Here is a 282,038-nt window from a genome sequence, read left to right as displayed (position 1 = left end):
CTGTGGCAAGTTCTCATGGAGACAGTGAAATTGAGCGGTTGTGGTTTGATACGTGGATTTAAAATGTCGGGACGTACCGAATAGTTGGTTTTCCTCCCTGGAAAATGATGCCCCATGGTCTGTAAGAAGCTCAGTAGCTCAGCAGTGAAACATCTGCCAGGGCAGGTGAGTGCCCCCAGGTCCTGGAAGGGACAAAGAAAACATTGTTTCTTCCAGTAATGAAGTCATCCTGACTGCCACTCCCAAAGTTCTTACCTTTCAGCTGCCGCACTGGCAATGCAACGCTCAGGTTGGAAGTTTCTGACTTCGCGGTGACTGATGCTTTGTTGTGGTTTCTGCTTTGGAGGTTTTAAGCGCTCCCGACTCAAACGCGAGGCACGAACACAATAGGTCCATTGAGCAAGACATTGTCGCTGTCTGGTGTTTGTGTGGGAGGTGTCTCGGGATCCAGACACGGAATTAAAGGAGAGCTGGAGCTGAGGACAGTGACTCCCGGGCTGAGCTGTGAGGAGGGTGACCAGCGAGGGGAAGGGATGGTGAGCAGAGGCACTGTTTGTGGGCTGGCTTTTCTTTCCTCAGCTGTCTTGAGCATGTAGCACAAGTGTGGAGATGAAAACTGATTTGTAGGGTGGCTTAGCACTGCCGCAGGAATTCTGAGCCCTGAGAGCTTTGGGGAGTTCCCCCCAGCAGGTAATGCCACAGTGTAATAGAGGCTTTCCCTTTGGATTGAGGTGTGGGAGAGAGGCATGGAGCGCCAGGTGTCTTGCAGTCCTGCCTCTCCCTCTTTTCCACCCTGCAAACTTGCAGTGCCGTCTCTCCTCGAGGCCTGGAATTGTGGGGTTCTGGCCCTGCCTGCTCTTGCCTCTAATGGTGGCAGCCCTCAGTGGTGGACCGCAGGTGGGAAAAGCTCCTCTGGTGAGTTCCTTGGGAGATTGAAAGGATAATCCAACCTGGGGATGAGAGGGAGGAACAGAAGATGGGACAGCAGACCTGAAGGAGCTGTGTTGTTGGAGAGCTGTAAGTACCATCCCTCAGGGTGTGCTCAGCCCCATCTAAAGACCCAGCATTGCCTTGGAGGAAGCACCCACAGGGTTCACTTGTGAAAAATCACCGAATTCACTTGTGCAAACTGCTCTGTGTGTGGGTGGAACGAGGTCTTTCCTACTGCCCTGACAGGCTGCTGGTGGATGTGCTTCTCTGACTGAAATTACCTTTCCTTACCATATACCTCTCCACAGTCCTGCATCCCATACAATGTTGAGTTGGAATGAACACGCCCTACCCTGATTCTGTAGAACTGATTTAAGGGTCTTAAACTTGTGCTTAAAATACCCCTGTCATTTATTTCTAAGAAAGAAAGAACAGGTCTAAAAAAACTGGTTGTAGTCTAATGTGTTGAGCACTTCAAGGCATTTAGTGGTTTCTCACAAAGAAACGCGAGCTTCTCACAAAGCTCATTTGTCTAATGAGTAAATTGAAGTTAAAAAATGAATAACGTATTAAAATTAGTTGGTGTTTCAGTTAAATTATCATAATCTGCAAAAATTCTTGCCAAGATTTCAGCAGCCCCTAAAGCAGCCTTAGCAAATGATCTGGTTTGACTCTGAATCTGAGTGCAGGTGGTGTTTGTACCCTTTATCCATCTTTTCTCCTTCTCCAGCTAAAGATTCTTTGTACCCAGGAAAAGGTAACCTTTTCCCCTCCATCAGAAACAGTCTTAATCTAAAACTACCAAGATTTCAAAGTCTTGATGATTAAAAAAATTAGGGTGGTATCAGCACTATTACATTTGACTATTTTGGGTTTGTTTTTTTAAGGGACTTTTTTTTGGTTTGGTTTTTTTTCGGTGGTTTTTTTTTTGAGATTCCATTAGGGAATTTGACTTCTCAGGAGGAACTTTGTGACTCTCGAAGCCCTTTGCATTGATTCAAAGTTATGTAAAGCTTGAGGTTCCTGTTATTACTAGCTAACTGAAATAAAAAATAATTTGCCCTGTTTTGTAGAAGTAGGAAGCAGTTTTGGGTTGGGAGAGAAATCCTTTTTCCTCTTCTCCGGTGTGTTTTTGACCACCCAAGGAGAACTTCCTTAGCTGGGGGCAGGTATTGCCTTCAGGGGCATTCACTGCGTGGGTGGTCAGTCTTTGGTTTAGGAAATTCGGTTTGTGCAGTTATTGTGTTCAGGCTCCCTTGTCTTTTTTTTTTTTTTTTTTTTGCCATATTAGTATTTCGAAGTGTGGTGGAACTTTTCATCGTTCTGTTTGTGTGTTTGTTTTCTCTCTGCTCATGCGCAGGAGCAGAAAAAAATTGCTATTTGCAGCTATGGTGGGTGACTTTTTAAAATATCTCCATGTTTGTGGACTTGGCCTGAAGGGTGTCTGTATCTGCACAAAGCCAAAGTCCTGCCACAGACTTGATTCTAAATCTCCACTTCCCTCTTAATCTCAGCATTCTGAGTTCTCAAACCTGAATTCACGTCTGTGTCTCTTCCAGCGAAGTCAAGCCCAGAGGAAAGGTCACCCTGACCTGTTTCAGAGCCCCTTCAGGTCCCAAAGAACAGGACAGAGGACTTTCCCCAGCCAGAACACTCCTTGGGGTAGAGGTGAGTAGCAGCAACAGGGATTTGAATGGAAGAGAGGAAAATGCACAGCAGCAAGGGATAAGCCTGCGTTGTAGCTGTCTGACATAATTCCATGAAAAGAAGAGCTCGTGGTTAAGAGGCTTCCTGAGGGCTGTTGTGTGTTTCAGATGTGTTGGAGACTGTGTTTTGGTCTTGGACTTCTAAGAGCCTTTAAAAAGTTGGGAGACGCTTGGTCTCTTGAAATGTGACTGTGGTTTGCTTCACAGTTTGAATTTCCCTCTGCTTTCGCTTCCCTCTTTTCCACCAGCACAATTAGTTATTTAAAACACAGGTGTGACGGGTTGTTACTGGGAAATAGAGTCATTTTTCAGTAGTCCAGGTCTTTGATGGTCAGCAGGCTTTTTTTTGGGGGGGGGTTCCTTAGTGCTTCCAGCCCATTTTTGGCAGCAAATGCAAGGTTCTGACCCACCCATCAGCTGCTCCTGGCAGGGTGAGGAGGGAGCACTGTGCTCCTCCATCTCCCCTTTGGGAGAGAGGCAGGGAGGTTCCCCTGTGCCCTCCCTCGCTGGTTGTCTCTTCCTTGGGCTCTGTCCTGCTTTTTCCTCCCTCACTAAGCTCCCTGGAGGCTTAGCAGAGTTGCACTCATGTGCCTGGAAGCCTCTGTTGGCACTTGATCCAACCTTCCCCATCACAGATATTTGTTGGGAAGTGTTGAAACGAGCCTGAGCATCCCCGTGGATCTCTCGCAGGGAGAGTGGGGAGAGGCACCCTCCAGGCCCTGTGGATGTGTAGCAGTATCAGCTGGATTTTTCATTTCAGAGTGTTCTGCTATGCATGCAGACCCCTCGGCTCTCAGGAGGTGCTCAGGAGTTCCTCTCTGATCGTCCTGCTCTTCATTCCAGCCTCTGGCTCCATGGAGGGTTGTCCTTCCCTTCCCCAAGAGCAGCTCTTGGCTTTAAAGCCCTGTTTGCAGGTTGTGTCACTCCACTGTCTGGCACACGGCTATGGCGGGAAGGAGATTTGTGCCTCTCATTCACAGGGCCCTTCTCACTGACACAGCTGTGGTTTCCTCAGCCCTTTTGAACAACTGATGGTGTTTGATGGGCAGGGATACGCATTTTAGGGACGTGCATCACTAAAAGGGACGTTTACAGTGAGACATGGCCAGACACAGCTGCGAGATGTGGATTTATGGGAATTTATTTTTTTTTTTCCCCTTCACACTTTTCTTTCTTACTCTTTCAGAGGACAAGGACTTCTAGTCTGAAGCAGAGGGTGACCTGAGCTGCTCTGCCCCTGAATCCATCATGGAACAGGTTAGAGTTAAATGTGTCTGGCTAAAGTCAGCTGTTCACATATACAGTGGTTCTCTGGTGCACTTGTCTTGAGACACTTTGGAGGGGATAAGTCTCAGTGTTGGCTCGTGTCCTTCTTGAATTTCCCGGAATTTCTGCAGTGTTCCTGGCACTGCTCTGAATACAAGGAAGTGAGTGGAACCAGTTAGGAGATATAGCTGTGTAAGAGACTACAGTGTTTATTGATAAAGCTACAAACTGCTGAACTAATAAAGGAATGGGCACAGCCCCGTGATCAGTGCATTGCATTGGTTTGTGCAATGTTAAACACAATTACCATGCTGTTAGTTAACACACTTAAATCTTACACGTTGAACTGTAACTGAAATGTCTGTCATCCTCCTCCAGCCCAGCTCGTGTTAGGATACAATTCTAACCCCCTGCTCTGCCCTCCCACAAGCCTTTTGAACATAACATGATGAAAAACGTATCAGTGATAACAAACCCAATGACCAGTCCAGCAGGCTGTGGAAGGGATTGCCACTGGTGTCCCAGGGAGTTCGGGTCACCAGGTGACCTGCACCACTGTCTGTGAACATGCATGCTCACATCATGGGAGATGTGCCTTCTCTGACTGCTCATATACTTTATTTTCCATTGGTTTCCATTTCTGAGCCCTGCCCGTTGTTGACTTTGTTCCTCCTTTTGTCTGCCCAGTCAGATACGGTTATGGTGAGGCTTTGAAAGGTTCCACTCCCCAAAACTCCCTTTCACTTACCAAGTTCATCCTGGTTGCATATTGTTGGCGTAACAAACCATTCTTCTTGAACTATTTTTCTTCCCCCTAGATAAAATTAAGACTAAATATTTTCTTACAGGCAGACCATCTGCATACCAGAGTAAGGATTTTCTTACTTTATTTCTGTGCTTACACCACATCCTGCTCTCTTACCTGTTTAACTTAAATTATTGGAGAGTCTCCTGGTTTTCTGGAGGCCTTAGTTGGTTGTGGGGCCTCCTGCTCCCATCAGTCTGCCTGCCCCACGGACCTCCTCAGCCTAATTAATTTGGGCACTCTGTGCCACCTTGCTTGAAGGCTGCAGGCTGTGTGGCCAGGGAGGCAGCAGGTGCCCATTTCCTGGGGGTGAATGTGCCCCTGGAGGTGGCAGTGATCTGCCACCTCATGTCACTGCTCTTGTGGGCAGCTGCTTGGCTCTCTGTGAGGAGCTGAACAGGTTTATTGTGGAGCTGGCTGAGGTTCCTTTGAAGAGGGAGAAGAAATGTGAACCTTGGGGCTTTTTTGCAGGCTCGTGCTCTTATCTCTATTTCCCACCTTGTTACTGCTCTGCTCTGATTACATTGACACGGGGAGCTGCTGCCTTCTTTATGCACAGCAAGTAGAATGCCCAGTTCCCAAACATGGGTTAAAACCCTTCCAAACACAGGTGTCTGAAGTAAGGGGAAGGGATGGGTTCTGCTGAATACTCCTGTTTCACAAGAGGAGCTCGGATTGGGGCTGCTGCCATCGCCACAGCTGGAAATGTGAGGAGAGGGTGAGCTGGCTTGTCAACAGCAGTTTGTAAGGGCAGAGCCTTCTGTCATTCACCATGGCACAGCCCTGTGTGGGTCAGTCTGTGTTTGCTGAGGCCTCCTGGCTGATGCTGTTCAGGGTGCCCAGAGGAGGCCGCGGAGAGGCGTGTTCAGGGCTGGAAAACCCTGCTTAGAGTGGGACATCTTCTAGGCTTGGGCTTAACGGTGATTTCCTTACGTGTCAGATCAATGGATCCCTTCAGATGGAGCATGCCCTGCTGTTCACCTTCCTGGAGGTATCCCCCGACTGTAACTTCAGGGACCAGCTGCATTCCCTGCAAAACCACCAGATCATGTGGTGCCGGGCAAACGACGACGACGAGCTTCAGACCGACGGCAATCGGAGCGGCCACTTCCAGAATGGGGAGCCGGGTGAGCAGCTTTCCTCCACCTCACAGCTCTCTCTGAACATGGTGGTTTTCTCTCCCCATTTCCTGTCTTTGCTACTGTCTGTTTCAGAGGAGGAGTGTTTGCTCTACTGAGAAACTTCACTGTGTGGCTGTTGGTGGGGAATTTAACGCTTAAGACAACTGGTGCTTTGGATTTTCTCTCTCTGTGGATTTCTAGGGCACCCGTCACTGGGTTTTGTGTGCAGCACGTCAGACAAGGGCGCAAAGCTGGTACTGGTGGTAGCTGCCCTCAAGGAGTGTGATACAAGGCAGTTAGGTTAAGCCTCACACTGCTCCTCAGGCAGTATCAATACCTGGGCTAGGACCTTGCAACAACTCGAGTTCTGGTACTGGGTGAATCCTTTTCTGCTCTACCAGTGGGGTGGAAACCGTTCCTCAAGTAGCTTCTGGTCCTGTTGCTGCTTTGCTCCTGCCCTTTGCCCAGGGTGTGTCAGCTGGCACATTGGCCTCAACTGAAGCAGGGTGAGGAGGAACTGCTACAGCAAAATTGCCCTCTCACACCAATTTGCACAGGTCTGGTGGCAAAAGCAGGTAGGACAAGGTGTAAGGTTCTCAGCTGCAAACTGGCACATTCAGACTAGATGTGAGGAAGGTTGTTACAGTGAGAGTGGTAAAACACTGGCACAGGTTGCACAAAGAGGTGATGGATGCCTCACCCCTGGAAGCATTCAAGGTCAGTCTGGCTGGGGCTTTGAGCAATCTAAGCTGGTTGAAGATGTTTCTGCTTATTGCAGGGGGTTTGCATGAGGTGGCCTTACCAGGTTCCTTCCAACTCCAACTTTTCCCTGAGGTGCTGTATTTTGGATGGTGCTTAAGAGACAAGTCCTGACAAATCACTTAAATTCTGGAACCATTAGGCTGGAAAAGACCTTCAAGGTCATGCACAGCTTCTCAATTCCCTTCTCTGCCCAGGATGTTGGCTGTAACTGTCCTGTTCAAATTTTGGTTTGGAGATGTTCTAACATGACCTGCAGTGATTTTTTTTGGGCAAGGTGAGGCTGCACTTTTACCTAAACTACAGATACAAACCCCTGTTTGCCACTATTTCTGGCAAACAACCTGGGTGCACTTAAAAGAAATCATGCTTAGACCTGTCATGAATACACTCAGGGGTGGGAAGGAGGTTGCTAAGGGAGATGAGCAAAATGCTGTGAGCTGTTACTGAGCCTGGTCTGACTACAGCCTGTGAGCTAAATTCTGCTCTTTGTGTCGGCAGAATTGACTCCAACAAACGAAGAGGTTATCCGGCTCATTGCTGCTCAGCTCGCTGAGATTGGAGACCAGTTTGATAGAGAAATCCAGGCAAGGGTAGTAAATGACCTCGTGCAGCACTTTCGGAACGAGAGCCTGTCTAATGAGGTGAGTGAAAAGCAGCTCTCCCTTTAAACATTCTGCATCCTTCCTGCTGTGACTTTGAAGGCATCTGAAAAGTCATCCCAAACACCTTTGAGGATTTGTTAGAGGTGATTCAGTGGCAGAAGTTAATGTGTCAATTGGGTTCCTTAGGCTCATCTGCATTCCGCAGATGGTCAAATGGTGGTTGTGGAAAAGGACTGACTCTGAGGCATTTTGTCCTTCCTTTGATGGCCTCATGGCTCGTCTTGGAAAATGAGCAGTCTGGCTAAGGCTTAGAGCTTTGGACTTTTGTGCCCAGTCCTGTAAATCTGCTGACCATCGTGTGGGTAAAAATGGAGCAGGTTAGTGACGGGAGCTTAACTTGTGCTTGTTACTGAGCACTGAAGAGAGAGCAAGTCACGAGACTCTTTTCTGGTGCTGGGAGTGTGTTCATAGGTGCAGTTCTGGGAGTAGCAGTGGCTTTGGGCCTGGCTGGGTGACCTGCTGGGGTGGCCTTTTCCTGGATGCAGCTGGTCCAGCATCTAACAGGCCTTGCTGCTGTGCAGGAGAAGTAGAGGTCGAGGTCTCTTGTGTTAAAAAGGAAAAAGAAGGCTGTGTAAGGATTACAACTACATCTAGATCGAGGGCCATAGTTTTTTGGGAGTGTTTTTTATGTAACAGGCTGGGAGGAAGGGGAGCAGCGTCCTGTGGAGTGTTAGAACCAGCAGATCAGTTACTAGGCTGTGCTGAGTCCCCTTTCTGCCCCAGCTGTTGCACTGAGATCCCTCTCTTCCTTCCATGCAGGAGATAATGCGGCACATGTCCAGGGTAGTGGGAGAGCTCATACGAGCCATCCCCTCAGACATGGAGCAGGAGAGGGCCATGCTGGTGCTGGCAATGGTTTTGGCTAAGAAAATAATGAATACGGTGCCCTCCCTTGTACAGCGTGTCTTTAACACCACTAGGAACTACATGAACCAGCAGTTCCACGACTACATTGCTGATATGGTGAGTCCAACAGCCCTGTGGGAGTCACAGCCAGCCTTTTTTAGCTGTCCTGGGTTATTCCCTGAGGGGTGACCTCGCTCTGAACTGCCTGCGGCCTGCTGGTTTCCCTGCAGAGCTCTGGAGATGAGTGTGCTCGAGGGGGGTCATGTCACAGTTCTGCTTGCCCCCCTCTCAGAGCAGCCAGTGAACAGAGTGCATTTGTTCCGTGGGGCGGAGAGAGCTGTGACTGCTCCTCTCCTCCCTGCAGTCTCCTCAGGGAGCTGTACCAGTAAGATTCTGGTTAATGATCCTTTCATTGCCTCAGGGAAGGCAAGCCTGACCTGAGCTCTGTTGGCTGCATTTCCCCGGTGTCTTGACCCTGAGGTCTCTGCTCTTCTCTTCCTCAGCTCCCCAGAGCTTGGGAGAACTGGGAGGGGAAAGGAATTGCTCCCGAGAATTTAACGCCAGCAGAGGAACAATGAGAAAGGGTCAATTCCATTCTCGTTCTCTGTTGGCACTGGAGCAGAGGTGGGGAGGCTGTGCAGCTCACAGGCAAGCCGGGCTGAGGCTGCAGCTTCAGTGACTGAGTCTGGGGAGGGGAGAGGAGGCACTCGCTGCTCCTTGAGAGAGAGATCCGAGCGGGCAGGGCTGTGACCCTGTGAGGCAGAGGTGACACAGCTGGGCTGCGCTGCAGCCTCGGCAGGGACAGTGCTGGCAGCGACCTGCAGAGGGGCCCGGCTCACACTGCCACTGTCACCCTGGGCACGGTGTCACCGTGCCGTGTCCCTCAGCACTGCCCTTCCCTTCACTCAGTTCGGCTCCGGGGTGCTGGCAGGTGGCAGTGCCAACACTGTCCCTCTCTGTCCCTCTCTGTCCCCACGGGCCGTGTCCCTGCTGCTGTTAATGCTGCCGCCTTCTGTTTCTCTCCCTCTAGCTGGGTGAATGAACTCTCGACGTGGAGCACGTGGATTCCTGAAGATTTTCCTTAATGAATGAAGTTCACTTGATTTTACTTTTAACTTCCGAGATCCAGCTGTGAAAGGGACGGCACGTCATAGATAGGCTTTCGTAGACTAGCACAGCAGTAATAGTAGCGTGAGCTCCCTGCCAGCTCTGCCAGTACCTGTAGGGACTAGTGCTTGCCTCGCTCCTTTCACAATAGTTTTTATTTTAGCAGCAGCAATCTTTGTGCAGAGCCCGCCTTGTGTCTCTACAAGCTCAGGGAGCACAGGGCCTGCCCTGGTTTTTTTTTTTTCTAAGCAGCTGTAGCATTTTGCTTTAGTTATTCACTCCCAGCCCTGCTCCTGCAGCTGAGCCATGCTGACTGTTGTTCCCAGGAAGGCCTCAGGCTGTGGAAGGGGTGGTTCTTTAGCAGAATCATCAGCCAGGGTGGGTGGGAATCAGGTCTGTCTGGGTGAGGAGCTGGCAGCAAGGGGGAACAGAGCCCTGAGTGACAGAGGGGGGGGTGTGCCCAGGGAAGGCTGTCACCGGGATATTTCACTATCAATCACCACACAGCTGTGTTTGCTTGAAAAATGGAACTGATGGAAAAACTGTAAAGAAAAGGGCAGGGTAGGCACAGGGCAAGTCCTATTGGGAATGCAGCCTGGATACGTTTAAGAAAAAGTAGCATAACTTGTAGTCACATCTCAGGTTGAACAAACTTGGACTCAGGTTGTTTGATACATAATCTCACAAGGTGGCATATGTGTCACCTGAGATCCAGCTGCCTCAGGACTTTTCCAAGTATATAAATATTTTCTGGTTTGTTTTTTGTTGTTTTTTTTTTTTTTTTTTTAACTTAAATAAAAATTTCATTTCTGATGGCCACTACAGCTCTTCAGACTTTCAGTTTCCACCTGAAATTCTTTTGTGCAAGTACTCGTGGCATTCTTCTAATTCACCATGGCTTATGATGCAGCTTAGAGACACTCTGGTCCTGCCCTTGTGCCTTGCATGAGCAGGTTTCTTGTAAGTAAAACCACCTTTTCTTCTGGTGCCTGCACCAAAAGGGGGGGGAAGAGGGGAAGCACAGAAGTAGTCTACACGTTGTTTTTGAAAACTGTACCATTTATTAAAGTGCAACCTGGGGGCATGGTCTTACAGCAGTGTCCCATTAGCCGAGGGAAAAAAATCTACATACCCCTTCACTTGAACTGAATATTCAACAATGAAGCTGGAAAGAACTTTCTCGCCAAGGTGGAAACCCTTTTATTAACCAAATGGCACAAGAAGCTTTAGACAGTTTTCCCCAAGAGGGCTGCACTTGCATATTGGAAGGAACAGTATGATGACGAGTTCCTGGGATAATGGGTGACCTGAGGAGCAGTCAGGGTCTCTTCCTCCAGGGAGGCCACTGGAGAACAGAATCCGAAATCCCTGCAAGTGTGTCACTATTTGCTTACACCCAGAAGAGATCCCCTAACCTGCAACTTCAGAGTCAGTCCCATTAGTCTTTGCTACTTAACAAATCAAGTGGCATTCTTCTGGTCTGAGGGTTTTTAGGTTTATACTTAAATAAAAGCTTATCCTGCAAGTTAAAACTGAGGACAAAGCCCCTAAAGGTACAGCAGTAAGATGCATCCTCTGCAGTTTGTTGTGTCCCCATCGACAGTGTCCCTTGCCTGCCCTGCAGATACTGCAGGGAGATCAAAAGCAGCTTCCACTGGAAGCCAACAGGAGCTCCCCCACTTCTACAGCATGACCATAGACCTCTAGCTTGGAGGAAGCAAGTCAGCCTACCCAAGAGACTGAGAGTCAGCTCCAAGTAGGAAAAAAAAAAAGTGTTGAAGGTATTTAACTTAAGGGGGTGGAGCTGAGTGATGTGTTGTGGTTCCCCTGGACTTAGTGCTACCGACCCAGTGTCATTCCCCAGCCTGGTCCTGCTCAGGTCTCTTCTCTGTATCACACACAGACTGAGTTCTGTTGCCCAGACCTGGCCCTGCAGTCCCTGCTCCCTCTGGGCCTGAGAGCTTGCCCTACTCAAGTCAAGTAGTGTTTAAATTTTATAAACATCCCCCCACCTCCTTTTTTTTTTTTTGTTTTTGTTCTGGCAATACAGAGCTTGCACTCTTAAGCGTAGGTACGTACATGGAGTAATACTTGTTCTTGCAACATTCCTCGTGCTGAAATTCAGCAGTCCAAGCCAAACTGAAGTCATGCACAGCTTCTGCCCTCACTAGGTAGAGCAGATATTGTGCCTCACCTCTCCAGTGTTTCACAGAACCACCTCGGTTTGGGAAAGACCTCTGAGATCGAGTCCAATCTGTGACCAAACACCACCTTGCCAACCAGACCGTGGCACTGAGTGTCACATCCAGCCTTTGCTGAAACACCTTCAGGGATGGTGACTCCACCATCTCCCTGGACAGCCCATTCCAATGTCCAATCACCCTTTCTGTGAAGAACTTCTTCCCAATGTCCAACCCAAACCTCCCCTGGCACAGCTTAAGGCTGTGTCCTCTTGTCCTGTTGCTGTTCCCTGGGAGCAGAGGCTGACCCCCAGCTGGCTGCTCCCTCCTGTCAGGTGTTTTAGAGTGATGAGGTCTCCCCTGAGCCTCCTCCTCTCCAGGCTGATTCCTGCAGTACTGACTTCCCCCACAGCCTGCATCTTCTGAAGCTCCAGGGCCTCCACCCAGCTCACAAGAGCTGCACCTGGCTGGGACACAGCTCTGCACCTGCATTTTGGGCAGCACAGGAATTCTGTCTTTGCTCTCAGCCTCCTGTCCCTGCAGTGCCAGCTGAAGAAAGCCCTTGCCCGGCTCCCAGTCACAATGCCTAACTAAGCACAGCTTAGATTTAAGCACAGCTGAATTTAAGTTGCACCTTATCTTTCTTGAAATCCTTTCCCCTTGACAGCTCCTTATTGAGCACGCTGCCCACTGCAATTCCTTAAAGTATTTCCCACTTTTCTCACAGATCCAGTCCTCTGCTGTTTCAGCATCTCAGCTTGAGGGTATGCTAAAGATAAAGTGAAGACAGAATGGGTCTAAGGTAGATATTTTGTTAAAGTACAGGCCACTGGAGGACAGATATTGAGGCACTTCTGGGAAGGGGATGAGAACACAAGTGAAAGTAATTCTATACGCCCTTTTGCAAGTATATAGCTCCTGCCTTCCCTCTGCCAGCTATGAGAGATCCCCTAAAGAGAGGCTGTATCACACCTTTCAGGGTAACTGGACCCTGCAGTTTAAGATTACTGTAATGTACTTGAAAACAGGGGGGAAGAAAACTTCAGTTTTCTAATTGACACCTCTGAACAGAGCAGCCTGTCCCTCGGGCGTGTAGGAACACTGCCATCTGAGCTTACCCCTCTCTGGTGATCCCAGCTCCGACCACAGGACTCCAAACTGCAGAACTCAAGCCCACAGCTGACCTTTTTAACTAGCGGAGTGTTCCCAGAGGAAAGAGATCCTGTAAATTTTCTGAACGTGTGGTCACTTCAAATTCTTGCCGACTTGCCAAATCTCCTGACCCCAGAAGAACATTTTAAACAAAGGACCAAGCAAACCAAGACATAAGGTGCAACTGATGCTCCGTGAAATGCAGCAACGCAGCAGCTACTCCAGGCTCCTGCCTGACCACAAAGATGCCTAACACAGTCACTTTTTTTCTTCACTGCTTCTGCCACCTTCTCACTGCTGTGCGTGGAAGCTTTTTATTTCGTGCCCCACCGGGCTCCTTGTGGCAGTAAGTTTGGAATTTCGTCCCTTGCCAGCCTGGATTTATTCTGGTCTGTCCTCTACCCATCTCCACACTACTACTGAAACAACCCCAGCCAGAGAGAAGATGAAGTAACACCAGCCCTGCCTCCACCTTCCCCGTGTTGGTATACAAGTCACCCGGAGTGTGCACAGAATCCACCTCTGCCTCAGAGTAACCTCTGCGTGGCCAGAGGTGGGGATGCACCAAAAGCAGGTCCATTGTCTTCAGTAAGGAGGGGATGCAGGCTGAGAACAGTTCTCTCCCACAGAGAACGTGCTCAGAGAGGAACCCCAAGCCATCAGCAACGCAGCAGGAGAAGGGCAGCCCTGCCCTGACTGGCCAAGCAATAAAGCCGCCCTTGCTACACCTCAGACTGTCCCATTCCCTGATAAACACCGCGTGTGGGATGAGGAAAAGCTGTTCCTGGGCGTCCGTGGGAGATGGAGCATGAAGACACCTCTCCTCCACGTGGGGGAAGCTCCTGCAAGGGGCCAGCAGAGGGACCTGCCGTGGTGGGAAGGCAGAGCCAGAGGCTGTGGCATCAGGAAGTCTCAGCGACCCCTTCTGGGGACACAGCACAGCAGTGAGTACCAGCAGGGCACCAGGAAATGACAAAAAAAAGAGGTCAGTTCCATTTTGCAATGTGATAAAAGATTTGGGGTTGTTGTTTTTTTCTGATAAGGCCAACCTGCTATGTTCTGTACATGGAAGAAGAGCAATCAATGATCAACAGTACAGTTCAGAACTCCAGAACTCCCAAGTTCAGTCCACAGTGGCAGTATATACACAACCCTTCCTCTTAATATTCACCTTCAGACACACACACAGTTCAAAATCCAGATAGTTTTCTAGAAAATCCATTTCATAAAAGCTTACACAAAAATAATTCCTCAGAACCTGACACATTCTGACTAACTTTCCAGCATTCTGGGATAGGAAAATGCAGCAAGAATATCCTAAAGTAGAGAATATGCTAAGATTTCTTCCTTCTGAGATCCCTTAAGAAACAGGCTCATCAGGAGATGAACTCTTGATATGATTATTTAGGAACAAAAGTACCTTGTCTTTGTGCTTTGCGAAGACTCCCGTACGGTCACGTTTTGTTTTTTTTTACATTATCCCCAGTTCCCTTTCACCTTCCTCCACCTGGTGTAACCCACAGTGCCAGCACTAATCCTCAGAGATGCAGCCACAGTTCTGCCTGGGAAGCCCAAGGTATTGCCCACGGAGCTGCAGAATGGACAAGGACAGACACACAAACGTGCTGGAACAGGAACACCTGCGGCTGGATCCCACTAAGGAGTAGGACAATACTTGGAAGGCTTCTCTCCACACACACCTCAAGTGTTGGGACTGCAGGAAGGGGGTTTTCCTTTTTTTCTTTTTTTTTTTTTTTTTTTGCCAAAGTAAATTGCTCACGATTTGTGAACCTGTAAGTTCAGCCAATTACAGGTTCACAGTCGCAAAAGAAATCGCACTGAACAGCACTCCGGGCCAGGCCAGGCACAAGCAGACAGAGATGTTTAATGCTCTTTTGCTCAGTTACTAGAATCCATTGCTTTATATATCTGGGGTTCTGTCACAGGCAAGACCAAGTTAGGACTGAATACACTCTGTGCTGAACTTGGGAAGGACAATGCAGACTGCAGCGTGACACAGGACAGCAGAGCGTTTAAGGTCTGAATTGCACTTGAGGCACTGGCCTTGCTTCCACACTCTTTGCTGTGTTTTTGCTGAGTGTTCCCCAGGTATCAGAGGACTGATCCCAAGGGCGCCGTGTCCAGCATCCATTTCGTACCTCTGGTAACCGCAGGGTTTGCAGTAAAGTGGGCTGGGCAGGAGCGGAGCAAATGGATTCTCAAACCAGCAAACAGCAGCGTCCCTCCCACCCTCCTGGGCAGCACCTCTGCCCCAGCAACACCAGGATGCTCAGAGATAATACAGCTATAGAGAGGCAGCATCTTCACAGGATGGGGCTCCAGTAAACGTTAGGGGCCAAAACCAGTGTGAGCCAAGAGGTAAGAATAAGCACTGTCCCACGGGGGCTTCGGAGGAACCTGGAAGGTTATGAGGAGCAGTGCTGTACCTGAGAGGAAGCTGAGACAAAAGGGACACCAGCCTCTCGCTACAGGACTCAGGTTGGCTAATGTTTGTTAGGAGGGGCTCGGGGGCGCGAAGGGAAGTGACAAGACAGCACAGCTGCAATAGCGGTCAATCTGAGAAGCCAAAATCTCCAGGGGTTGGCGGCAGCTGGCTGTCCCCTTCCCCTGGGGATTCTCTGTTCCAGTTCCTAGAGTACGAGCACCCCTTTCTTCAGCACCTGCGCTTTTAAGTTCTTAAATTTGCAGATTTTTTTGTTTGTTTGGTTTTTTTTATTTTAAAAATACCCCCGTACTTTAATCACGAAAAACCAGTCCCCGCCCTGATTCTACTAAAAACATGATTGTCCGTAGCTGGAGGCTTATCGACCAACCTCACCTCATCACCACTGAGTTACTCCAACGTCCAATTAAACAGCAGGCAGCTCAACCTTTAGGTAACACAACTACAAAAATTGGATGTGCTCTCTCCTCTCCTCCCTCCTCCCCAAGAGAGCTCTGTTACTTTTTCCTAAGCGCCAGCGCTACCCCGACTGCCACGGCCAGGATAGCGACCGCGGCGGCCCCGCCGTACAGCAGGATGGATTTCCCTTCTAATAGGATGGGCTTCTCCTCTGCAGCTGAGGATTTCTCTTCTATTTCTTCCAAGTGGCCCTCCTTCCCCGCTTTTTTTTCCCCTGGAAGCAATATTTTCTCTGGTTCTGGTGCAGCCTTTTCTTCTGATGGGGCCAGCTTTGGGACAGGTTTACTTAACACGGGGATTTCAGGTTCAACGAGCTCTTCAGCCGCTTTTCCCTTTTCCTCCTGTTTTGTACGCAGAAGTGCAGAGGGATGTGCTTTTTCAGCAGCAGCAATTTCAGGTTTTATTTCCTGTAAAGAGGCAGAGGTTTCTGGGAACGCTGCCTGCATGGTCTCTGCAGCACCAGCTGGCACCACCGCTTCCTCAATGCCCTCTGGAATCTCTTCCTTCTCCACGTGAACGATGTCGGAGTTGGAAGAGTTGTTCTCGCTCCTCTCTTCGGCCCCTCCGTTGCTGTCCAGGCTTTTGACCTCTTCAGGATCCATGGCCACCTGCTGCCAGGACTCGGGCCCCAGGGACACGGGCAGGCTCTCCGTGTGCCAGCTCTGGCTGGCCGACAGGGACACGGGCAGGCTCTCGGACTGCCACGACGTGGTCACCGTGGGGGACTCCGGGGGGCTCACCTGCCCTGAGTTGTCACTGGTCAGGATGTAGATGTCATTGCTGTCCTCTGCTATCAGCCCGGGATACTCCTCCTCTTCCGATTCCAAAGTGAACACCGTTCCCTGGGAACGAAAGGGAGGACACAACACGTGAGTGATGCCTTCAGCGTCTCCTCCCCCGTACGGGACGCCTGGAAACTCGGTGAGTTGTGACAGGGAGAGGAATTATAAAAGAAAGGCTTCATAAAATCAGGCCTGCTCTAATAAATTAACAGCTGGCCTGTCATCTCCTCTAAGTGTAGTTAATTTGCAAATTCCCATGTGAAAACGATCTTGGTATGAAAGGCTGGTTAACGCAACAGCCTATTCTAGTGTGCATCTGTGTGAACAATAAGATCTGTTCCGTGAGAACCCATAAAGGGAAAATGTCATCAACCTGAATCTTAGCACCTACACACACAAACCACCAATAAATAAATGAAGTAATAATAAATAATAAATAAATGACCAATAGATGAAGGAGTAAGCAAACTACTAGCCAACAGGTGTTGCACTGCGTAAAATATAAATTTTGTAAAGAAGTATATAAGTTTTATATTAAAAAAAAAATACAGAAAACTGTATAAAATAAGTGATGTGACTAAAGAGTTGGCTTTTCCCCGCATGAAGATAAAGGAGTCGCGGCTGGAGGCGCCGGCCGAACCTGCCGGGGAAAAGGAGGCGGGCACGGCAGAGAGACGGGACACACAAAGCCGGCAACCAACAGCGCGCAGCGAAACGAGCTTCAAGCGGCGAATCCACAAAGGCTCCGCCCCGGGACGGCCCAAAATACACAAAGACAAGAACGGGGCGGCGGAGCGGGACCCGAGCGGCGAAACAAACACAGGAACAAACTGGAACAAACAGAGAAACAAACACAGAAAGCAGCAGACCTCCCGGACAGGCGCCGCCCGGGGAGGGCGAGCAGGGAGCGACCACGGCCGCTGAGCCGCGGGGAAAATTCGCCCCGCGCGGCGTAACGCCCGCGTAACTACGCACATACTCCGCGGAGTAACGTGCAGAGTGAGTATTTTAAAAATGAGGAAAGTCCCGGGAAATGTCAGATCACGAATTTCAGCCGAGGAAAAAAGCGCCAGTACGCGTGTGGGTACTTACACTGCACAAACGGGACGAAACGGGCTCAAAGGAAATCGCGGGCTTTATTTTTACGGTGTAGAAAACTGAGAGTAGATGTACAAACTGCCTTTTCTATCGAAAAGCGGGACGAGTTGAGGCAGTTTTTGTGGGCAGCGGCCACAGGGGAAGATACGGTAGCCACAAAACCGTTACCTACATATTTAATTAAACCTCATTAAAAAAAATTACAATCAGCTGAGAAAGGGACCGCGGCTCCAGAGACCTCTCGCTATCTCCTGTCTGCAGATCCCTTTCTGTTCCCTCTACCCGCGAACCATGGCAAAGTTACCTCTTAATTCCGCTTTTCATGTTGAAAAGACTGTTAAATAATGTTATATCCGCTTTGAAACTGCTTTCAATGCAAGCCGTGTGAGAACCCGAACAAACAGCCCGGAGCCGGGATCTGAGTGCGTGCGCCTCGGGACAACGTGTCCCTACGGGAGCTGCTCGGGAAGCCGCGGGGGCTCCGCGAGGGTTGAGTTTTGTCCCCCAGAAATCCCCGAGCCCCGCTGGGCTCGCAGCTCCGTGGGGAACGCAGGAGGGGGAGCGCGTTCCCCGCTGCCAGCTCCTCCCCGCAGCCGAGGGCTCCAGCGCCGCTCCCTCGCGGTGTGTGCGCGGCCGCTCCACCAGCCCCGTGCGGGGGATGCGGGAGCCACAGGCGCTCCGTGCCTTTTTAACCTTTCCCGGGTTTGTTTTCGGCGTTTCCCCTCTTTTGCTGCGTGCGGCTTTTAGAGGGTTGGGTTGTGTCGCTTTTCCCCTCCGCGTTTGTCCCGCGGCTGTTGGGGCGGCGCGGCGCGGAGTGGGTTCTGACCGCCTCTCTTTAATAAAGCTTTATTGAACGCCGTGTTTGAATGCCTTGGAAACGCGTTGATAAAGGCGTTTACCAAGTTCAGTTTGTGTTGTGACTGAATGCTAATTCTTTACAGTTTTACGGTCGCCGCAGAACTTGAAAGCCGTAAATGCAGTGCTTTATTATCTAGCAAAGGTTTCAGTCTGATTGCTTTAACAAGGATGGTAACAAACTTGCCAGATGAAATTACACAAAATATAACCTCGAGAAGCTGCTCAGTTGTTCAGCAGTCTGCCAAATTACACGTTATTTTCTTTTTTTTTCAGTAACCCTGCATTTTAAAAAGTCTTACTACATTTCTGTTTCCATGAAATTTGCAGTTGCCATGGGTTTTTCTCGTAACTAAATTACTTATAAGTTTAATTGCTTGTTGAGACTTTTTTCCCCTCCAGTACACCATCCTGTTGTTATTTCTCTTACAGATTGTTCACTTTTTCATTTTATTTTTGTGTTAGTAACAGTAGAATAAGCTACATCTTATCTCTTACTTTCAAAGGTTCTAATTTGCAGTTATGTTTAATTAAGGTCCAATAATACAATGCTCTGTTACCTTCTGTTAAGTTGAGCAAGGCTAAGTTCTATTAAATTTGTAAATTTCATGTCTGCTGTGTTTCAGTATTATTAAGTTTTATTCCAGTTTTATATAGATGACAGTTGTATTCAGTATAAAAAAAAGAACTGAGGTTTTATTTAAGAGAAGATATGCATGTGTTTTTATCATCAAGAGGTTAAAAGCAGTCATCTGTTCATTTGATCAGACATCAGTTGCCTCTGAGAAAAGGAGGCCCAGTGAGAAGAGAAATGACTTCACCACCATCCAAGCCTTTGTAATCAGAACAGGAGCAAAATTAGGACTGCCAGAGCCTGGCTGTGTCTGGATACTTACAGAGGAAACCTGTCAAAAAAAGCCTTGTGTCATCATGGTATAGTGTTCCTACTAACCTTCTTCAGCAATTCTCTGTTCCAGGCTCCCAAAAAGACATTTAGTGATGTCAAAGATCAACACTTCCAGCTAATGCACTTTCTCCTGAGTCTCATCTATCTGGACTTCAAAACAATGGTCATTTATCCCAATTTCCCCTAGAGACATTGGACATTATTTTTATTTTTCTCATGCTGCAAGACCCTGTGTCAGAGACATGACTGGATTTAATTTTTGTTGATTGTAATCGTTTTTTTATGTATCTTGTCCCATATTTAATAGCCTTAATAAGATGCAAATTGTTTTAACATCAGAACATTTTTTAAATTAATAAAAAAGGGAGAGACGTTGTGCCAGGTAGAAGAATGATAAAAGAAAGGCCTCATAAAATCAGGCCTGCTCTGTTAAATTAACAGCTGGCCTGTTATCTCTTCTAAGTGTAGTTAAGCAATTTGCAAGTTCCCATGTGAAAACAATCTTGGTATGAAAGGTTGGTTAACACAACAACCTATTCTTGGGCTGAAAAATAAGTGCATCTGTGTAAACAATAAGATCTGTTCCATGAGAACCCATAAAGGGAAAATGTCAACAACCTGAATCTTAGCACGTACACACACAAATCACCTTCTGACCAAAAAATGGAAGTGGTAAGAAAACTACCAGCCAAAAGGTGTTGCACATGAGGTCTGTGAAAACTGTATAAAATAAGTGATGTGAATAAAGAACTGGCTTTTCCTGCATGAAGATAAAGGAGTCTTGGCTAAGTTATTATAATATTGGTGTGCAGGGAGAAAGATGAGGCTGTGCAGGAGCAGCAGCTGCCTGACCTACATTTCAGCAGGGATTACAGAACCCAGCTGGCGTGTCCAGAGAATGGAACTCCTTACAGGAGCTCTGCTGGGAGTTCCTCCTCTCCCTGATGTAATTTTATCACCATGACATCATCAAAACACACCACATGGTCATCTTTAACCTGACATGATACTAAAATCTGAAACCAAACTGCAACAGAACAAAAAACCAGAAAGCAAATGCAAGTACACAATCCCGGCTGAATACCACTCCCCACTCCTTTCCGGGCAAGTGCTCTCTACTGCTTGTCTGTTTTCATCTAAGTGTTCCTCTTCCATTAATTTTATCCCATTTCCAGTGCTATGTCCAGCCTGTATTTCTACTTTGCACCAACAAGCTGGAATCTACAGTAATTCTAATATTTTACTACAATTTTAGCTATTCTTAAACAAGTTCACTTTCGAAGACTGCCATCATAAATTTAGTTACACAACTGAAATTGAAACAACTAAGCACAGACACCCAGAGATGGTGACAGGGTTTCCTTGCTTATATTTAGCTAGGAAAGATCTGTAGGCATCCTGAAAATTTGGTAAAGGGTTTCAGCTGGAGAAACTGCAAGTGTAAAATACTGATTCCCTGTGATGAGCCCCAGTTCATGTACTGGGTTCCATGGTGTGGAATATCCCTTTGGCCAGTTTGGGTCAGCTGCCCTGGCCACGCTGCCTCCCAGCCTCTCCTCACTGGCACAGCATGGGACACTGAAAAGTCCTTGATTCGGGGTAAGCAATGCTTAGCAACAACTAAAACATCAGGGTGTTATCAATGTCACTCTCATTCTAAACCCAAACCACAGCTCTGAACCAGATAGGAAGAAAACTTAACTCTGTTCCAGCTGAAAGGAGGACATAAAAGAGATGGGGGCAGAGAAGAACTCCAGAGTTTCCTATGCCATGAAATAGCAGTCTGTGAAATAATTAACAAAGATTCAGTGACTTTCTTGTTTGTAACAACAACGATTTGAACATTCTATCAAGTACTGCAGTGCTGGGAGCTCCTTCTGCGCAAATTCCAAACCTTCGTCTACAGTCCATCATAACAAAAAATTCCATTCGTTCCCTTTCTCCCTCCTCCCTTCCACACACAACAGTTCTCCTAAGGCACTCTGAGCAGTTGTCTCTTTTTTAAACCCTTCCCAACACCTGTGAATCTGGGACTTGATTCCTACCTATAGTTTCCCATTCCAAGGTATCTCCTCTTTTGTTTCACAACTTTGTATGGATCCACACAATGACCTGTGTCCCAGTTAAAAACAAACAAACTTTTTATTTTGTGGAGATGTTTTTAACCCTCTGCCCATGGAATTTTGGAAGATATTTGGACATGGGCAAAGGAATATTACAGAACACTTGAAAAGGAACTTTTCTTCATAAATGCCTTTTAATTGCTCGGATGTGGGAAACATCATCCAGCTTGGTAAGATGTTCAGGAGCTAAAGGGAAACAATGCAAAGAGCTCCTCAGGGAAAGGGTTAGAACCAATTAAGCTTTTCACCAACCATTTGAGGATCACCACAAACTCTTAATTCAAAACGCAATAAAAATGAGTAAAAGCATCACATTTGTGAAAAAGTTGACACCGACCACATGCCAAACCCAAAGCAAGCTCTGCTCTGCAAGCAGTCACTGACAGTTCAAGACTCCAGTACCCTCTTGAAAGTCATATTCCAATAGAAGAACTTTTTTTTTTTTTTTAATGCTGCTCAGGCCATTAAAACAAAACAGAGCTCCGCATGTAGGAGGAAGCAACCAGCAGTGCAAATTAAGGGCAATGGAAAAGAAGAGCCAAGAAACTGAAGTGAAGGCAGAGGCTGTTGGATCCAAAGAGACCAAGCACTGAGCTGTTTGGGCCAGGGATGAGAGGACAGGACTCCAAACGTGTCCTGTGCCAGCAGATGCTGCAGAGCAGCACAGCAGGGAGTGTGTCACTGTCCTGTGCTGAGGATGGACAGGCAGCTCACTGCCCACACACTCTGGGATTCTACACTCACTCCTCTGACCAGGGTTTGCCCTGGATGTTGGTAAAGTAGGAAATACCCTCACTGGAATAAAAGCCTCTAACAGACACCTATGATAAAAGCCAGTTTTGTATTTCCACAGGTGACAGAGACTCAGAGAAACGACAATTAAACAACATAATAATTAGGGGTAAAACCTCAGTTCTAACCTCCTCTCTGTTCGGCTCTCCACTTCCACAAATCAGGATGAATTTCTTTCCTGTCCACACCACATCACAACACACTAAACCATGTCTGTGGTGTGACATTAGAAGAAAGAACAGGGACACACACCACGGATAACAGCAACTGCTCTTAACATTCCAGTGGAAGTGCACACATGCTGCTGTGACTCACTCAGCATGAGGCATAGACAAAAATATTCCACAAACACACTATACGCTGCTGAGGATCTGTGAGCTCTGGTGATTGTAGAAAAAAAAACCCAAAAAAACCCCAGCAAGGGCTACACTGAGACAGCCTGAATTCCCCTGTGCACTGGTGAAAGCCAAGAGGCTTTGAGCCATGACTCAGCAACCCACAGAGGGGAGGATGGAGCCACCTGTAGCCAGTGGGGACAGACTGCCCTGAAATCAAAACCAGCCTGAACCTATTTCACTGGAGATTTGCTTCTCACGAAATACAGGTAAGACCTGGGCACATCCAGAGGGTAACAAGCAGGATATAAACTGCTTTGGAGAGGGTGAGGAAATGAAGGGATGGTTACACAAGGAGCACAGGCCATCCTCATGGTTTCCAACAGCTCATTAATACGTGTACCAACACTGCACACGCAGCCTGCCTGCAGCAGGAGGGCCAAAGGGGCTCAAGGGGTTTATTGTTCCTTTTCTCACGCAAACTGCTCTGACCTCAAAAGAGTTATCGGCTGCTGGCTGCCAATAAATCAGAGCCTTATGCAGCCTGGCTGGTTCCTTTCTGTCTTTACAGACAATTTGCCTTCCGTGTCAGTGCCTCAGGGACACAACTCCCTGGGCTTGGAGGGACAGCCTGCCCGTGGCTGGGAAGGCTGCGGCAGAGCTGACACAAAGTAATGCCAGCACTTTTTCATGAAAAGCTTAGGAAGCTTTAATTGAAAATCCAGACAGTAATAGGCATTATTTAGGATCCACGATTAATATTTCTTGAGCTGAATTAAGATTTAATACATAAAGTCGAGCGGATAAAGCTGGGATTTTGTGCCGGTTCAGTTGAGGTTTGCACTTTGGTGGGTTTTTTTTGTTGGTTTTTTTTTTTTTCTTTTTAAAGCAGCTGTGATAAAAACTGAATGACATTTAGGACAATTCTCTTGATTTGTCTACAGATGTGACCCAGAAGCAAAGCTCCACCAGGCGGATTATTTCAGGACAGGATGGAACATGTGGAAGGATTTTTAATAACCTGAGCAGGCCTTATATAAGCCCTAGCCTTCAGATTTAATAGTAAGAAAGGAATGTAGGTAAGCATTTCTTTATCTGCTTTGTTAATTGTAACTAGACAGAATTCTGCTTCAAACCAGAAGCATCAGAGTTGTTCTTTTTCATATTTGCAGTTGGAAACTTGCAAACTTGGGAGTGCTTTTCCTCTTCCAGCATAGAGAACCACGAGGGGCGTGGTAGAGAAGCTGGAGCTTCCTGATCCCAACCACTGCCACTTGAGGGAAGAGTTGGCACAACTTATTAGGAGACAGAGACACAGAACTGCATGTTTCCCTGGCTAGAACACAGCAAGAATGCGATTCCTGGGGAAAAGACCAGCTACTGAAATCAGTCACTGTCCTCAGCCCCTGGGGATGTTCCAGGATGCTTGTACAAGTGACAGGAGGCACTGTTAACAAACGGGAGAGGCTACAGCCAGCATGCTGCAGGGTGAGCTGCACTGGACAACAGCAAGGTGGCAACAAAATAATGAAAAATAATAATAAAAAAAAAAGGTCTAAAAGCTCCTGCAATAGTATAGTACAGAACTGTTATTTAAAAACATCTGGTAACTTTCAATTACGATTTAAGGACGGCAAACATAACAAAACCTCCCTCAAAACATAGAAACTGACCCTTACGTTGTCTGTATTATCTTTCATAGTTTTCCAATATGTCTATTTTTAAGTGTATACAAACAAACAGGCTCGTTACCTACAGCATATATTTGCTAAACAGCAAAACCTTTAACTACACATAAGGAACAAATTCCTTATTTAACAAAGTAATAATTTCAGCATGATTTATGCAAAGCTGCTTCTGGTGCCAAGAGCTATTCAAATCAAAATTCTGAATGTCTCAAAGATAAAAGCAACTCTTTTCTCTACAAAAAAAATAGCAGCAGTAGCACACATTGCACCTATAATGGAGACAAGATTAGATTAGAACAAAGAGATCCCCATTAAGGTGTCCAACAGAGCATTTGCTGCGTCTCACAGCAGACTTTGAATGTCCTGCCCTGTAAACTCCAGAGACCAGGAAAATGCAAAACAGCTGTGTCTAATTGCTTCTTTCAAGGTTTGGTTTGAAGTGCTCTTAAAAGCTGAACTGGTCTCTCTGGTTCAGGTCTTGTACAAACAAGGAATGATGTGGATAGGCAACTCACACAGAACTCATTTCTGGAGGCACAAAAAAACCCACCTGAAAAATACACAGCCCAGCAAGCCACCTGTACACCCCAGATCCTGATTTTGTCTGACACAGGCAAAAATTCTCTACAGTGCCACCAGGGGAAAAAATCTCCATGTTCCCTGAGCTTCAACCCCTCAGCACGAAACTGAACAGAGCCAGATAAAATCCCTGAGAAAAAGAGTATCCTGAGGTTCAAGAGGAAATGCTGGCAGAGCAGCATCCCAGGAGAGCAATCTTGGCTATAATAAAAATTTCAAACACTCAACTCAGCTAGAAAGTTTTTTAGGTGAGGGCACTGACCATCTTGTAACACAACCTATCCCAGAGAGAAATGAAGCTGAGGAGGTGTTTGGACAAGTCTCTCAGGCACACGGGGTGGTTCAGGGCTTGGACTCAGGGATCCTTGTGGGCCCCTCACAACTCAGGATATTCCGTGGCCACCTTCCCCACACCAACAGTGTCACAGCAACGAGCACCAGGAACCCATGAAATGCATTTGTGCTTCAAACCCAGGGTCTGAACAACAAGAGGCAAGCAGTGATAAACTGGCCTGTGTCCAGGGATCCTGAGACATCTCCCATGGGAAACAAGCAAACTTCTCTCAACAATAAACTTCTCCAGAGCTGGGAATGTGCTCGTTGCTTGATCTGGAGCTGTGGCAGAGGAGCAGCTGTGTGCTGGAGCAGGAGTGCCTGTGCCCAGGAATGGCTCCACTCCCACCTGGGTGTGCCCAGGCTGCAGCTCCATCTGCCCCCCTTACACCAAACCTTCACAGACCCTCCTGGAAGTCACACCTGACAGCATCACCCAGCTAATCCTTCAGAGAAACAGTTTATAAAGGAGCTGCTGACAACACTCAGATCCAGAACAAAACATTCCAAAATATAAAGAAGTCCCCAAAAGCCCTCAGGCACTTACTGTCCCTCTCTGTTCATCCCTCTGAAACTGTCGAGATAGGTGGAGCCAAGAAAAAGAGAGCAGAGTTCTTACAAATAGGACTGCACTTCTCATTAAGGGAAAAAAAGGAAAAGAAGGTTAAGTGAACCACATCAGGGCACTCTGATATTGCAGCCACTGCTCTCATTCCCTTCAAGGAATGCTTTGAAATGATCCTCTCCCATCCCTGCCTTCCAACATAACATCTACAACCTGCAGAAAAAACAGCACCAAAGCAACACCCTTAAGGTTTCAGTCTTACGGGTTTAAAATGAGGTAAAATCAGTTATTTAGAGACGACTTCTTCAGAACTGAAGCCATTGGAAGGGGAAAGAGAAAGGAGATCCAGTTGCTCCTTTACTATTTAATGTCCTTCTTCAGCCACAGTGCCTAAAAATTAGAAAAATCTATCACTGTACCAAAGAAGTTACTTTGCTGCAGTATTGCATGCTACAAGCACAAAGCATAATTATTTTGAAAACTCCTTTCTAGGACTGCTCTTACTAGACTGTCCTTTCTTGCCCCTCTGCCACATTAAACTAACTTCTCTCTCCTCCAGCAGAGCACGTCTCTGTATTTCTGCATTGTCATTCCCACGGCAGACACCTGGACTGCTGCAGGAGATTTTCATCTCTGAAAGCACAAACTGACTACCTCCCTTCCCCAGGATGACAATTGCCTCTTTACTCTCTGTCTCCTCCGGATTGTAAACATTCTCTAATATGTGTATTATTCAACCACCAGCAGCAAAGAAAACAACGAAACCAGCTGCAAAGCCCAAGACAAAACACTGGAGACAGAGAGAAAACAGCTCCTCTAAGGCTGAGATAGGAAACTGTAAACACTCTGTAGATTTCAAGCAAATTTACTTTTACTCCCTTCGACATGGGTAGTAAACTAGTTAAATGCAAATCCAGGTCTGAACTCAATGAGACAAGACCCCTGGGAAGGCAGAGACAATTTCTGCCACAAATATAACTCCCAGGCTTGTGCTGAGGAGAAAGGTTATTGACTGCATTCTGACAAAAAGGTTCAAACAAGGGAAAAGCAGAGGGGCTGGTAAGAGGAATGAGAACCCGAGAGAAAAAACCAGGCAGGTAGTTTCCTGTTAACAAAACTTCAACTCTTTCCTCCTTACAGATATTCCCAGATACTTCTACAAAGATGACATCTAACCATGGAAAACAGGATCTACAGAACTTGAGAAGAAATAAGTTATTTGGGAAGGGGTGGGAAAGGAAGAGGGAAAAAAAATCCTTACCAACCGACTGGTCTTACTGTGCACTTTTCCAGGAGACCAAGAATTGCTTCTGATGCAGCAGCATTCAGCCCTGGAGAAGTCAGAGAGAGCAAAAAAGGCAGGGGAGGGAGGAGGAGAGGAGGGAGGGGAGATGAGGAAAGGGGTGGGGAGAAGAGGAAAGGGGTGGGGAGAAGAGGAAAGGGGTGGGGAGAGCGTGTACACACTGTGTTTGCTGAGCCCTGACGTTGCTTTTGGAAAGAAAAGAACAAAGATGCCTGTAAATCCAGCTGGGTATTGTTTTGCAGTGGCTCAAGATGATAAAGGAAGAAGGTCTCAGCAGGACCAGTGGACCCACTAGTAAGGAGGAAGACATGTGAATCCCTGCAGGTGTCTGTCTAGAGAACTTGGAATGCCCAGCATGCTTTTTGCTCCAAAAGAGAGATCATACTAAAACTTCAGAGTTTTAGTAAATGCAAGAGTTGCAGCCAAACCTGCCAGAGCAATTAGTGAAAGAGGGAACATAAAACTACGCCAGCCATGCCCTCGCAAACCCAACCAACCCACCAGTACATCCCAGTCCCACGCTGCCATCACAAGTTGGCAATTTTAGTGCCTGAAGGGAGAATGGGAGGGGAACACTCATCGTTCCAAGACACCATTTCAGCACCATATCTCTGTGGGACTGGCACGGAAAATCAAAAAGCAACTTGTCATCCTCCAGTATATCGAATTTCTCATTTCCCACAAGCCGTGCCAGTTTCTTGAAATCTGCTGCACAGCTACCCAACTTATAAACCTTTATTCCCTTGAGCTGGAAATTTTGCTTCTGGTTAGCTGTTTACCATCCTCAGCCAGATGCTTTCCTGGACCTACAAGCCTCCTGAGCTCCCAAGAGAACCTCAAGTCTTGCCCACATGCAGAAGCCTGGGAGCTCTTCCAGCCGCACTGTGGCTGCACAGAATGATGCAGCAAATGCATGACACAGCTCTGTGCAATTCTGACTCTGCAGTGAGGCACAGCAAGGGCTCAGCTGACCTCTCACCTTTGACTGGTTACTCTCCTCCTGGCAAAGGTATGACTTCAATCCAAAAATTGAGGAAGATTCCCAAATTACACGGTGCCAAGGGATGAGACAGCACCAGAGACACTACAGAGCATTTCAGGTCTGCCCCTGAAAAGCTGACTCCTGTGAAGCTCTCCTCTGCTCCAGATCCACAGAAAACCACACAGGCTATTCTTGCATCTCACTTCTAAGCAAGCTCTTTGCAGCTGCAGGGAAGACCTAACTTCACACAGCTCCAAAATAATACAAAACTCAAACCTCTTACTGTCACAGCAACGTGAGTCACTGGAAACTCCCAGGTTTACACATTGCCCTCATGGCTCCAGCAGATTATTGCTGACAACTTGATCCGGCACACAGAGCCCCTGTGGCAGATGCTTATCTGAAAAAATGCAAACACTCCAACACTTCCTCGTGGCTCCCAGCCTGCCAGGCTCTTCCTGGCCCTTCTCAGAACAAACCCAGAAACAGCCACAGGGGTGAAAATGAAGCTTTTCCTTACAGGAAGGAAAAAATACAATATAAACATATATATCCCCTGCCTCCACAAACAGCCACATGCCCAGTGGGCTCCTAAGCCCATCCCCAGAGCAAGTCACAAAGGTTAGTGCAGCTACATTAATTCATCTGGAAAGGATTTTCATCACCTTGTCTCTTCCCCGGCCTCTTGTGCTGTTTCAAAAATAGCTCTCTGGCTTGTTTGCTGCACTGCCTGTGTCAGGCTGATTTTCTGCCTGGCTGGATGTGCACAGACACCACCAGCCAGACCTGTACACCCATGCACAGCCACCCAAACACAAAGCACCGCTCCCTCCCTTCACAGGCCCTGCTGGAAAGCTGCTTGTTTTCACAAGCTTTGCTCTCTGTGAAGTGTGTTTACAGCAGCCCTCAAAAAGGGGCTGGAGGACACAGCACAAGCCCTTTTGGAGGTCAAAAAAAAAAACCAAAAGAAAAGCAAAAAAAAGTACTAACATTGATCTGTCTAAAAGCTGCAAGTAAGGGCCTGCCTTGGAGGAAAATACTTTGAGATATGAGTGCATTTATGAAATGCCCTAAGGTCGTTTGGCTGCAGGCTGTTAGTGCTTCTGTCCATTAAAGACAAAATATCCCCCCACAGGCCTTGAGAGCTGCTCTCCACAACTGCCAGGAAGGGAACAGGTAAAGGAGCTGCAGATGTGCAGAAATTCTGGAAAGAGCTACTCTTCAAATAAAACCCCTCAGGTAAACTCTTGAAATACAAGAAGCTTCTGAATGAGGTTTTTCCTACCAGTACTTCTTTATCACTGGGTTTTCCTGAACAGCTTTTTTTTTTTTTTTTTTTTTTTTAGAATAAATCTCTTGCTGGAGCCATTTCACAAATCCCAGATTAATTCCATTCAAATCTGGCATTCTTCCCAAACCCAGTAATCTTAGGCTCAGCCTTCCAGACCCAGCTCATCAGCTGTGAGCTGCCTTTCTGAAATATTTCTAAATGAAACCTTCTCAGCACGCCATGACTCAGGAACATTGGTCACCACAAATTAAAGATTTCTACGAGATAAAAATGCAGCACAAAGAAATCCTGCTTGCTTATTCCATGCATGTTCCTATACAGCTATAAACTCTAATATGCATTAGCTATCTTATCACTTATTATAAAAATTAATTAGTACCTATTGACATTTCTGTATGAACTGCTCCCCAGTTACTTATCTGCTAAAAAACTCTCTGAAATTTAAGAGGAAGGGAAAAAACCCCCCATGTAACTTTTCCAGGAATCACCAGAGGGTGAAGACACCATCAAAAAGAGGAGCCTCTCAGGCATATCACCTCCTGTTATGGGTGTCTGCTTCCAAATGCAGTGCTCCATGTATATTATTAACAGGGAAGTACCAAGCTCACCACACTGCAACAAATTAGCACCTTAACACACACTGTATGAAAATTAATTGTTATCTGACACCTAAGGACCTCTTCAATTTCAACAGCAATCCAACAAATCAGACATGCAAAGAAGTGGAACAGACTGCCTGGGGAAACCGGGGAGTCCAATCACACAGGTCTTTCATATCAGCAGCAGAAACGAAGGGGTGAAAGTCAGAATAGAAATAGAGGACTGCCCAAGATCCCTTTCTGGTCCTGACCTCCCGATCCTTTTTTTAAAAAAATTCTTTTTCGGAGTCATTCCTTCTTGCATCTGGCTTACTTCTAGCAACGCCTCTTAGCTTTCACTCCTAACTAAGATGACACTTAGAAATGAGGTCTCCTTACCCATCCTCCTTGTTGAATGATATAATCTGCAGAATAATCTTCTAGATATGTCACCCCGAAGTTCACAAGGGCACTCAGTGGCTCCTGGCCCCGTCTGGTCAGCTCCATCAGGAATTGTTGTAACAGAACCAGGGGCACCAAGACCTTCAAAAGACAAGAGTTGTCAATAAATACAGAAAGTATTATCAATGCTACTGTGCAGCTAGAACAGAATTGATGTGTCCACAGAGAAAGTCTGAATCTTCAAGTCCAAACATACTTCTCATTTCTGAGAAGACACAAGGCAAGCACCCAATAAAATGCATTAAAAAAACCCCAAAAGTCTTAACCTGGTAAGCAAAACCCCACAGTCTGACTTGAGAATTTGACAGAACACCACTGCAGTGTTTTCTTAAGCCCCACTTTTTTTCCCAATACAGGTAGAGAAGCAGGTCCAGAACTTGCCACTCCAGAAGTGGAAAGACACAACATCACAAACAGCTCGAAGGGATATGCATCCAAACGGAAGCAGCAAACTCATTTTTGAATAGGAACACTGCACCAGACAGTCTCTTCTGAAGTTCACACTTGGCTTTGAGGCAGGGCAGAAACAAACACCTCCACACAACAGCATAACATTACAAACATGTTTAAAATGACAAGCACGAAGCCCTTTCCATATCAAACTCTCCCTCTGACGCCAAATTTAACACAGAGAGATCTTCCTCCCTCATTTCCTACTCCCATTCCTCTTTAGAAACATTTTAACTGAGTGCTAAGCCTTAACCTAAATTGCCCTGGAAGATGCAAGACTGAATCCACCTCCTTCACAGTACTTGGTTCTAGACACTTCCTTCTGAAATCGTGTTTTTTTTTAAACAAAAAACAACATGCAGTTGAACTTTTAAACTCTTAAATTTATTCTCCCAGAGCATGCAAGTGACCCTCTGGGCAATGTTTATATGCAGCAGCTCACCAAGGTCGGGGAAACTGGTATGAACTGAAGTCATTAGCATCTGAAAAAAGCATTATTATGACACAAGAGAAAAATATTTGGTTCGCTGCATTTTAATTGAGGCGACTGCACTGCACACCTATTCACTGTGCACACTGGAATGATGTTTCCAGCTGCAGAAGAGGAGATGAAGGCTTCACTGCTGCTCACACTCAACTCCTAAAGCCTTCTTCCTTTTTCTAGTCTCTTCCCTCATCAGCCTGGCTTTCTTTTCTGGAAATATCCTGCAGTACTATTAGCAGAAATCAAACCTTGGGGTGCAAAGCTGGAGGAAGATGAATAGGCAAAGTAGGCTGAAATTGAGATTTGTAATAAATTCATGGTGGCATCACACTGAGATTATTAAAACCAGGTAAGACCTAAAAATGCCCAAAATCTGATAAATTTAAGATGCTCCAGCTGATTTACAAAAGAGTGCAAGACTGTGGCAGACAGGTTATTACAGCACTGTTGTTCTGTGATGAACTGTTAACACTGGTAACTGTTAACACTTCACTTCATGGTGTCAGAAGTTTAAAAATGTTTGAATTTAAAAAACGTTGGGGTTTATGAGCTCCCTGCAATTAATCTCAACTCAGAGGCAGAAGAGGTGCAAGATCACAGTGCAGGTCAAGAGGAGGTGTCAAGAGGAAGCTTCAAACTTTTTGGATCAAAAGCACCCAAGCTGTCAAGGCTAGGCGTCTTCCAGAGGCTTTGGGCACACCCACATAACTCTGCAGCAGCATGAACACTGAGATCTCAAAATATTTGACATTTGCTGTGAGCTGAAGGCAAGAGAAACAAAGGCAAGGAAAGGCTGCCTGGCAAGTGAAGGGAGCTCAAATGCTGGCAGAGTGAACGTGATTGTTGACTTCCTCCTTTGCCAACTTGATGCCTAATCCACCCATTCCCCCCTCTTCAGGCCTCAGAGTGAGGGACCAACCTCAAACTTTAACATCCAGTCCCACACAGACCAACAAACACCACCCAGTTCTCCCTTCCTGCTGAAATTCTGACACTCCTGCCTGTGAGACCAGCAGGAACAGGAGCAGGTTTGCACAAGACTGTTAATTCATGAAAGGAATTACCTCACAGTGCTCCCATGAAAGTTCTCGACACCCTTCTGTACAGAAGAGCAGCTGTGTGAATGGCGGTGAGATTTAACTAGAGCCAAGTAAAAATAAAGCCTTTGCAAATCAAAGCAACTGCAACTCCCCCCACCAGGATGCCTGGGAAGGAACGCGAGGGGATAATTATATTTTGACTGAAGAAAAATGCACCCAGGAAAGAGCTGGCAGGAGGAAACTTCTAGGGAATCATTACAAAACCCACTTTACTATCAGAGGATAGCTGATTGTGTAAATGAACCACTTGTGTCCACTACAGTATTGCAATATCCTGTTGTACAATAATACAGATTTAAATGTACACAAAAAACCCAAACAAACAAACAAACAAAAATAAACAAAGAAAGAAAGTTCAGAGGCTTTGGGGAAGCTCTATTTTTTTGAGGAAGCTATATCCAAAATCATTGCAGTTCTGGGTACCTTTTGACTATTTCAACTTAAAATTAATCTAATTCTTCACATGATTATTTAATTTTTTCTTTCGTTGCACTGTCAACTGGCTCTCAATAACAAGATCTGTTATCCTTTATCTGTTTATATGTTATCTGTTATGCTTTCAGTTGTTGCACAACAATGGGATTGTGCATTTTGGATATATATATATATATGTATGTATATATATGTATATAATGTGTATATATATGTATATATATGTATATAATATATGTATATTCAGTTTTAAGCAAAAAATGCAAAAAACTCAGCAATGGAGTATTTAAATTTTTAAAATCATGTTTATTTTATTATAGAAATTCAATTTGTCCTGTCTGAGGCGGTTTGGAATTTGTTTTTTTTTTTTTAATGAGAGCCTTATTTCAAATAAAAGATGAACACCCTTTTTCTTTACAGAATTCAACATCAACATGTTTTTCTAACAGCTTCTTTAGAGTAAAAATTAAGCAGAGCTGAGATGGCAGGAAAGGTATTTAGATTTCTTCTGTTATAAAACACAATTCTGATCAAGATGATAAAGGAAATTAAAAGGAAATGAAACCAACACAAATGTATTCCATCTCCTCAAAACAAGGATTATTGAAGGAACTGCTGGGCATTCCTGGAGCTCCAAGCTACCACAAAAACAACACAAACAGATGCTGTGCTGGGGTACAAAATTTCCACTCGGGTTTGCTTTTGGACTACGTGTTTTGTAGCAACAACTGTTGCAGGCAAGCAGAGTTGAGGGCAAAGATGTTCTGGATGATTCTCTCCACCACAAACTGATGGGGACTGAAATCCACGAGCCCCAGGAAAGCAGCAGCTATGAAGGCTGGATCATAAACCCCCCAAATCAGCCCATTCATCCACCCAGGGCTGCATTTTCAGGAGGTGGGGAGCCAAAGCAGATTGACCTGAGAAGCCCCAGCACCTCCGCCCTTTATGCTCGGTTTTATGCTTGGTTTTATGCTTTCAGCAGATGAAGAGTGAAATGTGCTAGCTGAAACCACCTTCTTGGATAATCATATTTCATGGCTGTTTAAACCAAACGGCTGTGAATCACAAGATGACAAATTGAAAGAGCACTCGCATAAAGCAATGATAATTGCTGGAGCCATGGGCAGTAACTTGTCATGCAGTGTTTTTATTAAACTGCTTTACAAGTGCCCACACCCTTGGTTAGATGAACAGTTTCTGAAGTAAGCAGGGGAATCTAGTCAGGGAAAAGTCCTCCTGAAAGAAAAATTTAGAGGGGGAAGGAGATTTCCTGTTTTATTTTCAATTTAAGTCTACATCTTAACACTCAAATTGTGATTAAATTTGCAAGTAGTTATTTCATTCTTTCATTCTTTTTTTGGTGCCCACTGAACCCATTAGAGAATGATTAAGGTGATGAATTTGAATGATTAAGGAAAGATGAATCTGGGAAGAGTAATCTACCCATTCTACATTAAAAGCATTTTAAGATAATTCATTCACAGACTTGCATTTTGCTAAAAAGAGAAGATTCCTATCATTTGAGAGAACTACTCCTGAAACCAGGCAAGAACACCATCCCTACGTTTTCTGAACAATGTAAGTATCATGAAGATACTGCCAATTTTTATTTTCACCGTGTTCAGCACTTTATTACACGTATTTTAAACCTGACATTGCAAGAGGGAAAGAGTAGAGAAGTATTATGAAAAAAAGCCTCTCAGATTTCATCCCAAAACTGCAGCAGGAATTAACCTCTCCTGGGAATTACAAAAAAAATAAGCCAAGCAACACGTCTAACTTCTCATTTTCCCAAACTAAAGGAAGCTTGACCTAACACTTCGATTGAGTAACTTCTAGCAAAATTATCTGTAAAACTACCCACTATGAGCACACCTACCATTGAGAGTGCAGTTTATTTCCAACTAAACCCCATTCTTCTCTGTGTACAAACAACACAGACATCAAAGACACAAGAGACAGAGCCAAAAGCAAGTCAGTGATCTTGTACCTTGTTCCAGCCACTGGCATGAGCAGTTGCCTCGTGCGTGCGCTCCCGGTACTCCTGATACGTCACCGGCCTGCAGAAGTTAAACCAACACTGAAAGTTATAAAAGGAAACAAAAGAACGTGAATAAAAGCAAGTTCTCAGTTGCCAGAGGACAAAAGTATTTTCAGCAAGTCATTTTCAACAGCTAACAAGTTTCAGGGATGTAAAACACTCAGCACCAGACAGTCAGGAAGGCATCACATTTCTCCCACTTACACGCTTTGGTGTAACTGGTTAAGTGAATTTCCTCATAATTTGATACTCTGCAACTTAAAAGACATTAGATAAATAGGTTCTCTGATATGCTAGAAAATTTCTAAGCTCTTGCCTTTTTTTTTTAATAATTTAAGATTTTAAAGACAGAAAATTCCACGGAGAAATTAATACCTGAGGTAGAGGCCAATGCAGAGTACAATTTTGTAAACAATACAAACTATGGACTAACACAGACTGTTTGACTGTATTAGCATTATGTTAAGAGTTGAAACCTTTATTTGCAAGAAACAGCACTTTTGATCACAAAAGACCTCTCATACTGCAGTAGAAACCTCTGAAACCTCTATTCTAGATTTATCACATCCCTACTCCTCTGAATTGGGATGATGAAACTCCTCTCTTCCAAACTCTTTCCTCCCAAGATCATTTGGCATCCAAGAATCAGTAACAGCAAAGGCTTTCTGCCAAGTGACAGCAGAAGATGCACTGCTTCAAAAGCAGCTGTCCTCAGCCAGATCATTACAAAAGGCAAGTTCAGACTTCAGATTAATGGAAATAGTGGTAACTGGACAGAAAACTGCTTATGGAACTCCAGGAACCCTAACAATTGTTTCTATGCGTGTCAGAGGGCAGGAAAATACAAGCCAAATTATTAAGTGTTGCATCAAACAGCACTACACTAGCAACAGGGGGAAAAGAACAGACTTAAAAGCGCAGTGGGGGAAACATAATTTGGGTTTGTCTCTTGACTTCCTTGGCACATTAATTCTTTGAAATCAAATCTAAATCAATCGGTGGGATGAGAAGAGCAGGAACAGCTGCAGGAAGGATATTATCAAGAGATTAAACAGTGATTCTAGTTTGCCTTAGCAAAAGGCACCGTGGTTTCACAGGCATTTCTGACTTCATGTATGCACAGACATAAACACGACTTAGAAAGCAAATATTTTCCTGTAGAAAACACAGCAAGCCTAAAGAACCAGAATATCAACAAGCTATTGTTGATATTATTTACACAATAAGCTTAAACTGGCAAGACAGCTGTTAAGGCCTCAAGGTTAGCCCAGGGGCCCACATCTGCTCCAGATGTGCACCTGAAGGGTGGCCACAAGGTTTGGAACCACCATCCTCTCAGGGAAAACTCTCATCATGGGCCAGACCACAAACAAACCTTCAGCTCCACTCTGTGCTGTGAGGCTGAAGACATTAATGTGGCTACAACCACATGAAACTGAAATGGCAGCTGCCAGTTTTCACCAGCAGCTCAAACTGCTTGAAGCAGCCTCAGAAATTCAGTGACAAAAGCTTAGAAAAATTTTAGAACCTGCACTGCTGCAAAGGGCCAATACCACAAAGGAGTATTTGCACATTACATTGCAAAACAACAACAAAAAACCCCCAAACAGATGAAGGGAGATTGAAAAAGAAAGAAATGCAATACAAGATGCAGTCCCAACTGCAGCACTTCAGCACAGACACAGCGCAAAAGGAAACACCTTTAAAAAAGCACAAGGGAACTCACTTGCTGAGCAAGCTCTGCAGTGCTTTGTGCAGATGTTCCTTCAGCTCCTGGGACACTTTCTCCCCCAGATGAGCCAGGCAGTCTTCTATTGAGCTCTCTGGATTGGCAGGGCTGAACACTGGGGAAGTGTGGCAGTCAAACCCTGTAGTGGTAAATGCTGAGAGAAGAAGGTACACAGAATAAAACAGATTCACAGAAAAACATCAACAGTTTCAGATTCCTTATCCTTGCAGTTTACACAGTTTACATGAGGGACAGAAAAAAAAAAAAAAGCACAGCTCTGTAATCAAAGCATACAATGAACAAATCATAGTAAAAATGTCCAAATGCATTCTCAAAGTTCTACTTAAAGGCAGAGATGACTTTGAGCTACATTTCCCCACCAGCTCTTCTTTCACAATTGTATCCTGACCAGCAAGTTTGCTGAATGTGCAGCTATTTTCCCATTTTAAGCTGATGCCAACCCTGATGGAGCAGCAGAAGAGCCTCTTTTCATAGCAAATCTGCCCACACATGGACATCTCTGCAGCAGTACTAGAGTACTGCCCTTTTAAAATATTATTTTGTCCACATAACCTTTTCCTTCTCAGTCTAAAACTTCTAAGAAAGCTCCATATGAATGAACTTAAACAGCTTTAGAGTCTATTTAAGATTTCTGATTTGCAACACACATGCAAAGCAAAGATGGGTTTGAAATCATTCCTTGCTGGGAGTCCTATAAAAGCCACATCTACTGGTCAAAGCACATCACAAGAAATAAACCTGGTGGAAGGGAGAAATCTGACAATTTAAGTCCACACTCCTTGAAATATTAACCCCTGAGGATTTCTGCCATCAAGTGCAGCAGCTTCAGGGCTGTTTACTTTTCATTATTTATAGTAGCCTATTAAATGTCATCCAATTGTTTGCTTTGGCCAGGCTCCACCTCTTCAAATGGTAACGTTTAACTATTTTACTCCGTGTGACAATGTGTACAAATCTTGTGGGGGGGGAGGAGGATAAAGAGATTCAATGGATTCAAAAATCTCTTTAACTGGAGTACCTGTTACAAATTAACCACCATTACAGTGCATAGAGATTATGGATTGAAACTGGAAAAGCTGAAGAGCACCTTCCAAGATTTCTTCATCAAGACGTTTTAGCTCCTCCTCGATTTCTATTTTAATCTTCTCCAAAGCCTCTTTCTCCAGAGCAGGTTGTGCCATAAGCTGCTGTTGAGTCCCTGAAAGAAACCAAAGGAATCATTCAAATGTTTTAATTTCATCTTTCAAACGAGGTAGATTATGGAACATGGTATTGAAATATTAAGTATAAAGGAATTTGACGTGAAAGTTTGATTTCAGACAGCAACAAGAGGAGTCATTACAAGTTTTACTACACAAACCCAGAAACAGATAAACTGCCAGGCCTATTCGAGGTAGAACTGGTGCATAAAATAAAATTAAAATAAAATAAAATAAAATAAAATAAAATAAAATAAAATAAAATAAAATAAAATAAAATAAAATAAAATCTGTAAGGCTACAAGCAGAATACACAGGAACTTTAAAAGCAACATCTTCAATTGAAGACCAAAGTCAAACCAAGGCACATAAACAATCAGCCATTATACCTTATATACACTTATTATCAACCTACACCAAAACAAAGCAGACTGGCTTAAGCTTGACTTTTAGTAACAAAATTTATACTGATGCCTGCAAAAGCTACAGCATTCTCAGAGCAATTATGCAATGACATCAATCAAGAATCCTGAAACCTGTGAGTTGGGATCACAAACACATTTCCTATGTGCTGACCCTAGATATTGGTAACAAAAGGCTGTTTCAGCCATATCAGTCAGGGTTACACAGACTCTCAATCATCTTAATCATCTCACGCTGTACCAAGAGACAAAAAACTGCTTCCAAACAAACCCAGGTATTCAGGACATTTGAATTTCTCCCCCTCTCTGCCCCTACACCAAGGGCTACAGTTCTACCTAAACATTCAATGTTCTACTCTACAGACATTCCTCACTCAGCTAAAGGAAACAAAAAGGGAAAGGATCTGTATCTGTAATGTTGGTTTCATCTGACTCAATTTCCTCATCAGCACTCTCATTTCACATCCAGATCTTCAGCTAAGTCATGGAACAGTGAGTGGAGCTTTCTGGCACATCTTTTTTCATTCCTGTTTTGAAGGCACTAAATCATAATTTGGTGGTCTTGTGAATGATAGCTTTGTGGCCTGTTTTTTTTGGTTTATTTCTCTGCTGGAATTCACTTCAAGTGTTATCTTGCCTTCTCTTTTCTTCCGCAGTGGACACATACAATGAATAAACTTCATAAAAGGGTGTGTGAAAACTGTATAAGCACTTAATATAGACAGATGTGTAGTTAACTACACACTGGTGAAGTACACTGTGCATTTTCTGTATTTAAAAAGCCACTACACAATAAGCTTCCAAGGTCTCCCACAATTGGAAAATACATTAAATACCCACAGTATCAACCACTGAACACGTGTTAATGCTTAAAAACTCAGCACAAGAATCCCTCTAAACCAAAGTATGCTTAAGTCAGTCTAAAATGTTTTCATATATTTCTGTGACCAGTCTAAAAGAACAAACGATGGCCAGTTTAATTCCATTTGACTTAACCACACATGTTCAGAATAACTTTAGCTTCTTAAATCCCTTCCCAAGCAGTGCCTCTTTGAGCAACAAATTCCAGAGAGGAGCAAACTGTTCCTCCTTTTGGTTAATGCCCTGTCAGTCCTTGTCAGCTGCTTCTTTGAAGAACTGAACCACTGCTTTGGAGTCGAGGGCAACAAGTGTGTGCAAGTGCCAACCCCTGCGTGAAGCTGGAAGTTCTCTCGCCGTGTATGGCAGGGACAGAGTTCTCTCAGCACTGATGTGATGATCATCAGCCATGACAAGCTGTCATACTTGATAAGAAGTCACCCGGAAAAAGGGAGGAAGAGAAATTCCACTGCTGCCAGAGCACAAAAGAGTGTTTAGATAATCAGAGCTGCAGTCAATGGTTTCCATCTCGTAACACCCACAGCTCTGCAGCAGCTGCTGATTCCCGGAGCACCTGACTGTTCAGTCATGCCAAAACATCAAAACCCCACCCCTCGCAGAGCAGCGACTTTGCACTGGTTATTCCCCTCATAAAGAACTGATTTCAGCTTTCTGGATATTGACTGCTCCCAACAAACACTGCACCCAGCACCGGAGAACATCAGCAGCAAAGGTTCTAAGCGAGGGGTGTCTTTTCTCTTTTTCCAAGTCAAAAACAAGTAGAAGAAAACAGTAAAATATTTTCATTACCAAAGATGCAAATGGTCACACCAGAAATGGTGTTTGTGAGAGCCATGAGCATTGAATGTTGTCCTGTGCTCAAGAAATGAGTTTGCATCTTCTGGGTTTTTGGTAAACCAACTCTGCAAAGCCTCTCCCCAAGCCAGAGGCACAGCAAACCTCTGTCACGTGTTCTTACAGAACCAAGTTAGTGCATTCCGCTTTCTGTTCACGGAATAAAGGTCCACTTTGGCACAGTTATGTTAAGATTTTGGGTTTCAGGTATTTGGAAGCAACCTTAAAAGTAGAGGAAAATGTGTTCTGAAAGTCTATCAAGCACTGCTTCAGGGAGCATGGAACTACTAAATAAATGTAACACTGCAGTAAAACTCCAGAAACTCAGTAACAACACAGGACTAACCCGTCTGCCAGGGTTGATCCCAGGAGGAGGAGGGATGGGAAATCATTCATCAGAGCCACAGAGTCTGCACATCCCAACTCTACAGTGCTTGAACCAAAACTTCAGCTAACAAGGGACAACAGCAGCCACAAGGAGAGACTGAAAAGATGTTTTGCCTTTCTAGCTCAAGGGAATGAAGGATGATTGGAAAAAGAAAAGCACTGATGTCACAGACTGCTCCTGATACTTCTTTCTTTCATGCCTGTAATTTTAATTTAGCAATATCATAGTTCTCCTACATCTCTATGTTAACTTCCATCCAGTTGACTTAAAAATTTACTTTCAGCATGACTGGAATATTTCTTTAACATCCCAGACTTTTTTAAAACATTAAGGAAGACTCTAAAACGACTGTTGGCACCGAGAAATGACAAAGTTATATAAAATCTCTTTACAAATGCATTTATTGTTTCCTTTGATGAAAAGTACACCAGCAAACTCCAGACCATGGACTGCCACACATAGATGCAACCCTCGATTTCAGAAATGTTTAGAAGAAGCTCTTTATAAACCATAGAAGGCTCAGCTTAAAAGAAACCGAAAAAGTCTAAAATATTAAAAAGAGACAAGATATTGCCAACTAGCACTCTATTTTTTTTTTTTTCTGGGCAGAGAGGAGGCTCAATCAAGTGGGAGTTCACACCGCAAAAATCTCCCTGTCCTTGCCTCAGCTGAAGGAATAACTCCCTTATTACCATGAACTGGACTGCTCTGACCTAAAATGTGAATCTTTACAGCCCAAAAAGGTGTTTTTTTTTTTCCTTAAGATGAAAGTCTCTAACAAGTAAGTTCATAATTTAAGATGAAACAACCTAAAAGAGTCAGTTTCCTACAAGCCAACAGCAGGTACCAGGAAAATGGCTCAATCACTAACTACATACAGCACTTCATATGGTAATTCCAAAAAGATAATAAATGGCCAAAAGGACACTGTGCACAATAATTGGATTAAAGTACTGTGGGCAGCCTGCAGCTCAGGGAAACTGTAAAACTGACAAAACCCTGCTCACCTCTTGAATAATCTATCTCACCATGCAGTAAAGGCACTGACTATAAATCTCTCAGATGGTCTGTAAAGTAAGACATTATTTTACATGAGGAAAACACAGAAAAACTACTTTTCCTCAGGGTGTCTGCCATAGCCACAAGCTCATGGGATGGTGTCAAGCAATGGGGAAGTAGATTAAAAACGAGAAATACATTAAAATTCACTCCTTGATAAAATACAAAGAAACATTTAGAATACAAATACACTGAATCACAAAACCAAAGTACTTTGACTCATTTGGAAAGTTATTAATACTAAGAACTGCAGCAGAGTGGAAGCTTCTGTAATGAGAGTGACTTCAGGGGGAAAGGTGTAGAGATGTTTTCCAATACTTAATAATAATTTTCTGTGCCTGAACCAGTATTTAAAGGTATGATAAGAGTTCTGAAAAAATACAGAGCATCTCTCCACAATCTAATGAACAGACAGCTGAGAGCTTCTGAGAGCTTCCACACATTTTTAATGTATGTACTCATCTGTGGCCTCAAACCACACTGACTTACACAGGTGATGTTACTCCATGTGTTTTATCAATTTATCTGATTTGTTCACCCCCCTGAAAACCTCCCAAAAAGTAACAGAATTTACTGCTAATGGATTTTGCTTTAAATAAGCTGCAGTGATTGTTATGCAGAATCACTGTTCTGGCAAAACTAATAGGGAAAAAAAAATCTCTCAAAGCACTGGCCAGTTAAATTTGCTGGATTTACCTCTGGAGACACTGAAATCCATTACAGAACACTACAGAGCTATAATGTTAAAAGATTGGCTTGTCCAGTAAAACTGCCTTTTTTTTTCAAGAGAATACTGTGGATGGCTCTCTCTTCAGTCCCTGTGCTGTAAAGAAGAAAGCAAAATAAAAATTTCCAAGTGCTCATCAGGTGTTGATTTAGATCAACCTCATTCGCTTGAAGCCAGAAGTGATTTCAGTGCTTGCAATTGAAGCCATCCCTCTTGCAACAAAACCAAGAGCAGCCAAGAGACCCAAAAGGAAACACAGCAATGTAATTTTCTATGTAATTTCTCTGAATTTGCTATTCGCTGAATATAAACCCTCCAAAAACCATCAGTCTTGCCAAGCACATTAGGCCTGCCAAAAAAAGAGAAGTTTTAACTAGAAACCTATCAACCTATCTTAAAAGTTTCATTCTTATCTCAGTTTTTGAAACAGAAAGACAAAAAACTACTACAAAATGCAGGAAAACAGAGGCAGATGATGGTAGGAGGGAAGGAAGGGGAACAAACAAAAACATTCAATTTCTCCTACCAGTTCTGGCAGAGATAAAATAGTAGCACTCCTGTTGGGAAGGATGACTTTTTTGGTTGAGTGTTTTTGACCCACCAGACACGTTTTATGGTTTAAGTGGAGTGTTGAAACTTCACTGAAATCTGGGAGACTGCGGCAGGAAGAGACTCAGGGGAAATACAGAAATCCTAACAACAGCCAGTGTGCCTTTTTTTCCTCACCTCTCATGGTGTGGAAAGGCAGGAGATGCTCCAGAGGGTGGCACAAGGTGGCTGGAATTAGGATCCTGCACTGAACTGCCCTCTAGAGGAGTCCCTCACTCTCCCACTTGGGCAGACAAGGAGGTTTGACACCAGCAGGGCAAGCTACAGCTTGTCTTCCTCCTGGATATCCTCTCCTTACACTGAAAATGATTCAGAAAACTTACCAGGAGTACACTCTTGTTTGGAGCTAAGGAAAATAAATGAAGGGAAAGTGCTGCAAGCCAGAGTCAAGGCCTCACATGAATGAAACACAAAATAGAGGAGTTGCTCTGCAACTGGAAAGGGAACAGGCAACAGGGAAAATTGCTGCTGCATTGCTTCCCATGGAAGGTCTGGCAGCACAATAACCAAAAAAAAAGCAAAACAAGATTTTTTTATTGGAATCCTCTCAATCCACGAATCAGCCAGAGAGTAGAAAGACTCCTGAGCAGCATTGTGAAGCACCACAGAAATCCACAATGGAAGGAATCTGGGATCACTCAAAGTGTTGGATCAACAGCTGGTGATGGTGCTTGGAAAACACCCTGAGACAAGCAGCAAGCAATGCTGTGCTGCTGTTACCAAACCCAGAATTCTCCTCCTCAGGACGGGATTCCTGGCAGCAACAACAGCTCATTTCCAGTTCCTGGCTTTCCCATCTCACTTGTTCTCACCGGGTTTCTCAGCTCACCTGGGACTGTAACACCCAGAGACCTCCCAGCAGTGCATTAGGCAGGAAATATCCATTGTTTCTGTGCTCCCCTCCTAGGGGACTGAGATTACAGCAAAGCAGGCATCAGTCACGTGCCAGACAACAAGGAGATCCACACTGGGTGTGTAAACTCTGAAATAACCACTCACAGCCTGGTGCAGCTCAAATGCTGCTTAATTACAAGCAAGGTGAGAAAAAGTAGGAGAAAGGAGTTTTCAAATGTGGCAAGCAGACAAAAGAAACCTCTCAGAAGCATGGAAACCACCAGGAAAATTGAGTTAGGAAAGAATGAGACAAATCCTGAAGCAGAAAGAATAAAGCATTTGCTTAGTTCAATACAGCCTGAAATCCATTCAAAGCATCACAAAACTGAGCGAGAAACAAGTTGGCAAATTAAAAGTAAGGCAAAATTATTTAATCCAGAGGCTTTCTAATCAGAAAGCAGCAAAAACACTGACAGAGAAACCTAATTAAAGTGAAACATGACCAGGAGAGGAGACATTGTGGTCACTGTCTGGTTTGGGGAACTAAGTGGTGAAAATACAGGAAGATTTCCTTTTTAGAAGTTGTAAAGTATGAATGCCTCACAGTATTTCAATAGCAAATCCAACTACAGACTGCTGTCACACAAGCTAACACATCTAAACGATATCTGAGAAGTAAAGTCCTCTTCAGTGACTACAGAATTTTCATCTAAGCATTTGCAGCTTCCTCTTTAGAAAGTTTAAATATACTGCTGTAATTCAGGTTGGAAGCTTAGAGGCTTCAGTAATGGGAATCATTTGAAAGGTCTCACCTCAATTTGCAAACACTTCAAAAGCAACTACAGCCAAATTATTTTTAAAAACCTTTAAGGCTAACGTTTTCCTTTCTGAACCTTCTACTTATAGAACAAAGCAGACCTTTACACACTGAACCTTTCTATGTACTCAGTACACTCCCAGTTACAGCCCAGTTATAAATGGGTGGGATGTGCAGAATGAGATGTTATTGCTAAAATAAGCACATTTTCCAACAAAGGGGTTTATGAAACAGGTGCCTCTCCTTTCACGGACCACAGACGCAAAGTGAAGTAGCAAACCTACCTTAAATACTGTAAGATTAATTTTATGCATTAAATATATTAACAGTAATGAATTTTTTATATATATTATAACCAGTTATATATAAATATATGATTTAGTGCCAAACTGAAAAGCAATTCTGTCATAGCTTTGATGTACTCTTCTCTTTTCAGGAATTCCTCACTTCATGACAGGTAAGTTCAGTAAATGACAGCATATGCATTCTGAAATGATTGTTCAAAGAGAAAAAAATATTCTGAAGACTTCTCTGTGGTTTGGGGGGTTTTTTATCCTCCTTTTATCAGAATAAATTCTGAATCACTGAACTAGTAGAGACCAAAGTGTCATTAAGAAGTGCCAAGTCACCCAGGCAATCCTGACAAACAACATTGCTTAAGTGCTGGCCACCATAAAATGAAGAACACTTTTCCCCCCTCCTAGGTTTGTGTGAAACACAATCTACCAAACTTCTTTTACTCTGCCTTCTATTTATTCATTTAACCTCTTTTATCCAGAAACCTGTCCGGGAAGAAACATCTGTCTCCGTGCAGCCCTTGACTTCTCATAAATATATAAATAAAAACCCAGAAGCAGCACAGGCCCCATCTCTGCATCAGCACTGAGTGACAACAACAGCAGCCTCAGTGTAATAGGGCAAAACTATTTAGCACAGGAGATTGCTCAAGACACCACTCGGTTTGTGCCAGTAAACACCACCTCAGCCCTGCTTGCCTCCACTTGTGTCCCAAAAAAATAGCAAGCATGGGCTGAAATTCTCCTGATGGCTCAGCAAAGGTAATATATATCCATGCCCCTACCCTCAAGACAGCAACTAAAACCACTTACTGGCTTCCTAAACACCAGCCAGCCCTGGCATTAAATTAAAACAGCAACCTACACGCAAACAGCTCTGTTTCCATCAGCATCTCTCACCCTTCAACTGAAATTTATTGCTAATAAATATGAATAAAGCAAGAGACTCACTGTACTGAACATTCCATTGGGCTCACGCTCAGAACCACCCCAAGAACAAACTGCAGCTGCAGATGTAAATGGTTAGAGATATGGAATATGGACAGATTACCTTGGGTTGGAGGAGGAGGAGGAGGATGCTGCTGTGGCTTCTCCTGTGCTGCCAGGCCCAGGTAGGTGAGCACCACGTACTTGGTCTCGTAGTGGAATCCTCCAGGCACGGCGGCAGCGGACGCCATGGGGGAGGCTGTGGGGAGCTCAGGGGAGCCCGGCACGGCTGTCAGGGGAGAGGCAAAGGGTTTGTTTGGTGGTTTAAAAACATCAACAGGTCACAAACCCACACGTAACGAGGAGTTATGTAACAATCCTGAAGCAATCTCCAGGTTTTTTTCCTATGCATTCTTATTTTAATAAGAACCGCGTGCGGTAAAGCCAACTGTGCCCCAGCGCGGCGTGACGTTTCCCACTCCTGCCTGCAACACTCAGGCTCCCGTGGAAGCCAAACCAGCAGTTCCTCCCCAACACCTCCCATCTCAACACAAAACCACACGTGGCCAAGCTTTGACTGATTCTGAACACTTCCTTCAGCACAGCGACAGGTTCCCAGGAGTCTTTCCTTCCCAAAGTCTCCCCTGAGTATTTCCTCTGCTTTCTTGGATTTGCTACTGTGTTGCTCCAAAACTGTAATGCAGAAAAAGTGACCACAATTGCCTCGAATTCATTTCACTGTTCCAACAGCAATGGAAAACATATGGTCAACAGAGTAAATTCCACAGTCATTGTAGGGATTGGGAGAACAGATGGTTGTTTGTCCTGGATTTCTCACCCACACGTTATTAAGTATAAACCAGAAATCCACACCTAACAGCAACATCTGGCCAAAGAACTCCTCCCCTTTTCACTCTAATTGTTTTGTTGCTTTTTTCAAATACCCAAACAAGACCTGCAGGAAAAAACTAAGGCAGACAGAAATTAAAAACAACATGGTAAAAAGTAAAATCTTGAACAACAACATGGAAGTGGGGGAAAAGCCATGCAACAGATTATAAAAGGATGTTTGAGATTAATCAACATGTTTTAGCTCTTTTTGTTTGGCAAAGTCTGGGTAACTACTTCCAACATGCTGTCAACTTAATGGATCAAATAATACTATCCAGGGGTTTCTGACAAACTCTTTCAGTTCTCTAGGACTTCAAAGAGTCATTCCCAAACAAGCAGTAGCCTATTCTTGGCCACCAGAATGGATGTCTAAATGAAAGGCACACAACAAAGTTTGTGCTACAGAGCAGCTGCCGAAAGAGCCAGATAATTTACTAATGTAAGGCTGCATTTAGAAGAAAAAATTTTATCAAGTTTAAAGTTTAAAGCAGTTAGAACGAGCAAAATGCTAAATACAGGGAAGAGAAATTGGACTATCACAAGGGAGTTGTGGATTGCACTGGAAATGCCTTGGGACTAAAACAAAGAATCAGCATCCAAAACCAAAGAACTACCTGCAAATGAAGCCTCAAGATTAAAAAATAATAATAATAATAATAATAATAAATTGAGAAAGCAAAAGAAAAGCACTTGCCTGTCTAGCTGTTCAAGACGTCTGGACTAACTTCTAATCCCTCCTCCCTGAGAAGGAATTCAGATTAACAGCAGTAGTACACTTGTTACAGTGGATAAACAGAACTAGAACTGTGCTGTGCCATGGCTGCTGTGGGAGTAGGTGGCTGGGCAAAGGAAAACTTACCACCAAACTAAAAGCTGCAAAAGGAAAAGAACTGGTGTAAAATTGGCTGACTGTTCTCTTTAGAAACTCCGGTTTCTGAAACTCATTCAGTACTGAAAACAGAAAAGGGTTCTCTCATCAAGACCACTTGTGGCTGCCCTGCCTCTTTGCTCCGTGTATTTCAAAATACATGTCCTGAAAACCTTTACCAAAAAGGTTTGGTTGTGTCTTTGCCACAGCTTGAACCAAAGCAGTGAATTATATACAAAGGAAACAATAAACTTGGGAGTCAACGTTTCATCTGTGCTGCCTCTTCCATCCCAAAGTGCTCCTGCTTCAGAACCCAAAGGAATCACAGCAGAGAAAAAACCACAGCTTTTGCACAATGCAGTTACCCCTGAGCCTCCTCCATAACTGAGATTTTCATAGAGCAAGAGGATCTGGAAAAAATAATTAAAAAAAAAAAAACCAAAAACCTGCTCTGAAGACTTTAGGATCCTTCAACAATAGAGCTGCTCTTCAGACCAGACCCCCACATCACATGTTCACATCATCAGGTGTGAAAAAAGCAAAAGCTCCCCAGCATGTTTCAGTTCTGCTTTGTTCAGTAGAGACCCACAGCCCAGAAATCAAAATGCTTCTCACAATGCCTACACACAGTGAATGGGAGCCCTTCCAGACAACCTGAACTGATCCCTCTTGAAAAAAAAATCAGCCTGACAGATGGTCCTGAGACATCCAGAAACTGGGGACCAAAGAACAAGCCTGAATATGTAACAAGAGATCGTTCTTCAAAATGTAATTCCAAATCAGTGCAGAAAATGAGATTTAAAGAGTTGATCAAAACGAGGGCGATATCCAAAGCAGCACAGTGCAACAGGGAGGCTGAATTCACCAAAATTACAGTGCTTGGCTCAGCACTTCTGAGGGGAGGAGGGGAAGAAAAAAACAGAGAGAGAGAGAGAGAGAGAGAATCAGACCACTGCTTATTTAAATAGTGGCTAATGTTTCCCTGGGCAAAGAATGATTAAAAAAAAAAAAAAAAGAATTACCTTGGTGGATATATTTTGAGAGGCAGTTTTCTACTGAAATGAGAAGGGACACTTAAGAATTTGAATGGAGGAAATCTTCAAATTCACATAAAAGAATGTCATGAGTGGAAGTGCACTTCAGAATCACTGGCCTTCCTTTGAGAGAAGCCCACAGCACAGCCACTGAATGACTCCTTCTGGATTGTGAATGACTGGTTTTGTTTACAAAGAGAAACACAGAAATATTGACTCAGATACTGTAAATATCTCAGAAAAAGGCCATTTTTTCAGGAACGAGCAGGATTGAAAAAGGACAAACAGCTTGAGAGACCAGATCAGAGGAAAGAGAGCTCTCCACTAAAGGAGCAAAATGGAACAGAGTCCAGAAAACGTTTAAGAGGATAAGCTTGTACAGGAGATGCAATGGAGCAGAGGAAATAAGGCATAACACAGACTCCCTAAGTCTCAAAGCCAGGGCAAGAGGGTTGCTTCTGGTTTAACCCCTTCCCTGCAGAAATACTGTCCTTAAAAAGCTACAGAGATCAACACTGTCACCAAGTACTCCCTACAAAACCATTCACCTTGGGGGATAGAAGGCTCTACCTGTTGAAGCTTACTGAGCCCGTCACTCCTCCAGCCCTGCTGTCACTCGTTTCATGTGGGCTGAGCTGCTCAAGCGACCTGAGAGCAGGAGTTGCAGCAGGACTGACATTTCCCCATCTGTCACGTCCTAATCCAGGGCAGGGTTATAAATTGGATAATGGGCAGCACAAGCCTGCCAATGAATACAGCGAATATAATCCCGAGCCGTGCTTCAGTCCCCGTCTGGAAAACCCCACTGCGCACCAAGACGTGTTTCCTGCACGTCATCCGACCCCCAAAATGCAACATCACCGCTTCCCTGCCCAGAGCAGTTCAGCTGGTTTTACAAACAGAGCAGCAGGCAATCAATGTCACCTATGGATTTCAGAAACGCCAGCACTGCCGGAGCTTTCTCCAAACCACGGCGCTCAGCTTCCACTCCAGAAGGGATTCGCTCCAGAGCTGGATGCATTCCCCACCCAGAGCCTGGGTCAGCAGGCCTCACTTACCAGCCACGAACCCGATCTGCCCGTGTGGCAGAACACCTCCTGCTGCTGCTGAATTATTGCAACAGCAAAGCCAGCGAGCGCTCAGCCCGAGCACGGGCAGAGACACCACCAGTGCAGCTCAGATCGCCTTTAGGGCCGTGCTCACGCTTTGGGTGGTCTTCCTGCCATGGATCTCTGCAACAGGCTGCCACTCTCAGCTGCAGCTACAGCCTCTTCACCAAACGTGCCGAATTTCAAGGAGTTGCAGGTCTGGGAAGCCACACCCCGCATGGACAAGATGGAAAATGTTCAGGCACTCTGCAGCCTTAGCAGAAGGCTTGTGTGAGGATTTCGGGTGAGACTTGCATGTGTGGACTGGTTAAACCTCGCAGCAGTTTGTCTCTGGAAACGCTTTCCACAACGGGCAGGGTTATCCGAAGCACCCGATTGTGATCAGCTCGGGAGATAAATTCTCCCGAGTACTTTTCCAACTGTGTATGAGGGCATGACTAAGAGATTGTTTGTAATAAAGTGAGAAGTACTCCGTTCAAACATGTCAGTGCCTACTGGAAATGAATCGATACCGCAGCCACTACTGATCCTCTGGTGGCACTTAATGGATAGAAATACTGGAAAACATAATTGTTCTGTATCTGGACAGTGGCTGGAGCTGACCTTTGACAGAAACGCAATTAGGAGAGCATTCTAGGCAAACGGTGCGATTTCTCTTCTAGGAAAAAAACCCCAAAAGCTGCGTGCGTTACCCACTACAAAGGTCCTCAATCCTTCGCAGCTTCAAACCATCCCACAACATTAAATTGCGAGAAACACGGCTTTTATTAACGAGCTCCCATTCACTTCTCTCGTCTTAACGTGCCTATTTGGGTTTGAGAATCCGAAAAAAAAAAAAAAAAAACCAAAGCCGTTCTAAGTTTGAGCGGCGCCGGAGCCGCCGGCGGGAGCGCAGCGTGAACCCCTCAGTTACTACGGCGATGAATGAGATATTTATACCCGGGATACGGCGGCGGCATGAGTCACCGGCGGGGCCGCGCGGGGCTCGCAGCCTGCGGGCTGCCGCGGCCCCTGCAGCGGGGGAGCCGCCGGCTCCTCTCCGCCGCCCACGGGGGCCGGGCACGGCCCCTTCGCCACCGCCGCCCGCCGAGTCCGGGGGTGTCCCGGGGGTGTCCCGGGGGGCGTCCAGGGCGGAGCGGGGTCCGTCGGTCCGTCCGTCCTTCGGCGGGGGCGGGAGTGGCCACCGGCCGCCAGGGGGCGCGCCTGGCCCCGCCGCGCCCCCGCCGACACGCGCGCGCCCGGCTCTCCCCCCCCCCCCCCGCTCCCCCCTCACGGACGCGCGCGGGAGGGGCGGCGGGAGCGCGCGGGGCCGCCCGTACCCGCTCCCCAGCCCCCCCCCCCTCAAATTAATAAGTAAATGCAGACGGACGCGTAGGTAAAGAAATAAATAAGGAGCCAGCCCGCCCGCTCCCACGCTCGTTCCTCACCTGCGGGCGCCGCGGGGAGGAACCGGAGGTGGAGGAGGAGCGGCCGCAGCTGCCGGGTCGCTCCTGCCGGGGGCGGTGTGGGGGAGAGGGAGGGAGGGAGGGAGGGGAGGCGGGCGCGCGCGCGCGCTCCCGCGCTCGGCCGGTGCGCGGGCTCTGCCCTAATTTGCCGCCGCCGCCGCCATGATGGAGGGGGGCGGGGGCAGGAGCGCGCGGGGCGCGGCGCGTGCCGCGCGTCACGGCTCGCGCCGGGCGGGGAGAGGGGGGCGGGGCCCGGCGGGGGCTCCGCCCGCGTCACGTGACTGGGCGGGGCGGGAGGGGCGCCCGCTGGGCTCGGGGGGTCACCGGGAGGAAAACGCGGGTTGGGGGGGGGGGGTTTGTGCCAACCTCTCCCGTTTTCCTCGTGCAGCCGGGGGAAAAGGACCCCTTGGCAGTTCAGTCTCCGCGGCCCCGACCTCCAGGTGTGGGTTAGGTGGGTCGGAGTCCCAAACCGAACCCCCCAGCAAGGGAGCACACGGAAAAGACACAGAGTCTGGATATAATTCCAACTGTATCTGCCGTTTTACTTACTGATATTTATTTTATAATAATAGGCATCATTATCACTTATTATCACGTGTTATTTCTTCTTTGTTAAAACTCGGGTTTAATATTATTTCGATGGTGCCTGAAGTAATAGTGAAGCGTTCTCCAGGCCCAAAGTGCAAGCTGATTTCCAGCGTTGTAACGGCGATATAAAAAGACATCAAAGTCACACACACAGTTTTATAATAAGGTTTATTTCACACGGAAAAAAAAACACAGAAAAAATTAAGGAAATGGAAATAAATCAGGAAGAAGCACGGATGTGACAAATACCGCATTTGACACTGATTTGGAATGGTTCTCTTTTTTCCACGAAATGTTCCTACAGAATGGAAATGGAAGCCTCTTGGCGATTAGAACGAAGGAACACTATTATAGATTGTGAAGTTTGCCTAAATTTTGCCGTAAAGAATGGCAGCAGTAAAGAGAACTCCTGCGAGGCCGCCCGTCCCCTTCCCTTGTCCGGCTCTTTCCTGCATCCTCCTCCTTCACCCGCCACGGGGACCCCAGGGCAAAGCTACTTTAGGGCCTTACAACAGCTCGTCGCCGTGTTTCATTTCTGCCTGCTGCAGGTTTAACTCCCTGCAACGAGTGAACTTTTCACACTGACGGTGACGCGCACCTGTTCCCCCATATATGGCGGGGTGACGTCACACACCAGCCGCGCCTCTATAGGTCGGGATGCGCGGTGGGCGTGGCCTGCGGCGGCCCCGCCCCGGCGGTGGCACGAACCGGATCTGATTCCGCTGGCGGCCACCGACGGCACCGGGCGCGTCTCCTCAGGCCTGCGGCTGCCACCGCCACTGTCACCGCCACCGTCACCGCCACCGTCACCGCCACCGCCACCGCCACCGCCACCGTCACCGCCACCGCCACCGCCGCCATGGCGCTCAGCGATGCCGACGTGCAGAAGCAGGTAGGGCCGCGGGCCCCGGCCCGAGCGGAGCCCCCCAAGGGCCGCGGGGAGCGGGGCTGGCCGCTCCGCGGCCCGGGGCTGCCGCTCCGCCGGGGCGCTCCGGTGGGAAAGGGAAAATCGCTGGAGGAAAAGATCGAGAAGTGTCCGGACAAAGCGTTTTTCCCCCTGCCCGGGTGGACTGGCCCCAGCGGGGAGCTTCCTTGAAGCGTTTGGGTGACATGTTACGATTATAACGAGAGGATTGGTGAGCAGGCTGTGTGCTGTCTATCTGCGGGGTTTAACTGCACCCCGAGGCAGGTGAAGGCACAGTCTAACACCAGCACGGTGTTTTCACATGCTGCTGTTTAGAGGTGAGGGCCAGTCTCTTCTTCCTGTGCCTGCAGTGGGAGAGCCAGGGAAAGCGGCCTTAAGCTGAGACAGGGGTGATTCACGTCAGATATTAGAAAAAAAAATCACTGTTAGGGTGGTCAGGCGTCGGAATAGGTTGCCTGGAGGTGTTTAGGAGGTGTCTGGGTCTGAAGTGGTTTAAAGGTTATAATGGTAGTGGGATGTTGATGGTTGGACTGGATGGTCCCGAAGGTCTCTTCCGACCTTAGTGGTTCTACGGTTCCCTGAGGATTTCCCACCTTTTTAGCTTGTAGTTGTGTTACCTGCACTTAGCTGTGCCTTAGCACCTGGGTGGGCTGCTCAGCGTTCCTGAACGCCCTTTTCAGGTCTACGTCCTAAGCAGAGTGGGGCAGCCTGGGCTTGGCTTGCAGTGGAAACTTCCAGCCCTGAAGTCTGGCTTGTGGACACTCCTCCAGAGGCAGGGCACCCTGTCCCTGTTGACAGTAAACACTGCCCTCAGCTAAAAAAGCTGCTTTCAGCTGGGTTGGAGGTGTTGTGGGGTGCTAAAGGCTGTGGGGATCCAGTCAGCACTGGTCTGGGCAGTTTCTTGCAGGTGATGAGCAGATCAGGCAAGTTCCCTTTGTCCTCTGCATCACAAGTACTTGTGTCTCACTTTCTCATTCAGTAAACATAGTCTCTTGGCAAGGAAGCATCGCACGATGAAAGTAAAATCGGTAGGCTGCCTTTCTCCAGAAGGAGAATTGTAACATTACAGTGTGTTCCTTCCTGCCTGTTCCGTGAAGATAATAGAAGTAAAGCCGACATTAGGGTGGTCCTGCTCAGCTGGAATGGATGTGAACTTCAAAGGTTAGCTCAGGCTCTGGTGATGTATTAAACCTGTGATAATACTAATAGCATTCCACATCTGCAGCATTCCTGCCGGTGCTTTACACTCCTGGGCCCAGGATGATCCTGTTGAGTGGAGAGTCCTGATGGTTGGCAGTCCTGCATGTGGATGAATGTGGCATGAACTTGCCAGCTGGTCCTCTTAACTCCTTGCCACCACATTGCCAATGATTGTCACTTTGAAAATCATCTCTGATTGAGGCTTTTTTTTCCCCACTGACAGGCTTGCTTTTTTTATTCTGTTCAAGGTGTTTAATACATTGTTCCATCTGGTCACTTCTAAAGGCCATCTAGCATCCAGAACTTCCCTTGGAAAGGATAATCACACTGCTCCTCATGGGAAAACACCTTCTTCCTTTCTATAGGAAATACTGCTTTAAAATAAGTCTCTCATTTCAAAATACATTTTTGTCAGTGTTATTAAAACGAATCCTATTTATGGATGTGAAATATCACTTTGGATCTCTCTTAATTTCTATAAAAAGCAAAAGGGGATTTCAGCAGCTTTTGAAGGAAGTAGCACTGTTCAGTCTTACCTGTCTAGGAGAAGTGGATTCCATATCAGCTTGCTTCCATCTCATTCCTTTTCTTTGTGCAGAGGATGTTTCCTGAATGTCCAGAACTGTTAAAAGTGCTTTTCCAAAATTCAGAAACCAGACTGCACTGGAGGAAGGGACTCAGTAGCATAAAGGCTGCTGCTGCTTATTCCTCAGTCTTCTTTAACAAAAGGCTACTCAGCAAAATAATATACTTGTTTTAAATGCCTCTCTTGTCCTTTCTGAAATGCAGGGTAAGAAGCTGATGCTGTAGGTAGACAAGCACTCGAGAGTCTTTGCAGACAGGAATTAGAAGAAAACCTGCTGATTTGATTTTTGAGGATGTAGATGTTACTCTTCACTTCTTCCATGTGTTTAAAATCTTCCACTTGCCCCTTCATTTCTGTTTTTTCATGTCTATGGGCTTAGTGCTGCTCTGCACATTGGCTCAGTTTTCACCTTGGCACCTTTCTAATGTCTTTAAAACATTTAATTTTAACACGAGGTTCTATAAATAGAAAGTGAGTTTATTCGGACTGGATTTTCTGCAAAATGTGTCTCATCACTGAGTGCAAGCAGAAAGTCAGGAGGTTTTTATGGTCTGCTCCATCTGGCCATGGAGGTGTCTGTACTTCATCCCAGCTGCAGTTTGGTTGGCAATGAATCCTTCCAGTCTGTCCCAGATGGGAACCTGAACTGAGGTCTGGTCACAGAAGGCACGTGATGGATGAACAAGAACTTGGTCTGGTTGTTTTCCTGGTCTTCAAGCTGTTGGACCTGGGCTCTGCAGTGCTCTGAGAAATGTTTTTCAAGTAGAACTTAGTGGTTCATGTGGGGCTCTGAAGCAGCATGTGACATTCTTGATGTGGTCTGGGTCACAGAGTGCTTCTGCTGCTCCAAACTCACCTTAGAAGTCTTTACAGAATTTATTGCAGTTTTTCTGAAGTGTCTCTGGTGTTCAAAGGAACTTGTGGCTGTACAAATCTGACCACCAGAGTAGTCAGCAGCACTTTTTGTTTCACTGTTCACCTGTGGAAGGCCAAAGTTCATTCAGATACCATCTGTGTTAATCTTTATGTTTCATGTAAATGTCATAACAAACAGACTCGTTTTGCTGTGTGAGGATTTCTGAAGTCTGGGAGGTTTTTTTTTTTTAATAATTTTTTAATAATCCCAGTAGTGAAAAGATTGGTCTCATTAACAAAGAACAAAAATATCCAGCCTCACACTTACACAGATTTACTTTTAGACTGGTTGGTTTGTTTTGGGTTGTTTTTTTTGTTTAATGTGCATTCTTCCAATGGCAGCTAGTGAAACAGCATTATGTAGAATTATTGGGGAAGAGAGTTTTCTTGTAATAGATGTCAAGATGAACTGACTCTTCGGTGTGTATGCTGAATTAAACAATATTATATGAATTAGTAAATGGGTATGGAGGGTCTACAAATGAGGAAAAACATACACCTGCTTCCTCTGGTAAATGTCCTTTCTTACAGGAGATTCTTTCCTCTCTCTCGTTACAGATCAAGCACATGATGGCTTTCATCGAGCAGGAAGCCAATGAAAAGGCTGAAGAAATAGATGCAAAGGTAAAAATGGAAGTTCACTGTCAGTAAGTGCAAAAGGAAAACTGCATCCCACATCCTGCTTTGATAGTTGCACTCAGAGAGAGCTAGAGCACCTTTGTAAGCTACAGCTGATTTCTATTTAGTTATTACATGGCAAAAAAAAAAAAAAAAAAAAGTTGTGCCAAATAAAGTTAGCATTTCTTAGCTTCTGACTGATGGAAATGACTCAGAGCTGGTTTTGGTGGTTCCTGAATGTAAATATATTCATATCAAAGTTCACCCATTTTTTTTTAAGCAATCAGGAGAGCTGAGTAGTAACATGACTCGAGTGGATTAAGTAGAACACCTTCCCCCACTGAATTAGTATTTAAGGCATGAGTTGAATTACTTGCAGAATGCTTCACTTAGGTTAAGCCACAAGAGGCTGGGTTTAATATTAACCTGGTGATAGAGTATTGGTGTTTGCTGAGGAAGGATTAATGGTGCCTTTCAGCCCCAACAATCTGCATTTTACCACTAGTGAGATGCCTTGTTGGTATTGGATTCAGCATATGTGTTGCTGATAATATTTAATCTCCCTTAAACAGTTAGATTTGCACAAATATTTAATCAGTACTAAAGCAGGTATTCCTGAAGATCTGCAAACAGAATTCAAGAGTTGAGATTGGATTCTCAAGTATAAGTAGGAGAATTATCCATGTGTTTTTATATTCTGCCTGGTGAAAAAAAAAAAAAATTATATTCTTTAAAAAAGAGAAGTGACAGCTGTGCTGTCACCCTCCTTGTGTAAGAATTACTTACAGAGGTGAAGGGTTTTTATAGGGAACCATAAATTGTATCATCCTATCCTGTGAGTGAATGTGCTCTGTTACATTTTGGTTCTGTTTCTTTCAGCCCAAGGAATCAATTTCCACTTCAGTTATTTGATTTTTACTGTAGGCAGAAGAAGAGTTCAACATTGAGAAGGGTCGCCTTGTTCAGACACAGAGGCTGAAAATCATGGAGTATTATGAAAAGAAGGAGAAGCAAATTGAACAGCAAAAGAAAATGTAAGTTGCTTGGGTTAGACAGCTGACTGCAGAGCCTGAGCTTGCATTTTGTTGTTAACTTTATACAAAATTCTTCTCCCCTTGCAAGCAGGCAAATTGTAGATAACATCTTTAGTTCTACTGTGAGTTTCTGGGTTTTTTTTTTTCTGGGAAGAAATTATCAAAGCTGAGCTACAATGGTATAACTCAGTGTGATGAAAGAATCTTGCACATTTCTTTATGTAGTTAATGTCTAGAACTCTACCCTGTGACAAATGATCATGTTGGGTTTAGTTTGGCTGGGCCTTCATCAAGAAAGGGGTTCTGCAGTTTAATCTTTCGTGCAAGTCCAGAAACAGATCCAAACAGGTGAACAGGCCTTGTTTTCAGGTGTTGTAGAGTTGTTATCTTGAAATGCAAAGCGTGCAGGTGATTGCTACAGTTCTCCTGTCAAATGCTGATGGATTGATTCAACTTTATCATGCAACTTGCAGTCAGATGTCCAACCTGATGAATCAAGCAAGGCTGAAGGTCCTCAAGGCAAGGGATGACCTTATTGCAGTGAGTATCTCTGAAGTAAACACCCAGCCTCTGTTTCTACCACATGTTAGGAAATGGAACCCTTCTCTAAAGAAAATACAGTTTTTGATTGAGTGCCATTTGCTTGAACATAAAAAGAAAAAAGGCTTTTCCTGAAAAGGCCTTGAGGATTTAGTCCAGCTTTGCTCATCTCCTTGTTTTCACAGTTTCCATTACCTGCTGTTTTAGGGGTATCCATTGGTCTGCCAGGAGCATTGCAGGCAGTGTTGTAACTGTCATTTGCACAGCAGCTTGTTTCTTTAAAGAGCAGCAACTCTCTCTTGCCCAGTTGGTAGAACTCTAAAATTCTCTTTGCCTGAAGCAACGTTCATGTGAAAAACCCAGCGTGGCATAAGCAAGGAGGCTTCAAACGCCACTAACTGGGATTTCTCGTGTCCTTCAGTGGTTCATAGTGCATGAAAAGTTTTGCTTCTTGCTCTGGTGGGTGAGCAGAGTGTGTGTTGACACAGAGGGTGAGTAATCATTCCTCAGAGCAGGCTGAATTCGGGGTTGTTTGGGTTCCCTGTGTTTATCTCTCACCACGGGCAGCGTGTCCCCATCGTGCTCACTGAGCAGTGACCAGGTTTGCTGTGTTCTCCCACCCCACAATCTCACAGACAGTTTGGGTGTTCCACGTTCTGCTAGATGGGGCTGTTGAGCTGCTGGAAAAGCTTGAGAGGCCCGTGGAAGTCAAAAAATAAAAGGAGGGATAAACGGCTCAGGTTGACGCTACCGTGAAAAAGAGGAGTTAGCAGAAGAGAATCACCAGTTTATTGGCTCTTTAAAACGAGTTTCAAACTTTAGATTGTATTCCCAAGGAGGAGGAAGGTGGATTGCTCAAGGGCTAACTCTGTTGTGGTAGTCTCTGCTGGGCAATCTCTTCCTCATTTATCTGCTGACTCAGCCTCATGCTTCTGAGTAATCCTAAGCCCTCTTCCTCATTTTAGGACATTTAAAGTCACATGCTGCTCACTCTTTCTTCCCTTATCAGATCTTTGGCTTCTTTCATGAAGAGAGATGAGCAGTTCCAGAAATGCAGTGTTACTCTAGGGAGGACAGAATAACTAGATTTGACCATGACAGTAAATTGTCATAGTTTTATATCCTCGTTCTGATTGTGTTATTGTGAACTCTTTTTCTCTAAACACCATGAGGTAGGACAGGAAAGAAAGGTTTATGCCAAACCACAGAGTTTCTTTATCTGAAGCATTTCTGATGGTTCAGTTTTAGGAGCTTTGACTTGACTCTTCTAAAATTTCTTAAAAATTCAGTCCCCTCCAATACTGATTTGCTGAGTAAAGATAATCAAGAGAGCTACTTTAAATTAAAAACAAGCTCTCTCTTTTAAATTTTGACTTGCATTTACTTACAATGAAAGAATAGCTAACCTGGATATTATTTGATGGAAAAATAGATAAGATTTCTTTGCTCAACCATTAAGCTAAAAAAAACCTTATTTGGACAGCTGTATGATTTTACATTAAGCAATTAATCACTACATATTTAGTTTATCCAAGTTAACGTTCTAAGTATCATCCTTTTACTCCTGAGCTCTCCCTTGTTCACACAAGAGGAATTATTGCCAGGTTCTAATGAGGTCAGCCCAGGGCAGGAAGAAGGGAAGTGTTGGGCAGGGATAGTGTGCCATGCACAGAGATGGAGGTCTAGCTTGGATGAACACCAGCTGGAGTGTACATTTACGTGTTGGCAGGGTGTGAGAGCTATAATAGAAGTACAGAAAGTTGGTAGGCATGAAACCAAATGCCAAACAGATGGGCTCTGCTGATCTGATTTCTTCTGAATGTAGGATTTGCTGAATGAGGCCAAGCAGAGACTTGCCAAGGTGGTGAAGGATACTGCCAGGTACCAGACACTGCTGGATGGACTAGTTCTACAGGTAAATATTTAAATCGTAAAAAATGGATCATTGCTGCCCTAAGCCCCCCTCAGCTTCTTTTGTCAGAAATTCTCGTTGTAGAGACAGCCACAGCACTCAGAGTGCTTCAGTAAAACTTCACTAGGCTTCAAGCATCAGCACCTTGTTATCTAAAAGTCTTTCTTTTTTGTGTAGCCTCCCATGGGCAGCTCCACACAGCTTTGGCTCTTTCTGTCCTTGTTCCTTCTGCAATTCCAGCTCACTCCTTCCTGTCCCCAGCATGGGCACCTACCCCTCTATGTCCCTTGTGCAAAATCTGACCTTTTCTGTCCCTCTCACACCCTCCTGTCCCTTCCTTCTCACAGCACAGCCAGCAGACTCCAGCTGTCTCCTAAATAACTCCCTCTTTATCACACCCAGAGCTGTGAGGGCAAGGCTGTTCCCACTCTTTGGTAATCAACACAGCTGCAGTATGTTGGAGGCAAGATTGCCTTTAGCACCGCCTCTATCTGTCTCCCCACAAGAAATAGCCCTCTGAAAGTTCCAGTTGTATTGGACTCTGGATCAAATGCTGCTGGGTGGTTTTTGAGTTTCAAAAGTCACTTCAATATCTTTGAGTGTTGGGTTCTGAACAGAAAAGGTTGTGGCCTATATTGAGGTGTAGAACCTGGTGTACCATTGTAAGAATGATTGCAGGTGTGCACACACACATTTTAGGGTGCGCGCATTAAGTGAGCAGTTGGATCAAATGCCCCTTTGTCAGAGGCTGTTTCTCCAAACCCACAAGTCAGTCGATACCTGCTTTGAAAACCTTTCCAGCATTTGAGACTTTAGGAGCTTTGACAAATGGACTGCGGTGCGGAACGTGCCTGTGACAGAAGCAGGCACAGAAAGCAGAAACCAGAGCTCTGCTTGCCTAGAAGAACATCCTCAAGCCCCAGAAATGGATGTCTAAAAGCCCAGTGTTGGCCAGGTGCGTCCTGTGAGCTCTGGTGCCTCCTCCTGGCACAGACTGGCCCTGTTGCTGTGAGCTCCCAGGAGCCACCCACCAGCTCTCCTGTCACACTTGGAAGGCAGAGTTTTCTCAGCAGTGTCTCCTACCAGCTTGTGCCTCCAGCTGGGTGTTTGTTGTTCCTTTGTCACACTCAGCTCTGGTGTTGCAGTACAGCAAACAAACCTTTCTTGTTCTTGCAAATAGGCTGCACTTGTCTTGGCTCATTATGTTAGATCCAGTGAGGGATCTGTGCTCACAGCTGGACCGTTGTAGGTCCCTTCAAACTGGAAGTAAACTTATTTTATTCTGTTCTAGCCACAGGTATCACCACAGGAACTGCAAGGCAGGATTTATTAGAACAGGCATCTGAAACTGCTGCGTGTCTTCAAGAGAAGCTTGGTTGCGTGCTCTGTCTACTTAGACAGCAGTGCTCCTTATGTGTGCATGACCATTAACTGGCCAACACAATCCTGGGATTCCACATGTTTAGCTGCACTTGAGTTCCAAAAACAACATCCACCTTTGGGCTCTTCCCCAAATATTGCTGCTGTCCTCTCAGAGTGTCTGCGTGAGGTGAACTTGGGAGCAAGGATCTAAATAAATGACCCTGATATTGTTGGGGCTTGGGTTTCAGATTGATCAGCCTCTTTCCTTTCTTGGGGTTAAATAATTCTGACGAGGAAAAAAATGTTGACTTCCTGAAACTGAAATGGTTATTCCTTGCAGGGATTCTACCAGCTGCTTGAGCCCAAATTAGTTGTTCGGTGCAGGAAGCAGGATCTCCCCATGGTGAAGGTAAGACACCTGGAATATTTTGACAGTGCCCTGCTCACAGAGGCTGAGACCTGACTTGAGCAGATATTTGCTGCTCAGATCCCCCTCTCTGTGTGATATGAAAACCAGCTTTGCTTATTGCACTTCTGTTGCAGCCTATGGTGTGCTTCCAAAGCTGGGGATCATTTCCCTGCTTGGATATTACCTTGGAAACTTTAGAGATTAAGAATAATAACTGGGTTTGGCTGAAGAGCCAAACTGAAATGCATTTGCTTAATTAAAAAAAAAATAAAAAAAAAAGAGGCCTCAATCCCTTCATTTTATTAATACAAGTGATTGAGTTCTCAAACCTGAGTGCTGCAGTAGCATTTGTCCGTGCTAACTAGAGGTTTATCTTGTGTCCTAGACTGCTGTACAGAAGAGCATTCCCATCTACAAAAATGCCATAAAAAGGGATGTGGATGTTCATATTGACCAAGACAGCTTCCTGCCAGAAGATATGTAAGGAAAATGGGATTGTTTTGTACTGGGCACTAGCTTAATGCAACTTTTCAAGCCACAGCTCGCATTAGTGTCAGAAATTTGAGTGTGGAATGTCCTCAAAGTGGCTGCTGCTGTTCTTGTGGAACAGGCACTTCTTTGAGTTTATCAGACCCAGGCTCTGCAGTTTTCTCCAGATAAGCACTGTCTCCATCAAAAACATGAGGAAAAGTTTTGTGCAGTCTCCAGCCTGATTCACAGTACTGGAGCGGGGAATAACTGTGCATAGGAACTGAACCACTGCTCTTTTAAGGAGAGAGAATAGTCTGAAGCTCTTTGAAAGGGACAAATTGCATGGCTCCATTTACCTTTAAAACATGCTAATGAGGATCCTTGCACACAGCTGTGGTGTCTGATAACTCCAAAAGTGCTTTGCACTGCTGCTTCACTGGATCTCTGTGCTGATTCCTATTAAGACATAATCAAAAAGGTTGTTTTTTAAAAGAGAAATCTTAGCCATGTGTGTGACTTGCTGAGAAATGCTGAATTGGGGTATGTTTGCCACATTCTGACCCTTCACTGAATTGTTTCTTTTTTTTTGTTGTCCATCTTTAGTGCTGGAGGTGTTGAAATCTACAACAGTGATGGTAAAATTAAAGTTTCCAATACCCTGGAAAGTCGACTGGACCTTGTAGCCCAGCAGGTGAGTGTCTCCATCCAACAACCTAGGTAAACAAAATACAATTAACTAATTTTTTTGTTCTTGTAGTGAAATCCATGTGATTCCAAAGCGTCACAATAGTGCATGGCAGCAGATTTTATTGGGAATGACAAGTAGGGAAGTTACTTTTGAATGGAAAGAAGCAAATTACCTATTGTTTGTGCAGCAAAAAACTGTGGCTTTCCCCAGAATGATTCCTTTTGAATTAAGCATAACACTCTGTAAACTATGATACTGAAAGCCTTGGTTATGACTGCACTGCAGTCAAGATGCTGAAATGCTGAGGCTAACTTGAATTACTGAAGATAGCTTGAGTACAAACTTTGGCTGAGACCTATTACACCCAAGTGCAAAAAAAAAACCCTAGCTCTGGCATCTCTTTCTTATGCTGCAGTACAGGCAGTGCTCCCAGTTTATAGAGCAACAGGCAATGTGTGATCAGAGGAAGACTTCAGAAAGCTCAGATGAACTGACTTGTTAATTTTGAAGCCAACCTAGCTATCCCACAGTGCCTGCAGGGAGAACATACAGCAGTTTTATTGCCCATTTCACATAAGCGATGTGCTCTTTCTCTGCAGATGATGCCAGAAATCAGAGTGGCTCTCTTTGGTGCTAATGCCAACAGGAAGTTTTTGGACTAAACCTCTATGAGAGAAGGTGGGATCTGTTCCACTGCCATACTGAAGGGGATGCAAAAGCATCTGCTAATTTAAAATCTTGAAATTTAACATTACTGTGTCATCCAGTATCTGTTCTTCAATCGAATAATTTTGCATACCTGCTGTGCTTAGCCTTTCTACTTGTGGTTAGAATGCATTGCTCAAAGGATGTGAAGACATACATATTCATCCAGAAGTGGCACTAGAAAATGGAGGCACTTGGGCTCTTGGCTTTCCTTACACTGTTGTGACTCTATTTTGAAGACGAGTGGTCCAACTAAGGGTCACTCTCTTTGCTTTGGCCACATCTCTCTCGAGTTGTCTGATCTGTGAAGTAAATTATTACGCTGCTGATGGCAAATCCCCTCTCAGTTATGGTCTTCAGTGTTATAGAGGGCATGTATTCCTTCCCAACGTTAGTAGTTCAATTCATGTTACTTGGTCAGGCATTTCCTGTTCTGTATATGTGATTTAAAAAAAAAAAAAAGCCTGAGCTTGTAAAACTCTATTTATTAAAATAAAAATGCGTGTGTGTATGGAGTTCCTTGTCACTTCTCTCTGGAGCATTGGCAGCAGCCTCTGAGAAGTGGGATTGTTTGTGTAAGGATTTCCTACCCTGAGCTGTGTGTGTGAACTGTTCTGTGAAGCTGGAATTCAAGTGCAGGGAGTAGTGTCAAGCTGCTTGCAGGAACGGTGCTGGATTGTAGGCAAGGCTTTTGAATAGGACTCCAGGATCCTGGAGCATCATTCTCCCTGAAAAATGGGTCAGGAGTTTTGCTCCCTCTGTCTTCTGTCACGGGAGAGAGCTGCAGTAACACAACTGTGCTAACTTAGATAAAACAAACACAATCCATTTCCCATCACAAGTTCGCTGCTTCTGTGCAGGAGATCCAAACTGTACCCTGACTCTTCCTAATGCTCAGTTCTGAGATTTCTTTTGTGGAAAATAGAAGCTGATGAATTACTACTTAAATATGTTTTGAGATCACCTTCCCTAAGCATTGCAGTGAACCAGGCATGGCAGGAATTTTACATTGTGCCATGAAGAGCACTTGCCAAGCTGCAGCAACACTCCTTTATGCAGTGTTTTTAACCTGAGGCCCTCGTGTGTGTGCCCTCATGTAAAGTAGACTCTAAATGCTAGCTAAGCTTTTCACTGCCTCATTCCTCTCAAATGGAGATTGACTGCTAAGAAAATCCTGATTCCAAGCTTACTTAATCTGTGTCTGGAAGAAATGCTTTAGATTTGCTCTTAGGAAATAAGATTATTCGGCGAGGTTGGGTTTTTTGGTTTTACTGCTCTTTGCTGTTGCATTTAGGTGCCAGCTCTTGTTTTCCGCATAGATGGTGGTTATGGTATTTATACCATAAATATAAATAAATACCCTTAATAAAATTATAATATTTAAATTAGATTAATTATATTATTAAATAAATATAAATACCATTAAAGAAATGGATAATATTACACTTGTTCTGCAGAGCTGGCACTGGAAAATTTAAGAGCAGGCTTGACACTAAGCGGTCACCAGAGGACTTGAAATGTTCCTGCTCATCTGAATCACAGCCCTGTTTCAGAAGGTAGCTTTCACACCTAGGGGTATTAACAGTAATCAAGGAGATCAGGCTGTATGAATGGTCCCTGGAAGTGCATGCAAGTGTCAAGGGGAGAGAAAACCTGGAAGAAAACACCCAGGAGCTGGCACAGGGGAGGGTACCTTGCTTGTTGCATGCCCCTGTCCTGGGCTGCTGATGTTCAGCAAGCAGAAGATGCATCTCCTGGAAAATAGAAAAGTGTAAGCTCCTACCTTATACAGCCCAACAGCCTGTGCCTGAAAGAGTTGGGGAGGTTAAAAGAAAATTACCTGTTTATTCATTTCCTAACAAAGTGCACTGAAGGAGGAACAGACAAATTTGGGAAAAAAAAAAAAGGTGAACCACCCCAGGGGAAAACTCAAAGCGAAGAATTTTCTGTAGTTAAGTGAACTCTGAGCTGTTACTCTGGGGAGCAAAGGCTCGATAAGTGCAGTAAAGCAACTTGGCAAAAGGTGTTTAGCCCTAAGCAAGAGCCCAGACAGACTTGAGAGTGGTTTGGCTGGGTGTGCTGTTTGATAGAGGCAGCTCAGAGAGGCAGGTGGGGGCCCCATCCTGCCTCTCCAACATGTTTGCAGGGAACAGGCCGTGACAAGAAGGCCCTTCCAGGGCTGGGAAGTTCCTGCTGCTCTCAGCCAAAGCGGAGCTGGCTGGGAAATCCCAAATCTGTCTTCCTAGGCATCTCATTCAGAGCATCCCATACTGTTACTTTGGCTTTGCTTTAGAGAAAGCAAGGAAAACATCTGTACAGGAGCATTCTCGGGTTAAAATCATTCTGACAACGTGCCAAAAAATGTCATTTCCCAGCCCTTGTTACATGCTGGGAATCAAAAGCTATGGAAATCAAGGCTACCTCGTTATTTTAGGTACTTCAAGGCTGATCTGTTGGGAGAGGCTGCAAAGAAATGATCAAGGGTGGTCCCCCCCCCGCATTTCCAGAGGTCATTTTTCCATTTTGTTTGCAGGGGATCAGCTCCTTTTCCCAGGCAGCCTGTGGCCCACGTAAGCACTGCCTGAACCCCAAGTGACTGCACAAACCCAACCCCAGAGCAAACCTTGGGGCTCCTTTGTCCCAGCAAAGGCCACTTCTACTCAGGTGGTCACAGACGAAACCTTTTTGGAACATCTTCTGGAGAAAAGCTGGTGCTTCTCCTCAGGAGGGCTGCAGGAGGAGAGAGGAACCTCATTACCAGCAGCAATATATGGCAGAAGTTAATCCCAAAGAAAATTATTAATGTCTTAAAAAATTAAAGGATGATTGTTTTCCCCCACATGCGCAAGAAATAAAGCAGTCGAAGCACAGACAGTTGCTCCATGCCTCTGCTCTCAGCTCCAAACCCTTTCAAGTGTTAGCTAGCATCACTAACTAGCCAGGGCTGGGGCACCGGGATTCGGGAGGCTCCTTTTACCTGCTGCCAGGTGTTCCTGCCACCACTGGTGGGCTCTGTGGGACAGGACTGCTGAGTGGCTGGACTTTGGGAATGGGCGCATGAGAATTTTAACACCACATCCCACCTCTATGTGGCAGGAGGTGCTGCTGTTCTGTGCATGAGGGAGCCATTCTTGACCAAGAGCATCAGCAGTTCATCATCACTCATGCTCTAAAATCCCGGCACTTGAAGTGTTAATCCCAGCATAACAGTGGCTGCAGTGCAGGCTAAAGGTGATAACCTCTTAAAAAATCTTTTAAAACGTTACTTTTCCAGCTCTGTCAATGCCATTCTGCAGCAGGACATTCCTCAGTCTCCTCCGCCTTGGCAGGCACGAGCTGTTTGCTTTCATCCAAGCTGAAGCATTTGCCTTTCAGTTTCACCAAGTGACCTCTTGTGAAGTCATCTGGAGTTGTAAAGTAAATTGGATCAACCATCTGGCTTTTTTTTTTTTTTCCTGCTCCCCATTTAATATATTGCTACCATATCTCCCCGCATCTGAATGGTTTTATTGCTCGGTGCTAGCCCATTCCTTTTTCATCCTGTGTTTCCCTTTTTCATGGAGCACCAGCTACAAGTAGTGACTGGAAGGTCTCTGGCTGCATTGCGCTAGAGGGAAAAAGAGGAGGCAAAACTTGGCTGCTTTATCTCCATAAAGAGGTGTCCGTGCTGCTGAGTGGGTTTCTGGCACGCAGGCATCACCCTTTGCTTTGATTCCAACATTTTGGCTGGTAATTTAGGCCAGCACCAGTATTGGTAAAAATAAAAAACACATACTAGGTGCTATGCCCCAAATAAATACGTTGATTTATAAATCATATGCAGGTACTACTGTACTAATGATATGATAAAAGCATAACAAAGCTAGAAATTAGGAAAGGATTATATAAATACGAAATAAGCATTATTCTGTTTATTAGTAGTGCTAACTATAGACTCCTCCTGCACCCCAACAGTGTTTTCTTCTGCATGCAGCTCACCTTGGAGACCTCTGAGGTATCAAAAAGGCTTTCCATGCTGGTGAACAGCAGTAACCTCTGTGCTGGAGGTGTTGTATCACACAGGGGTCTCAGGACTTCGGCAGAGGCTGGGAAACACCCCCAGGACTCCTCTGAGGGGATAAGAGGGCTGCAGGAATTTTCAGGGAGCTAAGGCAGACATCTCCAGGGGGTTTTCCTGGTCCCTGTGGGAAGCTGTGACACCCCTCAGCTCCTCCCAGCCGTCAGGGGTAGGAGGTTCAGGGGTGACAGGTCCCTGTACCTCGCAACCAAAAAGCCCCAAATGCCCGAGGCAGGGAAGCAGGGTGGAAAACCCGTGAGGCATTCCCTGCTCTGGATGAGGTGAGTGGGAGCAGAGGCTGCCTTTTCCCTGCTGGCACGGCCCAGACTGCAGGGAGTGCCAAAGCAGAAACGGGAGTTTGGAAAGCAAACAAAGGAAGGGAAGGAAAATATCTTGGAGAGAAGACAGTGAGCGTTACGAGTCTCTGGGGAGGCACAGGGGGTGCGCGCACACCCCTGAACGGAGGATGCAGCCACTTTGATCTCCCAGAACATCTGGTCCGTGGGCATTGGGCTACGGGGCAGCCCCAGAGCCACGTGTGCCTGGAAGAGGGGAAGGCACAGCCAAAGCCTGATGCTGTTTCCCATGCTCCACAGCCCCTCTCCTTCAAAGCACTCAAGGCAGCATCAGCCCTGCTGAGAAGACACTCGTGGCTCCAACCCTGGCTCCTGGCTGTTCCCACACCCACCAGTGCCCAGGGCAAACGCTTTTTGGTCCAGCTTTAGCCCCTCGAACCTCTCTGAGCCACGTGGAGCTGCAGCCACAGCGTGGAGGGGTGTCTGGGCTGCAGGGAGAGCAGCTAAAGCAGGGCCTAAGGCCCTCAGTTCGAGGTGTAAAAGGTCTTGCCCTTCTCCTCCCTGAGCTCAACAGATCCTCATCCAACAAGGAAATAAGCAGCACATTCCTCCAGCTCGTGCTCTGCTCTGCCTGGAAGCGAACCCACAGCTGCTTCCAAGGAAAAAACTACCCCGGTTGTCATGCCAGTGACAAGTGGCTGGAAAGGAGGGTCTGGGTGTTACAAAGGTGAGCAGGTGAAATATTCCAACCCTCCCTGCCGGCTCCAAAACCTCGGTGCTCTCCAAGGGCCCCATCAGGGGGATAACTGGCAGAGGAGCTTCCCAAGGGAGTCTGTATTTAACAGCCGGGAAGTGGGGCAGGATGCATTTCCCTAGGGAAGCGGAGATCGGAGGGAGGGGAGGCAGGGGCAGGCAGCCAAGGGAAGCAGAGCAGACTGGTATGCACAGGCTGCATTTCCTCAGGGGAGGTTTGTTTCATATGCAGGTATGTCTTCAAAGGGGACACCAGGGTGCAGGGGAGCACCAGGGATGCTCCGGGGATGGATTGCCCCCCCTGGGAACTAGAGAGGGGAGGCAGGTGTCTGTGGGAGCCAGCCACTCCCCAGGGGGCAGTTCTGGCTTGCCGCTGATTTTCCTAACAAAACACAGTCCTATGGGATCTTCCAGAAACCTATAGAGCCCGCAAAAGCCAGGGACCAATAGGGGCTGGCACTTGGGAGGTGCTGAATCTACTGTTATCTTGCATTTTGCCTGAGATCCTGCTGGAATTGCAGTGCTGATGCAGCCGGCTGGTCTGCAGGGCTGGCTCCGGGCACAAGCCCTGCGGAACATCCTTCCCCTCTCTACTGAGGCAGCAAATTGTAATCCAGTACCCCTCCTGGGACAAAAAGATTAGGGCAAACTCTCAAATCTCTCTTGTGGCCCACACAGTGAAGCTTCCCCTCACTGAATCCTGTTGCTGTTGAGACAGCCACGACACTCAGAGTGCTTCGGTAAAATTTCAGAAGGCTTCAAGCACCAACACCTTGTTATCTACAAGTCTTTCTTACCTTTTTTTGTGTAGCCTCCCATGGGCAGCTCCACACAGCTGTAGCTCTTTCTGTCCGTCTCTCTTCCGTCTGCAGTTCCAGCTCGCTCCTTCCCATCTCTAGCACAGCCAGCAGACTCCAGCTCTCTCCTAAATAACTCCCTCTTTATCACACCCAGAGCGGTGAGGACAAGGCTGTTCCCACTCTTTGGTAATCAACACAGCTGCAATGTATCGGAGGCAAGATTGCCTTTAGCTCTGTCTCCCCACGCAATGCCACATCGGGAAGTTTTGAGTTTCCAGCATCTCCCTCTGCCTCCCCACCAAACTTGAGGAGCAAAACCATGTCCTTGTTCCCCCCGCCCCTCAGAAAATCTCCCCCCCTTCCCTGCTCAGCTCTCTCCCCAGGCCAGGCGAGGGGTTGATGGATCGCAATCCTCCTCTGCCATGGTCAAAACAAAGGTCACGGCCCGAGGAAATTGCTAACAACTTTTGCCCACCGGCCCCGGAAGAACGGGAGCATTTCATGACAAGAGGGTGAACTTTTTCTGATCCCTCCACCCTGGCAGCCTCTTTGGGAATGGAATTTTAAAAAGTGGCCCAGGGAACGTGAGGCTTCCGGGAGCTGACAGAAGAGGAGGGGGAAGCCCTGAAATGCTGCCCCAGCCCATGGCAAACCCTGGCCCCAAACCCACCTCCTCCCTCTCCTCCAGCAAAACCCCCCTGTCTCTTTGCTGCTGGGCAAAAAACCCCCTTGGGAATCCCTATTTAGGAGCTCTTGTTATGGTCCAGAACAAGTTTACTTTCATTTTAGCGCTTGGGAGACCCTAATGCTCTTTTTGTGAGTGTATAAATATCCAGGCACCAACACTGCACCCCACACCAAGCTTATGGCTGGGAGCAAGGGATTTTCAGGTACTTTCTCACCAGGCAGAATGGCTTTGCTTTGCCCTCCTGAAGAAGCCTCTGACTTCTTCACCAAGCAAAAGCTGCAGCTCTGTGGGCTGGAGAAGGTACAGCAGGGTCCCACCCTTCAGGAGATCCCCATCTGCTTGGAGAAGTTGCATTTTACGTCTCAAAGTGGGGACAAAAAAATTTGAACTTATGAGTGCACTTATTTTTCCTAATACCTATAAGCGAACATTTCTGCGATAAGGAATAATTTGTTTGAGCCTAAAACTGAGTCTTCCTGAGCTATTCCAAATGCCCTAGTTCTGCCTTTCTGTGTGAGATAGTCTATCCCAGGCTAAAGTGTGGTGACTAACAGGAAAATTTAAGATGGGAACTTTACCTGCAAGATGCTTTATTTTTAAGACAAATACAGAAAACCAACCAACACCCTCCCCCCAAAAAACCAACAAAAAACCCCAAAAAAACCAAACCAACAAACCCAAACCCAAAAAATCCCACTGATTGTGCCAAAGACACTCTGGCTCTTCTTTCACCACTAGGCATTTCCCAAATGCTGCATTTAACTCTATTACAGCTGCATCATCCTCCAGCTGTCTGAAATCAGAGCTCCGAAGCCTGCCTGAAATCAGAGCTTTCCCCAGGGTCTGCCCCATCGTGGGGGTGAGTGGCTGCCATTTATTTCTATACCCAAACTGGGAACTAAACTGGTTCCTGTTGAAACTGATTCATTAAACCCACCCCCAATTCAAACCTACATGAACAAGTAAGTTGCTTTGAAATGGCTTTTTTCGGGGGGGGGGAAAAAAGCCGGGTTTGGGAAGCATCCCTGTTCTCAGGGAGAAGGGGGCTAGAGAGAGTGTTTAAAGCCTCAGCCTAAGAGCTCAGGAAAGCTCCCTTTGTACATGGGGATGGGAGTAGCTTCGCCAGCCCATGGAAGTAAGGAAAGAGAAAAATCAAGAATTGTGGATTGTAGTAGAAAGAAAAGTAGAAAAAACGAAGGGGACACGTGGCTTGGTTTGATAGCGCCTGTTACACTCGTGATAGCATCTTGTCAAGATCAGGACATGGCATTTCCTATAGCACAGATAAGCTTTGTCTTTGCCTGGGCTGCGAGGCAGCTCTAAAAGGAGCAACCCTCCATCTGCCCCTTCCCCAGGACTGGTTCCAATTAGTGCCGACTCCGCTCTGTGCCGGCTTAGCCCCGGGATTAAAAATCTCCCCGTGCCAATCCCCTCTGACCCAAACACTTCCTGGGACTGACAGGGCGGCCAAATTCCTCCCCTTCCTAAATTGGACAGCTTGCTCTTGTCACCCCAAACTCTGGCCCCTGTGGAGGGGAGAGGGGAAGGGGGGATACGTGACAGAGAGCAGCCCTTCCATCCTCCCCAGGAACAAGGAGCCAAGGTCCGCAGAAGCCTTTGCAGGGCCAGGAAAAACCCTGCTAGCATGTTTGACTTCATCTGCCTGCCCTGGACAGCAGGGGCAGCTCTGGCACCTGGTGGGTTTGGGGGACTCAAGATGTCAGGGTGCGGCAGATCACATCTCAGGCTCCTCCAAAAGCCCAGGACTGGAAGTTGCTCCTGTGATCAGATGTTGGCCCCTGGCTTGGCCAGCGGGTATGGATGGAGTCCTGCACCATGGACAAATGTTTCCTGGGCATCTCTTTGCAGAGACGGCTCTGGTGCTGAGAGCCAGGAGAGCGCGCTCAGCTTGGGAGCAGCCCCAGTGAGGATCCCACAGGAGGGGCAGATGGAGCCCATGGAGCAGGCAGGCTATGCTGCAGGGCTGTTTTGGCAGGAGATGCGAGCGTCTGTTACCAGCCCTGGAGGAAACAGAGGGAGATTTCACTGGCTAGAGCTGAGGAGGAGAAGGAAAGGGCTTGCAGCGTGCACCTGGGAGCCTTTGTGCCCCCAGCCTTCTGCTGTTCATCTCCACATGCCTCTGTTTGCCGGCACTAGCTTTTAAGGAAAATCACCCTAATTTTGTCCTGATGCAAAGCTGCCGGAATCAGCAGAGCTGAGCAAGTTATTTATTCGGGGTGCAGCTGTGCAACGGCCAAGTGCAAGCTGCCTCCATGCACCTACAGCAGGCACCTTCCAGCAGGGAACAGTATGGCCAGCTCCTGGCTGCGATGATGCTGAAACCGCGGTGAGAAGGAGTTATCTTTAAACACGGCCCTATTGGGAGGGCTGCCACCCCTGCCCCATCTCACAGGGGAGATTGAATAAACAGCAAACATCAAGTGCCCCTTTGGGCCCAATATTCATTTGGGCCACCACACATGGGGCTCCAGAGGCTTTCCATTCCTCTGAAAGCCCCTGAGGGCCATCATTAAACCAGCACAAAGGGGAGTCACAGAGGCTACAGCAGCATCACTCCGTGGGCTCCGTTCAGGGCAATCACCACTTTCAAAGCAGAGAGGTTTCACGTGGGTGTGGGGGCACAGACTACCTGGTGTTTTTTTGGGGAGAGAGGCAGGCTTCCCAGCACACCTGGGTTGCAGGAAAGCCCCCAGCCCACCAGGGACTCTGGGGGGAAAGCAGTGACACCATCTCATTTCCACAGCTGGGTTGTTCGTAGGCACACAGCCGTGCTTCTGAAGGGGAAATGATCCCGATGAGCTTTCCAGGTGCTCTCCTGTAAATGGATTACAGGTGGTACAGCAGTGTCTGACTGCAGTCCAGGGCTTTGTCTCTCTGAAAAAAAAAAAGCCTTCTGTGTTATCCTCCCACCCCCATCCGCTTCCCCTTGCAAAGGAAGAGGGAGACCATCCAGGAGACAAGAAAACACACATACAGCAAGGGTGATTGCTATTTTAAGAATGTACTTTATACAAAATAACCAATTCATATGGAAATAAAATCTACAGACCTCCAAGGATCAAGATTTTAAAAAAGTTCTTTAAAAAAATTACCCAACACACAGTATTAAACTAACTATTGAGGTAACTGTCGCTCTTGGGGAACAAAGGTAATCAGCAGACCAAGACAAAATATACACAATATAAAAATAAATAGCATTCCCCTTTCCAGTATTGACCAGGAAAGTTCACACAACTTTGCAGCAGCAGGAGAGAGAAGAGGATCCCTGACGCTGTGCTCTACAGGCTGGGGAGGGAGGTGATGGAGAGGCGCAGCCCCTGAGGCCCTGCTGGGGACAGAAGTGCTGGGATGAGCAGCTCCAGCATGAACTCCTTCTTGAGCTGATAAACTGAGCCCATCCAGTCCAACCTTTCCTAAACAGCACTGGCAGCTCTTCGGCCCAGTTTCCAGCTGAGCTGAGGACAAGCAAGCCCAGTCCTCCAGCGTTACATCCCAGCAAAACATGCCAGTGCAGAGCCTCACCGCAGGGTCAGGTTTCCCCCACTGAGGGACACAAGCAGAGGCATTTTCACAGCCTGGTGTGGGAGGTCTCTGCTGCAGCCTCAGCTCACCCCCCTGTCACCCTGGGACAGCTGCAAGCCGTTGACAAGGGCCAGGCTTTTGCCCCTCCCTGCCCAACAGCAAAAAGCACAGCAACATAAGAACAGCCTCACCCAAACAGAGAAAGGCCCCCGTTTTCTCCTTGTGCCCCCGACAGACAGATTACATTCTTTACAAACTTACAATAATACAAAAACAACCCCAATGTCACCCAACTTCCGAAAAATGAATGGACGTAGTGGCATAGGCTCCTGCTCTCCCTCCCCAGCAATGCCAAGTGAAGCAGCAGCGGGTCACTCTCCTCCCCCAGAAGCATTAAATCATTAAATCACCCCTCTTCCATGCGGATGGATGGATGAGGCTCAACTTCACCCAACTGCTCCCTTCCCTCTCTGCCTTCCCAAACACAGAAGCAGCAACCAGCTACCCAAATCAACCCACCAGTCTCTGGGAAAGCAGAAACGTGGCATGATAAAATACAGGGCCACAGAGAGCACCTTGCTTCCCACTGAGACTGTGAAGACCCCCCCACCCCAGGGTGTTCCATAGCCATCTTAGCCCTGAAACAGTACAGGAAGGTCAAAGTCGCAGGTTATTATTGCTCAGAAAAAGATCAGGCAGCAGCGTTCATTGATCCATGGCGGAGGAGAGACAAGAGCTTTCACAGTTGTACACAGTATATGCACAGGCATTTTTAACCTAAGCCCTCCTGGAGGTAGACGAGCCAGGATCATGCGTGGGAGCCCTGCAGGGGCACCAGGAGCAAACGCTTGTGCTGGCAGATGGACAGACACCGCCGTGCCTGGGTGCCAAACCCCAGGGGCACACCAGAGAACACTGGTGAGCCCCTGAGGGACACCCTAATTTCATGAGGAGAGTAAAAGTGCCCTCCCCACCTGCTGTCTGTGTGTGTGCAGAGGAAGCAGCTGGCAAGGCCAACCCTCTGCCCTTGTGCTGGCGTGGGCAGTGAGCTTTCATCTCTGCACTTGACAGCCCCCAGCTGCAGCCAAGCCAGCAGAGGGAAAGAGACTTGAAAGCTGGGAAGCAAGGAGAGGGGAAGTGTTGGCATGTGATACGAAAGGGGATCAGAGGACTTTGCAGACTGAGAGTTGAGGCCGGAGCTCCTGTAGCTGCCTGGCTGGCTCCAGAAAGGGAGATGGCTGCAGTGTTTGAGTGCACCAGGTGCCTGGGGGCCTCTTGCTCATTTGATACCCAAAGGAGTCCCCAGTGGCTCTCTGCTCTAACTTTCTTCACAACAAGGGAATTGTGCTCACACAGAGTCAGTTCTGCGTTTGTTTAGAAGATACTCCACTTGCTGCCCTTCTGCTAAGTGAGCCAAGTGTTTTCCAAATAAAAGGGGCAAAGGACAGAGGAACTTGCAAGAGTTGGTGAAAATCCCAATTAAGCCTCAGTCTTAATTAATCTTTTGTCCCCTCTTTCCCTGGTGGATGTAGCTCTTGCTCTCTCCTGGATGCACTGTTCGCTTTGATATGCACGTTTCAAAAAGAGGAAGACCTTTGCCAAAAGAAATCTAGGCCGTGGCTGCAAATGAAGGAGAAAAGCCCTCAGTCAATGCAAGACCAGCAGTGTTAGACCTACAAAATGCTCCATGATCCCTCAAATCCTGCATGTGAGCCAAGGCAAGACAGTGACCAAAAAGGGAAGGGCACAACACAGCTCTCTTCAAAGGTACACTTGGATGTTACTATCTAGTTTCAAATCCATTTAAACCCTGTCCCGAATTTCCCTGCCTGGGGGTGGACTGAGCCTTGCCCTGGTTGTCCCCAGGAGCTCCCGTTGGGAGACAGCTGGAAATGGGTCCCTCCCCAGCTGTTTTTCAGACTGGGAGGTGGGCAGAGTGGAAACCAGACCACACAGTTCACAATGTGCTGGTTGAAAGAGTTCTCCTTCGCAGAGTGCTCCCCCCATCCGTGTTAAACAGGTACAGACGGGGAGAGGCTGCCAGGGCAACCTTTGAGATGCTTTCTCCCTTACGATAAGCTCACAGGGGCTGCAGCTGCAGCCCTCCTTGCACAGCCTGCTATCTCAGCCCCGGCCCTCACACAGCTGCTCTGCAACCACCAGCACCCGCCTCACAGCCAAACAGGAATTACACAAGAGCAGCAAACTCCTCTGTTCCTCCACTGATGCACCACTAGAAAAGCTTTTTAAGGGGCTGCTCTGATTAAGTGCAGACCCAGCTGCATGGCTGCTCTGCAGCAAGGGGAACCAGGACACACTGCACCATCACGGATTCCACCGTTGGTCTTCTCCAAGCCACCCTTTGGGATGACACTTCCCTGTCACTAATTTCAGCACCTTTGAAATTCCACAGAGCAGGCAGCAACAAAGTCTTTTCAGAAAAGGAAAGCAGAACGAAGCCATCAAGAACAAAGAAACCACCCTGGCCGAACAGAGAGATGAACAAAAGCCTGACAGGGCTCAGTGGAGAAAATAAAGGTTGTTTTCTAATTATACTTTCATTTTAAATGGAGAAGTGTTGGGGTGAGAACCTGCAGGGGAGCTGCCTCAGTCAGCAGAATGAAAGACAGCCTCTGTGACTTGCTTTCAGATAAGACATCATAAAGCTGATAGCTCTCCAAGACCCTGAGAAACCACACTTACAAAAATATACACAGTTGATTTGCCTCGGAAAGTCTGCATGGGAAAGGCATTTGGCAGAGAAGAAAGAACCAGAAGCTTCCAAGAAAAGTGTCTCCGTCTACTTCAAAGTCACAAATCAAACCAGTTGGCCCTTGAAGCTTCAAATTCACTTTCCTCTTTTGTCCTCCTCATCGCAGGCTGGTGCCTTGGATTGCTACTGAGTGGTTTGGTGGGTCACACCATGGAATTTACAGACTGCAAACTTCTTCTGAACACAGCTAAAAGTCCCAGTGAAGCCTCAGTGACTGCCCTTTCCAGCTGAAGTGCCAGGGCCTGGGTCACCCTAAGATCCCCAAGGATTCAGAATTTCAGGGGGATTTTTATACAATGGCCTTTGCAAAGGCAATTTGACATCCCAGGAGCTTGAGAACACCACACACCACTTAGACAGGAGGAAGTGGTGGGGAGAGCAAGAGGCTAAAAAGGCAGAGCAGCACACAAAGCTCTTCTTTGAGAATACCAGAAAATTTTGTCATGCTTGAGCATGGTCAACTTCATCATTGTTCTACGTGTTATACAATCTCATTTGACACGAAATCTGTAATCATAGCAAAAACACATCCTCCAAACGGGAAAAGCAATAGCTACAGGAAATCCTGCAAAGTCACTAGTTCAGGATGCTTTTCTGAAAAAGGACCGCCTGGTAATTTATTGTACTACAGCAATGCTGGGGGATGCACTAGAGTTTCTCTGTATCGTGTTAAAAATTTAAAGTAGTGGCACAAAGAATGGCACTCAAAAGCCACGTCATTTTAAAATGCAGCTACGCTGCAAGCCAAGCCATGGCACGAAACACCACTCTGCACATAAAAAGCTGCGATGCTACTCTTCTAAATCTCTCAAAGCTCTCTTCAACAATATCTACAAAGCAGCATGATTTGGAAATCATAACACCCACATTAGCTGCTCCTCCTTACATTTGCGTGGGTATTCCAGCCCAGCAATCCTCTCCCAGGGCTGTGCCCTCTGAGGGGAGTCAGCTTTCAGTGATTTGCTCAGATTGTACCTAGCAAGATTTAACTCTGATTTTGAGGGGATCCCTAGATATTTTAAGAGGGGAAGAAAAACCCCCAGCCCTCACTTACGAACAAAGCATTTGAAAGTCTGGAAACTCTCATCTAAGACTCCACCAGCACCTCTCCACCTCAGTGTGTCCTGTCCTCAGGAAAGCCCAGCCATAGTTCCCTGTATTCTTTATGAGTATTTTTCTAACAGAAACCATCTGTCCTCACAACAGCAGCTTATTAGCCACTTTAATAAAAATTACTGACTACATCAAAAGCCATTTACCTAGAAACCCTCCCAGGAGGAGTCAGCTTCACTGCTTGATTTTATCTGCCACCTGCAAGCCAAATCCTTCTCCCAGCTTTGCCTCCTGTCAGGTGAGGGAATCTATCACCATCTAATACTCCACTACCCTCTCCAGGCAGACCACAAGCAATTCTTGCCCTCCTCAGTTGTCTCCTGTTTTGATTGGGCTTGGTACTCATCCAGAGGCCATGACCACTAGAACCATGTTTTCCAGTGCCAGTTCCAGCTGAAGTGTGCTTCAGCTTGCTTGGAGAGTTTTTATAGCTTCCAAAAACCTCCTGTTCTGTAATGTTCACGATGGGCTGAATGAAAGGCACTTCAAATATTCATCTGCCTGTGACACAGGCTGAAGTATGGCAGGGTTTATCTGCAGAATCTACATTCAGATTTCCAGAGTTCTCAATGCTTTGCTACAAGTTGTATTTTCCAGTTCCTCTGTTTTTAAATCTGTTATTTCCAGTTATTTTTATATCTACAGTGAACTAAAGACCGCTTTACAAGGAGAAGCAACTGTGTTTGTCCCAGGTTTGTTGTCTTAAAGAGGAGCTATACTTGCACAATTTTTCATTAGTATCTACTACTGCTTCTGTGGCTCTGTTCAGTGAAGGATCTAAGCCCACCTTGTGGAGCAGCTGGGGCACCTCTGACAACCACCACCAGCTGATGAGTCAGATTTGGGACGAATTTGGAAGAGACATAACATAATGTTCATGGCTGGGGAAAGCAGTTTAACATTTGTCAGTCAAAGGTTAACCTTCAGGATCGTCCCTTCTGGTTCAGATCAATCCACCACTCACAATTGCTCCCTGACAGATGAAAAATTGCTCCTTGACAAATAATTTAAAAAAAAACCCACCAAAAAAAACCCCCAAAAACCAAACCAAAACAAAAACCCACAAAAACCCCAAAAAACAACAAAAAAAAAACCCCACAAAAAAACCCCAAACCACACCAAAAGCTTTTTGTTCTTCCAAAAGCTTAGGACAGAAGGAGCAATGGCTCAGTCAGATGCTACCTGCCATTTACCTGAACAGCTCTGCCAGCTTGTGATAAATCTACACAGCAGGACAAAGGCAGTACAGTCGTGCATCCTGCTGCAATCCAGCTAAAGAGATGGGTGATGGCACCATCCAAGACAAGAAAGCAGACAGAAAAATTCTCCAGGAACTGCAGACAATATCCCTCCCCTAGCTGATAGCACAGACTAAAGGGCGTGCTGCTCTGCCCCTCTCCTGCTGCCACCCTCCTGTCCAACTCCTTGGCAGATCCTCTTTTTAGCCACAGTTCTCTCCCCAGTGCAACCAGGACTGTTCACAAGAGCTACGCTCCCAGCAGCTCTTGCTGCCCAGCCTCACAACTTAACAACTCCCCTATTTTACTCCAGCTTCCCCAAGAATAATCAACTGCTTGTTAGCTTTAGGATGTGAATAAATGCAGCTGAAATTCCTCCAGAACTCACTTGAACAGCAGTGGCTGTCCAAGCACTGGCACACAGGGTTTTTCCCACTGCCACTGTAACTCCTGTAGGACCTGCTGCTTGACAACAAAGTTAAACCAACTCAACTCGAGCACGCAGCCCTCTTGTCCCTCAGCTTCTGAGCCAATCGACCTCAACATCTAACTCTGAATGAATGCTTGAGTGCTTTCCAATTCACCTGCAACTTGCAAATGCCAAATCCAACAAATGGCTCACACTGCAGTAATCCTATCATCCCCCCCAAGGCAGCCTCTTGCTCTTCCTCCTTAGGAAGAGTGCTCAGGAAGCTTGTGGCACTTTCTGCTTCACTGCTGCTAAGAATGAATATAGCCCAGGGTCAGAGAAAGAGGTGGGGACTTGGCTCCTCTTCTCAGGCAGCAGGGCAGTACAGATCTGCACCAAATTTGTTCTACTGGACAGCCGCTGCTCCACCTGCAGCTGCGCTGGTTTCACCAAAGTAAGTTTAAAGATGAGCAGTTTTGCCATTTTCTGTTTTCTAGACCACAGATTTCTTCTATGAGAAAGGCAGGGAGAAGGGCACTATGCTATAGCAGAAGGGACAATGCCATGGGTGTCCTGCCCTGGTTTCAATTCCTGGTCCTGGTTTCCTTGTTCCCCCATGATGACAGGAGCTGGAAGTGCACTCAGGCCCTGGATCCGGAGGGGTGGAGGTGGGGGTGAGAGGGGAAGGAGGAAGAAGGCAAGAGAAAGAGGAGGACATGTTATGCTCCTGAGCAATTCCCGCTATTAAGTCAACCAACAGTCAGGTCGTGTCTTGGTTGCAGAGGACAGGAAGGAGGACAGCAAGTCATTCCTCACCTTTCCTCAGTCCCCCCAAACCCTCACCCTATCCTGAAAGATTTCAGTGTGATATGATTGTAAACAGTTAACGATTCCTCCAGTGCTAAGCCCACTACAAGCTGGGCCCACCCCCTCCCCCATTATGTACAATACATTCACCAACAACAGAAATTTATTTAGAAAGGCAACAGGTTAAATTCTGTAAACTGGATCCAGCTCCAAAACACACACACGTTAATACTACAAGTAAAATTCCATCATCGTCCTCTTCCACCCTGAAAAATATACCTGAGTTTAGCAGTCAATGAAAGTTTTCCACCCCCACCCCCGCCCTCCCCACCCGAAAAATCCCTCAAACCCTGAACGAGACGCAGTCTCTGGTCATGGAAAGCCACTAGTTTGGGGTGCCCAGTGATGGTGGCGAGCCAGCTGCTCATCTGGCCGGGGGCCCAGCGCGGCTTCGGCTTTCCGACACAAAATCCGGCACGGCGTCGTGTTCCGCGCACCCAGGGAGCTCCACGCTGCTCGGGCCAGGGGAGGGTGGGAGCAAGGCCTGCCCCTCCTCAACCTTGTCCAAATCATGTGTGGCTTTCCTCTTCAGGAAGTCTGGCCTTTCTTGGACTAGCTCTGCAAAGAGGAAGAACAAGAGTTGGAGGCTTGAAGTGGCGGCTTTAGAAAGGAACGATCTCGTGATTGCGTGCAACCAGTGCAAAGGTAACAACTATGGATCTGCCCAAGCTCACAGCTTCCTCCAGTTATTCCCCCCCTCATCAAACACCTCAATCCTTTAACCACTGGGAGGAGAAAGACTTGCATTTCAGCTCTGCTCCCTCTAGCAGCCCTTACTTGATCCAGAGGCAACGTTGATGGTTTTTGTGACGTCAAATCTTCCCGGGACATGGTTGCTGCAGGCATCTTCGGGAAAGGAACTTGAGCCTGATGCATTTGCATTCTGGAGTCAGGTTGAATGGAGAGAGTTTTAGCACATGAATGTCAGGAGCAAATCCCCACTCTTGGTTAAAACTACTTCACTGAAGGCATACATACAACATTAGCATACAAGCATTTGTCTTGTATATTCTGTCTGGCTTCCCCCCAAAACACAGCCCTCACAACCCATGCCATTCCCCCAGTGGCTTAGCTTTAAGCCAAATTCTCTGAATGCTAGGAGGAGGAAGGACTTGATGCTGTGATGATGACAAAACAGTAGTAGTTGAGGCACATTCACAAAAACTGAACAGGGAACTGTTGGAGTAGCAGTATTTTCCACTTGGGAATGTGATACGCAGTCGCAGTGAGAAGTAACTCTCTCTGATGGAAAATTGACACAGAGAAGGGGCAAAGCAAGAGGAGGGGAAAAACAGGGCAACATTAAGGATGTTCATACCAAGAGGCAAACTTCCACTTTAGTCAGTGACTCTGCCCCACTACAAGCAAGATTAAACAAAACATTTACAAAGAAAATGGCAAGAGTAAGTGATTAAGAGATGCTCAACCCTGGACGATACATTACCAAACCCTGTCAGGGGAAACTCAGCACTGGTGTGGGGATGGATGGGGCAGGCTAACAGGTTCTCCACGACAGCGAGTGCTCCTTGTTTTAAGGAGATGCAATGAGACTCTCTCTCCATCCTAGCACTCTTACTCCAAGAGTCCAAGAGCCACCTCTTAGCCTTTCAACTTGACTTGCCATCTCCTGCGACTTGAAGCCATATCCCTTCAAGGGATCACCCCCCTCCCACCTTGCCTTCTTGCAGAAAACACGATCTTACCCCGAGGGTCTATACAAGTCCTGGGGTGGCCCCCCCATGCCACCTCCACTGCCTCTCTGCTCCATCAGCAAGGCCTGAAAGTGACCCATGTTCTCCTCCCGGCAGCGGTACAGGGGGCCCTCCTGAGAGAGGCCATTGGCCTGGCTGGAGGCTGCGTGATGAGACAGGTGAGCATTCATGGGCGATCCGTACGTCCTGGGCTGGAAGTGGCTGGCGGGATGCCGGGATCCATAAGGAGAGCCAGTCTGTAACATCACCCCGTGGGGAGGGAAAGCCGACGGGCCGAATCCCATCCCTGCACCCAGGTGTGGCGGGGGCGCTCCATAGAGGAACTCCCCCGCCGCCACCGAGCTCTGCCTCTTAGCGGCTGCGTTGTGGTTGTCCAAATCAAGAAACTCTTTGGGACTCTCCGGTCTTTCCTGGGACTCCTCGGACTTGTCATCTTCAGGCCCCAGCTCCTGCCCGTCGCTCGGAGAAACCTCTTTGGCACTTGCTACGTCCATGCGGTTGGGAGAGGCCAGGGCGGCGCTCAGCGCCTCGCAGCCCTGCAGGCCGGCGGAGCCCCGCTCTGGGAAAGGAGCCCTGCCCAGGGCCGGGTGGGCAGCGGGGTGCCCGCTGGGGCTGGCCTGGGGGTGCAGAGGTCTCTGCCAGTCCGAGTAGCCCTGTGGGCAGCCGTAGTAGGGCGGTCGCTGGTAGTGGTGGTAGGAGGGTTGGGGCTGCGGCTGGTATGGATACGGCATTCCCTGGGGCGGCCGATACCGCGGGAAGACGCCGGGGTGGGCGCTGCTTGGCTGGAAAGCCCGTGGGGAAAAATGCTGGGCGTGGGAGGCAGGAGGAGGCGGTTTCCCCCCCATCACCGGGCTGAACCCCTGCAGGCCTGGGTTGATGTGGTACCGCCCGGCTGAATTCGGGTATTCCAGGCCGGACATGTAGAGAGGATGAAACTGGTTGGGGGTGGCTCCCATGGAGGTGGCATCCACGCCGGGGAGGCCGGTGCCCTGCCCCATGCAAGGCACGGCTGCTTCGGGCAGAGCCTTTCCCCCACCGCAGAGGGGCTTCTCCAGCAGGTTGGCAGCCAGGCCTTTCCCCTCGGGGCCGGCCGCCGGGCCCTCGCCCGCCGCCCCGTTCTGAGGCAGGGGAGCCCCTCTGTCGGGGGCGGGCGCCATGTCCCTCACGCAGCCCGGGTCGCCGGCGTAGCCGCTCTCTGCCGACCAGGCGCCTTTGCCCTGCCCCGCCTTCAGGTCGCCCTTCACGCCGGGGCCGTCCCCGTCCCCATCCGGGGGCAGGGCGCGCCTCGCGCACTCCATGGGCAGCGGGGGCTTGGGATGAGGTAGGAGTTTGGCGTAGGCCCCGTCGGGAATGCCGATGCACTGAGCCTTCTCGTCCATGCCTGCCGGCGCGTCCACTGAAAGAGAGGGGAGAAAGTCAAACGCGCGTCTAACTTCCGCATATTGGGGCGATCTTTAATAAAGCCGCTGCTTTTCAAAACTGCTCATGAAGGTTGCATCTCCCTCGGAAGGGTGGCACAGGTTTGCAAGGCACTGCCAAGTCACAGCTCCTGTGGAGCAACGTGGCACATGTGTTTGGTCTGACACAGAGGTGTGCAGAGGCTGCCTAAAGCAGGGGCAGAGTAGGGATCCACATGACAGTGACATCAGGTGCTGGTTTCAGCTCGATTTCAGGCTGCCTTATCCCTTCTGGTCATGGAATTATAGGAGAGTTTGGGCTTAAAGATCATGTAGTTCCAACTCCCCTGCCATGCAGGGAGACACCTTCCACTAGGTCAGGTTGTTTGAAGTCCCCTCCATCCTGATTTTGAACACTTGCAGGGATGGGGCACCACAGCTTCTCTGGGAAATCTGTGTCAGTGCCTCGCCACCCTCACAGTAAAGAATTTCTTGTTAACATCAAATTTAAGCCCACCCTCCACAAACCCTGTTTGCATCCAGCTTGGGCAGAAGCACCACTACACCCTGAGATGCTGCAGAGCTCATCACAGCCATATTTTAACCAACTGTGGTTTGGAGATGCGACTGCTCTGTCCTGCAATCACTCAACATTCTCCCCTGTCTCTGTTCTATATCCAGCAAGCTAAATTATGATGATAACTTTTAAGCAATGCCACACAAGGAAAGAGTTTCCTCTTAGTGCAAGGCACACAAGGGACTGATAAAAGATACAAGGGTTTTGATCTCTAGTTTACCAGCTAGAAGTAATGAAAAAGATTTTTTTTGATCTCCGAATTTTTTGATCTCTGCATTAGGTTTTATTTTTAAGGTACTTTTCTTTTTTTTTTTTATTATCTGTCGTTTACCAGATAGAACAAATGAAATTCAACCAGAAACTGGCGAGGGCATGCGTGACATGCTGCCATCCCACCTGAACTGATACAGATGCTCAGGGGCTTTTGGGCAGCCCTGGTGTGTGAAGATTTTAAGATGTTGAGAGCTCATAAGGCAGATGTGCATTTCAGAGGAGAAGCCATACTGACACACACTCAGAGGAGTAGATTCAAGGCATTTATTCACATAATCTAACTCTCTGCAGATCCGATTTTTATATTAACTCCAGGCGAGCTCTAGAAGCATCACAGCCTGTGCTTTGCATTTGCACCCTGTGGCAAACCGATATCTTGCAGTAAAGCTGGGACAGAGGGGCAGGCTAGAGTGAAACAAAACAGTCCTAGAAAAATCTAAGCAATGCCCTCAGTAGAAAATATATTCCAATTCAGATTAAAAAAAGAAAAAAAGTGTAAAAAACTCTGTTGCCCCCCAAATATTTAATCAAGATTTGAACTGTTTTCTGAGCGGCGGAGGTGACAGACGCAGGCAGGGAGGGTCAAGTGGGCACGGAGGGGGATACCTTGGTTGCTGTCCATGTCCATGGTCTGGCCGGCCGGATCCTGGGAGCTCCCGTTCCCCATGGGTTTTGGGGGCTGGCCGCCGGCGGCGTGCGCCAGCTGGGGAAAGGGCCCGGGGAGGTGCGGCGGGGGCGGCTGCCGAGGGTGGTAAGGCACGCCCGGCGGGCACACGCGGGACGACAGCTGCTGCATGGCGATCATCTCGGGGCTGTCCAGCATGGAGTCCCCGCCCTGGCACCCTCTTTGAACCTGAGGCGGTGCCCCGAACAGAGCGGCCGGCGGCTGCGGCATCCTCTGAGCGGCGGCTTTGCCGGGCGGCCGGATGTATCCTGAGGGAGGCACGCCGTGAGGTAGGAAATTCGACTGCTCGCTCCACTGGCTGGGAGGCAGCGGCGGCCTCATGGCCCTGGGGTCCATCATATGACCCAGCACACGGGGCTGGAGCGACGGCCCCGGCCCCATGGGCGCCTTCTCCTCCGGCCCCATGGCGGCCTGGCCAGCGTGGCTGCCGTTCCACAGCGCCGGATGCGCGCGGTTCAGGTACTTGTAGGGCCGGTACATGTGTCCCGGCGGGACCTCGGAGCCCTCGGGCGGCTTCCCCGGGGGCCCGTTGTGCCGTGGCGGGAGGAAGCCCTGCTGGAACTGGGCCGGTGGGTAGACGGCGTCGGGCGGGGGGCCCCCAACGCGGCCCAGCTGCAGGGAGCCCAGCCGGGGAGCCAGCCCGGCCATGTGGGCCGGTGCCGCGCACGCCTGCTTCTCCGGAGTGCCCAGCCGGTGCCCGCGGTGCTCGCTCAGTCCCACGGCCGGCTGCGGAGAGAGAGAGAGGGGGGTCTCAGGGAGAGTCACCACACCCACGGGGCCTGGGGTGCTGCAGCCCTGGGCAGGAGGAGCTTACCTGCATGGCAAAGTGCTGGTGCTGCTGCACCGGCTCTCCGGGATGGGGCTCAGGCACTCGCGGAGAGCCGTACAGTTTAGTGGGATCGGATCCATGCAAAGGACCAAATGTTCCTGGCACCGCTGGTCTCTGCGGGATGGGGAGGGGCGCAGGAGGGGAGAAATAAAACAGTTTGTGAAGGGCATAAAGGCAGCAGAAATACTGCATGTGAGGAGAAGCCAAGGCTGGAGTAACCACAAGAATAAGCAGCTGGGCTGTTGTGGAGGTACCGTGAAAAACCTGTACACTCTCTTCTCCGAGGTGGCACAGCCACTCACCGCTGAACTTAAGGCTGCAACACATTCCCTCGCCACCCAAACACTGGGAGCAAGCAAGATGACTGGAGGGGGCAGTGGTTTGCTTCGAGAAGAGGAATGGACCACAAGAGGATGGAAGCGAGAGGACAACAGGGAATGTGCTGGATTTCCTTCAAAATCCTCAATGCCTCCAGCTCTCCCACCGCCTCCCACTATCTGCAGCACAAGAATCACTCTAAAAATTTTGTTTGATCTCTAGCCTAAAGGGCAAGGGATAGCCTAGACCTCAGGGGAACAGCAGATATATCACACCTCAAGTCATCATTGGTTAAAATGGAAAAGGCAGTGAAGGATGAGTGAGGAGCAGCCCAGAAGGGAGGCAGAACAGGTGGCATTCAGAGAAGAAACGCTGGGCTAAAGATAGGTCACTGCTGCAGTCCAGGGTGGCCTTTGTTTGATTTAGTTTACTGCTTTTATAAATACTCAAGGCACGAAATGCAGTAGTACACAGATGGCAAGAAGTTACCAGGCATCTGTGAACAATTGAGACAAAAGGAGACCAGCTTGTTCAGCTTCATAAACTGGGGGGTAAGGGAAGGAATGTTACAGCTTTCCATGCACACTGAGGAGGGAGAGAAGAGAACTGGGGGAATCAGTTTGTGCAAGCCTACACTGGAACACGACAGCTATGGGATACATGAGGAGATTCTCCCCACCTCATGTGGCAAAGACTTAAATTGTACCAGTTTAAACCTAAGGTCTGAAAAGTTTCACCTGGAGGAGCCACAGCTCTGACCCTTTATCTCTGAGAAAAGGTTCCTGACATACATAAAGGATTTCATGGTAGGAAGTTTCATTCCTCCTTACCTCCCTCCCTCCCTCCCTCGTCCTGATGGGCAAAGGACAGCAGGAAGGGCTCCTTACCATCTGCCCAGGATGTGGCACAGGGCTGGGCATGCCGCCGTACTGCAGGGAGCGGGGGAAGCCTCTCCCGTTGGAAGGGCCCACTTCCCGAGCAGTCTGCGCTGGGTTGCCACTTGGGTCATCCACTGAGGACGAGGAGAAGGAGGAAGAGGAGGAAGAGGAGGAAGAAGCAGGAGCCCTGGAAGTAGCACGATATGGTGGAGGTTTTCCTCCGTTTTCCAGGCGTTGCTGTCTCTTGCCAGGCCCATCTGGGTCTCGTGATCGAGTCCAGACACTGCCTGTGCCGGAGCGGCCGGTGCGCCGGCTCCTCTTCTCTCGCCTCCCGTCCTCTCTGATCCAAAACTCCTCATCCGTGTCCCCATCTTCCCCAGGGAAGTGCTTCATCATTGCTCGGTGGAAACACCTCTCCAAGTTGTAAGCCATCTTTGTATATTCTGCAGACAAAAAACCCCCGAGAACATCAGAGCCTCGTAGAGAGAAGCAATTATGCAACATCAGATAAATCATCTCCTCTCCGCCAAGTTTCTCCGAGGAAGACTTTTGTTTCTAGCTAGTTGGCTTTGGCTCCTAAACTCCGTGAGCAACACGGCATCAGTAACCCCAGCAGAGGACAGGCACACAGGCATGACAAAGTACCACTGGCAGCAGGGCCTGCAGAGTCAGCATTAACTCAGTGTTCCAGCCCAGTGCCAAGAATTACATTAGGAGGAGCACCACCTCTGCTCGCAGAGATGTGTGACCTGCAGTTAGGCAGCAAGAGTGCTGAGAGAAGAAATGTGAACTTCCAGCAATGCTGTTTGATTACATTCAGAGGCTTTTCTTGGACTCCTTCGGATCTCTGCTGTGGGCCACAAGACGGAGGAAAATCAGCAAACACATTTATCCAAGTAGTTTCCAAAGCACTTGCTGACCCTGACACGAAAGCTATTGCCAACACCAGTGTCCCCACTGCATCATTTCCACTGGACAGTTCTGCTGAGATGAGCTTTTACTTTTTGTTGAGTGGATAGGAAAGAAAAGACATGTGAGAGGTGTTGATGACAAGCCCTTGAAGCAAGTGACTTTCCAGTTGTTTCCACTAAACTAACCCTGAAGTTCCTTGAGGAACAGAACTCTCCCAGTGGCAGTGCAGGTATGCTTTTACTAGCAGCCAACAACAACAAGCTGATTTGTTCTTAATGTTGTTCTCCCTTTCTCACCAGGTGTTGCTGGTGAGACAGTCTGCAGTGATGACCCACCATATGGGAACTGATTCCTTATCGAAGCAACACATAGAATTTTAATTGGCATGGCAACGAAAACCAGGATTTCCCATTTGCACACTCACATTGTCCCTTCAATAGCCAAGGAACCTAAAACCTACATTTTCCACCCAAAGGACAGGCGTGGTTCACCCCTCACTTTCCTGTGGCACTCAACAAACACTGGGAGTCAACCAGACTCCAATGCTTTTCAAAGTCTGTATCAGTTACTATGAGGAAAAGGGGCACGCATAGGCGCATGAAGGAATGAGCTCAGAAAGAAACAGACTCTCCTTCCTTTGTATGTTTTGCCTTCACTATCTACCAACACGGCAGTCCTCAGCATGCCATGCCCCAGTTCAGCATGACCAAACTGCTAAAAGCCTCACTAAACCCCAATGCAGGTCTCAGTAACTCTCACCCTTTCATCTGGTCTCCCAAAAATATTCTGAAAGAGAAGAAGCACAAATCAAGTACTGGTGAGGAGGAAGAGGGCACTGCTGGCTTTGGCTGAGCACTGCAAATAGACAAATTTAGCATCTTACTGCTCTTACCGCTGCCTTCACCGTTGTACTTCAGACAGTTCCTGAACATGGTCTTCATATCACCCACAAATTCATCCTTGGTGCAGTACTGACCTCCATTCAACTTCTTCTCCATGCTGGAGATATCCATGGGGGCCTGGAATACAGCCAAACTTCCCTTCAGTGACAGAAAGCATACTGGGGCCTATAAAGTTAGAGCTCAGAGAGGTCATGGGCAGCAGAGGATGCTCTCCAGAGGGGCAGCCATCCATCTTTGGTTTCCTTGACTTGTAAGGCTAAAAGGGACTGCCAGAATCATGGAGATCGACTGTGAGAGTAATACAGCGCATAAAACTTCAAAACACTTCCAGAAAAACTGCATCCCAGTCAACAAAGTGCATCAGTCAAGATGGCTGGGCCACTTTCCATACCTTAATGATCTGGTAGTAGTTGGGAGCATACGATTCATCAACGGGCTCCAAGAAGGGCCAAGAGTCCTTGTGAGCCTTCACCACATCTAGAACTGGCAGCAGCAAGAGAAAGGTGAATGGTTACACTCACACACACAGAGAAGTGCTCCAGTCTGAGAAAGCTGGGGTGGGACTAACCTTTGTACATGGCCGTGAACTCATCGTCCAGTTCAAAGCTGTAACGGGAAGCACCACAGTGAATATGCAGACGGAGGACAGAAGAGACATGCTCTGCACTTCATCTTCTCTTCCACTCAGGCAGTGCCACAATGCTGGCAAATAGGCCTCACCACAAACACTCCTCTCACACGGACCAAACCCAGATGTTTCTCAGCTTACTCCTCTCACTGTTCTCCAGCCTCACTTCTCCCTCTGCATTCCTGTGAATGATCACACTCCTCTCCTTGCCATACTTACTGCTTCAATTGTGCGCTGCAATGCCCCATTGTGTACTCACATATCCTTGGTCCTTCTGTCTTCCCTGGCAGGGGAACTGGGATCCAAGTGGGAAAGCTCAGGGGGGAGCTCCTTCCCCTGTGCCAGCAGCCAGGCCCGCTCTTCACGAAGTTTCCTCCTCCTGGCCCTTTCTGCAGCGGGAAGAGATGAGAAAGCATTCAGCACTCCTTGCCCACACCCTGCAGGGAAACAGAGGGTGCTCCTGCAGCTCTCAAGAGCTCCGGTGAGATGGTCTCGGTTCTTTCAGAAAAACCAGCAACAGCACAGGAGCAGGTGAGGTGAGAACACAGTGCACCAACAATGAGTGCATCCTCCCTTGGTTACAATCATCAATTTTGAAGCGCCACTGTGACACAGATGCTGCCTTAGGCAACTTCCAGAAGTGGTGTGGTACAAAGAGGGAAGTTCAACACCCAGCCCCAGGCACAGCTCAGCACTGTGGGAAGAGCTGGCTTGTTGTTCCTTCGGGGGCTTCACCTCAGGCAGGTGAACTTGAGGCAGCTGCCTTTGCGCTGAATGGGATGAAGAGCAGTGCCCAGGGAAGTTCTACCAGCTGAGTGGCAGTAGTGAGTAACTGGGATCATTATTATCCTCCATGGCTGGCTTTGGGAAGATTGCTCAGGTAGGTCTTCATGGCCAGAGCAAGCGAGTTGCCACACACGAGGGCCGCTGGGACAGCTTTCGTTTAAAGAAGCGAGACACAGGAAGAAGCAACGCTGGTAACATAACCTGTGGTTTGCAACCAGACAGCTGGCGAACAGATTGCTGCATAATAGAAAGTTTATGGGCTCTTATGAACCTCATTTCCTTTTTCTTATAGGAAATCTGAATTCATTTGACTCGCGAAACACCTGCGGTTGGACCAACCTTCTGTAGGAGCAGAGTTCTGTGAAAGTAATGCTCAGGGAGAGATGTCACAGAACAGGCCACATCAGGGAACACCCAGAGTGAAGGAAACATCAGGGAGGCTTGGCTAACACCTTCTAGGCAGAGGCTCTGCCTTTGGAAAATGCCAACTATTCAAGAGGTACCAGCTCTGGTGGAAAAATATTTATTAAAGTCCTACTCTACCAGTTGAAAGCAAATTTGGGATGGGGGTTGAGAGCACAAGAAAAGTAGGAATAGCGACAAGGTGAGTGTTTGTAGGGACATCCATTGGCAGACATGCCAAAGACTGGTAAAAGAAAGCCCGAAATTCCTGATAGAAGACTCAGGGTAGCACTGAAGTAGGAATTATAGGACTTGCATCTAAGGTGCCCTACAGAATCTAAGAGAATTGCATGACCAGGAGTCCAACACCCAGTTTCAGGTAACAGAGAAAATCTGAGTCTGTCCAAACACTGTTCAGAATTCATGGTTCTTTCATAAAATTAGCAAGCCTTAGATGGCACTTCAATGGATGCCTAAGTGAGAAAGCTGAGGAGAATATGAAGTGATTATTCGGGCAGCAAATGGAAAATCTCGTGACAACAGCAGCCAAGAGGCGAAGATTGTGTAGATTTTAAAAATCCACCAACGTCTGCCAAGGATCTGACCTGGCAAACTGACAGGAATCAAGGAGTGCTATCCTGGTCCCAGATCTCAGTCAGGATTAACAGCAGGAGCCTCTACCACAGCTAGTGATTAACATAGCGTGTTCAAGATCACTGACAGAGCCCGTTCCTATACTGTTGGCCTGGGTCAAGTCCTACCCAGCAGCTTTCAAAATCAAAATAATGCCCCAAAAAGTACCTCAACCAGCTAGAAAGTCATATGTGTGAGAGATTATGTTGAAGCAGCATCTGGAAAGAGAACGGGAAAACTCTAACCTGCTGTTGTGGTAGAAATCTAGAATCTATAAAAACGTATAAATTTAGGGGAGTACAGATGGACCCAGCAGGAAACTTGCTACCTGGGGGGTGTGTTGGAGTTGGGGGATGTGTAATCTCAGGCTGGAAACAGGAATGTGATGTAAAAACAGGAATACCATCCAAAACTGAGAAGAAGGTGAAATTCATCACAGAGAAGACATGTCACATCCCCTCTCTACAGAAGGCCATACAAAATTAATATTATATTCCAAACAGACTGAAAATTAGCTCTGTCACCCTAAAACTTCTGCTGTTGGAAGTCCAGTTTTAACAAGTCTAAACCAAGTAAAAGAAATACATAATTTTCAAATCCTCTCTATCATAAGAACTGTCACGACAGCAAATGCTAGTGCTGGGTGTGCTTGGCACTAAAAAGATAATTAAGAAGCCAGTTTTACCTGGATAGCTGCTGGTTCTAGGGATAAAAAATACTATAGTGATTTAACTGAACAAGTCAACATAACCTCTGCAAACAGCTTTTGCACCAGCCTAAAAGGAGACTTCTCCTGACTAAGCCTAAATGGATTAAAGAGGAGTTTAAACTAACTGAAAGAAACTGCACAAAACAAAGTTAAAGCACCTCTGCCAATAAAAGCACGGATGTAGGTTAATTTGGCTTAGAAGAGGTTACTGCTCAACCTCATGCCAGTTTCTTTGCATGGCTCTGGTGCCTTTGGATCTGATGACGTAATGATTGCATTCACCCAGAAAAGGAAGTGGCTTATACCAAAACAAAACCATTTTACAGGAACATTTATCTTTGCAGCTCTTGTGGAACTTCAAGAGTGATTTTGTCTATAGGCATGAAGCATTAAACCACAGAGAACATGAAACTTGCCAAGGGAAACATCTATCTGTGGCAGATATGGAAACTGGATGAGTCTCAGCTTAAAGCACCTGATTAGCTAGGACTAGCAACCAGGAATACTTGATGGCCAAAGAAGTAATTGGTTTTACTAAAGGTTACAAAGGTAAGCAGGTAAAAGAAGCTATTCTTAGAAAACATCTGGCCTCCTACCAAACATCTGGCAGCACATTGTTTCATTCTGGAAAGTTTACAAGGTTTGTATGAACCTAATCTTTTTTTTTTTTTTCCCTTTTCTGATTCTTTGTCCACTTTGGGACTCATGATCCTGATACTGCCCCACATTGTCAGTTTTCTGAGGATGTTCATCCTTTCCACAGAACTACAACAGCGTCTGTGCCTTCATCTGATGTATTAAACACAACGTGGCTGTTTGTTCCTGAACAGCTTCAATCAGCATTTAATTCATAACCACAAACATTTTAGACCAACACCTGGAATTGCCACCTCTGGTGCCCTGTGTAGCCTGGTCCCTTCATCTCTAGTTCTCCAATTTTATAGTAGCAATATAAAAATACTACTCTTGCTACTCCCATGTTATCCCTTTCTCCTCAAGGGGAATTCTTCTTTCATCATGCATTGGGCCAAAAAGAACCAAATGCTATCCAGTGAGAGCAAAGCCAGCTGATCTTGCACATAGGGAAACCGTGAGGAGACAGAACCGAGCAACAACATGAATAGCAGGAGAAAAAATTGGACAGTTGGGGCTAGGAAGAAAATTAGCATGATTTGAACAAGACAACACAGTCTAAAGGTGCCCTAGAGAACAGCCACCAACACTGAGAGGACAGACAAAGGAAAAGAAACTCCAGTCAGTCCAATTTACCCGAGGTAAGTGCAAGAAAAGATTCCCATTAGCAAGTCTGGCAGGGGAGGAATGCAAATGGCAGACTTTAATCCAAGATCTCAGTCCTGACTTTGAAAGCTTCCACTCCTGCTCCACACTGGTTGCACGTTACCTTCCACTGCTTTGACCTTCTCCTCCATCTCCCTCTTCCTCTCCTCCTTGAGCAGCTGCTCCTGCTCCCTCTTCTGCACTGCTATAAGGATCTGGCGCTCCTCCTCTTCCTCTCTGCGCCTCTGCTTCTCCATGGAGCTCAGCACACTCGGGTTCACCTGGAACAGAGCGATGCACCGAAAACTGAAATGAACTGGCTTACTGAAAGCTGAGCAGAGGCAGGTTTACTGTGAGGAAAGCACACCGACAATGATTAAAGCACACCTACAATGGATGAATGGGAGGAAAAAAAAAAAAAGGAAAAAAAAAAAGGATTTGTGCGCATGATTTCCTAGATGAAAAGCAACATGGAAAGGGAAGTTATTTGTCAAGCAATGAAATCCTACTGATACAAGGACAATGGAAGGAGAAGCGATGGGTTAGACAAGCTGCCATTCTGTCAGGGATGCACTGTGCACATTTCTCTTCCCTTCTGGGCAAAGGATTCAGGCTGTTGACACCCTTACACAACACCTCTACCTCTTCCAGCTAGCAGAGCTCTGACTGCAAGTGTGAGAAGAAAGGACTACTTTGCCAAACCTGTCTCTGCTGCAAAACACGGAATACTTCAACAGGAAAAGCGTCTGGTACAGCCTTGTGTCAAGGTATCATTAGGAATGTTTTCCTTTCCTGTTCAAAATTTCTGTGTGCTAATCTCCCCTGAACTGGCTCTCATTTGTTGGTTTGGACAGTTTTCCTGCTGGGTCCCAAAAACCAGTTCTCTCATTCAAGGGCACCTGGCTCTTTATTGCCCCACTTTCTCACCTCCCCACTGCCAGCAGGCTGCAAGGCTGTGTTTGATCCTACTTAAGACTGCAGGCTTCCCAGACCAGGGACTGCCTGCTCCTATTTCTCCGATAAAGGCATGTATCTGGAAGCGTGGAATTATCTTTATTACTTTCTTTTAATTATAAACTAATTGTATCAGTCATCCGCCAGCCACTCCTACCCCTGTGACCAAGACGTGTGTGCCTTATCAGCAGGGAATATCAACCAGAAAAAAACCCCAATGTACAGACAGTTTGCTCCAACTTCATTTTCAGGGAATAACCAGCAACCACCACTTAGGCAGAAGGCATTTCCTGAGGATTAGCAATCAGCCGGGGTCCGCTGGCTGCTGCTCAGACCATCAACTTCTCCAGGCCCATTATTAATCCCCAGGAAAGAAAAAAGTTCTGGCACCACGATTACTATTTTGTCCTTGTTTCATTGCCCAGGAATGGAACCTGGGGGTGCTTTGATGAATGCCTAGAAACGTCGTCTGGTTTCACTGTACACTCATTCCCCTTCTGCCTTCCCTTCCCCTACACAGCCCCGTGCTGCCCTACAAACTCCCACTCAAGTTCTCTGTAGATAAGCAGCATACATTAAGAGAATAATGCTCCAACCATCAACAGTCACAGAGAAGTGTCCAAGAGAGGGTTATGGAACACTTGACAAAATTTGGACCATATCCTGCATTTAGGGACAGACTGGGCAACAAAAACCACCTGTTCTGTGGTGATCCTTTAAGCTGAAATCCAGAGTTTCATCTCGCCATGAGGAAACCATTCTCTTCTTTTCCATTTTATATCTTTGTCAAAATGTTATCACTTTAGGCATCTGCCTCTTTCCTAGGGAAACGATTCTGTGAGTTCAGGTGCCTTGAGATTAGCCAGCTTCTCCTCACGATCAGTTTAAAGTTTGTTTCTCAACCCCTCATTCCATCCAATTATTGCTAGTTACACTCTCCTGGGTAAACATAAATTCTCCTTTTCTTCAGTCACAATCCAGCCTTTACCTTATGGACTTCCTCAGACACTTACACAACACCCCCGCATTTCTACAGTTAGATTAAATGTTTTCTTATAAAAGTAATCCTTTCAGTTCCCTGAAGTGATTATTCCAGTTGTCTCTCAGACCTTTCCTCCCTGATCAATATCCAAACACCAGGATGCCCAGGATTGAACTATGGGAAGGACAACAAGTCAAGAACCTAGAGAATTGGGTCCTACATTTCCACTTTTGATTCTTTTTATATCCCTTCCTCAAAAGCTCTGCCACCTGATTTGCTACTCATGAGCTGCAAACAACTTCCTTTCAGACCTGACCCTGACCACACCAGTTTTCTTCTGACTTTCTTGATAAATCTTTAAATTGCAATAGGAACCAAAAGAGTCAGGTTCTGCAGTAAGAGAAAGAAGTGAGCAGGAACCAGCCACCAAACTTGGTATGCCAAGAAATTTTCATGAGGATGTGACCATCAGCCTTTACATTCTCAAACCAGTAGATGTAAGCCGGCCGGGCATGTTATGATTTCTTTGATTGCTGGTACACAGGTGAGACCTTCCTTTCCCCTGGGTTAACACAACTTCCACCACATTCCTGTCCTGTGGAAACAGGAACACAATATCCAAGCTGCAGTGCTCACACCAGGACCTCTCCAAGCCTGCAGTGCACACTCAGCACCCTGTGCTTTAATAGCATGACACAGGACCCACAGGACACTCCAGATCAACCCACCACAAACACGGCATCAACAAAACACTTTTAAACAAAGGAGAGCGCGTCATCCTACCAGATCTAGAAAGCAAACAAAAAGGAAAAGCAGAAACCACACAGTGTAGTGAGCCCCAAGGACTCACTGCAGTAGACACCCACAACAGAATTTACTCCCTGCAGCACTTGCAGGGCAGTAGCAGTGCTGCATGGGCTCCTTGAGACACTTCAGACACAGAAAAAATCTGATTTTCAGAGGGACCCTCTGCCTGGTGTCCCACCTAAGTCCATTGGGGACGAGTGTGCTCAACTCAGGGTTAAAGAAACCCACACGAACACAAACCAGTAAATTCCTACTGGATTGGTGGAAGCAGACGCTTATTGGAATGACAAAAGCAAGAACCAAACACAAATTAAACTTCCTTCCCGACCACAGAGGTGGCAAAAGGACGCTTCTCCAGCTTCCTCCGCGCTCGGAGGATAAAATCCACGGCGGCCAAGGCATCACCGCCTCCTTCCCTCCGGCAGAGAGCACTCCAGGACACAACATCACAGCTGTCCCCTGGCACTCTGAAAGGACTCTGCCTTTAGCTTTGCTCTCCAGACAGCGGGGATCAGACTTCAGGGGCAGAAGGGCAGAAGGCGCGGGTGCCCTGAGTGCCCCGACCCCTCGTCCGCCAAACCTTCCCCGCTCAGGTTTCCGCAGCGCTCTCCTAATGAGGGTGCTGCTCAGGCAGCTCTTAATGAGGAGCTAATCTGAACCACCTGTTGAGAAATCCCCCGCAGGATCAGGAGCCCACGGAGCACTTACATCTCCAACTGCAGCAGCAGCCGGGAGGAGAGAAGGGGTCACCTGCAGCGGGCTGAGGTCTTCTCCCCCCAGGCTCGCCGGCTGCCCACCCTGGCTCGAGGAACAAGCCATCAGACATGCTGGCACCCTCCCTGGCTGCCCCCACCTCCTGCTGGGGAGCATCAGCACTGTGGTGCTGGCTGGCTCCCCGTGTCCCGGCGCAGCGGGTGCCAGGAGGGCCCCCTGCTCGCTGGAAACGTTTCACTGGCCCACAGGCAGCAATTAACAGCCCCTCTGCCGCCGCAGACCTGGAGCACCTGCGCTACTGATTAGCATCATTCAGGCTCCATGTGTTTCCCGCTCCCCTCCTCCTCCTCCTCCTCTGGGATTTCTGCTGCCTGTGAACAAACACGTGTCCCTGTGCTTCCTGCGTGGTGGGCTTTGCAGAGAGCAATTCTGGCCCCGAACTGACCATCGCTGGGGTCTCATTTTTCTCTCGGCAGGCTTTTGGCTGCAGCATGATGAGAGGCTCTTCCTTCCTTTTATTTATCTAGAAGTTCTAAGTAATTACATTTATTGCAGAAGGAACTGCACTTTCTCCTTTGTTTTGGGGGAACCCCTGACTCCGGCTCGCAGCGCATATTCCCTGCAGCCTAATTTCCCAGGGTTTGACAAAACACTCGGTAACTACGTTTCCATTACATCTACAGTGAGAGATTATGCCTCAACCTGATAGAACTGAGACAATTTTTTCCTCTGGAGCTAATCCTGTGCTGTCTGACCGATTGCTTTGGGTAGCAGTTGCCAGTTCGAAGACTCCCCCCATCTCCAGAGCCCCGTGTCCCAGCCTGTGCTGGTGTGACTGTTAGGGGCTGTGTGGTGAACTGGATCGGAAAACTGATCGATGTTAAAAATAACCCCGACCAAAGAAAAAAGGTTATATTTAACTCCAGTCATTCTCCTGGGTCTGGTTCACTGCACAGACCCCTCAAGCAGCAGCATAAGCAGCGGTGCTGGTGTTGCACCGATGGGGTGGAGAGGAGGTGAGGGTGAGGAGGCACGGAAAGCGCCATTTGAGCCCACAAGGCTGCAGTTTGATAAGCATTTCCTTCAGCAGCCTAAATTGTGACTCCCATTTCCAGCTGACCCCCTCCTAGCCCAGCTCCATGCTGCATCAGTCATTCTCTCCCTCGGCGCTATCTACACCCTCATGTGTTTGCAGCCTCACGTTTTCCCCTTGGCTGAATTTCTGTCATTTCCCTTTGTAAGCCGGTTCTTCTAGCCCTCTCATCCTTCTTCAACTTTTCTTTGAACTGCCTCGAATGTGCCAGCACTTTCATTGAAGTGGAATTCCCCAGACTGAGCGCAGATTTCCATATGCAGCTGCGGCGAGGCCGGTTACCTCTGCGATCCAGAGGGCAGCACCTCCCTGCTCGCCATAGAAACCCCGGGTGTCAAGCCTGCCTTTGACGGGCATTACCACCCATCTCTCTTTCAGCACAGGCACTTTCAAGCGACTCCTTCCCACTGAATAGCGATGCTGCGGTTTATTTCTTCCCCCAGGAGGCATCTGGCTCTCGCCTCCCTCCGTCGTCCTCCCCCTCGCACCCCCCCTCACCTCCTGCTTGATTGGTTTGATGGGCTGATGGTCAGACATCCACCTGGGAGAAAACTCTGTCCGCTGCAGACGCTTCTCCTGAAACAGGGTTGAGAATCGAGGGAAGGAAAAAGAGAGTGGAGGAAATTAGGGCACATCGGTGACACTGGCAGGAGAAACTCTGAGGGCTAGAAGTGACCATGAAATCCCTATTAGCTTTACAAGGGTGGCAAACAAGCAATCTGAACTCGATCCAAGAACATCGCGCTGACTGCAGAGCCTGTTTTACAAAAGCCATCCAGCCGAAGGATCCCTTTCCAGATCCGTCCCACCTGAAAACATTCAGCTGAGGAAAACGCCTTTTGGAGTTCTGGGGCTCTGGCATACCAGCTCAAAGCAGACTTAGCTAGGACAGCTAAGCAGCCAGCGCCCCTTCAGAGAAAACGGCAGTAAAAGCGGAATCACGGGCAGTTTGCATAGAAAAGCCGGGCTGTAAATCGCAGCAGTTCAAAAAGCACAGAGATCCCCTGCTAGCAGGAAAGGGCCACAGAACACGGCTGAAGACAGTAACCCCTTCAGCCATCCTACCTACACTGCTGTGGAATCACCAACCAGATCCTCCAGCACTGCCACAGCACGGGGGAGAGTCTTCCCCCCATCCACAAGCTCAACAGCCCCCACATCCACGACACTTGCAGGGAGCAGGACGGGGTGACAGGCTGCTTGGGTTTAGCTCTCCTTCACTCAGCAAGCATCCATGCTCTTGGAAGCGCTCAAAGAGAGGTAAACAGGATGTCATGTCTCCTCACCTTCTGTGCAATCATGTTGCAGATCTCCGGCAGGAAGTCTTCACTCAAGAGTTTGTAGAGCTGCCTCTCTCTAAGGGAAGTCCTCTCTCTGAAGCTCTCTGTGACCTGCCTCCACTCCTCTTCCGTCTGGCACAGCAACCACCATGTCCCACGGCCAGGCCCTTGGGACCCTTCAAAAACATGAAAGGATGTTATCTCCACAGCAGCTATGACTAACAGCTCCTCTCCATCCCTTCTCTTCTCTCCTCTGGGCTCAGGAAGAGCAAAAGGCACTGGCAATGGCCACTGTTATGGAAAACATTCCCTTTGCTACAGACCCAAAGCTCTCCTCATGCATCAGAAGCACCGCTACCTCTGAGAGTGATGCCAAGATAGAGAGGAAGTACACAGGTGAAGAAATAATGGTGGCACAGGGCAACACACAAGGTAGTGTGACATCCCCGTGGCGAGCCCACACTCCAGTTACTGCAGACTGGAGAAAAGAATTTAACTTGGTTTTTTGTAACGGCAGCTGTCAGCCAGAGCAGGACATAGGGAACTGCAAATGTCGGATTTAGTCTGGCAGCAGAATAAAGTCATCAAAAAAATAATGTAATTTGAAATAAGCTCTTTTTTTAAGAAAAAAAAAAAAAAAAAAGAAGCACTGCAAACCATTTCTGCAGTGAAAAAAAATCCTCCTGCTCCCTGCAAATGAAACATTTTGTTTGCAGGCACTTGAAAGAGCAGAAGAGGAAGCAAAGGACAGGGTTCATCGGGCTGCCAGATGAGGGGGAAGTTCCAAAAGTTCACATCCCATCCCTGCTCGATCCAGAGTGGGATTGAAGCAGATCACCCACTGCTCTGAAAGCATGTCCCAACCACCAAGACACTTTGAGAGCTGTTCCACCTTGCGTGAAACATCTGAATATTAATTGTGAAGGAAGGGCTCTCTTGCACTGTGGTTGGAACACCCACCTGGAGATGGGGAATGTGGTTCCTGCTCCACAAATGTTTACACAGAGCAGTGAAGCCTCATGGGTTCCAACTTGTATGCTTTTGCCCCAGGATGTTCTCTAAGCAAAAAAAAGGTTGTGGCCTTTTTTCTTTTCAGAGTGGGGAAAATCTTGGATCAAACACCTTCAGGCTGAGGGGTTCTCAGCTCCCTCTAAGACTTTTCTAGGGGCTAACCACTGGCTCCAAGAAAGAAAGCAATGGTCATCAGCCCCACTGGCAGATGTCATGCACCTTTTCACCACGCTTTCCAGCAAACCAACAGTGAAAAATACAAAGAAGTAAAAAACCTGAACCTGACTCTAGGCCCTTTGTGGATCTGAGCTGCGAGTGGCTTCGACATGCAAGCTGTCAGGTCGTCCTGGGAAGGCTGGAAAGCTGCAGGCTCCCTCCAGCACCTGCCCTCTGTCAGGGGTGCAGTAGCAGTGGCACAGATTTCAGCTCAGGGAATGCACTGTGGGGACTGGTCGCTGAGACAGCAAAGGTCCAGCCGCGTGCTGGTTCTGCTGCTCTGGCTACCCAAAGCCATCCCTTGCCCACCTGCAGCAGGGAGCTTACCTGCATCCTGCCCCCAAAGCCTTGCATCCCTCTTTCCCATTCCCTTGCCAGCTGCCTACAGACAACTCATTTCAATAGCAAACAGGACTAAGGCACTGCTTTGTGCCAGCAGAAGATTACTCTGCAGCTGAAGTGACACAATTTGCTGGAAGACAATGATCTGATAAAACCCCCAGCGCCTCACGCGCATCGCTCCGGCTCTGCCGCCCGGCTCCGGAGCAGCCGGAGGAGCCGCCAGGAAATCTGAAAACAAAGGGCAAAGGGAAGGAGGCATGGGAAAGACAATGCCACCCTTGCCTTTTATTGTGAGGCAACAGGCAGGCTGAGTCCCTGGGTTTTGTGGAAGCCAGTGGATACACATGTATGACAAATGAGTCCCAGCTCCCTTGAACTCACTTTCACATCACGTCGCTAACTCGCCTTTTTGCCTTGTTAACCCTCAGCTGGGTACACCCAAGACTGAGTTTACCACTCTTAGCCACCCAATGGCCAAGAGGAAGAAAAAGGTGAGAGGACCAAAAAGGTTCTTCCTTCCCTATTTTAGCATCACTGACTCCACATTCCTCTCAATCTGAAAAAACACACCTGCTAACAAGAGGGGTGTGTTTTCACCTCAACCCTGGAAGACTGAGGACCATTCACAGCCTGCCTTTTGAGGTGAGCCCTTGAATTCTAGTGTATCCCAGCAGGTCAGGTTTCTTCATCCCAAACCCAGCCATGATAACATAGGAAGCCTGCAGGTGCCCAGGCTCTCAGCTGCCAGGCAGTCTGTAACACAAACCCTTCCTTCCAAACTTGGCCCCAACCGCCAGCAGAAAGACTCTCCTGAGAAAGGCTGGGTTGTCTCTCAGGCATCACTCTGGGTTTTGATAATTTAAGAGCCTTATTAGCTGGTGGCATCAACCCTGATACTGCAAAATCTCTTTACCATTTCTTATCTGAGTCTCGTGGATAAGCAAGTTGTCTTCTGCCTTCTCCCTACCAGAAAAGAAAGAGAAGGAGTGATACAATAAGTACATCACATCACTGACATGCAGCTGTTTCTGACGAGAAGAATAGGGAACACTGCAATTATTCAGTGCAGAGCAAAACCATGAAAAGAACACTGCAGAGCACACGTTTGATATATACATTTTCAAAAAGATATTTACCATAGCTTCCTAAAGTTTTTATAAGTGAAGGGTGCAGGATGAAGTTTGGCAAGTGCAGTATCTCAGTTCTTACGGGATGCGTCCTAACATCTATCTGGACGCAAGAGGCCAGGATTTCTGGCTCCAAGCCACACAGTGCAAGTATTCCTTAGCAGGAGCAAATTCCCTAGCACTGCGTGGTGGAACTGCATGTGAAGTGAGGTGGTTGGAAGAGTGATGCCCACTGTTTCACCAAACTTCCAGCTCGGTCAGAATTTGCTTTGGAGAGTGATCAAAGCCTCCACCGAGTCTGAGCTTGCTTCACTTCGGAGTTGCATTGAAATTATGGCTGCATGGTATATACATACTTATTGGGGGAACCCCAGAAATACATTATTCTTCCCTCTGGGAATGCGGGTATTTTACGTCTGTTGCAGGAAGAACCCTTCCATACCTCAGCAAATTTTCCTCCAGTAGTTTTTTCCGCTTTGGAGGCCGCCCTCGTCTCTTGCCTGTTTTCCCAGGAACGTTTGGGGTGTTTGTCTGCCCCCCACATCCCCTGAAAAACGGCAAAACCACCATGAAATATCTGCCGAGCGAGGGAACCGAGGCTGGCAGGACGGGAGACGGGCACAGCAATCGGAACAGCTGCTCGGAACCCAACCAAAGGAGGGATTAAATCAGAGCAGCAACAGGACGGGGAGGGGAGAGGAGGGATTCCCACTGGCTTGGAGCCTGATCTGGGAGCCGCCGGCACGGCACGGAACGCGGTGCGGGGCAGACAGGCAGGAATGCGGTGGGGCAGGCAGCATCGCTCCCACAGCAGGCTCTGCCAGTGCCACAAAGGCTGCACGCAGGCTGCCTGCGACACAATGCACGGCTCCCAGTCTGCTTGGCAACTCCGGGCCCGCCCGCGCTGCCCCTCGCCAGGCCCCGCTCCCCCCGGCACAACAGCAGTCAGGCGGAGCCCCCTGCACCCAGGCGCGGGAGGGGGTTGTTGTGAGCGGGCCGTTACCTGTCTGGAGCCAGCTCTCCGTTGGTTTTGCCCTGCACCGGGTCCTCCTTGTACATCCTGGTGCCGTAGAAGTACCAGTACAGGGCGCCGCTGCTGTCCTCGCCCAGCGGCTCCACGCGGAGGCTGTCGGCGTCCAAGCCCTGCGCCCACGGGGAGCCCCCCGCCAGACGGTGACAAGTTGAAAAGCGGCCACATTGTCACACGAGACATGATGACACCCCTCCCGTAAACACCTCCCTCCCTCCCTTCCCTCCCTCCCACCATGCCACAGCAGCAGTACAGCTGCTCCTCCCGGCCGAGCTGGGAAAATGTTACTCCAGGGGGAAGGCGACGTTCGCTCTCTGTCCAGGGAGGGATTTAGATTGGCATCTCTAATTTGAATGGCCTCTCTCGTTTTAACATTTCATCTCTGGTGCTCCTGACAGGGAAGGTCTAATTAGTGCTGGCGACAGTCACGCACAGCCCTGAGAAGCTCCCTGCCCCCCCCCGTCCCCTCCTCTACCCTCCCCCAGTATACTTCATCCCCATCCTTTCATCTCACAGCATCCCTCAGCAAGGCAGCAGTCTCAGCTCTCACAGCCCTGCCATTCCCATTAAAGCATCTCCAAATTCCCTCTTTGCAGAAAGAGCAGCCACTGAGGCCAATTTCCTTAGCGACTCCCGTGTTATGAATACATCCACATCCACACGGGACAAGGGCTCAAGCCAGTGTAGGGCAGAGGAAGGCAAAGGGAACCTCTGGCACACAGTGTCCCCTTCTCATTCCAGAAAGATTCTGATCCAGCCCAGCTCCTGTGGCCCCGCAGCTTCCCTCATCCCTGCTGCCCAAAGCACCTTGAGGAGGTCGAAGACATCGTCGGCGTCGAGGCGGTAGTCGCAGAGGCGGTGCAGGATCTCCACCCGCGTGCGCAGGGGCAGCTCCTGGAAAGTGCACTCCCGCAGAGGGTTGGGCTTCCCTTCCTCCAGCTCCCACCTGTAGTTGATGATGTCCTCCAGGTAGCTGTGAAACGTCTGGGATCTAACCAAGGAAGGAAAAGTCACACACACTTTCTGTAGTTTGCAGTGTCCAGAGATGCCTGGTGAGCCAAGCAACTGCAACAAACACAATGGAGAGACAGAGAGCACCTGAAGGAAAACTGGCAGCCATGGTTGGGTGCAGTCCATCATTCACATTCCCAAAATGCAGCAATCTCATTGCAACACCACGGGATGTCATGCTATACAGACAGCTTTTTACACACAGACTGTTATTTCTTTCTAAGCAGAAGGAGCCAAGCGTGGTACTAACTCATCTCCCCTTTCTATCCCAATGGGCAGCGCCTTGTGCTAACACCAACAGCCACCCTTCCCTAAAATGGGATGCAACAAAATTTATCAGTCTGGTCCCCTTCCAACTCTTCCCATTTGATGTGGAGACCATTTTCTTCAGATTCCCCTTTGCCCCTCACATCTGCCATTGCCAAGCCCTGCTCCTCTCTACTTCTAAAGAAGTTTTCCATGCCCTGGTTCAGTGACCTGAGACTTTGCATAGCTGATCACTTCCTCCCCACTTTGCTGCTGCATGCTTCTTGTATTTCTGTCATGGTCCCCGGTCTCCTCTCCCTCCATCCTCCCAAAGGTGCTGCCACTTTCTGCCTGTTCCTGCACTGGTGGCTCTGGCAGGACATCAGCACAGCCCCCCTCACACACGTGGATGCTGCCACACAAGTCTCATGCCCAACAGGAGTGCACCTCCCAAAAAGGAGCCAGTACAGAGGACTCCCCCCTCTACATAAACATTATTATTAAAATGATCTGTCTCATTTTCTAGCTGAGTGCTACTTTCACTGCCAGCAGTTCATCATGAAACCCAAGGAAGCAGATATTTCTCACCCTCATCTAGCACTGAGAGTGAATACCCCATCTGACTTGTGTAAGACCACTAATGGAGCTTAAGGCTCAAAGAACTCCTGTCTATATTTCAGTGAGACTTAAGCCTTTATTCTGATTGCTGAAAATTTCAGGGAAAGGAATGAAAAGGGGCCATGTCCCTAAATATAAAACTTTCAGAAGATCTGTCCATATGACTTTGAGTCCTGAGAGGTGCCAGGCTCGCTCAGCCTGCTCGAGTTGTGTACCCTGAGCACAGCAAAAGGGGACCCCCCCCATGCCCCAGCCATTCTTGCACACACGGGAAGTCCATATGCCAGCAAGAACACCACTGGGTACACATTCCCACCAGCTCTCAAAAAGGCAGCTCCACTTGATAGGTTTTTGGCACAAGCAGATTACTCTATATGATTAATGGAACGGCGCCAGCACTACAGAATTGCATTTCCCTGAGAAATTGCTAACTTCTACAAAAGCTATTATATTTTAACAAAGAGGTGGAGGAGTGTGATCCAGCTGAAGAGAGATCATTAAAAGTCAACAATAAGTTAGCTATTAGACAGGGGTCTTCATACATTTGGTAAAGACCAGACTTCTTTGCAAGGACCCGTGACTGGACAGTGACTGCGAGAATGAAGGAACAGATGCCTCAAGCCATGTCCACCTGGCAGCATTTCCCTTCCTCCTTGGGTAGAGAGAAGTGCAGATCACCCTGCAGATCGCTCCTCACCAGCCTGCTTCTCTCTGACGTCAAATGCAAGCTGACCTCCCAGAGATATCTCCTCTCACTGCACCACTGTTACCAGCCCTCTGGTTGTATTTAACAACAGATGCTTGAGTGTACCTGGACCTGGTGCCCTCTGCAACCTGGAGTTTGCTCCATCTGCATGACACAAGCAAAGCATCGGTGTTCCCAAGCATCGCTGTTTCACTAACATCAGCAATCAGACAGATAGAACTTGAAACAGCTCGCTACTCTGACAAAGTTCAGTCAGAAAAGGAGGACTGACATTTTACGAAACGCCTCAGAACTGCGTCAAGTAGTCAGTAATTTTAGGGTGAAAACTACAGCAAATAACCCTTTTTAAAGTGAGGTATTCAGTACACAGTACACCTACCTGAAGTAGCTGTGCATTTCCTGCATTGTCTTTCTCAAATACCCCAAGACCTAACTTCCAGCAAGGACTTCGATTTGGGAAAGAGGGCAGTAATAAATATCTGACATTTAAGACATATGATCAAATACCACTCTCACATACTTTTTAAGAGTGGTATTTGATCACATATCTTAAATGTCAGATATTTACAGAAGTCATTAGATTAAAGCAAGCAAGAAAGAAAAGCAGTTTTGATTGTCTTCCAGAACCGAAATAGTGATGAGAACATCTTTTCCTGAAAGCAGTAAAGCATCACTTTTATTTGGATGCTTAGTCCAGAAGAAGAAGGCAAAAGACTGTAAGCTCTCAGAGAGCATTCAAGTTTCAGCCCCACAAGTTCAGATCTTCAACTCTGCCAGAGCTCAAGGCAGAAGATTATTTCTTAAAATCTGATACAGAGGTTCTGGCTATTTCCAATAAAATAGACTGAAAAAGTGGGTTCCCTAGGATCCTGAATAACTAGCGGATGAAAAGGATTGCCAGAAAGAAACCACAAAAGTAGAAGGGTTTTATCTACTCCTATATTTTTTTCCCTACCTAAAAAAAAAGCGGGAAGGCATGGATCAGACAGATACTTTTCCCACTTGCACGAGTTCACTTATCTTGCTCTATCATTTTGGCTGCTCTCAAAGAAAACTGATCCAGGAAGCTGTTTAATTCCAGAAGATCATTTGGAATCTTTGCCTATGTAACTCTCCTTCCCCCTAGGGATTGGCTCTGTTGATTTAACCAATTTGGTTTTAGTTTGACTTTCACATAAGTGGCTAACACTAGAAATTTCCGCCATCCACCCGGTGTTCAGTGCATTACAAGCTCTGTTCTTAAGAGTACTTTTGAGTTCCTACCCCCATCAATTTTCAAAGACAGCTACTGTGCATTTGTCGCTTTGAATAAGGATAGAAATGAGAACCAGAGATGGGAAACAGATGTCTCAAGGCATTCCCAATCACTCTCAATCTTACCCAATTTATATTTTCCCTCTTAATAGGAACCGACTCCTTTCTCCAGACAAATGTAGGGTGCTCGTCTTCACCCTGTCTGCCACACCTACAGTTTGTTCCACTTACCCCATCTCTTATATTTCCCTTTGAAAAAAAGTTTCTGAAACAGCTCTCTTGGTTTGGAGAAGAAAATCTGCAGGGAGGACAGCAATCTATGAGATCCCTGCCCTTGGGGTCCTTCCCCGCACAAAGCAGAAATGCCCAAGAATAACTGTTTGGAATTACCTGTAAAATTCAAACCCAAAAATCAGAGAGATTGGATCCGGGAATGGAATTACTTTGATACAGTCTGTTAAATATCCCTTTTTCAAGCTCAGTAGGAGGACAGCAATACACTTGAAAGTCCTACAGAGTCTCTGCTGCAGCTGAGAAGCTCCCGAAGCTCTTTTGTTAAATGGGAAGAAGGCAGGAAGGAAACCACTGAGCTCAGGAGACAGATGTGTCTCTTCTCCAGAGGTTCTCAGCATCACTCAGATGTGTAAAAACACTCAGCATGTGGAGGCAGTGTTAGGTCAGTCATGTCCTTTTCTCTACAATCTGGAGCATTCCCAAGGAGGTTGAACTGGTACATGGGCACATTCTGTCTCAGGGCACGTATCCAAAGGAAGACCAACCCTCTTCCAAAAGTAAACTGGGAGCCTTAGAAACAATTTACGAGCAAAGTGTGAGACCACGGGCCACGACTCTAACCACATCTCAACCACTTCCTGATGTACAGCACAGGCAGCTTCCACACAGCTCCCTCACCAAGGAAAAGTACTACAGAAATCAGCTACAACAGATCAGAAAAGGCACCTCAAAGAACTCTGCAACTCTAAAACTTCTCCCATGCCAACCTGACTAGCACTATTAACATTTGATAAAACTGAGACAAACTTTCCCTCACTTGTCAAAACATCCTTTGCTTTGCATTTGCCCCCCAATGTGTAAAGCAATTTGGATAGCTGTAGTGGGGCAGTGGTGGAATGGTACATACATATCTATGTGGTACATCGCACATGGATGGTTTTTCATGAGCCCAGTGCAATTCTTAGTCTTATCCCTGGCTACACTCTGAAACCACAGGGCTGTTGTCAGAGGTCCCTATCTTTTTTTTAATGCAAAGATTAGAAAGGAGGTCAAAGCTGAATTGCAACTGTGGTTGAAAGTTTTAATCGTATGTTGCATACTCAAAGGGAGATCTGGGGCACAGGGAAGGACACAACCTAGCACATCTGTGTCAGAGGGGAGGAACAGCCTCAGACAATCCACAAGAGGTACCACTGAGGCTGCAGCTCAGGTTGCCTGTGATCTTCTGCAGCAGCTGCAAAAAAAATCAGGGCATAAAGAAGATGGAGCAAGCCGAGGGAGGGGCTCCTCTCCACCGTGGGTATCGGCGCCCAGAGCAGGCAGAGAAATGAGGAACCCCTGACAGCTCCGCGCCGCAGCCCGGCCATCTGCTGCCCGGCTGCCTCCCAAAGAGGGAGCTTGAGCTTTCCCTGTGCTCCACCAGAGGGGAGCTGAGGACTCCTCCTCCCCCCGCCTGGCCATCCCAGTGTTTTCCACCGCTCAAAGGAGAGGCAACCCTTCCCATCCCTTTTAACGCGTGGGGTCATGCTCTGCTGTCAGAAAGAAGCAGCTTGGTCACCGTGCCCGGCTTCCTAGAGGGGCTCCTTTGGAGAATCCTCTGAGAGTTTCACAGAGCTGACAGGACAGACGGAAAAATTTGGTTGGAGCTTCTGGTTTGCGCTCTTGGTAGGGAACAGCTGCACCTAGAGACCCCAGCCCCACGGGGAGCAGGAGCAAACTCAACGTGAAATTCCTTCTGAGAAAATTGGGGCTGAATTATGTGTACAGGCACACATGCTTATTTTTTATTTTTTTTTATCCTTATGCCCAAAGGAAGCGGAGTCAACTTGTGCTTTTGGTTTTAAAGACTCCAAAGTAAATCAAATCTTGGCTGGAAAACTGTAAACAAAATCAAGCCAAACAAACAAAAGCTAAACCAAACACTAATTCAGTACGAGAGTCCCTGTGTCAATCTGTGCTTCCTGCAGGCAGCATGCCATGGCCCAAGTGTGGAATTACTGTCACAGCACATTGCCCTAACTGGTCTACTGCTGCCAATTTTTTACAAGCCCTCCCCCCACACACATCTCTCAAAAAAAAAAACAAAAAAACCTAAAACCCACCCCTCACAAAATCTCTGGTCCTATGGGAGCAAATATTGGATTAAAGGAAACATTAGGGTAAGGAGTCGAAATATCAGAGACAAAAATTTACCAACGATGTTTGGACACTGCTGGCACACACAAATGAGCCTTCTGAAAGTTCAGATGCCAAATAATTGCCTGGACCCACTAGCTAGAATATCTATCATGTTGACAGTGTTTTAAGTCTCTTGTTCCATTTAATTTACAAAATGCAATGGAAGAGTAAATACTGGCATGTTCTTGAGCTAAAACTGCTGGGAAAAAGGCAAGTCTGACCTGCATCTAATCCCACACAGTGTATTGTTCTTGAGGTTAACACCAAGAACCCTGACAAAACCAGAGGATGACAGAGAGCAGGAACAACAACAGATCTCTTCCAACTCCTGTCCAAGAGTTGTATGTGGGAGGAACGTGGAAAACTAGACTGGGAGAGCTCAGCTTTTCTACCAAAGACCATTTAAAGGTAAATGTAATTACTCTTGAAGTTCCCATTAGCCAGTAAGGGAAATAATAGATGTGGATACTTCTGTCCGGTAAAGGCTTTAAAAGCTGAAAAAGACTTGGATACATTCAGTCACCCAGCACAAGTGTTGCTTTTAGGAGGTTCTCAGTACTAAATGAAAAAAGACCTCTTGGGCATCGAATTCACAGCACACAAGAGAACTGGCTTTGCCTCTGTGATCTCTCCAGTTAAAAGAGACAACAACAAAAATCTAGGTCTTATCAGAACAGACGTTTTATAATGGAATTAATTTTATGGACTGAAGATATTTCACCTTATGGGCTGGCACCTTTTAACTTCAGAATTGGCAAAAAGGCACCAGCTTGGTTTTGGGAGTCACTCAGGTGTTAATGAGAGCATTAACTGACAGATGGCATTCAAGATATTTCTCGCCTCTCCAATGAAGACAGCTTCTTTGCTACAGCAGAGATCAGGAAAGCTTAATTCTTAACAAGCATACAATGCTTCGGCACAAAGGCAAGCCCTCTGGAAGGTAATGGGAAGGATTCAGGGTTTGCTGGGATGACCTCAGTCAAACATCATTAAGAGGGTCAGGAGAAGCAAAGCCTATTTCAGAAGAAAAAAAAAAAAATAATGTAAGGGCCCCCATGATCAATCTATCGTGGCTTGTCAGAAAGAGAAAGCTGAGGCTGACCTTAGAAGCAATATGAGTTACTACTACCAGCCTGACCTTGAGCTCTCATGTAACAATGGAGACCTTTTTTTTTTCTTTACTGTATTAATGAGCTTTCTTATCTGAGGTGGGGGAGGAAGCTTTATGGACCAGCTTGTACTTCACCTTCAATTTACCCTACTGAGAAACTAAGTCAAGTATGATGCGGGGGGGAAAGAGCTACAACCCCATCCCTCCTCAGGGGGAGAAGAGGGAGGTTGGAGAGGAATCCTTCCAAGCCCTGTGTGTGCAGCTGGCTCAGGAGTCCAAGCCAACAACATTGCTCAGACCACTTGTCATCAGGGTGACCCAACTGCCTGAGGCCCAAGGGAAATGAGCACCCTGAACAGAACACTTCCCCGCAGCACAGCAAAATGAACAGGAAGCTGGAGATCCATGAATCACGACACAAAACTTCAAAAATTCCAGCCAAGGATGGTCTAGAGGGAGAAAATACAAATTACACAGATCAGACCTCCAGCGTGAAGTTTCTCCTCCCAGAGTTGTAAAGACAGCAGAGACTGCTGGAGCACAAGACCATCACAAGGCATGCACAGGTCTGCCTTCAGTCCTCCATGGCAAGCTGGAACTAGCTGTTTGAATGCAGACATTGCCCCAACCTCAGTAATTCTGTGCCTTACCTGTGTGGCCATCAGGTAAGGGAAGAGAAAGACACCTGAAGAGTCAAGCAGGTGGATGGCACTGGGCTCTACACATAAGGACATTTGTCTTCACCATTGCTGAACATGGGAATACAATCTTTCCACCTTAGAACCACTGTTTTGTTTCAAAACAGAAGGACAAAAGATTACCCGGTTAGCAAATGTTAAGTAGCAGCAGCTCTTCCCTAAAACAGTCTGGCCTAACTCCTGGATTTGGCAATCTGAAACATGAGCAATTAGAGGCTTCCACATCCATGGAAGATACCCCCATGTCTTCCACAAAAGTAAAGCACAGCAGATTTCAGCACCCAAGCAATTCCTGTTCCCTGCTCCTCATTTGCCCATCCCATAACTCACTTCCAGAACTCAAAGGTGGCAGAGAGCAGAGACCACCTCGAGGATGTGCTGAAGCCATGCTCAGAGAAGACATCAGGGCTCTGGACCTTTCCTCCAACACGGTAACACTAAATTAGGACGGAAGGTTCACCAGCAGAAGGGTGGAACAATCCTGCTACAGAAATCTAATTCACATGGTTGGATCTGCATGGTGGACTTCCCACCTGAACTCCAAAAGCCTTCTTCTTCAGGAGAGGGGGGAAAAATCATCTATGAAAACCCATGGCTGTCAGCAGCCATAAGAACACTCCTACTCCTTGTCCTCCTCCGTTTTCCATGCAGTCAAACCTGGGGAAGCTGGAAGGGGAGCTGGCAGACATGCTGCATCCCACAGAGAAGCAGAATAGGAACAGCTCTGGAGCGAGGCAGTGTCTCTGGGGAGGCAGGGAGAATGGAGAGCTGAGGGGGGCTGTCTGCTCTAATAAGGGATCACACCACAGGAGCATGTGCTGGCTTGACAGAAGCAAGTGCAGTCACTTAACCTGGGTATGACAGCTGAAGTGGGAGCTTTGCTTTGCTACCCCCCAAAAAAGGGAAGCACGAAGGAAGAGAGGGGAAGGCATGAGGTGACCACAGCTGCTCACCCTTCAGGAACATTCCAGGTCTGCTTGTCCAGATTTCTCACCCCAGGCACAGCCTGAGCAACCGTGGAAGTTTCCAGCCTGGGCTCCTTAGCATTACTAGACCACACTCAGCAAATCTAAAACTAGATGGAGACGCCCTTTTACCTCCCCTGAGCTGGTACGTGCTGCCTCCCACCCCTTTTCCCTCACACCAAGGACAGGAGGCAGCGAGCCCACCCCTCCTGAGGAGGAACTGAAGCCATCCCACAGAGCAGTGTGGCAAAAGGGCACGCTCTGATCTTCCCCAGCTGCCTGTGGCCAAGCTTCTCCAGCGATTTGGCTCTTATCTAGCAACAGCCCTATGAACCACACAGCTGCTGGGGGTGCCTTGTTTGTTACTTTGCTGAGAAAAGGCAGAAAAGCAGCAGAGATATCAGCACAGATACAGCACTGTCCTGCATTGGTCTCCTCTGGAAAGGCTCTTTCCTTAGGCTGGCAAATGCCAGGGACAGGCAGGAGTGCTGAGATAAGTGTCTATTTGATCTTTTTTTCCCCCGTTCACCCTGGATTTTTCACTGCTTTATGTTCACAAAACGCCAAGGCAGCTAATCAGTGCTCTGTGACCCCTGTTAATTGGGCTGTGTGAGAGAAAGGCAGCACTGGCAGGAGAAATCACACATACCTGCTACTTCGAACTGTCCCATCATATTCCCTCTCTGTGCTTGCAGGAGCTCCAAGCACCCTTCTGCGAGCCAGGGCTGCTCTGTTTTCATCAGCAGGAGAGGCCACAAGTGTTTCGTGCCGTGGCCCTGCCTCTAACACCTCAAAGCACAGGGACGCAACAAAGAGGCATATTGTTGTTCCTCCTTCCCCGTGAGAAGGTGAAAGTAATTTCACGTGAAGGAAACACCACCTGAAGGCACTGATGGCCCTTCTTTCACCTGTGCCCAGCTGCTCCTCACTGCCCTTATCCGCCTGGCCGTTTTCTCCCCACCACAACAGGAGGAAGGAGGGAGCGAGCAGATGCCCAGCATCCATCTCCCCATCCCAAGAGACCAGCGTGGCCCAGTGAGCCAGGGAAGGAAAGCGATTGGTGCGAAGACGGGAAACATTGGAGGGAAAAGGGGTTGGGTTTGCCAAGCCTGGTGGATTATGCAGCTCTTGGAGGATGAGTAAGACACATATTGTTAACTAGATGCATGCTGGGTGCAGGGGCCTGCATATGGGTTGTTTTTTTTTTTTTTAGGTAGGAGCAAGGGTTGCTTCTGTGTTTCTGTTGCTTGATCAGGCAAAGAAAGAAATGGGAATATGAGTATCAAGGAAACCAGAGCAGCCAGAAATATCCCAAACAACACCTGAAGGTACATGGTACCACAGGAAGATAAAATCCTGGGGGCAAAGGGGATAAGCAGGAGGATACATCCACTGCCCAGACAGATCCAGGGAATATTAATGGGACTAAAATAAAATTTATTTGTCTTTCAATGCTAGCTCAACCCCTCCTTCAAACTCAGTGAGTCTCTGCACAGTCTCCATCAAGGGATGACTTGTGCTCTCAATACCTGCAGGGTTTTGGGCAGAGAAGCAGGAACTCCATCCCCCACTCCTGATGCTGCAATTTGAGTGAAAACCGATAATGACAAATCAATGAGTTGGATAACTGGATTAAAACAGGGAACAGAATTCTGCTAAAAGATCATGAAACATCACTATGTTGAGGAAACTGTATTGCCATACGTAATTTGTGAAAACAAGAATTAATGTAGCATTAGATGAACAGAAAGGATTATTTACCTTGAATGCATAGGAAGAAGAGAATCTGTGACCGTTTTTTAAACTGTCTTGTCCCTTAATTACATCTGCATAAATACAATAAATTAAGAGTGATGATGCAATTTTCCGTGGGCATTGTTATTTTTGACTGAGGGTTTAAACACACCCACCCAGCTTTGCTGACACACTAACCCCACAGATACCCTGTACTTCACAGTTTATTCAATTTTACCTTTAGGGTACTATCCTGAAACCATCAGTCAAAGGGTGCAGTAACAAATCAGTTGCATTCAATGTGACACGCAGCCCATGAAAGCAGCAAGGGTAGAAACTCCAAGAGGGAAACAGCTCTGTAATCAGTCACTGACATGCATTTTCAACCATCGTGTTGAAACTTGCACTACAGCTCCAGCACAGAGGAAAGCTTGAAAATAGAGACCTCAGTTCCTTGAGATTATGGCTGAAATTGTAAAATACTGTGCATCTGGAAATGTATAGGAACTTCCAGAAAACTCCTGGTGAGAAGGTTAGTCAGACTCCAATGTCTGTCAAGAAAAAATAGGTTTCTGCACTGAACAGTTCAGCAACCAAAGAGGAGACAAGCTGAGTGTCCCCAGAAGGGTCAGCTACTCTTTTCCTGCCTTGGGGAAGCTGTTGAGCCAAGGGAGTCCAAGAAAGAGGCAAAATCAGTTCTGAAAGCTTCCCCCTGCAAGGGAAGCACAGCAGCTACTAGAACAGGGTGGTTCCAGTTCTGATATCGTCACATTTTAGGTCTGAGGTGCAAAGGACCAAGGGAAGAAGTTATCTCACACCATCACCTATTTGATAATTTAATAGATTATAATTTGTTATAATTGTAATTGATAAATTAACAACAGAACTGAAAATGCCTATTGCACCTAAGAAGCTCTGCTGTCAAGCTGTGATTGTACAAGAACACACAAGGGAGATGTCCAAGTGTGGGCCAACTCCTGCCATGGGATGACATTGATCTTGGCTGGGGAAGGCCAGGAAAAATGGCTTTCATGAAGCAATTGATTCCCTGGCATGCTAGCGAACAGGCCTGGAGAGCTGAAGCCCAACACTGCCCTATCCAACGAGATCTATCACCACAGATACACAGGGAATACGAATTTTTCCCTCAGAGCATGTTCAGGACAAGAAACAAGAACCTCCCAAGACCCTGAGGTACAGAGAACTCCGTCCTGTCCAAAAAAAGAAAGGGAGTGACAGAGACCAGCGGCCAAGGCAGAATGGCAGGAGGCAGAAGAGAGGTCCTGAGCCTCAGAGCCAACACCAGGCTGTGTGCTAAAGGCACGGGACAAACACTGGCACTAAAGGATGGAGATAATGGCAAAGAGATGTGCTCATGGTGGCTTCTGATGTCCATGGTGCTGGCGGCAGAAGACAGAGGTGCAGAGTAAGACTGAAGGAACAATGCTCTGACTTGTGCAGCACAGCTGGTGCCCTGGTGAAGCTGAAGATCACCAAGAGAGGATGACGCCACGCTGATGCCAAACTGGAGATTTTACAGGCACATCAGCAGGCTGCATGACACCAACAGATTTAACAGCATCAGTAAATCATGCCACTTTTTGGATGTGACACAAAACCAAAGAACCTGGCCTCTCCACAGAGCAAGTAAATCCAAGACAGCAGTTCCTAGGGTCAGTTTTAGAGCTCGAAAAGCAATTCCTGGGCCTGAACACAAACCCCTCTGACCCGGACATTTCTGCAAACAACTTAGCCAAGCAAGATACCTTTCTCCCTAACAGGAAACCCGATTTTTGTCAGCCTTGTAAAGAAGGTCAAAGGCAGGAAGGTCCCCTGGCAGCATGAAATGCTGAATGTGAAAAGGCCCTGGTCAGCAGGTGAACATCCTCCAGCCCCCACATGGATGGATGCCTCCCAGCACCCCTCAGGAATTCGGAGTGCTGCATTCTTTTCTCTTCCCATTTCTTCCCCAAGGCTTATCAGACACTGAGGATGGGAATCGCTCATGGGCACAACGATCACACAGCCGGGACAGCCCGGGGGCTTCTGCATTGCTTCTGTGTCGAGTACCTTGGGCTTTGAATAACAAAGGGCAATCTCCTGAAGGATCAAAACGGGAAAAACAAAAAGAACCGGTGTCAGAACCATTAACTAACCCAAGAACTAGTTACAGGTTGTTTGATAGGGGAAAAAAAAAAAAAAAGAGAGAGAGATCTGCGTGCTCAAAAAGGAATGAACAAGTTCCTTTGGGGAAGATGACTGGGGGGGGGCTTTGGGTGACACTGGTGGGGGGTGAGAGGCCTGGAAAGATGCAGGCTGCTGCTCTGAGGGGTTCTGCTGAGGGACACCTCAGCTCCTGCACCACGGGCACACAGCCAGCACACACTGCTCTGACCTGGAGAAGAGCAAGGAGGGATGCTGATGGCCACACAGATACATGAAGTGCGAACGCTGCCACACACTGCTGCACGGTTTTGACTTTTGATTTTTCCTTCCTTGTTTAGTGTCCTGGTTCTGTGTGACCTCTACGACCAACCACACAGGGCTCGCCCCAACAAGAAGCCACTCTGGACGTGATTAAGAAGATCAAGCCACGGCACTCTCGATCTCAGCCTTCTGGATGCTCCACCATAAACGAATGTACCTAAAGCCCAAATTTCACCTTGTGATTGAACAGCAAGGGCTTTGGTTTTTCTGCAACGACAATTCACTTTTCCCATCAATGACCTTCACCTGCATCTAGCCAAGCTTCAATATGTACTTGCCAATTGTAATCCACATGCTTTTTTCTTTCCAGTGCTGTTATTTGATTCTTTTTGAGGAGAAGCTCCTTGGGAGCTGGAGCTGATTAACTTACAAAAGAGCCAAATACATCGCCTATATTCTGAAGGAGCAAATAGGAATGGGGCTTACAGGCTCCACATTCAGACTGGAAGAGGATCATTACTTACTATTCATTCCTGGATCCTTGAAGAACAAGTGAAGCCAGCTTAATGCTGTATTGTTCATTCCTAGCGCCCATCAACAGAAAGCAGGCTCCCGATTCATTGCCACAAGGAAAGACAACAGTATTGCTATGCCATAAGCACTTGTGATTGTTTGGGGGCTGCAGAGAGGACCTTAGGGTATTCCAGTGATGATGAGCACAGTGGGGAAGAAGCTGGAGTTATTGTCTTGATGATGATGATGATGGGGAAATAGGGCACACGCTGTATGACAGCACAAATCCATATGAAACAAGCCCTTAACCGTGCCTTGCTACTCAGAGAAAAATACACTTAATGTCAGAGAAAAGAGTCCCCTGTGAGGCACAAAATACCCAGTCTGGGGTTGCCTTGAAGCAAATAAGTTTAGCAAATTCACCTCTTAGAACCAGCCCCACACATTGTAAGTTTCTGGAGACCACGGATAAACCCAAGTTTTTACAGATAAGTAGGTCCTAAAGAAGTCCCTTTCGGGATTTGTTTCAGAACGGGTCTTCCAACTCCTTTTCCCTAAAGTTTAAACCACTACATTGGTTGAGCCAGAAAGAAACTGAGGAAAGATCAAAAGTAAAACGGGAGAAAAGTAAAAACACAGGTGACTTAGAACAGAGACTGACACAGCACACCACACTGTGACAGTGGCCTAGCAGCTGGCCAGCAGCCACCCCAGCTCTCCATCAAGCCCGCTGAGGCTAAGAGGCTCCAAAACAATTACTTCAGATCTTCTCCAATGTTCACCCTTGGACTAAACATGGATGAGGTGCCAGGGAGGGGCCTGAGAAACCAACTGTGCTGGAGCAAGAATCCTGCACCAGTGTTTTGGAGCAACACTGCGAGCCTCAAAAGTGAGGGCAAAGGTTTCACATCGGGCGAACTTCCACACCCCATCTGTCTCTCTCCACAGTTCTTTGCCTCCTTCCTTGAAAGGAGAAGATATTTTCACTTGCCTTCTCAGTTTCTTTTTTCATCATTGCTTTCTTCCTCCTCTCCAGAGTACTTGGTTTGCAACATCAAGAAGTTATAAATACAGCTGTCCCTTTCATATTTCATGCTCTGACACTGGCATGATGACATCACTGCAGTCTCCAAGACCCTTTGCTGACTGTTCCCTATTCCTCCTTTGAAGTTTAGCCACCTATTCCTCCCTGTCAATGTTTTGCATAACTCCCTCTCCCCAGCAATCCAATCTGTTTGTCTCTCATCCATCTGCCCTGACAATAACAGCACAGCTTTTCCTCTTTTTCTCCCACTGTTTTCGGTCCTTATTCTCCACCACATCCATGGAATAGCACTTCCAGAACACGCTACCAACTTTTCTTCAAATTCTTCTTTAAAGATTCATTTTATCCATCTGAGAATCAAAGACATTTACTTAGCTTTAGTTATATTTCAACTCTATAATTTTATTCCACTGTGCTTCTCATTAATCTCTGAATGACCGTGTTATTTTACCGCTGTAATCTCATCCTTCCTTTGCCAACACCTGCCAGCTGCTTCATTTTCACTTTTTACCCTTTAAAAGGCTCACCTTGCATGGCTTGGCTATTACTATAATAAATATTAAAATTAGATTCAAGATGAGCAATGTAGCCACTTCATCTCCCTTGCCCCCTTCACGGTATCTCCAGTGCCGCCGATAGCGGGTTGATTCCAGAGGCCATCCACCAATATCCATGATGTATGCAAGGCGGCACTTGTTAAAAGTCAGACTGTAAATAATGCTGATCTTGTTGATATTCACTTGGCATTCATGAATATGATTCTGAGTTAGTGAGGTGCTTTGTGGCCGGGCTGTGGAAGCAGTTGTTATAACCGAGGTCACCGGCACAGCTGCAGGAGCCGGCTGCTAAAACTCTTTCCAAAGCTGGTGGGCACCAGGTCTGCTGTGACTGAGCTTAGGCTGGCTGCCCCAGAGATTATGGCTTGGGCTGAAGTGGTGAATTCATCCAGCTCAGTACCTCGGCTTAGCTCTTCCCACAGCCTAGTTCACAAAGCATCCATGAGACTGAAATCTCAGCCAGCTATTCCTGTTGACTTGCCACTTTATCCCCCGGACCAGACTGACAAACAGCACTTCTGGAAGGACACAGCTCATGCAGGCACATGCACAAGGGTGATTTCAAGATGTCAAGCATTTTACCGAGGTCTCTTTTCCAAAATATGAGACCTGGGGTAACCCCCAAAGTACCTGTAAGGACACAGTCCACACAGAATAAAGGACAAGGTTGGGCAAAAGTGACAAAGCAGAAGGAAGAAGAAAAATACCCAGAGCTATTAAACACAGTCCTCAGAAACAGGTATTGTTCCTCAGTAGGTTAGAAGATTTCAGATTCTCTCTCTCTGATGAAAGCTCAAATAAGTGATTACAGAACAAGTGTTAGAAAATACACAGAACAGACACGGTGTTCCTGAGTGGCAGCTCAGCAAGTAGGAAACACAGCTCTTCAGATGCCACACTGGGAGTGTTTCTGAATGCCACCAAGGATAGGAAAGAAGTAATTTAAACAATTGTGGGAAAGGGAAGAGGAGTTAAGGAATATCCTCTCGTTATCCCTACTAGAACAAACCAGGTGCAAACTACAAGCCAAAGACTCCGAGGATAGTTTAGGGATCCCAAAGGAGCTTAAGGGGGGGGTGCAAAACCAATGATCGCCTTGGGAAGAAAAAAAAATTCCACTGCATTAGGGAAGAAATAACAGGAAAAAAACCATTTGAAGTTCCTAGGGAAGCAAATCCCCTCTGGTGGCACAGAAGTCAATAAGAGAGTTTTCAGCTATACTGATGGACCAATCCCCTGAGGTGTGAAAAAAAGAAAAGAATCTCATGGGGCACAGGGGGAAAAAAAAAAAAAAAGAAAAGCAAGTGATACTGTTTTTCTTCCTCCTCACATTCTGGCCTTTGTGCATGTTGACAAAATAAAACATAAGAAAAAGCTGCAAAGATGTTTTTTGAGACAAAGTAGCAGCATACAAAACGCCTCCCAATACAAAATACAATAAAGTTACTGAAACTTTTTATGCCACCACATTAGAAAAAAGAGCAGAAGTGCAATAACAGAACATTGAAGAACAAGTTTCACCCAAAGAAAGGCTGAACAGCAGGAGCTTTTCTGGAATATTTTAGTTGAGTGTACACATCCATGTCACACCATCACTTCTTACTTAAAACCAGCTGCAGAAGGCTCCTGCTGTGGCCGCTGCCGTTAGCTGAAGCTCTGATCTTCCTGTCTTCATACAAGTCATCAAGTCACATTTCCTGCTGGAATTAAAGTGGCAGCCCCTAGGGACTATGCAGCTACCCAATTTATATCAGAGAGAATCTGAAGCAAGCACCAGGGTTTTTTTCAAACTGCTTAATTTTTTTTTTCTTTTTTTTTTTTTTTTTTTTTTTTTGCAACCCCCAAGTTCTATCAAAGAGTTTTTCTGGGCATTTGCCTTTTGAAGCAATTAAAAGAAAACACAGACATTTTAAGACCTGTGCAAAAAAAAAGCTGGGAGCAGGAAAAACCTGCGGGCAATCTCACTGGCATCAAACCAAAGCGTGCCTTAGATACCTATTGCACCCGTAGCAGCTACACACAGATGGTACAGATGGTATATGGATACTATGAGGGGTATTTATAAAACAACAAAGGCTGAAGATCATGGCACACGAGTATTTTGGCTCAGAGTAAAAAGAGGAGAGCAACGGGGAAACTGTCCTGGCCAAGCGCTCAAACTACCTGGTGCCAGGCAAGGACAGCTACAGGGTCATTGCTAAAGATGCAGAAATGCAGGCAACTGGGTTTTGTTCTGTACTTCTACAGCACTTAACACAGCAAGAATGAGGTCAGTGGAGCGCTCCTAACAGGTATGTTAGGTTATGATAAATAAGACTTTGGAGAAGATCACGTAGCATCCCATCAAGTAGTCCCTGTAGTTAAACACAGATATCCATTACTCAAAGAAAGTCTAATGTTACCAGACAACACTCCTTAGCCATCAAACACGGTAAAACGCCGTCTCTCTTGCATGTGATTATTATTTTTTTTTAAGTCTATCATAAATAATATCAAAATCAAGGCAAAGTTGCGCTACTTCAAAACCAAGGATCACAGAAGCCTACAAAAGTATTAATCTTTTTTTTTTTCGGCCCCAAAGAATGGAAAGCAAATCAAACTAGAGCACGTTAAACTGAGCATTAGAAGGGCTCTCAGCCACTTCCAAAATTACTTGAGAGCACATTATAATTAGCAAAGGTATGTGACAGTTTTATACCCCTCTATGATGCATGATTAAAGCCAGGCAGCCCAGCTCTGCCTCAAGTCCTGCGCACCGTCAAAACAGATGTGACAAGAACTGCAAGCTGCTCCCAGACACACTGTGAGAAAGCAGAGGCAGATAACATTTTGGCCATCAAAGATTCTAAGACCCGACACAAAACTAATTAAACCTCAAAACCCCTCAGAGAGGTAGGCAAAGTGAGGTTTTATGAAGCATCCCGTGCTCCAGCTGTGGTGCTCCAGCCCAAGAACAAGCTCCTGCCTTTCTCTCTGAGGGAACAAAAGTTTATAGCCTTGATAGTAACAGCTCACAGCCTCAGCGCGAGGGCGCAGGGCACGAATGACTGGAAAGATGCTGCAGTAACACCACCAGGATGATCTGTGACACTGCTGATTTTTCTCACCTGAGACAGATACCTGTGATCTGTCTGCAGCAGAGAAGCACGGAGTCCTGGGCCACTGTGAAAAGCCAAGTCTGAACTCAACACAAATCCTGCCTCTTTACACTTGCATGGCTTTGTACATTGCAGTACATTTGCACTCGAAAAATCAATCGGAGGCTCAGCTTCCTACAACTAACTGCAGAAAAACAAGGTACAGAAGGGAAGCTGTGCGTAAGCCAAGACCTATGCCTCTTGAACTGGGGATGGGGGAAAATGGTGTTGGCAAGGAAATGTGTAAGGAACATGGAGAATTTTAGGCTTTTGGATTCCTCAGTTGATTTCAAGTGTGAAACAGTGTGGCAAGTTTGTTTCTCAGACCTGTACCCAAGCCATCACTTTCATTCTTATTTATCTACAGATTTTCATATTTAGACTACATCTTAATGCTTCTCCCTTCGTGACATCCCTCTGCATGCAGCATCTTTCCCTCTTGTTTCCAGGTAGCCTCCCCCATTGCTTCCTCTGCAGTGCCTCAGAGCTCAGCTCTCCAACATCCCAGCAGCTTCAGGCAGTTTTCCTGATATATCCCTTAAGCCATTCCCACCTCAGTGCTCCTGTTGTGCCCTCTTCCCCATCTCCTCTGCAGAAATTTCTTTCCTCATTATCCCCGTGCCCATGAGAGAACTCCCTTCTCACAGGAGGCTGCAGAAATGGTGCAGCTGGTTGGTTTCTCCTTCAGGCAGCCCAGCAGGACTGTTTGGGTGGTTGGCTGTGTGTTTTGTTTGTTTGTTTGGGTGACAGACAGACAGCTTGCCAGTGTCCAACGACTCACCCGCGATTCATCCCTGAATGTTCTTAGTTAAAAGAGTTGCAAATGGAGAGGCAATTACACTAAGTGGACACTCTCAGCTCTGGAGAGTTTTGGAGAACCTCACAATGTGGAACCTATGAATTTTATCAAAGACAAATCTTCCGCTGCTGCTACAAGGGTCAGCTGGGCCAGGTGGGCAAAAACACTCAAACCACTACCTTCTGATGGCTTTGGTATGAAGAAATAAACTTGCTGCATGTTTACAAGAAATATACATGCTGCATGTATATTTTGCTCTGGATATTTTGATGAAGAAGATACACATGTAAAGGCAGTGCAGCTGCCTAGTTCAGGTCCTGATTCCCACTGATGCTGCACGTCTATGCAGCAATGAGAGAGAACTTAATTAAGTGGCATATGTATATGTAAATAAACTATATAAATTTCGTTGAATATAATCAGTTAATTAGAAAGAGAGCTTTCAGTGCAAGCACCCGAGGTTATGCCCATGCACCGGCCTAAGCCTCTCCACAACAGGGGGATCTTAGGGAGCAGGATTGCTTCCAAGCAACTGCACGTGCTGCCAAGCTGTCTTTGTCCCCACAATTATGCCTTGCTATTAACGTGATTCACAAAAGAGCAAGTAAAACACACTGCAACAAGCCTTTGCTATCACTGCAAGCACATTTTGCTGTGCGAGCGGCCGTCCTCTAAAGAATGATGCTCTGCAGATGTCTCCATTTGGGAGGCTGCTTTAGTGGACACTGACAAAGTGTCTCTGGATGTCCAAACTTCAAGAGAACATTTCAAATCACTTTGAAATGAAGGGATTCCAATACTCCTTATATTCCTAAGAAAATAATCACAGTTGTCCCCACGTAAAGCGACAGGATCTTTCATGCAAGCGAGGCGGGTGCAGAGCAGCAAGTTTCATGCTATGCAGCACGCACAAACGTTGAAAACATATGTGATGACTTAATATCACTAATTTGACCAAACAGAGTGCAGAGCATAACAGCAGATGTGAGTGTTCACTGTGTGCACCAGTGCTACAGCAGGGCATCAAGCACGCTTTTGCACGGCACCTGAACAAAGGAGTCTGTACAATTAAAAGCCTACAACTCAACCCAAGAGAACTGGAATTCCCTTCCACTCGGTGAAGCATCTGGCCTGATTGCTGGTGGCTGCTGATCAGTGCCATGTCATCACTCCAAAGCCGTGAAACATCCCCACCACCGTGTTAATTAGCTCCCCTTGCAAAGTGCTTAAGCCACGGAGCGAGGTTACTCACGTGATGTCTCTGCGCTGATAACAACCTTGAAGAAGGCAAGCGATCAGGTCGCTGATAAACTCCACATCGTCCCCGTGAAGAGCAGCTTCCAGTTCCTAATGAGCAGAAAGGAGAGAAGGAAAAAAAAAAAACATCCAACCATTAAAATAATTCCTCAGAATTTCCCGCTAGCTCATCAGGACCAAAAAGACCCAAACAGCCTCATGTATGTGTACAGCAGCAAAATGCACGTGGGGGTAAACTGACCTTCCTCATCATTAAAAACACTGCTTCTACTACCTCTTCATTGCAAGAGTTTATGGGAAGACCTTGAAAGGCTTTTACTGAATGTCACTCTCCAGCCAGAAGACTAATGCTTTTGTCTGGACGCAGAAAAATAGGGTTCAGTGAGGTTGAGATCCACTACAGCCTAATAAGAGAGGCACGATTTCTCCCATGTTCACCTGATGGACAGGAATCAACAGTTTCATTCTCCTGCTTTACCTCCACTCACTAAGGCTGCTGAGCTCAATTTAAAAGATGTGCTCAGAAAGCAGGGCACTAAAAGCCACTTACAACCCAGAAGTAGCAGTTTCAGATGGATTGCCAGAAATGGCTGAAAGCTAGCAAGCAAAAGCACCAAAGAAAAGCAGGCATTTTGATTCTTTAACTTATTTCCCATTGGGCTCCTTTTTTTTTTTTTTTTTCCCCAACTCCAGTAAAAGAGAAAGGATGGAGGGATGTCAGACTTTGTGACCCAAAATTTCAATCTGCTCGAGAATATCATGGCTTATTTCAGCACAGTGTTCACAAAGATGTGATACAGAAATTGATCCACAAAAAGGATAAACTCCTGAAATTTAGTTATTACGAATTTTGCACATATTGTGAGAAATATCTTCTTTTTCAGCTTGCAGTTTCAAGCTTCGTTTTCCAAATATTATTTGGTTAATTACGGTTCTATTTGTATGCCAGAAAATTATTCACAGTAAGAAAAATCCACTTTCTATAAGACTTATCATCACTAGCCTACAGCATTTAACAAGATTTAATATGGATAAACAATATAGGCATAAGAAGCTATTCTTTTTGGGTTTCAGAGTAAATAATGGATTGAATACAAATTCCTACTTGAATGTTACTCAACAGACTGTTACACAAATAGCTAAGCTAATGGCTGCAGAATAAAGGTTAATGGCCAGAGAATAAAGGATAAACGTTTTGGCACTTACCCAATAAAGAAGAGAAAGTGCTTTTTTTATTAGACCGCAGTAACTGCAGTAATAAAATTATTGATAACAGATTGCAGCTTAAACGCCGCTTGTAGTTTTATTGGAAATGTATTAATGGCATATTTTCATTACCAACACTGCTCTTATTTACCTCTTGTGCAACACCCAAAGTGCTTCGGCAGCAGAAGCCTGACACCTGCCCAGTGAAGAATGTACCAAACACATCCATTACACGTGGAAACTGGAGGTAAGGAAAGGCCAGCGTGCAGCCAAAGCCTGATGTAGTGTCCCTGCCACTGAGCTCCTGGGGAAGTCCCAGGAATCTCTGTTCCCTGCCTCTAGATGAGCACCCTGCTTAATGACAAGTTAATACAAAAACTGCAGTTGCTGCTTGCCATCCCTTGGGCAGAGTGGTATTATTGCTGTATAAATAGTAATCACGCTATATAAATAATAATTACCGAGGGAATTCACTTACAATCATGGAATGCCCCGAGCTGGAAGGGACCCACAAGGACTGAGTCCAGCTCCTGGCCCTGGCCCTACTTACCACTTGATAAGTGGCTAGTAGTTTAGAGGTGTTGACTTACTTTATTTGTAAAATATTTTAGTGGACATATGCCTTCCATAAATATCCCCGGGGGAGAGGGGAGCGGGGAGGACCGAAAGCGTGTGATATGCTAAACCATCCCAGGTGTGTTATTACCACATTACCGCAATAAACCCGCAGCTTGTGAAAAATGACATGTTAGAACCCAGAATGATGGGCAGTGGGGGGAAAGTAAGTCTCCGGGATGCCTCCTTGCATTCAGCCTCTCCCTCGTCCACATACACTTGTTCATTAAAGCTGTCAGTCAGCAGTCTGCCCCTGCTAGGATGTGACAGCCTTTTGTATGAGGGAATATTTAAACTGCTTCCCGTGAGCCTTTTCAGCCTGCTGTTTGACTAACACTCCTTTAAGCAGTGGCCACAACTGCCTCAGATAGCTCCTATCTGCAGCCATTGTTTTCCAGAGTGACCTTTTACATTTTTGGAGTTGGCGGGTCACCCCAGGAGCAGGGGGACATTCCTGGGGCACCGGGCAGGATGCCAACTCCCGGACAGGGACCAAAACACCTGGATGGGCTGTTCCCCCCCAACTCCCGCTGCTTTCTCTCTCCCAAAAGGATGTTCCTTGTCTCCATGGCAGGTGAAGCACCAATTTTGGGGACCTGACCCAGACCCAGATGGATCTCAGAGCCAGGATAAAGGGGGCTCTGGGCACAGAGACCAGTGTGGGGCTGGGTGCAGTGTCCCAGGGGCTCTGGAACATGCCAAGATTAATCAGCACACACACAGCTTGGGGCCAGTGAAGGTCCATCCCTGGCAGGAGTGAGACTGTCAGTGCTTCTGTAGAAAGGCACTGTGCTCCCCAATGCCACGGGTGATTCCTGGAGCCCATCCTGATCCTCGGCTCCCTGCCAGCAGCAACACTCAGCGCCAAAATGTTTTGGGAAAGAGACAGTCCACGTACTACCGTGATTATTTGTCTTGGAAAAAAGATACTGACATTGTCCTGCAATGTTTCTGTCTACATTTTAACTATCGCTGCTTGGGACAGAAGGGTAAGAGCAGGGAGAGGAACCTGGTGAATGAACACTGGGGCTTGAACAATGAACCCAGGGCTGGGTCCATTGGCTCTGTTTATCTGAATGTCACAATCTTCTATCCCACTGGATTCTCCAGCTTCCTGTCCCAAAACACCTGAATTCTAGAGTCTTCCCACACACTCAGAGTGCTCTGGGAATGACAAGACACACTAGGAGGATGTGGTGCAAATCTTAACATCTCAGGAACACGAGCAGAGAGTTAGGATCCCTTCAGGTTTTCACCTAGTGCTTCAGCCCATATTCTGCAGGAGGATTTTTCCAGTCCTCTCCTCCAACAGGGGACAGCCAGCAAAGCAGCACATTTAAACAGGGGCAGATGAAGTGATGCCAAGGACTCTCAGGAGAAAGAAGCCACTAAAACCCCCCTGGTCCTAGGGGCAAAAACCCTTCCCCAGTCACCCATCCCCACCCTCCTGCAGCCCGGCCAGGACGAGCGGCTCAGCTTCCTCCCCGCCACCATCCTCCCCACGCCTCCAATCCTTTTGTTTTTCCCCCTTTCTCTTTGAGCACTGAGCTGTGAGCACAGAAATCTGAACCTTGCCAAAACGCTTTGGGGACAGCACAGAAAGGAAACAGAAGAGGCAGCAAATCAGCAGAGGAAAAGGGGGGGACACACATCTCCTCCCTCCTCTAGCTGGAGAGAGCAACAGACAGGAGAAAAGCAGGATTCTCCCCCTCTCCAGCTGGCGTCACACCTCATTAGGGAAAAGCCTGTTTAACGTCTTTCCCTCCCCCCAGCCCGGTACTAAATCCCCCCTGAGTCAGGCAAGGACTGTTGGGAAGAGGCAATGCCAGAGCAAGGGTGGGAGCAAGGGTGAGCACCTCTGCCAGGAGGAGCCGGCCCAAAGCAGGGCTAGCAGGGTGGGTGAGAGGCACAATCCATCCTTCCCCACGCCCTGGGAGGGAGGGAGGGCTGGCACAGAAGGGCCCGGTGCCCCACGCCTGCTGCTGCCCCACACCCAGCACTCGGGCGGGGATGGTGAACCCCACTGCCTGGGGGTCCGAAGCACACGGTGCTCTGGATGCCTTTTTGATATCTGCCCGGGTTTTTGAGAGGGAGGACAGTCAACCTTCCCGAAGAAAGTAAACAAATGAGGCCACAACAGCAACGCCACTGTCGCCAAGCCAGCGTGGGGTGGGTGACCACGGGGCTGCTGCCGTTTGAGCTGTGGAAAGCAGCCAGCCAAGCCTCCAGCTCCTGCTCCAGAGCAAGCTGAGCGTGCAGAGGGCAGCCTCACAAAGCTTAGGGCCTGAATTTCACAAGACACACTCCTCCAAACCTGCATGAAGAGCCCAGTGTGAGCAGGCTGGGTGCTGCTGAGGTACAGGACTACGGTTTAGAGGTTTCTTCCGTGCTGGAGCTGAATCATCTATAACTGAACGTGACGGACATAACGAGTTTAAGCACAGCTAAGCCTCGTCCAAGTTAGCCATCAGTTTAAAAACCCCAATCCCTTCAGCTCTATTTCCATACTGCTGCTGTTATCAGCTTTCCATTGCAGTGCTCCAAAGTGACTCAACAGGCTTTTGCAGAGGCTTTAGGAGATCACCAAAAGCTACCAGCGGGGCGCGCTGAGCCAGCCCCAGCCCATGCTCTGAAATTTCAATGCCGTCACCGAGTCAAGTCGGGATGTTCTTTTCCCCTCACAGATAATTAACGGCGACAGGCATCTGGGCAAAAGTTTGGCAAACTCATGCCAAAGGGTACTGGGATTGGGCAGGAAGATGGGAGAGTCAACTGCAGGCCTGAAAAGCTTCCAAGAAGCACCATTTATCCCTGCCGGTGTGAAGTCAGTGTTTGTCAGCGTGCTCAGCCCCCAGCACCTTCTCAGAATGCCTGAGAGAACCAAGCCCCCACTCCGCACGCTGCCTGCAGCCCAGGGCCATGTTCTCCCTGCCTGGGATTCCTGCCATCATATGGAAATAGTTTCCAAAACACGAAGCCTACTGAGTGTTCTGCACGACAAGCCAGGAAAGAGGGCACTGCAGGGCATTAGGGGTGTTCCTAGAGCCACGGCACCCTACAAGGGCAAACAGCACTGGGTTTAGCTGGCTGCCATAAATTCAGAAAGACCTTATGGCTCCTGGTCCTGACGGAGTTTCCCAGACATGCCACCTTAAATTTAAGTGGCTGTTGGAAACACACTATGTGTTTTATCCAAGTCTGCAGCTGGATGCACCTCTCCCACCTTCCCCACAGTCCTGCAAGAGCCTGCATGCTGCCCTCTCTTTATGATCCTCCAGGGCTTTAAGGTTTCCTAAGCTAAAAGGACCCCCAATCTCTTCACTCTGCCTTTCCACAGCAGGGAAAATGGGTGCTAAATGCCTTTCCTGTGTTCCTGGCAGTGGGGATGAAATCAGCAGCTGCCTCAAGGAAACATCATCATCTTCACCCTCAGGACCACGTGCTCAGAGGGAGCCACGCTGGCCTTTTACAGTAGGTTTGGGGTGTGAGCTGGAGAGGTTAATGACACTCGTCACAGTGGTCCCAGCTCCCCTCTGAGCCTCTGTTCTAGTGTGTGCGAGGTCAAGGCACGAAGAGCAAATACCTGGGGAGGAAGAAAGCTATCCTGTCAGAAGGGAACTATCATTTGGGGATAGGGACAAAGAAAGAGCAGAAAAGGTATTCCCTTCTTCCTGTTTCTTCAGGTTCCCCCTTAATGTCTGCCAGTGCTTTCTGAAATGCCTACCTCCCTCGACTTTTGAAGGCTATTTCCAACATGTTGTAAAATAGGAGCATGATGTTACTCCAGGGCTAGGCAGAGGTGTGAGACGAGAGCTTTACATAAGGGAGGCTGGCTATAAACAGAAATCCAGGGAGAATTTGTCGTATTGCCTCCAGGTTATGGCTGTTTGCAAAGAACAAATCCCACATGCTCCCACGCCGGTGCCAGCAGCACAAGGGGTAAAGTCAGCCATCCTCTCCTCCAGCTATGAAAGGGGATGCAGCAGACATTGAATTCTGCTCAGCTCAGCCTGAGAAGGTTTGCAAATGCAAAACTGTTTGCCATGCCAGTGGGCATTTTGGTCAGGCTGGATTTTTCTAGACTTGGTTTATAGGCAAACTTACATTTTGTTTTCCTTTACCCCCTCTATCAGGACGCTTAAAACTCTGAGACCACCGTGCTCTCTCTGTACCATCTATCCCACTTACTGGAACAGTTGGAGTTCTGCATCCACATTAACCTGCTGCCTGATCTCTCCCTTGGGACAGGGACCCTCCCCTGTTTGCACAGCACGCCGCTCCTTGCTCTCCAAGTGGAATTTTTCACTGCTGTGTAATACAAACACAAACGAGCAGCTCACGCTGGGTGGCTAAACTGTACTGAAAAGAGATTTCAGACTGATCAATCCACTCTCCCTCATGCCCCATAGCCACGTACCAGTGCTAATAATGCTTTCTTCTCCTCCTAGCTCATCTTGCCTGCAGTGCAAGCCATTTGAGAGCTACATTTGTTATGAATGCATGCATTGCCATCACTGTACAGACGTAAAAAAACCTGCTACTCACTCCATTTCTTGTCCCTGGCAAAGAACCTTTTCAGATGGACAGGGAGCATCTAACTAACAAGTGGTTAGTTTCTGTTTAGTAGTTAGATATTAGTACTTTACGTCTCTAAAGCAGTTGCCATCCCAGAGCATCAAAGCATTTCAAGAACATTCAAGTAAAGCCTTTCAGCACCTGTGAAGAAAGGGAAGGCACACACCCACACGCAGAACAATTTTACAGACAGCCCAACTGCAGCCCCAGCATCCACACCATGGGCATGCTTCACTCAGCGGTGGGGCTAAGAGAAAACTCTAAGGGCTTGACACTCGATGCCCACTGCAACCATCCTTCTTTTTTCCCCGCAGTTTTGTGAGCAGCCAAAGCCTTCGGAGATCGTGCTATTTCCCTCCAAAGGATAATTTCTCCCTTTCAAAATAATCCCCTCTCCCTTCAGTGCAGATAATCTACGCCATTTACCATAAGCCAGTTATGCTGGCTGAGGGGCAAGCATCGCACTGGGCACTGAGCTGGCTTTACAGGAAACCTCAGGCTCAGCAGAACCTCCAGCCTTTGCTTTGCAGACCTCTTGCAGACCCGGTGGAAGATTTCCAAGAGGCCGGTGAAGGGCAAATAAGAAAAGCAAGCCTATCACCAGCCTGCTTAAATTTCTAATCAGGGGTCTATGCCTTTATGGGAAAAGTATTGGCGCTTAAAAAAACCCCCAACAAACCAAAACACTGCCCTCCTCCCCTCCATCCTAAAGTGGCTGACTAGTATTGCCCAAGCCACAAGTTCAACTCCTCCAGCTGAAAATAGCCTCCAAAGACAACAGTGTGAGAGGAAACACAGTCTGTTTGAATTGCATCCTGTTTGCCTCACCCTCAGACCGAAAGGTATCATTTATTATCGCCTAGAAAGGCCCTCTCCCAAGAGCTGTGCTTGAATGCAGTATCACAAGTATTCAGATCATCAAACTGCACTGGTTTAGGATTTTGTTTTTGGGTTTGGTTTTTTTTTTTTACTGGGAAGACAAGGTGAGAAAAGTGGTGAGCAGACACCTAGAGATTGGGATCATTCTGAAACCAACCCAAAATACTGCACAGACTATATATGACTAAACTCTTGCAGTTTAGTGCTCTATAATCTATACAATGCCAGCCGTACCTTGCTGGTAAAACCCAACTAAAACAACCCCAAACTCTTTCTCTCTACCCATGCCGGATTTAGCATCCCCATTCATGGGCTAAGTACTACCAGCAGTTAAAGACTAAAAAAATTCAGCCAAAATGTTTTACACAGCACTTTGGGTGTGCACAGTCCTGTAGGTGGGAAACAGCATCAGCTGTACCTGTTTTGATGTTGTTTCTGGAAACAACACCAGCGGGTTTAGCCACGTTCCCTCCCCAGACAATTCAGCTGCACGATAAATAAAGAACAGCTGATCCTGCCGTGTCACCATCTCCTGTGGTAAGAGGCTTCCTGGGTACCTAGTGGGAGTTCTGCTAAGCTTTTAAGCCCATTGGCAACGTGGGGAACAGTCTGTAGCTCCAAAGCCAAGAGGCTCGAAGTAATAATCCGATTTCAAAGCTCCTCCTCCTCTCCAGCCAAAGGCAGCAAGGGAGGATGAGATCAGACTGTAGATGCTCTTCATTTTAGGCCTGGCCATTGCACTCATCTGCTCAGCATGAGCACCGGGAAGGGGAAGGATGAGTGCCAAAATCTGGAATGGATTGCTTGGCTGAAGTTTCTGCAAAGATTTCAAAACTTACTGGGGAAATAATTTTTTCAAGGGAATTTTTCGCTGCTTTTGATACAGCTTGGCCTGGTCTGTCTAAGCAACAATCCACTTTAGTAATTCATGCACTGGCCAAAACTCTTGGGGGGATTTACTCCCTGCCATCAGGAACTCCTGAGGCACCAGGGCACTCAAAGCCATGCAGCTGGTTTGAACAACCCCACAAAACTTCTCCTGTAACAGCAACCAGAGCTGCTCCTCCAGCATTTACATCGCTCCCCCCTCCAGGATGTCATTAGCTGCCAGGTGATGTGCAAGCCATGAAACAACTTATCTCCACGAGCCTGGAGATAAACAGAAAGTCCAGATCATCCCTTAAGGAGTCAGGTGATCTCCTCGCATCCCTTCTGCCCCTCAAACCAAAACAACGACTTGGCTTTTGAATGGAGGAGGGCAGGTCCTCGCTCACCACTGCCTGAGAAAACAGGGTGAAACACTACAATACATTCAGGTAGGAATTCTTCCTTGCTCTGGTGGGACAAAAGGAAAGCCACCGAGAAAGAGGGAGCCAGCAGCCACACACAGGTACCCCCCCACCATGCTTCTGCCACTGCCCAGATGAAAGGTGGAGGAGTTCCAACGCGGTACCACAGCGAAATCCAAGTTCCAGCACCTTTTTTTTCCTCCTACTAATTTAGCAAAGAATGATTTGAAAAAGCATGAAATAGCTGCCTACTGCTGTCAACCCTGATGAAGCAGCCAGGCAGCTACTCAGATGTGTGAGCTGCCTGTTTGCAACGGGCTTAGTCTCAAGCCTAAGAGTAAGTTTTAAAAACACACACTAATTCCATGGCCTAACAGTTGCTAGAACTAGACCTAGTAGGTCTTTTCCGTACTCTTAGATCAGTGTCTGCTCTCTCCTCTGGATCGCCAAAAGCATCATCTTGTTTATCAATCAGACCTTCTGAACTTACTCCAAACTTACGCAGTCCAGACATACTTCAATACAAAAAAGTTAATGGCTTTTATATGGTTTTTTTAAAAAAATTATTACAACAAACACGGATGCTACCACCTAAATGAGACTAAGGGATAGGCTTGAAATAGGAAATGGTGTTTCAAGCCCGTTGAATATTGTAATGCAAGTCACACGGAGCTGGCTTCCTAAGGCACTGTCACTGCAGGATCCAATGTCAAAATAAACACCAGGAGTTATCTCTCCCAATTCACACTCTATCTTCAGCCCTGTCCAAAAGGATCTGTATTGGGTATGTGGGAAAGACCAACCTAAAGCCTGGTTGGGGCTCAGAGCCTCTACCCCAGCGACTGCTACCTTTACACCTTCCCCATCTGGTGCTTGTTCTAACATCCAGTGGAACACACCGGTGCTCCCAATGAAAGCCCAAACAGGACCCAACAGCATTGCCTGGTGACTGCTCTTGGGGCTAGGAGCAGCCAGGAGCCCCTTGGGAATTCCCATCCCCTTCCCCAGAGCTGGGGGAAAGGCAGAGGGGAGCAGGAGGTGCCCAAAACAACAAAGCAAAAAGGGGTTTGATTGGGAGAAAAGCACAAAATCTCAGGAGCTGCTTCTTGCAATACACTGCAAGCAACTCAACATCCTCCCCGTGGCCTGAGGTGGCCACGAACCACCATCCACTTCCACTCCCATCTGGAAGGAGCTTGGCTCACACGTGTGTTTGCCAAGGGAAACAGCACAGGGCCCTTTGCGTGCTTGGGAGAAATGCTCTGTGTTTTACTCCACATCTGGCAAGGCTGCTCCATAAAAAAGGTGATGGAGTGCTTGTGGCTCTCCTTCCAGAGCACGGGATAAAAATCTTCTTCAACACACACGCCATGCAGGAATTCTTGCCCGGCTTAATTTAAAGCTGTCTTTATAGGCAATAAATTTGCAGATTGCTACAAACGCTTGGCTATTTACACAATCTGCCAGAAACGGCAAATAATTGTTATTATGATGTTCATAAATGTTAATGCTAACTACACTCTTAAAACACATATTATAAAAAGCACTGTAATTGGAGGGAAGGGCAGTAAACTATTGCCCAGACACAGAGGAAAGCAGCTCTATTGTTATAATACTTATTCTACAGACATTAGTTGGAGCACCTTTTTCTTCTAAATTTCCCTGACATCCAGAATGTGAAAAAAAAGAGAAAAAAAGCAACAAAACCCACAGACTTGTTTCATTATAGTTAAAAACAAACAAAAAAACGGACCCAAAAGTCTGTTACATCTCCTAAGCTGTAATAGCCAGTTTTGTTTCTGCAGTTCAGTGCAGAACTGATGACACTGGATTACCCAAAGATCTGCACAAAAAGCTTTGGTTGGATGAAATAGCTGATCTGCCTGAAGTGGGGGGAAAAAGCTCACGATAACAGATAATTATATAACCAGCTTGTAAAAGTGTTATTAGTAGGGCATGGGATCAGGAAAGGCCTGGCTTTTATTCTCACTTCATGCATTCACAGCGATGAGAGCTAAATCTCTGCCTGTCCCTCCCTCCTCCCCCACTCAAATGTTAGATAATTTTTAGCCAACCCTGTAAAACACTTGCGATCTTCGAGTAAAAGCAAGGCTGAGGTTAATGTACTGCTGCTTCTCTAATATTCAGATGCTGCGTTCCACCTTGATAGCAGAAGAGAAAACTGGAAAAAAAATTTCCTCTGCTGCTCAGATAAGGTAGCTTGAGGACTCAGGGGTAAACTCCAAAGTTCAACATTTTAGTTTGAAAGGACATTTCCAGTCATTGGCTACTGGAATTCAGATCTTGAGATCCTGACTAAGTGATAAAATGCAATAAAAAAAGGACAGCTTTGCCACAAAGTCTCTCTTTCTTTCAAGGAAGGAATGGGAACATTAGGCATTCTATACATTAAAATGTATAGCAGAGCAAAAACCCTTGCGTGGACCTTGTTCTCAGTTACCCACAGCTGGATGTCTCTGGAAATCCTTCCTCGGGAGTAAATTTTGCTCTTCCTTTCCCAGGAACCACAGAGTCAAATCCAACCAGGAGAAAAATTAAACTGGTGGCAACGAACCTTGAAGGTCTGACAGTGACCTGCAGCACCAAGGTCTCTGAAGCCGCTTTCATTTGCCAGAACATAAATTAGATTCCTCACTAGGTATGGCACCGGGGTTAATGGGAGCTTTATAAAGCCTTCTTTGAACACACAGATTATCCTTTTCAAAAAAGTGGTTTAAAGTACAGTGAGCCAGGAAAACTATTCCCAGCTCTGCCAGGCTGGGTGACTTCAGGCAACCCACTTGACTATTCTCTGCTCTTTCTCAATGTGCGCAGCAGAGACAAATACCTTTATCTCCCAAGAGGCTGAATATTTGTAAGACGACGAGAACCAGCTGAACTCTTCACAGAGCCCTCCAAGCAGATGATGTTTAGCCACTCCATCCAAGCAGGGGTTGCTCAAACTTCTCCAAACAGAAGTTCCCACAGACACCAGGAAAGGACTGGGCACCTCAGATGGGCAAGAATCCCGAGTCGCAGTGTTACCAACCACATTTTTCCTTCAGCAGTGAAGGAAATGTCTTATCACTGTCCAAAGGAGGTGCTCGAAAAGAGCAAAATGAGAAATTAGGAAAAATTCAAGTTTAGGAAAAGCCATGCTGCTGCCTGGACAGCTCAAGGAACAGCTTTCCTCCTCAGGATCTGATTTCACTGCAAGAATGTTAAAAACAACTTCAAAAGACAACAAAATAAATTCAATTAAAAGAATGATGAAGCATTTCAAAAGTACAATACAAAAAAACAAAAAAACCCCAAAAACTGTGAGATGACACAGAACATTCAATGCTGGGAGCAAGGATCACTACTTTCCTTCCTAACAAATTCATCCTAACCATCTCCACCGTGAAAACCAATACTGGCTTAGAGTCTCCTTTCAGAAGGTGCCTGCCATCCCCCCCAAACTGTTATAGTTACATACTCCTCATATTTTAGTGCTCCCTACAGTAGTTCCCTTCAAAACTTTTAAATAAAATACGTGCAAAACATTTGAGCGTAAAGCAGTCCTATGATTTCCAAACCTCCTTAAAAGAAAACCTGGAGAGCCTTACTGGTGCTCTGCACTGCAACATTTCAGACTCACATCTTCCAGGACTGAGCACAGCTCTTTTCTGCACTCCCCTGCTCTTGGATCAATGCATTCACATGCTGCTCCTGTTTGAAAAACCTACTTGCCCATGAGTTCAGGTGACTCTGACCTGGTCATTCCCAGGGAACTCAGTCCCACTGTGTTGATGTCTGGCAACATTTCCTCTGACTCAGCCTTGCTAATGCAATAAAGCTTCAGTAAGAGGAACTCCAAAGACCGTTTCCCAAGTCATTCCCTTCTAGCATGCGGAAATCTCAGGAAGTCGTTTGAACTCAATAACCTCCACACCATTTCCACACAGTCAAAATAGAACAAGAAAAGGGGAAAAAAAAAAAATCACATCCTACTCTGCAGCCTACAAAATTTACTCATTCCAGGGTTTCTTGCACAGTTAAGCAACCACAACAAAGTAACATCACTTCCTTTTCCTCCAAAACAAATTTTCGTGTTGAAAAAGTCCACCTATTCATTTACTGTGAGTAGCCTCAGTCAACACAGGAGCACAGTCAGCAGTCAAGGAATAGCATTCAGGACTATCTTTGTATTGATTTCCAGCTGGGGCCCAAAATTAGGAATTTCCTTCCCCCTCTTCCCCAGCTGTCCATTGATCTGAGAAGAAAGAAAGAAAAAAAGATCCAAAACTGTTCAGGACTCACTTTTGTATAAACTGAGATATCTTAATTATTTTTCAAACAAAACCAAACGGTATTTTCCTAACAGCACTTGCAAAAAGAGCTAGAGCAGTGTGATCCACTGCTATTCATTCCTTTGGACACAGATCCAATCTTTCAGTCACTCTGGGGTTATTGGCTATATGGAAGGTAGAGCAGCAAGGAGCACTAAAGGATTAATTCTCACAATAGTGGGAAGCAGGAGTCCCAGCTCTTGGGGGGGGTGAGTGGGGGAGAAGGGAGAAAGATGAGTGTGTAGGCTGCATCCCTGCTCTTTGGACTTCCTTGCTGTGGTTTCATCTTCTGCCTAAAGTTACCTTAAAAGGGAGCTATAGCATGGAAAGAGTGCCCCAGCGACTTAAAATGTAAAAAAGCATTACCGGAATTTTGCTTTAAACCTGCAAAGACTACGAGAAGGGGTTATGTGTGAGATAACTCAGGGCGCAGCTCAGCAGGGAAGAGAATAACTAAGGCACAAACAGTTCATACTCTGTTTGTTGTGAGTCACACAGCAGCTGAACAGATTTATGATTCAGATGTTTTAGTGTTGGTTATCAGCGATTAGCTCCAACTGCTAGAAAAACAGAGAGAAAGAGAAAGATTAAGCTTTTGTCTGCTCCAGCCCTCATCCTTCCTTTGCCTGGCAGCAGGGGTTACTGATTGTTTCTGTCCCTTTTTTAACATCAGAATGGCTCTGAGCCACACTCACTGCAGAAGCAGATCACACTGCCAGTATCGCCACCAACATCAGATTCAACAGCAGCCACTGAAGTGAGGCATCATTTGTTCAGGTATACATGCCAGTGTATTTGTGAAATTTTAAATGTGGCTTCTTTTCCAACCACAGAAATCATTTGGGACACAGAAAGGGCTGACGAAGAAGGACTGGTTTTGCTAAGCTTATCTTCAAACTCTGTATGAGCCCAGTAAAATACACACAAGGAAAGTTCATGCGTCCTCATGGCATTTAACCTCAAAACACCCATGTGGGCTTCTCACAGATAAGCTGACTTGCCCAAGTTCACACAGGAAGCCAAATGCACTAAAACTGAGCACAACAGCTCTCAGGCTACACCTCTGCCCATTGCGGCATTAATACATTCCTAATTTAGTTTAATTGAACTTAATGCTCAGCTAACAGATTTCTGCCAGCCCACTATTACGTGGTGTGGAGCTCCACATTAGAGATCTGGGCTTTTCTGCGGATCACATCTTTATGTGTAAATGTAATGATGCAGCCTAAAGGACAGAGACATCCCCAGCACCTCCACCTCTGCTGGAGGACCTGAGATGCTGCTGGCCTTCAAAACCACACTGCAGCTAAACTCTGTGCCTGTGGAGGAGAGGGGAAAAGGAGGACACTGTTCCTTGATCACTGCATCCACAGGGTGATGTATATCCCTGCCACAGAGCAAGGTCCAAAGTCCTTACAGGAGCAACTGAACACAACACCCAACTTTTCAAATGCTTCACAACTCCCTTCTGGAAGAGGTTCTACACTCTTAGGGCAGCGAGAAGGAATCGGGGTAATTTAATCATCTGCAATGTTGATACAGCAACTGTTGGTTATGCTGCTATGAAAACAGAGTTCCCCTGCAGTGCCTTGGTCACAGTTAAAACTCACAGCAAGGTCAGGACTTGCACCTGATGGCAGATTCCTCTCCTACAAGTCCAGCCAGCACCACTAATCCAAGACAGCTCTGGACAAATGCTTACGTGCCGGCCCGGCGTTCAGCACAAGCAACAAACACGATGCTCTTGGTGTGTCTCCAACCTCACACGTGCGTGTTCCCCGATCACAGAGCCTGCCTGTGTGCAGTCCAACTTGTCTGGGAGACAAGCAGCCTGCACATCTGCACATCACTGCCGTGGTGGGCCCAACCAACGCAGAAAAGGAACATCAGGCTCATTAGGCAGAAGCTACACTGATCGTGTGAGTGATTTCTATCCAAAAGTTCCCAGACAGGAACAGAGGAGGCCCCAGACTTTCCTGGGCTGCTTCTTAAAATCAGAGCTGCTTTCCTTGAGATGCTGTGCACGGTGTGAGCAGATTAAGCTCCATTAGCATGAGACACTTTTGAACAGTAGAAACTAGAACTAAACTTGGAATTAACCGGACTGGTGTAAAATTGTACCTTAATGCCCACAGAAACCAGATTAGAAGACAGATGGTGAAGAGGAAAGGAGAAAAAAGAAAGAGTGGATTGGATATACATATGTGGATTTACATTCTGTGAGCTTGGCACACATCTTAGAGACATTTTTTATTTCCAGCATAATAGAAAGTTGCCTGACAGTGCTGGTAGACTAGATAAGGGGGGAAAAAAGAGCAGATGCTTTTGAAGGGCTTTGTAGTATGACTCTTTGACAGAAATTTAGAGATCAAGGTGGGTAGGAGCACCGGAGGAAAAAAGCCCTTTCAGATATGGTGGGAGCATAAAAAGGCAGGAAAAACAGGAAAAGGAAAATTCAGGTGAAGCAAGAGTAACTGTCAGGGTCCAGATCACAAGCAAGAGTGCAAGAAGCAGAGATGCAGCTTGGGCAGCAGTGTGCAGAACCCTGAAAGTAGAAGCAATATAGTGGAAGCTGTCAAAAATGAAATAATAATAGTAGGCATGCTGAGGAAAGGAATATAAAACATCAATACATCCCTGTATGAATGCGGAGTGAATCTACAACACAAGCACTGCACACAGTTCTGGACCCCACATTTGGGAAAAAAAGAAGACACAGAAGAACTGAAAAGGTGGAGGAGGACAACGACGGTGATTAAATGCATGAAACAGTTTCTGCAGGAAAAAACAATTACGCAAAACAATAAAAAGCCAGAAATGGTGTGGAGAATGAATGAGTGCTTACAGTCCTTTCTGAAAAAAAGAATGGACAGGCAGCAAATTAAATTATCAGGACAGAAACAACAAAAAGGAGACCCTTCCTTGCACAAGCAGTAATTCTTCTGTCTCTTGGCCATGGAATATTATGGATGCTGTAAGAGTACATGGGTTCACAGAAAAAAGGCAAGTTAACAGAAGGAGGGGAAAAAAAATCTATCAACAGCTGTTAAGTACAAAATGAAGTTTTTGAGCTGCAAATGAGCCAGAGACTGGTAGCACAGCCTAGGGAAGTATCATCGCTTGATTGCCCTGAACTGACACTCTTCCCTGGGTATCTGCTGTACAACAAGAGACAGGATGCTGGGCTAGGGGGACCTTTGATCTAACCCTGTACATCCATTTTTGTGTACAAGGCAGAAAAGGGTTTCTATTCCACGCTGAATCAGGCTGGGGGTACTAAAATTTGACCAGGAAAGAACGTGACTTAGATGCTAAATGCAGAAAATACTGGTTGCCTAGAGTTGAATGTCATAGAGGGAGGAAAATGTGAGGGTCCTAAAAAAAAAAATAATAAAATCTTGTCACAGCATTAAAACGGAGGACAGAGATTAAACTTTTGATGGCAAGTATGTGCATGAATACAGAAAGCTGCATTTCAGATGTAGAAGGGAATAGAGACTTCATTTCACACGACTTGAGATGTAAGAAGGGAGGCAAAAAAAGAGGGGATAAAAGAACAGCACTGAAGAAGACTCCCAACATGTAAAAACTCCACTCTCCTCCAGGGCCTCAAGCTATAAGCAGAGTCTAGAGAAGAGAGATGAAAAATGCAGTTTGACACGCCGGTTCAACCTCAACAGATGAATTTGAGATGAAGCAGTGGAGATGATCATGCAATCGAGGTACTGGACAGACACGTGGAGATCAGAGTTCATCCCCTAGCTGTGCCACAGACTCCCTTCACAGTGTTGGGCGTTTCACTTCGTTGTTGCACAAAACTGACAAAATATTTTCCTAATGCACGGGAAAGCCATGAGGCTGAATTCTTTAAACATCCAGGATGGACTGTGGGGTCTGAAGAAGCACAGTTAGGACAGCAAATGCCCAGCACTCCCAGCGTGGGATGAAACCACAGCGGCAGGGACAGGGGAAAGAATTCCACCACAGGACACCAGCTCAGGGAAATCAAACCCAAGAAGGTGTGAAGGGAACAGGTTTCAAAGCCAGTCAAAATATAAGATGCAGGAAGTGTGCTTAAGGAGCTGGCAAGTTTGCAATGCCCCTTGGAAGGACAATGCTGCAAACTATAGGAAGGAATCAGCCTGACACTAACAGGAGGGGAGATAAATGGGGTAATTTGGTACAATGTACCAAGTACTGCAGTGTCTGTCTACATCCAAGATGCACTCGAGTACTCAGAAATCAACAATGTTAGCCTAATGTTTTCAATGCTTTCTACTGATTTTCCCCCTCCTGCTCTCAGGAATATAAACCTTTAATCATTTGAATATTAACTGTATCACTAAAGCAAACAAACTTGGAATATCAACTGGGAATACCAGCACCAGCACAAAGTCTACAAGAACAGCAGTACAGGCTGTTTGGATCATCAGCTTTACTCTCAAATGCTTAAGATACACTAATACCTTTAAAACTTATCTGATGGTAAATTTGAAATTACTCTAACCAGCAAGAGCTGAAGCTTTCCCTGACTTCCAATCAATCACTTAAATTATACTTAGAAACTCCCAAACCAAATATTTGCCAAGAGGTGTAAAACAACTCCCAGACTGAACTGGCAGAAAACACAGAGGAGCCCAGAATAGACCTTACTGATAGGATAAATTGAGCCTTGACATGTGTGGAGCCCATCTGCGAGCGACGTGGAGTACGCGCTTCGTTTCTGTTTATTCCCTTCACTCTGGATGAAATTTCAGGGGTAAATTCATAGCAACACTGCCCAGCTCCTCCACCTGCATGACCCCTGTGCTCGCTCACAGCCCTGGGCACCACCAACAGCCAGGCCACGGGGAGGTTTTAGGGTTTTTAATCCTAAAACTGATCATCTGGCTGAGTTTTCTTTGCTGTGTCATTTTGCAGTGGATCAGCCTTTCTCTGCCCATCTCACAGTGCCCCTGGATGCTGCCAAGCACCCACCTACAGCCAGATCACAGACCTGAGTGCTCAGTGAGATCCTGAGATGGGCCACAGGGAACCCAAATATTGGAAACAAACCAGGAAAGTTGGCTAACTGCAGTAAACCAGGTTTAGGTGCTAAGCATCTCACTTAAGACAATGGAATACTCAGCTTCGTCATCAAACCAATTTAAAAAAAAGTGGCAGTGCTTTTTTTAACTCAATTTTTTAACCCAAAGCACTTGAATACAAGTCAGAAGAAACAGTTCATTCTGCAAACAGGAAGAAACAATTAGGACTTTGTAACTTAAAACATTAAAACTAATTCAAGCGAACATACATTAAAGCCATAAATTGCTCAAACACGCACAGAAGAAAATACTGACTTGAATGTAAAGGCTTAATCTGGCTGTAAACCTCCAGATCACAGCGAGATCCAGAAACAATCCAACTTTAACCAACATAAAAGCCAAAAATCACTAAAACCACAGTCCAACGATGCTCTGGTGCTTGCTTGCTTGCTTGAATTAAAAAGTTAAAAACTCTCATTTTAATGGAGCTGGTTAAGCTTCCCAGAAGTTTGAGGGTAAGGGGCTGTCAAGATACTTGGAAGAACTTTTCAAAGAACATCTCCAGAGCAAGAGGCTGGGCTGGCTACACCAAACAGGTTGGGATAGGAGAGGGATAGGAAGGGTATAGAAGGGGAGCAGAGCCCTGCAGGAGCCCTTGGCGGGCGCCGGTAACGAGCAGTTCAAGAGCAGGAGCTGTAAAAACCCAGGGCAGCCTGCCACTGATGCCTGGAGTCACATAAAATTAATTTAAATTGGAAACAAACTGGCCCAGGTAGCACTCAGTTTCAGACCACGTAAAGAGCTAAGCGCCGCATTACGCATTTTGCTGGCAGCTTGATCATTAAAATTAAATAGGAAGTGGCAAAGCTGCAGGGCAGGCGATACCGTGGATTTGTGTATAAAAAGCAACAGTGAACTTGGGAATTACAGACACTTGTAAACCTTACTTTAGTACCTGGTAAAATGGCTCAACTGGGTAGTTATGAAAGTTAGATTAATGCCATACAGCAGGCCCAGATTAGCATGGTATTTCCATAAGAAAAATGGGCACATCCGTATTTTCTGTAAGGAGTGCCGAGGCAGTGGTTAAAGAAAAATTGGTAGATATAATTAATTTGAATTTTCAAACAGCCTTTGGTAATATTAATCACCACAGTCTATTAGGGAAACTAGTCATGGGGTGAGAGGTAAACATCTGTCAATAGATTAAAGCTAATTTAGGAAAAAAGAACAGCATGAATAAATGGCCAGTTTTCAAGAAGGTTAATGGGGGAAGTCCCGGGGGTGGATACTATGATCAACATTTAATATATTAAATGATCTGGAAAGGGGCATATACAACGTGAAATAGAGGGAAAAAATCGTCGATGCTACTGCTTTATAAATGAAATAAAACCAGCAAGAGCTAATAGTATGAATCTGAAGCATCCACCCAAGTTGCAGCAAATAAATGTTACTGCACACAAGTGCAAGGTTATGCAAATTGGCAAGGAGAGTTAGGACTAATTGTAGACACGGATGGGTTTCACAGTAATTGTAACCATTTGGAGAAAGATCTAAGTGGCCTTGTGGACAGCACAGGGAAAACATCTGCTTAGTTTCCAGTCATCGTCAAAACCACAAACCAGATGTGGAGCTTTGTATTAGAGAGAGATAAAGAATTATACGGAAAACACAGTTTTTCTCTCAAACATTGCATTGAACCCGTTTGCCTTTGTACCAAAACAAAACCCCAGAAACTTGAAAGTCCAGAAGGAGGTGACATAAATTTACAGCCCCAGAAAGATGCTCGTCCAAGAACCCAGTTACAAACCACACAAATTACAAAACTCAAGACTCATTGAACCCTTGTTAGCATGACTTTGGAGGGCCTACAGTCCATTAAAAAGTCTGCTGAATAGGAGCTCTAATGGTTTTCAAATTTCTCGGCTACGTTCAAGGGGCGGTAAGTAAGAGGTGAAAAAATCGAAGCATATGATAACATAAAACAGGCAGAGAAAGCCATCTGGATGCACTTATTCTCCATTCCCACCCTCTTTTTCTCCCAACAGGACAGGAGCGAGGAGTTGTCCAACTAAATAAAAGACAATAGATTTAGCAGTGATGGAAGAAAATATCGCTGCACCCATGCTTACGAAAGTAACCCGCAGAACTCTTCTCTGCTAGGTATTTATTGAAGCAATAATACTAATAAGATTAAAAACCACAAAACATCAACAGTGTCAGCAATTGGAGTCAAGAGAATTCCGCAGTTTTCCCACTTGTCTTTGTGGGGTTTTACTCTTTCTTCCAAGGTATCTAATATTAGGCATGACTTGGGACTAGAAATGAGAACAAGCTGAGGCAGTGGCCTCATCCAGAACCTGCTCAGAGGGTTCACTCTGAGGAGGTGGATGGTTTGTACGTGAAAGTAGCTCAAAATGAAAGAGGAAGGAAACTGGGAAGACGTGATTTTAACTTCTTTGTGTGAGTTACATTCAAGGAAAAGATGCTTTGAGTCACCACAAGAACAGCAGAAAAAAAAAATGCTGAGAAACAGAGCTTTTCATCTTTAAAACATTCCGTCTTCTGTGAAAAGTGGTAGGAGCCAATATCAACTCTGCAGCTACTATCACCAACTCTTCCACCTAAACCAAAAGGGAGAATTTTTTTGCAGGTCTTCCCAACACCTTCCTATCCATTCAGATTAGCGTACGGACTGAAAAGCAGAATAGCTGTTGCTGAATTGCAACGTGCACAGACCAACCCTGCAGTGGACATTGTTGTGAGGTTAAAGAGGAGGAGGGCTGCACTTCTGCCCTGGAGGTCATGTACCACAGCCCACTTCAGGCAAAGAGAAAGGTGGCTGTGAGATCCATCAACCTGATGGCCATCCACCATTGGTGTAAAAAACCCGGTATTTAATTAATGAGATGCCAACCTTTTCTCCCCATCGGTGAGGGAAAACATCTCCGTCAAAACCCAACCTCTGAGCACAGCTGGCTGGCTTCCAGAGCACTGACGTGCACAGCAAAACCATTGTCTATGTGCCATCTAAGTCCTTCTTAGACTTTCCAATAAATCCTGAGGCAATTGTTCAGTACCTAGCCCGAATCTGCCAAAGGAATACACATCTCAAGTGTCCCTATTCTCCTACCATTTCAGATAATCCTAGTATTGGCTACTGAGATGAACCCTTGATACTAACCATCCCCCGCTTTCCAATCCAGTTTACTGGGGATAAAATGCAGAGACATCAAAGGCATACGAAATTCTATTTCTAACCCAGGACTATTTGGAGGCTATTCTCTGCCAGGCACAATGTATTTGTCTAGTTTAAATGTTTCAAGAGCAGAACTTCCTGCTTAGGAGCACTTCTTTGCATTTAAAAAAAATTTTGTTCTCCTTTCTCCTATTATTTCCATCATCCAATCTCCTTGTCTCTCTTGGTGTCTCTGTCCTGCAGATGCAGGTAAGTATCCAGTATATTCAGGCCTTTCAATATTTCTTTCCATTCTCATGCTGTTATTCTGGTTGATACCCTGACTTCCCCACAATTTTATAAATCTTTTTTGTACCAAAATATCCAGAAACAAAGTTACACAAAAGGGCAGGGGCTACATTTAAGAAGAAAAACATCACACTTTTACAACCTCTCTTGATCCATCCAGTGATCTGCTTTACTCTGTGAAACAACACAAGCACGACCCATTGGATTCACAGTGGTTTAAAAAATATAATAAATACTGGGGTGCAATTTGGTTCTCTGAACAGAGAATAAACCTGGATCACGTTCTCTAACTGTCTTCAAGAATGGAAGGTTTAAGCAAATATGAAATACTGGTTTTGGCTAAAAGTCACAAGACATGGCACGCTTGCTCTCACGTCCAGAATGTTCTCAATAACTGGCTCTCGTTAATATTATTTATGTCCACATGTGATACCATCAACTATCCAACTTGAATTTCTTTATCCATACTTTTAATCCCCCTCTAGGCTCTTGTGCTTTTGAGTAGTAGTCCTTCGGCATTTTTTTTACATCAATGAATTAATACACTGCCTACTTCTTTCTCTGAATTGTCAGTGGATTGGAGACAGAAACCACTTTTGGACACTGCAGCACCCTGATAAATATCCTCTCACAGCACAGGTTATATTGCTTTTATGGTTCCCAGTATAAATTAAGAGGCACAATTGAGATAAATCAGGTGTTTCCTAATAACTAAGTTATAATCATGTGTTATCTACATTGACTGACACCACTTAATACGACGTCATATTAGCAGCGCTTAAATTTCTCAAGCAAAGCAGGAAGCCTAAAATTAAAGAAAAGGCTAAAAGTCAAGTTAACTTCCATCTAAAGAATTACTCTATGTATTTACATGCTATTAATCACCGCGAAGTCTCATTTTAAGCCCATTTTCAAAGGCCCCATGTTCTGGGCACAGCAGAGGAAGCAGTTGGCTGATGAGGGCAGCTTATTGGAAGACAGGACTCACACAGACAAATTTTCTGGAAGCACATGAAGTGTCTGGAGCTCATCCACGAACACCACACCGTGAGAGCTCTGCAGACCACGTCATGTGCCAGCAGGACAGTGGTGGAGCAGCCTGGTTTCATTTCCTCCCCCACCGCCCCCCTCCCTCGCTTGCGAGCCCAGCTCTCCGTGCCACCAGAAGACCTGGTCTTGATTCTGCTTTCTGCTGGCAAAAAAAAAAAAAAAAAAAAAAAAAAAAAGACATAGGAAAGGGACTTTGAAGGATCACTCACATCTCTACATGCTGTTAGCATTTCCTTAGCAAAGCTGGGATGCCTCACATCTTGGCTAAAGCACAACAGATGAATATATCCGCCAGATCGGGTCAGACCAAAGGTCCATGGAGCCCAATATCCTGCCCCAGACAGGGGCTAGCAGCAAATGCTTGGCCTAAAAATGGTGCAAGCACACCATAAGGCTTCCCCCCTACCAGTTTCCAGCAAGCTGTGGCTTAAGACTTCCTGTGCCAGAGATTGTATCTTTGTGCTTAATTGCCCTCGATGAACTTCGCTTCCATGAATTTGTTTAATTGCTTTTTGAACCTATCTCAACTTCTGGCATCCACAACATCCTGTGGCAATGAATTCCAGTTTAATTATGTCTTGCATGAAAAAATACTTCCCTTTTGTGAAGGAAATTGCTTCCTTAAAGAAAAGAAATCACCAAAAAACCTTCCCCCAAAACCATCAACCAACACTATGTAAGACTCCAAGTTCTGGTAGTTTTCTGAGGGCTTTAGAAGCAATCACTGCATTCAGTTGTCCCCTCTGGCCTTCTGCAAAGGTTGCTGCCCAGAGTATTAGACAAGGGTGCTGGAGAAAAAGGTGGAGTTCTACATCACGATGGTGGACCATGGTCTAAACAAGTTGGCAACTTGCCCCAAGCTGAAAAAAAAAGTCTGCCTATGTTCCTGACTGTTGTAAACATCTTGCAAAAACCCAGTGCTTCAAGACAGGATTTGTTCCTGCTAGACTGTGAGAGAGGGTCTTGCATTCTAAAAAGTATCCTGTGTTACACTCGCATAACTTTAGGTGCTGCAACCCAATGCAAGTGATCATAAAGAACATCATTCTTTGCCTTGCTTGTATCATTATTTTTGTGGGTTTAGTGGCTATTTATTCTCACCGTTTCAGGTCCACAAGAAATAAAACTGAAGTACAGAAAAAGACCGTAAAGATAATATGCTATGAAGTCTCTTTCTGCTCTCCCCTCCTTTCTCAAAATTAGCACAAAGAGTCTTTCTACACATTGGGTTTTTCTGACACAGGGCGACTTGGCAAACTGTACCTGCTGCTCTCCAAAAGTGAGGTCCAAGAGGGCTACCAAGGCTGACAGCAATCTCTGGAACAAACCGAAGCACCGGTGGCCTTTGCATTGCCAAGAGGAAAGCAGGCATGGCCATCCACAGTTCCTCCTCACTGCCAGGTAAAGCATTAACAGGGCTGGCTAATTCCCTATCTCCTCTCCTCCTAATCTGCAGCCGTGCTTGAAGCAGACCACTCCACATTATAAATAGGTCTGCTTAACTGAGCTGAACACCGTCTCAACCCCAAATGAATGCCAGTGGCTACCCTGCAGTAACACACTCCAGGTGCTGCTTTCTGGCAGGGGCTTGCTCACACCAGCACTTCCAGGTGCTCCTCTCACAGCTTTCACACCAGAAACGTGGCTGTAAAAAAGTTATTTTCCGACAACTCATGGGGTATTTGGTAATTTTCTAGAGACACGAGAGGAGGTCCTAGAGGGTTTTAGCCTTTAGTGCACAGACAGAGGGCCAGCAGCCTAAAGGAACGACACTTCCACTGCAGGCAAGCCACCTTACCTTGTGCCAAAGCACTTGCTGAGCTCTTCACAGACCTCAGGGCAGGAGCACAGAGGAGAAGGGGAAGGGCAATTCCCGGGGAGATCGAATTCTCCTGTGAAGACAGGAAGCTGACAGCTGGCAAGCACTGCCCTCCACATGTTTCAGAAGACTCCTCCTCACGTTTTACTTATTTTTGTTATCATCTATTGCTGATGCACCCCAAGAGTGAGGCTTGGGGCCAACTTCTCTGGATGGGTGACAGCTACCAAAAAGATAACAAAGCTCAGCATTCGGTTCTCCTGGATCCAGCCCTTGCTCCTCATCAGCCAAACGCAGAAGCGCGCTCAAACCCCATTTTATTTATTTATACACATTGCTACGCTCTCTATTCCTGGCAACTGGTGCTCATGACATAGTGGCCTGGGACACGCTGGAACAGGGCTCTGGGTCACCTTGCAAGTGGTGGCAGCAGCTGCCTCCTGGATCAAGCGTCTATTAACCAGCAGCTCGGGAGGGCTCTAAATTAAGTTCTCTGCTCCACTCCCACAGAGAGGGAGGGAGAAAAATACACCACCACCGAATCCTTGTTTTCTTCCAGCAGGACTCCCCGAAGTCTCGGCGGTGCTCCCTCCTGTACTCGCCAGGATAAGGCTCCCAAGGCCTGGCTTCTGTCGGCAGCCATCCAGACCCCGCAGGGCCGCTCGTTATTCCAGCTGCCACGGCTTTTCACCGAATACACGGCCTGGTTTTGGTGGGTGGTGGTGGCACTTGGACCATCTCTGCCTGCAAGATGCCGGCAGAGTCCCCACAAAACCCCGCTGGGCAGAGTTTTGGGCACCAAGGGCGCTCGGGGCCCAATTTCAGTCATTCAGGAGGGGGACGCTGTATAAAAAGCTGGCGTGCACAAACCGGAGGAGCAGCAGGGATGGAGAGAGGGAGGGGGATCTGAAGTGTTGGGCCCCAGCTGTGAACTCCTCTTGTTTTTGTTTTAGGGTAATTAATGTTCCCTTGAATAGAGCCGGGGCACGGGCTCCTGTTTCTGCAGCTTTCAATGCTATCAGCAGCCCGGGCTGGGGGGGAGGTTTGTATTTCCTGCCATCCCCAGTAAATGAGGTAATGCGAGCAGGGGGGGGGCTGGAGGCAGGGCACAGCCGGGGGCACTCCCCCGAGCCCCCCAAGCCCCGACAGCCTGCTCCCCCAGAAACCTCTCCAGAGAGCCGCCTGTCCCTTCCCGCTCTGCCGCATTTATTAATTTCGCTGCCGAGGCAGGAGACCCCTCACGCTCGCAGCCCGCCGCCCCTTGGCCTGCTCCCCTCTCCCGCCCCGAGCTCCCCTCATGCCTGAATTAGATACGTTCCCCCTGCGCTCCCAGACGTCTCCATCCCCTCGTCCCCTGACAGAGCAATCATTTATCAAGTTGTTTCACGCGTTGTCGGGGAGGGGGGCCCCGGGGGACGGGGGTTTGTTTCGTCCCTTTGTTGGAGCTCCGCAGGACCGTCCAGCTTAGTCTCCAGCCAACTGCTGAGAGTTGCCGGAGTCCGGGAGCAAATGTTAAAGGGGCTGCCTTTCATCTGCGGGCTGATCCTGCTGCCTTTTCATTTTATTCTTCCAGCTTCTGGGATGTTACTCGCTTACAAGCCCCCACACCCACCCCGCTATCGTTCTGCGTGCACGTCTTTGAGGGAGCAGATTATTTTCCATGTGCTCGTCCCCTCTCCTTCCCTCGGCAGCTTCTCCTGTCACCAGCACGCTCAGCCCCTGCGAGTTATTTTTTACCACTGGCCTTTTTCTCATCGTAGAATGTAAGATACCATAAAGCGAACTTGGTTAGGGGCGAGTCCTGCCCGTGCAGCCCATCCCTTCCTTGCGCACGCTTCTGGTGTATTGCAACCCATGTGCCTGGGAGATGAGTAACTACCTTGAGCACACCGCCATCAAAACAGGGTAGTTAAAATCAAAGGAATAAAGAAGGGACCATTTGGCAAAAGAACTGAGTACCGCTAAAGAAAGAAAGAAAGGAAAAAAAAAAAAAAAAAAGGAACATTTCGAGCGCTCTCGTGCTTTATAAGAGCTCTTGTGTTCCCCACATGTAGGGCTGGAAGTCGGAGGATCTGGTCTGTGTTGCAGACTGCCCACAGTCACGCAGCACAGGCTCGTGGCACGTCACCTCACCCTTCTGCACCACACCTGTGAGACCAGGATCCTGCCTGCCTCCCAGGGATCCTGCCTGTCTGCGCTCACCAGCCAGCCACAGACGCTCTCAGCATTCCCGGGTGGGAGGAAATGTGCAAACTGAGTGCGTTAGAGACGTCTACCTGCACCCTAAAGTTCTTATTTGCCAGCTGGGGAACAGCTGAAGAACAGACGAGAGCCCAAGGAGATGGGAATCCAAACAACACCACTTCCTTCATTTACCAAAGTCCATACAAAGTGCTTGCAAATCTTATGGCTGCATATATTTTTGGACAATTACAGTCAGTTCTAGTTTGTTTTCTTGTTTTCTGCCAAGACTGTCCTCTGTGCTTATGTGGGAGCTTTTCCCAGCTATAGCTTGTTGTAGCCCTTAGTTTAAAGGATGGACAGGGCTTAAGGGCAAAAAACAAAAGTTAAAAAATAAAAAAAATCTCACTTGCTTAGCAGCTAAGTAACCATTGTAAATTCCACACATCTCACAGCACAGAGGGCAGAAGCTGCCTGAGATCTGATGTATTCCTCTCACCACCTTGCCTCCATAACTCTTCCTTGTGGAGGAGAGCTGGATTCATTTGCTTCCCAAGTCAATCAACAGAGTTCATGAGTCAGCCAAGGGAATGCTGAAAAGCAAGAGGGTACGCTCCTGCCCCCAGGAACTGATTACACTGCCTCTTAATTGTTCCCAGATTCTATTATCCCTGAAGAGACTGGAGCAGCAGCAGCACCAGCCAGCTTGTTGACAACATCCACCCCATGCAGCCGACCTCATCAGACATACAGAAATTTGCATTTTTGCAATCACGGATCTGTTGAGACTACAATAGTTAGGTTATTAAAAAGAAAAAGTTAGGTCTTACAGATGTATATCAGAAAAATCATCCGTCTTCTGAGTCAGAGCCGCATATCCTACAATTTTGAGCCTGCTAGTAATCACACAGTCAGAAAGCCATCTGATCCCAGGACACTTCAAACCAGCAACCAGTGAGGCACTCTGCATATTGCTGATCCAGGCAATTCCCTCCATTCTCAGCTCCTTCAATTCCAGTAGCCTCGGTACTCATTTTTTTTTCCCCCTGTTCCCTCCTGTCCTCCCCCAAATGAGGACAACCGAAGCTTCATTCCACTCTTCACTCATTGTTAAGCGGTGTATCTCAGGCTTTACATTGCTGCACAGCCTCCCTTATTACTGCTTCTTTCATGTATTCCGTGTAGGCTGCTGGCTCCGTGCAAGGGTTCAGGTGACAGCGTGTGAAGGGGGAAATGCTGCATTCAGGACTATAAAACCAACCTGAGGTCTGTCCCATTATTCAGACCCTTTACAATAGTAATAAAATGAGTAATCACATCTCCATTACGCTTCATTCAGTACATGGGAGTGTGAGACTAGGAAGTAAAGACAGCTGTTCAATATTGATTTTCATCCTTCTTATTCTTTATGTATCCCTATGCCTAATTTGCTACATTGCTTCCAAGCCCGGCCACCAAATAAGCTATTAATCGCTTCACAGACCTTTTTCTGTGGTGGCCTCCACACAGCATCTCAATCCAATAAGCATTAACTCTTTTCTCAATCTATTTACAAGTTAATGATTTTTAATCGGATTTGACACATGAGAAATTGGTGGGGGGAAAAATTGATCAATGCCAGCAAAACTCACCTCTCTATTTAAGAGGTGCATCTCTATTTGAGATTGTCCCCTCCATCCCCAGAAAGAATCCCACAAGCCCCATCCTTGGCATTTTTATGGCAGTATCTAAAACACAACTGAGAGTTAACTGCTATTTTTTTTTTTCCCAGGGCTGGGCGAAGGTGGGAAGGCAGCAATACACCCCAGAGGCAGGGACAGCAAGGAGGAATGTGGTGCCTTAGCCGAGGCCACCCAGAGGACCTGTGACAGAGGCTGCCTCTTCCCTGCAGCACTGTTACCAATTCCAGCTTCAGCACCAAACGCTCAAGACTTCCTAAAGCTGAAGTTTGGCAATACAGCTCAGCTTCAGGCCGAACCAGAAGTGTCAGAGCAGTACTGACACAAACTCAGCTCTGCCATTTTTAACACATCTCCCTATTTTGGCTCCCTGTACAGGCCAATACCCACGGCTGCTCCTCAGCTGGCTAATTCAGCAAATGAAAAACACGTCCTTGTCTGGATCATCTGCATGACCAGCTGCTGGGAATGGAGACACATGGAAGGAGCCAGGGCTCAAGCTGCAGCTCCTGAGCACAAACGGTGGGTGAAGGAGCCTTTGCCCTCTGTGCCTCAGCCAATGCAGTAACTTACACCAGTCTCCCCTGGCTCCACCTAAGCTCTTTCCCACCTCCCACAACGGTTTGTGAAGCATTTTGTTTCCATAGCTGAGGAGAGGCACATCTCCTGAGCTGCTCTGGGGGAAGAACACCACTACCCAGCCAGGTAATTGAAGACTTCTCCCGACAAATGAGCCATAAGCAACCCACCCAGAGTCATAAGTCTGCAAAAAAATGAGTGCTGAGACTGAAAATGCAACTTAACATCAGTATGTTTCAGCTGGAAAAACCCATCCTTATTCCTCCATTCCTACTCCTGTTCCACTCATTTTAGGGCTTTATTGAAAGCCAGACAACCAAAGTAATTTCAGTTGAAAAAGAAAAACAAGCTAAAATCCCTTCAAAATTTAACTTCCGAAACCCAAATCTTTCCCTCTCCTCCCTGCACAAGCACAGCCCCACAAAATTAAACTGGTGGATGAAAAGGAGCTGTCATCTTTTAGGGCAGAAGAGGGGAAAGCTGTGGACCTCACATCTGCCTTGCCTCTGGCTAGACAGATATAGCACTACACCCTCATGTAACCAACAGACATCCTTTCTTTTCCTGTGGCAGCCTCCATCTCTCATATCCTGCCCACTTCCGAGCTTATTTAGCAAACAAGGTGAGAACCACACAGCCAACAGCTTCCTTCAGTGCACAGCCTTGCTCTGGCCTCTCAGCACCACCTACCCTACAGAGCAAGCCCATGGAAAAATCATACAACCCTGTAATTAAAACCAATCATCATCTACAGGTACAAGGCACTGAATTAAAGGTTTCGGCGTTTCCTGTCAAGTAACTGAATTTGTAATCATTTAGCATCGGTTTCAACACCAAAGAAACCCTCAATGATGTACAACAAACCCCTCAGAATCGTGTCACAGTGGTGATTTGAAGCAGGCACGTTTCTCTGCCATCACCACCACTTGAGATCAAATACAAATTACATTAGCAGGCAATATTGGTCTTTGAATGCAGCACTGCAGGACAGAAATGCTGAAAAGCGTGCAGGAACACCACTATTTTCTGGGCAGCCTTACCCAAAGGTAAGGCAAGGGGCAGTGGTTAAAAGTGCTTTTCCCCCCAGAGCTAATATTTAGCTCTTCAACCACTTATATGGTTAGCAGCTGGATTTTCATGGAGTCACTAGTGCTCACAACTGCCCTGTTTGGAAGTTTGGGATTCTGCCTCCAGCTGAATTTTCTATATTTACAACAGCACTGAAGGTGAAGCCTTATGGACAATAATCAGGCATGCCAACACTTTCATTATTAAAATACAAGAAGTTTAAGTGAGGTTTAAGTTTGACGTCTTGTCAGAGCTGGTGCTCTCACTTCCCCATCATCATCCGTGGAGGAAATAGGGGAACACCTTCAGAGTGATTCATGTCATTCTAAAATAAGACTCCTCTCATCTCTCAAAGTTCAATTTCTTTCCACTGACAGTGACAAATGCCCGCATGATCAGTCTGACATGACAGTCCACTTTGAACACTAAATTATTCTTGCCCCTTTGCTCATCCCCACTGCTTATCCAAACTCCATACCACGGCATGGCTGGCACAGCTATTTGCCAGGCCACTCTGTAAGCCAGCTCATGGAACTAATCCAGGCAGAAAATAACTGGAGGGAATGGGGGTTGAGGTGTTTTATGGGTTTTTTTTAATCCACTGTCCAGATCAGCTGCCTGACCTGTTTCATTGTAGGCCCAGAAAGAGCTGCACTGGAACACCTGTGAAGGTGCTGATAGGGATTTAGAGACTAGATAATCACACAGATTTCAGGCAGTGCAGGAGTGGATGAAAACAAGCTCTGCATTAAAAGACCAAAGGCCAGAACTCCTGGCTATCTGTTCTCAACAATAAAACAAATAAAAATCTTCCTGTCTGGCCTAAGGCATTTCTCTCAAGGCAACAGCTGCTATTTTGTGTGGTGCTTACCCACAGGTCCCATTTGGAGTGCCTGCATAATGACTCCCGAAGTAAAGTATTCCTGCACAAGTGACAACCATCCCTCAAAGGCAAACTATTCCCTACAGAATGAAAAAAAAAAAAAAAAAAAAAAAGAACCAGCAGTTTCCCATCCTGACTTATTGTCGGTCACAGTTCAAATAGTTTAAAAAAAAAAAAAGGTAGTAAAAGGTGTATCCCTGCTTCAGAACTAGAAACTCCCCTTTTGCCCAAGCTGAATTTCAGCAGTTTTAGACCATGCATTGCTGAATGATCTCTTAAGTCTTTTCACAATTCTGCTCTCTTTTGAGGAAATGGGAAAGGAACAGAGAAAAGCATTCAGTGAATAGAAAAGAACAGAGAAATTATACACTCTTCAGACCATGGTTGACCTGACCTACTGTTGGTGACAGCCTGAATCCAACGAAGAGGCTGCATGAGAGACTTCCAGAGGTCCACTCTGACTGTACATTTTTGTGATTCTATATTGGGCTTTCCTTATCAGTCTTTCCTGAAATCAAGTCTTGACTGACTTTCCTCTCATAATGGTCCTCATTGGTCATTTACACCTTCAAGGTCTCAGCTTCCATTTAGCAACACCACTCCAGTTTCCAACTATGACGTGGCACAGAACCAGGTGCACAGCATGAACATTCAGGAAAAGCAGCAAGCAAAGCCATGACACCAGGGAAGAACACCAGGGAGGGACACCAGGGTGGCAATACTCCACCCACCACGACCAAAGGAATGTCAGCAGCAGGCACTTGGGGCTGGGTTCATGTGTCTCTGCGTATGCCCAGAGGTCCACACAAAGTTATGGCTGATAATGTTCAACATACCTTGGACCTTTGGATGGAAGAGGGAGGCATTAATGCACCCTGTCTCCAAGCTTCTGCAGGTGCTACTCCCCAACCCACTTCTTATTGTACCCAGAAAAAAAGTAGAAAAATAAACCAGGGAAATCAGGATGGTTCCTTACTTCCCAGCCATAGGAGAAAGGGCAGCTGTGGAGAGGATTTCTGCTCCGGCTGCAGAGGAGCCAGCCCCTCTCCTGCTGCAGATCTTGTCCCTGCTACAGGGGGAGGAGTGGAGACTCTCACCTGTCCTCTCTCTAGGCAGAAATCCCGGACTACAAATGAGAGGTTCTGTTTGGCATCTGGGTGTTGGCCCTACAGGAGGACTCTGCCCTAAATAACATCAAGTGTTCTGCCTCTAAAGCAGGAAACATCACAGAAGAAAACATCACTCAAGTACATGAGTTCCCCTGCTTCTAAGGGACCCAGAAATATCCCCCCAACCATTCAGCATCTCCTCTCCATCCCCTGTGCCAGGCCAGGGCTCACAAGCAATGTGCTGAGTTCTGTGCAGCACACCCAGCCAGCTCCTCAACATCCAGGCACATCCTCTCTGCTCAAGGGTACAGAGAGAGCCCGTGGGGAAATAAGAACTCAAAAAAAAAAAAAAAAAAGACAAGAAGGGGGACTGGCAGAGCCCCTGCCATTTGCTTGGCTCAGACACAACTTCAAGGACTGCTGTAATTGTCTAGAAATCAAACAAGTGGCTGATAGCACCAATTAACACCTTCCAGCATAACAATACCTTCATCTCATCTCTCCCCATTCTCTCAACAGCTTAACATATTGGCACCCTGAACGACTCCTCTCCCAGACAGCAGACAAACAGAAATGCGCAGCGGAGTGAGGAATGAAGGGGTGTGCACAGTGTCCTAGCAAAAGTGAGGCACCACAAAGTACTGGCGGTTAGAAAATATATTAGAACGAAAGAAATCAGAACTTGAGGCACCTGAGAAAGTGGAACAAGTCAAAGGAGATAATTTTTACACAGACTCAAACCACTTTTTGCTAATAGGTACAAGCTGAGAAGGTTTTTTAGAGTCTTCCAACAAAGAATACAGCGTCATCTCTGCACATGGGGAGAAAAGCCATACGAACAATTTAATCAAACTGGGGGAACATTTCAAAAAGATCTTCACATTTTCTTCAGAATAAAGAAGCAATAAACACAAATTTAAGTTCTTAAGCTACCTTCCCTTTAAGCTTCTTGTGTGAATGCAGGTTTGCAAGCTCAACCACATGCAGGAATCCTGCATTGCTGGAGCACCTAAGCCTGTTCCCATGCACTGCATTCCCAGCATATGGATTGGGCACTGCATGGAGCAGCAGCCAGCCCTGGTGAACAAACACAGAATGGCCCAATGAGAAAATTTTGGTTTCAGAAGAGACACGACCTTCTGCAATTAAAAACATGAGTCTGCAGTACATTGACTTGAACCCACTGGACTTGCCCTAAATTTGCACTGGTGTGACTGAGAACAGCGTTACGCCTGACAGGGAAAGGAAAGGGACATGGACTTCTATCCAATACACTGTTTAACTGAAGTAATAGGACTCTGGATTCTGAGATTCCCAGGATTAAAGCAAAGCCAAGTTTGTGGACAGGCAACACCTATTAGACCAGCAGCCACAACCAGAAAAAGTGAACATCTTCTGGATTGGGAGCTCTCAGGGGGTTATATTTTTTTATTATTATTATTCCCCCAGAACTTGTGCTACCATTTAAAATAATAAAACAATTATCCTTGCCTGAAAAGAAGTCTAATTACCCTTCCCGGTGACAATGCCCATCTACCTTCAGCCACGCTGGAAGGGAAGCTGCAGCTTGGGTGCATTCCCAACAGGGAGAAGCCTGGGGCTTTGCTCCCCACCGGAGCTGGGAAGGAAGGAAGGACGGCTGCTGGGAAAGGAGCAGTAATCCCAAACCAGCTGAACCAGGCTGCCTTCCACCACTGCCCAAGGGCTTTGCCTCCGACATTGAAATGCTAATCTGACTTTGTAAACCCATAAACAAAAACAAAGAGGAGCACACAAGAGGTAAAAAAGCTCCCTGAACTCCATCCCCGAACCCAATCTCCAGCATTCAGGCTCTGTCTGACCCAGCACGATTTTGCCCACAGGAGCGAGCCTCACAAGCTCTGATATCATAATTGCTGGCAGGCAGCATCTTTATGGTCAGATGCGTTTAAATGGCCACTTCCACCGCACGCTGGAATATCCTCTGTTTCAGAAATCCCTCAAAAACAGCTTTCTACGGCAGCCTCCCTTACTGCCCTTTTACAACGGGACACCATCAAATATTAACAACACTAAAGCCTGACTGGCTTCTGTGTCTGGGCTCCAGCTTGACCTTGCATGCAGTGTACCCACTTTCCCCGCCTCCCCTAAACCCACATTTTTAAGACCTATGCCTGCCCATGGCTCCTAAAATGGGGGCAAGCACCTTCCCAGAGACCCCGTCTGGGAGTCACAGGTGGGAATCACAGACCTGGGGAGGCAGAGGGGAGTGTAGCAAAGGTTGGCTTGTGGAGAGAGCAGATCCAAGGGCTTGGAAGGGGAGATGCTAAATCTCAGAGATCTGTAGGGACACAAGGACATCCCAAGGCTCGCTGGCTGTTCTCTCAGCTCTTCCTTCAAACCCTGCCAGCCAGCACACCCACATCTGTAGAGAGTCAGCACAGAGGGGGTCATGTCTCACCAGCGAATGCTCCCTGCCAGAAGGAGCACTGAAACCATCTAATTACCCTGAAAGCTGCCCTTTTGTTTCCCACCCTCCCTGTTTTCTTCCCTCTCCTGACCCGTTTTCCGAAGCATTTTGGGCTGCCTGTCATGTGCAAGCCAGATTTTAAAGACAAAGCAGTGGCTCGGGATATTTATCCCTCTGCTGGCTCCAAGGACACTGCTGCTACAACCAATCTTCAGGGGAAAAAAAAAAGAGGACAGAGTCAGCAACATGGACCACGGGGAAGGGGAAAGCTGTTCTGCATGCCACAGCAATTCCTTACTGGGGTAGCTGAAGCCAGCCGTGGTTAACTTAGGCCAGAAGGTCCAAGGGCTCTTCTCTGCCAAGTTTAGCTCTGGATGACAGTGAAATGTGCTTAATTTGACAGTTTCATTTTAACATGTATGGGCAAAGTCTAGAAGGAGACAGTGGCAGCAGCAAGGGAAGAGAGTTGTTGGATTATTATAAGGTAGCTTTTCTGTTGCCTCAACCCAGTGCTTAGCACTAAAAATGGATGCAAAAAAAAAAAAAAATTATAGATGCTAACTCTTCACCCTAGCAATGAAATGATCAAACACAGAGTGTCTTCAACATGGCAACAATTCTCTCGCACGTTATAAAAATCAGCCTTTCAGTATAAATTTCTAACTGCCACACCTCTAGCATCACAGAAGCCGAATGCTTGGGCATAGCACTGGGGCTGGAAAACACAAGGAAACTTTCTGTTAATACTCTTTTCACCTTTTTTTTTTTCCAATCTGTAATGAAAGTAAGTTAAGGCACTGACATGACTGCTGTGTCCTCCTCAAACTGTTGGAAACACACCCGTGTGTGTGTTAAGTGCAGTTCCTGGAGTGGACGCTGCAGCACTGGAGAGAAATAGGTGGTCAATAAAAAGTTGAACTGGTGGAATCCTGCCAAATGCAAGGAAAGAACCTGGCCTGTGCCTATGTGGCAGCGAGGACAGGGAAGAATAATGCCTCAAAAGCAGAGGAGAACATCTTCTGGTTTCTGTTTGACTGTTTCTCCTCAAGAACTGTCAAGTTTCCCTTCTCTCTGCTTTCCACCAGGTGATCCTAAGCCATGGGCTGGGTTACCGCACACGCTTTGGCATCAAATCCACGAGCCCAGTGCATTCTTTTGGCTATTTGGAGACAGGATCTGTTGGCAGCCCATTGCCAGACACGCTGATCGCATACCAGGTGTGCCAAACTAAAGTGAAAGGGTCTGAGAGTGCATCATCTTCCCCTCCCCAGGCTCCTGATAAGACCACTCTGGCAGTCCTCCAGTGGCTGCTCCATGACCACCACCCCCTTCTGATCACAGTCCCCACATTGGGGAAGCTGCCCTCTCCATTTCACACAAGTGCATCCCAGGCACGCAGGGCAGTGAAGGGTTAATTTAATTAGTTCTGTGTGTGCTCAAAGAATTACAGGCAACTTCATTTAATTATTAAGTAGCCAATCAGGTAATCTCTGTATCTGATTAGCACGCTAATGAAATAATGTCTTCCAGTTCAAAGCTGTCATTCCAATCAGGAGACAGCCCTTCAGCTAGAAGGAAAAGCTGGCCAGGTTTCCATGGGCTCAAGGCTTTGGATTTTGAAGAGGGGAGCAGCAACATTCCCACCTTCCCTCTCCTTGTCTCTGCCTCTGCGCAGAACAGCCCTTCCAGATGGGCAGAGCTCCAGAGAGGCTCCCTGATGCTGCAGGCAAGCGTCCTGCATCACCACCACCACCACCTCACGTCCCTTCTGTCCTGCCCCCAGACCTACAGAGCCTGGAGAGTGCCAGGCTGTTCAGAGTATTGCCTGGGCACTGCCAGCTGAGAGATCTGCTAAACATGTGGGGCACGGCTCTGCCATGGGAGAAGAGGCACACAGCAAAGCCATCACAGCACCAAGAGGAAGCCAGAAACCTTCCTCCCTCCCCCATGCCACGCTCTGCTCCCGTGTCATATGCAGTTATTTCCAGCCTGGGGAAAAGTGCAAGGCGGCAGCTGTCACACGAGGCAAGGACTTGCCCCTTTTAAACATGGATTTCAGGACTAAATGACCCATTACAACTAACACAGCTGCAAGAACTGGGACACTTCCACACAGCCCAAGAGGGGCTTTGGGAGTGGGGGAGGAAAGCAGGACACTAGCAGAGGGTTAGGATCATACTCCCAAGACCTGGTGTGGAGTCTCCCATCCCTCCACCTTTTAAGCATTAGCCCAGCTGTCCTCTTCCAACTGCTACTGTTCAGGCTAAGCACAGCAGGGTGGGATCTGCAGCCCAGCCCAAGCCTGACAACGCCTCCTCCTTTGGCCCCTTCCTCACAAACCCCTCCTGCTCAGACCCAGCTCAAACTCCCCTTTCCCAAACAGCAGCACCAGCTACTCCACTGCAGCACGGCTGCACACACCCTAACTTTCAATTAGCTAGCCCAGGTTTATCAGAGGAGCTGCAGCAGGATGTGGTTCAGCAGGACCAAACCATCCCAGCTTCCATCCAAGGAGCCTGGCAGATGTTGCTGCCCCAAGCCCCAGCCTGAGCTGCTGCCTCTGTACTTGTGTGTGTCCTCACTGCCAGTTTAAACACCAACTCGTCTCCAATTGCCACAGCTGCCAGCGTGTCTTGGGAGTTTCTGAGCCCGAGATCATCTTCCTGATGATGCTTCCACTCTGCCGGTGCCTCTCCCAGGGAAAGGGCGGAGCCCCCAGGATGCTCACGCCAAACAGCACTACTTTGAAGTCACCACTCCAAAAACAGAGAGAATCACAAGAGGAAGCAGAAAAATTGTGAGCAGCCCCCAGCAGCCAGCTGGCTTTCTATGAGAATGCTCAAGTGCTGACACTTTTTGTTGACCCTTCTTATCCTGAGTATATCCCATGAACAAGAAACAGGGCTGCTGAGAGGGAAGAGACATCTCCCTCTCTTCTCTCTGCTGACTACAGCCATTCCAGCTGAAGGGAACTGGTTAGATCAAGAAAGTCAGGCTTGGACAGCACAATGAAGCATCCACTAATAATCAATCCCTTCACAGCAGTCTTCCTGCCAACTGGCTAAGGACTAGGCAATGATTATAAACTGCAGTTGCTACTCCAAGGAAAAACAACACAACATCATATGGCGGCCCTTAAATTCTGAAACCAGTCCTGCTTACAAATAAAGACAAGTCTTTCTAACTGCCTGTCCCAAAAAAAAAAAAAAAAAAAAAAAAAAAAATCAGCCCTGAAGTGCAAAGCTGGGTTCATCCCAGCTTGTGTTTCACTAGTCACAAAAAAAAAAACCAAACAAAACACCCCCCCCAAAAACCCCAACAAACCACAAAGCCGTAAAGCTTCCATCATTAAAGTTAATATAAGATTCTGGAAGTGCTGGGAGGGTGAGTTTAACGCCTCCCAAGACGCTTTTGTCACCCCTCTCTTGCTGGCATCCCACTCAGCACCTGAGGAGGTGTGCACAGGAGGACCTGGCAGGGCAGGGCTGCCCCAGCACTCATTAACCAGCACAGATGCAATTCGAGCACAAGCCACTGGAGCGGCCACCTGGGGACCCGCATTCCTTGACAGCTCTGCCGCCCCGCACATTCCAGCCCCCTCATCCCCCGGCCCTGAAACCGGGTCAGGGAGGCACAGCATGACCTGATCTCCACCTCTGATAGCACCGAGCCCTGTCCCATCCCCTCTTGCCACCCTTGCCACAGTCAGGCCAGATGTGTTGCCTCTCCCCCCAGCAAAGAAAAGCACAGATGAAGGATACAGATACCCATCCAGGCATGTGCAGGGACACCCTCTCCATGCCACAGCTATTTGCAGATCAGCCATCGTCCAAAACTTCCCAAAATGACAAAGCCCAGGCATTTGGCAGGTCAGATGTTTACTACAGAGAGCAGTTTTGTTCCACCAAGGGACTCGCAGCACCCTCCCAAATTACACGCTGCCCTTTACGGGATGCCACAGCAGCTGGAATCGGCTCGCTTCTCACATTCCTTAATAAGCACTTCCATTGGAGAGCAGGGAGGATGCAGGGCATCAGCTGCAGTTAGTCATGACTGAGAGCCGGGCTCCCTTTCCTCACGCTCCCAGCACTATCTGCAGTCTAAGAATATCCAGCACCACCCACCCTGCTGGGGCAGGGGGAGTCAAGTGGTCCGAGCTCCCAGGCATTGCAGGTCTCCCTGCCAGGAGACTTTCACTCTGCCTCCCCCCATGCAGCAGCCTTCAGTGGGGCCCCTCGATAGCTGGTTGAGATCCTACAGATCATGGAAAGATAATCCATTGCACCACTAATGCACTACTGCAGCTGTCCATGGAGAAAATCCCCTTTCAACCAAAAAAAAAAAAAAAAAAAAACCCCTCAAGCCCTTTGATCCTCTCCAACTCACAATTATCTTAAGGGCAAAATAGTCCTCAGTGCCTCGGCACCTTGTATCAGGCTGAAAGAAAGGAAATCGAGACTGCTATTCCCTGTTTATTCTACATGGCTGCCCTGTCCGACAAGGCATGCTGCTCCAGCCTCCTCAGCACAGGCAAACAAATCCTGATGGATAGATATCTGCATTGTTGGGTGACCAGAGCCACAGAAAAAACCTTTTCTCGGGAATTTTTTTTTTTTTCCAAAGAAAGCCTGAATTTCTACAGAAGAGTTTGGCACTATCCTGGTTTTGTGCAAGACTCTCAGCTACAGAGAAGTTTAAGTGATTTCAGCTGCACATTCAGGACTGACTATGGAATGAACAATTTAAAGGCTCACCAACTAACTCCGAATTAAAACTTTTCTAACCAGAATGTTCACTTGAAGAAAAAAGAAACGTAGCGGGGCTTGATATAGCCCAAAAATCCTTTCAGGGAGGGTGTTACTGATAAGGTTTCTTCCCCAGGTGCTCTCCTTGCTTCATGACCTCTTGTTACCTGTGCAGGCTCACTCCACCTGCTTACCCAGGGCTGCAGAGCGATAAGAGTTTCTTTCAGCAGAAGTGTCAGCTATAAAAAGCCCTTCCCCTCCCCGCTGCCTGTTTCCATTCCCGTGCCACTGCTTCAGTCTCATGCTGGTACAACCCTTTTGTGGGGCTGTGGAGGAAGCTGGCCGGGGGAACTGCTTCTGGTGAGGCACGGCTCGCTTTAAAGAAAAAAAAAAGAAAGTATTGCGGTTTTTAATCCGGGCGAGCAGTTTTACTGCTGGCAGGAGCTGCTGTGGGAAGGCAGCTTGAGAATTGATGTCCTCGGGTCCCACCAGACACTAGCAACACAGGGAAAAACGGCCACGTGATGGCCAGCTCTCTCTTCAAAATATGAAAGAAAAAGAAGTCCCTTCTCCAATGCTCCGAAATCCCATTAATTTCACAGGTACTACGCTTTATATAATGGTTTTTAGAAAGTTCATCCAAAATTCCCAACAAAGTCCTACTCCTTGGGCACATTTCTCCATCAATCAACCACTAATAAGCTTCGAATTCTGGACTGACTCAAGCTAAAGCAACAGGAGTGCCGGGGCCTTGGGCAGGCTTTCCTAGAGGGAATGCTCAGCATACTTGGCCATTCCAACCATCCCAAACGTGTTTACATGCCAGTGCGCACATGTGGCCTGGGAAATGCAGGGGACACGACGTTATCTTTGCAAGAGGAGGGTGCAGCAAAGAGGAGAGGCAAAGGGAAGCACTGAGAAATGTCATATGCAGGGACGTGCATGGCTGCCATTTTCCATGCTCAGATTGGGAACCCTTCTGAAACCAGGACTGGCTTTTATTTACAAGCGCAATGTATTTTGCATTTGAAAACGCATTTCACTTCCACAGAGTGCCCTTAAGGCTGCATATTTAGGGGACATGGAGAGACTTACATGGTGGGCCAGTAAGGGCTTAGTGAGGTCACAAAGTACCTCAAGAAAGCATGGAAAGGGTCTTTCTCCTTGCGTATTTTTCAGTATTTGAACCTTCCCAGAACACCAGAAGAGGGAGCCTTTGACTCCTCTCCCATGCTCATCATTTGTTTTATATTAGCAACAATGACAAGCTCTATTAAGAGTCAAGCTCTTCAAGTGAACTCTCACCCTTTGCCTCCTAAAACAAACAAACAAAAAAATCCAAGCAAGAAAAAACTCAAAAACCTCCAACCACAACCCTCTCTGCCTTGTGTTATGGAGATACAAATATTTCTGCTGCCACACAACTCCATACATACAGGGCTCACCAGAAAGGAGAATACTAGGTCTGCCTTCCAACCCTTTGGCCACACAAAGCTCCGGCCTCTTTACAGCAGGCTTAGCTGGAGAGAAAGAGCCAGAGAATTAATGGCTTTACCAAAGAGGAGGGAAAAGACCCTCCAGAGCTCCTTTTACATCACCAGCCCCAGCAACCAGAACTGAACCACGGCTAGAGTTTCAAGAGCCACAGTGGATTGACCCGGCAGCTTGCAACCACCTAAAAGCAGGAGGTCCTGCTCCCACCACAGAGCTACAACCCCCACAAAAACCCAGCCAAGCAGCTGGGATGCTGCCAGGAAAGGGGCAAACCACAGAGTCAGAAGCGTGGCTGAAGCGAGGGCTTGAAAGGGAGCGAGATCTTCTTTCTGGCAGCCGAGATCTCTCTGGCAGCCGGCAGCAGCCCCCGGGAGCAGGAGAGCTTCGTGTTTCACTGCCCCCTCAGCAGTGCATGTGCCCTCCTTCCCACCAGGCTGAACGTGGCGGCTTGACCAGGCTGATGGAAAAACCAACAAAGACACCCCCCTCCGTTACTGAACCAAGATAAGTTACTGCAGGGAAGAGCTGAACCGGTGTAAGGGCACCCAAGGGTGAAAAGCCTGCACTGTTTAAATCAGACCAAGTCCAAAACCTACACTAAACCGGTGGCCTAGCCCAGGGCAGAGGTCTGAGCACCGTTACACCCCTCATGTTTCAAAAAATTTGGTGTTAACTTTACCTTCTGCCTTCCCCAGCCAGCTCTCAGCAGTCCTACCCCGGATAATACCAGCAGCTTTGCTTTTTCAGTGGAAAGCTGGTGTTTTAGCGAAGCATTTACAGTCTATAAAGAGTTTGTCAAGAAGTTGAGCCAGCACTGAGAGGAGTTGCCACGTTGGGCTGCAAGACCACCTCTGAGCAGAGCAAAGACCTTGACTGCCATCAGCGCTCAGTGTCGAGTTATTCCCTCACCCCTTGTAAAGGCAGTCTGTAAAGCATCCTCCCCCCCCTCAAAAAAAAAAAAAGCAGAAAAACGAGTGTTCTGGCAGTAAGGAAACTGTACTCTCACCGCTTTTCCCCATCAGCTGTTTTCTGTTCCTCGCACAAAAGGCTGCAAACCCCTCCTAATTGCAGGAGCCTTCCACCTAACAGACCCTGCTCCCGAGGCCCTCCTCCCCAGGAACTGGGGGAGAACTGGGGCACAATAGGAAGGAGCCCGGCTAAAGGGAATAGATCTGTTAAATTAACGCATTTTCTGTCAACCAAATCAGCTGCCCCTAGTGCTATTGTTGGTGAAACAATGGAGACCCCAGGAATGGGCACCCATTAAAAGGAACAAGCCTGCTGAAAGGATACACTCTGAGGCACAGCCTTGTGTGTTTAACAGGATTCTCTACTGTAAGGAAGGAGGAATCACTAGGCTGCATTGTTCCCACCACCACAGCAGATGCTGTTGCTTCTGGTAACGAGGAGGTGGGGGGAAAAAATTTCAAAAAAAAAAAAAAATCATACATACCTACATTAATGTTTACATGACAAACTTTTAATTCGGGAATTTTAACTCCTTGGCTGTTGTCATTTCTACCCACAGCCCTTTTCTTGAGGAGATTTTTGCCTGAAAGAAGTCTATGAAAGCACCCATTGCCATTACAAAAGTTAATTCTTCACCCTTCATGCAGGCACTTAACAGATGCCAGGGGCAGAATGGCACAGCTCTGCCGGCATTATGTGCTTCGAGAGAAAGACCGCAGTTAAGCAGGTCTACATGTAAAAGCTGCAACACTTTAAAGGTGTTACTTTTTAGCTGGTTTGGTTAGAGCAAATTCCACACGGGAAAACTTTTCGGGGCCCGATTTAGACGCGCTGCGCAGAAGTTTAAACCGGCTGATTGTATTGGCACAGGTTTGTTTGTGGTACTTGGGTCTTCTTAAACAAAGCAAACTGCAAAGTCATATTTAAGCTCCTACACAAACTATTATATTTTCTTTTTCTAGTGGGGAAAGACTTGCACCTGATTATCTTAAATCGGTCTTAAAATAAACTCAGCTTAAACTGTTAAACTTGTGGGTACACAAACACTACAGCTAACACCAGGCACGATTTTCAGTGTCAGCTGTGCCAGCAGAATCGCCTGTGCTAACACCACATAAAATCTGTAATATCGGGCTCCATGTGCTCCATCAAATCTCTGAAACTCTTATCGTGTTCCTCCTTCCCTTCTGCCTTCGACCGCTACAGTCATTCCCCAACTCCCCTGTCACCGAACTCAGATCCACTCAAAACGCTGCTGTCAAAATAACCTTCCTTATCCCTTGTTCAGACACCCTTTAGCTTCGTGCAGTCACTACTTGTTTCTTTTCACAGGCTTAAGATAACGTTTTAACTCATGTATCGGCCTCCTGAACTACCAAGTCCTGTTTGTTTGTTTGTATGTTTTCGGTTGGGTTTTTTTGTATCCAATTACATTAGAGTATCGTTATATAAAACGTAAACGCTTGTGTAAAAGTTTAGGATCCGCAGTTGGGAAAGATGTGACTTGCATTTGAAATGGAAACTGCTCTCCAATTTGGAGACCACTTGAAACAACAGCCCTGAGAAGTATCCCTCTGCCTCCCCCCTCCATTAATCTCAATGAACTCTAGAGCCCAACGCTGACATGTAGAGTGTTAATGATTCTATTATGAACAGAATAACTACGACGGCAAAAGCGAAGGGCAGCAAAGGAAGAAGCGGTGCTGGAACAGATACGGGGAGAGGGACGGGGCACTGCAGCAACCGAACCAAACAGCGGATGGGACAGGTGGAAAGAACAACGAAACCAGTATTGGCCCTTGATTTTGTTTGGTTTTTTCAAACAACAAACACCCAAGTCACACCCTCTATCTGCTCTGACGAAGCCGGTGCTCCCCAGGGGAAGCAGAACCATCACAGAGTGACCACAGTGCATAACCCAAATTCACACAGTGGTCCACAAACGGGTCTCTCCACACAACAGCACCAATATTGTCTTTTCCGTTTATTTGAATTCCGCAATCTTTTCCAACCCTGTCTACTCTGTGTACAGCACCTCTCCCTGCACTGCCAGTTATCTACCTTTCCTCAGACAATTTTCTGTGTTTTTTCTAAAGCAAGGTGCTTCACACGAGAGGGAAGTTTTAGTCAGCAGATCTATTGTTCGCTGTTGCTTCAGTCACTGCCCACTCCCTTCCACTTTAACGTTGCCTACTGTGAACAGGCAAATGGCAAGAGGGATGGACATCCTAATGGCTGAACCATTCTACTGAAAAGGCATTAGAACTCAGAACTACCCTCAATGAACATTGCTGACCTACACGAATTCACCAACATTTTCATCAGCTTGCAGCACCTTCTTGCTGCATCGATCTGACTCGGATTTTAAATTTTTCCCAATCAGAAACTACCTGGCCATCTCAATTATCACAGAGCAGGATGAAGCACCAGTACACGTCGTATATGCTCCTGTAATACCAATAATAATGCAGCACCAGACCCGAATAGCTATAGAGGGGTGAAGGTTGTGGCTGGACACCAAACCCTAACCCCCTAAAAGCCACTGACAGAACAGGAATGTTGTGCCGTTTCGGTGTCAGTGGTCACAAGGGACACACCCAAAGGGCAGAGCAAGGGGACCCACAGAGAATTTTCAGCAAGACTTAACGTGATATGACAGTGGAGGTCAGAGCATATTTGGCCATCCTGTCCTCACTAGGAAAAAGTCTTTTCAAAGCATTAAAATTCTAACACACTGTTTAACACATTAATTTTTTTTTTTCTTTTAAAGCTGCATCTGGTTTGCACAGATAGAAGAAACCCTGTTCTCTGTTCTCTCCTTCTCCAGCTCTCCCTCTCTCCACACTCTTCCTCCTCCTGGGGGACCCAGGGGAGCAGTAGCAGCCGCTGGTTTCTAACAGCCACATAATATTCCTGACAGAAAGAGCCTGTTCAAGAACTGCCACGGAGATACCACACCAGAGAAGGAAAAAAGGTAGGCAAGAGCAGCGGTGCCCTCCCTGCCTGTGGGTGGGAGGAATGTACCTAAAGGCAGAGCCCGAAGTGCTAGGAAGGGGCAAGAGGCAAGGAAAAGCATCTTAAAGCTGCAGTGAAGTTAACAGCAGAGGCAATTTGCCCAAAGGTGCTTTTAAAAACCACAGGAAAAGATTTATGTTTTCCCTGCGTAATGCGGCTTTTCCCCCTTTTCAAAATAAACTAAGTTAGCAACAATGTTTTGACTATTTTCAAGCACGTTCTGGAAAGTCACCTCCCCTCGACCTACCCAGGCAGAAGCTCCTAAACGTTCGAGTCCACAGCTCCTGAGAGCACATGCCAAAGAGCTGGGTGGCCACGCCACACTGGCTCCTGTCCAGCGTTTTCAACTTGTGCTGAAACACGGCTGAAAACGTTAAATATTCTCCCAATATTTTCGATACAAACAATCCCCGCAGCTGCCAGGAGGATATTTCAGTCGCACAGGGGAAGGGCGCACGGCCAGGAGATACTTTGACACAAGAGGTGTCCCACATTACAGTCCAGCCTTGAAGAGGGAAATAAATCATTCCCTATCATCACCTGCACTAACTTGACTGTGGAAAGCATCCTTTCTGTCCATCAGGGCAATGACAACCCAAAAAAAAAAAAACCAAACCGACGTGCCCCACACAGCCACACCTTTCTCCTGCTGCAGAGTAGGTAAGGACAAACTCACGGATGCAGATTAATTAGTGTGATGCAGGGAGGTTGGATCAGACGACCCACTGTGGTCCCTTGCGACCTCACCCATTCTGTGATTTTACAAACCGCCGAGAAACATGCCCCGACAACCAAGCCAACACGACCAAAAGCCCACTTCGTGAAAGTTTTGTACAGCAGATGGCCGACAAGGCAGCCATTTAAAAGGGGAGTAAGGGAAAAAAAAAAAAAAAAAGCCAACCCACCCCAGAAGGCAGAAGTGCTCTCTGCCATCCTCAGACCCGTGTACAAACACGGCATGAAGCTGAACATGTCCCGAAGCACCCGCTTCTGTCCCACTGAACTTTTGACCTGCTGGCGCTAGCCGAACCCCTCCTGAGCCCATTGCCGGGTGATGCTGCAGCAGAGATTGAAAAAGAGGAACCCAGGCGCCTGCATCTGCCAGAGCCAGCATGAGGGCCAGCTGTGCCCACCCCCTCCTCCCCAAACAATGCCCAGAGTCCTCCGGCCTGATGGATGCTCCTCTTTCTTTCTGGACACCCCTTCCCCTGCAGGCTCTGGCTCTGCACCGCTCCAGCAAAAAGAAAAAAAAAAGTTAAAACATTTGCTTCCCAGATTTCTGCCATCCAGCTGCTGATGGCAGCCCTGCATCTGGAAGCTTCACTTTCTTTTGGGCCAATAAGTAGAGGGTAAAGGGTTTGCATTTAAAAACTGAAAGGCGAAAAAAAAAAAAAAAAAAAAGCGCTCCATTCTGCCTCTCCAGACTACTAAAGGCCCCAAACTTCTCAAATACCCTCAGCAAATCTGCTCAGCACAGGAGGGATGGGTCCAGATGGCCTATCATTACAGAGCCTTCCCAGCTAGCTATGGACAGACCCACCAGAAGAAAAAAAAATATCGGGGGGGAAAGGGGGAGAAGAGGGGTCATGGAAGGAAGAAAACCAAAAAATACCTAGAACTTTTTAAAACTGACCAACAGAACGCCACAAATTGGAAGATCAGGTTTTGTCTGGTTTGAGGACTGCATGGCAGCAGTGAAACCTTAACCTGACCCGCCTGCTGAAATTGGAGGGAGAGTGAGAGCAGGGGATATTTGTTTCAAGCAGAATCAAGGCTTGCTTAAAACTTCAGCCTTTTGTAACCGTGTTGTTAAGAGTTTAGCACCAAACTCCCTCCTGGAGATACACTGGTATCAGAAAAACAGCAAGAAAAGCACCACTAACCAGAATTTAAGCTCAGAGGAGCTCACACCTCCTAGGAAGATGAGAATATCCAAGAAGAGACAGCTGCATCCAGTGTAAGACCGTCCCTTAGAGATACTGGGCAGAGTTGGACAAACATTAGCTGTGAAGCTCATGGAGTTTGAGCATGAGCATCCTCCAGCTGAAACCGTCTGAGCCTGAGATCTCCATTTTTCCTTCCACAAACACAGAGTCACTCAAAGCACCCGTTTTACCGTGCTCACACGGACAGGGGCAATCACCCCTGGGTCACTCATGAGGGGCAGTCACTTCTGAGGGAAGGAGCATACCCCAATCCATTTGTGTTCAGCCACGAGCACACCTCTCCACAACAACCAAAGTTAAAGCCAGAAAATATCATTCATACATGAGCACAGATTCACTTTTTTGATGGTTAGCTACGGGTTTATTTCCCCTTAACGTGTGCGTTAAATCCTGGCGTCTCCACAGACCCCTAGAAGAACAGCCACCTCCATTTGATTCAGACACCCCTGAAACTCAAGCATGTCTCAGAGGTTAGCAGTGAGACCAGCCAGAAGGGGCACTGGTATTATCAGCTCCAAAACCAAGGAAGAAATCTTCTTTATGCAGTTAATAAAGCACAAAAAAACACCCCAAACAAACAAAAAAACAACCACCACACAGAGCAATACCCTGAGAAAAAAAGTCTAAGCCCCATCGCTGGCCACTGGTTTTCAAACCATGAACTATCTGAGCAAGCTCTTTGTGCAAAGATCTGTTCCCAGATATCCCCGAAACCAACGCTGAGACTGGAACAACTACACCAGGCAAGAGGTAACAAGATGGTGAGCTTCAAGGAACAGCAACTTTTGAAACTGTTTGGGCTGCTCCCACTCTGCCGGGAAAGGAGATTTACTCCACGTGCCTGAAAGGAGCAGAGTTCTGACAGCTGCACCCGTCCTCTCACTCACAGCATCCCGCTTTTAACCGCAATTTCCACCGACCCTCGGACAAACGCCATGCTTTAAAACCCATTTCTGCCCAGGGCTGCAGGCCATCCACGTGCACAGAGGGGTTTTTTCTTGGCCATGTTTTCGGTGTGCTGCTTCGGCTCTGCAACACCCCCGGCACCAACGCGCCCGCACTCCTCCTCCTCCCGGGCATCCCCCCAAAAAAGCAAGTTAATTTGTTCCGAGTGATGATGTTAACTCCCCCAGCCTAAGCGTGCTCCGGGAACCAAAGGGGAGCCCACATTTACTTCATTTGTGAAGCAAGCCAGATGCTAATTGCCTCCAAAGGTGAAAGGCTAGTGCCTTGGCCCTTTTATCATTGTAAATTCAGGTTCCTTCAAGACTTTGCGCTGCTGGGCCCGGAGAGCCTCCCCCTTTAATGGTTTGGCATCAATAGGAGGGGGAGGGGAGTTCTCTTTCGCAAGAAGTTGCATCATTGAGAGATCTTATCCCCTTTCAAGATTTCGTACCGCATAAGGGATTCCCCCTCTTCAGAAAATCACATCCTGCTCGAGGAGTTTTGCTCTTTAGGGCTTCGCGCATCCCATTGAACTTTTAAGCATCTTTGGAATTCGCATTCACGGGGCAATTACTGTCTTTAAAAAACACACGCCACCACGTTATTCACCCGGTTTATTGCCAACGCGCTGGCAAGAATAGCTTTTCACAGCAAGCACAAAAGATTTCCTACCAGGACACACTTTGTTTGTAACATTTGTAGCCGGCGCACAAAATATTTACGGGACATTAGCGGCGCACATCAAAATAAGAATTAAAATTTAAGTAAACAAAAACAAAAAAAAACCAAAAACAAAACCAACAAATCCAAAACCCAAACAAACGACACACACACACACAGAAAAAAAAGTTCTACGGGAAAACGGGTAAGAAGGTAGGAAAGCCGAGTTGGTGGGGGACAGGGGCGGCGGTGAAGGCACGGTGGATGCCCCGGCGGCTCGGCGGAGCCGCACAATGAGCGGCGCGGTGCCCCGCGGAGCCCTCCGGCCTCGCCGGGATGCGGCAGAAAGGCTCGGCACGACCCTCCGCGCCCCCCACCCCGCGCCGGCACCGGCCAGGTGGGGACCCCCACCCGCAACAAAAGGAGCCCGACCCGGACACAGCTGAGCGGGCTGGGGAAACCTCACCCCCCCCCCCCCAAGAGCAGCCGCCGGTACCCCCGGGGGAGCCGGGGGGTCACCGGGCCGGGCCCGCCTCTCGCCGCCACCATTTTGGGCACGGGAGACCCACCGCGGGCCCCGTGCCGCCTCCGTCCCCCCGCCACCTTTGTGTGCGGACACCGGCCCGGCGGAACAATGCGGCCCGGCCCCGCTCCGCCCGCGGCCGCCCCCGGAGCCGGGGGGCTGCTGCCGGGACGGGCGCGCCGAAAGTTTGCGAGCGCGCCCGGCAGGGACGGGGAAGTTGCCGGGTCCGCCGGCAAACGGAGCGAACGCCCCGCGCTGCATCGCGCCGGCAGCCGGCCGGGGGCCCGGGGGTGCCCCCCGCCACACGGCGGGGCAGCCCGAGAGGCGAGCGGGCTCCGCCGGGCAGCGCGGGCGCCGCGGGAACGGCGGCGCGGACACAGCCCGCGGGGCAGCCCGGCGGGGACCGGGCGCGGCGTCCGCGGGGGTTCTCACCTCGATCTCGAAGTCGGGCAAGCGGAAGGCGGTGCGGAAGAGCGAGCAAAAGTGCGCGATGGCCGGGACTTCCCACCAGGAGCGGAGCTCGTCCAGCGCTACCGCAGCCGCCGCCTCGGGGCCACCGGTGCCGGCTGCGGCGCCGCCGCCGCCGCCGCCGCCGCCGCAGCCGCCGTCCTCCTCCGGGCACATCTCCCGCGGCCGCCGTCCGCCCGCTCGGTCGCTGCCTCCCTCACTCCGCGGGCGGCTCCGTGTGCCGCCGCCGCTCGGCGCTGCGGCCCCGCCCGCCCCCCGGCGCCACGCCGCTCAGCGGCCGCCCCCCGGCGGCCCCGCGCTGCCCCCTCGCTGCCGCCCGCGCACGGGGCGGCTCAGGGCCGGCGGGGGCGCTGCTGCTGCCGCTGCCCCCCCACGCCCCTACCGCGGGCGGCCGCCGCTGCGCGGGCCCATCCTCATCACCCTCACCGCCCTCATCCTCCGCCTCGCCACCCGCGCCCCGCGCAGGAACGGCCGCGCCGCCGGGAACAGATGGGCGCGGGGGGGGGGGGGGGGCGGGGGCCGCGCGGGGCGGGGCGGGGCTCTGCGCGCGGGGGGGGCCGTGCCCCGGGGAGGGAGCGCCAATGGGAAGGCGCGATGGGGCGGGGGGCGGGGCGGAGAGGGGCGGGCAGGGCGGGGCGCGGGGAGGGGACAAAGGGCGGGGCGGACGGGGCGGCGCGCGGCCGTGCACGAGGAGGGGGCGGGGCCGGCGCTCATCACAACAACAGGCCCCCGGCGCCCGCCCGGCCACGCCCACTGCGGGCGTGGCTAATGGGTGGGCGGGGGGGCGTGGCGATGCCGCACGTGGCGGCTCCGCTGCTCCGGTGCCGATCCCGGTGCCGCTCCCTGTCCCTTGGGTGGGCACCGGCAGCTGCCGGGGATGGCTCCTGGTGCGGCGAACCCCTGGGAATTCCGCTCTCTCTTGGCGCCTCTGAATGAGGGAGCCCAAGCGGCGCTTCTCGTTCTCTACCACGAGGAGCCAGACCCGCTCCTGTGCCCTGGCACACCCCTGCGTGTCACCCACACTCCCAGCCCCTCCGTTCCTGCTGGCTCGGAAACGAAGAGCAGCGCTGCTGCCCCGTTTTGAATTGTATTACAGGAAAACGTTCAGCGACAGATGGGTGTTTATTACCTGCTAGTGGAGCTGCCTTAATGGGACAGAGTTCCGGTGGAACCCCGAGCAGCTGTGACTTCGTGTAGCTGTCACTGCATCACCTGACGACCTCTCTGTGGCCACCACAGACCAGCTTCCCAACAGTTATAAAGGATCCCTGTGGGATCCTTTAGGGTCCTACCTCCAGTGAAACCACTGTGAAACCACCACAGTCACGGCAGAGAGGAGATGCGCAGATTTAGGCTGCGGCTGAGGGCAATTCCTTCAGAACCGGGCTAATCCCACAGCCTGGTCTTCAGTGGCGTGGATGTGAGGAAGCAGTGAAATGCCCGAGCTGGAATGGGAGGAGGATATCCCCTTTCAGGATCAGCCTGAAGATCCAAGGGGAAAAACACGCTGCAGATAGCCCGCTCTGTGTCTGGCCCGGAGGCATCACAGAGGGAAAGGCTGGTGGCATCAGTCAGCGCCATCATACTGCTGCTAACACCTGCTGACACAAAGCAGTCGGATTTCACAGCCTCTGACCAGCATGCACTTTTGAGATCTCCAGGGTTTCCTCTCCTTTTTTTTTTTTTTTTCCCTTCAAAATGAACGTATCAACAGAGAACACGGCGAAGGTTTAAGCTCTGTGCTGTGCCTCAGGCCACTGCCTAACGGCCTGACCAGGGAAAACTGCCTGAGGATGGGAGCAGCTAGTTCAGGGAAGAAACAAATCAAGGAGCAGCAGCGTGGCTCAGCAAGAATGAGCAAGCTCTAATTTCATTGCCCTTTTTCCTATAGCGGGATCAAGGGATACCCTGTGAAATTGGAAGGAAGGGAATTTAAAATGGTGCAAGGAAATATTTGTACCATGTGTAATTAACACATGGCATTTGTTACCAAGGGGTTTCATTGAGACCAGGAGATTAGCAGGATTCAGAAAAGGATTAGACATTTATATGGATACCAAGAACGTTCATGGTCACATTAGACAGGATATAAATAAATTTTAGAAGGGATATAAACTGTCAGGCTTCAAGGCACAATATAACCACTAACTGATGGCGAGGGATTAGGGAAAAAACTTCCCTTGTGGGTGGGTTATTCTATAATTGTCCACTATGGGGTTTCTTGCACCTTTCTTTGAAGTATCAGAGAGTAGCAACTGTTGAAGTGAGAAGACGGGATTAGGAGGGCTACCAGGCTCATCTGGTGTGGCAACTGCTGTGCTCTTTGAGGGTCTGTGAGGGTCACTTGAGAAATGGCGTGGCAAAGAGGATGACACAAGAGGTGTCATCAGACACCTGATTTTTCTTCAGACACAGACCTTGCTTTCCTTCACTGTAAATTTCACACAGAAAACAGATTTCCTATGCCTTCATCACCAAGGGTTTTTGGTTTTGGTCTGTTTTTTTTTTTTTTTTTTTTTTCAAAATGTACTCTATTTTTCAAGTGGTTTATTAGTTATCTTTCCAAGTTCAGCCTTTGCGTCTGTTTTCCCTAAAAGCTTCTGTCTTGGTTCATTTATTATTTGAAGGAGACCAACATGTTATACTGAAACCCTGACTGTGTTTCAAGGCACAGTGTCTGCAAGACTCGATCTTGAGCAAGACAGTATCTGATCCCTTGAGCATTGTGTCTGCCTGCACTGGATTGAGCCAGCTCCAGCTCCCTGCAGTAACTGTGAGAGGAGAGGGCAGGCAATCTCAGAGCACTTTGTCAACATGCAGGATCACTGTAAAATACCAACAGTTCTGCATGAAAAATCTTAGAGGTGACCAATCCTCAGGCACAATTTCCTTTGGGCCAGTTACAGAATTCTACAGTATCACCTAGTGCTCAGTTCTTCCACTGGACTTTCAGTCCCCTGGACGTGTAAGGGGAGTTTATGTTGCATTTCTGTCTTGCTCTGTGCTAACATTCCTCCCTAAATTCCTGTAATGTCCAGCTGTGGCTTATCTTACTGCTGCATCTTTGCTTGTTCTTGACACTGGGTCAAACAGCTTTGTAGTACCCCCGCTCTCTACCCTGCTAAGAACTCTGTGAACTTTAAATGAAGGCTCCTAATCTCTCTTTTTGTCAGAAGAGCTACGGTACCAATTTTGCCTAATGTTTTTTCGAATTAATTTGGCTCCCTCTATCGTCCCCATTATTTCTGTTGGACTGTGTTTTCTCTTATATTATTCTTTTTATTCCAGGATGCTAGGGGCTGCCCACAAACACTTAAAGTTGTTTCCTTCTTCTGGATTCTTACACTGTTCTTCAACGACTTCTTTAAACTTCTTATTCAAGCACAAAAAGCTCTGCTGTTCAACAGTGGGCAGAGACCTGGTGAATACACTATGGCATTTCCTCTTCTTTGATCCATGTGCTCCTTCTCTTCCAAGCCGACTTTGGTTATGAGTTTCCTGTCCATAACTAACAAAACCAAAGCCTGCTCTGGCCAGAGTCCTTTCCAAGTTTGCTATATTCTTCCTCTGGATCATTTTTTTTTTCCTAGGCTGTTGGTAAGACTTCCCCTACTGCTGATTTTTTAGCTCAATATCCAATCCTGGTTGCTCACTGCCTTCCATACTTACACTCTTCCCCCTCTTCTGTGCTTTTACTCATCCTTTCTTCCCAAACTGGCCGAAGGTTGAGTCTTTGTACCATGCAGAGTCACAACTGAGGCTGATGGACCAAATCACAACCTCTTGTTTTTGTTGCTCTAGGTCATCCCTGGATCTGTGAGCTCACTTTCCTGAGGAAAAAAAAAATTACCAAACTCAAAGTGCCAAAAGCAAATTTAAAAAAAAAAAAAAAAGGTTGTAGAGTTGCAGGAACTGCATGTCCCCGTTCCTGTATGACAAATCATTTCATCTAGAAACAAAAAGAAGGGAGGAGTGTTTTCCACTTTCTCCAGAAACACCTGTCATCTGTGCCTGATCTAAAGCTTAAGTGTAATGTTAGTTTGATGTCAGGTAGATCTCTTGTAGCCTGCCTCTGAAAGATAATATATTACTGACAGGCACAGGCCAGTTCCTCACCAGCTGAAGTGATATTATCATTAACAAAGATATCTTTTAAAAGAACTCATAACTTCCTTGCATTTCCACCACCTGGCTTTAAGCTAAAGCCCAGTGGACTAGGTTCCTATAAACCAGGTACAGGAGGAACTGCAGCCTTCCCTTGGAAGGAGTCAAAAGCACTTGCAGAAGGCCCAACTAAACCTCAGATTCTGTTCTTACTGGCAGCACATCCTCAGAAGGACTTGACTTCGGGAAGTTCAAGTTTTCCTAATTGTGGGGAAATGATTTAACAAGAGATAAAGCCTAACATCTCTGTTTCTTCAAAACAGAACTACTGCATTTCAGGCTGTGAAGAGCTTCATCTCCCTTTTCCAGCCTGTCTGAATTTATTGCTTCCTTCTTTGTGTTGAGCTCCCTCAACAATCTCACACCAGCAAATCTCACTGCCTTTCCTTGTTTCTGCTGAGTGATGAAGTAGAAGACAGATGTGATTTAGCCACCTGCTTTCACCCCAAGCTACTTCCACCTTCTAGGAATCTTCGTATTTTGATCCATTTCAAGTTCCTTGTTCCCTTTTCAATGCCTCCTGAGCAAAGAGGCTTTGTGGTTTACGTGGCACAGTTGAAAAGCCTTCCTGAACAGAGCAGAGGCTGCAGCGTTTAGCACTGGAAGGTCTGGCTTTGATCCCTGGATCTGCTTTTCCTACTCAGACAAAAAATCAGGGAAACTGAGGCACATACAGTGAAAACGAAGGCACAGATTTTTCTGGGTAGTGGCAGAGCTGGAGTCACGGAGGCAGCCAGAGGGATTGCAGAAGAGATGTGGAAGCAGATGAGAAATTTCGCTTTTTTTTACTAAATCAGGAGAGTCAAGAGAAAAAAAAAAAAAAAGCCATGTTGCATTTTGATAATTGCTTCTTTTGAGCTACCAGTTATGATCTCATAAGAAGCAGGGAAAACAGTGGCACACAAGGGGCTGACCTAAGAGGCATGAAAGCCAACAGGAGTGGCTGAAAGAGCAAAAAGGATTTGAAATAGAGGACAGTGTTGTAGTCAAGAGATTGTGTAGGATGAGAGAGGCACAAGGGAAGCAGGGGATGAGAGAAACTGGCAAATACCCTGAGAGGGGGAAGTAAATACATCTCCTTCCTAATTAGCAGGGAGTAAGGGAAAGTCTGTAGTCACAAACACTTGTGGAGTGGAAGGAGCTGGAATGCTGTGAGGGAGAAAGGGAGAGAGCAGGGAATGTCTGAGAGATGGCAAAGTCAGGAAGGGAGAGGCTGAATAAACTAAAAAATGCACAGTGAAGGCAAGGTCTGCTGGGGAGTGGGATGCTGCAGGGCTGCATAAGAAGGTGAGATGAGGAAGGTAGAAAATGTGCAATCGCAACAGCCTAACAATGTGAAATTTTAAGTTATCAAGAGAAAAGATGAGGGAGTCAATAAAAAGGAGAGCCAGTTGTTAAGGCAGAGAATAGAAAAGTGATGGGTGGGCACAGACAACAGCTGAGAAATGGAGGCATGAGAGAAAACAGGGACAGTGCTGGAAAGCGTAGGAGACAGGAATTGGAAACAGAAGTAGAACAAGAGAAAACCAGCATTCGCACTTTTTTTTGGCATTGTGATGCAGTGAAGCAGCTTTCACAGGTCTGAAGTCGGATGTGTGGCATCGATGCAGCTACACTTAAACTTCAGCTAACACAATCAGGGCTGCAGGTTTAGCTGGGACACAAACACTTCTCTCTAGCTTCGAGTCACCAGAGGGTTTTCCATGATTCCTGCAGCCTGAGTAGAGTGGGTTTGAGGTTCATCTGCTGAAGAACCTGTTGCTTGGCCTGAATGCGCTCTCCAGCTCCTCAGGCACAGACCCAGCTGTTGTAGCACAGACACTGCCATTGTGAAAGAGCTGCGCAGGATTTCTTTCGTCTCCTGGATGTGCACATTCCATTTCTCCATTGTGAAAGCAGTCACTCGGAGAAGCTGACCTAGCATCTGAAATTCTGATGGATGCTCCTCGTTGCATCCCAGATCTTTACTCCACAACACTTTTTTTTTTCAGCTGAAAGAACCGCTGGAAAGGGGAAGTAATTTCACATTACTGAAGTGTAGCCACACTTTCCATGAAGCAAAGCAGCAGTTGCACACATCACCATTGGTTTAGGCAGAAAATTAGCAACATTGGGCCTCTTTAGCTTGCATCAGCTCTCTTCTGGGAATTTGGCTAGCACTGATGTGGCAAAGCACCTTCCATCACAGCTCCTCTCCTGTGTGCTTTACTGAGCTACATATCAAACCAACAGATCTAAGCCTTAGATCTCTACAGATTTGCTGCTCCTAACCCATTGGGGCTGGACACCACAGGTTGTAACTTGATGTTCTGTCCCCTAGAGAGCAATCAACAGGCGAGTGATAATTCGTGGCAACGGATTTAAAGCCAGGGAACCTGGATCTTTCCAAGTCTTTCCCCAAAGGGGAAAGGCTGGGGGTTTGTTTGCGGCCATCCATGCTCGCAGCTGCTGCCGGGTTCATCTGGCAGGGAGATGGGTCAGACACGGGCAAAGCGTCTGACACAAAACGAGGTTGGGGAGCCAGGGATCTGCCCTGCAAACCTCACCGGGAAGCGCAGCGGAGACACGCACAAACCCCTACTCTTCTGTGCCTGTTGTCTCTCCTCCTGCCGTCCGCAGCTACCCCACAGGCAGGCAGGCAGCATTTCGGCATAAACAAAGAGATGTTTAATCGTTTCCAGACCAGCAGTTCGCGGCGGTGCTGAGATGTGTGCCGCAGGGCTGGTTCCTGCGGGCTGCCTCCCGACAGCGGCGAGAGGCTCGCTGGGATTCACCGGCGCAGCCTGAGCCCGCTCGGCTCAGGTGCGGCGTGCTGCGGAGGTAAAGCGCTCACAGGCACAGGGAACAGCCCCAGACAAAACACAGAGGATGCTGCACAGCAGGGCAGCGCTCCGTGCACAGAGGGGACCTCATCACTCACTCCAGGAGAGGTAGACCGTGTTCCTTGAGGGGAATTAATGAATTCAAACACCATTTTGCTTACGAGCCGTGACCATTCCGTTCTCTGCTCAACACCTTCTTAGACGGGGGCTCGCCGTGTCTGAGCAGAGCTGGCAGGGTGAAAGTTTCTCTGTTGGAACCAGCATTCTGTCGTCTGGACCTGAGGATGTGAGCTGAGGGAAAGCTTCATTTCTTCTCTAAAGCTGCTGATCTCACATCTCTGAGAAGTGCTGAGCACCTGCTGTACAGAGCAAGATGGTTCCTGCTCAGTGCTGCGCTCCCCCGCCCAGGTTTCTGGGCCAGATGCAGTGTTGGTGTGAACCACTAAGCCCCTCCAGATTAAAAACGGTCTGGCTGTGTGCACGGCAATCCCTGCGGCTGTGGTGGGGCTGGAAAGGCAAAGCCCGTGGTGGTTTCAGCCAACACGGCCTTTCCAAAGCTTCCTTTGACACCCACCTGCTAGCTGCTTTTCCTGCTATGCTGCTTCTGTGGGGAGTGCAGCTCTCCAGTGCTAACTTGTTGTGACTTCACCGGCATCACCAATACCTCCAACTCTTTGCCGCTGCATTTGGCTAGAGAGAGCTTCAGATCCCATTCCTTCCGCTGCAGTCAGCAGAAACTGAACGTGATTGATCTCTAAATCTTGCTAAGAACGGGATAGATACCAGGTTGTGCTGATGCACTGGTCTAGAAATAAGGCAGAGTCTCACAGAGGGCTGAGCAGCCAACCAGACATCGTCAGGACTGAGTCATGGCTCTAGCTCCTTCACTGAATTGCTCTGTGCGTGTGAGTAAATCAATTCATGTATATTTTCCTCATCTATAAAATGGGAACGGTCATATTTAGGTACCTCAGGGAAGTTGGGAGGCTTAATTAGTTAATCCTAGTGCCCTGTCGGCTCTCATTACCATGGTGTCTCTGTTTATTGCTCTGAAATTGTAAAATGCTACTTACGTGCTAAACATTATTATTCTGGATGAGGTGGAGCGACTTAATCCAGTTTCTCTGTAAATATCGAGGGCAGGGAGTTGACATTCCCAGTATTGCCTTTAGCGTGAGGTCTGCCTTACCTGTAGAAAAATCTCCCTGACCAATAACAAAAACGATTTATTTCCAGATTCCTAATGTAGTTGCTCTTGAAACAGTTAAGCTGCACTGTTACTGGTTCACTTAATTCAGTATGTGCAATTAAACTCACCTGGGATAAACATTTAAACTGGTTCAGACACAATGTTGGTTCCAGTGCAAGGGAAACAGAACAAGGTCCATGAAAGACTTTCAAAACTTGGCAAATCACTCGGAGGAAAGTGACTGTAGGCAGCTCGAAATGGGGGATGGCTGGCAGATTCATGGACTGGAGGGATTTTAGGTACCCAGCCTCAAAAAAACCCAGGAGCTAGTGACTAAGCCAGTGAGTCATCTCCAGACCTTTCCCAGAACGGTCCTGCTTGTAACTAGGGAGTTTTGAGACGCTCAGCTTTTTCTCTCATGGGTTAGAAAGAGGCTGAATGCCCACAGGAGCAGAGTCTGGAACTTGGGGGCTGTTAGAAAAGTCCTGTGATGCTGAAAGTGGAACGGGGGGCTGCCTGCACCCCTTCTGACCCCAGCCTCTCCAGCAGCTGTGTCCGCTGAGGTGGGGGCCTGGATAACCAAGATCTGACTGTAGCCTGGAAGAGGCAGGCTGCTCCTCCCACTGCACTTCCATAGGGGCTGGGGGATGCCTTTAACACTTTGCATTTTGCACCTATCACTCTCATCCTCCGAGGCAGCAGAAGCACAGCCCTGTACCTCAGCCTGGTACTCAGCTCAGAAAATCAGCCCGGTGCCTCCCCAGGGCTGGGTGCAGCCACACAGTGACAGTGGCAGCTCACCTCTCTTTGTCACCAGTTCAAACCAGCAGTGCAGAAGTGGAAAGGAAAGACCTGTGTGCACTATTAGTGGCACTGTCATGCACTGACTCCTCCAGCTGGTTCACTTTTACCAGCTCTCACCAAACACCTGAGGCTCAGCTCCAGAGCTTCCCATGCCAGCAGGATATCAATGCAAGCTGCCAGTGCTCCTTACAGTTGGGCAGGAAGGATGCTGTAGGCTCCTGAACAGAGATCTGATAAACAGAACTCAGTCTTGGCCGGAGGAACCTCTAGGTTCCTGTTGCCAGCTCCCCAGACAGCTCTTCCAAGGCACTTCTGCTTTTCCCAGAGTTCAAGATGAGGATCCTGCTGCAAACCACCTGCCTGTGGTGGAACGGTTGTGCCTGTGCCTTGAAACCGACTTGTTTCAAACCTGTGACCCGATGAAAACACAAGTAAATAGGCAACGGAGAAAGGAGAAATTGGCAAGGAGAAGGGCTGGCTGATTTATTCCATCGTCTGCACTTAACAGCTTCCGAGGTTTGGGTTTCCCACACCCAGCCTTCCTGGTTCACCTTCATGTCTAAGCCTCATTTTTCCTGCCGGGAAGAGAGGGACGCATGCCAGCAGCTCTGTCTGTGTGCCCCAGCCCCCGAGACACTGTTCTGCCCTGTGAGATCACGGTACCAGAAAAAACCCAGCCCCTGGAAGTTCACCACCCAGATCCACGATCCGGTTTGCAAAGGCCTCAGCACCCAACCACCCTCCCTGGCCTGTTCCCAGGGGCCACTCCCAGCGGGGCAGACAAAATGGGGTGACTTTGCTGGCAGCTGGGTGACCCCACTCCGTGCTCTCATGAGGGCAGGATCTGCCCCCGAGCCCCAAAATGTGGCAGGAAGGCTTTGATTTATACCTCCAGACAAAGCCCCGCGGGGAACAGCCGTATGGAAATAAAACCTATTATGCTTTACAATTAGAGAGGGGGAAAAAGCTTAGGGTTAAAATATGAAGTGGCCAAGCTATTAACCTTCTCATTTAGGATGAATGGTCACTAAATTACGGGGCACATCTCCTCCCTCCTCCAAAGAACGGCCTTATGAGGAATGGCTGAGGGTGTTCAGCCTGGAGAAAAGGAGACTCAGTGGGCACCTTATCAGTCTCTACAACTACCAGAAAGGAAGGCATGGCAAGGTGAGTGTTGGTCTCTTTTCCCAGGTAACAAATGATATATCAAGAGGAAACGGCCTCAAGTCGTACCTCATGAGGTTTAGATTGGATGTTAGGAAAAAATCTTCACCAAAAGGGTTTTCAAACCTGGAACAGGCTCTCCAGGGAGCTGGCTGTGTCACCAGCACTGGAGATATTTAAGACATGGAGATGTGGCACTAGGGACGTGGCTTGGCAGTGCTGGGTAACGCTTGGGCTTGATGCTGATAACTGGTCTGTTACGTGAACGAGCAACAAAGCATAATTAATCCTGCCCTGAAAATATGATCAAATACTGGCAGTGAGCCACAGCTGAGCCTGAGGGGGCTAAGAAACTTAAATCAGAGAACCAGCACTATCAGGCAAACAGCAAACCCTCCCACCGCCTCCTGTCACCACAAACACGCGGCCAGTGTTTGCGTTCCTACCGGTGACACAAAATGTGCAACCTTCCCTAGACTCCATGGGGGAAAGCTCAGTTTCCACGGGGGAAACGTGTGTTTGGGGATGGAGTTTCCAAGAGATCCTAGCTCTTAAGAGGTGATGTTGTAGATTGATATTAGCCAGTCCTGGTGGTTAAAAAAACTCTTTGGTAATGTTTGGGCGCACATGCCCTGGGCATGGTGAGAAATGGTGAAGTGCTCTCTCATCCACCTTGGGTGGGAGATTTTTTGGTGCAGGATTTATCAGTCCCTCTTTCTGTCTGCGAACAGCCATCACAACTCAACCCTCATCTTTCCAAAGCAGGTGCTTTGTTTCAGCTGATTTTTCTTTCCCACGAGAGAGGGCTACCCTTTGTCTGAAGCAGCATCATAGACACCAAATTGAAAGCAAAACCAAGGAAAGTTTCATTTAGCAAAAAAATACAGATACCACTACAACAGTGATATTAAATATAAACCAAACTGACAACCAAAATTCCCCCGCAGCCTTTCCAACCCCAGCTTTGAAGACCATTCTGGGGGAAGGTTAAGATACAGAAAGAAAAGCAAAGATGACTTGAAATAAAGGAGAAACCAGCCAAACGAATTCCTTTGATCCAGATGAGAAAAAAAAAATACAGGAGGGAAAGAGCTAGCAAAAATAGTATTTTTTTTAGTGCTCTTAGTACCAGTGATCACTCTGCCTCAAAATCCCAGTTCTGACAGGGGTTTGCTCTGTGCCAGGCTCCACCACTGGCCTTCTCAGCTCCAAATTTCCTCCCACCTGTGGGGTGGGGGACACAGAGGAAGGCAGAACTCTGCAGCCCCAAGATACAGAGTCAAGAAGTATTTTAGGCACTCCCCATCCTTTTCCTGCTGTTGGCTGCTGCAGCTGCTGTGCCCCATGCTGTTCGTCTTTGTAACAGAGAGGGAAGGACAGAGGGAAATTTTCTTTTCAGGACTTACCACCCCTCAGTGTTCTTCACCATCTCCTGTCCCCAGGCAGAGCAGTTACTCCCATCCTTCTCTTGTCCTTTCCTAGCGAGGTGCCTTCTGTTGTTCAACACCAATTTCCTGAAAACAATCATGAACTCAACTGACCAAGGAACCAAACGCTCGTTTCTAGTCTAGAACTTCCACCACCCGCCCATTTTGGGTGAACCCAGCCTGTAAGTGCCTTTACTCAAAGGCTGCAAACAGCCTGAGACTGGTTGATCTGTCCCACCTGTGTGTGTTTTACCCATCACCTTGGGCTCCACGCTGGGGCTTGATGCACGACCACAGCTCAAAAACACGGCTGATGTGAGAAAAACCTCGAGCTAGTTGTGTGATAGCACAGGGAATAGTTCTGGTGTTCACTTAACCCCTATGCCACAACTTTAGCAAAACAAAACAAAACCAAACCCAAAACCAAACAAACACCATCCAATTTTTAAAATTAAGCTGGCAGCTGGATTTGCTTAGCTGCCCCTGAAGTGGTGGCTGTGAAACAGCAGATCAGTGTCAAGCCAAACTCCATCACTGCAGTCATACCCACAGAGATCTACCCTAGGAGACACCACCAGCAAGGCACTCGCAGCAAGAGAACAGCTAAAATTGCGGTGCTGTAGCAAATACTTGCCCCTCCCGAAGTGCCTCTCCAAATGTGAGCTGATAGCACCTCCCAGGGCTCTGCAGAGGAGCGGCGTCAGCACATCCACCCTCCCGGCAGGACATCCCTGCCAGCACCACCACTGTCACCGCCACCAGTGTCACCACTCAAAGGGACCCAGGGCCAGCCTGGCTGGGTGCTGCTGCCAGGAGGGGCTGGCACAGGGAAACAAATCTGCCTCTCACCTCTTTATTCCGGAGCCGTGTGGGGGTTAAGGCTCTCTTTGCCACTCGCAGAGTGACCCAGGTGGGGCTAATGGGTGCTTGCCTTGCTTAGCTAATTGGAGGCACTGAGAGCAGCAGGCTGCAGTTCTGGGCTGGGGCACCTGCAGAGGAAATATAGAGTGTGGGGGGGTTTATTTCTAGCCTTTTTTTCTTTTTTTTTTTTTTTTTTTTTTAATGGCCAAGTTAAAAACCTCTGGCAGGATAGCACAGCACAGATGGGAAAGAGCAGAGGCACGAGGTTCCACAGCACCCTTCTCGCCCACCCTCCTCTAATCTACATCATTCTGTGCTGTGAGAAGGAGGCAGGAGTAAAGGAGAAGGGAGGCTGGAGCATTTGCTCCCATTCAAAGCCAGATTTTCAGCGTGTGATCTAAATCCTCCAAAGGCCAGCCTGAGCCTCCCCACTTCCACACCTCACCCCTCTGAAGCTGCCCATGACCTCAGCTGTGGGGCGTGTGAAGCTCAGGCGTTCTGTGGGACATTCACGGACCCCAAAGCTCTCTGCAGGGGCTTCACCCTCCCTCCCGGCCTGGGATGCATCTTCCTCACCAGTGGGGCTGCCCAGGGATGCTGAAGGAGAGCCTTCCCCAGCAGAAATGTTGGGGAAAACTGAGGAAGCCCAAATTCTGGCTGCTGGGCTGGGCAGTCCTGCCCTGGTCCCTCCCTTTGCACATCCCAGAGGTTTTGGCTGTTGGGGCACAGGACCACAGACAGACAGACAGACATCGTACACTGTTGCATCAATCTTGTTTTTGCCTGAGTCGAGATTAAATGCTTGAGATGGTATTTTGTATTCAGACTCAGATGTTTATTAATTCTTATCTGTATCACAGTCTCACAAGCCCTGAGTTCTGCAGCACTTCTAGCTAACAAACTAAAAATGGAGCCCTATCTCTCTCTCTGCAAGGCCTTTTAAGGATAAACTGTCCAATTAAGAAATTACACCTGAATTATTTTTACTTTTAACCCAATAACCAACCAACTGTGACCCTCAATTTTCTACCCAATTACAAAACACCACCTAGACCTATGAAGAAGAAGGTGAAAAAGAAGAACTGGGTCTCTACCTTCACTCCTCCATCTTGCTTTATATATATTACTATATTCTAAACCCTTAAACTCTAAGTTTTCCACCCTGTGATACAACACGCTTCTATCCAAACTCCACACCCACGATCCCAGTGCTGTCACTCAAATTTGGAAGCCTTTTCCAAGGATCCAATGCAGTGTTTGCTCGGGGGTCAGTGCCTGTCAGCACAGGAAGCCTGGAATTCTCAGTGCCCAGGGTTCCCACCTGGCAACAGCAGGGCACAGGCTGGGAGTGGGGCGGCACTGGGGGGAGGTTCTGCAGCATGGGCTGAAATCCTCTGCTTGGGAAGGTTTGGGGTGCAGGAGCCCAGCTTAGGGGTGATGCTCGTCAGGGAGGTGACGGCCAGAGCTGCTGAGGCTGCACTGGGCTGAGGTGGCAGTGGGCTGGCCAGCGCACGACAGCTCCAATGGATCTGGATTTTATTACAACATCCCCTCGACCATAACACACCCCAAAAAAGGCCTTTCAGCTGCTGAGGAGCCTGCCCTGTGCTCACGGGCTTGGTCTCAAAAAAGTTGTGGCCAGAGCTCTCTTTTCCTTGCCTGCCCAGCCCTTCAGGTACAAATCTCAGCTGCTGCTGAAAGGTGCTTCTTTTTCACCTCGCTCCTGCAAGCTGCATTTCCCTCGCCTCGTTCTAGCTCTTATTTAGTTCCCTTCACCTTGTTTTCCCCTGGCTGTTTCTTTGTTTCTTTCGTGGGAAGCCGCGCATCGTTACGGCTGGTCTTTCTCCAGAGCCTTCCTAGCCGAGGTCATTACTTAGCCGGGGAGATGCAAGGAGGTGGCTGTGAGACCTGTGAGAAAAAAAAAAGAAAAAAAAAAAAAAAAGGCAGCTAATCAATTCAGAAAATCATCTGGGTGGTAACCCCACTGTCAGCTTATTTTCTTCCCTTCCACTTAGACATCAAACTGGCTGAAGAGGACTCTGGGGAACGAGGCAGGCGCTGCGAGCTCCTCCTCTGCAGACACATCTGTGTCTTTCATCAGCGGGGCTCAGGGAATACCACTGACTGGAGAGAGGGGGGGGAAAAAATTCTCTTTGGAGCTGAGAGGCTCGTGGTGCTCTGCAGAGACCCTGCCCGATGGGGAAGCGATGCTTTGAGAAGTGGCTAATGCACTAACACTGTCTGGCAGGAGCTGTCACAGAACAGGAGGACATGCAAATGGCCCTCTGCTGAACGAACTTACTGATCGTTGCACTTTGCTTTCGCTCAGCCTTCCTCTGGTTTGTCTTCGGGGGCTGTATCAGAGCGGGGAGCGCTCATAAAGCCTTTCCTGTGGCCGGTTTTCGTCCTTAGAAACAGAGATGCACAGCGCCTCGTACGCTGGGCCTCAGCGGTGTCATTCAGAAAAGATAAGGCTTATCAGAAAGGCATTCTCTGCCAGGCCAGCTAGCCCTCTGAAGGGGGAGTGTGCATGTGCCTGCGTGTGTCATGGAGCCACGGAATGGTTTGTGCTGGGAGGGATCTTTAAAGGTTATTTAGCTCCCACTGCCCTGCAATGAGAAGGGAGACCTTCAGCCGCGTTGTATTATTGCTCACAACCCAAACCAACCTGACCTTGAATGTTTCCAGGGATGAGGAATCAACAACTTCCATGTGCAACCCGATCCATTGTTTCACCACCCTCACCATAAAAAAAAAAACAAGTTCCTTATTATCTGGTCTAAATCTAGTCTCTCTTAGTTTAAAACCAGTACTGCTCGTCCCATCACAACATACCCCACTAAAAAACATGCCCCGTGTTTATCTTCTTATAAAAACCTACTTCAGTGCTAGAAGGCCACAATAACTTCTCCCTAGAGCCTTCTCCAGGCTGAATAATCCCAGTTCAGTCTTTCCTCAGAGGAGAAGAGTTCTGTCCTGCTGATAACCTCGCGCAGGGTGTGGGACTCCTTCCCGCCAAGCCTCACTGCCATCAACAGCCCCACTCTGGGAACTGGCCAAAACTTCCAGCCCAAGGCATTGCCAACCACAGCACCCCAAACATTTTTCCATCCCGTGAGGGATTAGGGAGGGTGTTGGGGGCAGAGTGGAACACGGGGAACCTCACATTCTGTCCCGGGGGACCCCAAGCAGTGCCCAGAGCCAGCACCCCCAGAGACCTTAGCAGCCACCTGCCACAAGGACCAATCCTCCAATGTGGATTGACAAGGATTTTGTCCTAAGAAAGGTGGGGAGGGAAGAATGGGATTTTACACTCCCATTTAAGAATCCTAAGAATGGGATTTTATACTTTGGACTGAAATGATTGAAACGGCGTAGGTTGCTGTTCTGTTTTACTTACGTGCAAGATGCCATTAAGCAAATTAAGCTTTTCCATAAAGCAAGGAACACTCACACATAGCCAGGCTTCCCCTGTTTTCCATGCACAGCGTATTTATTTAGCAAGAACAGTGAACCCTCTGCAAAGGTTTGCTGTAAGTTCAGAACGGGAGAACAGGCTGAATTTGAGGTTTCCTTCCTTCTGCAAGGTCAAGTCACATCCTTAGGTCTCCTTTTAGAAAGCTAACAAACCGTGTTAGAAGAAAGAGAAAAATCTTTGATGGAGAAGCCTTGCACTCAGGAGAACACACAGCACTGACCCAGGCCACAGTTCAACCCTTGGGCTCGTTTTCTGCAGTGACACAGACAACTGCAAACCTTTTTTTTTCTTTTTTTTTTTTTCCTGTTAGAAGCAAACTCTGATGGCTCTTCACAGCCAGACACCTTTGTCAAAGGATCTCTGAGATAAAGGAAAGGCTTTAATGTTTGTGAAGAGTGAATTAGTGCAAACAGATTGCTTGAAACTACTGTTCCAAAAAAAGAAAACAACAAACCCACCTCAAATAGAGGGAGAAAGCAGGAAGCTCAACTACCTTTAAAGACAATGCCTTCCTACAGAGCAAGTTCTGTACAAAATCAAGATGTGTATTTGCTTCCTTTGGTGTGTCCAGCACTTTCAATAAAGTAAAGCTTTTGTCCTATTATATTTTAAACCGTGACTGACAGCAGAAAAACAGTTCTTGCCTTATTTCCTCTGTTTTACCAACATGAAATGTTCTACCCATGGATTTGGCCAGCAGTCTGGAAAATGTCAGGGTTAGGAAAGGCTGAGCTTCATTTGCTTTTCAGAGATCTGAGTAATGAATTTTTCATTTCAAAGTATTGTTCTAGCATGAAAAGGGAGTCTGTAGTGCTGGCATCACAGGGTTCCACATCTGTCTCCTAGCTGCTCTGGACTACGTTTGCTCAATTTATTAAACAGGGAGGTTTTGTTTTTTTTTTTTATGCTTTGCAAAATAAACAGGAGGCCTGAGGCTTTAGTGGGGTTTTCCTCTTCACATGCAATTATCAACACGGCAGATTTTGCTCAGTAACACTTCAGATCAATCTCCTAGACTGGACAAACCCAAAGTGCAGGAAAGGTAAGGGCATCAAGAAGTCACTTCTGACACCAGACAGAGTACTCACTTGTAATTCCGAACGCAAATAGGAAGCAGAACCCCACAGTAAAAACAAAAGCAGAGTCCCCAGACAGAGCTGAGTAAAAGTCATTGTGGTTGCAGCTTGATAAAACCCCATGAAGGAATGAGCAGCTCGGAAAGGGTTCACTGGGAGCTCGTCTCCGTGTTTCATTGTGTGAAAACCAGAGATATTCAATTACGTTAGAAATCATGTGAGGGCAATTGGAGGCAATCCCTTTTCACACTGTGCACATTTACCTATGGAATGTGCTTCTGCCATGTGTGATGGAGCCCAGGGGTCTCAGCAGGATTCAGAAAAGAGTTCAGCAGGTCTCAAACATTTTTATAGGCAATATTAAAAGCTATAATTAAAGTAACAAAGGCTGCTTAGTGATGTAAGCCCTGCTTGCCAAAGCAGAATTCAGCCCTTCCCAGTGGAGTTTGGGAAGTGTTTCGTCAGGAGGGATGTTCTCCTGCTCGTACCTACTGAAGAATTTTGTGTCCCTGCCCATGATGCTGACCCCTGGCAGAAACAAAGATCTGGAGGAGAGCAAGAGTTAGTCTAATCCGACACAAATCGATTTTTCTATTCCTATGTAAACTGCTGAGCATCAAATATGCCCACTGCAATCCTGACCGGTCCTAAGGGTCACTCAAGGTTGGAGTGGTGGCTCCAGGGTGGTGTCCACAGAGTCCTGACTCCTCTAAGGGCTCCTGTTGGGCACTTAAAAAAATAAAAAAATCCCTTGCCTTAAACAAATGTCTGAGAGCAGCAAGTTCCACAGCTTAACTGCTTAGGTGGGAAGCAGACAGGCAAACCTCCTTCTTATTAATTTCTCCCAGGGGTTGATTTCACTGGCTGCGCTGCAGCAGCGGCATTTCCAAAGAGAAAGCTCCTAAACGTTTTCTCTCTGCAAGTGCTTTACCTGTTTGACTTCTCTCACGAAGTGCTCCACCCTTGCACATTGCCTGCAGCGTGCACGTTATCTACTGAAAGGCTGGGATGGAGACCAAGGGTTTATCCACACCCGAAAAGTGCCCAGCCTGGTGTCCGCTGGGTTGTTTGAGAACAGCTGGAGTTACCCCACCACATCCACACTCTCAGTGGCGTTCACACACGAGAGCAGCCCCAGGCCACAGAGCAGACACGAGGGTCACAGCCCAAGCAAGCCAAACAACACGTGTGCGCCTGCCTCAGCCTGCTGAATTTCGTTTCCTTCCAAGGTTCCCACTTGTTTCCTGGCCGCTGCACACAGCTCGAGCGGCCCCGTGGCTGCAGTGGGGCTGCAGCCTTGCAGGAGGAGGAGGAGGAGGAGGAGGGTGCAGCACTGAGCATCCCCGGGGTGGCTGTGCCTGGGATTTATTTGCAGGGGGAATCTGTTGGAGGTGGGGAGCAGGTGGCACAGTGCTGAGCTGCTCAGCTGTCGTGGGGTTGCTGAGGGACAGACGCAGCTGGGTGAGGGAAGGGAAGAGCTCAAGAGGTCTGCCAGCCTTTCTGCTTTACAGGAACGGCAAGAAGCTGATCCAGCTGGGATGCAGGGCCCTGGGTGGTTTGGATCCCGGGAGGGGCAGTGCCACGAAGCCCCCTGGAAGGGGTGAGATGTGCACGCACAAGCTCACCCTGCTTTGTGCTGGGGTGAGCACCCTGTGCGCCAGCAGGGGCCTTGGCAGCGCTCTCTGGGGGCATCGATTGATATCCGCTCATGCAAATAACCTGGAAGTGTCCCCCGGAGTGGGACAGCTGGTCCCCGGCAGCGCTTTGGGGAGCATTCTTTGTGTGCCCATGGAAGTGCCCTGGCAATCTCTTTTGGGGCTGGCCAGCAGGGGCCCTGGCGCAGGCAGAGTCTCGGGGGCCGAAGCTGTGCCAGCTGAAGCTTTCCAGCAGCAAAGCCTCCTCCTGCCCCAAACAAAGAAGCGACGACGTGGCCGGCCTTATTGATCGGGTTCCGTGACTCGCTGCTTTCGGCGTGGCAGGAAAAGACCAAGAGGAGTTTTAATTTGTCCAAATGGTTTCAGACAAGGTTAATAAAGCTCATCGATTAATGGCGCTTTTCATTAAGTTTTAATTACAGCGTCGTTTCAACAGGCTGGACGGGCAGCGTCGTGCCGTTTGATTGTTTTTTAATTTAAGGTGCCTCCTCAGCAAAGCTGGTGGTGTTTGTTTTTTTTCCATTTAAGGTGTGCTCCTCTGAGTTCAGTGATTCATTTCCAAGGAGCTGCCAGGCTGCTGGAGAGCCTGAATTCCCTTTAGCCCCCATCCCATGCTGGGAATTACAGCTATTTAGGCAAAAATCTCTGAACCTAGCACGTTTTTGTACCTTGCTACATCATCATCTTGGTCCAGAAAAGGTGCTGGTGGCTGCTGGTCATCCCTCCTCCTCAGGAACTGGTGAGGATGGCACAAGTGCTGAGAGTTCCATCTTTCCTGTTGTCTCCCAGAAGTGGGTTTTGAACATCTTGAAAGAGATGCAGACAGGATCTGATTCGGGTCAACTCATAGCAGGGTGAATAAAGAGCAAATACCAGAACCACTGGTCAGTTAGGAGCTCAGTTTGGCTGATAGCTCTCCCTCTCCGGAGTGAAAGCATGAACACTGTTTTAGCTTGAGAAGGTCTGTGTGCACACATGTTATCCCTGAGACAGTATTCCCTCCTGTGCACTGCACTGATTCCTGTCCCCAGCTCAGTTTCCAAACTCTGTTAAAACACTTATTTTTAAGCAGCTTACAGTTTCACCATTTGCTCCCTTTCTTAAAAGCAGATTTCTGTCATAGTAGAGACAGCCACGCCACTCAAGAGTGCTTTGGTAAACCTTCAGAGAGCTTCAAGCATCAGCACCTTGTTATCTAGAAGCCTTTCCTACCTTTCCTACGTAGCCTCCCATGGGCAGCTCCACACAGCTCTGGCTCTTTCTCTCCTTCTTCTCCCTTCCTTTTGCAGTTCCAGCTTGCTCCTTCCTGTCCCTTACACAACATCTGACCCTTTCTTTCCTGTCTCTTCCTCCTCACAGCAGGTCCAACAGACTCCGTGCCAGGGAACTCACTCTTTTATCACACCCAGAGCGGTGAGGACAAGGCTGTTCCCACTCTTTGGTAATCAACACAGCTGCAATGTATCGGAGGCAAGATTGCCTTTAGCTCTGTCTCCATCTGTCTCCCCACAGATTCCCACATTCTTTCAGTGTAATCATTATAAGAGGGGAGAACTTCACTGCTGCAGAGGGTTGTCCAGTAAAGACCTTTCACTGTAAAATGCCCATCAGCATGTGAGGAGCTGTGGTGCTTCAGCCTGGGCACTGGCATCAGATGACATTCCTCCCTCACATCTCCACCTGAAGGCTCACACAGCACGGTAGCTACTGTCAGGGTTCTGAGAGCATCCCCTGGGGGTTTTTGGACTCCCTGGGTTCAGGGCTGACTTAGATGATCACACAAGTGCCTGCTGTCCAAGAAAGCCCTGCTAAAAAGCCCCAGTGAGGGCCTGTTGGGCTGTTCACTAGCTGAGGCTCTTGCCCGTGCTCCCCAGATGGGCTGCCTTGCATTGTAGCTGTGCCTGTTTGTGTGGACCTTGTCCTGAAGTCCCTGAGCTGCCCTCGGACCTGTCTCATCACCGTGGACCTGCCTGGCAGTCACTGTGCTGTGGCTGTGGACCTGGCTGCCATCACCAGATCTGCTCTGCTCCTCTTGTTTGGGCACTGTGAGGCTGCCCCTCTGCCGGTTCGGCCACTGCCCCACGCCTGCCTTCTGCCACCCCCGGCTCCGTGGAGCCAGCCCTCGCAGGTGACGCTCTGATCGATGCCTCCATCCCTGATGGCGCCTGTAATTTTGCCTGGGTTGTCACCAGCAGAGCGAAACCACAGCAGGAAACAGCCACCCTGTGTCTGAAGAGAAAGGAAGAAGCTCTCCCATGTTAAAACTGGAAGCAGGAGCGGGCAGCAGCATTCCTACACGTGTGTGCCACATAATAAATCTTAATGCGTGCCAGAGCAGGGAGGGACGTCCCACAAACTGAAGGAGGCCATGGGAAAGGGGAATTTCAGGCAGATGGTGGCAGTGGCTCCCCAACGTGCCACTCTGGATGGGGGCCGTGCTAGGTGTGGATTGGGATCCCAGGGTGGCCTGCAGGAGGTGGGCCCTGGTGGTGACACGAGAACCTCACAGCAGCTCACTCACAGAGCCGCTCTCAGAGCTGACAGTGAGGCTCAAGACACAAAGCTTGCTCACCAACACTGAAACGAGGTGGACTTGAGCTCTCTGTTCCTAGGGTGGGCCGAAAAGCGGTTGTATTCTCTTGGCTGCCAAAACACACGGGCTGTTTGGGTCAAAACCCTCACAAACCTCCTTGAAGTCTCCGCGTGTGCCTCCCTTTGTGAGTTCAGTGATTCAACTGCAGCTTGCTGCTGAAGGTCCTGGAAAAGTGGCACTGGCTGTGTTCTCCGTGCCTCTGTCACCCTGTTAGGGTGGGCGCCCTGAGGGCTTGGCTGCTTGCTGTGGTGAGGCAGGGAGTGCTGCAGAGCTTTAGGGGAAGATGCAGCCGTTTAGCCAAAGGGAAGATTGTACCTGCAGGGTAAGGCTGGGAGGTGCCAGGGGACAAAAGTGTCTTGGGCTGGGCTGAAACGCCTCTGAAGAACAGGACGAGCAAGTCCAGGCACGCCAGAAATGCCCTGAGCTTTGTCTGTAAGGATGACAAGTGGCTGGGCTCTGCTGCTCAGGGTGTACCCCGGGCAGGTGGCTGCTGCTGGCATGAGCACCCTTCACCTTGCTTTAAACCCTGCGGCTCAGGTGTTGCCACAGCTGAGAGCAATAGAAATCCCTGCAGAGCACAGCCCTGCCGAAGGAGCTTGGGGGAATGAGGTTTTGCTGGCAGGGCTGCTAGAGCTGACTGGCTTGAAGCCAGCGTCTGCATTTGCAGCGTGGAACATGGAGGTGCCTCTAAAGGGAACGGTGCAGAAGCCTTGTTTTGACATCTCAAGGCTTTAATAAAGTTTGGAGGTTTGCCTAGGCAGGATGAAGCCTGGCTACAACACAGGCACTTTTGGCCAGTCACGTTTTAACCCAAATGCTCCTCACTACCGTTAATTTTTTTTGCACAAAGCCGTTCTAAATGCTGACTTGCTCGTCCCACGCACGGGAGGAAAAGAAACTGTACAGAGTGGGGTGACTCTGAGCAGCTGAAACTCGGGTGTATCTGCTGATGTGCTCCCCAGCCTTTGCTATCCTCTCCTCCAAAATATTTCTGGAGCCTCGGAGTAGAAGATAGAGCCATAGCTCTGGGATGCAGTGTAGAATGTCTCTTTTGGTGGGGTTAGAGAGAGAGAGAGAGAAACACGGTGCAGTGTCACTGCAAGGCCTTGTGCCTTTTACTGATGGGGCTCGAAGTCTGTGATGGTGGAGCAGACACAGAGAAGCGGGGAGGCAGTGAGACGAGGAGATGGTTGATGTGGAGACCCAGGATGTCCTGGCAGAGGTCACAGGGGTGCTCACAGCTGCGGAGTGAGCACGGGTGAACTCAGGTCCTTTTGTATCAAGGTGTGATGGACGCCAGGGGAGGATTAGGACAGAGACGTGGTTGGCTTTTGGTTCTGTTTGGGGAAGTCAGGTGGGTGGAGCAGGAGGCTGGGCGTGGGGAGGATGTTTATATGGAATATAGCTCCCAGGAATAGGAATTTCGCCTGCTTTTATGCTAGGGCAAACCCCGCCAAAACCACACTAACCCCTGTGAGGCAGCACAGCCTGGGGATGGATAGACACCACAGGTCAGGCAGGAAACCTGACACAACTAATGCAAAAAGCAAGAAAACACTTCCCATGGTAGCACTGGGCTTCCACCCTCCCTAAAGTCATCCCCTGGGGATGTACAAGTCAAGTACACTTGCTAATCCAGGATGTTTTGGTTGCCTGGTTTGCTCCCATTTTTGTCCCTGTGGGTAGGAGAGGAAGAGAGTACAAGGATACAAATAATAAGCTTGAGGCTCTGGGAATCTTTGCACAGAAGGCTTGGTGACAGCTCGGGGCCTGCCCTGGATGGCACTGAGCCCCTTTCCCAAATACCCAAGGCTCTCAGCTCGTGCCCTGGGAGCCCCTGGCGGGTTGCTGTTTGCCCCCAAAGCAACGGGGTGTTAACACACACCACCTCACTTGGTTTTTGTACGTCCCCTTCCCAGACCTCCAGGGTGGGGTGACAGCAGCAGGGAATTGGGGTGGGCACGGGTGGAGGATCGGAAGGAAATGATTTATTTGCGTGCTAAGCTCCAGCAGCAGCACAGTGACAGCTGGGGGTGTGTGTGCTGTCTGCTGAGCCCCTTTCCTTGGAGGGCAAATGCTGCTGGAGTTGTTTGGCTCCTGGAGCTCTGAGCCCCGCTATTGCGAGCAAGATTTGAACTTTGGCAGGTGTGCTGGGAATAGCCCAAAGCACCTTGTCACAGTTGCTGGTCAGAGGAATTCATGGCTATTATATTTGGGAGCCAGGCAATGATTACAAATCAATGACTCCACTCCCAGAGTGATTCATCATTAACCTGGGAATTCAGCCCTTTCCCGGGCTCTCTCCATCATCAGCCCCTGCAGCATCTCAAGTGTCTTATTCATTTTAAATCATTGGATACTTACAGGTGTAGCTGAGGAGGAGCGGAAGGACGGATGCACCGAGACATGGTTGGGCAGCTAAGGGGTGGGAGGGTTTTTGAAGGGGCTTGGGGCACCTTGAGGGTGAGCAGAGCTTGGCTGTGGACAGGGGAAGCAAAGCTGCCAGCAAGGCCCAGGGCACACCAGCATTCCCCCTGCTGCAGGGCTCCCACTGATGTCCCTGCTGGGCTGGGAAATGTTTTTGCCTGGCTGGGCACAAAGTGGGGTGGAAAGAAATAAAAATACCAACCTGTGCCCAGTCAGACCAAGGCAGGGGTTATGTAGCAGCTCAGTGGGGAGGTTTTAATGATCCCAAACATCCCAGGACAGCCTATTCTTAATAATCATTTATAGCACTACATGTTACATGTTCTTCGCATTTTATGGGCATTAACCAGAGACTGTGGTCTCACCCAGGCCCAGCAGAGAGGCAGGGACTCTCCTCACTCCCCTGTGCACCTGCCCACCCCTTGTGGCGGTCAAGACAGCCATGACACGCAGAGTGCTTCAGTAAAACTTCGGAAGGCTTCAAACATCAGCACCTTGTGATCTGAAAGTCCTTCATGCCTTTTTCCTGTCGTCTCCCAAGGGCAGCTCCACGCAGCTCTCAGGGTGTGCCCATCTGTGCTAGCAGCTAGTCTGTAGACTCGATGCCTCAGCCCTTCTTCACACCCTGATGAGGGAAGGGTGCTCACTTCCATCCAGATGCACGGCCTCCCGTCCATTCCTCCTCACAGGAGAGCCAGCAAACTCCAAATGACTCTCTCCCAGCTCACTCACTCTTTATCACGCCCAGAGCTGGGAGGGCAAGGCTGTTCCCACTCTTGGACAATTAACGCAGCTGCAATTTATCAAGGGCGAGGTTGCCCTCAGCACCATCTCCGTCTCCCCACAAGCTCCGGCTGTTTTCCTGCCCCTTGTCCCACCTCGTGGTTTCCCCCTGCAAACTAGACTATGTCTCTTATGCTGGCCCGGGGTCCACAGCTATTGCACCAGCAAATAATCATTGCGGCTAGGCAGGGAGTTGGTTCCATTTCACAAATGAGGCAGCTGGCACGGAAAGAGAAGCTAACTGGTGAGCTAGGAACACATTTCCCGGCTCCAGTCTTCTCTTCCCGGCCTTACAGCGGTATTTCCAGAGAACAGCTTAGGTTACAACGTGTCCAGAGAGGCCAGGAAGGCTAAAAGGCATCCCCCACCCCCTGTGCCCTCAGAAATGCTCCTTGGCTTGCATTTACACAAAAATGGGAAACGCAGAAACACGCAGAAAGCACAGCCAGGTCTGCATCACCCCGAGGCGATGGATTTATCACTGTGGCTTTTGCCATCACCCCCGGACCGTGCCAGGCTTTAAGCTGGGGCTGGCAGCTGCAGTGGCTGACCCTCCACGGCAGCAGGGTGGACTCTGCAGGACGCTGAGCTGAAAGACGAAGTGAGAAACACGCGTCTGCAAACCTGCTGCTGCCTCCGTGGTCCTTCCCCCTTCCTGCAGCCCCACGGCTGCCCACGCTCCCCTGGGCACGGCTGCTGCAAGGAACAGGGTGGTGGGAGCCCAGCTGTGGCCACAGCAGGGGAGATGCAGGAGGGACAGGTGGGGAAACCTTCAGGGAACGGTTTTCCTGTCACCTCCAAGAGGCTGGAAAGGTTTGGAGGAAGGCGGTTCACACACGGAACCGAAACTGAAGCCAGGGGGAACTCGCTGTGAGCTCTCAGCGCTGGCCTCCAGCTATTTAAAGCTTCAGATGCATCTGAGGGGCAGCTGGGCGTAAAGAAGACCTGGCAGCTTGCACAGACACGCAGGACAGGGGCTTTGGTACAGCTGCAGCAGTCTGAGAGAGCAAGGAACCACTCCAGAAACCAGGGAAAAGCTGGGCTGGTTGATGAAGGAGCAGGGCATGGCTGGTGCCCCTATCAGCCTAACAGCACGTGGGACCAGGGCCAGGGAGATGAAGACTCTTCCAGGAGCCACACAAGGCTGGACAGGAACTGCAACCATGCTCCTGTGGGCAGACACAGAGCTATTGCAAAACCTCCAAACGGGCCACTTGGTCCTCAGGAAGAATTCAAGCAGGCTGAGAGATGTGTTGGTGCGGAAACGACAACTGTAACGTTCCTCGTTAGTCCTTGAGACGGGGCAAGTCCTCCTGTACCATGCTCAGTTCCCAGGGAAGTCTGAAGCCAGGGTTTTGGCTGCCTGCAGGCACTAGATGAACCCAATCCTCCCCCAGATGGGGCTCCTGGTTGTCCCCTTCTCTCTCTTTCCACCTTTCATGTCCAGAGCGATCCCACCTAAAAGCAGCTGTGGTCCTATTTCACCAGGATTTTTTTTTTTTTATTTTCACATTTTAATAGAGAGCAAAGCATCTCAAACACCTGCTTATTTCCTAGTCCAACCCTTGCAACACCTGTACAAAACTCTCCTGGCCGTGCCTGCAATTGTTTATGCGGAAAAGTCCCATCAAAGAAGTGTTTGAGCACTGGACTTCGGTTCTGTTTTTCAAATGTGATTTGAAAGGACGAGGCACTACAAATCTCTGAGGCCCTCTGGCAGGCATTTCCAAGACTCCTGCCTGGCTGTGAGCTATTTGAAACCCCTCACACAGCATTTGAACCCCTCCTCAGGGCTCCACGGTGGGAACCTCTCTCTAGCACCCAATTGCTCACTACAGAGGCAGTTTTCCAACCTCCTGGGCTGAATTTGGCTTTATGGAACTGATGCTAGGCGTTACTACTACAAGAAAATGAAAGCAATTCCCTTCCTTCGCTGATATTGCTCCCTTGAAGGTTTTTGGAGGCAGAACTCTTGTCCCCACTGATCCACCCCTCTTCACTCCATGCCCTTCCCTCCTCACACCTCCCATCCTCGAGTTGCTTTCATCAACCAGTAGCTGCTGCTGAGCATATTTGGGTCATCTTTCCACTCCACTGATCTCCCTTTTTTTGGGAGCAGGATCATCTAGACACTCAAGGAATTCCCATCCTGCTGAGGAGCCAGGCAAGGGGGCACAGCCACCCCCTGCACATGCCGCCTTGTCGGGATTTAGGGAGCATTTGGGATCCCTGCATGGATGCTGAGGCTGATCCTAGCGACAGCAGAGAGTGAAGGGACCAGGAAAGAAGGGAAAGCTGGCAGGTGTCCAGCTGGACAGTCAGGGAGGGTGGGCAGCCTGAACACCTTGCTTTCGATCCAACTAATGAAATTTAACAGATTATTGACCAGACTCTACTCTCTCTGCCTCAAAAACAATCTTTGTCACCGCTGTGGGTTGTTTGCAATAGCTCTAAACTTACAAGATCTTTCTCTCTCCTTTTTTTTTTTTTTCTTTTTTTTTTCTTTCTTTCTTTTTTTTTTAATATTTAAAACGATTAAATTTTTGGACTACACGAAACCAAATGGACTTTACTCTGCCCTGGAAGCTGTTTACGTAACATTTGTTTTAAGTGGTTTAAAACTCAGTCTGTTGAACTGTGTGGAATAAAACGCTGAAATTGCTATATTTGTTGTGATTTTTTTTTTTTTTTTTTTAAAGAAGTCCATCCTCCCTGCACCTAACTTTCTTCCCAGGCTGGAGTTTTTCCCTGCGCGTCTCAGGGCAGCCGGCTGGATTTTCCTGCCTCGCTCACAGAGGAACGGGCAAAACCATTTAATTTCGAGGTACAAATCGCTCTTTTCTCGGCTGTCAAAGCATTAGCGAGCAGAGCTCGCAGCGCCCCTGGCATTTACCGCCCTGTCTCAGACCAGATCTCCAAGCTTGTGGGTATTCCCGGGACACCGAGCGGGGTTTGGGAGTTTCCCCAGGATATTTAAAAGCTGAGTATGCGTGCCAGGGAAGGCGGGACGGCTGCACAGACAAAGCCCCCCACGCCCTCGCTGTCAGGCAGCGATGGGTTAAAGAGTTTGGGGGGTTTCCCTGAGCGACCCCGCTTTATTTTTGGCGGCCCGGTTCCTTTCAGCCGCTGCCCCGGTCCCATTTTCTCATAACCTCCCCTGCCTCCTCCTCCTCCTCCTCCTCCTTATATATTCATGAAGCCGGGGTGAAATAAAAGCTGGGCGGCAGCACAGGAAGAGGAACTCGGTGTGCCGGGCTCCGGGACGGACCCTGCTGTGCATCTTTATCCGTGCTGGGACACAGAGGCGCTCCCCGCTCTCCCCGGCGGGAGCTCTGCACGCCAGCAGGAGGAGAGTTAACAGTAAGTGAGTCGGTCTCACCACGGATGAGATAACACTTTTCTTTGGGATGTTTCCTTCTCTAAGCTCAGAGCCCGGCCTGGTATGGGGCTGCTCTGTTTGCTGCCCGGCGTAACTTCAACCCTGGGACGCATTAAAGGGGCTGGGGATGTGTTCCTGGACCCACAGGTGGAAGGAGAGGCTGGAAGCACAAGACACGTGCACAAGCAGGGCTTTTCTTTGCAATTCACACAGGCTGATTTCAAACTATTGAGCCCTTCTCCAGCCTGTTTTGCTCTGGGGAGATTGGCGTGGAGGGCGGTGTTGAAGGATTATATTGCAGTTGTGCTTTTCGGGGGGAGGGAGAGCTCTCAGAGCTCACACGTGCCTGTCTCCTGTGATCTCTTCCTACTCCCATGGCCTCACTTCCATCCCCTTTCGTCTGGGATTGCAAGGAAAGGACACCCCTGTGTCGCTGCAGAGGAAGCCTTGGGGTTTTGCCTGTAAATTTACCCTTTGGGTAGCAGGAATGTACTAAAGGGTGCAACAGGATCTTCTCTCAACAGGAGGGAACTGGGATCTGATGAGCTCATGCCAAGCCCCTTACCTGGACATTATCAGCACAGCCACCCCCTCAGCACCTTATTCAATGAGGGCTCCATCCCAGCCGGCAAGCAGCATCCTGATCCCACCAATCCCCCCCGCCAGGGCTGGACCTTTGCCTTACTGCATGACGTGCAGCCACTCTGATCCAAGGAGCAATATCTCTTCACCTGAGCCAGCCTTGCCCCATAAAGGGCTGTGCTGATCCATCAGCCCTAAATTCCTGAATTCCTGACGTTGGCACCGTGAACCCAATGAGCATCTTCAACTTCACATCCCATTGCCCAAGGTGCCACTTTCTGACCTCTGCTAACTCTTCAGTCTTTTCTCCCTGTCAAGGTGCAGCTCTAAGATGAAACCTCCATCCGGGCAAGGCGTAAGGCTGGCATTCCTTCTCCTGAGTCTGGCTCCCCTCAGCCTTCCCAGCCCTCTCTGGAAGGACCGGGACTCCCTGATGCAGGAGGAGAAAGCCCACCAGACAGGTGGCAACTTGGTGCTGAGCAGGCAGGAGCAGCAGCTCAGCACAAAGCTGGTAAATCTCAAGAAGAAGGAAGTGGAAACAGCCATAAGTACAGGACAGTTTCCTCCAAGCATGCACTTCTTCCGGGCAAAAAGCCTCATCGATCAGAGCACGGTGTTCAGCATCCTAAAGCGCATGCCGAAAGGTAGGCTGGGCTTCGGGAGTCTCATCTCACTCATCCTTCCTCATCTTTTGCTTTCTGAGCTGGGACAAAGCACAGGATGTGGGAGACAAGCTTATGAGAGCTGCGAATTGTGCTCATTGGGTTCCAGGAAAAGCCCTGACTCCGAGCTCAGGGATGGGGTAGGGGGAGAGAGGAAGAGGGGGCTGGATTGGATGAATGCACATTTCCAGCAATTGTGGCATTTGGTTTAACTTACAATATGGATCCTTAAGTCTTTCAGGAGTGGAGAAGGGGCAGAGGAAGCAAAGACAAGGAGAAATAACAGAGATCCCCATGTACTCGGCATGTTCCAGCCAGGCCCTCTCTTTTTCCCACATACACATTCCACAAACAGGCTACCAGCCTTGTCTTATTCTGTATCCCAGCCAAAAGTGTTGCATTCCCCAAAAAAGTGTTTCTGCAGGTGGCTCTGTAGCAGACCTGGAAGTCTGTGGGCACTAGGGGAGGAAGGGGCTACCTCTAACACTGACGTCTTTTTCTTTGATTGTTGTGTACAAGTCAAAGCCTGTGTATTTCCAGGACTTAAAGTGGGATTATAAAAGGGAGAGAGAGCAACTTTTTACACGGGTGGGTAGTGACAGGACCAGGGGGATCAGTACTGAATTAAAAGAGGAGAGATTTAGGTTAGATAGAAGTCAAAGTCTTTCCTCAGAGGGCAGTGAGGCACTGGAACAGTTGCCCAGAGAAGTTGTGGCTGCCCTATCCCTGGAAGTGTTCACAGCCAGATTGGATGTGGCCCCGAGCAATTTTCCCAACTTCTCCCTCCCAGTGTCTGCTGTGGGATGCAGATCCCAGCCTTGCAGCACCCTAATCCATTACTGTAAACAATTAGTCTGTCAGAAATGTCATTATCCTTTCATGGCTGGATTGAACAGTTAGGAATTTAAAAGTACTCCCCTCTTTCACCTCCAGCATCATTGATACCAAGTGGGAGTCAAAACAAATAATTAACACTTTTCAATCCAGGCGATGTTGAAATGGGTTCTTGGAATCTCTGCAAGGGCTGTAAGCTTTTAGGGCCAAGATCACACCCTTGGAGCTGTTTGAGTGGGACTTGATCAGAGCCCCTGGGAGTTCCTGTTGCTTCAAGCACTGGTATAATATCTGTTGCTGCTCGTGCAGGGAAGGAGGTGACATTGCCGGCCAGAGGAGGGTCAGACAGCTGCAGCATGCCCAGCCTGGTGCCCCAGCTCTGCTGAGAGCAGCAGCCACAGCTCCTCAGCATCTTCACAGCCAGACCCTCTCTAGTGGGAGGTCATAGACATGAGTCTACATTAGATTTGTCCACTATAAATTATAGTCTGGAACTTAATCCAATGTCAAATACACACCAGTCCTGTGTCTTGTCCTTGCTATTCGTGCTCTCCCTTTACCCTGGAGGGCATCAAAGCTATTTTGACTAAGAGGTCTCCCCTTGACTAATGAAATACATATCTAAGACTCCAGCTCTCACAGTATCATCCCTTCACAAAGGTGAGGCTTAGTTCAAGCACCAGTGACACCAGGAGCCTTTGGAAAAGGAGAGATTTCAGCAAAATGAAATGATAGGGAAGGTGAGCAGACAGAGGGTGCTCTCTGTGCCAGCGAGACTGGCAGTTGCCAACACACTGCACAATAACAGAGCGCCCCAGAGGCCCCTGGTGCTGGCCAGCAGCAGATGTACAATGTAAGGGAGCATGCTCTTGATAAGGCACAGAAGTAAATTGTACTTCTGCATCTGAGTGCAATTCCCCAGAGTGGCGTGGTCTGGGATTTTGGTGTATGCCAGAGTCCCAGAGAGCTGAAAGGAGAGACACAAAGATTGAAGCTGGGATCCAAACAGCGTCGGTACAGAGCTTAGCTTCAGGTGTGCTTCAGCCAGCACGCCTTGCAAACTGCTGCCTCCTGTGCGAGTTTATCTTTACATCTGTGGGGCCTGAGCCAGCTCACGGCAAAATCTGTCTGAAAACCTTTAATAACTCGGAGCATTTTCCATCCCAGTGGAGAGGCAGAGCTCCCTATTGATTTCCCCCCTCCCTGTGCTCCCAGGGAGCTGTCACACTCTGCCTGCCCAGTGTCTGACGAGGAGAGGGCCACATCCTCCAGCCTGGGGCACTCACAGCCTTCCAGAAAGCATTTCCAGACCCCCCTGCATGGCTGAACAAACCTCTATCACACTAAACCTTCATCCCAGCTGCTCATCAGGATGTCCTTTTCCCCACCACCAGGTGCTGTGCTCCACCTGCACGACCTGGCCATGCTGAGCGCGGGCTGGCTGGTGTACAATGCCTCCTACCTGCCCGACTGCTACATCTGCTTCACCCCCGCGGGCTCCGTCCGCTTTCGCTTCTCCCGGCCCCGCCCTGCCCACCTGCCAGCCCAGTGCTCCCAGTGGCTGCTGCTGGAAACCTACCGGGGACAGCTGAGCGACGTGGCCGAGTTCGACAGAGGGTGAGTGAGGAGCCTCTTGGTGTCCCGTGGCAGCATCGTGTAGGAGCTCTCTGGTCCAGCTTTCCCCTTTGCTCCCTGCTCTGCAAGTGAGGAGCTCATGCAGGAGCACCCTGCTCCAGCTGTGGGCTAGATATCAGGAAAAAGGTTTTTACAGGAAGGGTAATAAAGTATTGGAATGGTCTGCCTGGGGAGGCAGTGGATTCGCCATCTCTGGATGCGTTTAAGGAAAGACTGGATGTGGCACCTGGTGCCATGGTTTAGTTGAGGTTGGGGTTGGGTTGCACTTGATGATCCCGGAGGTCTCTTCCAACCTATTGATGCTGATTCTTTCCCCTTTGCTCCCTGCTCTGGAAGTGAGGGAGCTCATCCAGGAGCTCTCTGGTCCAGCTTTCCCATTTCTCACTGCTCTGGAAGTGAGGAGCTCCGTTCAGGGTTGTGCACGTGGAAAAAGCAAACAGTAATGTAAGAGCTTGAAGGCTGCTGCATTAAGTAAGCCAGAGTCAGGGACCATAAAACCTGATTTTTTTTTTCTGTGCACACTCACTCTGGCCCTCTGCAGACATGCTGAGGACAGTGGCTTAAGGAGATTTAAGAGACCTGTGCCCAGCCCTCCTCAGCACCCAGGCTGAATGGGCTCTCAGTGTGGGACAGGGCTGCATGGTGCCTCATCCAAAAACTGGATGAGGAAGCCAGGCAGCTGATGAACGACAGGCTCTCCCCAACAGCACAAAAACCCTTTGCAAAGTCATTGTTTTGATTCGGAGCAAGAAGTTGGGCAAACTGTTCGCGTTAATTGCTACACCAGCAAAACCCCTCAAACTTCCCAAAATAAAACCCAACCCAGCTCTCCCTCCAAACACCAAACTTGTTTTCTCAGGCCTGCTTTTGAAGCCCCCTTGGCACCCACCAATGGGAGCATGAGACACTCATTCCCAGCAGGATCCAGGAGCTGTGGCTCTCCCTCCTGGGCACTGGCTGAGCCAAGGGAACCCCAGAGACAGGACCCCTGCCTGGTTTGGGGGCTCTTTCCCCTCAAACGCCCTCCTGCTAACAGAGCTTCTGCCCTCACAAGCAAGGCTCCTGCAGGTGCTCACACCTCAGCTGGCTCCCCAGGGCATCACTCACCCTCCTGCAGGAACTCTCCTCACTGCTGGCAGCCTTTTATCAGGACCAGGCTGGTCTGAACCACCTGGCATTTATTCACTCTCAGGTGGTTGGGAAGAGCCCGGCTCCCCCTCCAGCCACCGGTGATGGGAACTCAGAATCCTATCTCCCAGTCCAGAGGCCATTGATCCCGGGACAAAGCCCTGCTGAAAAGGCCTAGAGGAAGCAGGCAGTTCTGCCGTGGTGTGTGGGGGGCTGGAGAGAGCACGCTAAATAATGCATGAAGGCAGACACTGAGCGATGAGGACAAAGGGAAATATTGAGTAGCCATCCATTCAGAGGGCACCGCTGTCCCTGGCCCTCCGGGGGCTGGGGTGTGCAGGAAAAACAGTGTGTGGGGTGTCACGTAATGACAGACAGCATTGCCATGCCAACACACAAGGAGAGGGCTGGATCAAGGCAGTGCAGATGAGCCTAATTCCAGCATTTCCAAAGTGAAACCTGGTGGGGTTTTACTGCAGTGCTCTTCAGTGAGGTTGTGTGCTCTTAAATAGAGATCTTTTAATTCTTAGTGAGCTGCTGTCACCTCCCCATGGAAGCTGCCTGCGAAGGAGGTCAGGTTGGGAAGCTGAGGAGCTTCCAGACGTGTGGCATGGTATTGCCTTCCCTCCCCAAATCCAGCAATGGGCAGGGCAGAGGGGTCTGTCTCTCCAGGGCATCCACCATCCCTCTCTTATGGAAGTCCAGAAGGGAAGGAGGAAGTGATGCCAGACCCTGGGCTCTTAATCTTTTATATCCTGAGGGTCAACTGCCCTGACACGTGATGGACGAAATATGATCCAGCGAGAAGTCACTTATCTCTGTCTTCCAGAGAGAACACTGGTTCCCCATTAGCTCCCTTCCATTTCTGCTGGGAGTGATGAGGAAGGAAAGATGACAGCACCAGCTCTCTTCGAACCACACCAGGAGACCCATAAATAACGTGCAAGGGATTGGATTTTGAAACAGCTTCAGTTCCTTAAAGGCCAAGCAATTGCACTGGGCATTTAGAAGTGTCTCAGGAGCAAGCCTTCATTGCACTTGTTTTTAGTTGTGTTTCCATGCCACGATGCCACTTTCTGGCTAAAGGGCAGGGCATCCTGTACGCCCTGTCCACCTGAGTGACTGGGGCTGTGCGTTGTGTGGTTCCCTCTGCTCCTGTGTGGAAACATTTGTTTTCAGAGGCAGTATTGCCACATTCCTCTTCTTTTGTATTCGTCTGACGGTGTTCAGTGGCCACAAGTCAGAGCAGGACTTCAGAGTGGCAGGCACTGCACGGGGACACAAGACAGAGCCTCGCTGCAAGGGGCTCCCCAAATCTGGAGGGGAACCTGAGGCAGGGGCCAATGGAGTGATTTTCCTCAGCAAACGCGTGCCTGAGCCAAGAGCAAACTTGGATCTCTCGCATCCTGGGTGCTGACTTACCCATCTGAGTACGCTGTCCTTCATTTCTCGCCCTTCTGTGCTCATCACCACAAAATCACAGAGGAGTCATTAGGCATAATGTGCAAACACACCAACCACAGCCACACTGAGGCACTTCCCCTCCCATTTTCATCTAATCCCTGGGCACTAGTCTAGGGGTTAGGAATGTTTTTTGGCCGTCTGGAAATAGGTCTCTAGCCAGGAATAGGCCCCAATCTGTTCTGCCTCTCAGTTTCTGGAAACTCTCCCAGTCTCCTGAACATGTGCATCCCAGGCTACCTCTCTCCTGCACTCCTCTTTGCCCTTGAGCACTGACAAGCTGAGAGAAAGCAGATGTCAGAGGAAAGAACGGATGGATAGTTGGGTGGTTTCAAGGAAGTGTCAAGGGAATATGGCAGCAGGGAAGGGCTCTCATGCAAGACAGGGTGGATCAGCAAATGTGAAGGAACAATGGAAACGTTTCTGAGAAGCTGCACCTCTTTCACCTTGCAGCATTTCTGGCCAGGAGGGGGTGGAAGAAAGGGGAACCTGCATGATTTTTGCTGTTTGCATTTTTAGGTACGTACACACACGTGTGTGTGTATGTGTGTGTGTGTGTGTGCGCTTTGGAAGGGACTCCTTTTGTTTGTTTCCCTCAAGAGAAGGTCTAATCATTCCTATTCAAAACACACATCTCATGGGCCAAGACCCCAGAGTATTGCGTTACTGGTAAGCTTCCAACAGGATGCTGTCAGGAGAGCCAGGAGACCACGGGCCTAGGGACAGCGAAAGGAAGGGAATTTTGCTTTCATACTTAAAAGGAAAAACAATCCTCACTCATTTTCTTCACAAGCAATTACGATTCAGGAGAATGTCGTTCCTCCCCTCAAGAAGCGACGCAATGGCTGCCATCTCCAAAGCAAGAGCATGCCCCCAGATATTTAGGGAAGCAGCATTGACATTCAGGGTATTTGTAAACTACCACCGCCCACCCCCCGGCAGCCCGAGGATTGGGGCTGTGCCCAGCAGAGCTCTCTATCACCAGGATGAAGTCATCTGTGAGGGAGCTGACACCACGGCCCAGGCTGCAGGGACAGCTCCCCTGGGTGCTGGTGGCTGCCCAGGCTGCCATCACCTTGCCCTCCGTGTCCTCTGCCTGCCTTATCTCACGGAAAAATAGGGCAGCGCGTGGGGAAAAGAAAGGAATAAAAATCCACCACAGAAACAAAGCACTCTGCTCCCTCTACAAGTCTCCCCTTGGGGAGAAGAAGAGGGGATGAGAGAGAGCGAGAGAAAGCGAATGAACCACATGTGACAGATGTTAGTCACACTATTTAATGCACCACTGGAAGACATTTAGATACTACGGTGAGGAGAGGGTCATAATTACCCATCAGGAACAGAAAAAAAGGAGCAGGGAGAAGAATCCCTTTAGAAACAAGGCAACAAAACCTTTCACTTCTATATTATACAGCAGGGGAAAGGAAAATGGGGGGGGGGGGGGGGGGGGAAGCCCAGGAAAAGAGAAAGCCAAGGCACAGTTGAAAATAAATAATCCTTGGCTGGTCATTTTAGCTGTGCCCCTTTGGGGCATATGCATTGCAATAGCATTGTTCAGTGCATCCATGACACGACATGGAAGGCTATTTGTAGTCTGCACCTGATCACTGGCGAAGGCCCGTTCCAGAAAAGAAGCAAAAAAAAAATAATTGTATTTATGAAGCTTTTGCCCCCATCTGCATGAGCTACTGATGGCAAAAGCCCCCGAACCCTTAGGAGATTATCTGGTTATCAAGGATGGATCACTGTTACGCAATAAATCTTCAACAGTTGTAAGGATCAATAATCAGTCTCAAAGGGAAGGAGATTATAGAGAGAAGCACAATTTGATTTATGTGCTTTTAGGAGCAGGGTGGTGTGGGGATTTATTGCCGTTTCTAGCCCAAGAGCACAGGCTAAGTAAACAACCACGAGTTCGTACAGCCAGATTTAAAGGCAGGGAGCTGAGCCCTGCGTGCGCTCATTGCTGGAGGAGCCAAATTCTCACAGGACGAGGGGAGCAAGCGGTGGGAGCCCGACTAATCAGCCATCCTTATCTGCAAGGGAGCAGCCTGGAGCGGCGAGAACGGGCTTGCAAGGGCCTTTTGATCCACGGGGAGGTTTTTCCCTGAGCGCTCGCAGCGCCGGTGGGAAGAGCCGCGCTCGGCTCCCGGTTCCGGGCAGGTGCTCTCCGCTCTGCCCAGCTGGAGGGGACCACGAGGTAAAAGGGGGGAAAATCTCTTTTCCCCCAGCTCTTCCCACACGAAACCTCCCTGCTGAGCAGCAGCACACCCCTTCTGCCCGCGGCTGTCCCCTTCCGCAGCTCGGGCAGCTGGATCAGCGCCTTCGGGATGCTCCTGGCTCCCGCATTCCTGGTTTCTAGGGTGATGCCGCGGTGTCTCCCGCTGCTGTTCCTCTTCGCCCCTTCCGTGGTCCAGCTGGGTCCTCTCTGGTTGCTTGGATTACCGAACAGGAGCTGGGGTTGCCCGGTGCCCTGTGGTAATGGCACCAAAGCCCCTATTGTAATGCATGGGAGGGCAGAGCCCAAGTTGCTGTGGAAACCTTATCTCTAAATTTCCTGACTGTGGAGCGTTTAAAGTCTCATCCTTAGCAGTAGTAGCATCTCTTTTACGCCCAGGTTTACGTTTAAGGTCTCATCCTTAGCAGTAGTAGCATCTCTTTTACGCCCAGGTTTACGTTTAAGGTCTCATCCTTAGCAGTAGTAGCATCTCTTTTACGTCCAGGTTTGCGTCTCAAATTGTTCCTGGCAAAGAAATTAACAGAGTGAGGAAGAAATGAAACTGGAGCCCCTGGAAGAGAATCCTTAGAGGGTGAAACAGCAGGCAAATCCCGGGAGAACAGGCTCTGTTTTATGGGCAGGATGGAGGGATTCAAAAGGCATATCGGTCCAGGATGTCTCAGTTCATGAATTTGGACCAGATCACATTTTCCATCTGTAGGGGGGCTGTGGGGGTTTAATTCCATCCACAGGAGCGTCCTGGATGAAGATAATAAGATCACAAATCAAAGCCACACCTCCCATATAACAGAGCAGAGCACTGCACGAGGATGGGGGCCAAGACATCAAACAGGAAACACTATTAAAGATCAGTAGCTGTTATTGAGGGGAAACAATATTCTCAGATGAAAGCTGAAGCACGGCTGAAGGTATTTCTGTCTGAACCTGACACGAGATAAGCACTGGGCCAGCAAGAAAACATCTGCAGGTTTCTGTGATGGCTTCCATTCGTCCACGCAGGAACGAACCTAATCACCCCTGCACTGCCATTTAGGCTTTGCCCACAAGTAAGAGAAATTACGAGCTACTCTTCGTGGTGGAAGAAGGAGGGCTGTCGCCAGAGGCAAGGCTTCAGGTGGGATGAAGGCCAACAGCTTGCCAGAGGATGGTGGTGTGGCACAGATGCCCAAATGCCAGCTGTCACCCACAATCAGACAATCCTGCAATTTACTGGCTCCCTTAAACTCTGCCTGATAAAACTACCCACTGTCTCTCTGGATTTCTGGAAGAGGCTTCTGTGCCAGCTGAGTGCATGGAGGAAATAAATACATTTCCATCACACCGAGAAAAAGCCAGGGCTGAGATTCTTATCGGCTATTTCCCTGGAGCAGCTACCAGCAAGGCAGGCAGGGCATCAGGTTTGTTCTCCCTGGTGGGGAAAAATGATTCCTGATCCAGAATTGTCTCCCCCTTGCATTTTTTTTTTTAGCTGGCATATTTTGTCGATACAAAGGTATACCCTTGGGATACCCTGGGTGGCAGAGTAAAATTGATGTAAAGCACCATACTTGCTTTTGTAACTCTGTTCCTTGACAAAGGGAGGTTGTAAGCCCCTACCCTGCTTACAGCTCAACATTTATCATACAGATTCTCTAATATACAGTAAATACAGGTGGCAGAAAAATGACCTGAATGCTTCCCAGTTGCACCAGTCGCTGTTGTACTGCAGTGCCACCAGGCTCTGTTTGCTCTCCTCATTCCTTCTCTCCTCCCTTTTCTATAGCTTGCTGAGAAACCTGACCCTGGTGACAGATGCCCCTGAGCTGGCCTACCCCTCTCAGGCTTCCATTTGGAAAAGATTTGAAGAGATCTTTCTCACTGCCTCTGGACTTATCTGCTATGCACCTGTGTTCAAGGCCTATTTCTACCACGGGCTGCTGGAGCTCTATGAAGATAACATACAGTATGTTGAGATAAGAGCTATCCTGCCTGCGGTACGTGGGGTTTTGGCTCCTCCAACAGCCTTTTAAATCCATATTTCTCCACAGCTCTTCTCAAGCCCCGTCCTGAATTTAGTTTTTGGATGTTTGCATACACCTGCCCTTCTAAGGATGCTGGAAGACCTTGATCATATTCAAACGTCTTTCTGGGAGATTTGCACAGGGCGAGGGGGTTGAAAGTGAGAGATTCTTTGCTCTTAATGGCTAAGGGAGATACCTGCTGTGACATAGGCACAAAACTGCATTTTACAGTCAGCCTGAGAGCTGGGTCAAAATCTTGCCCATTGGGAAGACGTAGCTCGGTTTTGTCTGCACCAGAACCACCTGTTCTGTGGCAGCTACTCTGAACGAATTTCCTGTCTTGAATAGATGCTTTTTCTGGAATAGCCGTATTATTTTAAATCCTCAGCTTATTTCAGAACAATTACTCTGAATAGGCGAGTCAATCAATTGGCAAAACACAACCTTCCACAACTTGCAGGCAACCTCAAATTTTGGCTGCGTGTGTGAAGTATGAACTGCTCCTTTCATTGCCGTTAACACCAGAACCTGGGAATGGTTCAGGCCTTTCCCCCTGCGTGTCACCCAGAGCTGGTCAGATTGTCCTACAAACCCACTCTGCCCTAATGGCTCCCCCAAGCACCAGCAGACCACACCACCCTAAAAGCGTTCCCACTCTCCCAGTGACAATTTTGTCACAGCAGACCACACCACCCAAAAAGCGTTCCCACTCTCCCAGTGACAATTTTGTCACAGCAGACACACCTTTCCCATACAATTCTCCAGCCCAGCTCCATGCTGGGCTCCCTGGGGGTGGGAGTTCTGTCAGCCCATCGTGCCTGAGAGGAGAAGGATGCATTGCAAAGGGGGAAAAAAAAAAACAAAACAACAAAACCAAAAACAAAGGGATGTGGAGAAGTCCACAAAGTTTACATGCGTCTTACTTGGCTGCCATAAGCCAGGTGCTCTGAATTCAGCCGCCACCATTCTTTGGGGTACCTGGAAAGAGAAAATAACATCAATGTCAACATGCCTGTGCCGTGAGGCAGCGCCGGCATCCCCTCAGGCCACACAGGTTTCCAGGCTGAGAGCATCTGCCAGGATACAAGTGCATGGGCCTGACTGGAAAACACCCTGCCTTTACCAGCAGCCCTTAGACACGGCTGTGAGTCCTTTTGAAGAGAGGCTTGGCAGGGAAGATTTGCTTCCCATCCAGCTCCCAGTGCTGTGGGAGCCTGCAGAGCCCTGCGGCTCAGTGCTGTGAGCTCCAGGCAAGGCTGGAGCTGGGCTGAGAGGGCAGGGAAATGCTTCCTGGGGAAAGTCAAGGTGAGCAGGGTGTGAGCAAGATGCTGGTGTGGCTGGAGATCCTGCACAAGGCTCTGGCAGCAGCGCTGACGCTGCAGAAAGCTCTCCTTGCAGCAAAGGCTGGCAGGAGCAGCCCCTGAGGTAAAGTAAATGAAAAACTGGGATTTAGCGCGAAACAGCAAACACTGTGGAAAAGCCCTCTAAGCCCAGCTGTGTTTGCAGATTCAGCTGTGTAAAGTCTCACATTCCCGAGGGCTGCAGCTGGGGAAAATTCCCTCTGAGCATCTGCGGCCGCCCCACGGCTGCTGGTGCCGGCGAGGGCGACGGCACATTGTGGGGTGGGGGCTCGGCGAGGGGCGGCAGCAGAGGGCAAGCGGGGGGTGAAGTGGGGCAGCTGAAAGCTGGAAGAGAAAGGTGACAGGGAAAAGAAAGGTGAGAAGGGCGAGAGGAGAACAGACGGAGTGCTGCTGCGTGTGAGCAGCTCCAGGCAGGACCTTTGTGGGACAGTATCAATGGGGCAGTCAGGGTCTCCACCCCTGCTGAAATCAGGGGTGAGAACAGCCCTGGTAGTGAGGAACCTCCGGAGCAAGCTGATGAGACAGAGCGTGCCACAAGGATTCTTTTTCCCAGTTTGCAGCCAGAGGCCGGGGAAAGCGTGGCAAGACTAGCTGACTGACTCAAGGTCAGGAGGCAAACTTCTGGCAGAGGGGAGCAGAAGCCCAGCCATGGCATGCCTGGGGGCTGCCTCGCCTGACAGACTGCCACTGCAAGGCACAGAGCATGTGTGAGCCGCCAGACAGCTGGACAAAACACTCCGGCATTGGATAAAGACAGGAGTGAGAGGTCACGGTCTCCTCTGGGTTCTCAAGGGCGTTTGCTTGCCTCGCCTGAACACGGAGAAACTTGTGTCACACAGGAGGGCGGAAACCCACCCCTTGGTTCTTGCCAGCTGGTAAAGGCTTGAAGAAGAGAATGTTCTGCACAGATTTCACCGTTTTTGTCTTCCTGCCCTGTTCTCAGGACCGCAGCACTCCGCTTCTCCCAAGGCTTTTGCCACCCCATTTCTCCCACCTCCCAGTAAAAACGCCTCTTGTAACCACTGCTCCTCACATGCTTCCCACGCTGCTTTCCAGGTGTACGAGCTGGATGGCACCAGGCACAATAAATCGTGGTCCGTGGCAACCTACCGGGAGGTGACCAGGCAGTTCGTGAAGGAGCACCCAGACTTCGTTGGAGCCAAGGTTATATTTGCAGCACACAGGTAAAGGCTGAGCAGGGCTGAGAGCGGCCGCGCCGTGTCGGAGGTGGGCAGAGGGCTGGGAGAAGCAATGCTAAGGGCTGGAGCACCGGAGTTGGGTTGGCAACGTCCACATGGGTTGTTAGAGCCGGGGTGTTGACTCCTGAAGCATTCCCTGGCGTGGGTAAAAGGCTGAGGGTGAGAACTCGTCTATAAAAGTCTGCCTACGTGCGAAGCGAGCGGGGCGGACTCAGAGCAGTGTCCATGAGCCCTGGGAGCTGGAATGAGCCAGGCAGGGCTCTGCGTGTGCTCAGTCCAAGCTGTGCCCGCTCTTCTCCTCCCTGCAGAGACTGAGGCAGTGACAGCAGTGCCCCAGTTTGGGCACTGGGAGTGGCAGAGGTCCCAGTGGGACCGTGCCCACGCCGCTCCCGGCAGCTTGTGTACGGTATGTCCGCGCTGCTGCCCGGGCACAGGGCTGCTCTCCAAGTCAGCCAGATGCCACGGAGTCATGTGAGGTGATCCTCAGCAAGTGGAGCAGACCTCTCAGCAGCGCTTGCTCGCTCTGCTTTGGCACAATGCCCTCTCCAGTTCAGAGCTGGCTTGCCTCTCTGGCCAGCTTGGGTACGGACGCAATCTGCAAAATGCACCCACAAGCTGAAGTCTGATAGGGCTGGAAGAAACCTAAATGTAAAACTCTCTTGAAATGCAGTTACTGCCTCACCTACCAAGAGGATGTGTGGGCATATGTGTGCACGTAGCAAGTTTCCCCTAGGCCTCTCCCCATATCATTTTGGAGCTGTGGCATTCCCACATGACCCCTCCCTTACCTGCTCCCTGCTTTTGACTGTGGGTGTCACGTTGCTCAGCATCTCTGACCTGGTGTGACAAGGAGTCACGTGTAGGCTGGAAGAAACCTAAATGTAAGAAAAGAAATCCAGTTACTGCCTCACCTCCCAACAAAACAGCCGGGAGGAAAGGAAAAAAAAAAAATTAATTAAACATTTTCTCTCCACACTGCTGTGTTCCCTTCCCTGCTTGGTACATGGGAAAGCCGGTGAGTTAGACAAGCATGCCTCAACTCAAGTGACAGCAGGGTCTAGCCAGGCATTTCCTGGTCATTCATGGGTTTCCTTTCATAATATCAATCTTCTACTGCTGTTCCTCTAGAGACCCGAAGCTGGTTGTCAGATTCAGGAGCAGCTCGCATTTTGGAAATACCCCCGGGGGCCCCATTTCAGAAGTCAAACCCCGAGAAGGCAGGCCCATGGGAGTCAGCCTCTGCAGCGCTTTCTCTCTCTCGCTCTCTAGGATGCTGAATGTTTCTCAGATTAAAGAAGACGTCCTCACTGCCATGGCACTCAGAGCCCGCTTCCCAGACACCCTGGCAGGCTTCGACCTGGTAACTGTATTTCTTCTGGGGCTTCACCTTAACCCCTGGTGATACAACCACAAATACACCGTGGCATATGTTGTATACCAGAGCCAGAGCCTCGGCTGCTGTACTGAAATCAGCGTTAATGAATTGCAAATCCTCCAGCTAAGGATTTTGTTCAGGGTAATTGACAAAATCCCCAGAAAGAATCAGCTCCCCACCCCACAGCATTGTCATTTCAGCACAGCTGGCACCTCATTTATATAGAGCTGTGAGTCCCACCATCTCGCCAAGCGTGCTCAAAAATACCTTTCTGCTTTCCCCCAGGTTGGTGATGAGGACGAAGGTCATTCTTTGTGGGAGCTCAAGGATGCCCTGACCATCCCATATTCCATGGGGGTCAACTTGCCATACTTCTTCCATGCTGGGGAGACTGGTGAGCATGAGGGCTCAAGGCTTGTTACTGCTTGCAGAGGCAAGACTGAAATCTTGCAAAGAGCAGGAGCAGCAAGCCTGGCTGGCCTGCTGGCTCTACCAAGAGGATGTGTGTGCATATATGTGCACATGACCAGTTTCCCCTGTGCTTCTCCCCGTATCAGTTTGGAGCTGTGGCATTCCCACAGGACCCCTCCCTCACCTGCTCCCTGCTTTTGACATTGCTCAGCACCTTTGACCTGGTGTGACAAGGAATCAGAGTTATTGCTGGTAGCCATTTCCCCCCTGGAACAGCACTCACTCCGCATCCACAACAGCAGCAGAGTCCCCCAACCATCATTTTACATTTGAAGGTGAAATAATGTTTGAGCCAGACTCGGGTCTTAGCTGAGCAGGCTCATCAAAGTAACTGATGTACCCTCCATTCCTGGGGCAGGGTATTATTATTGGCAATATATTATTCAGTCTGTATCGGTGGGGTTTATCCTGACCATGAGAGTCATGTCTAACCTGTGCCTTGTGTGCTACACGCTGACATCTACAGAAAAAGTGTGGCTACCCTGGGCTCCCCTTATAGCCAGAGGCAGGAGGAAGCACTTCTAAGCCACCACACATCTCATTTTAATGCACAGGCTACTCCCCAATAATTGTTACTTCTCTCCATTGACAATTAATGAAGTCCAGCATAATTAGCTCAGCTGCAAGAGCAATACTGTAAACATCAAAAGCCAGGTGAGATGAGTGGGTATCTCTGTGCTGGGCAATATCCCGGGCAGGTTTAGATCCCTGCATCACTGAAAATGCCAAGTGGAAACTCTTGAGCATGAGCAACCCTCTCGCCTCACAACTGGGACAGCTGTTAACAAAATCCCCTAGCAGTTTGAGCAGCTTTATTTCCTCACAGCACTGCAGTGACTGCTGTCTGTCTCTGCTCAGACTGGCAGGGCACCTCAGTGGACAATAACGTGCTGGATGCATTGCTACTGAATACCAGCAGGATTGGCCACGGACTTGCTCTCATTAAACACCCAGTAGCCAAAGGTTTGTCTCTGAAGAGGGATGTTCCTGTAGAAGTCTGTCCCATCTCCAACCAGGTATGTTGTTAAAAGCTTAGGTCTTGTGGCTGGGTCACTGGAAAGGTTTTTACCACAGCTGTGAGGGTCAGCAATGCACACAGGCTGGCTTAGTTTCCTTTGCACCACCTTACGCTGCAGTTTGCTACGTAGACATACACTGGGAACATATATAAGGCTTGTAATGCCAGCCAGCAAAAAAAAAAATTTAAATTCCTATCTAGAGGAACTTGGGGAGGCAATCATCCCTAGTGGAGATGAGGCCCAGAGCCACAGAGGTGTCTCAGGAGACGTAATTGAAAATACTTCAAACCAGGAGGGCCAGAGGCTGAGAAGCTGGGATTGTAACTGGAAGTCCTTGGTTTTGCAGAATTCATAACCAGTGGGAACTCTCGTGCAGCCCCTTAGTGTGGTGCCATTATCCCCTGGGTGCAGCAGAAAGGATATTTTGGGTGGAGATTTACTGGTGTGACCCTTAAGGGACAGAACCCTGACACCACCTCCACTCAAGCTAAACACCACAGCAAATGTGCAACCAAGAGACTGTTGCTGAATTGCTCACAGTCAAATTGTTCTAAACAAGCTCAAGTTATTCACCCCACTGGCCTTGATTAAGGTGATTTATTTAAGAAATTAATCTCCTTCTCCAGGCAGTGGAGACGAGCTGGTTGCTCCTGCAGCAGTTCAGAGCAGAAAACATTCTGAACAGTCCTCTGGAGCCTGTCCCTCCCTGACCTGCTGTCACAGGCAGCCCTGGCAGGTGTCAGTGGCACGCAGCTGCAGCAATAACCTGGCCTGGTGTTGTCTCCCACTCTTCCCCACCCAGGTCCTGCTGCTGGTAGCTGACTTGAGGAGTCACCCTGCAGCTGACCTCATGGCTGAGGGGCACCCCATTGTGATCAGCCCCGATGATCCCCCCGTCTTTGGAGCAAAGGGAGTCTCTTATGACTTCTACGAGGTGTTCATGGCCATTGGAGGGATGAACGCTGACCTGAGGACCCTCAAACAACTTGCACTCAACTCCATAAAGTAGGTCCATCACCTCTCTCACCTCGTCATGGTAATCCTAAGGAGACTATCAGCTTGCCCCCCTTGCTTGCACATTTGGGTTTTGGCCCTGGAACCTCCTCTGCCACGAGCTGGGCTTCTGTTTATCCAAAATCTCTTCTGTGTCTTGTCCAAAGGCAGGACACAGGGACCCCAGAGGCTCCTCTGCCTGTATTCTCAAGTGCCTTTCTCTGACTCCACGCCTCAGTGTATTCCTCCTTTTCCATCCTTTGTGAACTTGCCTCCCCCACCTGGTTCTGGGCTGGGGAGAAATCGTGTGTCCTTGTATCACTTTCCTATTTCTGCCAAAATTTGACTTGCTGCAGTGTTTGCCATGACTCACCTGGGAAACACAGGAAAACAATTAGCATTTAACTAACCCCTTTTTCTATGAACTGGACAGTTCTGAGTGTCCAAAAATAGTTTGGATACGATGCCCAGGGTCTTCCTGCACATTCCTCAGCTCCTGCCTCTTTTATACTGTGTTACTCTGTGTGGTGCAGGCACGTCCTGCAAGGGTTAATCTCCTGCTGCCTCCTGCCTTTTCATTTTCGGTGCTGCTCTTGAAATAGCTGCCCCCTTGTCTCCTGCCCTGATACTGCCTTTCCTCCTCCTCGCAGATACAGTGCCATGCTCCCGGATGAGAAAGCCAAGGCCAGAGGGGTCTGGCAGAAAAAATGGGACCAATTTGTTGCTGACCTCTCTGATAGCTTTCCAAGGGAGCTGTAGAGAGGACAAGGCTCATCTCAGAAGGCATTTGGCAAGCTGGAGCGAGCCAGACTGATTGCTAACAGGGAGACTGCATCTTCCATGTGACCTGAGCAGATAATTGGACGTCAAAGCCTCACCTGGCACTGGGCGACTCTGCTAAGCCAGGCTTAACGGGCTGAAAGCTAAGAAGGAGCTGCACTATCCTGTGAAACTCACGGACCGCAGATAAAAGGGAGCAGTAAGCCTTTAGAGCAACCACAAGAAACAGCCCTGCTCAAAAAGAGTCAAAACAATTAAAAATTGCCGATGACCGAATCCTGACATCCTTATTCAGGAAAAAAAAAATAAAAAATGCTTTCCAATTACAGCCGGCAGGAGATTGCCAACAGGAGGATCTCTGAATTTTGGCTTATCGTTGCAAAACGCCAGACCTTGTTCCGGAAGCAGCTAAGACAAACATCCAACCATTTGGGCCACTGACCTTCAAGAGAGCCAGGACTGAAAATGACTCTTGTTATGTTTAACCCTGGGCCTGCTGCCAAAATAGCATCGCTAGGTCGAAGAACCAGTCATAGGTCTGATGTCTGCTATTTCAGGACCTACCATGGCTGGAAAGGAGCTGGTGGGACTTGCTCCCAGAACATTAAAGCCTGGTTGCACAGTGATCATAAAGGCAGAAGAGAGGTGCCTCAGCTGCCAGCAGTTTTTTTTTTTTTTTTACTAAAAAACTTTTCCTGTCCTCTGGTCAAAAAGGAAGACAAAACACATTGCAGGTTAAGTCAAAAACATCCTGGCTTCCCAGACCCAGCTTGATTGAAACTATCCCCCTGCACAAGGCCGTGTTAACACAGACATTTATAGGAAATACCTTCTGGTTTCAGGGAGTTCCACTACCAGCCTTTGTTGCTGAACTCATCGTGCAAACGTGGCTTTATTCAGCCTGTCAGAGAGATTTTCACCTTGGTGGAGAACTGCTGTGGGTATCCACAGGGCTCATTTGGACCTCTGTGGTTTCCAGCTCCTTGGAAAAAAAACAAAACAAAAAAACCCCAAAAAAACACCAAACTACACAAGAAATAGTCCCTTGACAAGCTGATTCCCTGTCTTAACATCATCAAAAATATCAGGAGGAGAACTAGTTGCAGGGAGATGAAAAAAGAAAAAAAAAAAAAAAAGGAAAAAGACATCTTTATCAGCTTGGTAAATAAATTCAGAAAAATCCTTCAGCACACATATGCCAAGCACACAGCCAGGATCAAAGAGCATCTTTCCCTGACTCCAGTACAATCATGCTGGTTTGCATCAGTCAAGGGAGAATTGACAAAAGTTCCTACCAAAAGACATCTCCCTCTTCTGAGCCACAGACTTGCAGAGGTTCTTGTTTCCTAATCTGACCAGCCTGGGCCAATTGGCTCTCTTTATGCATTCTGTTAATTGTCTCAAGCTGCCTGGCCACGGTGTTTATTTCCACTGACCTTGGTTGGAACACCTTAGCAGGAGGCAAACACACTTATTGCAGAAGTGGATCAAGCTGTGCAGCCTGCGTGCCCTGTGTTAAACTGCCCACAGTTCACAGGCTGCAGCTCCATCCCTGCTTATCCCAGAGAAAATAAAACCCAACCAAACCAAACCCACTGCAAACCCCACCAGGGAACACAGATAAAATCACAACAAGCTGCAGGCGTGTGCATTGCAGAAGGCAGCAACGCAAACCACAGAAATGCAAAAGTGAGAACCCAGTGACACCCCCAGCCCTTTTCAGCCACAGCTCCCTCTACTCCAGCTCTCTCTGCCCACACCCCCAGCATCTTCCTCTGAAGCATCCTGGTGCTTTTTTCGCAGGCTGACCTCTCCTGGGCCTTGATGCAGGTTTGGCCCTGGGAGGAGTTTTGTACTGGAGGAGCAGCCAGAGCAGGGCCACCCTCGCTCCTGCTCCGTGAGTGTTCACACAGAGCTCAGACTAAAGTCCCCACGGGAGGCTTTGGCCATGGCCAGCTTATAAATGCTGACTTGGGAAGTGCCTTACTTGTAATGCTGCTGAGGAGAACCACTGCAAACCAGCAGGATGGCTGCCAACCAGCGACCCAAAGCCCCGTCCCTCTCAGCAACCTGATCTTCCAGCTTTGCTATACGTGGATGGATGAGGACCTTAATTTGCCATGTGTTGATTCTCCCTTAAATAAGCCTCTTTGCTGCCAAGGTGAAGCTAATCATTACAGAGCCTCTGTGGGAGGAGCTGAGCTCCTCAGCACACAGGTTGACCCATGCCCCTTCCTTTCCTACCACAGCAGAAAGCTTTCAACTGTTCCTGCACGCTGTCCCTTGAGGCCCTGAACCACTTTTTGGTCACCTGTGGTCCTCCTTTCTCCTCATTACCTGAAGCAGTTGCTGAGTTAGATCTTCCATTTGCCAAATGCTTGCTGGAACCAGTTTACCTGCTGTGCCCAGTTGGTTATTTTTTTTTTTTCCTAGGACAAGCTTGTAGCGCACATTTATTTACTTCGCAACTGTGCCGTGACGGGGCCGAGTGCCTGGAGCCACCAGTGCGTGATGCTGTCCAGGATTACAGCAGAATCAGGTTTCTGCAGAAATCCCAGGGGGTTAAGATGGCACAGGTCTGATGCAGCCCTCAAAAAGGGTGAGTGGGACACAGGGAGGGGCCAGCCTGCCTTGCTGCTGGGGAGCTGCTCTTCCTTAGCTGGGAGAAAGGTGCAAACTGAGAAGCCCAGGCGGCATCCCCACCTCTCTAACTCCAGGTGTGCAAAAAAAAAAAAAAAAAAGGAGGAATTTAGGCTGGACCACAGCAGTTATAAAAGATCAATCCATTCAGCTCCAAAGCTTTGGGTAAATTTGGCTGCAGGGCTTCACTGAGCCTCGGCTTTTAGCAGCAATATTCCAAGGGTTTTGCTGCCAGTCTATTCCCTTTTCCCCAGTACCCTGGCTCCCTGCTCACATTTGTTGGCAAATACATCGCATATAATGCTCTCTTGCTTGTCTCTTTCAGAACATAGGCTATAATTAAATTTTAAAACCTGCCTTAATCGTGGGGGTTGTTTTTCCTTCTTCTTCTTCTTCTTTTTGTCTCCCCGTTAAAAAAGACCAGGGGATACCCAGATTTGATGGGAGGTTTGAATCTGGAACGTGCTGGGGAGGGGGATGTCTCACATCACTCAGCCTGGAGCGATCAGGGAGTCAGGAATGCCTTCACAGCCTGCTGCAAGGGCAATTTGATCTGTGGAGCTAACACGGTGTTAATCACCTGGCCAAGACACCTCACAGGTCCCCTGTTCCCCCTTCCCCGAGCCCCACAGTAGCTGCATCCAGCTCAGGGCTGTGTTTCGATACAGAGACCACCTGACAGACAGGATTTGCTCGTGCTGCCTCTCCTCCCACTACAGTTTTGTACCATCTCCGTGGTGGTCACTGCACGCGAAAGTAAAGGGATGACTGAAGGTCATTTAACCTCCTTTTAGCACGATTTTAGGAAGGGAACAGAGGGAAACAAGGAGAAGACTAAATGATCAGCCCTTCATTTTCAAAGAAAGAGAATTCTTTTCAAAGAATTGCCTTGTGGAGCACCAGGTACAACGTGAGGCTCTTTGCCCAAAGCACTGGTGGTGGGCACAGAAAGTGCCCGCTTGAGAGTTTCAATATCTGAGATGAAAGAGGAGGAGGCAGCCTCGATGGTGGTGGGAGGCTGAGTAGAGCAGACGTAAGAGGCAAAAAGAGCCTGCTTCAGTCTCCATCCGGACTCAGGAGCAAGGAAGGAGAATAGAAAATTCATGGAAGTTTCTATTACAGTTACTTCACGGCAATACCTAAAGCTTTATGCCTGTTATCTCCCCCATCCGTCACTCCCCGTGGCCTCTTCAGGTTCAATTTGTTGGAATGGGAGGTAGATGGAGCTTTATTTGCAGCACAAGTGTTTGCTGCAGAGCATCTCAGACTGCCTTTGGGGCAATTTAGAAGGATGAAATGTTTGCCTCCCGGTCACTCACCGCCAGCAAACGGCTGATCCAGCACTAGAGCTGCTGTCAAAAGTCATGCCAATAAAAACAGAGGAGCAAAGTAAGTGGTTGAAGACAGAGCTGGGCCCAAGCAAGCAGCTGGATCTATCTGTCATGTGAGCCTCCATCACTGCAGTGGGACTATGCAGGTGCCAGATGCTGAGCAGAGCCCTCTGGCCAGAAAACACCGGGCTGCAGATGCGTTTTCCACCGGCTCCAAACGACCAGCCCGCTTCAGGTTTTCCTCCTATAAAAGTCTCTGAATTAGCCTCTTCACAGGCAGCAGAAGGACATTTCTTTGGTCGGAAACCTGTAGCTCTAATTGGCTCCGTCCTTAATTCCTTTCTTTCCGGGCTTGCAGCAGTTGCGGTCACAGCAGGTCTACCGAAAACTGAGGGACGGGCAGGTGAAGGGTCCGGCTCTCAATTCTCCCGGCTTGTCATTTTTATCAGGCCGTGTCCTCCCCCTCGGTCATTACAGGATAAGAAAGGCATTTTACTGTATTTTCTCAACCTTTAGCTTGTCCATCATTCCATGAGCAGGCTGCAGCACGGGAAGAGGGGAGAGAAACCGTGGGGGGAGGGTGGGTTCAGGCCATTAGAGCCTCTGCAGGGAGGAAGGAGACGGAAGGTACGGCTGCTTTCGAGGGAGGTGTGAGAAGGTCAGGAAGAGAAGAGGGGGGTGATGACAGGGCTGTGAGTCCAGGGAAAACAGAGCTGCGAAGTTTACACAGGGACCCACGGGGGAAGGCTGCGGGCAGCCGCCTGCTTTGCTCGTCTTCACAGCGAGCTATGAAAGGGGGTGGGAGACACATCCAAGGGCAGAGGAAGAGGAGGGAGTCCCCTGTGGGTGGTGTGAGAAGGACAGACAGACCATCCCCAGGGGGATTTGGGGTGGGGCTGTGGCCAGATGCGCCTGCAGAGGAAATCACGGCGTCCCTCCACGGACAGCACGCGGAGCCACCGAGGAATTCCCAACGCTCGAAAGGGAAAAAGACACAACGGAGCTTTCAGCCGCAGGGACGATGGGCTAAATAAAACCTGCCTGCGGGTGCTGGGAAGGCCGGGGCTTGGCTGCCCGGCTCAGCCTGTGCCCGGCCGCTGGCCAAAACCCCCCGTGCCGGTTTAAAAATAATCGCTCCAGCCTGTTGGGACAGCCTTCCTTGGAAAAACGAGCCCGGCGGCCCGCAGGGGAGGAGCACACGCTTTGGGCTTTGGGGACACCTCTCCAGCGGCGGATCCCCCCCGGAGCCGCGCTGGGAGCGGAACAAGGCGTTCCCTTCCCTCCCTCCGGCCAGACCCGCATCCCGGCGCCCGGAGACCCCCGAGCGCTGCGGGTCGTGGAGCGGGAGCGCCTCCCGCAGGGATGCGCCGGGATTACAACCCGCATCGGCGGGGGGGGATAAATCCCCCAGCCCCAAAACTCCCAGCCCCAAAACCCCCACCCCAAAAAGCCCCCAGGCCCAAAATCCTCACCCCAAAAAACCCTCTTCCCCAAACCCCCCCAGACCCAAAAACCTCCACCCCCAAAATCCCCAACTCCAAAATCCCCACCCCAAAAACCCGCTTCCTCAAAATCCCTCCCCAGAAACATCCCACCCCCAAAACCCTCCCAGCCCCAAACCCCCTCACCCCCAAAGCCTTCACCCCCAAAAATCTCCAGCCTCGAAACCCCCCACCCCCAAAACCTTCACTCCAAAATGCCTCACCCAAAAAAGCCCCACCCCCAGCCCCAAAAAGCCTCTTCCCCAAAAAGCCCCCAGCCCTAAAATCCTGACCCCCCCCCATTCCAAAAAACCCACAACTCCAACCCCAAACCTGCCCCTCCTCCCCAGAACTCCTGGATATTTAATACACTAAACTTAATTTTTTTAGCAATGAAATCCTCTCTGGATGTCTCTCCCAGCTCTTTTGCAAGCCTTGGGAACGGGAAGAAAGGGGCAAAATTACCCCTGCGCTTAAAATAAAAGGGACTGACAGACCCTCAGAATGCAGCTCAGTCTGGAGGCACCGAAACCAGCAACCAACACAACCCGTCTAACTTGCAAGTGACTGTGTCATTAAAAGCCCATAAATCCACGTTAGCAAATACCCTGAGCAGAAATCACAGCAAATCAATCACATTTTCACTCTGCCAGGAGGGTGGACGGGTGAGGAGCACCCGAGACAAGGCTCCTGTGTTTGTCATTAATTTCAGAAAGTCTTTTGCCTCTCTCTCTGACTATTTTTCATCTACAACCAGGGTTGGAGGCCTCTGGTTTGTACGCAGTTGAGAAGGAACACGCCAGCTGCCTTCCTTGTGCTGGTGGAAGAAGGTTTGAAGCCCAGTTCTCCAGGGAGCTAAATATCTTCAGTAATCTCACCAAGGCCAGCATAAATTTTGCCAGAGCAGGACGAGCTGCAAACACTTCTGAGTGTTAAACTTAAAACAAAAATTAAAAATTAAAACTTAGATTTTAAGATTTTAGTAGATATTAATACATGTGGATTAAGATGGAGGGCTTTAGGCGTTGCCTGAGTCTTTCTTCTTTACAAGTTTAGGTAGTTTTCTGTAATTAGGTGAAAAAAGTCCACATTACAAGCCTTAAGTAGTCATTATTAAATCAGAAACATAAATAGGTATCATCTTTTTAAGAGGTAACTGGCACTTAAATAACCTTAGAAAGAATCAAAAGTACTCCACTTTACCTAATTTCTCTTACTAGTTAGAGCTCACACCCTGGAAATAAATAATAAACCTCCAAGTCTGAACTCAAAAGCCTCATTTCCCATGTCTTAATCCTAACCTCAACAAAGAAAAAAAGAAACCAAAACTGTAGCACTGAGAAATCAATGTCATCCTGGCAAATTGAGGAAATTACAAAGAATAACCAGTAGGTAATTCACTCAAGGCAAAAGTACTTAAGGAGGAATAACCATCTGCACAAAAGTATATCTCTGGGTTGCCAGTGCTTTAATAGCTGTGCAAATAGGGCTCTGGGTGTTAAAGTGGGTCAAAAACAAATTAAGGTTGGTGTTCATGGCAATTCGAGCGTAAAAACAAACAATCACATTGTGTAATTGATGCCTAAAGTCGTACGTGTTAAACCTGCCCTGTGGAGGGACTCAGGAGATCCAAAGCCCAGTCAGAAAGCAAACAAACATTGTTTCATCTCCATGGACGTGAAATGAACCTTTTACTTTCCCCAGGTTTGGAAGGGCCTCAGCTGAATTCAGGGCCGAGGTTTCTGTTTCACGGTGCAGGAAAGAGGGTCGCAGCCTGTGAACGAGTAAAAAAAGTGACCAGAGTTTCAGGCAACCTTATTTATCTGTAGGAAAAAGGGTTTGCATGGAAAAGGCCGAGCAAAGGCAGGGCAGCAACTCACAGAATTCTTAAGGTTGGAAAAGACCCGCAAGGTCAAGTCCAAACCGGCTGATCACCACCGTGTCACGACACTAATTGCCACATCCAGTCGTTTATTTAACACCTCCAGGGATGGCGATTCCACCACCGCCCTGGGCAGCCCCTTCCAATACCTGACCGCACTTCCAGTGAAGAAATTCCTCCTGATGTCCGACCTGGCACACTTTGAGCCTACGTCCTCTTGTCCTGGGAGCAGAGCCCGACCTCCACCTGGTTGCACCCTCCTGCCAGGGATTGTAGAGAGCCATAAAGTCTCTCTTCCAGCCCCAGAACTTGTGCTCCACACCCTTCACCAGCTTTGTTGCCCTTTTTCTGGGCTCACTCCTCACCTCGGCTTCTTGCAGGGAGGACGGAGCACTCCCGGTGCCGAGGGACAGCCCCTGCCCTGCTCAGACAGCAACCACAGGTCAGGCACAGGTGACAAGCTATGTCACCATCCGTCGCCATGCAGATGGCAGCCAGGGCAAGCAGTGGCCACGTCAGGCTGGAGCCAGGCTGTGTTGGCACGAAGCCGCACAGCTCTGGAGAAGCTTCCCTCACAAACCATCTCCTCCTGTTCTTTGATTTCGTGAAGGGCTCGGATAAACCCGCTGTGATCGCACTGTAGGGGTCAATGCCTTTCTCTCCCTCCTGCCGGTGAATTTTGCCCGCCCTCTACCACGGCAGCGCCGCTCGCAGCCAGCGCATCCCCCTTTCCATCCCCGGTCCCGCTTCCAACACCCGCTCCTCTCTCCAGCTCTCCCCAAACCCGCAACCCCCGAACCAGGGGCAGCACCCGCATCCTTCCCTAGCAACACCATTCCCGGGAACCACGCTGCGGGCGGGCTGGCAGGACGCGGGGTGAAAGGCTGGGGGGGTCGAAGGATGCGGGGTGGCAGAACGCGGGGTGAAAGGCTGGGGGGTCGAAGGATGCGGGGTGGCAGGATGCTCCGTGCGCCCTCCCCGGTCCCGAGCCGCGCCTCGCCGGGAGCTGTCCCCCGGAGCAGCAGCAGTCCCTCGACAGGGCAGCTTTAACACCCGCGTGCCCAAGGCGGCAGGGGCGGCCGGGAGCTGTAGTCCCGGAGCGGCGGCCGGGAGCTGTAGTCCCGGGGCGGGCCGTGCCCGGGGCCGCAGGGGCGGCCGGGAGCTGCAGTCCCGGAGCGGCGGCCGGGAGCTGCAGTCCCGGGGCGGGCCGTGCCCGGGGCCGCAGGGGCGGCCGGGAGCTGTAGTCCCGGGGCGGGCCGTGCCCGGGGCCGCAGGGGCGGCCGGGAGCTGTAGTCCCGGGGCGGGCCGTGCCCGGGGCCGCAGGGGCGGCCGGGAGCTGTAGTCCCGGGGCGGGCCGTGCCCGGGGCCGCAGGGGCAGTCGGGAGCTGTAGTCCCGGAGCGGCGGCAGGGGCGGATGGCGCTGCGCGGCTCGCTGCGGGCCAGCCGGGCGCTGCTGCGGGCCCCGGGGCCGCCCGCCCGCGGGCTCTGCAGCCGGGTGCGTGCGCGGAGGGGCGCGGGGCGGGCGGCGGGGCGGGCGGGGAACGCTCCCGGCTGACCGTGCCCTCCGCTCGCCTTGCAGCCGCCGGCCTTCGGGTTCCTGTTCGATGTGGACGGCGTGCTGGTGCGGGGCAGCCAGCCCGTGCCCGCCGCCCGCCGCGCCTTCCAGAGGCTGGCGGACAGCGGCGGGCGGCTGCGGGTGCCCGTCGTGTTCCTGACCAACGCCGGGAACTGCCTGCGCTCGGCCAAGGCCCGAGAGCTGTCCCGTGCCCTGGGGCTGCAGGTAACGGTGACGGGGCACGGGAGCACCGCGGGTGCCCGCCTCGGCTCGGCCCGAGATGCCGCCCGATCGCCGCGAGAAGGGGCTGCGGTCCTACCTGCGGGTCCCAGCCAGCCTCTCCTCCTCCGTCCCGCAGGTGTCCCCGGAGCAGGTGATCCTGTCCCACAGCCCCCTGCAGCTCTTCAGGCAGTTCCACCAGAGGTACATGCTGGTGGCCGGGCAGGGGCCCCTGGAGGAGAACGCCTACAAGTATCCTTTGCACCTGGGGGTGCCCTGTGCGTCCTGCTGCGGCATCCCGCCTAAAGGCTGCTGCTCCTGCCCTAGCCCTGGCACTGGCTTGCTCAGCTTCTGAAGCACAAGGGGACACAAAGGTCATGGGGCTTACCTTCTGGGGCAGCGTCCTCACGGACGGGCTCAGGTGCTGTTGATGTCCAGTTGTTGAAGTTGGTCACTTCCCCTCTTCAGTGTTTGGCTTCTCACGCTCACGGCTTCTCCTGTGCTTGCTGTTCTGTTGGTGGGATGTGACCACGAGGACTCCATCAGCTTTAGGTGTCTCTGACTTTAGAGATGAACTTGTGCTCCTCCCGTTCTTTCGTGGCAAAGCCCATTAGGGGTCGATCACTCCCAGCTGTCCCACGGGGAAGGCTTTCCCCAGAATCTGACCGCAGCTGGGGGAACTCAAATACAATCGGGCTTTGAGCAGTCCGGTCTAGTGGAAGGTGTCCCTGTCTGCCTGCAAGCCATGAGGTTGTGCACTGCCACACTGCTCTGTCACTAGCACGTGCATTCCTTAATCCTACAGATGCCTCTGCAAGTAACTTAAAAAAAAAAACAACAAACCAAAAAAAGCCCCCAAACAAACCAGTCTCCACAACATTCCTTGATGGTGTGAACTAGCCTGGGGTTCAAGCACGTGGTCACCATAGAGGCCCTGAGGAAGGCATACCCCCTGTTAGACATGGTGGACCTGAGCCGGAGGCCGAAAGAACTGGTAATTTCCTCAGGCAGCAGCAGAAGGGGTGGTCACAGCGCACAGCAAAGGGGCAGCTGGCCACTGGGAGGTGCCTTAGCAAGGGCCTGGCACTGACACTGAGGAACCAGCGCCTCTGATCTCCCCAGTGCTGGCTCCTGCAGGAAGGGCAGCGACTCTCCCCTCTCCTTTCTCGTGCCTGCCTTCCATTGCTGTTCCTTGCAGTGAGGGCTGACATGGTTTGGTTGCCACCTCCAGCTCTGAGACATTAGTACAAGATCTGTGAAATCCCATCTGGGATGGGGGAGGGAGGAAGAAAAAAAATTATCCCTTCAAGATTCCAGGTGGCTTTGTCCTGCCTTATTATGGAACTGCCTTGGCAGGTTCTAAGGAGGCGTTTTTAGTTTTGTTTAGTTAGGTTTTGCATTACTAATCCAGCCTTCCTTTTTTTTTTCTGGCAGCCTCCTCCAACCACTGGCTTCCCCACTATAGAAGGTAAGCAGTGGCCTGTGTTTCCATGTGAGCAGCAGGCAGAACTAAGAGCAGGGCAGGCCAGCTGGGATGGGAGCTAATGACGTGCTGACAGCTCACTGCTGTCCATGGGCAGCAGATTCAGAGGGTGCAGCCAGGAGGCAGCCTCACTGCTGGAAAAAGCTGGATAAAAAAGCCACTTCTCCCTGTGCCTTGTGCCAATATCTGGGACCAGTGGTGCACATGGTGCAGAGTGGAGCCCTGGCAGCAGCCACGTCCCCCTGGTAGCTGAACTTGCCAGGCCAGCCCAGCAGAGGAGGGGTTTTGTTAGTGGGTGGCTTTTGGGTGCCGTGAGTTTCCAAGCAGCTCTCCAAAAATCTTGCAGGGGTGATCCTGTTTGGCGAGCCGGTGAGGTGGGAGACGAGCCTGCAGCTCATCACTGATGTGCTCCTGAGCAATGGGAACCCTGGGGCAGAGCTGCAGGAGGTGCCATACCCTCACCTGCCTATCCTTGCCTGCAACATGGACCTCCTGTGGATGGCTGAAGCCAAGATGCCCAGGTGAAAAGCGCGCGCGGTGTTTGGTTTAGCCTATTTCATACTCCTCTCCTGCAGGTCATCTTTCCCCACTGTGTTATTTTAGCATTTGAATGTTGTCAGAGCTTGTAATTAGCAGCGGAGACATGAAAGCTGCACGAGAAATAAAAGACTAAAACCTGGGGGGAGAAGCACAAGCCGGACCGCTGCCTGTGGAGCTGCGTGTGGGCAGCACATCCGAAACCAGGCAACAACCAAGGAGTGCTTGCCTCTCCAGTGGTGTTGCTGGGGATGCTGATGACCTCCTTTCCGGGGCAGGTTTGGCCATGGCACTTTCCTCCTCTGCCTGGAGAGCATCTACAAGAAGGTGACAGGCAGGGAGCTGAAGTATGAGGCCCTGATTGGCAAACCCAGCCCGGTGACCTACCGCTTTGCCCAGCTCTTGATCCAGCAGCAGGCAGAGAAGCAGGGCTGGAAGGCTCCCATCCAACGCCTCTATGCAGTTGGGTAAGAGACTTTTTTCCCTGCTGCTTTCCTTGAGGAGTTGTATACTGACTGCTCTTTTTGTTGTTGTTGTTGTTCTGCTGACTTGCTTGTTTCTTTTCCCCTCTGGATGTTTGTAAAGTTGACACCGAAATTCCGGAGCCTCGCATCCTGCAACAGAGGCTTGCCAGCTTTTTGTGCCCTGCACTGCAAATCTGTGGGCCGAAGGATGCAGAGTGCACGTGGGGTGACTCAAAGACAAAATTGAGAGGCCCAGATGTAGTACTGTAGCTCAGGAGTGTAGGGAATATAATCCAGTAGTGGCTGGAACTGCTGTGGGTGCTTGGGATGTGCTGTCTCCCCTTTGAAAGGTGCACGTGTCCTGAGCAGGACTCACTGGCCTGCTCCAGCTGCTCCTCTTGGTGTTAGCAGCTATCTCACACCCCTTCCTCCTTCAGAGCTGTCTTAATCTCAGTCCCCCCGAGGCAGAGAGTGATGCACGGGCTTGTTTCTCATTTCTGTTTCCCACTGTGACCTTACCCAGGGATAACCCTATGTCTGACGTCTACGGGGCAAACCTCTACAACAACTACCTCAAGTCAGCTCGGCACAACCAGGCCCAGGCTGGGCTGAAGAGGAGCCCGCAGGCAGCCAGTGCCCAGGCTGAGGTTTCCCTGGAGCTGAGGAATGACTGCCACAGTTCAGTGGAGAGCTGTGAGTCCATCCTGGTCTGCACTGGGGTCTACCGCCACAGCGGCGACGTTCCCAAGAGAGCAGAGGCACAGCCAGGGGAGACAGTGTTCCATGGACATCGGGACTTCTGCTTCGACCCCAGCCTGCTGGAGCCTTCTTACATAGTGCAGGATGTGGATGATGCTGTGCAGCTTGCTTTCGAAAAGGAAAACTGGAGCTAGGGGGTTAAGACAGGTGTACCTAAAGATCTGCTGTAAGGGGGTTTATGTACTGGAAAGAGAAGAGGGGAAGAATGGGGAGGGACCTGGGGTGATTTTTCTAATCTAGCTGACGTTGAAGAAAACTCCCTGTTGCAGCACTAAAAGCCCCTTAGTGTTATTGGTACTCCTCTGCCATCCTGACAGACTTTGAGCTGTGAGTGTAGATTGCTGCCAGCCCTAATTGAGCCGTAATGGAAACAGGGTACGAGGAGCAGGCTTGTCCCAGCAATCCCAGTTTTGTTCAGCTCTCACGGATCATTCTTGTCCACACTTTGTGTGCAGAGATCAGCGGAGCCCACCCTCCTCTTTGTGAGGTGTTTGAGGGCGAAGCTCTTCCCCACACAGGGAGCCACCATCGATTCGTACAATGTGCTGTTTGTCCAGGCTCTGACTCCAGCACACCAGGAGCTGGGCTGTGGTGGCCCCTTGCCAAGAGAAGGCTTTAAGTCTTAACATTCTCCTCGTGAAGAATAAGTGCCTACAGACTTTTAACAAATTCTCTTTGCCTGGGGATTTGCCACTGCATCGCTGTCGGTCTGAAACAAAGTTCTGTTTTGCAGTCATCTGGCAGCTGTGGAGAGGCAGGGCCCCTCAAAGGAAGCTGCAGTAGCCAGAGCGACTTGCTGCGGGGCTGAGGTGAAAGTTATATTGTTCCCTCCCCCCTGTTTAGCATTCTGTGAACACCCCTGCCTTTTCACATCCCACCAGGGAGCCAGCAGCCTGCTCTCAGTAGCAGAGGAAACCACCACGGAGTTTGAATTGGCGGAGTTGTCCTTGCCCGGAGCTCAGTGCTGCAGCGAGAGGCTCTTTTGGCACCCTCTCTAATCCCAACTGTTGTAAGGAACATCCACCTGCTCCAGCTGGCACAGCTTCCAAGAGGGGCCCTTCTTTGGAACAAGGGCCAAGCAAAAAAAAAGGAGTCAGAGTCCACCTTTGCTCTTCCCTTGCATGCAAGGATTCAAAGAGAAGATCATCAAGGATGGTAGCAGAGCCCCCAGATCCCCAGGCCTGATCTTTTAGAATACAAACGTCTGTGTCTTCCAGTTCTTTTGTTCCTCTCATCCCTCACGTGGTTTGCAGCTCAGGGATACCCCGTACAGCCTGACCTCTGGTCCCTCCTCTTTCTTGAACATGCAGGTAAAATCCCTCTAACATGAATGAGCAGCTGGGGCTTGCCTGCCCAGGAACATTTCCCTAAAAACATGCACCTTCTGTTGCCTCTGTCCTCCTAGCTCAGGTTATCCAGAGAAAGAGAAGACTTGTGTCTCCACAGACATTCCAAAGAAGATAATCAAGGTTTGCGTGAGAAATCAGTGTGAAGGATTTGGCTTAGCAAGGAGTGTCTTAATTCCAGAGGAGCATTGTGATTTTGGAAGCACAAATCAGCCTGTGAATGTGATGAAGAGCCTCGGAGCCAGCACAGCTGAGTTGGTTTTCCCAATTACAGTCAGCTCACACCACACTGAAGTATCAGAAACAGGTCTGCTCTGCCTCTTCTTTCCTCCTTCCTGCTTTGCACGGCTCCATACTCAGGGTGCAAACAAGATGTTCTGCTCAGAAGTCGGAGTTCTTTATTCAAATCTCAGCATCGCTGTGCACTGAAATTCTGCTCCAGCAGCTCTCCATCCCCTCAATCCTGATGGATCTTCCTAGGAAGGTCACTGCAGCACAGGCTCTGTTCTTAAGTTGTGCCAGGCTCTGTGTGTGAGGCAGACCAGGTGCTCTTTCAGTTACCCAGGCAAAAGAGTTCTTTCTCTGTTTCTCCATCCTTTACATCATGAACAGGAGAAGAACAAATACCTCTTGGCATGTGTTTCCCTCCTGTGAAATCCACAGTGGGAAGCGGTTTCTTCCACTCTTACCACTGCTTGGGGTTCTTCTCCTTAGTCTCATCAGGACAAGAATTGCTTGGCTGCTTCTAAAAGCAGCTGAGAGGGGAGGAACACGGATCTGAATCCTTTTCCTTTCACTGGAGAGAGAAGGAAATCACCGTTTTATCTCATTGCACAAGACAAGGGCTTGTCTCCAGTTCCCAGAAGAGCAGGCACAGGGAAAGACTTGGGATACAACACAGGGAAGGTCCTTTAGCTGCAGCACCTCTCCAGAGTCACTGCAGAGAGAGGAACACTCCCTTTGCTCGCAGCACTTGACTTGGGTGGTGGCTTTGATGGGATTCCTTGGAATGGTGCTCACAGACCTCAGGGAGCTGCTTTGCTGGCAGGAAAAACGAGCCCCACCACCAGCGTGGTGGGTGCTGACTGCAGAAATGCTGAGGTCTGTCCATCTGCAGCCAGCCTTTGGCAGAGCTCTGTCTTCTTGTTAAAAGTGTGGTGCCAGCTGCTGAGAGAAAAGCTGCTGCTGAGGGCTGTGGCACCTCTTCCAAGGAAGGAAGAGGTTTGCATTTGCACAGGGAGGGAGCCAGGCATCTCCATCTTTGGAATTACAGCGGAGGTGAGCTGACTGATGTGAATCTGCTTCAGATGCCAAATCTGCTTTTAGCTCTGGATTAGGGTTTGTTGGTTTTTTTTGGTTTTTTTTTTTCCCCCACCAGTGTTCTGTGAGCCTTAAGAACGCGTAGGAGGAACTTCAGTGATAAGGAATTAAAAAAAAAAAATAAATTGCTTTGCTTGCGAGTTGAAATTGAACAGAAGGGAGGAGAAGGAATCTAGAAATATCTTGTACCCTTTCCCTAATTCATATCACGTAAGGTTGCATTAAAAAAATCCTCTGCTTTCTTGCTCTCTGCACTAATTAGCCAGATGGGCTGCCCTTGGTCTGAGCAACTCAAAGACCTTTCCCCTCTTCTCCTTCTCAGCTCCTTTGAAACTGCACTTTGCCCAAGCCCCTGCCTGGGAATTGCATGGACCCACTGGATGGAGTAGGAAATCTGGCTTCTCCAGCTGCTCTTGGACACTGGCTTGATCCTGAAAGGTTTCTGTTAATGAAATTGCTTGGCAGGTCTCCTCTGTTCCATGAGGAGTGCTGCACAGGCTTGTAGCTTACCTCCAGTTCATTTATGGGCATCTGTTATTGCCAGAATTCAGTGAAATCCTTTTTCCTTGGAACTGCTGCTTCCTGGAACTGGCATCCAGCGTGGCTGGAATGAAACTCTTCCTGTGTCTCATGCATTGCTCAGAAGTGGTGTCTCTGAAGCAGTATTCCTGTCCTTTGGAGCAGTCATCCTTCTGTGCAGATTTGTGGGACCAGCCGGGAGAGGGGACTTCACTTAATATTTACATGGTGCACAACAAACAGGGCAAAGACCTGATCCTAACAACTCCATCTTCCAAAGATGAGCAGGTTTTAGTCAAGCCAGAAGGGAGCTTGCAACTGAGAACAGCAGGAAGGAGCCGAGGGCTAGAGCTTGGTTTGGATCTGAAGCAAAGGGCTTTTATGGCGTGCAATAAACGTGGCGGCCAGAGAAGTCAATTCCTTAATTCCACAGGACACATGCAACTACTAACCTGGCATTCAGGGCACCAGGTAACACTACTGTCCCCTTCCTTCCCATCCTAACCCTGCCATGTCTTTCTCCCTCCAGTAAATGATAATGTTTCAAGATTATGTCATGTGCACTGTAGAAGAGTGATTATATATCATTCAGAGAAATCATCAACTGTGATTATTTTAGATTTCCGATTGATTTCAATGCGGAGTTGCTGCTTTGTTCAAGCATAAATGTAAAATAATAAAGTCATGTTTTCTTTGAAAGAAATTTTAACTTCCTGTGTGGACATTTAATGGGTATAATCCTGCTCTCTTTCACATCTTTGCCCTAGAAGATTATTAGGGCAAGTTCCGTCTGATTTTTCTTTTTTTTTTCCCTGTTCTTCAAGCTATTATCATGTTTTCTTGAGGGAACCACCCTGAAAGATACCCCTTCAGCAATTAACTGGCAAACTTTCAGATTAGAACCAAAAGCTTCCCCTGATTTCAACAGAAAATTAAAGATCTTGCTAGGTGAAACCATCATCTTTAATAATCTAAAAACAGCCCATTCACTTTCATTGTTCTTATATTTTATCTGAAAGTTTCCCACCTACACAGCTCACAGGAGGCAGATTAGACAGCAAAACAAGTGTGATGCAGAGTCCCGAAAACTTAATGTTGAAAGCAACAATCAGCAAAGAATTTTTGGAGGGACAGACAAGGATTCCCATTCTCAGCAGAGAGAGCAATTGAGTTATATTCTACATCCTGGAGAAGTGACCTCCGGCCCTGACCTCTAATAAATAATGATAAAAAGTGTTAATCAACCTCCTCCTTTTATCCAGTGCTCTGGTAGTTGGAGCACTCACCCAAGATGGGGCTAATCAAGGTTGAGTTAAGCAGGGAGAGATCAACAACCTGAGACTCCCAGGTGCACTCTTTCAATTTTAAATGCTTTTAATTTATTGTCAGACCACCAGGGCAGCCTAGGGTTAAAATTGTCACTTGTAGGACAGCCTGAGCTGGAAGTTAGAGTCCCATGGAAATCCTTGCCCAGCCTAGGGTGCAGAGTTAAACGCTGGTGTTGTGAAACACTGGAGCAGAGCCAACTTGAACAAAAGGACTGAGAGCCCTGGAGGGGTTTGCTCCCGGGGGAATGCTGTGAGAATTACTGCCCTAAAAAATAACCCTTGGCAAGGGCTTGGTCCCTGCTCACCCTGGTACCTTTAGGGGCCTGCCCAAACCCTTCCATTACCAGGCCTTCCTAACCCCAATCATAAAAGCACAAATCTTTACGGTGATTTTTTTTTTACTGCCACAGTCAATTTGATGAGCACTGTGCACTTACAGACCTCCACAGATCCAGTCTGCAACAGTTTAAAACCCCACAGCAGCAAGGCAGCTACATGTTCTCTAGGAACCAAACCTCCAGCAAGAAAACACTTAAATTCACTGTAATAAAGTTACTTTTCAGTCATTTAAACTATGAAGAACTTTCTCCTCAAGGTCAGATCAATAGATGCTCTGTGCTAAGACTGAGTAACTCCAAAATACCAAAAGCAAACTCCAAATCCACTCTCCGAGCCCCTGCCCTGCCACAAGCACGAAAATAAATGCCTTGGCATTTCCTGCTGGTATTGAAAGCTCTTTGAACCGAAATGTAATTACAAGCAATAGACTGTTTAACACTTGTGTATCCTTTTGAAAAGGATCTGCATTCCCTGAACCATGACACAGGATCAGCAGTTTAGTTTACAAAGACTGCTCAGAAGCCAAGGCATCGCTGAATTTTGGCACTGGCCAGGTGAAAACTTTGTTGGTGTTTTTTTTTTTTTAAACACTTACCTGCAACTTCAGCCCTGACCATTTGAACGGGTTAGATAAGTGCAGCACAAAGAGTGTGTCAGAGAATCCCAGAAGCTTCCTTTCCCACACAAAAGGCATTTTAAGTATGGTTGGAGCAGATTATGCTCCAACTCCCTGAGATCAGCTTTGCCTCCTTCCCTCCCACTGCTGCCAGTTTCTGACAGCTTACTGCAGGGTATAATTAGGTATCTAGTTTCTGGTCTTTCTTTCAGGCATATCTCTGCCTCCATTTTCCCCCCCCCCCCCCCCAAGAAATGGAATAATTTTTTTTTTTCCTCCCAAGTTCAGCCCTCGAGAAAGTTTTGCCTTCCCCCAGCAGGGGGTATTTTTGAGGGCACACTTCTTTCTACTTGTAGGGTAAACTAAAAATGGGAGCATTTTAGATACTGGGGATGACTGCTGCACAAAACTCTCTTGTCTGCTGTTTGCCTTTAAATGCATGTATACACACACACATCTCTAGGCATACACATCAATACATAAAAAATAAAAGCCAAAAACATAGCTTGGGAGCTGCTGAAGAGTAGAAGCTATTTATGGTTGAGCTTTTTAATGTTTTAACAGGAATGGTTAAGCACTAACACATCCAAGGACTGCACAGTGCATTAAATAACTGGATCACATGGGAAGCATCAGCTTGTCATATCTCGTCCTACAGTGTGCTGCAAAAAGCTCTTCAGTGAATTCTCAAGTAGAAGTCGTTTCTCCCCTCATTCCTATTTTGAAGCAGAGGAACAATTTCTGCTTCCTTTCCTACAAATCAGCTCCTTTCTAATCCTCACCTCTTTGTCTGGGTTGTGTTTGCATTGCTGGAGCCCATGCCCAGCCCAAGGAAGCCCTTGAGCTTCCACCCTCCTCCCTGGTGTTCCCCCCTTCCCTATCACAGCTCCCCTTGCCTTGCAACCACAGGTCCTCCCTGTTCCCACCTGCTTACCTGGGATACAGGAATCTTCACAGCCCCAGCAGGTATCCTGAGGTGTCTGGAGAACCACTTCCACCAGCCTGCTCTTGCCCTGCTCACACAGCCTGAGCCCAGCAGCCCACCTGAGCACCCAGCCAACTCCCAGCTGCCTCAATTCCTCAATTCCCTGCTCCCAGCTCCCCACATCACCTGTGGCAGGGTCAGAGCCCATTTCCCAGGGCTGCACACCAGCTGTGGGTGGTGTGTGGAGCCCTCCCAAAGCCCAGGGACCCCCACCCAATTCCTTTTACCCAGCAGGTGGGACACCAGCCAGCCTCCCAAAGCTTTGTGGAACGAGTGCCTGGATCAAAAAAGCAGAGCTGTGAGAGCCTGTGGGAGGCTGCCAGGGCAGCTAAAGGAGCATGTCCAGCCTATGGCACAGAGGGAATTGCTCTGCTCAGGAGATCCAGAGCACGACAGCCAAGGAGGCAAAGCTGTCACTGTCTGCCGCCCAGCTAGGGCAGGACCAGCCCTCTCTGCATGAGGTGGATGCTTGGCTTTCCCTCCACATCCTCTTGTAGAAGTGGAGAACTCCCCTTGCAGCACAATGTGGCGAGACCAAGATCAGTTTAGCTAATGCTGAGGGCTGACCATCCATGAATCATGCCAGTGACACGAGCATTGGCTTACCCCTCAGGTGAAGGTGCCCACCCACCTGGGATAAAAGCCAGGATCCAGACCAGAAGGATGTGGTTTTACCCTCTCCCACACAGACTTACACTGCCATCCAACCCAGCCTTTCTGTGGAAACCGAATCGGGAGGCACAGCTGGTGTCATTCCCACCACTCTGAGCTGTCCTGAACTGGGCAACTCCCAACACCTGCCAGGAGCAACACAGAGAGCAATCATCCTCCTTGGCTGTGGACTCCAGCCTCCCTGTCCAACAGAGCCCATCCACAGAGCCTTCAGTGTGGAGTTTGTGGGGTTGTACAAAAATTGTTGTCTAAACAATTGCTTGGATTTTTCTTTGGCAGCAAAGTTGGTCAAAGAGGGAAAACCTTGCCCAGCAGAGCCCAGGCTCTCATCCCTGACAATCCACAAAGCCCTAAAGGCTGGAGAGCAAAGCCAACATGACAGGAAAGCATCTGGCCAGGAAGGGAGGTGGGTCACTCTCTACAAGGTCTTTTCAAGGACAATTCGCCCAATTATGAAATGCCACCTAAATTATTTTCACTTTCAACCCAATAACGAACCACTTGAAATCTGCAATGCAGACTCCATCAACCAATGACAGAAAACCACCCAAACTCGTGAAGAAGAAGGAAGAAGAGGGTGAAGAAGAAGGACACAGACAATGGCCAAAGTCCTTCATCTTGTCACACCTGTAGCCTGACCAGGGTGGACCCAAAATGGTCACAAAGTGGCTGACTGGTCACAAAGTATTACATTTTCATAAGTTTTGGTCCATTTGCATCTTGGGGTTTAATTATCCAGTTCCAGCTCCAGGCTGTGAGGTCCCATCCTTCTTGTCCCTCCCTCCAGCCCACCCTTGTTTGTGCTTTTGGGGCTGAGAGTTGTCCTTGGTGTGCAGCAGGAGAAGGATTTGTTTTGTGTCCCTGCTGTGTGCAGAGCTGAGTGACACTGACTGTGAGCTCAGAGCTGCACCCCTGGGCAGCACAGAACATGAAATACATAAAAGCTGAAAAGGCATCAGTGTGTTGCCTGGGCCAAGCACCTTGGCAGAGGCCCATGAGCAGCCTGGGCTGAATGCAGGCAGTGCTGTACAAGGCTCTTGCTCTGAGAGATCTTCATCCTCAGGGCATCACACAGTCACCTGCTGGAAAAGAAATGGCCACAGCCATTTCTCTGAGCTGCAGCCCAGCCAAGCAGGGTATGGCAGCAGGGATGCAGCAGCATGGACTTAGAAGCAGGGAAGTGGGGGACCACGGGAACAGCTGCTTGTTGCTGTTCCTAGATGTGGTACCTTTTCAGTCCTGGGCTGCCCAAATAACCAGATTAAAGCTTGCATAGTTACCTTCTCTTTTCCCCCCTGTTCTGACCATGATTTTAGAAAACTAATTTATCTGTGGCCCCTCGCTCCAGCCTTCAAGGACAGCAATGCTTTTGCTGTGACTCTTCCTCATCCCCTGCCTTCCTCCTGCTTGTTGCTGCGTGCCCAAAGAAATCTTTGTGTCAATGCACCCTAAGTTCTCCCTTCCTCCTACTCAGCCATCTCTTTGCTTCAAGTTTAAACATGAATTCTCCTCGTAGCCCAGACTGATTTCTCTTTGCTGCCAAGAGCAGGCAGGGACACTGACTGGAGCAGGGCTCCTCAACATGCGTTAGATGGTTGTCACTGCTGTCCTGGATGCCCTATCCCATTTGCTTTGTCCTCTCCCATAAGCAGCATTCGCTCAGTGCCACATGTTGGTTTGGCAACACGCTCAAAACACGAAGCTATTTTGGATCTTTATCTCGAAGCGTTGTTAATACAGACATTCGCGGGGACAGTTTATTTGATGTGCTTCACATCACTGTCAGGCAGCACCTGCCTCATGGCTGGTGGGCACAGGTACAGATGAGGAGCTGGTGATGCTGAGCACCAAGACGCTTTGGAACGTGATGTGCCAAGCCATTAGTGCTGGTGATGAACAGACCCAGGCAGCTATTAAGCTCAATTTGAGGCCATTAGTAGTGGGTCAATAAAGGTCCCCACTGTTGCCTTCAGTAGAAATAAGAACTCTACAGCTATTCACATTAATTTAAAGGCTCTGTCCCGTCATGGCAGGCTGGGCAGGGCCCTCGGCATGTGGATTGGCTCAGCTCATAAAATTGGTGGCATAAAAGACATTTACTTTGATGAACAAACGCGCCAGACCAAATGTCGGGGCAGATGAATGTCCAGCAGCACAGACGAGCCACAAATGAGTGTTTCACTGTAGGCTCTGTGCCAGGCCAACTGCTCTTTGTCTCGGCCAGCCTGGAGAGACCAGGGGAGGCTGAAGCTCGTCCGGTGTTACGGGGTGCTCTGGCACGTCCATTCGGGGCTCGCCCCATCGGCGGGGGTCCCGCGGGGCAGGAGGCAGGAAGGGGAGCATCCCCGGGGGGACAAGGCGGGGGGAGCCTTCCTCCCCTTCCTCCTCTCGCCCCCTCCTCCCCTCCCCCGGCCGCGCAGCCTCTCCCCCATCCCCATCCCACCCACCCACCGCCGCCAGCCGCCCGCCCCGGCTCCGGCAGCTGCTGCTGGGCGCCGCCCCCGGGCTCCCCCGCCGGCTGCCGCCGCTCGGGCTCTCCGCACCGCTGCCGCCGGGCCCGGGGCCGGTGCGGCGGCGCGGGGGGCGGGCCGGGGGCGGGCCGGGGGCCGCGGCTCGGCCGTCGGGCCCGGCGCGCCGGCTCGGGGGGCCGGGGAGGACCATGCACCGCGCTGCCTCCAACCAGCGCTCGGTCTCCTCCTCCTCGGGCTCCTTCCAGCCGCCGCCGCCGCCGCCGCCGCCGCCGCTGCCGCCGCACGCCGCCGACCGGCAGCCCCTCTTCCCGGGGGGCTCCAGCAGCGGCGGCAGCCGGCGGGGCTCGGGGTCCAGCTCGGGCTCGGCGCGGGCCCGCCGCCCTCTCAGCCCCCGCAGCAGCGCCGAGGAAGAGGAGGAGGAGGAGGAGGAAGAGGAGGAGGAGGACAGCAGCAGCATCAGCAAGCCCCTGGTGCCGCCGCCCGCCACCCCGCTGCCCGCCGCCGCCTCGCCGCTCCCCAGCAGCAGCAGCAGCAGCGGCGGCGGCGGCGGCGGCGGCGGCGGCGGCGGCGGGGGGAGCCCGGGCCGCAGCATGACGGCGGCGGAGCTGTACGGGGCGGCGGCGGCGGGCGGCGGGGCGGGGGGCGGCGGGGCGGCGGCGGGGGCGCTGCTGGGGCCCGGCGGGGCGGCGGGCGGGCGGCGCTGGGGCTTCCAGGCGCTGTCCCTGGTGCTGCTGCTGGGGCAGGGCGCGCTGCTGGACCTCTACCTGATCGCCGTCACCGACCTGTACTGGTGCAGCTGGATCGCCACCGACCTGGTGCTGGCGGCCGGCTGGGGCATCTTCTTCTGCCGCAACAGCCGGGCTCGCCGCCGGGAGCGGCCCCCGCCGCCCCCCGGGCCGCCGCCGCCGCACCCGCTGCTGCTGCACGGCCCCCCCGGCGGCCGCGGGGCCGGGGGCCGAGGGGCCGGGGTCCCACCCCGCGGCGGCGACTTCGCCTACGCGCACCTGGCCTGGCTCATCTACTCCATCGCCTTCACGCCCAAGGCGGCGCTGATCCTGGGCACCTCCATCCTGGAGCTGATCGAGCTGCGCCTGCCGCTGGGCACCACCGGCTTCCGCATCACCCTGGCGCTGTCGGCGCCGCTGCTGTACTGCCTGCTGCGGGCCATCGGCACCGAGGGCGCCGGGCAGCTGCTCCTACCGCCGCAGCCGCCGCCGCAGCACCGCGCCGCCGCCGCCTTCCTCGCCACCTGCCTCGACCTGCTCGACAGCTTCTCCCTGCTGGAGCTGGTGCTGCAGCCCGGGCGGCCGGCGCCGCTGCCCGCGCCGCTGCGCTACCTGCTCATCGCCGTCTATTTCCTCTGCCTGGCCTCGCCCGTGCTGTGGCTGTACGAGCTGAGCGCCGCCCGCCCGCCCGGCGCCGCCCGCCTGGCCCTGCACCTCCTGCTGCCCGCCGGGCTGCTGGACGCGCCGCTGCTGGCGCTGCGCTGCCTGCTGCTCCTGCGCTACCAGCAGCCGCTGTCCCTCTTCATGCTCAAGAACCTTTTCTTCCTGACCTGCCGCGGCCTGGAGGCGCTGGAGACCTGCTGCCTCCTCCGGCCCGCCGCCGCCCCGCCGCCCGCCAAGTACGGCCCGGCCGCCGCCGCCCCCGCCGCCGCCCCGCTGGCCCACGGGCTCTCCGACGTGGACGTGGGGCCCCACGGGTACGTGAACGCCTTGGCGGTCACCGCCCAGGGATGAGCATCCCCCGGGCCGCTCCCGGCAGAGCCTCTGTCTCTGCGTTCTGCTCAGGTTCCCTCCGCCGTGGCCGAGCAGGGGAAGAAGGGGACGTGGGCTTCCCCGCCAGACTCCCGCTCCCCTCCTCCCTTCCTCACGGACGGATCCAGCAGCGGAAGCTCCGCACAAACCCGACTACCTGCAGGAGCCTACGGATGACACTTGTCCCCCAGAAAACGCACCTGTGTCCTTCATGGCTGAGACTTCTTCCAGCGCTTCTGCCTCTCCGCCGTCTGGAGTGTCCCACTCTTCCCCTCCCTCCCTCCCTCCCTCCCAGGACATTGTGTCGCTTTGTAACCATAAAGGCGCGGTTTCCCCTTTTCGTCCTACACAGGGACCGGCGCATTTTTGTCCCCTCCTTTTAAGAACTCCTGCCGACCACAATAATGAGATGCAAGAGGGGCCTGACCAGCAGACGTTGCCTCCAGGTACGGGAAGGACAGAGGGAAGCTCGCCTCGGTTTCCCTGGGCGTTGCAAAGCTGCTGCCCGTGTTTCCCAGGGCTCTGTGTACCAGCTGAGGAACCTCTGGAAGCACGCTGGCCACTCGGTCACTTCAAGCCCACGAGCCACCTTCTCCTCGCCAAAATGTCTACCTCTGTGCTTCAACCTTTTGCATCTTACATTGACTTCACGTGCTAAAAAAACAACAAACTAACGAAACCAATCCAGCATGGACATAAACCAGGGCTTAGGCCCCATTTCATAACCACCAAGACATTTATTTGTGGTGAGAACAGGGTTTACAGCAGGCTCCTGCTGGCAGCCCCAGCTGCTGGGGCTCTCATTTCTCTGTGAATATGCATGTTTACGGGATCAGCGTTGGTTTTCTTTTCCACGGAGCGTAGGGTCTTCCTTTACACAGCCACAAAAGGCTGGAAAATTCCCTCCAGCCCCCTTCCATGCCTGCTTGAGGGAGCAGAGATGGGGCTGAGCCTGCCAAGTGGCCCCTCTCCGAGAGCAGAGCAGAGCAGAGGACGCTGGCGTTGCTCAGGCGGGCTCCATGCTCACTGAACCTCGTTTTTCTGCACAGAAAGCAAAGTGCTGCAGGAGCCCTCGAGGCACAGGGGCTCTCCAGCTTTGGTGAAAGCCCACGTATCAGCATCCTGTCCTCTGTGTGCATGTGGTTTAGGGTTGGGTGGGGGGGGAATTGTCAGTAACCTCTCATAGGAACACGGTTTTCTTTGGTTTTAAGCTCCATGAATGTGGGGTGGGGTTAAGGCCTGCCCTGCTGCCTGGCTGCTGCTGCTCCTGAAGCCAGCCCCATGGAAGCAGGAGCACACAGGCCACGTTCTGAGGAAGGACTTTGCCCCTCCCAGGCTTATATTTTGTTATCTGGGCAAGGCTGCAATAATTGTGAAAAAAAACCAACAGTTTCCTGTTGCAACTTTTATTTTTATTTTTTTTTCCTTTTTCAAGCTGTCCTGATGGGAAGGGGAAATAAAGCACAACCAACTGCTACCCAAGAGAGCAGGACTGCAGGTGCAGCCCAGACTTCTTCCGCACACTCATTCATCCTTTCCTTCAGGGCTTGGGCTTCAGGGCCTCTGTCCCACCTTCCTTTTCACAGAGTGGGATCAGCTGCCTGCTCCGGTGGACTGCTCCAACAAAATGTTTACAGTCTGGTAACTTCCAGCTCCCAGCAGCAGAAGTGGGGCTGCCGTGGGGCTCTCCTCCCCCCAGCTCTTGGTGGCTGATGGGTTTTGAGGGGCTGGAAAAGCCTCTAGAAAAGCTGGGTCAAATAGTGCTGTTCTGTTCAGAAGTGCAGCTAGGATGGGTGACTCTCCTCACGCCAAAGGGAGAGTTGGCAAAAGCTAGGCTTAACTTTCCCACCAGTGCTTTATTTTTAACCTGAGCCCTCACACGGGCACTTGTGTGAATTTTGGCCAGTGGCCTTTCTCTTCGGTAACTTCTTCTTCTTCTTCTTCTTGTCTGGACAATCTTGGTGCTGTGAGTGACTGTGATTGTAAAACTTGGTACTGTGAACTTTTCCTATGTGATGTGAAATGTGTCGAGGGGATGCTAAGTTCCTGGCCAAAGGAGGTGTAATTACAAGTACATCATGCTTGTGCAGATATTTGTTTCCTTGCACCTTCCTTTTTCAGCATTAAATAGGTAGTAGAAGCTCAGAAATGATTATTCAAGAGAGAATAAGGTGATACCTGAACCTAGGACTACTGCATTCTTCAGTCAAACAGCTGAAGAAAAAAAGAAAAAAAAAAAAATCCCCAACCAACCAACTTTGCCAAAAACCAGCTGAAGGGGAAAAAAAAAAAAAAAAGCTTTTCATCACCAACTACGTTTGGCTGCTCCTATGGCCAAGTCCCCAATGGCACCAGAGTGCTAATCCCTAACACACTGAAGCGTGAGCATAGCTGAGACATCAAAAGAATCACAGCACAATTATTAACAAGTCTTACTTCAGTACCCCTCCATAGCCCACAACAAAGTTGCTGTTTCCACAGTGAGTGCCTTTTTCCACTCAGGATGTTCTTGAGAAAAATGGCGTATTTGAATTTTATCTGGCCATGGCATATTTAACTCATTGGTGGTGAACTCACAGTTCCCATTTTTTCCGTGGCTGAAAAGGTTGCCTGGGACAAGATGACCCTGCAAAAAAAATGACACCTGTGTTGCATAGGATTCCTCGGTAGAAAAAGTTGTTCTTTGTGGTGCCATGGTTTCTAGGTGGTTAGGAAATGTGTGAAGCTCTTGTAGTTGGCTCTACAGAAGCCCCCTCGCAACTAAAAGGGCAGCTCTGCTGCTCCTGCAATTACTTACCATGAAAAAAAAAACAACATTTAAAGATCTTCAATGTCTTGTTTATAAACCTGCTCCTCCTTTCGAATGCCCTCCTCTTTGGTAACTGAGCTCTTGCTTCCACTGAAACCTTTCTGTTTGCAGGAAAGAGACGGTGGTGCCATAAAAGTGCAAACAATACCTCTCCCTTTGCACCTTGCACAACTCCTGTACAACGTGCCAACATTAAATTACTGGTCCAGGTCAGTAACACTTCGCTGAACGAATTTGTGCCATACTAAGACACAGGTCCCTTGGGATTCTGTTACACAACTCAGCCATTTAGCATTTTATTGCTCTTTGTTTGCTATCCTGACAAAAGAGATGACTACTCCCAGGAGGGGAAATGGAAGTGAGAGATAAGGCCTGTGGCTGACGGACACTTGGCATCCCCCTGGCATTAATCAGAACCTGTATTTTTTAAAAAGCAAGATTGTTAAAATAAAATTAGAAACTTGTGACTGATTTCGCTCCTTTTTTATTTTTCCCTCCTTTGATTCTTGCCGGGCTATTCAATTTTGTACTGAATGGGGACCAACAGATGCGTTAAAGTCACTTGTTTTCCTCATGCTGGATTGCCAAAATAGCGTCTGGATTCTCCCCTCAAACAAAGTTTCTGTAAGTGAAAGCAAATTCTAAGAGCTGTAACACCAAGGGAGTTATTTGAGAAGGGAATGACTAAGGCAAGGAAATTCAGATGACACTTCTGAGCTTCCTATTTAACTGATTTATAGGAATTTATACCATTTGAAAAAGACTCATGGGGGGAAAAAAAAAATCAGATTTACATGTTAATTGCCGTAAGATAAAAGAAACTTTTAGAAGTGGGATCACCAAGATGGCAATTACTGACATAATGTGGGAAATGGGCTCTCACTGGAAAAGCACTGAAGATCACAGCTGCCCCTTGCTGAGGTCCTGGTGGGTTAGATTGGATTCCTGTTGGAGCAGGAAGGCTCCCAGCCTTCAGCCTGGAACTCTGCAGGGACTGTCCCTTTGTTACCACGCTGTCCTAAGAGTCCTGCATGGAAATTACAAACAATTCCTTTCGCACCCGTTTTGAAGGGATGTGCACTTCCCATGGCTGCGGGCCCTCAGCTCTGTCCAGCAGGAATATTTTGACATCTGTGAGCCAGTTCAGTTCTGGCTCAGTTTTGCCTGATTTCCATGACAAATACTAAGAACTTAACGTAAATCAACATAAGGAGTTAGGCAGAATCGAGGACACAGAAGCGCTGAAGTAAATATATCCAGAAAGCACTCTTGGTTTTTAATTTAAGGAAGAAAACCCCCCAAGGTTAGACACAAAATTATAAAATATACACAGTTCAAAACAGATTGCATGTCAAAAGAACAGCTTCTTTTCTGAGACGTTAGATTAAAAAAAAAAAACAGCTGAGATAAAAGACGTTATGACAAGTAAACACAGATGGACGGGAAGAGGACAAAGGAGAAAGGCCTGGAGGTATTTACATCTCACAGGTTGTTATCCAGGGGGCTGCAGAAACAGGGATGAGAAACAGGGTAAATGCCAGCCTCACCATCACTGCTCCTGGAAGATGAATCCCTTAGTCTGCTCAGTATTTCCCTGTGGTTATCCTGAATTACCTGTGCTGGAGCTTAAACCCACACAAGCACATCTTACAGTCATTTTCACTCAGCCTCCCTTAACTCAGACATAATTTCCACTCTCAAACAGCATCTGCTGAGGCTACACTTTCTTCTCCTCCAAAATAGCCTTTCATTTCCTTGTGTGTCACTATCTATATCTTCAGTTCACATCTTTCTGGTGCTAAGATATCCCAAAGCAAACAGCACTGCAGCAGCGTGTCACACAACACACCAGATTCCCCTGATTCTGTATTCAGCCCCACATCTCTTACAACTGTAAAAAAAAAAACAAACCCCAAATTCCATTTTTTTTTGGGTCTCCTCTTCCCCCTCCCTGCTGTTGCTGGTTTCCAAGCCCATATCTCCCAGTAGAAAGGCATGAAGAGGGATAGAGACTCTCAATTTAAATGTTTATCCCACTTATTCTCAGCTACTCCACTTGATTTCTGAATGACCATGGAAACGCAGCTGCAAATGAATGATGAGTGGTGGGGGGAAAAAAAAAATAAAATCTCCAGGCACATTTAACCAGGTAGAGACAGCCCTAAGCTAGCTGAAATTTAAGGCACACATCTTTAATACAGTATTTACAAGGAAACCTTTAGAATGCGTATTAAAACGGCAACGCAAATGCTATCTAAACCTATTTTCTAAACCATGCCTGTGATTTTTATCCAGTGCAATAGAATCAGCACGGCTGGAGGGCACTTTGAAGGCACGAGTGGATGAGGCACGGTAATTTTTCCGCCATCCATCAGTGAGAATTCAGCGTAATGCCTTTCCCCAAGGAACAGAGCCACTGCCTGCTCTTTCACGGGGTGGGGGGGCAATATTTGTGGCTTCTCTCCACAGAGATTGGAAGCAACATTCCACGTCTGCTGGGCAGCGCTGCACGCCAGCAGCACACAGGAAAATCCCAGCACAAAGCCATTCACGACACAAGGACAAGGATGGGGCTGGAAATGCAGCCTCAGTCCTGCTCTGCATGGGACCACCTCCCACCCCTGTGTTTCAAACAGAGCAGGTGCCAGGCAGGGCCTAACAGTCCTCCGAAGATTGCTCAGTGTCCATCACCTCTGCTGGATAGCTCCAGCTTGAGCTCCTCTGAATGTCCTGGAAAAACAGCTGCTTCTGGAGGCTCTTTAGACTGTTCAGGACCTCTGGAGAGAGTTCGTGGAAGCCCACCTGTTGTTCCTGATCTTCCTCCTCTTCCTCCTCCTCCTCTAGAAGGTCCTCAGGAGGCAGAGGGGAGCACCTGGAGATGTAGCCCTGGTCCGACTGCACCGACTGTCTTTGGTCTTTGCACTGGTCATCAAAGACCAGCTGGTGCTGCCCGTCAGCCTCCCCCTGGCAGAGACAAGGCTCTGAAGGAATGACACTCTGTTGGTAAAGAGGGTACATGAGTCCATTCAGATGCTCACTCAGGTCACCTGAGAAGTCTGCAGGACTCTGCTCAGCCACGGAAACCTCAGAGCCGTCGTGGAGGATGAGGTTGTTCCTCATTGGGAAGCTTGTCTCCAGAAGAGGAACCCCTTCCATACAGTCCTCGTTGCTCAGCACGCGGTGGCTGAGGATATTTCCATCTTCCGTGGAAGAGACTGGCTCCACCACCTGGATTGGAGGAACATCCACGGGAAGGACCACAGTCTGGGAGTTTGGATCCCCACATGGGTTAAGCTGAGGCTGCAGCCTGCAGCCTGTACTTTCACCCTCATGCATGTGGAGGTTGATGGCGTAACAGCAGCCGGGGTCAGGCTCACGTAGGCGCAGCTGGTGTTTCACAATTCCCCCTGGCTCACTCAGCAGTGAATCCACCTGGCTCTCTCTGTTCAGGGAATGCAGCTCCTCGTCACTGTCCAAGCAGACGGTTTCACACTCAAACCAGTCTGGGTGCTCGGTCTGCCAGCTCCTGAACTTCTCTATGGCCTCTTTCAGCTTCCTCCCGCTGGGGGTATCCATGTAATTTTCAGCTGTGATTTCCTGGATTCGATGGATCCGCCCGGGTTCAAACTTCTCCAGATCCTGAATCCGAAAATAAATATCCTCAAACTTGTCCATCAGCTGGTACCTGGATGTGACATTGAACAGATCAGGTATATCCCTCTCACTGCTTATTCCCTCGAAGTAGCAGACTATGTACATTCCAAAGCAGGCTGGCTTCTTGAAATCTGGCAGGATCAGATTCAGGGCTGGGGTGAAGAGGTCTCCCACCGGCTTTTGCTGATCCTGCTTGAGGCACACAGGCTCACTCCCCAGCATGGCCTGCCACTTGGCCTGGGTGCCCCGGGAACACAGGATGATGATCTTTGAAGACAGCTCCTCCATTTCCTTCTTCTGCCGTGTGAGCCAGGGCAAGGGCCCCAGCTCAGAGATGTGGTGGTCTTCCAGCAGATCCAAGGCCACGGCAGTGCCACAGACTGTCATCAGGAACTCGGCGAACTTGAGCACCACGTCCACGTAGAGCAGGTGATCAGCAGAGTACACAACCCACACCTTGCGCGGCCTCAGGGGCGGCAGGGACAGCTCGGTGTACGGAGCTGATGGGAGACAGGAAAAGATTAATTACAGCCACGTTCCCCCCCAAATTGTAACGCTAGTGAGTCAGCACTCATCAGCACAGGAGGGAATTAACAAAACTTCCAATGCTGTTTTGGCAACGTACGTGGACTCGTATATTTCCACAACGTATTTGGCTCATTGTGGAAATTTAATATGAGAGTGCAGACACAGCGAGGCTGAGATTTATAACAATGCCCAGATGATCCATCAACTTTCACCTCAGAAGAACACTACAGCAGCTTCAAATATTGCTCAATTCTCTGGTGGAGAGCTGAGTGCACCCACCCCAAACCAATCTCCTGTTGTTATGGCCTAGACGATTAGCAAAGATGATTCTTCTGCCAGTACAGCCTCGGCTGGGTCAAAAGTCTCCCCACATTCCAAAGGAATCACCTCCCTCCTGACAAATACAGCATTTCAAATTCCACAAACACAACTTCTTTTAGCTAAACAGGAAGATCCCAAGGCCGCCTTTTGGTTTCAAGATGCATCTATAAAGTAGTTAGAGCCTACAAAAAAATCCCCTTTTGGGTAACTGTGCTCTTGATAAAACACAGGTGGCATCTTACCAGCTTGCAAATGGTTGTGGTTGCATTTCCCTCGCCGGCGCCCTGGAAGAGAGAAAGGCACTGTCACTTCTGAAAACGTGAAGTAAGATTAAATGCTTAAAATCACACCACCTTCCACAGATTAGGTTAAAGAAAAAGAAATCTTTAACTGTGTAGGGAGATAAAGCTGTAAGGAGGGAGAAGCTTAATTAAAAACCCCACTGAATGAATAAAGACTCTCCTACAGCCAGTTCTTGCCATATTTTCTCTTCTGAGAGGAGACAGAATGCACTCAAAATGAACTTTCCCCATCTCCCCCAAATCCTGGCAGGCTCAAGAACAGAATCCCCAACTGTTCTGTGACTTCTCTTTAAGGAGAAGGGGCTTTTAAAAATATGTCTTTTTCTTAAGAAGCTTCTCTGAAGAGGTGACTAAAATCTCCTTAGCTACATCTTAAATATGAGTTTGATGTGAAGAATTTTTCCCAAAGATTACCAATTCTTCCTCTCACGTAAAAAGAAAACAAAACCAAGCAGTGAGTTACCCAGCTTCCCTGCTGCAGCACAGAAAACTAGGTGTTAGCCCTAAAGCATCCCATTTTCCAACTTGCTTGATGTCAATCTTCCATGTCCTGCATTTTCTTTTTCCTTCCACTTTAATTGGAAAAACGTTTCTCATCTCACCATAGTATGAAATTAATTTTGCAGAGACAGGGGGAAGACTACAGCGTGGACAAACAGGAAGCTTCTGTTCTGCAACACTCTTATGCAACGCAGGGGAAAAATAAGAGCAAAGATATCTGCAGCAATCTGCAGGAAACAAGGGGCTGAACTACGAAATTCCTTTTTCTCCTCATGAGCTCTGAAGTGCTCTGAGCATGGAGTATCAGACAGGAAAACCTGTGGAAGGCTTTACTTATCTAGTGGATGGTGTAAGGACATTGCGAGTCCTGTAATGTAAAATTTCAGATGTTTTCATAGGCATTATCTCAGTGGCAAGGCATCCTAAGAGCAAGGAACAAAACCAAACTAGGAAGAGGTAGAGAAGGAGGAAGAAATATTCTTTAGCGTTGGATTTTTTTTTTCTTCCTGGCTGGTGGCATGAGTCTCACCTGCTCGTTTTTTAGTCATACACAGCACAGCTGTTATGACTGACCCCACCAGCAGCACACAGATCCCAGTGATACACCAGTAGAGCCATATCATCATATCATCTGCAAAACAAAGACACTGCTCAGACACTGCCTGACGCAGGGTTTCACCAAAGGGCAGAAGGTTCTCGAGCAGCACAGGCCGAGGGAGGAGGACCCTGGCTTTGCTGAGTAGACCAGTACTTCCCCTTTACAATCCACTGTCACTTCTCCAAACCAACTCCTGCACACCATAAACCTGCTCCACACAAAGAACCATACGTGCAGCACGCTGCAAACACAGATCAAGAACCTTCCTCTAAATAGCAGTGTTTACCCAGCTCTGACAGGCATGCCGCCCATGTCCTGCCTGTTCATGTAATTTAGCTTAAAAAAAAAAAAAAATTAAAGTATCACCATTTTGGGTCATGCATTTCAGTTTACAGGTGTTTTCCTTTTTTTTTTTTAAAATCTTGGGCAAAAGATCCTTACGGGTGTTGCAGCCAAAAAAAAAAAAAAAGATGTCAAATCATCATGCACAAGTTATCTTGACATTCATAAAAATGAATATATGCAAGCTATTCTCTCCAAAAGCTGCTTTATATTATGCAAATTTTTTAACACTGAGCAAAGTGACAGAAAGTATTTTATATTAAGGCTCTTCTTGTCAAAACTGCTTCTCAAAGAATTCTATGCAAGTGAAGTGCCTCTCAAAAAATTGCTCTTTAAGGTTCACACTGCATACAAATACTCGCCTCATTAAATCATGGTGAAGTCATTCTTAGCACAATTAATTCTGAACTCAGTGTTACAAGGGGACCGTTGAAGAAATTTGAGACAGCAGGCTCTCATCTCCATCAGAGAGATTTATTGGCACGTACTGATTGTGATACCTCCCTGGTTGAGCTTGGTGGCTCCAAAGAGGGACCCTGAACAAAGAAATCCCTGGACAATTAAACCCTTACGACCTAAATTCCCCATTCCTCATGTGACAGAGCATCATGAAGGGTCTGGGGTGTCCCTGCTCTTTGTGGGTTTGGTGTTTTGTTACCAAGTGGCTGCCACGTGCTGATCTTCACATCCTCTGAGGTTTCAGTGGGAGCTTTGGTGGCTTCCCAAAACGCTTGGTACAGTTCATACACCACCACTGATGGGCTGTCCACTTCACTATTTTCAAATAACGTAAAAATTTTTCAACAGGGACATTTCCTGCCCAGTGGGATCCCAGGAAGGATCATTTCTCATTGCACACAACAGGAGAAGGGCGGCAAAAAAAAGTTTCAGGGTCTCGGAAGAACTTCTTACCCGATGGTTCTGTACCTGCAAAAGACAAGAGTTATGTTAAAAATTCAGGTCTCAGCTGTAAAACAATGGGAATCTTTAAGGACAGGGAAGTGGTTCTCACTTGGAACTGGTTCACATTTGATGTCACCAACGTGCCTCTGACAGTCTGTGCCACAGTTCGCAAAGAATGGCTGGATCTGCAGTTGAAACGAATCCAGAGAACAAAAGTTATTCTTAAAAGAAATTCTGTTCCCTGATTCACTTTCTCCCTGCCTCAATGTTCCTTGTATTTTAGCACAGAGACACAGAGTTCCCATTTCCCTTCAGAATACAAGATTAATCAAGAATTCTTAGAGTACACATGACAAAGGCTGTGAGCTCCAGAGGTTGCACCCCAAAATCTCTGACTTGGCAGCCTTGTACTAAGGAAAAACCAGTGACTACAGGGAACACCTGCATAAAAACTCTTTCAGCCATAATATTTCCCTGGTGCAGGTAATTACAGGTTAGCCAATCTCAGAACAAAACACTGAGAAAAAAACCCCAAAAAACCCTAAACATTCCTAAGATGCTCACTGCCTTGATTGTGAAGGAAGGACACAGGGACAACAGTGTGATCTCACCTCTATTTTGTATCTGCAGCAAGCTTTTATGTTCTTCTCCATTCTGACTGTGACATTCACTTGCTGTTGTAGTCCATCCTGCAGAAATCAGATGCAAGTTACAAGGGAAGGAAAAAAACCTGATTGAAAGTAGGAAAAAAAGAAAAAGCTGACAGGTAAACACAGAGTGGTCCAAAAAAGCAGAAGCTATTTTCTGCCCTTTGAACAAGAAGCCCACAGAGAACAAAACGGGTGAAGGATCCGGCCACCATCTCTACAGGTGTCCTTGTGACAGATGTGGAAACAAGATTGCAACAGGAAATAATCAGGGATGCACGTTGTACAGTTTCAAAGGAGTTCAACTCACAGCTCCTTAACAACGAAGTTGTCTTCAGCTTTGTAACGTGTGGACATTAACAAGCTTCCTTGTTTAATTAAAAGCAGCTGTCACCACTGCTTCTGACACTAGAACAGGCAAGCAAGTTGCCCCCGCTACCAGCTGTACACAATCAATACCCTGATGACCTAATTCTTATCTGCCCTCACCCAAGGAAGGGTGGAGAGTGGTTCCAAACATTCAGTATTTCTCCTCCCTCAGATGCCTGAGGGGAAACATTTTTTTATACTGGAACACAGTCTGGGCACTTTGAGCTTCTCAGCAACACAAGACTGCAAGACCCACAGAAATTGATTCTCAGCTTGAATGAAGCATCTGTTACTAAATCACTCATTCTTTATATAAAAGATTTAATTAACACCTTCCTGTGATCATATTTGATAAAGTACTTTGATGGTTTATTGAAACTTTGCACCTCAATTTTGGCAAATTTACTTAGTCTTAGCACCCCAGGCACTGGCTTGAAAAAGGTAATAAAGCCCAGATAGTCAAACACAAAATTAGACTTTGCAGGTGTTTATAGGCAGCTTCATGCACTATAAAACCTCTTTTTTCTTCATCTTTTATCCACCTAATTCCTCTTTTTAAAGACAATAAAAAAAAAATCCCTTGAAAACTGTTGTTCAAATGTCCTGGTTTAGCAAGCACTGAGGATGTTTGCCTAAATGCCCAAGAGAAGGAATGACTAGGGAAGGTAATTACCTCCTGGAAGTCCTGCGTGATGGTTTTACACTTCTTCTCATTCAGGTAACTGCTCACATGGATTTGGTACTGGGCTGGCTCCACCCATGGGTTGAAGCTCACGAGCAGAGTTGTATCATTTAGAATTTTACCCTGGATCCTGGGGTCCCACAAGCTGCCTGGAAGGAGGGCAGATATTCCCAGGTTTCTCAGCTGTCAAATATTCCAACAGAGCACCCACGTCTACGTGACTGAAAAAGTTTTACCTGTCATTATACATGGGATGGTTCTTTTCATCAGAGAATCACTGCAGTCTGCAAGAAAAACCGCCAGTAGCTAGTTAGAAACATTGCACTTCCATTTAGAAAAAAAACCGCTTTTTTATCAGGAGCCAGAGACCTAACCAAGCTCTCCTAAACGAGTAGACACCTTTGTTCCAAAGCAGTGGCCAAATTCTGTAGAACACTCTTGGTTTCCAGCATATAAACCAGTCCCTTCGCTGATGTCAGCGTGTGTTTGGTTCTTCTTTTTCTTCTCAGAACAGAGAAAATAAACGAGACTAAAACCACACCACACTTAATAGTACAGTGATAATGTGACACTGCTGCAGGAAGGGTCACGACAGTGGAGTTAAAACTTCATATTCATCCCCACTCCTTGTGATCACACCTCAGCAACAGATTCCTCCAAAGGCATTCTGACACTGGAAAATCAGGAGGCTGGAATCTTTCTCACTCCCAAAGCACTCTTCCACATTTCTAACTGCCTTTATTTAGCAGATTGGCCCTGCTCTTCGGGACTTCCTTCAGAATTAAATCCGAAGTTCCATATTCAACATTTAGCAATGTGGGATTTACAACTCTCGGCCTTAAATTGTGTCTCTCCTCTGGGGTTTGGACAAAGGAAAAGGAACAACTCCCTGCTTAGACAGCTGAGCTAAAACATCGCTCAAATTTCCGACTTTCAAAGTTATCAACTTAAACTTTACAGAGTTTACAAGTTTGCAGTGTCCCTGTAATTCATGTGTAAGCTCTAACCAGCAAAGCTCCCTGCAGCTGCTGAGTTTGACACCATGCATTAGGTTTCTGAAGAACAGCAGAGGATAAAAGCCAGGAGGTTCTCAGCATTTTATAACTACAAAGTCAGGTTGACAACTGTAAGCAAGTTAAGGAAAAAAGTTAAGAGCAAGTTTTCAAGAACTGTATTAAGCACCAAATATTTATGAAGTCGGTGCAGCCAGAGGGCAATGCAGATGCTCAGCAACCTTGGTGAAAACAGCAAAAATTCTTTCAGCAATAGGAAAAGTTTCACATATACAAGAAAGGCTCAGGCACCCAGCACTACCAAGTTTCTTGGTAAATTCTGCCTAATTTTGCCTTTGACACTGAACTTCACACATCTAGGATTTAGTACTAGAAGCCAAACTGATTTGGAAATTCTGGCCTTTTACTTCCAGCTGCCACAAGCAGAGGGGCAGCTCTGAAAGATTTTAAATCAAGTAAAAGCAGCAGTGATGTCAGGTCCACAAAGCAGCACATTCCTAAAGGCAAGGCCCAAGTGTACAAAACCACCTCTTACCAGGCATTGTGAGAGATGCAGACTTGCAGTTGTAGTCTCCATTTACCCCCAGTTTGGGCAGGTGGTACACAGTCACTTGGTAAGTCTGCCCAGGTTCCACCTCAAAACGGTCAAAAGTGAAATTCCACTGAAAACAACAACACGAAAAGTGAAATTCCACTGAAAACAACAACACGAAAAGTGAAATTCCACTGAAAACAACAACATGAAAAGTGAAATTCCACTGAAAACAACAACATGAAAAGTGAAATTCCACTGAAAACAACAACATGAAAAGTGAAATTCCACTGAAACCATTCACAAGGACTTCAAAGGACAATGTTGTTCTTTAAGGCATTGAAATTCACAGCTGACTTGGCTCTGTTCCACTGCGTTCCCTCATCCCATATAACCCTTCTACTGAAGCCTGACTATGAAAAATTGGAACTCAAGTGCATTAAATATACCCATCCCCTTGTCTGTCTCAATTCTTCTATTTAGAATTAGTTTTTTCTTGGGATCTTTGAGCTGATACAACAGTTTTCTGCCAAACCACTGCGTGGAATTTCCACTAAACTGCATTCTGAACTGAAAGGAGACTAGAACAAAATATGCTGTTTCAAGAAGGAAATTTCAGTCTAGTACCAATTTTGCAGCACTGTGCAAGCGCTAAGGATTTAGAATCGCATTTACACACATGGAGTTCTCTACCTGGCCATTCCACACATATATTCTTAAATCTACGCTGTTTTCTGCATCAGCAATGCTGTGCAAATTCTGGGAGAGGTACTGGCTCCTAGGCCAGTGGTATTTGGCAAGTGGTAACCTAACTCTGACCAAATTCTGTGTGGTCAAGGAATGAACTCCTTATTGTCTATATTCCTCACTGTTCTGGATGCTCAGCACTTTTCTGATGAGCTTCCTGGAAGGAGTGTAAGCTGAAGGACCACTCCCAAGGTTGGTGCTTTCCTCCACGGCAAGAGAGCACAAGAAAGAAGTGGAGCTGAGTTTAAAAGCTATAAAATGTCAGGGTCTCAAGCAGAATGCAAGAACCCCTACAATTATTTGGAGATTAAGAGTGATGACATGCTAGCCACTAAAAACAGCAATTCTTAAAACCTGAAGGATGGGAGGAGTGAAAAAGAAATGGGAGATGACAGCAGATCTCAAGCCCGATACAGACTCTAAGCAGCCTGTACTTTTTCATCATTAGCCTTGCCATAAAACAGTGAGAGCAGAAACAACTGGACTAGAAAAGGCAACGTGGAGCCCTTCGCACTCACCCGGCGTCCATCGGGACGGACCTGAAGAGGCAAATTGTTCTGGAAGTCAAACTGGGCACAGATCTGCTGGTTGCTGTTCACCTGCATCACGGCGAGCTCTGCCCCCTCCAGACAGCGGATGCTGGCTGCAGGGACAGAGGGATGTGGTCACCTTTCCCTCTCCCCTGCAGCCCCCACACAGAGCACCACTGTGCCCAGCCTTGCCACATCCAAGGACCCCAACATAAATAAAGTGGCCGTGGAAAAGCGAGGAAGCGCAGGGCTGACTAACAGCACCCTCAGCCTAAGGGTTGTCCCGCGTGGCAAAGCTACATCTGCGCAAAGGGAGGAGCAAAGGAGAAGGTGGCTGCGTTCTCCACGCTGCCTGGCAGTGCCACAGCTGTGGGATAGTTTTTAGCTCTGCCTCATGCAGTTTGGGTGCCAAAACAAACACACCTTTATTTTGGCACACAGGGTCCCAGTGAGAGCTGACAAACACAGCTGAGTGGAATGACTGGGTTACCTGAGGCACACCTGGTTCTACCCTACCACAGCTAGAGATCAGAACTCTGCAGGCACCTGCAGAAGGGAGATATGAACGCGTTTAATTCTGTCTTAAAGCAGTGCCAAACTTTGGGCAAGAGCATGCAAGGGAAGCGTCATTTACAGACAAACAATCAGAGATATTTGGAGAGTGAGGAAATGTGACTTACTGGTAGACATTTAGGCTCCAACAACGAGACGATCATTGCTTTGTCAAAGACAAGATTACACCCGCCAAACAAAAAATTAAGCAGCCAACCTCTCAAATTTCAAAGACCTGCTTTTCATGACTTGGAGCCACAACTCCCCTCTCTATCCTTCCCAGATCACACCTATTTCCTCTGCTCCATGCTCCAAGGAAACGAGCACCACTTACCGTCCGTGGCCACTTTCCACTCTATCTGAAGCACGGGGAAGAGTTTTCCATCCTCCTGACGGAAAACATCCGAAGAAACGTGGAGACTGCTTGGAGCAGAAGGAGTCCAGGGAGGAACCTCCAGCCAGCTCGACTCCATGCAAGTGCCTGTCCAGCAAATGAAAACCCACATTTAGAGTGGGGCTGAGGAAACTCTGCTTCATTGCAATTATGATCCCTTTTTTTTTTTGGGTCAGGGTTACTTTGAGGGGAAAACTGGGTGACAGGTTGCTTCCAGGTCAGAAAGGCAGTTTTCAGTATGGAAGTATCCCGTAAATTGCCTGTAATAACCTGAATTTATTCTAGTAACTTCCACTTCCTCTTTTCCTTAAAAATCTGTTAGGACTTGTCACAATCAATGTAGTCAGGCTAAACAGGTCAAGTAAGTTTACTTCTGCTGAAACAGACTTAAGTTAGTGCTAATTTCCAGCCTTCCAATGACAAGAAATCTGTCAGACACCCAGGGAAATTGTTCCAATAGTTACATACCTTAGGTCTACAAACTGCTTTTCCTCAAATTTGGATATACATCTGAGTTCAGCTCCCAACAACTGCCTGGTATGCCCTGCCTAAATTAATGACAGGAAAATAAACTGTATTTGTCAACACAGTGCTGGGGAAAACTGGTCCTCTGAAGCCATCAGAAAGTGAAATCAGGTATGACAGGCATTAGACAGACATGATCTACTCAGGCTTTTGTAACACCTTTGACTTCTCAGGGCATGTTAAAAATAGCACAGTCAGGCCCCACCTAAAGTCCACTTCGGGTCTGTTTTGCTGGATATGTGATGGAAACAGTGGAAAGTGGGCACCATCCCTTCAGTCAAACAGTATGGCTTCAGGCTCAGGAGTAATTAAACAATCCTCAAACGCTCATTTTACAAAAAAAAATTACTATAAAAAGCCTGACAAGAATAAACTGCCTTTCAGCAAAGAGTGCACGAAACACTAAAAAAAAAAAAAAAGATTTCCCCTACAGCAGAAAAGCATAACAAGAGCCACAAGGCAGAATTTAAACCAAATATTTAACTTAGGCAGCATTTTAATGGTGGTGCTGCAGTTTGGCTTAGCTGTATTCCAGTGGGAAACGTCATCCAACCTGAACCCACCCAAGCCCTCTCCAGCCAAAGAAGTTTTAAATCTGGTTATTTTCAGCATAGTCCTCTCCCTGATCTGGCAAGTCAAACAAAAATATTGCAAAAAAAAAATACTACTGAGTAGAAAAAGAGTACTGCCAGTGTGACACAGGGTTGGGCACTGAGGCAGGAATGAGCTTGCTTAGAGCAAGGACTGCAAGGAAAAGCCAAGGAGCTCTGCAGCACTGCCCAGGTGCCTCCAGGTACCAAATGGACAATTTCGGGACATTTCCCCCCCTTTTTGTTTTTTTTTCAGAACATTTTTTAGAAACATTACCCATAATCAGATTAAGGTCTTTCAGGAGCATGCCATTGCTAAGACTTCACCCCTTACACCAAATAATTTATATTAATTGCTCTTAACTGCACCCCTCTATACTCTTTTTTTTTTAAATTCTAGTTCATACATTAATTTTTCATCAAGTACTATCATAATGGCTTGTAATGAACATTTACTGGCAAACTTGTCTTTCAATTCCCTTTTCTTTACAAACTGACGATCCCAGCTTTAAACAGAAACTAAACAAGCTGAGTTGGGCTCTACTCATGCCACTGCCTACCCCCAAAACTCTATCCCAAAAAAGACCTAAGTTTCCATTCCTCTTCTGGCTGGAGCTTATACTGGAAACTCCCAAAGCAAGGCATGATAGCAGTGTTTCCCTTTACAACTCTCTGATTCTAGCAGGAAAAACATGCTGTATGAACCCAGTTAAAAAAAGAAAAGCAAAAAAAAAAAGAGGGGGAAAAAAAAGGCATGATCTGATGAGAAAATGCGACAATAAAAAAAAAAAATCACTTACTGTTTCTTACGAGGCAGTTTAAATCCTGTGGGGAAAAGAAACAAGAATATTAATCTCAGAATAAAACTGACAGCAACTTGCTTCTGCTCAGTGTTGGGAGAGGGGCAGGAGAAAACACTTCAGTGACACACACAGATTGGAAGCATTAACCATGATGGAAACACTGCACTGAGCTGTTAATCAAAAAAACCAAAGACACAGGGCACGAAACCTGGGCACAACTTAGGTGACATCTCTGAGATCATCCAGGCCAACCTATGACCAAACACCACTGTGTCAACTGAGGAAAGAAAATTCATCAGAATCAGACAGTTAAGGGACCCCAGAGCTGAAAATGCTTCACAGAACAACTCATCCACACAGGAATTCCTCACTATTGGCATAAGGAAGCAAAGATAAAGCCGCACTGCAGGCAGAGGTCTAAGAAGCTCAAGGAAAGGCAAGACCTAGAAAGGACTTGCCATGAAAACCCCCATCTCCTTTTCGTGGAGTACCCAGCTGAACAGCTGAGGGCACACTTTTATACCAAAAAGTGTAACTCCAGACAATGACATCCAAAATTCAGGCAGCAGTTAGAGCAAAAGACCAGCTGGGTTTGCAGCAAAGTCAACCACTGCCAGATTTGCACTGGCTACCTCCTCAGCACCCGAGGGAATACTTGATGGTTTTCCCTTGCACAAGTCCAACCAACACAAAACCTTACTTGATGCATTGTCTCATCTAGAATACATTAACAAAGCCCTGGACAACAGAAGTACTTAACCTAGTTTCCTTACTTGAGTGTGCTGGTTTTGGCTGGAAGAGAGTTCATTTCCTTCCCAGTAGCTGGATTTGGGCTGGAAACAGTGCTGGTAACAGAGGGATGTTCTTGTTCTTGCTGAGCAGGGCTTGCACTGCTCCTGGATCACCCCTGCCAGGCTGAAGGCTGAGGGGTGCAGGAACCAGGAGTGGACACAGCTGGGATTGCTGACCCCAGCTACCCACGGGATTACTGTAAGGCATGAAACTCGGCGCATAAAGCCGGGGGAGGAAAGATGAAGAGGGGGACGTTCACGAGTTATTGTCATGCCTGATGGGCCCCCGCTGTCCTGGAGGCAGCTGAACACCTGCCTGCCCACGGGACGGGCTGAAAAACAACTCCTCGCTTTCCTCTGCTTGCACGCACGGCTTTTGCTTTACTCATTAAACGGCTTTTATCTCAGCCCACAGTTGTTCTCACTTTCACCTTTCTGATTCTCCCCCCTGTTCCAAATGGTGGGGGAGTGAGTGAGTGGCTCACTTGCCAACTGGGCTTGAACCAGCCCTGAAAAACAAAGCTACAAGACATGGGAAGCATAAATATGGGAAGCAGATGATGGTGAGGTGATGCTGAAACTATTCTCAGCGGGACAGGCACAGTCAACTCTTCATGTTTACCGGCTGTATTTTCACAAAAAGCTAAGCAACTGTTTTTTTCGCTCTTTTTTTTTTTTTTTTTTTAAGTGATTTTTTTTTGTTTTGCTTTTGACATAAAAAAAGAACAGAGCATATGCCGTGGAGAATCGTGTGAGTCTGAGTGAAATAAACCTGGGAAACTGATTAACAGCACCATCCCATAACAATTCAATTAAAGTAACGGGAGGCAAAGATTTCCCAGCAGGATGCTGTGGTAACTAGATAGAAACCACTGGGAGCCAGGCAAGCATCCAGTTTTCCTTTAAAGAGTGGCTGCTGAATGGGAAGGGCTCCAGCTTTCCAAAATCTGCCTTTCACCTTTGAACCATTCTATGTAACTTCTGAGGCTTGCACGATTTGAAGTTCGCTGCAGTTTCCCAACCACTTAGTAAAAAGAAGCAGAGATGAACACATGACAGGACAAAACGCCGAAGGATGAATTGTTTAAGGCTTGTAGGAAACCAGCATCTTTTACAAAATTAAAACAATTTTTTAAAAAAGCATTTTTCTCTACGGTTTCTAACTTTTTGTCTTGCCCTCCTACCAATTCTCAGCAAAATCAAATCCAAATGTTAAAATTTCTTCACAACAATCAGTTCTGATATTGTCCCTATCATATTTTCATAGTTTTGACCGGCAACCCTTTTTATGCTGAAGTTTCATAGTTTAGATCACGGATCCTTTTCATGCCAAGGAGTCCAGAAATATTCAAGCAGCACTGAGTGTGCTCATGGGTCATATTAACATCCTACACAGCAGAAAGATGCCACGGAGGGGAATGACAGAAGCCAGTCAATAGCAAGGGCAAAACGAACACATTCGCAAAGGAGACCAGGGGAAAGTCGTCCCCACCATGGCTCGTCTTCATGAGGGATGTTGCACCAATCCTTCTCCAGAGACTTCCAGTGAAAGGTAAATTTCAGAGACCAAACTGTGTACAGCTACCCTCAGAGACAGCAGGGTTATAACAACAGCTGAACACAGTGATTTAACACTTGATGGTGAAAAAACAGGTGGGTATTTAAGCTGTGGGATGTTTTTCTCCTGCACACAGGGAAAAAGCCCCTGCAGGTGACATATTCAAGCAATTATTACTGCTAAGAGCTGGATTTGCAGCTGTGCCGTTCAGCCCTTACAGCTTGATGGAGTGGTGGTGAATAAACCCCATTAAGCGCACTTTTTCGGCATTTCAACAAGATGAGCTGTTAACAAGCATTTAGTTTTCCTTCCAGGTGTCTGTCCATACCACGTGTGACACTTTCCCCCCCAAACAGCCTCTGCCACACGAGGGTTTTGCTGAGGAAGCTGCCGTGGCTCAGCCTGACCCTGCTCCAAAGCCCAGCAGCAGCAGCAGCCTGGGCAGGGTGGGTTAGACAAAGGAAACGGAGCTCACCCACCCCGCAGCTCTGCTTTTGAACCGCAGCACGTTGGGAAGGTTACTGAATCACCCTCTGAAAACAGCACAACCCACAGAGAGGGAAGGGGGAACTGTTTGCAACTGTCACAGCTTCAGTTGGTGGGGCTTTTTCCTACACCAGCTCCACAGCTGCTCAGAGAGGCAGCTCCTGGGCTTCAGCTGACTGCTGTTTCTCAAGCCTATCTGCACTCTGGAAATTGGCTTTTTGATAGGAAAAAAGCCCTGCACGTTCACTGCCCTGTGTGCATACCAGAGCACGGGGCAACACAGCTCCTCTGAAAAAACTGGTGATGTTCTGGTGAACCCCTCACCCAGTTACTGTGCCCACATTTCCCAAAAAAACCCCCCAAAAAACCCACAGCAAGACAAAGTCAGCCAGAGCCCAACCACCCAAGGACTTGCAGAGACTCTTTAATATAATACCGTCAATCTCTGTGACTAACAAGAGATTGTTAGTTACATGGTTAATCTCATGGTTACACGAGATGCCTGAGCGATATTGTAATTTTCCCTTTGCCGAAGTTTACATTTTGTAACTCCGCAATGTCCAGTCTAAAGTAAAATTGCAGAGCTGGTCTGTTTTCTTGGGGTGCCTTTAAATAAGAGAGAAGGCAGCAGAGCAGAGGTCTGGTAGAACAGGGGTAAGGACATAATCAAACATTAGGAGAAGCGTCAGACCAGACAAAAGATAGGAAATGTGTAGAGGAAAAGATTATAGAAGCTTTCATCCAAAAGGACACATTTTGTTTCACATTTGTCTATAGCTGTACCTGACTATCTGCCTTTTTCAGACTGCTGAAAGCGCACCAGGGCACATAAAGCTGTCCAGCTTAGAAAACAGCTGCCCATTTCCATGTTATTGTTAACAGAACTAAAAAGCAAAAGCAGATCTCTTCCCCCTTCTACACGCTCCTCACGTGCATCTGAAACAAAAACCCCAAACAAACAAAGAAACACCCCAAAACAAAACAAAAAAGCGACCAACAAAGCAAATCCCGAAACAAAAGCACCAGAGAGAGAGTGACCAGCTAGGAGCTCAGACTCAAAGTTCGCTCAGGTTCACTTTTTACAGACACTGCATTGCCGGCTCCTGCCTGGCCGGTTTCGCAGGGAGGAAAGGCAACCAAAACCCGCCTGTTCAAAGAAAACCCCTCGGCTCCATGGAACGCTTAACCCCCGCGCTCTCCTAAAAAAAAACACCAAAAAAAAAAAAAAACCACACCACCTTCAGCCGCAAGGAACCGGTTAAAACTTTTCGGACATTGGGCAACGTCAGCTCGGAGCGAAGACTCACATCCTGCTCGGGGACTGCGGGCGCCGCCAGCACGGCTCAGCCCGGCCCGCTCGGGGCTGCCCGTGACATCGCTTCCCTGCGGCCACCTCCGGCCAGGGAACCCTCCGTGGGGACAGCGATACCCCCGAGCCCCGTTCCCCGTCCCGAACCCCGGCTCTCCGTCCCGAACCCCGCTCCCCGTCCCGAACCCCGCTCCCCGACCCGAACCCCGGCTCCCCGTCCCGAACCCCGGCTCCCCGTCCCGAACCCCGCTCCCCGCCCGGGCCCGGCGCTCCCCGGCTCTCCCGGCTCCGCTTACCGGCTGCGAGCAGGTGAAGGGCGGCGAGGCGTCCAGCAGCAGCCGCAGGGCCGCGGCGGCGGGCGGCCGGAGGAGGAGAAGGAAGAGAAGGAGCAGCAGGAGCAGCGGCAGCCGCAGCCCCGCCATGGCCCCGCACCGCCCGGCGCTTCCGGGCCCGGGCCGGGCGGGGCCGCACCTGAGGAGGGGCCGGCGAGAGCGGGCTGCGAGCTCCTCCCCGCCGGGTCCGTGGGTTGGATCGGGGCGGGAGAGACAAACCTGCTCCGAGCTGCGGCTCGTCTTGGTGTCGGCGGGTCAAGCGGGAGCTTCCCGAGGTCTGCGTGCACGTAGCCTCGATGCTCTCGCTCGGTTTTGGAAGCCGTTCCCACGGCCTCGTGTCAAAGGCAGTGCCCCCCCTTCGAGGGTCGCCACCTGTGAAGGCAGAAAGCCCGATGTTTTCGGCATCCAGGGTTCCGACATCCGTGCCCGTCACAGAACCGCCTGGGTTGGAAGGGACCGCTGGAGATCATCCGTTCCAACAGCACCTGGAGCAGGTGACGCGGGCACGTCCAGCTGGGTTTGGGGTGTCTCCAGAGAGGGAGACTCCACGGCCTCCCTGGGCAGCTGTTCCAGGGCTCTGCCAGCCTGGACGTGAAGAAGTTCTTCCCCGTGTTGAGGTGGAACTCCCCAGTGCACGTCTCTGGCTTCGGGTCAATGCCGTGAGCATTAAAACCTGACAACGGCAGCGCTCTGCTTTTGCTGCTGAGCAAAAAGCATTATAGGTGTATGCTCTGCTTTACCAGTTGTGGGGCTGCTCTAAACGCATCCACTTCACAGTGGACTGTGCAAACCTGGTACTCCTTCCCGATGCTCACCCCGTTCCAGCTGGTCTCACAGGTTTCACTCCAGCTTTCACACTGCAGCAAGCCCACAGCCACTTTCACCTGCTCCTTGCCATGGATTTCCCCTAATGGTCTCACACAGAGCTGTAACCCAGCTGAGCTGCCAGCCCAGGGAGTTTTCCAGCAAAGCTTGAGCCCTTTGCTGGGCTTTGACCGACAGCCGTGAGCACGGCGGTTTCGTGTGGTTTTGTGGTGGCAAATGTCTAACTGGTGGCCAGGCTGAGCCTGCAGATAACGGGGTTTCTGTTGGAGATCCTTCTGCCTTTCCTTCTGCCCTGCACTGATGACATCTACAGGTTCTCATCGCTTCCTGGGTTTTAACATTGTGTGCCACCACTATTTAAAAGTAGCAGCAAAGCCTGCAGCTCTGACAGTCGTGTGCAAGTCAGGGAAAAATCTTTACGTGTACGTGTGTGACTGGAAAAAAAAAACCACCATTCTTTTTTCTTTCGGCATTATTTTACTGAACCTTCCACTGATGAATTTGGGCTGAGCACACCGTGATTTATAATGCTGCCACACAAACACAGTGCTCAGCCGGCATTGCGGTGTAATTTCCTGATAAACCGTGGTAGGACAAATTTGCTCAATCGACAAGCAAATGCGTGGAAACGCTACTTGTTATCATCCCATTAGCTTCATGGCTTATGTATATACTAATTACACTGCATTTCAGCTGAGGGCATTCGTTTTCTGTTGCATGTGCTTGCTCAGAAGGAATCCAGTGGAGAAAACGTTAAGTGTGTGGTTGTGTGTGAGTCACACGCTGGACATCGTGACACGGCACAATTTCTGTGGTGACAGCAGTACTGAGAGTGGTTGGGTTTCCTAAATTACAGTTTAGCAGGGCAGGCTGTGGCTGTCCAGACCCTTCTGCAGCCCCTTAAATAGGGACAGGAGCCCCTGAACGGCAGCAGAAAACTGGGGAAATTGGGGGACTGCAGGAAGCTGTCTTAAATTTCAGCCACTGCTGGTGGGAGGGAGCAATGTCAAGGGAGTTCTGATACCATGTACAATATTGAACAGATCTGGACATTGTTTAGAAATTTATTAGCAATTTTAAAATAACATCATTCCTTAGATAAAAATGCAATCTTACAGGAATATACATTTGTCCCACACAGAGATGACCCTATAGCTCACTGGCGGGCCATTCGCTCGAACTTTCCTCTGTTGATTTTAAAACGTGCGAGAGGGCAAGACGGACTCTGGCACTGATGACAGGCTTACATGACGGTTACAAACTGTACAGCAGTATTTACAAAAGCATTTCTGTGGGTTCATGAAAACTAGATATAAAAGTGTGGAAGGAGGTAAAGAATTGAGACGGGGAAGGGCTTGGGTGGAGGTGCAAGGGAGGGCTGGGAAGGTGGGCAGGGAGTGTAGGGAAGAGTGGGAGAGGAGGTTTATATCTGGACTGATTTATACTTGAGAGAGGTCATTTTACAGCTCTGGGCAATTCAAATGAAGGCAAAACACTTATATTTATCAACATTTATAGCTGATGATCAGAGCAGGAAATGGTGCTCCAGGGCCTGAACTTAAGAGGTGCTGAGGAACCCCATCTTCCCTGAAGTCACTGGGAGACACTGGGACCCAGTACCTTGCTGGGCCAGACCCAAACCTTGCACAGACAGTACCCCCAGACCTGAAACCCTTTGGATCCTGCAGTGCTCAGTCCTTGGTGCTGATGTGAATTCAGACTGAGTGAGAGATCAGCTCCTAAATTACACTTTGGCTCCTGAAACCGGACTAGATTCCAACCACTTCTTGCCAGAATTCACCCAAAGTGACTCATCCCTTGCTCTATCTTGCAATTGTTTGGAGGGAGATTCGTCATTCAGAATTGATTTTTAAGGCAGTTTTATAAGTATCTCCCCCTTTTTTTTTTGTGTGTGTGTGATGCAGCAATGTTTGTCAGAGATATTTACAATCTCACTCCTCCTCCTCCAACATCTTCCCACATTCAAACTGTCAAGACTAAATAAGCATGAAACAATCATTTCTATGAGCAATCATAAAGTTGATGATGTTTAGATAGTACTGGCTGCCAGTCTACCTAGGTGCTTGAGATGGGAGCAGACTGACTTGGGATGCTTAAAATACTGAAAGCTTTTCAGCCTAACTGGGAAGGAGCTAACAGAAAAACACAGGTATTTAATCACCTGAACGATGATGGTGTCCGAGTTTGTGGTTCTGTCTCGAACAGGAAAAAGCTTTGGAAAGGGGCTGATGGAAGGTTGATGGCAGAAAAATCTGTGGCTGAGTGGAGTGACGCCTGCTCTCGCCTGGGCCTGTCCCCGCTCCCCTGGGTCCGGGATGCAGCCGCTAAGCCTGGCCGAAGGAAAGGACCAGCAAAGCGCTGCCAACCTCAGGCCGAAGGAGTGGAGGCAGAGTGCCTGACACGGGGAGGAAAAACAACAGCATGGGAGTGTGGAGACGAGCTCCTGATCCTGCCTAACTAAGCCCTTGGTCATGCTAATGAAGATTCCCTCATTACATCGCTCATTGGTGCTGCTCCTCTCAATTAGCCCTTGAGAAAGGGACTTGATTAAGTTGCCTGATTGTCCCCTGCCACCTGAGATCTCTGCCATCCTCTGGGGCTGCGGGCTGTGACGCCAGCCCTGCCTGGGCCCGAGCTGTGCCTCTCCCCACCAGCTGCGGCAGACCTGGCAGAGGATACTGTAGGGCATCTCAAGTGACAGTGGACACTCACGTTTAAGCAACTGAGTCGAGCCCTGTGCCCCTAAAGGAGGTCTGTTTTTTATGCTCAAGTGTTAAGCCCCCTGTAAGGGGGTGGAGAAGAATGGAGAATTTAACCAGAACACTAAAGTTTGTCTCAGAAAAGGGTTTGGTCCCCCCCCCCCCCCCCCCCATTCCAGTGTGATGCTACTGAATTTCTGAAAGCAATTGGAGCCAAATCTGTCTTCAGAACAGGACATGTCTCCTGCTGCGCTTCTGCCCTCACCCACCCAACCTCAGGGAGCTATGGCAGCAAGGCCAGAGTGGTTTCAGCTTTCCAGAAACAAAGCAGGAACAGAGATAGAAGCTCCACGAACTGAGATCCCATTGGAAACCTTCTGGATCCCGGGGCTTGCTCACCCAGAATAAAACTTTAAAAGTTCCACAATATTCAAAAGAAGAAAAAAAGAAACCCTGTGCAGCTATCGAGAATTGTATTTCTTAGACTTCTTTGAAGAAGAAAACAAATGTGGGAAAGATGTAAATAAATTTTTCAGGGCCCAGTTCTGTTTTCCACATTCTTGGCATCCATACAACCTGCTTGGCCTCTAATGCCCTCCAGCCTCATGTTAGGAAGATGGAAATTGGGGCTTCTGATGGCCTGGAATGTTTTCTTTATATGCACTACAGTTTTTATTATGGGAACTGATAAAATCTCGCTGCTACCAGAAACCCCGACTGGATTCTACTTGGATATTGTTGTGCTCCAAATTCCCCGTTCAGTGTTCCTCTCCCCCCCCAGTGCCCCTGCTGCGGGGACAGTCACAGCAGGACCACGGATGTATCTCAGGATGCTCAGTTCTGTCTCAGCAGGGCTGCTTCACTTCAGCTCCCTGGACCAGTGGCTTGGGGTTTCTCATCTACAACAAGGCCTCCAACTCCGTGTGTGACACAGGTGACCAACCCCACGGTGCCGCCACCTCGTCGGGACGTGTCTGTGTGCAAACGTGCGTACATTTCATACAGCAATCTGAAACTCAGGCAGAAAAGACACAGGAGCCTGGCTGAGACCCATACAACTGTTATATTGGCGTCAGTCTAAAGAAAGCAATGATACATTGCTTTGGAAATTATCAAGAAATGTAAAAAATGCATTTGCCCTTTTTTTTTTTTTTTTTTTTGTTTTGTTTTGTTGTTGTTGTTGTTGTTGTCATCGTCGTCGTAGTCACCGGGGCAGGGTTGTGAGTCGGAAAACAAAGCAGAAATAGATGCGGTTCTGTACATGGCGCCTCTCTGGCTGTCCCTCCGTGCTGGGCTGGGGTGGGCAGGGCAACAAAACAGGCGGGACCCCTGCAGTAGCAGCAGCATCGACACCGTCATCGTCCACGTGTCCAGCTGAAGAGGCGGACGATGCACAAAAAGGTCTGTGGACAACGGAAACTCCAGCTCTGGATCATGAGTTCCACTTGCTTTCCCGTCACGTCAGCCACACAGGAACAGGGAAGAAAAAAAGAAATGCACCCGGTGTGGCTGGCCCAGTACTGCCTGGACTAATGAGCAGGAGTGATACAAGGGAGGAGGTTTGTTGTTTTATAAGAAATGTCTTTAGTCTGCAGTGTCCTCTTGCGAGTCAAGAGATGCTCAGAGGCAAACAGCAGAACGCTTTCCCCATTCTTTCCCTCCACGCCACGTCTCAGCCATCGGTTCCTTCAAAGCTTCCATCCACAGCACAGTGATTGTACCCACCATCCACTCCCATACACAGGGAACTGAACCTGCCCCCTCCTTCCCACTGTCCCCCAGACTCTGCCTCACTCGCAGGAGGCAGCAGCTCTTTGCTCAGGCCTGTCACGATGTGCACGTGTGAAGTACCTCAAATGAAAAAAAAAAAAAAAACAAACAACCAACCCAACAAAAAAAAAAAAAAGCCGCCCTCCCCAGGGAGAGAAATTTGCACAGCTGGCACCAGCAATTACTAAATTTAACACCTGCCCCTCGAAACCGCAGAAGTCATTTGCATTCTCTGCTAGCCATGCAGTTTCCACTCTGCAGCACCAACGGGGTCTTCCAGGAGTGAGTGGGGTTTCCCCTGGCCACTGTAGGCTCTGACCCCCGAGGGAGCAGCAGCTTTCACCAAGAATTCCCGGGGCACGATCCTTCCTGTCATTTATCTTCCCATCCAGAAAAATCCCAAAAGATGGGCTGTCAAGCATCCGAAATGCTCGTTGTCACCACTCATTTAGGTAAGCGCTGTTTCTCAGGGGTGAAGAGCACTCGTCTTCCATTGGGAGGGGTCAGATGGACTTTGCAGTGAAAGGAAATGAGTTAGGGAGCCCTTACAGGGCATTTTCAGGAACAGCCAGGCACGGGAATTTTCCCCTTTCAAGTACCTTTGGGGCACATCAGCACCAGCAGCAGCAAACTCACTGGGAGACACAGTGTGCCCATCTCCATACAGGCACCAGGGGTGAAAGGATGAGACTGACTCACATTAGCTGGTTACTTTCTCAAGAGGAAGCCTTGAATTGTGACTTTGATGACAGATGTTCGTACAAATGGATTCCTATTTCTCTAGTATTTTTTTTTTTTTCCCCCCAAGGTATCTTGAGCTGATACTGGCCGGTTCAAAAAGTACAGTCAAAAAATACCCTGTGCTATTTCTCCTTTATGCCCCGGAGAATCGAGAGGAAAAACAAGAGCGTCACAAAAATAATGTGATCAACGTATGCAGTGAAGGGTGTCCTCGGACATCAGCAGAAGCTCAAGATTTGAATCAAAGTTTAGCTCTGAGTCAGATCACACCTCGGAAGCGACCTGTGAATCATCCTGAGGAGGGAGAAAAAACAGCAGTAGTCTAGACAAAAAATCAGTTGCATAAAAATCTAACAATACGTGCCTGTTTTTCCAGCCTCTCTCGGGGGTTAGGGCCAACCGTCAGTGTGAGAGAGTTTCACACCTACCAGTCAGGAAATGTGGCTGGAAATGCTGCGCTGCCAGATGTTTTGTGACTTAGTACCTGACCCATCCACTAAAGTCTGGGCAGAGGATTGAGACCATGCACAGGAACACCAAAAAGTCGCTTGGCACCTGCATCTTGACCAGACCGCAGCAGTTCTCCTAATAAAGATCCACAGCTCTCTCCGTCTCCCTCTGCTTTCAGCCCAGACCAGGGTTAGTTAATCAACTATTCTCATTCTTATCCCAGGATCCTTCTAAAATTGATCAGGGTTCAGCTATTTAATAAAAGAATTTTGAAGCCAGATTTATTTTTTTCCCCTCCCTGTTCCTTCAATTGCTGGTGCCAGCTGAACGTGTAAGGATGGATCTGCCAAATGGGCTTTGGGGGGTCTTGCCACCCTTGAGTGGGACCAGACCTTTAGAGGAACTGAGCAAAAGGAAAGAAAACAAAGCCTGAATAAAACGTCCCAGTCTCGGGAAGAAAGATTCTCTACCGATAAAGAATCGTGCACGTCAAAAGGGAGGGAGGAAGAAGGAAAGTGAACACAAGATATGCAAAATCAGTAACCTTCAACCTGTCAGTGGATTGCAGAATAGTTACTTACACCAGGTACACTTTGTTCATCGTACAAATTAAAAAAGGAAAAAATAAAATAAAATAAAACAGTACCCTTTCCCCAACCACACGTAAAAAAGCACTTAAAAGTTCAAAGGTAAAGCTTGGCACATTCCAAATACGAAATGATTCACTTGACATGCAGCAAAATATACAAGAAGTGATTCTTTTTTTTTCTTTTTTTTTTTAAACAAACTTAATTCGATTCGTTATCTTTGCTTGGCACAATTGCAATTCATTTTAAAAAAATATTTGAAAAATACTGAAACTGACCTGAATTCAAGTATAACGGTTTCTTCAACAGAAACATTATCAATGCAATAAAACATCACACGGAATATATCGAAGCGTTAACGTCTTCTGGTTTGTTTTTTTTTTGTTGTTTCCCCCCCCACCCTCGTAAATTTTTTTTTTCTATACAGTTTTAACGCCGACACAACTTACAATTTTATTTCAAAATTAACATTATTGCATTGTTTTTGCATATCTTGTGGAACAGAAAATGCAAAGTTACTGATTCCCTTCCCGAAAGCAGAGACAGTGGTTTGTTTTTGCATTCGAATGGCCGCAGACACAGATCTCCCGCGGCTCAACCCAGGGCGTGGAGAACTGCTCTTACACGCGCGCACGCACACTCGCTCCTATTGCTCCCACGCACTCACAGATACACTTAGCACTAAAAAGAACCCAAACCAATCACTCAAATGTGCAAGACTATATCAAGTGCATTGCCTACTATCTTTAAATTATAAAACGACAAAGGAAAAAAAAAAAAAACAACCCCCCCCAAAAAAAAGTTTTTCAGTCGCTAGTAAATGAAATTACAAATTCTCGGTGTACGTAATTGGTTGGTAAAACTCGTCTATCGTTATACTTCTACCAAGTTCCAATGGAGAAACCGCCCTCCCCCCCTCCCCAGTTTAAATAATACAGCATGATCAAACCGATTTAACATCTGCAAAGGTGAAAATAAACCAAAACCAAAAAAAGGTAGGTGATTACAAAACGCTGTAAACACTCCCTTCTCCCTCAAAAATAATTATAATAACAATAATAAAACAGTCAAAATAAAAACTGCAACATGCTTTCAAGAAAATACCAAACTGCGAAACAAGAACTCTGCACAGGCCCGGCGGCCCTTCAGCCCCGCAGCCATTGGCTGGCACAGTTGGCGCACTGAGCTCTGATTGGCCGGCAGGAGACCGCCTGAGCTCGGATTGGCTGGCGAATAACCGCCCGAGCTCTGATTGGTCGGCGAATAACCGCCCGAGCTGTGACTGGCCGGCAGGGGCCTCTGCCGGAGTCTTGGCAGGGCTGGGCCGCGCCTCGGGCGCCCGCGGGCTTCTCCTGCTTCCTCCTCCCCGTGGCCGTGTGGGAATCCACAGCAGAAGTCTTCCTCTCCTTCCCAATCGAAGGGCCTTGGCTTAATGGAGACGGTGAGGCTCATACAGAATATGTGCAAAATGATTTTTACAAGCAAGGTTGAAAGACACCCGTTTGGCGCAGGGTCCTTTTGGGCTAGGGCCATCCACAACAAGAAGCTGAGGTTCCCCCTTGGTGCTCTGGAGGCAGCTGTCGTTCCTTGTGCAGGGACTGAAAAAAAGAGGGAGCTGGCTCTCCTCCTCTTCTCCTCCTCCTCCTCACTCTTCCTTCATGGACACGTGCCGGGGTTATATCCGCTCCTGAAAAGCTTTCTTACACCACCCAACTCTGCGACTCGTCCCAACAGAAATGAATGAAGAACGCTGTTCCGGTTACTCCAGGTCACGAGAACAGTGAGGCACTTCTGAAACAAACCCATTAGGAACATTGAAACAAATAAAAAACCAGCATCGCTTCCAGCCCTGGCAACTACAGGCTGCTGATATAAATCCTGCTGTCCTTGAGCTCCTCCTGACTTATCCTACAATCCGGGTTCTGCACCTCTTCCTCTTCCTCTCCTGCACTGTCCTGCCCTGGGTCCCTGCAGTTAGCAAAAGGCAAGAGGTTGCCATTGGGGCTCTGCTTGCTGTTACCATTGAGAATGTTGTCTGCTGCATTTTCCATCTCTTCTATCGTCATGTCGCAGGCGTCTGCGAGCTCCTGGGTTGTGACCTCAATGAACTTTGGATCTTGAGCAAACTGCATCAGTCCTTCCGAAATCAAGACCTTCCAAAGCGGGCGAGGGGGGAACCAGAACACAAAGACAACGTGTTAGTAACCCTGCGAGCATCGCCCCCCGCCACACCTCCAACACAACCCTCCTTCACCGCCGCGTTTCCTTCTCCCGTTCACGCTTCCAAACCCCTGCTGGGAGAAGGGTTCTCCTGCTCGGGGCATTGCGGGCAGCAATGGATTTGTTTCCCTGCTCTTCCATCAGGGCCATGTTTCTAGCCGGCCGTGCCACAGTATCGCTGTAAATATCCCCGGTGGTTCTTACCGCTTCCACCAGGCTGCTGGCGCTGCCGTGGAACTGCCGGCTGCTCCCCGCGGTGGGGCTGGGCACGGTCAGGGACACGGGCCGGGCTCTCCTGGGGCTGCCGCCGCTCTCGGGGTACCGGGAGCCGCAGTGAACCGACGGCAGGCTGCTGTTGAGCTTCTCCGAGGACTCGGCCCCTTCGAGGCGCAGCGTCGGGATGCTCTGCTGCGGCCAGCCCCGGTTGCAGGGCGTGGCCGGGGGTGTAGCACACAGCCGAGAGAACGTGGTGGGGGAATGGCTTCGCTGCAGCAGGGGACTCAGGCCGGCCACTGCTAGTGCCTGCGGACACAGGAGGGACAACGTGAGAGGGAGCTCGCAGGGATGGAACGAGGAGGTGCTGGAGAAACCATCCGAGAAAGGCCTGGAGGGTTTCGAGGCTTGTGGAAACATCTGCCAGCTCCGTGAAGGGTTTGGATGTGTGCTGCAAACTCCTTTTGCGAGCTTTCCTTCAAATGGTGGGCCCTGTGCTAGTGCCAAGCACTGGATTGGCAATTTTCAGAAGCGCAGTTCTTTAGCCTGGGAGCCACAGCACTGCCAGGAGGGATACAGCCCCATTCCCATGGCACTGCCAGGAGAGACACAGCCCCATTCCCATGGCACTGCCAGGAGGGATACAGCCCCATTCCCATGGCACTGCCAGGAGAGACACAGCCCCATTCCCATGGCACTGCCAGGAGGGATACAGCCCCATTCCCATGGCACTGCCAGGAGGGATACAGCCCCATTCCCACAGTACCAGGAGGGATACAGCCCCATTCCCACGGCACTGCCAGGAGGGATACAGCCCCATTCCCACAGTACCAGGAGGGATACAGCCCCATTCCCACGGCACTGCCAGGAGGGATACAGCCCCATTCCCACAGTACCAGGAGGGATACAGCCCCATTCCCACGGCACTGCCAGGAGGGATACAGCCCCATTCCCATGGCATTGCTAGGAGGGATACAGCCCCATTCCCATGTCATTGCTAGGAGGGATACAGCCCCATTCCCCACAGTGCTGCCAGAAACACCAACCTCTTCTCCACTGGGGGAGAGAGCAACTCATTTTCCCACCACTGACACCACACACAGCACGGCCTTTTACTGCCAGTTGCTGTTTTAAGAGTCTGCTGAGGAACCTGAACAGAGACCAGATGTGAAGTTTAGATGTGTGTGTGCAGTTGGCAATAACTTGAAATCCACCACTGGATTTGAAGGCATCTGCCGCTGGTGGGAGGATCACTATCTGATGATTATGCTTTCAGCCATCCAGTCCTTCCTGCAGTCACACGCACAACCTCTGAATCACCCAGCCTCCTCTCAGAACAAAGTCCTCAAGAGGCCTCTTGCTGCAACAGGGCTGATCTGATGCCTTATTGATGGTGACTGCTTCCTTGTTCTATAAGCAAGACTGTCAGAGTCATAAGCTCATCTCACAGAGCTCGTGGCTGAGCGATGGAATAAATGCACAGAAACTGTGGATTGTGTCGTGTTCAGGCTGGGGGAAGGCTCTGTGTGTAGTCTAAGGTAACTGTGCAGAGAGGCACCGGCAAGCCTCCCTTCTCTTCAATGCCTGCCTGAAAACACTGCCTCAAAATTCTGACTTACACAAGACTTAAACTTGCCCTTTGGTGATGCTCCTTCCCTCCACTGACCACAGTGGGACTGAACTGACTAATTTAAATGAGATAGCTGACTTAAAGCTAGCTGATGCTCAGTGAAGCTCAGTCCATCTGCCACTGAAATCTTTGGGAGCTGAGAATTATGTTGTGCTGATGACACTGAGAAAAAAAAAAAATCTTAGTCATCTGCAAGTTTACCAAGGCTTTCTCAGGAATTGGATGTCAGATTCCCATCAAATTACAGCGAGGAAGAAGAAAGCCCTTAAAACTTCTTCTGAATAAGTCATGCCCTGCAGGCTGTGATGGCCTCAGCACCTCCCTTAAACTGCCAGGACTTCAAGGAGAGACCTGGCTCTGCCAGGCAGGACAACCGAACCAATTTTTCAGCTTGTTGGCAGAAACTTGACACAAAACGTGTTATCAAAAATGTCAGCTTCTGAGGAAGCTGAAAGAAGCTCTGTAGGATTGCTTTGAGCTTCAGCTGAATACATTTACATACCATGATGTACAGGTATTCCATGAGAACACCTCTTGAAGCATTCACAGCAACACAATCCGTTAGCTTTAGCAGAGGCAACCTTTCCGCTCTGCTCTTATTTTAGGCACTGTGGTTGGTTAACGTTTTTGTAAATGTGAATGTTGCTGAGTGTTATCAGCTGGCAGCCAGGTGCCTCTTTCAGGGTGGCCCTTCAGTCTGGCTGAGGGCCACCTCTGGGGGCAGAGCCCCTTCCCTGCAGGTTTTGGGCTGCATGGTGGGATGAGGAAGGGTGAAGTAGCTCCGTCTCATTTGTAGAGGTTGGAGGGAGGTGATTCTGTCGGCTGTGTGGGCTGAGGGGCCTGTGTTCCCTCTGCATCCCCCGTTGGGAGGGCAGGTAGTCTCAGGAGGGCTGTTGGTGCTCTGGTGAACATGGGAAGCTGTTTCCTGACCAATCCCCCCTGCTCCAACACGTTTTCTGGTTGCCCCTGCCACAGCTGTAACTCTCTGCAGACCACTGCTTTCTGGAGCTCAAGAATTAAAGGATAACTCTCTGGAAGTGGAGGTGAGAGAAGCCAGGGAGCCTCAAGCCCATTCCTCTCTCACTCCTCTGACTTCTCACTCCTCCCATTCCTGCTGTGTGGCATTTTCTGCCCTTGTGGCAGCCTAAAGAAGCGGCAAGGCCATTGTACCCTGTCTGGGGGGGACTGCACAGGGCAGGAAGCCACACCTGAAAGGCTGGCACTGCCACCTGCACCTGCTTTCTTTCATGGTGACAAAAAGCGGCACTGTCAAACCGAAAGACAAAGATCTCCTCTGGAGTCTGACAGCTGGCTAAATCATCTAGGTACATGTTTAAGCATACATTTGCTAGGCTGCTGAACACAGTTACAAAGGGCTCAAAGAAGCTGATTGATTACATGGAATCAGTTTATGTTTTAAAATGGTTAATTACACTTACTGGTTGCCTTTAATTACCTTAAAGTAGACTGTGCACGCTTTATTCATGTACATACTGCCGTCAAAGCCAGTGTAATTGCACAGCAGCAGGCTAATTGGGCAGTTATTTTCATCTTTTTGCTAGTGTTTTATTTTATTTTATTCTTTCACAGGCATCAGAAAATGATAACTGTGGCTGACTCCAAGGGACACACATATTCCTGCAGCATTCTGGGAACGATAAAAATCCTGACTGCTGAACCCTGGGCCTTTGGTATGGGTGAGAATCTATCCCAAATGCTTCTTAAACAGTGGGTTGGGATGCTCTGGGGGGGCACTGCCGGTGGCAGGCGTTATTAACACTCACCTGATGATGGACCAGATGCAAAGGCAGGACTGTCTTCTGCGAGACATCCACGCCCTGGTTTTTCTGTCTTTTCAAACACTCTAAGTGAAAAGATGCTCTTCGACCTGAAACAGCAACACACACACGCACACAATGTGTCCATCACTCACGATACACTTCAGTTGACCTGTTCTCAGTTTCTTACAGTGCAGTCCCACTGGGCATAGAGCAAAGACACACATGCTTTGGGCTCTGTCCATTACACCTAGCAAGCACCACGCCCTTTCCAAAGCAGATGTGTTTACAGAAGGCACACAGGCATCACAAACCAATCCACACTCCCTTCCAAGCAAGCTGCCAGGTAGGATTCTGAACTCTTTTCTCCTTTAAAACACGTGCAGCTGCTTTCCCTCCCTCTCAGACCTGTGCGGCTGAGGCAGAGCCCCGAGCAGGGTGGCCGCAGCTGAGGCTCTGTGGTGCACACAGCACTCAGATGGGGACATTGTGCTGCTCAGGTGACACTGGTGCCCTGCTGGCATGTGATCTGTGTCCCTCAGCTGCCAGACGCGCCACACTTTATGAGACTGTCTGCAGCAAGGGCAAGCGCAGCCGAATTCATCAATTTACTGGTGAATGGAAGGTGACTTAGACGTGAAGCATTTTCAGAATTTGAGAGGAAGGGAACGGAAAAAGAAAAAGATTTTAGAGGGAACTACTGAAACAGTCACATTGTTTGCTTGCCATAAAATTAAACTTTACTTCTCTAAATACGAGAAAGGTACTCCCAATGAAGAATTTAAAACTACTGAAAAGTACGTTTATGATCAAGTGCTTCACTTCTGAAAACTGGCAAATAAATCCAGTATTAAAGATTCAACACGTGGCACACTAAAGGATTTTGTGGTCTTCTTGATTTTGTTGCCTTTTTTTCTAAATTAGGAAAGAAAATTAGAATTCTGAAAATAGTAAGTATCTATAATATTGGATTGTTGAGAAAAAGCCCTCTCAGGGTTGGAGAAAATATGTTACAACCCAGAGAATGAAAGTTACAATGTAGGTTAAAAGTATTTCCTCTTTCTAGAGGAAAAAAATCCAACTACTAAAATGAGTGTGACATCAGTATATAAATATTCACTAGAATGTAGTTAGTGAAGCATTGTATCAAGGGCCGACTGCCTTACAGATAGATATAGATGTTGCCATTGCTTAATATTTTAAGATTTGAAATCAAGTAAATGTTGTTAGGACAGTGAAGGATCCTGGAGGATTTCAGTGAAGATTCACTTGCCTCACTTTAAACGTGACACTACCTGGTCTGTCACTGTTATTCTGTAAAAATGTATTTTATACACGATTGCTTTTAGTTTCTCCCTTCAGAGCCCTTTTCCAGCACACTAATACTCAGAAAAAGCCTGAAAAATGCTATACCTAAAAGAGTTCATTTTCCCACAGACTCTCTCGATACTTTCATAAAACCTTGTGATTCATGGGTTTCGCCTGACAGCGAAGCACTTGAAAATCTCCAGGTACAATTAGAGCAGAAGGCAAATTTATGTTGTATTAAATTAATCTGACATTCAGTGTGTTCCTGGTAGCAGACAAAGGACAGGATCTCTCATTTCTCCTCGCTGAATACACACAGAGCAGAGCACACAGACCCAAGGCTCACCTACTCACTGGCTCCCTGGTGATTGTTTGGAGAGTCCACAGCTCTCAAATAACCTGCCCTAATTCACAGGCAGCCTTGATCAAACAGATCGCAGGGACTGTCCAAACAGCCCCAGGTTCATCTGCTGGCCCAGTGGGAAGCCAGCAGAGCCGTGTGCCTGACCAGGACTGTCCGCACGCCCTGGGACTCCTGACCTCACGAGCTGAACGCAGCAAACAGCAACACCCACGTGGGCTGGGATTCCTCCGGGGAGATGTGGGAACCCCAGCAAGGTGGAGGAAACACAGCCCAGCCCTGCTGGGAGGTTACCTAGAGCTGAGGAGCACAGAAACCCCTTCTTCGGAGAGTGCCGGCTGTCCTCTCCTTTGTTGTTTTCTGGCGGAGTGAGTTGTCTGTTTTCATCATCTTGGTACGCAAGCCTGGGAAGGAGAGCAGAGGGATTTAGAAAAGCAGCTGATATTGGGCAGAATAAACCCTCTTCCAGCAAGGAAGCCAGGAAAGTCATGCTAGCAAAGGGATGCAGCAGCGAGCTAGCTTCAAACTATTACTGGTCCAGGAGAAGTAACAAGAGACCATGAGACAGAGAACCCTCTAAAAATGAGCTCTGGGAACATCAGGGGGTAGAAATCACCGTGGGGGGCAGCCCTGCAGATCCAGATGTCTCACTCAGAGAAGGAAAGTCCTAGGTGAAAAATATCCTTTTCAATGTTACCCTTATTTTCTCGTGTTGGGTTGTCTAAAATTTCCTGACCTTCTCCCGCAAATTGGCATTTTTGTGGAAAAATGTCACCTCTTCCCACCTCTCCCCCTTAATTAAAGAACCACCCAAACACCTTGACTAAAGCTGCAAAGCTCACATTTCGGTAGAGAGCAGACTTGGTTCACTACAGTACTCAATGTCTTCGTTCAAATTTTCATCATAAGTCTCATCCTGAGACACTTCCTCTTGGCAAACAATTGCCAGCTGGCTGTCTCTGGAACTGGAGCTAATGAGCAAAAAAGACAAGTCAAGATATGGAGACGGTAAAGACAACCTGTTACAAAGACAAGAATGACAGACTCCATCTGTCTCAGTTGATTATAATGCTGAAGAGCCATCATAGGAAAAATCAATGACTGAACAGAGCTACAGAGTTCACAAATACAAGGAAATAACCTTTGTCTGTGTCCTCTTTCACAGGACGAGTTTCTGAAACCAGTGCTGAACAACACTGTAAATGTATTTTGTCGTTTGTGACCACCTGTACTCCATTAATGCGCACATCACACATTTCCAAAGATACGCCTCACTGAAAAATCTGAGATGGGCTCTCAGGAATAAGCTATTTCCCTTGTTGCAAAAGACTTGGTTATGGATTTCAGAGGAGCCTCCTGGACACCCACAGTAACCTCCTCATCTCTGTGATGTGTGGCCTTTGCCTCCCAAACCCCTCAGTCTGCACCAGATCTGCCCTCCGCCTCCTGGTCACATTCTCATCCTTGCTGGCTTTTCCACCTTTCATCCCTTTTTTTTTTTTTTTTTAACTGCAGAGTGCTTCTACTGAGTTCAGTAGGGTCTGTTCAAAGCCTTAGGTGTGCCAGCCCTCGATTCCCTGCTTGCCCTCCTCTCTGTCCCTCTGTTTCACACTTCAGCGCTTGTATTTCACTTAATTTGGACTTCGGATTTTCTGAGGAGGTGGCTTGAATCTTTGAGGTACGGACATGGAGGTACTGGAAACAATTTCAGTTTCTTACTGGCATTTGCAGAAGAGAGCAGGGTGGCATTTTTTTAAAAAAAATCTTTTAGGGACTGGGGAGGCAACATTGTCTTGTCATCTGGCTAAAGCCAAAACCATTGGAAGAAATGTGAGTAGGCCTTGTGTGAAAGAGCCTGTGGGACAGTGCTGCGACTGAAATGGGAGGCAACTAAAACTTCTAAGGTGCAGAGGGGAACAAAAATCAGAACCTGGCATCTCCTCCTGTTCAACTGGCTGTGTTTAGCCAAAACTATATTATTTGTTAGTTATTTATTTATTAGTTATTTATTTATTTATTAGTTATTCCAAAACTATACGGAATTTTTTTATGAAAAAAAGGGTGTACCTTTATCCAGGGTGTACCTCACTGTGCTGTGATCAGAGGATGTGTAGATGTGTGAGCCCAGCTAGAATCTCTAAAAAACCCCAAATCCAGAAAATAGCCAGAACACAGATTGCTACGTGCCCCGAACTGGGAGAATTTTCTGGAGCTGTCATGGTGATCAGTATCTCTGTTTCAGCCCTACTGACACCAAAAAGGAGAGCTCACATTCAGCATTAATGGGAATTTGGAGTTTGGACAGGAGGGAGAGAGTGGGTCTCACACCCAGGCAGCGTTAGAGGAGAACACGTACCGTCCCAGGGTCTCGTAGTAATGTGTCCTAATTCAGGGAACGTGCCCAGGGAAGCAAGGAGAGAAAAGAACACCCTGTTAGCAGTGTCACACCAGCACGAGTCAGCAGGGAGGAGGGCAGAGGGGAACACAGGTTGTGTAACTCCCGTGGCCTCCCTCAGGAAGGCCCGAAATAGAAAAACCACGGGACTCTTCACTTGGGCAATTCCGCACCCACCGAAGTTCCTCTGTCTTATTGTCCTGTCCTGTCCTTTCCTGGGGGCAGCATTTGGCCACCTTTTCACACTGTTCCCTCTCTGCACTGGGAAAAAAAAAAATTCCATCTCTTTCCTGCTGTTTCTGAAAGTATTAAAAAAAAAATCTCCCACTGAGAAAAATTGTATTCTTTTTTTGTGTTAGTCATCTGTGTGTAGAGAGCCTGAAAACTGTCCAGAGAAGGGGATTTTCTTCGCTTTGTTTCTGAAAACCTCGCCTCCCTCCTAGCAGAATGTCTTTGGTGACCTCTCTAGGGATGTGACCTGCTGAATGAAAAACCACTGACTTCAACAAAGCTCCCTGTCGGGCCATTAAGACGTGAAGAGCAGTCAGTTGCCAGTTGGTGAAACACCTCCCTGTGGTGAAGGAGGGATAAACAAGGTTCCCTTTGGATCTAACAAAGGTTTCCTCCTGATAAAACCCAAAGAAATCCAGTGTGTTGGTCAGCAAGAGTGCAGGTGCTCTGCAGCGGCCACTTGGTGCGTGCCTGTGGCCCTGTGGGCTTTGGCACGGGTGGAGAACCAGAAGGCTCAATCAGCAGTGCTCTGGTGTTTGCATGCACCTTCCAACTCCTGCTCCCTTGGCTCCCTGTCCGCTGGGAAGCCTACCTTTTGGATGGGAGTTTCCAGGGAGCCTCCTGCACGCAGATGGTGGGCGACAAGGGGGTCCCGTGGCCCTCCACCGTGCTGACGGTGCTGGGGTAGCTGGGCGGGCTGGGGAAGCGGCACAGGGCAGTGTTGTTGGCATTGTTGATGTTGGCGTTGGAGCCCGAAGATGAGTAGCTGCTGGGGGTGAAGGTGGAGTCCACCAGCTTCTCGTGAGACGGAGACTCGGTGTCTCCGTGGTTGTTGCCGGACTTGTTGATGTGCAAAGGTCTCTGGGTGGTGAACGTCTGGGGGAACCCGCTCCTGCCGTCACTTTGGTAATAGCTCACGTGGTTTCCAAACAAGCCTCCAGCTCTCTGCCACAGAAACAGAAAGGGGTTTTCCTTTGTGAGTGAGATGTGCGAGGCTCCCGGTGTTTTCCTGCTTAGGCTGTTCTTGAGGGGGAAAAAAAGTGAGGACCAAAGTGGGCACGATGGCATCGGTGCTGTCTGCTCCAGAAGGCAGTGTGAGGACTTCTCTGTCACGGGGACTAGGAACACACAGGCTGGGATTTCCCAGTGGTTTTCCCAGTGCAATTGCAAAGGGACATATGGATACGAGGGGGAATTTGAGAAGAGCACCAGAAACTATTAAGAACCTGGACGAAGATATGAAGAGAAATTCAATGAGCCAGTTTTGTTTGGATGGTGGGTAATGAAAGGGACCGACAGCATCTTTCTGTAAAGAAAGGAGGAAAATGCCAAAGGAGAGGAAAAGTTACAAAAGAAAAGAATTACAAGAAAAAAAGAAAGAAAAGGTTTAGCTAAGTTGCTCAGAAAGTTTTCTCCTTCCATAGGAGCTCTTGTGTGCTTTTTGGAAGGGTGCTACCAGTGCCACTGAAAGGAGTGAACAAAACCCTGAAGTGTGCCTGGCTGCTGCTCTGCAGATTGCTAGATCTGATCTGCTCTTTAATTTAGGTTTCAAGAGGGAATCTTCCTCTGAGAAGTTTCCCTGGAGAGAAAGGGAGAAGGAACTGGGACGAAACTGTGCAAAGACCTTAGGACCTTTCACTAAGCACCTAGGTCCACCGGTCTTTTCTAGTGAGATCTCCAAAACAAGGAGGGCGCAGCTGAAACGCAGAACGAACGAAAGCGAATGTGGCACTCTGAGCTCAGCCTCAGCTCAGAAACTTGTTCAGAACCTACCCGGAAGATATCATCCTCTGAAGCAGCAGAAACAGCTTCTTTCATGGCCTTGTCCAGCTCCTCCTCAGCTGTCAGGTCTCCAGAGATGGCTCGGCGGATCTCCGGCCCGATGTCGTGCAGCGTGCGCAGCCCAGCCTGCAAAACAGCAAACTATAGAGCTTCATATCTCCGAGTGGGCACAGGACAGGCTGCAGCATTGCCATTGCTCCCTAACACACTGTGGAGCCCCTTTAGTTAACACTGCACCCCCAGCTCCTAGAGAAACGCCAACAAATTCTGTTCTTTCATCTCCACCTCAGAGAAACTCAGAGAGAGTTCTCAGAGACAGAAACTCTTGGCAATACAAACCAAGGAATGTTTGTTGCTAGTCCTTGGCTTCAGCAAGATGTAAATCCACAGGCTTGACTAAGCAGGTCTGTGGGCTTTCAGCTCTGGCTTCTCAGATCCACAACCAGAAGCTCTAGAGCAGCCTCAGTTCCAGCTGAGTCACGTACTCTGGTGCCTCAGAAAATCTCTTCTGTTTGATCGGCAGCTTAAATAGGGATTTAATAACTAAGCTCCTGGCATCTGGAGCTGCAAAGTCCTCAAAGCCCTCACTGACTGGAGTCTGCTCCAAAGAGTCCATCCAGGGTGGTAAGCTGTGGGTGTACTGAGGCCTCATTCTGTGTTTGCGCCCAAATCACAGCACTTTTCAGCTCGCTGAAACTCCAGAGTCACCCTTTTCTCTCAGTGTATCCTCGAGGGACACAAATAGTGCTGCTTGTACAGTCAGC

The 282,038-nt window shown here is 48.4% G+C and overlaps 9 protein-coding genes and 4 long non-coding RNA genes across 18 annotated transcripts in view; 5 read left to right on the top strand and 8 right to left on the bottom strand.

Annotated features, from left to right (window-relative positions):
* The first annotated feature begins 2,579 nt into the window (after nt 1-2,579).
* Nucleotides 2,580-10,024, top strand: BID (BH3 interacting domain death agonist). Its single transcript, XM_066184296.1, has 6 exons — nt 2,580-2,598; nt 3,823-3,893; nt 5,648-5,834; nt 7,089-7,231; nt 8,012-8,215; nt 9,129-10,024. The coding sequence occupies exons 2-6, from the start codon at nt 3,885-3,887 to the stop codon at nt 9,138-9,140; spliced, it is 555 nt and encodes a 184-aa protein (XP_066040393.1). The 5' UTR covers nt 2,580-2,598; nt 3,823-3,884; the 3' UTR covers nt 9,141-10,024.
* A 219-nt stretch (nt 10,025-10,243) lies between these two features.
* On the bottom strand, nt 10,244-50,799 carry BCL2L13 (BCL2 like 13). Its single transcript, XM_066184295.1, has 7 exons — nt 50,714-50,799; nt 45,509-45,673; nt 37,481-37,591; nt 36,370-36,526; nt 34,593-34,662; nt 30,071-30,214; nt 10,244-16,302 (listed from the first exon to the last, which is right to left on the bottom strand). The coding sequence occupies exons 2-7, from the start codon at nt 45,633-45,635 to the stop codon at nt 15,499-15,501; spliced, it is 1,413 nt and encodes a 470-aa protein (XP_066040392.1). The 5' UTR covers nt 45,636-45,673; nt 50,714-50,799; the 3' UTR covers nt 10,244-15,498.
* A 1,212-nt stretch (nt 50,800-52,011) lies between these two features.
* Nucleotides 52,012-63,199, top strand: ATP6V1E1 (ATPase H+ transporting V1 subunit E1). The gene is made up of 9 exons (XM_066184294.1): nt 52,012-52,211; nt 55,504-55,569; nt 56,488-56,597; nt 57,071-57,137; nt 58,963-59,052; nt 60,752-60,820; nt 61,206-61,300; nt 61,895-61,982; nt 62,579-63,199. Exons 1-9 carry the CDS (start codon nt 52,179-52,181, stop codon nt 62,639-62,641), a joined length of 681 nt encoding a protein of 226 aa, XP_066040391.1. The 5' UTR covers nt 52,012-52,178; the 3' UTR covers nt 62,642-63,199.
* Nucleotides 57,818-68,684, bottom strand: LOC136289956 (uncharacterized). The gene is made up of 5 exons (XR_010720906.1): nt 68,588-68,684; nt 65,308-65,414; nt 64,378-64,438; nt 61,648-61,747; nt 57,818-58,201 (listed from the first exon to the last, which is right to left on the bottom strand). It is a non-coding gene; the product is annotated as an uncharacterized lncRNA (long non-coding RNA).
* A 10,821-nt stretch (nt 68,685-79,505) lies between these two features.
* On the bottom strand, nt 79,506-171,336 carry CECR2 (CECR2 histone acetyl-lysine reader). 3 transcript variants are annotated; one of them, XM_066184291.1, is made up of 19 exons: nt 171,145-171,336; nt 122,182-122,276; nt 102,504-102,687; nt 101,670-101,809; nt 101,109-101,213; nt 100,453-100,502; nt 97,977-98,146; nt 97,189-97,266; nt 92,265-92,421; nt 88,592-88,721; nt 88,273-88,310; nt 88,096-88,187; nt 87,695-87,821; nt 85,900-86,333; nt 84,680-84,808; nt 83,787-84,591; nt 80,925-82,329; nt 79,999-80,104; nt 79,506-79,779 (listed from the first exon to the last, which is right to left on the bottom strand). In XM_066184291.1, the coding sequence occupies exons 1-19, from the start codon at nt 171,334-171,336 to the stop codon at nt 79,774-79,776; spliced, it is 4,443 nt and encodes a 1,480-aa protein (XP_066040388.1). In that variant the 3' UTR covers nt 79,506-79,773. The 3 variants fall into 3 exon arrangements, with proteins under 3 accessions (XP_066040388.1, XP_066040389.1, XP_066040390.1); XM_066184292.1 differs by lacking the exons at nt 97,189-97,266; nt 102,504-102,687; nt 122,182-122,276; nt 171,145-171,336 and having other exon boundaries at nt 101,670-101,791; XM_066184293.1 differs by lacking the exons at nt 97,189-97,266; nt 97,977-98,146; nt 100,453-100,502; ... (3 more) ...; nt 122,182-122,276; nt 171,145-171,336 and adding an exon at nt 95,592-95,808.
* A 1,623-nt stretch (nt 171,337-172,959) lies between these two features.
* Nucleotides 172,960-186,024, bottom strand: LOC136290297 (uncharacterized). Its single transcript, XR_010721079.1, has 5 exons — nt 185,914-186,024; nt 185,388-185,519; nt 183,600-183,739; nt 182,730-182,837; nt 172,960-175,010 (listed from the first exon to the last, which is right to left on the bottom strand). It is a non-coding gene; the product is annotated as an uncharacterized lncRNA (long non-coding RNA).
* A 12,832-nt stretch (nt 186,025-198,856) lies between these two features.
* ADA2 (adenosine deaminase 2) lies at nt 198,857-218,740 on the top strand. The gene is made up of 10 exons (XM_066184289.1): nt 198,857-198,983; nt 199,903-200,228; nt 202,475-202,697; nt 209,306-209,516; nt 211,961-212,088; nt 213,373-213,463; nt 213,764-213,872; nt 214,808-214,965; nt 215,771-215,973; nt 216,612-218,740. Exons 2-10 carry the CDS (start codon nt 199,916-199,918, stop codon nt 216,718-216,720), a joined length of 1,545 nt encoding a protein of 514 aa, XP_066040386.1. The 5' UTR covers nt 198,857-198,983; nt 199,903-199,915; the 3' UTR covers nt 216,721-218,740.
* Nucleotides 206,761-218,797, bottom strand: LOC136289953 (uncharacterized). The gene is made up of 5 exons (XR_010720905.1): nt 218,729-218,797; nt 212,892-212,978; nt 212,015-212,239; nt 210,467-210,521; nt 206,761-208,047 (listed from the first exon to the last, which is right to left on the bottom strand). It is a non-coding gene; the product is annotated as an uncharacterized lncRNA (long non-coding RNA).
* A 4,847-nt stretch (nt 218,798-223,644) lies between these two features.
* On the bottom strand, nt 223,645-235,635 carry LOC136289951 (uncharacterized). Of its 2 annotated transcripts, XR_010720904.1 has the most exons (5): nt 235,495-235,635; nt 226,238-226,529; nt 225,950-226,081; nt 224,225-224,335; nt 223,645-223,967 (listed from the first exon to the last, which is right to left on the bottom strand). It is a non-coding gene; the product is annotated as an uncharacterized lncRNA (long non-coding RNA). The 2 variants fall into 2 exon arrangements; XR_010720903.1 differs by lacking the exon at nt 235,495-235,635 and having other exon boundaries at nt 226,238-226,756.
* HDHD5 (haloacid dehalogenase like hydrolase domain containing 5) lies at nt 225,485-232,949 on the top strand. The gene is made up of 8 exons (XM_066184288.1): nt 225,485-225,570; nt 225,655-225,855; nt 225,989-226,101; nt 226,750-226,843; nt 227,284-227,317; nt 227,679-227,853; nt 228,148-228,336; nt 228,857-232,949. The coding sequence occupies exons 1-8, from the start codon at nt 225,490-225,492 to the stop codon at nt 229,224-229,226; spliced, it is 1,257 nt and encodes a 418-aa protein (XP_066040385.1). The 5' UTR covers nt 225,485-225,489; the 3' UTR covers nt 229,227-232,949.
* A 3,241-nt stretch (nt 235,636-238,876) lies between the features above and the next one.
* Nucleotides 238,877-243,725, top strand: TMEM121B (transmembrane protein 121B). The gene has a single exon (XM_066184696.1). It carries the CDS (start codon nt 238,877-238,879, stop codon nt 240,425-240,427), a length of 1,551 nt encoding a protein of 516 aa, XP_066040793.1. The 3' UTR covers nt 240,428-243,725.
* Nucleotides 243,726-244,509: 784 nt separating this feature from the next.
* IL17RA (interleukin 17 receptor A) lies at nt 244,510-262,353 on the bottom strand. 3 transcript variants are annotated; one of them, XM_066184286.1, is made up of 13 exons: nt 262,228-262,353; nt 257,785-257,809; nt 255,810-255,956; nt 254,912-255,036; nt 253,650-253,776; nt 252,338-252,385; nt 252,093-252,250; nt 251,015-251,092; nt 250,513-250,588; nt 250,413-250,427; nt 249,090-249,191; nt 248,000-248,041; nt 244,510-247,408 (listed from the first exon to the last, which is right to left on the bottom strand). In XM_066184286.1, the coding sequence occupies exons 1-13, from the start codon at nt 262,351-262,353 to the stop codon at nt 245,910-245,912; spliced, it is 2,568 nt and encodes an 855-aa protein (XP_066040383.1). In that variant the 3' UTR covers nt 244,510-245,909. The 3 variants fall into 3 exon arrangements, with proteins under 3 accessions (XP_066040383.1, XP_066040382.1, XP_066040384.1); XM_066184285.1 differs by lacking the exon at nt 262,228-262,353 and adding an exon at nt 258,561-261,917; XM_066184287.1 differs by lacking the exons at nt 257,785-257,809; nt 262,228-262,353 and adding an exon at nt 255,414-255,469 and having other exon boundaries at nt 255,810-255,836.
* Nucleotides 262,354-268,382: 6,029 nt separating this feature from the next.
* Nucleotides 268,383-282,038, bottom strand: part of CACNA1C (calcium voltage-gated channel subunit alpha1 C) — a 449,625-nt gene continuing 435,969 nt past the window's right edge. Inside the window, exons 44-50 of the mRNA XM_066184282.1 lie at nt 281,266-281,400; nt 280,085-280,437; nt 277,709-277,837; nt 277,161-277,270; nt 275,204-275,307; nt 271,781-272,098; nt 268,383-271,509 (exon numbers count right to left, since the gene is read on the bottom strand). Coding sequence (XP_066040379.1) covers nt 271,213-271,509; nt 271,781-272,098; nt 275,204-275,307; nt 277,161-277,270; nt 277,709-277,837; nt 280,085-280,437; nt 281,266-281,400 — 1,446 coding nt within the window. The 3' untranslated portion in view covers nt 268,383-271,212. The remainder of the gene's footprint in view (nt 271,510-271,780; nt 272,099-275,203; nt 275,308-277,160; nt 277,271-277,708; nt 277,838-280,084; nt 280,438-281,265; nt 281,401-282,038) is intronic.

The sequence above is a fragment of the Chamaea fasciata genome, unplaced genomic scaffold (assembly GCF_029207755.1).
Source record: "Chamaea fasciata isolate MVZ Bird 193981 ecotype frontalis unplaced genomic scaffold, bChaFas1.0.hap1 SCAF_5, whole genome shotgun sequence".
Taxonomy (NCBI): Eukaryota; Metazoa; Chordata; class Aves; order Passeriformes; family Sylviidae; genus Chamaea; species Chamaea fasciata.
Note: the sequence above shows the minus strand (reverse complement) of the source record. Positions and strands in the feature narration are given on the sequence as shown.

Excerpts from the sequence above, each read along its gene's own strand:
- ADA2 (XM_066184289.1), top strand. The coding sequence starts at position 199,916 with ATGAAACCTCCATCCGGGCAAGGCGTAAGGCTGGCATTCCTTCTCCTG. Across the intron at positions 200,229-202,474 it reads CCTAAAGCGCATGCCGAAAG|GTGCTGTGCTCCACCTGCAC; the intron begins GTAGGCTGGGCT and ends CCCCACCACCAG. Across the intron at positions 214,966-215,770 it reads TCTGTCCCATCTCCAACCAG|GTCCTGCTGCTGGTAGCTGA; the intron begins GTATGTTGTTAA and ends TTCCCCACCCAG.
- IL17RA (XM_066184285.1), bottom strand. The coding sequence starts at position 258,851 with ATGACAATAACTCGTGAACGTCCCCCTCTTCATCTTTCCTCCCCCGGC. Across the intron at positions 251,093-252,092 it reads TCACGCAGGACTTCCAGGAG|GATGGACTACAACAGCAAGT; the intron begins GTAATTACCTTC and ends TGATTTCTGCAG. Across the intron at positions 250,589-251,014 it reads GCTGCAGATACAAAATAGAG|ATCCAGCCATTCTTTGCGAA; the intron begins GTGAGATCACAC and ends TTTCAACTGCAG.
- BCL2L13 (XM_066184295.1), bottom strand. The coding sequence starts at position 45,635 with ATGGCGTCCGCTGCCGCCGTGCCTGGAGGATTCCACTACGAGACCAAG. Across the intron at positions 37,592-45,508 it reads TCCTCCTCCTCCAACCCAAG|GGACTCAACAGCAGCTTATG; the intron begins GTAATCTGTCCA and ends GGTTTCTTTCAG. Across the intron at positions 34,663-36,369 it reads CTGCAGAGCTTGCTCAGCAA|GCCGGTGACGTATCAGGAGT; the intron begins GTGAGTTCCCTT and ends TAACTTCTGCAG.
- TMEM121B (XM_066184696.1), top strand. The coding sequence starts at position 238,877 with ATGCACCGCGCTGCCTCCAACCAGCGCTCGGTCTCCTCCTCCTCGGGC.
- ATP6V1E1 (XM_066184294.1), top strand. The coding sequence starts at position 52,179 with ATGGCGCTCAGCGATGCCGACGTGCAGAAGCAG. Across the intron at positions 52,212-55,503 it reads ATGCCGACGTGCAGAAGCAG|ATCAAGCACATGATGGCTTT; the intron begins GTAGGGCCGCGG and ends CTCTCGTTACAG. Across the intron at positions 60,821-61,205 it reads AGGATCTCCCCATGGTGAAG|ACTGCTGTACAGAAGAGCAT; the intron begins GTAAGACACCTG and ends CTTGTGTCCTAG.
- HDHD5 (XM_066184288.1), top strand. The coding sequence starts at position 225,490 with ATGGCGCTGCGCGGCTCGCTGCGGGCCAGCCGGGCGCTGCTGCGGGCC. Across the intron at positions 227,318-227,678 it reads TGGCTTCCCCACTATAGAAG|GGGTGATCCTGTTTGGCGAG; the intron begins GTAAGCAGTGGC and ends AAAATCTTGCAG. Across the intron at positions 228,337-228,856 it reads CAACGCCTCTATGCAGTTGG|GGATAACCCTATGTCTGACG; the intron begins GTAAGAGACTTT and ends GACCTTACCCAG.
- BID (XM_066184296.1), top strand. Across the intron at positions 5,835-7,088 it reads CTTCCAGAATGGGGAGCCGG|AATTGACTCCAACAAACGAA; the intron begins GTGAGCAGCTTT and ends TTGTGTCGGCAG. Across the intron at positions 7,232-8,011 it reads ACGAGAGCCTGTCTAATGAG|GAGATAATGCGGCACATGTC; the intron begins GTGAGTGAAAAG and ends CCTTCCATGCAG.
- CECR2 (XM_066184291.1), bottom strand. The coding sequence starts at position 171,336 with ATGTGCCCGGAGGAGGACGGCGGCTGCGGCGGCGGCGGCGGCGGCGGC. Across the intron at positions 102,688-122,181 it reads TATCAGCGCAGAGACATCAC|ATCCCAGACGTTTCACAGCT; the intron begins GTGAGTAACCTC and ends TTCCTTGGTTAG. Across the intron at positions 101,810-102,503 it reads ATGTCTTCGACCTCCTCAAG|GGCTTGGACGCCGACAGCCT; the intron begins GTGCTTTGGGCA and ends CCGTGGGCGCAG.